Source organism: Vulpes vulpes, chromosome 3 (assembly GCF_048418805.1).
Source record: "Vulpes vulpes isolate BD-2025 chromosome 3, VulVul3, whole genome shotgun sequence".
NCBI lineage: Eukaryota > Metazoa > Chordata > Mammalia > Carnivora > Canidae > Vulpes > Vulpes vulpes.
In genome coordinates, this window is record NC_132782.1 from 61,147,380 (window position 1) to 61,435,737 (window position 288,358).

Below are 288,358 nucleotides of genomic sequence, written 5' to 3' on the forward strand. Positions count from 1 at the left end.
ATAGAGAGGGAGAGAGAAGCAGAGACGCAGGCAGAGGGAGAAGCAGGCTCCATGCAGGGAGCCTGATGTGGGACTTGATCCCGGGACTCCAGGATCACACCCTGGGCCGCAGGCAGGTGGTAAACCGCTGAGCCACCCAGGGATCCCCTGAAACAAGACTATTAAGAGGAAAAGAAAAAATTGTGATTTAAAACTTTTACCATGGGGAAAAAAATAAAATAAAATACAACTTTTACCATGGGGATTCCTGGGTGGCCCAGTGGTTTTAGCACCTGCCTTTGGCCCAGGGCATGATCCTGGAGTCCCGGGATCCAGTCCCACATTGGGCTCCCAGCGTGGAGCCTCCTTCTTCTCTGCCCGTGTCTCTGCCTCTCTCTCTCTCTCTGTCTCTCATGAATAAATAAAATAAAATCTTTAAAAATAAATAAATTAAAAAAAATAAAACTTTTACCATGGAGTATCTGGGTGGCTCAGTTGGTTAAGCAGCAGACTCTTGATCTCAGCTCAGGTCTTGGTCTCAGGTTTGTGAAATCAAGCCCTGCATCGGGCTCCATGTTCCATTCCTGGGTTATTCTTCCTTTTTGAAGATTTCATTTATTTATTTATTTCCTTATTTATTTATTGAACATGAGCAGGGGGATTGGCAGAGGGAGAGAGAGAGAGAGAGAGAGACCGAGAGACAGAGACAGAGAATGAATCCTGGGTAGACTCTATACTGGGTGCGACACAGGGCTTGGCCTCAGGACCTCTGACTGAGAACATGGACTGAGCAGAAATCAAGAAGTGGGTTATTCTCAAGTTGTATTATGCACTTTTTAAAATTTTTAATTGATTCTCTTGTTCTTTGAAGTATCAGATTGCACGAGTACTAATATAAGAATGATTAAACTTTATTTTTATCATTCAGATTTAATTCAGGTGACATTGGTGATAAATATTTTACACTTCAGCTTTTTTTACACATTTAAAATTGCTCTCTGAATCATTGACTCCCAACTAAAGGAAAGAAATATACTATAATTACTCAAGTTTTAGCTGTTTTAAAACTGTGCTTTTAATTTGCTTTAGAGACAAGCAGCATCTCAAGAAAACTTAGAGCAGTTAAGAGCAAGTCATGATGCTTCAATAAGAAGTCAAGTGGCACTCAGAATTGAAGAGCTGGAATCTGAACTTCAATCCAAAATAAGAAATTCTCAGGAACTTAAAATAGAATTGGAAAAGTACAGGCAACTCTACCTAGAAGAATCAGAAATGCGAATGTCATTGACAAAAAAACTGAGCAAGTAAGTTAAAACAGAATCAATGAAAATAGATTTAGCTTATTGATTTGCCTCTAAAGCATAATTTTTATGGAGATGGGTTCATGAGATTAGTAGGAAGTGAAAGCCAACTGGATAGTATAATTTTGAAAAATAACTTTTGTAAATAAACTTACCATTTTATGTGCATCCAGGATAGTTTGCCTCTCTCCTCTTTTTTTGGAGGGGGGGTGGTTTATATGATTTTACTTTTTCCCGTTAATATTTTCAGTTACTCTATCTTGTTGTCTTTACAAACTAATTGTTTAAAACTTTATAATTTAGACAGCATATTAGTTTTTTAAAGTTGATATATTTTATTTTATTTTTTTTTATTTTTTATTTTTTTTTAAGTTGATATATTTTATTTAACACAATACATCAAAAAATATCCTTTCAACTTGTGATCAATATAAAATTATTACTGAGATATTTCATATTTTTTTTCATTCGAAGTCTTAAAAATCCAGCATGTATTTTACAATTATGGTATATTTCAATTAGAACACTAAATTTTCATTGGGAATACGTGTCTATATTTAAACTTCATAAAACTTATAGTGGAAAAAGCAGATTCACATACCTGCATCTTTACAACCCTACTTAAAAGTTGTTGTTTTTTTAAATTTTGGGGGGGGAGTTCAATTTGCCAACATGCTGCATAACAATTTGCCAACATATTGCATAACAACCAGTGCTCATCCCGCCCAAGTGCCCCCGTCAGTGCCCATCACCCAGTCACCCCAACCCCCTGCCCACCTCCCTTTCCACCATCCCTTGTTTGTTTCCCAAGTTAGGTGTGTCTCGTGTTTTGTCACCGTCACTGATATTTTCACTCATTTTCTCTCCTTTCCCTTTATTCCCTTTCACTAATTTTTATATTCCCTAAATGAATGAGACCATATAATGTTTGTCCTTTTCCGATTGATTTATTTCACTCAGCATAATACCCTCCAGTTCCAATCACGTCGAAGCAAGTAGTGGGTATTAGACAGCATATTACTGTAAAGTTTTTTGTCAGAATTACCCTAAATAGAAATATTAATGAGTTCATTTTTGGAAGATTACACCTTTAACCCAAAAGATCAAGTGCCAATTCTATACATCCTGGCAGGTTGGTAAATTAACTTTCTTGATTGTGTCTTTGGTATTATCACTAGAGAGCCTGAGGGTGGGGGAAACCTTTGTAGGTTTTCTACTTTATATAAAAGTATACCTGTGAAATAGAGAAAGATTCACATTGGGGTGAAAGGCAGTATAAATCCCAACGTGGCTAAAAATAGCATCATGGTGGGCATGAGGAGGTGTGTGGAAGACAAAAAGGGCAGATTCTACTTCCAGGGCCTTGGTAAGTGTGTTATCAGCTAATTGCCTCTGGAGCTGGTTCAGTCCTTCTGATCACTGCTCTGCCATCTACCTGGCCCCTAGAGGTTGTTGGTCTGAGGTATTCCTCGGTGCGAAACCCTCAATTTCTCTGAGGCAATGAGTAAAATGTACAAGAGTGGTGAAAGCACATCCTTGAAAATGTCTTTGAGGGATGGTTTATTTTTATGTTCTGACCTGGTTTACTAAATACAAATATGTGTAACGGCATTCTCCAGAATCTTGTAATTACAGCCATTCCAGAAGGTAGCAAGTATTACCTGTCAATCTATGTACATCACTGTCAGCCATTTCTTTCCCTCCCCTAATTTGTTAGTTAGTTATCCCTGGAATCATATATACTCCTTTGGAATAATTTTAAACCTATAAGTATATAGAGTAGCTCTGCTCTGTCACATTTTCAGTGTTAAAACACTGTTTACTGGCAGTCTGTTTGCTATTATGGAAACTTAAAAAAATGCAGGAATGATTTGGGTAGAAATGAAATACTAAGCACTTGTGTTGCGTAATCTTCACAGGACTAACGAGAGGCTGGAAGATACCACTACCAAATATCTGGTGGAGAGACAGCAGAACAGACCTTTCCACAGCACTCCTACTATGGGACCAGTCTTGGAAGGGCCTTATGTTGGAAATTTGACTAGTAGTTTACTGCTGGATAGAAATGGTACTCCAAGAGAAAATGTAATGATTCCTACCTCAAGGCCGCAGACTTCAGTTCGCAGCATTGAAACTCACTTGATCAAGGTTAGTTATATTATCTTTCTTCTTTTGCGTTTCAGATTTCCAATAAAATTTTTGTTTTTAATTTGGTGAAATTCTGAGTTAACTGAATAATACTCATTAAGTAAAAGTTATACTGCTTTGTGCTAATAAGGAAATGGGACAGAAATTTTATGGTATTTTTTTTAAGCTCCTGGAGCGCTTATTGTCAAGAGATACCTATTATTACCTTTATTCAATAAATACAACGAAACTGTCACATTTTTTCTTCTTATTTTTTAAAGATTTTATGTATCTGAGAGAGAAGAGAGTGTGCCCACTAGTGGGGAGAGAGGCAGAGAGAGGGGGAGAATCTCAAGCAGGCTCCCCACTGAGTGTGGAGCCTGACTCAGGGCTTGATCCCATGACTCCGAGATGATGATCTGAGCTGGAATCAAGAGTTGGATGCTTAACCAACTGAGTTACCAAGGCACCCCCAAACAGACCCATTTCCTTGAAAAGCTATGTTAAATTGGATTTTGGAAAGTAAATATTATTACCTACGAACCCAAAGTACACTTAGATGCTTTGACTTATTCTCTGATTAGCAATAGTTTATAATATGTTTAAAGTTTGCTGTAACCCAATTTTCCACCCCTATGCATAAGTGAATGATTAGAATCCAAACGCTTAACCCTGTAGGGATATTTATTATTTTAACGATTCCACAGTAATTCCTTTTTATGAATTAAATAAACTTGTAACACTAAATTGATAGTTCTATGTTTTGGGGGCACCTGTGTGACTCAGTGGTTTAGCATGTATCTGCCTTTGGCTCAGGTCATGATCCAGGGGTCCTGGGATTGAGTCGCGCAACAGGATCCCAATAGGGAGCCTGCTTCTCCCTCTGCCTATGTCTGTGCTTCTCTCTCTGTACTTTTTATGAATAAATAAATAAAACAGTTTTAAAAAAGTTGTAAGTTTTGGCATTTTCTTACATAAGAGCACATCCCTAATTGCTTTCTTATAACACTTTTTTTAACTTATATTACTTCTATTTCAATTTTTATAAAATGGCTTGCTGAGCAACTGTAGACATTTTCTAAATAAGTCAAGGAAATATTTGATTCTTTTTTTTAGAGATAGAGAGAGAAAGAGAGAGAGAGAGAGAGAGTGAGAGAGAGAGAGAGAGAAAATGAAGGAAAGCAAGCAGTGGTAAAGGGCAATGGGAAAGAGAGAAGAGAGACTATTGGGCAGGCTCCATGCTCTGAGTGGAGCCGGATCTCATGACTCTAAGATCATGACCTGGGCCAAAATCAAGATTCTGACACTTAACTGACTGAGCCACCCAGGCACCCCACAAATAATTGGATATTTCAAATGAAATTCACATATATTTACCTTGATGCCATCACTTGAATGATTGATGACTAAGATGGCAGTGATAGGGAGCCTTTAATAACAACTCATTTCCATTGTGTATCATTGCTGTTAAAATACCCATTTCAATCAATGCGCATAGGCTTATGATTTTGATAGTATATTCATGGTTTTATTAATGTAGAAAAATGTAGCATAGACTCATGTTAAATGAAGCCTTAGTCTTGTTCTTTCATTTGACTTCCTTGTTTTCTTGCTCTATTCTCTTCTGATTCGATGACTTTCAGTATTACGTTTGGATGCTTTTCTTCCTTTTGTGTGTCCGTTATAAATATTTGGTTTTTGATTACCATGAAGTTCATATATAACATCCTGTGTATGTATAGCAATCTCTTTTAAGTTGATGGTTACTTCAGTTCAAACAGACTTTAAAAACACTGCATTTTTACACCCTGCCTTGTTTTATAAATTTGATGTCCTAGTTTACACCTTTGTATTTTGTGTATCCCTTAACTAGTTACTGTAGATCTAATGGATATTATTCCTTTTGTCTTGTAACCCTCATACTGGCTTTATAAAAATGATTGGTCTATTACCTTTACTGTATGTTTGCTTTTACGATAAAACTGTCTCATTATTAGTTATGGTCTTTCTTTCTTTCTCTTTCTTTCTTTCTTTCTTTCTTTCTTTCTTTCTTTCTTTCTTTCAGAAGCAGAGTGAGTGAGAACCAAAGTGAAGGGGAGGGAGGGGCAGAGGGAGAGGGAGAAGCAGGCTCCTCTCTGAGCAGGGAACAAACAGGGAGTCCCTTGCAGAGCTTGATCCCAGGGTCCTGGGAGACTGTTCACTGACAGCCATCCAAGTACCCCGGCCTTTTCGGATTAAAGAAGTCCTTTTAACATCTCTTATAAGACCTATTTAGTGGTGATGAACTTCTTTAACTTTTGTGTGGGAAACTCTTTATCTTTCTTTCAGTTCTGAATTATAAACCTGCCAAAAATATCCTAGGTTTTTTCCTCTTAGCACTTGGAAAATATCATGCCATAATTTCTTTCCTTTTTTTTTTAACTTTCTTTTTATATAATAAATTTATTTTTTATTGGTGTTCAATTTGCCATAATACAGAATAACACCCAATGCTCATCCCGTCAAGTGCCCCCCTCAGTGCCCATCACCCATTCACCCCCATCCCCTGCCCTCCTCCCCTTCCACCACCCCTAGTTCGTTTCCCCGGGGTAGGAGTCTTCACGTTCTGTCTCCCTTTCTGATATTTCCTACCCATTTCTTCTCCCTTCCCTTCTATTCCCTTTCACTATTATTTGTATTCCCCAAATGAATGAGACCATATAATGTTTGTCCTTCTCTGATTTTAATTGGAGTTCAATTTGCCAACATTTAGCATGACACCCAGTGCTCATCCCAAATGCCCCGCTCAGTGCCTATCACCCAGTCACCCCAACCCTCCACCCACCTCCCCTTGCACTACACCTTGTTCACTTCCCAGAGGTAGGTGTCTCTCATGTTTTGTCACCCTCACCGATATTTTCACTCATTTTCTCTCCTTTCCCTTTATTCCCTTTCACTAAATTTTATATTCCCCAATTGAATGAGACCATTATAATGTTTGTCCTTCTCCGATGGACTTATTTCACTCAGCACAATAGCCTTGAGGTCCCTCCACGTCAAAGCAAACGGTGGGTATTTGTCATTTCTAATGGCTGAGTAATATTCCATTGTATACATAGACCACATCTTTATCCATTCATCTTTCGATGGACACCGAGGCTCCTTCCACAGTTTGGCTATTATGGACATTGCTGCTATAAACATCAGGGTGCAGGTGTCCTGCCCTTTCACTGCATCTGTATCTTTGAGGTAAATCCCCAGCAGTGCAATTGCTGGGTGGTAGGGCAGGTCTATTTTTAATGCTTTGAGGAACCTCCACACAGTTTTCCAGAGTGCATGCCACAATTTCGGCTGAAAAATCCACTGATATCCCTGTAGTGGTTCGCTTTTATATAACTAATTGCTTTTCTTTTCTTTTCTTTTCTTTTCTTTTCTTTTCTGCTTGTAAGATTCTCCTTTTCTCTTTCAATTTTGACTTGTTATTATGTGTCTTGGTGTGAAAGTCTTTGGGTTCCTTTTATTTGAGACTGGCAATGCTTCCTGGGCCTGGAGGTCTGTTTTCTTCCCCAGGTTAGGGAAGTTTTTAGGTATTCTTTCTTCAAATAAGTTCTTCACCCTTTTCTCTCTTCTTTTTCTGGGACCTCTCTAATGTGAGTTTTATTACACTTGATGCTGTTCCAGAGGTCCGTGTATCTTAATTTTTCAAATTCTTTCTTCTTTTTGCTTTTCAGCTTGGATGATTTTTACTACCCTTTCTTGCAGATTGCTGATCTGTTCTTCACATCTTTTAATCTGCTGTCGATTGTGTCTGGTGTATTTTTCATTTCAGTTATTGTATTCTGCAGCCCTAATTGGTTCTTTTGTATATTTTCTCTTTGTTGAAGTTCTCACTGAATCCGTCCGTTCTTCCAAGTTTGCTGAGCATCTCTGTGACCATTACTTTGAACTCTTTATCAGGCTGACTCCTTATCTCTGTTTCATTTCGTTATTTTTCTGAGGCTCTGTCTCGTGGCCTTATTCTTTCATTTGGAACATACTCCTCTGTCTCCTCGTTTTGTCTGACTTTCTCTGTTTGTTTCTAAAATTGTTCTTTCCAACTTTTCCCTCTTCAAAATATGTTGCTCTGAACAATGAATGTTAGTTATAAAGTCAAGCAAGAAGAAACATTTTTCAAAGTATTGTCTGGTCATTTCTCTCATTGGAGCTGTGGTGGTGTAGGTGGCAGATGACAGTGCTCTTCTTTTTCTGAGTTAAGAGCACAGGAGTCAGGCAGATGGAGTTAAACTTAGTAGCTTTGTTACTAATACATGCTAACGGATCGGAGGATGTGGTTTGGGTGGGTATGTAGCCACAGTGGGCTTCCCAGTTCTTTATCCCAAATTAGGCACTTCCCCACACAGTTGTAAATGGAGGAAACAAATGTTTGATGCCCATCCCACGAAGATGAGAGCGGACCTGAATTCATGTTACCATGGGTGAGCACATCTTTTCAAAAAAGAGATTTGGAATCTCATAAGCACTGCCTAGTGCCTTCTCCCCAATTCACTCATGAGGTAAATCTCCCTTCCTGCTGTGAGGGAGGTAGAGATAAATCCACTTGTGGGTAATGATGGTTTACCTCTAATTTCTGGCTGGATTTAAATTAAAGTTAGTCCTGCCTTTTGTACATACCAACTCTCATAATGATGAGAGGTTGGACAGAGCATACTAGGTGGTAAAGAGAAATCTGTTGTGTGTTTAATAATCCACAACATAGGTAACTCATTTGTTGATTGATTTTGGTAAACCAAGTTTTATCTGGAGGAAAAGAATAATTCTTTCCAGGAAGAGTTTCCTCCATTTCAGCCTCTTTGGTTCAACTAAAGATTTTCTCCTTCAAATTCCATGTCTTGTGGTTTAAAAAATTTGTGCTTATAAATGCAGTCTATTAACTGTTCCTAATAGGAGTAAAGATCATTTCCATTCCTGTATTTTTACTCATAAAGCATTACAATTTGTAATGTAAATTACACTTTAGAGTTTAAAATTTATAATTTAATTAGAAAGCTGTTTTGTGCCTCAGTCGTTATTGAGCCACATGACAAACTTTTATGTGTTCATTTTCAGTCAGTTTTAGTTAAAAATGTAGGTATTAAAAAAATGTAGGTATTTTTCCTGAAGATGATGAAGTAACTGGCATAAAAACTCTCAGCTCAGGAGGACCTAAAGCACATTCCTGGCCTGCAACTCTTTGGTCTTTTGACCTGAAGCAAACTGCCATCTTTCTGAGGCCTTCTTGTCTCTTATGTAAAAGTAGGGACTTTGACTAAATTAGTGACTTTGATACCTTTTGGGAAAAAATATGTTTTTCAAAGAATGGAACTTAATTTGTTTTTGTTTTGTTTTTTTTTGTTTGTTTGTTTCTGTTTTTGCATTAAACTATATTATACAGAACCGAGACAAGTGGAGCTGTGTAGCTAAAAGAGAGATGAGACTACAGCTGTAGACTTTTGTCCCTCAATCCTACAGTATCCCCAATGGAACCTTAGATTTCTATGATTGGTAGTTTGGAAACAAACTGTTTTGAGAAAATCCTTCTAATTAATGAGTCTTCGAATTAAAATTTGCTGATACGTTGTTTTTATGTGTATAATTTTCTTACCCTCCTATGTTTTTGATAAATGGAAAAGTATAAATACAATCGCAAATATGTTCTCTTTATCAATGGATTGCAAGCTATTTCTACCATCTAACTCAATTCTCACCTGGAAATAAACCAGGGTCACAGAAGCAAGTATTTAGGAAAAGACTTTTGGGGAAAAGATAATTACATTACGTTGATCGTTCCTTAAGGAAATGAAGGCAGGCACTTAAGTGACTGGGCCACCCTGGCACCCCTTAGTACCGTATTTAGACCCTATTTTGGGAATTCAATGAGAGGATACCTTTTATAAGAAATAAGAGCGTTCTAGATGGGAATATTTGTAATGCACATTTGATCCTTGACCAACATGGAATTGAAGCTGCAGGTCTAGTTTGCCTACACATGGACTTTCTTGGCTGTTGTGTTGTACTGTATTTTCTCTTATGTTTTTCTCAATAACCTTTTTTTTTTCTCTAGCTTACTTTATTTTAAGAATATATTATATAGGGAACCCTGGGTGGCGCAGCGGTTTGGCGCCTGCCTTTGGCCCAGGGCACGATCCTGGAGACCCAGGATCGAGTCCCACGTCGGGCTCCCAGTGCATGGAGGCTGCTTCTCCCTCTGCCTGTGTCTCTGCCTCTCTCTCTCTCTCAACTCTCTCTCTCTCTGTGACTATCATAAATAAATTTAAAAAATTAAAAAAAAATTTAAAAAAAGAATATATTATATAACACATGTAATGTACAAACCATGTGTTAATGGACTGTGTTATTGGTAAGGCTTCCCATCACCAGTAGGCTATTAGTCATTAAATTTTGGGAGAATCAGAAATTATAGTTTTGACTGCACGGTTTAAGTGCACCTAACCACTGTGTTGCTCAAAGGTCAACTGTAGTTTGAAATATTCCCAAATATTTCATAATTAAGCAGATTATGATAACTATAGTAAGTCAGGTGTTTCAAAAATTGGTCCTAATTCATAGAAACGAAACAAAGTTACAGTAAAAATTTCTTTTCCTTGTTTCTAATTCTAGAAACTTATCAATGTGAAACTAAGTTGGAAAACTGGTGCTAGCTTATATTTTTTCCTTTCCTGAAGCAGATTTTCTGAAATCTCTGTGTTCACATGAAAAGAAGTACATCAGTCATCATATAGATAACAAAATATTTTTACTCAGTATTGCCAGCAGAATTTCCACATAACTTTTTGTAGTCCCACTTCCATTGTTTTATGTATTTAAGAGTCTGTGCTGAAAAATAGAGCATACAACATACCTTAAGATTTTGTTTTTCTAAAAGTGCAAAAGTGGAAAGCTCATTTGGAGGAATAATTTATTAAACAACTGATCAAACTCTCATAAAGGGCACTTTTTCTGAAAATCACAAAGTATTTAAGTTGACTCTTGTTACACTTTTTGTAACAGTAAGATCAAACAGGATCCTTCAGAAGTTATGTATATTCTTTTATTTGACATTCCTAGCTCCATTGGTTTCTATACTATTTTTTATTTAAATTCAATTAATTAGCTTATAATGTTATGATATATATATATATATTATATCATGCCCTGAGACAGAGGCCTACTCTCAGCCACTGAACCACCCAAAGGTCCAAAAATTTCATTATTTATTGGCTGAGTAATATTCTGTTCTCATTCTCCCTCCCTCTCTCTAATAAATAAATATGATTATTTATTTATTTATTTATTTATTTATTTATTTATTTATTTATTTCTACATTACATCTTCTTTATGCTTTATGGGATGTTTCAAAGAACATCCATACCTCTCAGTTTGGCTATTACTGGTATAAACATATGGGTGCAGGTGCCCCTCTGGATCCTGACCAAAGTGATCTTTGGGATTCATAACTTCTAGCGCAATTGCTGGGTGTTACATAGGTAGCTCCTTTTTCAACTTTTTGAGAAACCTCTTGTACTGATTTCCAGAGTGGCTGCACCAGGTTGCATTCCCACCAACATCATAAGAGAATTCCCCCTTTCTCTGCATTCCCACCAAAATCTGTCATTTCCATTATGAAAGGCGTGAGGGGGAAACTCACCGTGGTTTTGATTTGTATTTCTCTGGGGCCAACTGATATTGAGCATGTTTTCATGTGTCTGTTGGCCATATGTAGGTGTAAGGTTAGGTTGTGTACTTAGGACCTTTCTCGTTTCTTGAGAAAGGCTTGTATTGCTATATACTTCCCTCTTAGGATGACCTTTGCTGCATCCCAGATGTTTTGAGCAGTTGTGTATCCATTTTCGTTCGTTTCTATGAGGTCTTTAAAACCGTGCTTTAATTCCCTGGCTTCTTTAACCTCCGTGTATTTGAATTCTTTCCAAATTTCCTCTTGTGATCAAGTTCTAGTTTCAAAGCATTGTGGTCTGAAAGTATGCAGGGAATGATCCCAATCTTTTGGTATCAGTTGAGACCTCATTTATGACCCAGTACGTGATCTAGTGTGGAACATGTTCCATGTGCACCCGAGAAGAATGTGTATTCTGTTGCTGTAGGATGGAATGCTCTGAAGTTATCTGTGAAGTCCATTTTGTGCAGTGTGTCATTCAAAGCCCTTGTGCCCTTATGGATCTTCTGCTTAGATGATCTGGCCGTTACAGTGAGTGGTGTGTTAAAGTGCCTACTATTATTGTATGACTATCATTGTGTTCCTTTAATTTTGATATTAATTGGTTCATAAGGGAGGCCTGGGTGGCTCAGTCAGTTAAGGCCTTGCCTTTGGTCAGGTCATGTTCTCAGGGTCCTGGGATCAAGCCCTCATCAGGCTCCCTGTTCAGTGGGGAGTCTGCTTCTCCCTCTCCTGCTGCCCGTGCTTCTGTTCTCTCTCTGTGTCAAATAAATAAATAAATGAAATCTTAACAGAAAATTGGTTTGTATCGTTGGCTGCTCCTACCTTAGAGGCATTAAAACTTATAGTTGTTCAATTTTCTCTTTGGATAGACCCTTTAATTATGGCATAGTGTCTTTCTTCATCTCCTAATGCAGTCTTTGGTTTAAAATACAATTGTCTGATACCAAGATTGCCAATCCAGTTTTTTTAAATCTCCTTTAATATGACAAAATGGTTTTCCACCCCCTCACCTTCAATCTGGGTTCTCTTTGTGTCTAAAATGAGTCTCTTGCAGACAGCATATCGATGGGTCTTGCTTTTTTTTTTTTTTTTTTAATCCACTGGGATACCCTGTGTGTTTTGGTTGGGGCATTTGGCTTGTTTACATTCAGAGTAACGATTGAAAGATATGGATGTAGGGCCATTGTATTACGTGTAAAGTCCGTGTTTTGGTGTACTGTGTCTGTTTCTTTCTGGTCTGTGTTACTTTTGGGCTCTGTGTTTGCTTAAAGATTCCCCTTTACCACTTCTTGCAGGGCTGTTTTAGGGATCACAAATTCTTTTAGTTTCTGTTTGTCCTGGAAGCTTTTTATCTCCCCTTGTATTTTGAATGAGAGCCTTGCTGGATAAAATTCTTGGCTGTAGATTCCTCTCATTGAGCACCCTGAGTATATCATGCCAGCTCTCTCTGGCCTGCTAGGTAGGTCTCTCTGGATAGATCTGCTGCCAGTTGAATATTTCTCTCCTTCTTGGTTCAGGGCCTCATGTTCCAAGCTGCTTTCAGGATTTTCTCTTTGTGTCTGAAATTTGCAAGCTTTGCTATTATATGTTGAGATATTGACCTGTTTTTTATTGATTTTGAGGAAGGTTCTCTGTGCCTCCTGGCACTTGAGTGCCTGTTTCTTTCCCCAGATGAGGGAAGATTTCTGCTATAATTTGCTCAAATATGCCTTCTGCCCCCTCCTTCCCCTCTTTCTCTGGGATCCCCATTATTCTAACATTGTTTTGCTGTGTGGTAAGACTCATCTCTCAAATTCTCCTGTCAGACTCCAGTGGTTGTTTCTCTCGCTTTTCCTCAGCTTCTTTATTCTCCATTGTTTTGTCTTCTATATCACTACTTCTCTGTGAAGCCTCATTCATCCTAGCAGTTAGAACCTTCATTTTTTATTGCATCTCACTAAGATTAACCTTTTTTTATTTCAACTTGATTAGATATCAGTTGTTTTATTTCTCCAGAAAGGCATTCTCTAGTGTCCTCTGTGTGTCTTTTAAACCCAGCTATTATCTTGATGGTCATTATTCTGAACTCCCGCTCCAGCCTCTTCCTTCTATCCATGCTGATTAGGTTCCGGGCAGTCAGTACTACCTCTCGTTCTTTGTGGTGATATTTTCATCTTGTCATTCTGTCCAGAGAAGAATAAATGAATGAGAGAACAAAATATAAAAATATCAAGAATGACCCCACATAAATATACTAAAGAAATCAGAAGAGACCTGAAGCCAGTTTAAAGGTTAACAAAGGAGATAATAGAATTAGATATCTGAAGAGAGCAGAGCAGTACACTGGATCCTATGTGAATTTTGGTCTTTTTGTTAGGAAATTGCATCCCCAAATGGTTAAGAGAAAACCTTGTATATATACAAAAATATAATTAAATACAATGAATGGATATAATGTAAGTATAAAAATGGAAATTAAAAGTCGAAATAAAAAGGATATTATCAGCCAGTTGAACACAACAGAGCAATATACTATATCCTAAGTATATTTTGGTTTGTGTGTTTGTTAGAAGAGACTACATCGCAAAATTGTAAAGAATGAGAAACTTCATTATATGCAAAAATAAAATTAAATGCAATGAAAGGAGATAGAATGTAAAGATGAAAATTAAGATAGATTTTAAAAATAATATAATCAGACAGATGAAGAGAATAGAGCAGTATAGTAGATTCTGGTTGTACTTTAGTCTATTTCTTAGAAGGAACTACTTCCCGAAATGTTATAGAAAGAAAAAGTTCAATATATATAGGAATAATATTAAGAGCAATGAAAGGATTGAATGCAAGTTTAAAAAGGTAAATTGTAAGAGTTGATAAATGAAGAAATTGGTTGAAAGCAAAAAGAAATTTAAAATAGAAAGACTAAGGAGTCATGAGAAATAGCCATGAGTTCTATATACTGTTTGCCCCTAGCACTGGAGTTCTGCAGCTCTGTATGATGAGTAAAGTTGGCCTTAGCAGGATGTTGTTGCTGACCTCCTGAAGGAGAGGCCTGTTGCACTGATTCTTAGGTGTCTTTGCTTAGGGTGGGATTGCACCACCCTTGCCAGGGGGCCAGGCCAGGTAAGCAGCTCCAGATTGCTCTCTGTGGCTTTTGTTCCCTGAAGGCTTTCTGGGCAGCTTTAGAGGATGGCCTCCTAATCTCCAGGCCTGGAATAGAAAGATCTCACTCCCTACTGTGTCTCCCTGGTTTCTGTCTGCACTCTGTATTCACCCAGCCTGTGACCAAGCATTTTTATCTCAAGCACAGACCCCCTTTCGATTTTCCAAACTTTGCAGACCCCTGTACCCCCCATTCACACTGTGCCTCCAGGGGGAAAGAGGAGGTCTTGCCCAGTTTTGCCACTTGCTGTACCCCTGCTTGGAAAGTGGTCACCTGACTGTTCCTCGGTTTGGGGTTTATGGCAACGCTGAACTGAATGCCCACTCCTGGGCTCACTGATTGCAACTGGCTTCCCTGCCAAATGCCTTGGCAACTGCCATACTCAGGAACCGCCCCCATTCCTTCTGTGACACCCCCCCCCCCGGGATCCTGAGACCACACTGTCCGCCCCACTTAGGATGCTGCCCCCCGTTGCCACCTGAGCACCTTTCAGACAGGGATGTCCTCACTGGAACAGACCTCTTAAAAGTTCTGGTTGTGCACTCTGCTGCTATATCACTTCGCAGGACTTGCCTTCTGGCTTCCAGAGGCTCCCTGCCCCCCTGGTTTAATCTTCTGATATATGCCTGTGATTCTTTTCTCCACAGCTCCTACCTTGCAGAAAGCGGTCACTGTTCTATTAGTAGAATTGCAACAAATCTTTTCATGGATCTCTGTCTGAGTCCACAGGTGTTCAGAATGATTTGATACCTATGTAGCTGAATCCCAGACACCAGACAAAACTAGGGTCTCCTACTCCTCCACCATCGTCCTCTTCTTCCAGAAATTCTGTATATTCGATTGATCAATATTAAATGTACTTTTCATTAGACTCCTCTAAACAGCATTATAGGTTTCTTCTCAGTTATCCAGATTAAAATAAGTAGGGATTAATTTTATTTATGTGATTACCTTTCCATTTAAGCAAATTGTAACTTTTACTCTCTAAAAGTATCATTTCCAGACCACGTTTCATAAGCAAAATAAAATTCCTACAGTAATGTCTCTTGTTTAACTTGAACATTGTAAGTAACGTTTGACTTATTTCAGATGCTGCAGGAATTGGAAGACAGTATAACCGGAGAACTAAAAGAAGGTATGTTGCCAAATGTACAAATTTAGATGGTCATTAATTTCTGAAATAAACCACAAATAGTAACTGGCATCCCTTCCCCTTGTTAAAATTTTGTCTAGATATATCTAATAAAAATGTAAAACAAACATAATGAATAACAGACTTATTCCTCATTTGGTCATCGTGTTTCATACCTTTTTTAAAAATCTGCAGCCTGTGTGCCTCTTAGCACTTTTGGCTGTAATCTTCCTTCACTTGTGCCATGGCTATGGAACTGTCAATCTGAAAATGTGGGCGTTCTCAAATTCTTGTTTCTGCTAGTGGTAGAAGACCAAACAAAAAAAAAAATCAAAAAAAAAAAAAAAAAAAAAAAAAAAGACCAAACAGACCAGACTTGTCTTAGCAATACTTAGTTAAGCAATTATATAGTTCATATAGCTCTCCCTTGACAGGTGACATTTCAATCTCCAGCCACTGGTTTTGCCATAGGGTAAAATTCCAGGTTTCTTAGCATGGAATACAAACACCCAAATCAATTTGGTTCTTGCCACATTGGTGAGCCTTCTCTGTGCTTTGCAGAGAGTAATCTTTCAGGGATCAGCCTTCCTATTCCCTCCACCGAAAAGCAGACAATATTGATAGAAAACCAAGATGTCCCTTCTGTGTGTTCTTATAATGTATTTTCTTAAACCTGTCATGGTATATTTGACTCCAGGTATTGCCTCTTTGATTTTTCAGTTGATAGTATATGATTGTTCAGGGGTGGACTGTGCCATCAGCTTGCAATCTCATCTTGTAATGAGAAAACCAGAAGCTCTAGTATTTTTCCACAGTAGTAATTAATTCAATGGGCAATCGTGAGCAAACTTGATTTAATAGTAATCTTGTATTTTATATTGTAGCTATATGTAGATATTTTTCATTCTTTTAACACTCAGAAGATTCCAACTTTTTTTTACTAACTTCTAGTTAACTACAAAGTGTTTCAGATAAAGAATATTATTCTTTCTCTTTTTCAGTTGCTCGTGAATTACAATCAGGATTCTGTAGATCCTCTCCTTTAGGACCTACTGATGAATCAAATGTAAATCAAGATCTAGTACTGCAAGCATCACAAGAATATGTAGAGATTTTCAAGAGAAAGTATATGATCTGAAAGATACATAGTAAAAGTTTATTACCTAGATGTTTAACATAACATTTGAATTGTTTCCCAGTAAATGTCTGATGTACAAAAAATCTTTATTAAAGGAAATTTTGTTATATCATGTGTAATGAAAGTTTATATATTATTTTAAGCTATGTTTCTTGCATCTGATTAACTTTTAAGCATATTTTGTACATGGAAACCAGCATTATTGAGTTTTATAGGCTCCAATCTGCCCAAGTAGATCAGACCAAGTTGTCAATAATGTTTGGGGGATGGTAATTGATAGTTTTTTTTTATTTTCCATGTTTTATTACTAGACATACGGATTTAGACACATATCATTTTGATATACTGCTGCTAAAGCTATCACCAATGTTTGTATGTATTTCAATTTTTATAGTGCCATAAAACCTGATAATTTTAATTTTAAATACTTATTATTCATAGCTCTTTCCTCATGGTGAAAAAGATATGCCTAAGGCTTTTTATCTTTTCTTTTCTTTTTTTTTAATTTACTTTTTGAGAAGAGTCTTAAAATTAGAGAAAAGAAAAAAATAGAGAAAATGACCTTTTCCCTCCAGAATGGTTTGGAAGTAAATTGTTAAATTGTGTCCAATTCCTGTGGCTCCTATATCCTGCAAGTCAGTACATTCCACATAGCTACCGTACAACCCTGCCAATCAGAAAATCAACACTAATACAATTGTCCCTTGAATAATGTGGAGCTTAGGGGCTCTGATCCTCTGTGTGAAAATCTGTGAACTTTTGACTCCCCGGCACTTAACTACTACTAATCTGCTGTTGACCAGAATATTTATTGTACCAAAACAGTCAATTAACCTATGTTTTGTGTGTTATATGTATTGCATACTATATTCTCCTTATAAAGTAAGCTAGAGAAAATTGTTATTAAGAAAAATCAGAAGGAAGAGAAAATACAGTACTGTGTTTTTTAAAAATTGGCATATAAGTACACCCATTCAAACTATGTTAAGGATACATTATGTTTTTAAATGTAAATTCAAGTTGCCATCATTTAGAAGGATCATCATTTTCAGACAGAGTTTTTGATAATTCATCAGTTGCTCATCACGTCACATGCCCTCCTTCATGACCATCACCGATTTACCCCATCCCCCCATTCAGTTCCCTTTCAACAACCTTCAGTATGTTTTCTGGAGTTGAGTCTCTCATGGTTTGTCTTCCTCTCTGATTTTTCCCCATTCAGTTTCCCCTCCTTGCACCATTTCTTATATTCCACCTATGAGGGAGACCATATGATCATTGTCTTTCTCCAGTTGACTTGTTTCAGCCTGGTATCCTCTAGTTCCATGCCCATTGATGTAAGTGGTAGGTATTCATCCTTTCTGATGTCTGAGTAATATTCCATTTTGTATGTATACCACATCTTTTTTTAAAAAGAATTCATCTATTTACTCATGAGAGAGAGAGGCAGAGACACAGGCAGGGGGAGAAGCAGGCTCCATGCAGGGAGCGGGACATGGGACTCTTCCCGGATCCCAGCATCATGCCCTGAGCCAAAGGCAGACGCTCAACCACTGAGCCACCCAGGGGTCCCATACCACAACTTCTTTATCCATTCCTCTGTTGAAGGACATCTTGGCTCCTTCCACAGTTTGGGTATTGTGGACATTGCTACTATAAACATTGAGTTTGGGATCCCTGGGTGGCGCAGCGGTTTGGCGCCTGCCTTTGGCCCAGGGCACGATCCTGGAGACCCGGGATCGAATTCCACGTCTGGCTCCCGGTGCATGGAGCCTGCTTCTCCCTCTGCCTGTGTCTCTGCCTCTCTCTCTCTCTGTGACTATAATAAATAAATAAATAAATAAATAAATAAATAAATAAATATCATGAGGAAAGGTTAAGGGAAATAAATGACAGCCTCAGAAGGAAAAATCTACATTTAATTGGGGTTCCACAGGGTGCTGAGAGGGACAGAGGACCAGAAAATGTATTTGAAAAATTATAAGTGAGACCTTCCTTAACTTGGGAAGGGAAACAGGCATTCAGATTCAGGAGGTAGAGAGATTCCCCCCAAAATCAATAAACAACATTCAACACCCTGACATTTAATAGTGAACTTGCAAATTCCAAAGATAAAGAGAAGATCCTTAAAGCAGCAAGAGACAAAAATCCCTAACTTTTATGGGGAGGAGTATTAGGGTAACAGCAGACCTCTCCACAGACACCTGGCAGGACACAAAGGGCTGGCAGGATACATTCAGGGTCCTAAATGAGAAGAATCTGCAGCCAAGAATACTTTATCCAACAAGGCTCTCATTCAGAATGGAAGGAGAGATAAAGAGCTTCCAAGATAGGCAGAAACTGAAAGAATACATGACCACCAAACCAGCTCTGCAAAAATATTAAGGGGGACTCTGTAACAGAAAGAGGAAGTCCAAGGAAACAATCCACAATAACAGGGTTTGAATAGGTATTATGATGACACTAAATACATATCTTTCAGTAGTAACTCTGAACGTGAATGGGCTTAATGACCCCAACAAAAGGTGCAGGGTTTCAGACTGGACAAAAAAGCAACCTGCCCCCCCCCCCAAAAAAAAGCAAGACCCATCTATTTGCTGTCTACAAGAGACTCATTTTAGACGTAAGGACATCACAGCCTGAAAATAAAAGGTTGGAGAACCATTTACCATTCAAATGGTCCTCAAAAGAAAGCAGGGGTAGCCATCCTTATATCAGATAAACTAAAATCTACCCTGAAGACTGTAGTGAGAGATTAAGAGGGACACTATATCACACTAAAAGGATCTATCCAACAAGAGGACCTAACAATCATGAATATTTATGTACCTAATATGGGAGCTGGTCAATCAATGAATAACCAAAGTTTCAACATACTTAGATAATAATACACTAATACTGGGAGACTTCAACACAGAGCTTTGTGCAAATGACACATCTTCTAAGCACAACATTTCCAAAGAAACAAGAGCTTTAAATGATACACTGCACCAGATGATTTCACAGATATTTACAGAACTTTACATCTAAACGCAACCAAATACACATTCTTCTCAAGTGTACATGGAACTTTCTCCAGAATAGACCACATACTGGGTCACAAATCAGGTCTTAACCGATACCAAAAGATTGGGATTTTCACCTGCTTATTTTCAGACCATAATGCTTTGAAACTAGAACTAAATCACAAGAAGATATTTGGAAGAAACTCAAACACATGAAGGTGAAAGAGCACCCTGCTAAAAGATGAATGGGAAAACCAGTAAATTAGAGAAGAATGAAAACGTTTCATGGAAACTAGTGAAAATGAAGATACAACCGTTCAAAATCTTTGGGATACAGCAAAAGCAGTCGTAAGAGGGAAATACATCGCAATGCAAGCATCCCTCAAAAAATTGGAAAAAAGAACCCTCAAATACACAAGCTAAACTTGCTCCTAAAGGAACTGGAGAAAGGACAGCAAAAAACCTACACCCAGCAGAAGAAGAGAGTTAATACAGATTTGAGCAGAACTCCATGAACTAGCAAAAGTACTGTGGAAGAAATAAACAAAACTAGGAGTTGGTTCTTTGAAAGAATCAGTAGGGTAGATAAACCATTAGCCAGTCTTATTAAAAGCAAAAGAGAAAATACACTAATAAAATCACGAATGAAAAAGAAGAGATCACCACCAATACCAAGGAAATATAAACGAATATCCAAAAGCAGATGGTTCAACCACTGAGCCACCCAGGTGCCCCTGCTCTTCAGTTCTGTCATATTAATCCACAGGAATTTTGATATACTTACTACCTTACAGATCACCATGGTTACTGATTATATGGATTACTTCATGCTAATATTATTAGGTACATAGGGAATAGTCTGGAGGTTTGTGAAAAAAATTTTCCCCAGGTAATTTTTGTCAACCTTTAGAAAAAAAGGAGAAACAGAGAAAACGGTTGGCCATGTAGCCAACCCTTAACAGAAGGGCTGGAGAGAAAGACTAAGAAATCACAGGCATACAGACAACAGAAGAAAATAGAAGCCTAAAGAACCAAAGAAATAACCTTAAGTTTACCAATATGAAAGAGTAAAGAAGGACCTCCCAAGATAATTTCTGAGTTTTAACATAATCATAGAAATGTTATCAACAGGATGAAAGGGGAAATAAGAGCTGCAGCCAACTAAAAGCAGTCATCAGAAGGGATTTCTCTTGCTTATTAATTTAGCAATAATATTTTGTTTAAAAAGTTAAAGATGACATATATTCACATTTATGTGAATATTATGACAGAACTATTTCAGATTTTGAAAAATCATACAAATGAAATTATACCACAAAAAAAGTTGAAATTTCTTTAAACTTATTTTTTCTTAGTAATCTCTACAACCCAATATGGGGCTTGAACTCACAACCTCAAGACAGGAGTCACACTCTTTAGACTGAGCCAGCCAGGCACCCCAAAAATCTTAATATATGTAACCACTATTTTTTTAAAAAAAGATTTTTTTATTTATTCACGAGAGACATGGGGAGAGAGAGAGGCCAAGACACAGGCAGAGGGAGAAGCAGGCTCCATGCAGGGAGCCTGACGTGGGACTCGATCCCAGGTCTCCAGAATCATGCCCAGGGCTGAAGGTAGGCACTAAACTGCTGAGCCACCCAGGCATCCCTGTAACCACTATTTTTGATTCATAGGATATTATCACACAGCAAAATCATCTCCTGGTAGTCTTTTAAATATTCAGGTATTTTTCTCTCAATCCAGGTTGAAAAACTTTACTTAAAATGGCACTGAAACAGAATGTCCAGCCCCATGTCAGTATTGAAACACCCAAAGGCAAGAGTTAATTAGCCAGGCCAGGCTACAGGTTAACCACCTGCAGTAGGTGATTAGGGTAGGGGGAGAAGGCTGGCATGGCCTTTTCTTCTTTCCTGCTTAATTCCATCTCTCCTCTCACAGCTGGCTGTCTGGTCTGACTTTGCCAGGGTCAAAACTAGGGAGTGGTTGAGTTCTTATCTGGCTGATGCTACTGTTTGGTTTCTTTGAAAGATTTATTTGAGAGAGACAGAGAGAGAGAGAGAGAGAGAGAGAGAGAGAGAGAGATTGCACAAGAGAGCATAAGCAGAATGAGGGAGAAGCAGGCTTCCCACTGAGCAGGGAGTCTCACACAGGGGCTCCATCCCAGGACCCTGGGATCAAGACCTGAGCCAAATGCAGCCACTTAACAGACTGAGCCACCCAGGCTCTCCCGGCTGTAAGATGGTTTTAAGCAGGCTGGATTTGGCAGGGTTTTTTTTTTTAGTTTTTTTTTTATTTTATTTATTCATGAGTGACAGAGAGAGATGCAGAGACAGAGAGAAGCAGGCTCCATGCAGGGAGGCCGATGCAGGACTCGATCCCGGGACTCCAGGATCATGCCCTGGGCTGAAGGGAAGCACTCAACCACTGAGCCACCCAGGCATCCCTAGGTTTTTGTTTTAAAGCAGGCTCCACGCCCAATATGGGGCTTACACTCATGACCCCAAGATGAAGAGTCACATGCTCTACTGACAGAGCCAGCCAGGTGCTCAGCAATTATTTTAAAGCTGACTCTCCCAGGGCCACTTTGGTACCCACAGCTGATCTGATCTGCAATTCCCTTGACCTGAGTGAATACAGTTCATTCGGTCAGGCTTTCTTTCTTCTTAGCTCTTAAGGAATCCACATATCTATCCTGGACTGTCGTCTTCTGAAGCCTCTGCACCTCCAAGCAACCCTTTTATACAGTATCTAAAATAGAGTCCCCATGAGGGCTCCCTCTCCACACTTAGTATCTGGCCCTTCATAAGCACTCAAGCAGTTTTTGTCAAACCAAATGCTGAGAGTGCAGAACAGCTTAATCTCCCTTCATTAGCCAAAGCACCTTACCAGCCCTCTCAGATTCCAGGTTTCCTGAATATAAGGAAACAGTCATACTTCCAGAATGGCAAGAGATTCCTATCAAGCTCTCCAAACTAGTTTTGAGAAATACGTACCTGCTCACCTTCCCACTCAGGCAGCTTTGTAATTAGCTTTGTAATTTTCTTTCTCATTAAATGCATTCTTAAATTCATAAGATTATCTACTCATCATACTACCATATGATGCAAGACTGAAGACAACACAGCATTTATATATAACTAAATTAAGTCCATGGCCTAAATGGAGTTGGGGATCCACATTCTTGTCTAAAAGGATGTGTATTCACCTGTAATAGGATGAGGGCAAGAGAGAATTTGCACAGAAATAAAGTCCTCAGTTCATATATATATCAACTCTCCCGATTCTTTTTTTTAATTTTATTTATGTATTCATGAGAGACAGAGGGGGGGGGCAGAGACACAAGCAGAGGGAGAAGCAGGCTCCATGCAGGGAGCCTGACATGGGACTCCATCCCAGGTCTCCAGGATCACACCCTGAGCTGCAGGCGGCGCTAAACCACTGCACCACCAGTGCTACCCAACTCTCCCAATTCTTATGTCCACAGCTAGGTGTTATTTTTTCAATCCAAAGACCAAGTCTACATTCCAACATATTTTACTGAAATGCTGCATACTTAAGAAACATACTCATAACCAGCTGGACTGAAGTGACTTGGTATTTACTTAAAAATGAATATAAACAAATAAAAGTAATATCCAAACATAAAACATGTATCCGTGACCAAAAATAATAAATAAATAAAGGTTACATGTCAAACTCTGGCACTCTGGTAGCTTTGAATGGATAGCTCTGAAAAGATTACCAGTCCTCTGTAGGTCTATTCTTATTAAACTGCTTTGGTTGGAGTATGATTCAAAATAAGTGAGAGAGATTCACTTTCAGTACAATGATGAATGGAGGCAGACAAATCATTCCCATTTTTAAAAAGGCAACTATAAAGTTGAATAAAATTATTTTAAAAACAACCACTTCAGCACTGTGGAAATCTACCCAAGACCTACAGCAAACTGTTTCTTCATGAAAACCACGTAAGTTTGGTGAGAGCTGCATTAAGTCTGTGGTGCTGTGCTCTCACTTCCCATGCCAGAACTTGTCACTGCCAGAAGGGACTTGCTTGACCTGATGCAGAGTAAGTCAAAGGGTGACCTCTATGCTAAGCACACAGGGTTCTCTCGCCTGAGGCTGCAATCCTGTTAAGGGCAAACACGGTAAGAGTAGAAAGGTATTTAACTGGAAGTTCTGAGAGGTAAGACAGCCATCTGGATTTGATAAGCACTCCATACACTTCAGATTTACCAGAGGCATGCAGAACAGAAACTGAAATTGGTTCAAGCCACCCACATCCCACTGTTGCCAAGGTGTACACATCCACACAAAGGAGTAGCAAAAAAACAAAAACCAGGGAAGACCTGAAAATGACCCAAATGTTGAATGGACTTGCAATCCCACACAGATCCATCAGCAGAGTAGAAGGCAAGAATGATGGGGTCGGAACACAAACTCTGCCCAATCTTTGGCTAAATGTTAAGGTCTGCAGACAAAGCAATCCTTAGGAAGCAAGATTAAAACATTTTAAAAATGAACAGAGACATCAATGGCTACATACTGTAGTAGAGATGACTTCATAAATTTATTGGAGGCAAGTTACTAAACATAACAAGAAAATCCTCTGGGGAAGAAATACTTTCCCTTACTAACGAAAAAAAGCATTAAGTAGAAACTGTCCATTTCCAGATGGTAGATTTAGTAAAGATTTAAAAGCAGCTATATGGACATGGTCAAAAAAGTAATGGAAGTCATGTTTAATGAATTAATGAAAACCATGATGAAAATGATGCAATGCAAGAAGAATCTCAATAAAAAAGATACAAGGTAGGGATCTCTGGGTGGCGCAACAGTTTAGCACCTGCCTTTGCCCCAGGGCGCAATCCTGGAGACCCGGGATCGAATCCCACATTGGGCTTCCGGTGCATGGAGCCTGCTTCTCCATCTGCCTATGTCTCTGCCTCTGTGTGCGTGTGTGTGTGTGTCTGTGTGTGTGTGTGTGTGACTATCATAAATAAAAATAAATAAATAAATAAATAAATAAATAAATAAATAATATACAAAGTAAATTAAAGAATTGAATAGCAACTTAGAGCTAAAAAATACAGTACCTGAAATGAAAATTCAACTGATTTGAGATGACAGAAGTATCAGTGAACTTCAATAATCAATAGAAATTATTCAATCTTAAGTAGAGAGGGAGAAAAAACAATGAAGAAAATGAACAAAGCCTCAGAGACCATATCAACATTAACTGTACCAACACACATGTAAGGAGACTCCCAGAAGGACAAGACAGAAAAAGACAGATAAATGTATCTGAAGAAATAACTGCCAAAAACTGCTTAAATTTGATAAAAAGCTACTCTACAGATCCATGAAACCCAATAAATCCCAAACAGTAAAAACACAGGGACATCCACACCTCAACACATCATCATAGTCAAACTGGTAAAAGATAAGGATAAGCAAACAAAAACAAAACAAAACTTTGAAATCATCAAGAGAATAAAAAAAACAACCTATCAGAAAAGGAAACCAAAATTATGATTAACAGCTGACTCCTCACACACACACACACAAAAAAAATAAAATAAAATAAAAAAGCCAGGAGTCTATGGGATAACATATTCAAAATGATTAAAGAAAAAAAAAAGTCAGGATCCCTGGATGGCTCAGTGGTTTAGTTCCTGCCTTCGGCCCAGGTGTGATCCTGGAGACCCAGGATCAAGTCCCACATCAGGGTCCCTGTCCCTGCATGGAACCTGCTTCTCTCTCAGTGTCTCTGACTCCCTCTCTCCCTCTCTCTGTGTCTCTCATGAATAAAATTTAAAAAAAAGAGGCAATCATGCATTCTATATCCAGCAACACTATACTTACAAAAAGGAAAAATAAAAGACATTCCCAGAGAAAGACTGAGGAAATAAGATTATATAAAGCACAAGTTTTGTCACTGTATTGTTGAACTGCTGTAACATGCACAGATATAACATGACACTAAGAGCACAGAGAAGAAGATGAGATAGACTGAAACAAAGTTCCTACATTTAACCAGAATTAAAGTAGACTGATGGTCTACTTTAATGCCTATGGCCATCCCTAGATCAACCACTAAGATGTAATTCAAAAAGGAAGAGAAGGATCTATTTATATATGAGAAAAACAGGGAAAAAAAAGCAAAATAGGAGGTGCAAAAACAATTATATCAATACTAAATTTGAATTAACTAAACACTACAATGAATAGAGATGGTTGGACTGGATAAAAAAAAACAAGATCCGGGGATCCCTGGTGGCTCAGAGGTTTAGTGCCTGCCTTCAGCCCAGGGCATGATCCTAGAGTCCTGGGATTGAGTCCCACATCGGGCTCCATGCATGGAGCCTGCTTCTCCCTCTGCCTGTGTCTCTCTCTCTTATGAATACATAAATAAAATCTTTAAAAAAAGAAAAAAGTACGATCCTTCAATAAAGCACTTGTATTCAGAATATACAATCTCTTACAACATATAAGACAACCCAAAAGTGATGGTGAGGGTCGTCTGAATGAACATTTCTCCAAAGAAAATATACAAATGGTCATAAAACAGGGGAGGTATCACTAGTGTAGATAAATGTATATTAATCCATGAGATATTATTTCACTCACACTAAAATGACTTTATCAAAAAGGCCATAAAAACATACTGTAACAGATGTAGAGAATGATGCATCAGGTTCTTTAAAAAGTAAGCAGAAACTTACTACGCAACCCAGCAATTTCAATCCTAGAAGTCTATCCAAGAAAAATGAAAACATATATCCACACAATGACATGTATACACACAGGGAGAGGGATGGAGGGAAAGAAGGACGAAGGAGAAACAAAAGGGGAAAGAGAGGTGGGCAATTAAAAAGTGAGATAATGAATCTGGACCAAGGTATACGGGACTTCCTTGTATTATTCCAGTAATATTTCTGTAAGTTTGAAATCAGATCAAACTGTAAAATTAAAAAAAAAAAAGGCAAAGATATTATATAGCAAACTCCATCAACTTCTTCAATGAAGACCATATACAGCTTAAGAATTATTAGAAAACTGTAGGTAACTTTAATAAAATAACTTCAAGAATATAATTTGGTTGTAAAACCAATACAATGAGCTCTAAAAATTTTTTTGTTCAGTTAATAAAGTCATCTGTAAATCCTGTAATATGTTCATATTCACAAAATCTGAATGAAAAGCAAACAACTTTCCATTTCTAACGTGGTAATTCAAAGTTCACTTTGAAGGGACTGGGATTTGGGGTTAATTTTTTTCAATACCAAGCATAATTATATAATAATTCAGATTTTGAAGCGACTCACTTTTTATTTAATGAAATACTTGCTGCTCTGAAATAAATTTCATTAGTAAGAATGATGATGATGTTAAAAAAAGACAATGAAAATGCAAGCTGCATCTCTAAAAGGTTATAATCATTTAAATTATGATTATATCTTTACATTTACAGTTCTCTACTTTTAGATAGACAAAAACAAAAGCAGAACTATTTTATATTACGGACAACCTGGAACATAATTAAGTGCATCTTAATGACGTTTCCACTGACATGAATAGAAGTATGGTTCACCAACAAATGGTACTATCTAAAAACAAAGACACTCCTTCAACAATTTTACTTTGCCAAGTAAAAATACTTTCCAAGTGCTAAAAGCACAATTTTTATTCGCATCTAGTAGAGGAACCAACCATGAAATCATTACTTATTTTCAACTGAATAACTGACATGTCTCTAACAAGCTATTTTCAATCCTAACAGTCCTTTATTTTCTTTAACATATTTGCTATGAGTTGATAACTTGCAATAGGTGTCATCATGAGACTAACCAAAACTAGACTAAACGTGACAAGAGACAAAGTGTTTCACACCCTTGAGTGATATCAAGTCAAGAATGAAAGAAAAGCATTGCAAAAGGAGACTACTGAAATGCTACTTATATATTCTTGCAGTAAAACCAGCAATGCATCCATTTTAAGAATTATCATCTCACTTCCAATTTCTTTCCCTCAAGAACAATTTGAATCTCTTTGGCATCCAAAGTCTCATAGGTTAGTAAAGCTTCTGCTAGATTCTTATGCTCTTTTGCATGAGTCTTCAAGATATGTTTTGCTCGTTCATATGAGTCCTGAAATGGAAAAGCAGGTATCTTAGAAGCAGAAAACTTAGGAGAAGCAAAAACCATAAATAAGAAAAAAAAAGGATATGCCTTAAAAAAAACTGTGAAATCTATTCATTTCTATTTATAAAAGATAAAAGCACTGGGCTCTATGCCCAGCATAGATGGACAGGTAGATAGAAAAGGAAGCTTGGTTCTCAAAGATGAGATTTGCAAATGTTCTATTTTTAACCTCAAAATTTATCACATGGATAAATAAAGACTACTTAGGGAGTTACTTAAATATATATAAGTATATAATGTATCTGTTTTTTAGGTAAAATCTATGAACAAATAAATCTTTCAGAAATGTACTGAAATGTACTGAGAGAGGATATGAATTGAGTTAGAAGTTTTATCGGGTTTAAGGTATCTTACTCTTCAAACACTTGCAGAGCACCATGTTGTGTCAGATTCCATGACAGTTTGTGGAAATAGGAACGTGAATGAGAATGATGGGGACTCCTGCTTTTCTGCTTTTCCTGATGCTTTTCCGGCATCCTAGAAGAAACGAGCGTGCAATTAACAGACAGTTGCCCAGGATAAGCGTCCTTTTAGGGCAAATATAAGGTGCAGCAGGGAAGGGAGGCTTTAGGGAAAGCTATTCCGAGGGGTGATATCCATGTTGAGAGCTGAAGGATGGGCTGAATGGGGATGCAAGACCATTCTGGGGCAGAGCAGATGACAGAAGTCCCTGAGAGAGCACATTCCAGTTTATTATTTTTTTTAAAGATTTTACTTATTTATTCATGAGAGACATAGAGACACAGAGAGAGGGGCAGAGAGACACAGGCAGAGGGAGAAGCAGGCTCCATGCAAGGAGCCCGGCGTGGGACTCGATCCCAGAACTCCGGATTCAGGCCCTGGGCTAAACTGCTGAGCCACCCAGGGATCCCCCGCACATTCCACTTTAAAAGCAGTTCACTGTGACTCAGATATAGACTACGAGGACCAGACTTTACTGTCTGAGGCTGGAGAATAAAGTTGGGTTTTCAAGGGTTTTGAAAACTATTCCAAGGAGTCAAGACTTTATTGTCTGAGCATTGAGATGCCACTGAATGATTTTTAAATAAATGTAGTTTTGATTTAGTATCTGATTCCGTTTACCACCTTCAGCCAGATAAGTTGGCAGCATTTCCACTTTCTGGATGGGACGAAAAAGGCCCAGAAGAACACATTTCAATGTTGGTGGAGTTGATTTAATTCTCTTCATGACAGGGATATCAGGGCTTCTAACTCCTACCCTCCCACCCTCTCTCCTTCCTTCTTTCTGGTGTTATTCTTGTCAAACATAAAGCTATTTATCCACCATCCTTAACTTTTTCCAAGGAATATCCATGCACTCACACAGCTTCTAATAACCAGCCCCCTGAGTGGAAGCCAGTGACCTCACGGGTGGCAGGGCTTGTATGTGGATGGATACCATATTGTGCACTGGGCTGGAATTCTCTGTTCTTCTTCACTAGGAAGCTGGATTTGTACCAGGAACCTCTTATCTGAAAAGGTAACTCTTTGCTGTGGAGAACAGAGCTGGTTTGACGAAGTGGAGAGGCGCTCAATATTGGTCAGCCCACGCTTTGGGCATGCGTGAGCACTCACAGCAAAACACAGCTGGCATGTCCAATTTTAGCCTTGACTGCCTTGAAAAGGGACCCTTAAAGGAAATATATTTTCGCTGAAACCATTTGTATTATAATGTAATAGCTGATAGACATGTCAGAATATTACTTACTATAGGTGGGGAAAAACTCTGTCAAGTAATTGTGCTTTTTTTTGTGATGACATCGGGAAAGTGATTAAAGCATCCCTGAATCAAAATCATCATAGATACACAGTGAGAGAACCAGTGATTTTATTTATAAAGACGCCTGTAAACCTAATGGGATACCTCCTTGGATGCTTACAAAATGGATGTAAGGATAAGAATGATCATTTCGGCTATGGTAAGTTGGTCATTGTGAGCTGATGATGCAGGGCTTGCTAATAGTAGTCCTGGCACAGACTCTCAAATTTCTTCAATACTTAGCATCCTCCGTGTCCTCCGAGAAGTAAAAGGTTAGTTTCTGAACCGGGTCTTGGATTCATGTGGCTTTCGTATGTTAACAGCTTTTGAAAGCATCTGGGACACACTTGTTCCATTTTAACCAGCACGGGTCGTCCGTCTGCTTTTATTTTTGTCTTTCTCTTCCTCCTCCCTTCGTCCTCTCTTCCCTCCCGTGGTCTTCTGTGTTTGGTTTAGCAGTGTGGCTTACCTTGCAACTTGGCAAGAAAAAAAAAGGCAGCTCTTGTGTGGGGTGGATGGAGGGAAGGATGAGAATCCACTGCCCGAATTTGAGTTCCCTGGGTTCAGTTCCAGTGGCAGCAGCTTTGCTGCAAAAATTGCTTTGCTATTCGAGGTAGCCAGCAGAGGGAATCAGAACTTTGCTTGCAGCAGGGGTTGAAGCAGGCTTTTTTTTTTTTTTTCTTGGAGGAAATCCTGCAGCCTTCTGGACTGCATACCCTGCTCCCTGGAGAGGTTCCACCCACCAGCTGGAAGGAGAGGAAGGAATGAAAGGACAGGATGAGCCAGAACACCTTGTCACTCTGGAAGGGAGACAGCAGCAACCAGGCTGTGCAAGGTTGTTTTGTTTTTTTTTTTCTTTTCCCCTTTCTCTTTCTTTTTCTTTTTCTTTTTGTTTTCTTTCTTTCTTCCTTTCTTTCTTTCTTTCTTTCTTTCTTTCTTTCTTTCTTTCTTCTTTCCTTCTTTCTTCTTTCTTTCTTTCTTTCTTTCTTTCTTTGTTTCTTCTTTCTTTCTTTATTTCTTTCTTTTTTTTCCTTTTTCTTTAAGGTGGGGAAAGAGACAAACAGGAGACAGGAAGCTGATCTGCAAGGATTCAGAGTTGTGCTAAAAAGACTATGATTTTTTTCTTTTCTCTCTCTTTACAAACGCTGGCAATTGACATGACTACAGACAGCCTGGGTAAAGAACAAAGTGCCTCATCCCAAGTGGACCCTGGCAGCTGCAGGAAGGAAGGCACGATCTGGGAAGGCTGTGTGTGTGTGTGCGTGTGTGTGTGAGTGTTGTTCTACCAATACCTTTCCTTTTTTCTCTTTTTCTTTCTTTCTTTCTTTCTTTCTTTCTTTTTTTTGGGGGGGTGTGTTTCTTTTTTAAATTCCTGCCATCTTGGAACTAGCGAGTGGTGGAAGACGAAGGATCTCTGAAGCCTCATCAGTCATCAGGACCATCAGGAATAGTGGTTTAAGAGGACGCTCGGCCTGGGGCACTATACCCTGTCATCGAGTTCCCTGCCTCGGACATAAAGATTCCAGCTACATGGGCAAACGCCTGGATCAGCCACAAATGTACCCCCAGTACACTTATTACTATCCTCACTGTCTCTAAACCAAGGTATGGCTGGACCCACAGTCTGGCAAGCAGTGTGGTATCCTGCACTTGGGATGGGAAACAGGCATGTGGATTATTATTTACCTCCCCTTTCCCATCACCTCTTCCTGCTTCTTTAAAATTAGGAACATACCAATGGAGTTAATGAGGCAGAGGAGAATATGAGAAGAAAGCAAGCCCTGGGATTGTGGTTTTTCTCTTTCAGCAGAGATAATAGTTTCGCTCGTGTTCCTTTGTTGTTATTTGGCAACATAAAAATGTTCCTGATATCCGTAGTAAAGTGCTTTGCAGATGGACAGGGTTGTTAGAAAGGAGATTGTGACCGTGATTATCAGGAACAACAATACAATTTCAGAGGCTTTTCGGGTGAGCTGTTCTTTGTGGCTCTTAAAGGGTTTTTCTCACTGGATAGGATGCACCAGCGTAGGGGCAACTCAAACTTTTAATCACGGAGTATAGAATGAAAGAAGGGTGTGGGAAGGCATAGTACGACTAACTGACGTCCCTTAGAGTTTGTTTGGGTGTGCTTTTGTTTTTGTGTATTTGCCTTACATATTTTATCTTATATGGAGGGTGATCAAGACTCTAGAGACTGAAGTTTGGAGCTTTACAATAGATGTTCTTTACTTTTCGAAGCTCTGTTTTTCTGTGCTGGCTGCCATCAGGAGGCCTGTGGGTCTTGAAACGGGATGAAATATAACTGATGATAATTGGACACGAATTGGTTAAATACTTTAGTCTTTATGCGTGTGCGCGAATGATCATTACGGGGCCAGTGGAAAGCCCACGTAACTAAGCAGTGGGCAGTGCCGACCATGAACTTGATCCTGCAGTTCAGACATGAAAGGCTCCCAGGTGTGAAATCACTGCTTCAATTTGTCAGTTAAATTGGACTTGATTGAGCTGGGGGTGGGGGGGTGTCGGTAGTTACCGCTTCGAATATATGGCTTGTGTTTCTTTACAGATGATATTAATTTTGTATCGCATTAGCGGGACTCACTGTCTTCTTCATAAATAAATATGCGGAGAGTGAACAAGGCGTGCCTGAGTGATCTGTGCTGCCACCGGGGCTCGTTGATGGGATTAGTGTTTGGTAATTCATGCTGTAGTTAGCTCTTATTTATTCTGTCTCCTCCAACAATGCCTATTTGTAAACCAGACGAGGCAGCAGACTTTCAGAATTCTATTAAAAATTGTGCTTTTTTTCTTTCTTTTTCAATCGCTCCATGACTCGCCCTGCCCCTGCAAGGTCTACTCACATTGCTTTTTGCCCTTGTGAGCATTGAGTTTGTGGGGCTGCTGCTTTAGTAGACCAGCCCTCCTGCTCCCGTGCAGTGCGGTGAGTTTTAACTCTTTGGGGGATTGGGTGGAGAATGCTGACTACCTTCCTCAAGGAAATGGCAAAGCAAGGGCAAGTCTAAAAGAGGAAATTATAGTCATTCCTCATCCCCCCCCCCCCCCAAGAAATAAAAACAACAAACCCAAGGGTTCCAAGAAAAATATCAGACAGGGATCCCTGGGTGGCGCAGCGGTTTGGCGCCTGCCTTTGGCCCAGGGTGCGATCCTGGAGACCCGGGCTCGAATCCCACGTTGGGCTCCCGGTACATGGAGCCTGCTTCACCCTCTGCCTGTGTCTCTGCCTGTCTCTCTCTCTCTCTGTGTGGCTATCATAAATAAAAAGAAAAGAAAAATATCAGACATTCCATCCCTTTTACTCATTTGGCTAAATTTTTCCAAATGTTTCAAAATTCATGCTTTCTTTTTGGTTCTTGTTTTTGACTATGAAGTGTATTCAGAAAGGAAACTTTAGATTAAAATGAATGGAATAATTGCTTTCCTGCCTGAGATTTCTTTTACCTTATTGCTAGCAGGAAATAATGTCGTGCACATTATATTAAGGACAGGATGTTGGATGAGCTACACTGATGGGAAGTGTGTGTGTGCGTGTGCGTGGGTGTGTGAAAGAGAGAGACCGGGAGAGAGAGAGAGAGAGAGAGAGAGAGAGAGATTGAGGTAAAGAGAGAAAGTGCAGTGGTGAGGGAAAAGAGGAGAGCCTGAAAAACATAGAGGGAATTTAAAAAAAATCTGTTTTGGGGTCCTGTGTAGTTTAGTGTTGTGTAGACAGGCGGCATCTGGATCTTGTTACTTTCAAGCTAGTCAAAGCCATCAACTTCTGGAACATTTTTAAAGAAGCTAGATCCATTAGGTGACCTCAACTGATATTCGGGTAATCAGATTAGGGTGGTGGGGAATATAGGATCAGCTACTTTGGGTATCATGGTAGTTCATATTGATTATTATGTTGTAAACTTTCAACAAAGCTGTGAAGTTGTCGAATACTGTTTCGGTGGCTCTGAAATGATAGACATTAATAACATTCCTGGAAGCTGAACATGTGAAGACGTGCCCTGGTTTGAAACTTGGGCACACAGGGAATGAGAATAAGGGTCAGTCATACTTTAAAATGTGGGGAATTTCTGGCAGCATGAATACTATGTAAGAAAGTACTATCATGACCCAGTACAGCATGAAAACAACTGGGTATTTCAGTGTTGTCTTTTTGCTCCTTTTATATTTTTATCTTAAAATATTACCTATAATAATTCTGAGGGGAATACATGCTGCTCATGTTTATTTGGTAAGCAAGCCTTGGTGGAATTCACAAAATCTAGTCCTAGACTTGCCTTATAGTTATAATCTATTTTAAAAATCAGAGCTATTTAAAATGATACTGATACATAAAGAATATTTATGGTTGATAAAAATAGAGCTCTGTGGTTGACTATAAAAGTCATATTCTGGTGACATCATAACTTAAGCTGTCCTGTAAAACCAGGTGTTTTTAACTAATCAACAAAAGCCACTTACTGACATTAGTTTGGGGTGAAAAGTCTTTATGGGGTTCTTAAAGAACTCAAAGGTGTATTATTGCATTTATTCAGACAGTACAAAATACTGAACCTTTTCTTTCTACTTAAATGTGTGTGTTAGCTACAGCTGCTGTTTTCTTATGATAAAACAAAATGAGAGTAGGATGTTTAAACAAATGGAAAGGTTTCCCTTTCCTCAAATGCAATTAAAGTTTTAGAAAAACTTGGGGCACTTCCCTGCTTTCTCTGCTCCTCTTATTTTCCCATTACTTTAGAACTAATTCACTACCTTTGTTGCTTAAAAAGAAAAAGAAATTAGAAATAAGTTACTTATGCTTTCCTCCCTTTGAATAATTTTCCAAATGCTTAAATTATTATATTAGATAAATGTACATAGAAGTAAAATGAAAACCCAATGACTCGCTGATAGCTATCTTGTAGCGGTATTGTTCTAGTAGGCATGCTTTCCAAGACCTCGCATTAAAAGCTGTCATTTGTCAGTTTTCTTTTGGCCATTTCCCCCCTATTAAAAGAAGCAATTTAAAAAAGAAACATTGTTTGTGATAGAGCAGAAAAGAAGCAATCTTGATGAAATGTTTTAATATTTACATAAGAGCCATAGCCAGATTTAAAAAAAAAAAATCTTCATCAAAACGAATTTGCTGTTTGAAGGCCACCAGAATAATCAGCAAACTTTAGAGAAAGGGGACCAAAAAATAGCTCGTTAGCTTGATGATAATATCCATAATCACATTTGATTGAGTCATAACCTAATATTTCTCAGCAATTTTGTTATAGCCCATTCAAAGCAAGCAACCTGTTGCTATTGCCTTGTGAGACCCAGGGTGAATGGCAATCTGAGTTATTTTGTGGGGGGTTTCTTGGAAAAGCAACTTAATCGTAACTAGGAAAGCTAAAAAGAGTAAAACATGGTCACAGCCTGGTGAATTGATACTTTGTTGCTGAGAAAGATATTTCCCTCATGTGTGGTACCTGGAAAACTTTATCATCTTCCCAAAACTTTAAAATGCATCCAAACGCACACAGCAGCTAGTCCTTCCTTCCATTTCCTTACCCTGAGCAGGTCATGATGTTTCTACCGATCCAGGGCATGGTTTCTACTCACGCTGCTTTTCCATCAGCCTACTGCTTTCCCGCCTTTGACCATCTGCTGCCCCTGAAGATCTTGCAGAAAGATCTGTGGGACCCAACAGAGTTTTTCTGGCTGGTGGTACTCAGATCGTATTCAGAACCTGGTGTGAAGATGGGGTCAGGTATAGGGAGTAACTCATCAACTGCACACTGACTTCAGGCTGAGTTTCCAACCATCTGCAGCCTGGACAGCTGCCCATCTCTCAAAGTCTAGCTAGAGCCCGAGTGATTGTGCCATAGAAAGAGCAAACACTTGAAACACGAAGGACTAAGGAGTAGGGAAAGGAAGAGAGAGGCTCCTATGGGGCAAGGGATATTCTCAAAGATGTGACTGTACAGATCCTTCAAAAGCAAAACAGGACAACCCCTTAACACACTTCTTGCACATGAAAATGTTGAAAATCTTGCAGAGGGAGGGAAAGAGTTTAGAATTTCCTTAGTACTTCCTGCCTCAGATTTGCATTGATAGCCAGAGTTGGTAACTTGACAGTTTGAAAACAGCCTTGAGAACTCCCAAGTTCTGTTTTCCTTTGAAAGGCTGAAACATACAAAACTGGTTTTCTAAAAATTGTCCAGCAAGAGAACTTTGAGGTACAACTCCAAATATTTCTTTTGCCTCAGGCGGTAATATGATAGCATGAAACTATGATAAATCTTGTTTGTCTCATTTGAGAATGTACACAATTTTAATTGGTTTTGAATAAGAGAAAAATAGTAACAAGGGGCCACTCTCCCTTTCTAGTTGTCCTGTTTTCTTTACCCCCCCCCATGTTAAATTATCTTTGGAATTGTCTTTTCTATAATGCAGTCATTGTTTTCACAGTACTAAGTTTAGTGCCTAGCTAAAAGGAGGAGATATGTAAAAAGTTCATGTTGTTGTTGTCTTTCTCTCCAGAATCATTCTTAATTCAAAAGAAACCTCATGTCAATTTGTTCTAACAGTATCTTCCTAACAGCTTCCTTTCGCTTTCTCTCAGTTTGGGAAAAGAACAATAGAATTATAAATCAAAATTATTTCTCTGAAGTAATTAAATCTATTAGAGGGTTGGAGGTAGGGGTGATTTGCAGGGAGGGAAGCAAAAGAAGAGAAGTAGGATGTAAGTTCATTTCAGGTCTTTCTGGCTCCAGGAATTCTGGAAAGCTTCATTATTGCACTAATATGATTTTGCACAATCCTTTTTGACATTATCAGTCTTTTTGGCAGAGAGAGGGCTCAGTCACAATTACGTCCATGCCAAATTCTAAGAAAACCAGTCTTTTCCTTTAAAAGAAAATCTTTTTAGTGTCGGACTTCTTATTCGGAGTAAATGGTTGATGTTTATCCACAATTGGCTTCGAGTACTACATTAAAATTGTGTTTTGTAACAGTCTCGTAAGCCACAGCTGTATGTGATTAAATAGTGTAATATCAAAAGCGTGTGAGAATAGGCTTTTTTATGCTATAGCTGTTGCACAGCAAGAGAGCAGATGGAACCAGAGGGAGAGCCAGGGCAACAGTGTATTTATGTGTTGTAATACCTGCGTTGAGGATACACATTGCTGTTTTTTGCAGTAGTGGGAAAATGCTGACCTATCTTGGATGCCATTGAAAAATACACTTTTTGAAAATGGACATGGACCTATCATACCAATTTTTATTTTAAACAGAGTTACTGTTTAATAAGAAAACATATTTACCGAAGGGTCCGAAACATTTGCAAGTGGAAGGATCATAATGATTTTCCATGCAGCACACATTCAAATAACAAAAGTGAATTTCTCATTTCTGTTTTGAAATCATAACTTTTTTGCTTTTTAAAAAAAATTTTAAATGTTTTTTGCTGCTTTAAGCTGTGGAACTATTGTAAGAAAATCATCAGGCCATTTATCCCTAAAAAAGAGTGATAGGTAATGAGGAGAACAAAATAGGTGGTGGTATGAACCTTTTTTTTTTTTTCCAGATATTTGGAAATATAGTATTTGGTTTTGCATGCCTATTGTTCCTTTGTGGCCACTGTTAAGAAGTACATACTTGTACAAAGGGACACACTTTTGGGTCTATCTCTTTAGCAGGATATCATAATAAAGAGATTTATTTTTCATGGGATGCTTAAACTATAAAGTTTTTGAAAGAAAATCTTCATGAAACCTGTCATCTTGAGTTTTCTTGAGCTTGTTAATCTATAGGACACTAATAAGAGATTTACTAGTAAGTCACTGTTTTCAGGGTCTTGAAAAAGCCTATAGAAGTAGCTGTTGGTTTTCAAATTTCAGACATTAAAAAGCAATTTGGAAAAGGAAAAAAAAAAGAGGGGGTTGACAGAGATAAGTTGGATTCTTTTTTTGTTTGTTTGTTTTTCATGTTGATATAAGCAGCAAATTTGTTCACATTTAAACTTTTTTTTTTCATGTAGATTTACTGGTCAGGAAGTATATACCATGTGGGATCAGTAACTGGATATAGCTTTGGAATTCAGAACATCGACATCTAATAGATCACAAATTTCAAGAGTATGGATAATAAATGCTGAGACACGGATTCTGGTTTTGTTTTATTTTTGTGGAGGGAGGGAATTCTCTGATTTGTGTGTCAATGGATTGGTTTCAGGTTCTCTAAGATCTCTTCCAGGCTTAGTATTTGTGACTCACACTTTGAGACTAAATGAGCCTGCTTTGATGTATTCGTGGTACTGGGAGATGACCTTGGTTTTGTGCTGTCAATGAGTTTTGTTCAGGTCCCCATCCTTTCTCCAGAGCAGATCAAATACTGCTTTGCCCACTCTGGTGATTGATGTCTGCTTTCTTTGCCAATTTAAACCCAGTGTCCCAAGAGAAACACATCCATCACCTGGGAGTGGGTGGAGAGCAACTCCCAGGGGTAGGACAGAATGACAGGCATCATTTAATCATGGTCATTGCCAGCTTTGTTATTGTGGTTAAAGTTTTCTCCTTTGGGTAAAATTAGAGCTTATCCAAAGATGGTGACAGTGTGATGCTTTCCTTTTCTTCATTTAACTTCCTCTCTGCAGGTGGTTTCAGAACTGAATGGGTAGGCATATGTTTGGCCTAACCGGTGGGGTGATGGAGGCAGAAGGATTGCCTCATTAAGGCCCTGACAACCCTAGTTTTGTGAATGAAACTAGGAGCTAGTGCCAATATGGAAATGACAATTGATAGATGAAATACTATTTTGACTGGAGGTTATAAATCCTTAAAATCCCTAAATTGCTCAATAGTAGCCTTTAAAACATGAGAAAAGAATACTATAGTAACTATAGTATATGGAGTACGAGGAGGAAGAGAATTACTTCTCCGGGACACATAAGCACAACCGTTATCTTTCTCTCTTTTTCTCACTAAGTACCCTTCTTATTCCCCCAAAAGCTCCTATTAGCCGAATTAATGAAAGTAAATAGAGGGACACCTGGGTGGCTCAGCGGTTGAGCGTCCGCCTTCAGCTCAGGGAATTATCCTGGAGTCCCGGGATCCAGTCCCACGTCACGCTCCCTGCACAAAGTCTCCTTCTCTCTCTGCCTATGTCTCTGCCTCTCTGTCTCAGTGTCTCTCATGAATAAATAAATAAAATATATTTTTGAAAATAAAGTAAATAGAACCTTGAATTTTGTTTTTATGAATGATAGCCAGATAGAAAAAATAGACTTGACTACATACATATTCAGGCAACCCTGATAATATCCTGTCTTATTGTGTGGAAAGTAGGAGACAATGGAAGAAAAATAAATCTTGCTATATTCTAAGTATTGGTACTAATTATTTTAGGTATGGAGTTTTTGTTACAGAGTTAGCTTTCCTACCATTATATTGTAGGGTTAAGAAGTTGGTATACATCACACTTCATATGCTAGAATCTTTGGCTATTTCATTCTTAACTAATGGTTTTCAAGCTGAATATGAATCATGCATAGAATTGAAGGAGTTTTTGAGAAGCCTTCCCATTTTTATCTCATGTACTGCTATTTATCTTAGTCACATTGTTGATTGTTGACGATTTAATGAAAAGGAAAATGGAAAACAGGATACTAACTATCTGGGTTTCTGGAACCAGTTAAGATACCTTAAAAGGTTTCCTTACATATGTGAGTCACATTTGAAGCTATTATCGATGTCTGTAAACTCTCATATTGCCCCTTTTAAAACTTATCACTCACATAAATTGGGTGGTGGCACCCTGACTATAGCTCCTGTTGAGGTGACTCAGCATTCAAGCAAATATACTTTTAAGCTCTTAGCTAGTTTCGAGTGGATAAGAAGGAGTGTGTACAAAGCTTGGAATAAAATTTCAGAGATTGTTTTCTAGTGTATCATACAAAAAACCCATCTGACATACTTACGATGTTTCATTTCTTCACCTCTTCTCAAGAGATGAGAAAAACATTTTTTTTTTGACTTGGTACTCGTCCCTGGAAGGGTTGTGACACTCCTGAATTACCCTCGGCCTTGGCTTTCGGCCCCTAGGCCTCTTGTCCCTTGCTGTGCATACCAATTCAAACTGAACCATTAGAAATAAGGATGTTGTGTTTCAGTATAAGGCAGGAAATTCTGAAAAAGCATAAAATTCTGATGTCCTTTTTAAAAGTTATTCCAAAAAATTAACCAATGCTTTTTTTTTTTTTTAACCACTGCTTTTAAACATTATTATTATTAGGACAACTAGACTTCGTGTTAACAATGGCAGATTTTCCCTTCCTGGCTTGTTCTTGTTCTTGTGTTTAACTTTGTTAATAAGCTGGAAAAAGATAAGGAAAAGAAATCGGAAGAGATAGGTCAATGAACATGGAAGAATTTCTCTACAAGTTTAGTGACTTCCTTTAGCAACGGGAGTAGTGATGAGTCATTTTAAAACCTTCATATTTTTGTCTTAGTAGCTCCCATCCCACAAACTAACAAAGATATTAATATGCATTCATCTTGCACATCGAATTAAAATTTTTTTCTTGCAACAGAAAGCTAAAGAGCTTTTATAATTTTGCTGCCCAAACTCTTCGAGTGCAAGTAAATTCATTTATCTGTGCCTGTGAATTTTGGGCCATCATCTTGCACGTGAGGGTGTTCTTGCAATGTGAAAAAAATCTAATCCACAGCATTTCTTGAGGTACAAAGATTATCAAGGGACTAAATAGAACGATGAGTAAAGTCGACAGTGAGTTATGTTTTGTTGATATGCAAACAAACGTTTATCGCTTTTAGTTTCACTGTTTTCTCTTTGGTTTTGAGGCAGTGAGTTCTTGTCATCTTGTCAGTGTTTTAGTGGGTTCCTAAAATGGTCAGAAAGCTTGAAAAGCTGGCCATATCTCTACCTATTGTGGCTTTTTTGGCATTGAAGATATCTCTGCGTTTTAGAAATCCCAAATTTCCGGGGCGGGACGCAAGGTGGAACAGCACAGCGTTTTGGAAAATGTCATTAGCATTCTTTGGCTAAAATATGTCAAAAGCAGACACATTGGATTGACCTTTGGCAGCAAGAGCAACTGAGAGATCCAGATCTGGGTGCCAGGCTCACAGAATTTTTTCATTGTGCAATTGGTGGAATTGTTTACCACCAATTGAGAAGAAGAAGTAAAAAGACCTCGAATGTAACAGGTGTTTCCCTGCACTTCCAGCTTAGGGGTAGAGACAGGAGGCAAGTCAATGGCATGATATGTACTTTATGGCATAATCTTTCTAAATTCTTCTGTTTGTAAATTGGGTCATGGATTCGTTGCATGTATTAAAACGGCCACCTCCTTGTGTTCCTCAGTGTCCATGGTTATTTACCCAGAATCACTTCTCTTGAATACATGTGTCTCTTAAAGAATCCATGTACCGGGGATCCCTGGGTGGCGCAGCGGTTTGGCGCCTGCCTTTGGCCCAGGGCGCGATCCTGGAGACCCGGAATCGAATCCCACATCAGGCTCCCGGTGCATGGAGCCTGCTTCTCCCTCCGCCTGTGTCTCTGCCTCTCTCTCTCTGTGTGTGACTATCATAAATAAATAAAAAAATTAAAAAAAAAAAAAAAGAATCCATGTACCTATAAGTATGCACATTCCACCAGACCTACCATTACTTGCAGAAGTGTGGGGCACCCTGAAGATACTGTTTCTCCCGTCCTGAGCCTCATGTGAGGGCTTCCTTCATACTCATTCTTGTCCCAGTGATACAAGACAGTCATGTCACAGGCTCACGGCATGACCATTTTCTCCCAACTTAATCTTAAAAAGGAGGTGTTTTTGTTTTTGTTTTCTTTCTCTAACTTCACCCATACACTTGTACCTAAAAATCCACTCACTTCCCAACTCTTCCAGGGAGAAGTCTCATAATCACCCAATGTTTGGATTCTCTACCTAATTACTCAATTTTCCTTCCCAGCTCTCTAGCCAGATCTCACTGAATTTCATCAGCAAATTCAATGAATCAGTTTTCATTTATCTCTCACACACATAACACGCTCACACACTTCTGGAAACTTTAAGGATTATTTCAGTGGTTCTGATTTTTGCTGAGTCTAAAAGACCAAGGGGAATTTGAGGGGGCAAAGCGACATATACCTGTTCTTTCCAGGTCTTTTCATTTTCTTTCTTTCTTTCTTTCTTTCTTTCTTTCTTTCTTTCTTTCTTTCTTTCTTCTTTCTTTCTTTCTTTCTTTCTTTCTTTCTTCTTTTTCTTCTTCTTTCTTTCTTTCTTCTTTTTCTTCTTCTTTCTTTCTTTCTTTCTTTCTTTCTTTTTCTTTCTTCTTTCTTTCTTTCTTTCTTTTTCATTTTTTCTAATAAAAATTTATTTTTTATTGGTGTTCAATTTGCCAACATACAGAATAACACCCAGTGCTCATCCCGTCACGTGCCCCCCTCAGTGCCCACAACCCCGTCACCCCCACTCCCCGCCCTCCTCACCTTGACACAGACACTAGAGGAGGGGGCAATGTGACCAGGGGGCAGAAGATGGGAGTGATGTGACTACAAACCAAGAAATGGCAGCAGCTACCAGAGCCTTCAGAGGGAACCAATACCTTGCTTTTGGCTCAGTGATATTTATTTCAGACTTTTGGCCTCTGGAACTTGGAAAAATTGTTTTCTATTGTTTAAAGCCTCCAAGTTTGTGATATTTTGTTACAGCAGCCACAGGAAACTAACACAAGAACAGAAACTCTGTTCTACGCTGCCACCTATAGGCAAATTCTCTGGTTCCCAAATCAGAATCATCTCAGTAGGAATTAGAGTAATGGCCACAGATCTGGATACAGGGGCATTACTTCCAAGTCTGTAGTAATAAATACCTGGGTAGAAAAGTCAGATAACCCAAACATGAAGGAAATGAGGTACCCAGAGTCCAGGGATACTCTTCAAAAAAAAAAGGCATCAAATTAGAATTAGAGAAGCATCACAGAAGACATAGGCCAAGAGCAACCCTAAATAATGATGTTAGCTTCCTTTAGTTGTTATACTGACAAAAAAGTTGGTTCTTGAACTTGTCAGTCCTAATCCTGCAAGATGGAAAGAGCTGGTTGTTTCTAAAGGGAGAGATTCCCATGTAAGAACAAACTAGTAAGGTAGGTTTAATGAATGTAGTCACATGTATTCATTGTTGGGTGAAGAGCTCCAAGTAGGTGCATGGTTTAATGACGTGGCAACATAAAATCAGATCCCTGGGTATATGTAAAAGTTTGGGCTTTGACTGATTCTACTCAACATGTACATCATTAAGTGCTAGCAACAGAAAGACACCAGGATCAAGAGGCAGATTTCATCACCTAGGGCTACACATCATTCATTGACAAATTATAGTAAATTAAACCAGATTGCATTTATAGGCACACCTTGGAGATATTGTGTCTTCAATTCCAGACCACCAAAATGAAGCAAGTATCTCAGTAAAGTGAATCAATTGAATTTTTTTTTGGTTTTGCGCTGCATATAAAGGTTATGTGTATACAACATTAAAGTCTATTAAAAGTGTGCAATAGCATTATGTCCAAAAAACACAATGTATATACCTTAAATTTAAAAATACTTTATTACTGGGATGCATGGGTGGTCCAGTGTTTGAGCGTCTGCCTTCAGCTCAGGGCATGATCTTGGAGTCCCAGGATGGAGTCCCACATGGGGTTCCCCACAGGGAATCTGCTTCTCCCTATGCCTAGGTCTATGCCTCGTTCTCTTTCTGCATCTCTCATGAATAAATAATTAAAATCTTTAAAAAATAAAAATACTTTTATTACTAACAAATGCTAACCATCTTGTGAACTTTCAGTTGATTGCAATCACTGATCATAGATCCACGTAACAAATGAAGTAATAATGAGTAAGTTTGAACTGCAAGGACACAGAGACATGAAGTGAGAAGTGCTGTAGAAAGAAAAATAACACTAAAAGACTTGCTCAATGCACGGTTGCCACAAACTTCAATTTGTAAAAAACAACAACAACAACAACAACAAAAACAAAAAAACAAGATACGTGTGAAGCATGATAAAATAAGGTATGTCTATATAAAAAAGTGTTAAAGTGATTAGTTATTAAAGAAAAAAGGGTTTTTTCTCATAACATTTATCAAAATAAATTCCCAGATGAATTAAAGGCATAAATGTGAAACAATGAAACTACTGACATATAGTAGACAACATATGTGAATTTTATATGAACATGGATAGAGAAAGCCTTTTAAATCATAAAAGTCATAATGATATCACCAAGATGGCAAGAAAAATGATCTTCTCCAGTTCCCTCAGAGAAACACCAACTGGGGTATCCATAGTCAAGGCATCTTTGTGAAAGTCCCAGAACCAAGGATGAGGCTGGAGTATCTACTTGACTCAGAAAAATAATAATAATAAAATAATGCATTTGAAGGGTAAAGGGAGCAGTTTTACTTTGACCTAATCACCCATTCCCAAAACCAGTGCAGTACAGCACAAAGATATACTCCCAGAAACCTCTGATTTCTCCAGTGTGAAAAAGCCCAAGGGAGGGTATCCAGCTTCTCCACTGTTATGAGTGCTTCTAAGGATGCCTACACTTCAGTCTCATCTCACAGGGACCACTGGAGAAATAAATAGCATAAACTTTCAAGTATCAGAGATGGAGAGGGGGAAAGGAGCTCATAGCAATTAAGGCAGGGATCATGGTAAGCTGTGGTTTGGGGAGTGTAAGTACCTGAACAGAGCTCTTAGCTAAGAGCCAGAGTGAGAGCCATTTGGAGAACCAAAGTGATGGTGCTCACTTCAGCAGTAAATATACTAAAATCAGAACGATACAGAGAAGATTAGCATGGCCCTTGCACAAGGATAACATGCAGCATTCCATATTTTTTCAACTTCTGGTCTTTGACCTTGTCAGAATCATCTAGGGTGAAATTTACTTAGGTCATGGTTGATATTCTTGACTCAGCCCACTCATACAGCCACTCTGTACTTAGCAAAATGACTAGAAGAATTCAACACAAAAGAAAGAATCAGAAACAGTACTCTCTGCCACAGAGTTACAGAATTTAGATTACAATTCAATATCAGAAAGTCAATTCAGAAGCACAATTATAAAGCTACTAGTGGCTCTGGAAAAAAAGCATAAAGGATTCAAGAGACTTCATAACTGCAGAAATTAGATCTAAAAAGGATGATATTAAAAATCAATTAAATGAAATGCAATCCAAACTGGAGGTCCTAATGATGAGGGTTAATGAGGTGGAAGAAAGAGTGAGAGATATACAACACAAGTTTATGGCAAGGAGGAAGCTGAGGAAAAAAGAGAAAAACAATTAAAAGACCATGAGGAAAGGTTAAGGGAAATAAATGATAGCCTCAGAAGGAAAAATCTACATATTGAACAAATCAAAACTGAGAACTTCCCTAATTTGGGGAGGGAAACAGGCATTCAGATCCAGGAGACAGAGATATCCTCCCCCCCCCAAAAAAAATCAATAAAAACCAATAAACACCTCAACATTTAATAGTGAAACTTGCAAATTTCAAAGATAAAGAGAAAATCCTTAAGGTGGTAAGAGACAAGAGATCCCTATCTTATATGGGGAAAAATATCAGATTAACAGCAGACCTCTCCACAAAGACCTGGGAGGCCAGAAAGGGCTGGCAGGATACATTCAGGGTCCTAAATGAGAAGAACACACAGCTGAGAATACTCTATCCAGCAAGGCTCTCATTCATAATAGAAGGAGAGATAAAGAGCTTCCAAGAGATGCAGAAACTGGAAGAATATGTGACCACTAAACTAGCTCTGCAAGAAATATTAAGGGGGACCCTGTAAAATAAATAGGAAGCCCAAAGAACTAACCCACAAAAACAAGGACTGAATAGGTATTATGATGACATTAAGTTCATATCTATCAATAGTTACTCTGAACATGAATGGGCTAAATGATCCCATCAAAAGACACAGGGTTTCATGCTGGATAAAAAAGCAAGGCCCATCCATTTGCTGTCTACAAGAGACTCATTTGAGACCTAAGGACACCTCCAACCTGAAAATTAAAGGGTGGAGAACCATTAACATTCAAATGGTCCTCAAAAGAAAGCTGAGGTGGCAATCCTCCTATCAGATAAAGTTTATCCCAAAGACTGTAGTAAGAGATGAAGAGGGACACTATGTCATACTCAAAGGGTCTATCGAACAAGAAGACCTAACAATCATGAATATTTACGCCCCTAATGTGGGAGCTGCCAAGTATATCAAACAATTAATAACCAAAGTAAAGACATATTAAATTATAATACACCAATAGTAGGAGACTTCAACCTGGCACTTGCAGCAAATGACAGATATTCTAAGCACAACATCACCAAAGAAACAAGAGCTTATATGATACACTGGACCAGATGGATTTCACAGATATCTACAGAACTTTACATCCAAACACAACTGAATACACATTCTTTTCAAGTGCACAGGGGACTTTCTCTGGAATAGACCATATATTGGGTCACAAATCAGGTCTCAGCCAATATCAAAAGATTGGGATTGTTCCCTGCATATTTTCAAACCACGATGCTTTGAAACTTGACCTCAATCACAAGAAGAAATCTGGAAGAAACTCAAACACATGGAGGTTAAAGAGCAGCCTGCTAAAAGATGAAAGGGTCAACCAGGAAATTAGAGAAGAATTAAAAAAGATTCATGGAAACTAATGAGAATGAAGATACAACCATTCAAAATCTTTGGGATACAGCAAAAGCAGTCCTGAGAGGGAAATACATCACAATATAAGTATCCCTCAAAAACTTGGAAAAATCAAATACACAAGCTAACCTTGCACCTAAAGGAATTGCAGAAAGGACAGCAAATAAACCTATACCAAGTAGAAGAAGAGAGTTAATAAAGATTCGAGCAGAACTCAATGAAGTAGAGACCAGAAGAACGGTAGAACAGATCAACAAAACCAGGAGTTGGTTCTTTGAAAGAATTTGTAAGAGAGATAAACCATTAGTCAGCCTTACTGAAAAGAAAGGAGAAAGGACTCAAATTATAAAATTATGAATGAAAGTGGAGAAATCACAATCAATACCAATGAAATGCAAAATTAAAAATTTAAAAAAATATTATAAGCAGATATACACCAATAAATTAGGCAATCTAGAGGAAACAGACACATTTCTGGAAAACCACAAAGTACGAAACCTGGAACAGGAAGAAACAGAAAACCTGAACAGGCCAATAACCAGGGAGGAAATTGAAGCAGTCATCAAAAACCTCCCAAGACACAAAAGTCCAGGGCCAGATGGCTTCCCAGGGGAATTCTATCAAATATTTAGAGAAGAAACAAAACCTATTCTACTAAAGCTGTTCTGAAAGATAGAAAGGGACGGAATACTTCCAGACTCATTTTATGAAGGCAGCATCACCTTAATTCCAAAACCAAAGATCCCACCAAAAAGGAGAATTATAGACCAATATCCCTGATTAACACAGCTGCAAAAATTCTCATGAATATACTAGCCAATAGGATCCAACAGTACATAAAGAAGATTATTCACCATGACCAAGCAGGATTTATCCCTGGAATGCAAGGCTGGTTCAACACTCATAAAGCTATCAACGTGATAGATCATATCAACAAGAGAAAAAACAAGAACGATATGATCCTCTCAATAGATGCAGAGAAAACATTTTTTAAAAGATTTTATTTATTTCTTCAGGAGACACACACACATACACACAGAGAGAGAGAGGCAGAGACACAGGCAGAGGGAGAAGCAGGCTCCACGTAAGGAGCCCAAGATGGACTCAAACCTGGGACTCCAGGATCAGGCCCTGGGCTGTAGGTGGCGCTAAACCACTGTTCCACCTGGGGGGGGGGGGGGGCCAGAGAAAGCATTTGACAAAATACAGCATCCATTCCTGATCAAAACTCTTCAGAGTGTAAAGAGGAGGGAATATTCCTCACCACCTTAAAAGTCATCTATGAAAAGCCCACAGCAAATATCATCTCAATGATTGGAAACACTGGGAGCCCTTCCCCTAGGATCAGGAACATGACAGGGATGTCCACTCTCACCACTGCTATTCAACATAGGGTTGAAGTCCTAGACTCAGCAATCAGACAACAAAAACAAATAAAAGGCATTGAGATGGCAAAGAAGTAGTCAAACTCTCCCTCTTCACAGATGGCATGGTAAGGTACCTATAAAACCCAAAGACTCTACCCCAAGACTGCTAGAACTCATGCAGCAATTTGGCCGCATGGCAGGATACAAAATCAATGCTCAGAAAACAGTGGCATTTCTATACACTAACAATGAGACTGAAGAAAGAGAAATCAATCAATCCCAAAATCCCATTTGGGTTTATAGCACCCCAAAGCATAAGATACCTAGGAATAAACTTAACCAAAGTGATAAAGGATCTATACCCTAAAAACTACAGAAGGCTTCTGAAAGAAATTGAGAAGACACAAAGAGATGGAAAATATTCCATGCTCATGGATTGGAAGAATTAATACTGTGAAAATTTCTCTGCTACCCAAGGCTATTTACACATTTAATGCAATTCTTATTCAAATACCATAGTCTTTCTTCAGAGAGTTGGAACAAATCATCTTCAGATTTGTGTGGAATGAAAAAAAGACCCTGAATAGCCAGTGGAATTTTGAAAAAGAAAACCAGAGCCGGGCACTACACAATGTTGGATTTCAAGTTGTACTACAAAGCTGTGATGATCAAGACAGTGTGGTACTGGCACAAAAACAGACACGTAGATCAGTGGAACAGAATACAGAACCCAGAAATGGGCCCTCAAGGCTATGGTCAGATAATATTCGACAAAGCAGGAAAGACTATCTACTGGAAAAAGGACAGTCTCTTCAATAAATGGTGCTGGGAAAATTGGATTGCCATGTGCAGAAGAATGAAACTAGATCATTCTCTTACACCATACACAAAGATAAACTCAAAATGGATGAAAAATCTAAATGTGAGACAAGAATCCATCAAAATCCTAGAGGAGAACACAGGCAATACCCTTTTTTTGAACTTGGCCATAGCAACTTCTTGCAAGATACATATGTGAAGGCAAGGGAAACAAAAGGAAAAATGAATTCTTGGGCCTGCAGCAAAATAAAGGTTCTGCGTAGCAAAAGCAACTGTCAACAAAACTAAAAGACAACCTACAGAGGGATAGAAGATATTTGCAAATAACCTATCAGATAAAGGGCTAGTATCCAAGATCTATAAAGAACTTATTAAACTCAACAGCAAAGAGACAAACAATCCAATCATGAAATGGGCAAAAGACATGAACAGAAATCTCACAGGGGAAGACATAGACAAACAAGCACATGAGAAAATGCTCCGCATCACTTGCCATCAGGGAAATACAAATCAAAACCATAATGAGATACCACCTCCCACCAGTGAGAATGGGGAAAATTAACAAGGCAGGAAACCACAAATGTTGGAGAGGATGTGGAGACAAGGGAACCCTCTTACACTGTTGGTGGGAATGTGAACTGGTGCAACCACCTTGGAAAACTGTGTGGAGGTTCCTCAAAGAGTTAAAAATAGAGCTGCCCTAGGACCCAGCAATTGCACTGTTGGGGATTTACCCCAAAGATTCAGATGCAGTGAAAGACCCAGACACCTGCACCCAATGTTTATAGCAGCAATGTCCACAGTAGCCAAACTGTCGAAAGAGCTTCAGTGCCCATTAAAAGATTAATGGATAAAGAAGATGTGATCTGTATACACAATGGAATATTACTCAGCCATTTAAATGACAAATATCCTCCATTTGTTTCAACGTGGATGGAACTGGAGGGTATTATGCTGATTGAAGTAAGTCAATTGGAGACGGACAAAAATGATATGGTTTCATTCATATGGGGAATATAAAAAATAGTGAAAAGGATTAAAGCAGAAAGGAGAGAAAATGAGTGGGAAATATCAGAGAGGGAGACAGAACATGAGAGACTCCTAATTCTGGGAAACAAGGGGTAGTGGAAGGGGAGGTGGGTGGGGAAATGCGGTGACTAGGTGATGGGCACTGAGGGTGGCACATGATGGGAAGAGCACTGGATGTTATACTATATGTTGGCAAATCAAACTCTAATAAAAAATATACAAAAAAATGAGAAGCGAAGAAAAAAAAGTGATGATGCCCCAACCCAACTGGCTGGGTTTGGTTCTGGGTGTCCATCTAAAGGTCTCTATAAGGAATCCCTGGGTGGCTCAGTGGTTCAGCGCCTGCCTTCGGCCCAGGGCGTGATCCTGGAGTCCTGGGATCAAGTTCCGCATCAGGCTCCCTGCATGGAACCTGCTTCTCCCTCTGCCTGTGTCTCTGCCTCTCTCTGTGTGTCTTTAATGAATAAATAAATAAATAACTAAATAAAATCTTTAAAAAACAAAAACAAACAAACAAAAAAACAAAGGTCTCTATAGACAGAGCCATCTTACAGCCTGCTCACACAGGGAAGGAAGTCAGCAACCCCACACAGTGTGGTACACTGCCTCACCTAGGAGCCTAGTCAATGATCTATGGGAGGTCACACAGTGCAGGCTATGACCTCACCTAGACAAGGAGCCAACCCAGTAGCTCTGTTCAATTGTTGAGCAGAGACTGCAGCCCTTCTTATTCAGGACATCTCAATAGTGACCATGGACATCCTTGGAGCTCAACATACAGGACACAGAGCATAGCCAATGGCCCTGTCCAGCACTAGAACCCAGCCCACAGCCTTGCCTGATTGCTGAGCACAGCCTGAGGTCCCCCCAATCCCAAAGAGGCTTTACCTGAATGCCGAGTCATGCCAGAGGCACATCTGGATTGGGGACACAGCCTGCATTCTCACCCTACCAGGGCCAATTGCAGACCCAGCCTGCAGCCCCACTCATATGCAAAGTCAAACTAGTAGCACCACTCTGCCTGTGACTCCAGCCAACCAGAGGTGAATGCTGATCCAGCTAGTGGCTCCACCTGACCCTGAAGCCAATCCATAGCCACTCAACCAGGGAGCCAGCCAGCAAGCAGCCCAATCTGAATGCCAAGCTGAGTCAGCACGCTCACCTAACCAAAGAGCTCAGCCAGGAGTACTCCTATCTCAGAGAAAGACAGAAGCCTCACCAAATTAGAGACCCTAACAGTGAGCCCCTCCTGCCCTCACTTACTTCCATCTGACCCATCCAAGCCCCACAGTGAACTATTATTGGTTTAAAAGAGAATGCTGAAACTATAAGATAGGGTGCATAAGCCTCATGGCACTAACAAAGAAAAAACCTGTAGTAGATGAGCAAAGTATTGAGACAGAAGAATCAAAGCACACCTCCACAAAGGGTCATCAAATCAGAAAAATAAGACAGCAAGGGACAAAGAAGAGAATATAGGAATTACAAAACAGTCAGAGGAAAACAATTAACAAAAGTTTAAAAAAGAAAAGAATACAATTAACAAAATGGCCATAGTAAGGCCCTACCTATCAATAATTACTTTAACATAGGTGGATGAAATTCTCCCATCCAAAAACCTAGAGAGGCTGGGATGGTTAAAAAAAAAAACAGGAAACTAGATCCAACAATATGCTGTCTACAAGAGATTCACTATAGTTTTAAAGACACACATAGATTGAAAGTGAAGGGATAGAAAACATTCCATACAAATGGTAACCAAAAGAGAGGAGGGATGGCTATACTTCTATCAGAAATAGAGTAAGTTTCAAATAGTCACAAGAGACAAAGAATGTCACTGTATAATGATAAAAGGATTAGTTTACAAAGAAGCCATAATAATTGCAAATATTTATGCATCCAACATCAGAACATCCAAATATATAAAGCAAATAATAACAGAGCTGCATGGAGAAATAAACAATAGAATAAGAAGGGTTTTAATATTCCATACCCAATAATTGGTGGATTACTCAGACAGAAAATGAATAAGGAAAGAGCACTACAGTGTTATCTGACTGTATATACACATGATTGCATGTAACATATGACTATATGATCATATATTCTTATTTAACACTAGATAGTGATTTGTGAAAAACACTATAGATCAAATAGACGTAGCCGACATATATAGAACATTCCACTCAACAGCAGCAGAATACACATTCTTCTCAAGTGCAGACAGAACATGTTCCAGGACAGATCATATGTTTAGCCACAAAAAAGTCTTAACAAATTCAAGAAAATTAAAATTATATCACATGTCTTTTCTGACCACTATATAGATACCAATAAGAAGAGGAAAGTTGGGAAATTCACAAACATAGAAATCAAAACACACTACTGAACAAACTATGGATCAAAAGAGAAATTTAAAAATCTTGATATAAATGAAAATGGAAATATAACATGCCAAAATTTATGGAATGCATTAAAAGCTGTTCTAAGAGGAAAGTTTACAATTATAAACACCTACATTAAAGAAAGAAATAGCTCACATAAACAATCAAACTTTACACCTCAAGGAGCTTGAACTAAGGTCAATGGTAACAGAAGAAAAAATAATTAGGATTAGAATAGAAGAAATGAAACAAAGAATAAAACAAAGGACTAACAAAACTAAAAAAAACTTTAAAAAGAATTAGTTTTTTAAAAAACTAAACAAAATTGACAAGCCTTTCACTAGGCTAACCAAGACAAGGAGAAAAGACAAAAATGAATAAAATTATCAATAAAAGAGGGATATTACCATTGAAACATCATTCCAAAATATCAGAAGAGGGCAGCCTGGGTGGCTTAGCACTTTAGCACCTGCCTTTGGCCCAGGGCCTGATCCTGGAGACCAGGGATCCAGTCCCACATCAGGTTTCCTGCATGGAGCCTGCTTCTCCCTCTGCCTGTGTCTCTGCCTCTCCCTCTCTCTCTGGCTCTCATGAATGAATAAATAAAATCTTTTAAATATATATATATATATGTATATATATATATACACATATATACATATATATCTGATATCTATATATATAGATATATAGATATCAGAAGAGACTACTATAAGCAATTATATACCGATGAATTGGATAATCTAGAAGAAATTGTATGTTTCTAGAAACACACAACCGAACAAGACTGAAGCAAGAAAAAAAACCAATATCTGAGCAGAATAAATATGAGTAAAGCCATTGAATCAGTAATCAAAAACCTCCTAACAGAAAAGTCCAGGACAAGCTGGTTTTACTCATAGATTCTACCAAACACTGGTGGATTTAAAGAATCAAAGCCAATCCTTCGGAAACCCTTCCAAAAAATTGAAGAAGAGGGAATACTCCCAAATTCACTTTATAAGACCTCCACTATCCAGATACAAAAGCCATATAGATGCTAAAAGCCAAATAGCCCGATGAACATAAATGCAAAAATTCACAACAAAATACTAGTTAATAAAGTTAACAGCACATTAAAAGGATGATATGCCACGAGGATGGGATTTATCCCTAGGATGCAAAGAAGGCTCAACAAACACAAGTCAATAACATGATACATTAATATATCGATGGATAAAAATCACACAATCCTCATAGCAAAAGCATAATAAAAGCATATCATAAAATGCAACATGAAACAAAATAACGCCCATATGTAATATAATTAAAACTTCTGGAAGAAAATATAGGGTTAAAAACTCCTTGATGTTGGTCTTGGTAATGATTTTTTGGATAGAACACCAAAAGCACAAGCAACAAAAGCAAAAATAAACAAGTTGCTCTACATCAAACTAAAAAAATTATCTTTACAGCAAAATAAATTATTAACAAAATACTTAATAACAGAATAATGATGGTGACACAAAGAATAGGAGAAAATACTTGTAGACCATATGTCTGATAAGGCATTAATTTCCAAAGTATTTAAGAAACCTCTACAACTCGATAGTTAAAACAAAGAAAACCCCAAATAATTCAATTAAAAAAAGGGGCGAAGCCCCTGAACCGATATTTTTCCAAAGAAGACATCCACATGTCCAAGAGGTACATGAATTTGTGCTTAACATCAGTAATTACCAAGAAATACAAATCAAAAACACAAAAAGATATCACCTCACACTTGTGAGGATGACTATCATCAAGAAGACAACATATGCTGGAAAGGAAGTGGAGAAAAGGAAATCTTTCTGCGCTGTCAGTGGGAATGCAAATTGGTGCAGTAAGTATGAAAAGAGTATGAAGGATTCTCAAAAAATTTAATACAGATTCTCAAAAAATTAAATACTCTCTATGATCTACCAATCCCACTTCTGGGTATATATACCTAAAGGAAATGAAATTAGTATCTTTAAGAGATACCTGCATCCCTATGTTCACTGCAGCATTGTTCACAATAGCCAAGACATATAAAGAACCCTAAGTCTCCACTGACAGATGAATGGACTAAGAAAGTATGGTGCATAATACAGACATATATACAAATACAGGTGTGGGCACACAGGAATACTAATAAAGAAAAAATCTTGGGGCGCCTGGGTGGCTCCGTTGGTTAAGCATCTATCTGCTTTTGGCTCAGGTCACAATCCCAGGGTACTGGGATCAAGCCCCACATCAGGCTCCTAGCTCAGTGGGAAGCTTGCTTCTCCCTTTCCTTCTGCCCCCCCCCATTTGTGGTCTATCAAATAAATAAATAAAATCTTAAAAAAAAAAAAGAAATCCTGCCATTTGGAACCACATGGATGGATCTTGAAGTCATTATGCTAAGAGAAATAAGTCAGACAGAGAAAGATAAATGCTGTATGATCTCACTTACATGTGGAATTTATAAAAATCAAACTCATAAAAATAGACAATAAAAAGGTGTCACCTGGGAGAAAGGGGTGGAGAGATGGAGGAAATGGTTACAAGATAAATAACTACTAGGTGTATAATACACAGGATGATGACTACAGTTAACAGTAATGTATTATATACATGAAAGCTCCTAAGAGAGTAGATCTTAAATGCTAAGAGAGTAGATCTTAAATGTTCTCACCACATACTCTAAAAAAAGGTAGCTGTGACATGATGAATGTGTTAATCAACCTTCCTGTAGTAATCATCTCACAGTATAATCACATTGTACATCTCAAATTTACATGTTATATGTCATTCATGTGTCAATAAACCTAATGAAAAATACCATTCTGGAAAAAATAACAAAAAGATAAACTATAAAGGACACCCTGGCAGACATAACTATGCACAACCTAAAAACTAGGAAGGGTGAAAACATGAAAAACTAATAAAAGGTCAATAAAACTTGGGGAAAATCTTTGCAACTTTTACAACAAATAAAAAAATACCTCGATGCTTTAAAAGATTAAGTCAGGAAGAAGAATAATAAGCATTACACACTGAAAACCAAGCAAAAAACACAAATAGGAAATATAGATACACACAGAAATATAACTACACAAGGCACACATGCACACAAACTTGATCAACCTGCTTAGCATTAAAGAATTGGAGAAAATATACAATTACCTCCTTCTTTAACCATATTTTCAGACTGAAACTATGAAAAAATAATTTGACAGTGTTTGGCAAGCATACAGAAAAACAGACACAGTCATGTATTGCTTGTGGAAAAAAAGGTACATTATTGAAGAGTAATTTAAAATTATAAATCAAATGGTTTAAAAATGAATATCAATTAAAAATTCTACTCTGTATTTTCTTTTACTCTTAGGATATAATTTGCAATGTGTGCAAACCTGTTTATTGTGCAGTAAAGACTGTTTAAATTTGTGTACAATCAAAAGCAACTCCTAAATCAATAGTGAGGAACTGAATTAGTGAATGGTGGTACATCCATTTGATGGAATACTATTGGCCCAAACAAAATATTGGTGAATAGGTGTTTAAAAATTATATATAAAATTAAAGCAAATTAATTGAAAACGGTGTTGCTTTTACTTATTGTATTAATTGAAAGCAACGTGGTAGATTGTAAAGACACACACAATGTTTTTATCATGAGGGTGTAATCAGCATTGATGTGGTTTACCTTTTCTACCTATATTTAAACATTTTCCTACAATAAAAATGAATTTCGTCTTTTGTGGTAAAAGGAAAGACTTTTTTAGAAATAAAAATAGTTAAATTCTTAAAAAGAGTCAGTATGTGGTCTTTATCCATAGTATTATCTTAGTTCATTTGTATTATCCAGTATCATCCAAAGGTAAAGACTCCCTTCAAGTATTATTAAAGACACATACACACCCAAAATAGACCTGAAGACTTGGTAAGTTACCTGAGCCTCCCAATGGACCTCTCTGTCAGCAAATAACACTTTCCCCGAGGCATTACACATCAATTCTGCGTATGCTGGTTCCATGTGTGATGAAGTTTTCTCTTCTCACAGAGTAGATGCTCCAAAAACACATGCCTAACCTAACAAATTATGTGCCTAGCCAAGGCCATCTCTGCAGTCTTTCAGGCCAGAAAGCTCTTTGATGTCTCCTCTACATTTGTCTAACACACCTGTGCAGGAAATAGAATAAAACTACATTTTTTTCATTTTAATATAGTTAAAGGAAAAGCATATTTAAAAATTATACCATGAAAATTAATTTTTAATTAACTTCTGAATGCAGTTATAACCATGGCATAAAATTATTTTATTATTAAAAAGTGATCTTGGCTAACAACATAAAAATCATACACAGTATGATGAATTTATTCTTAAAACTTTACCTTGTAGAGCAAATATACTACCTAACCATTGTATATCTGTTATTTTATGTATGGTGTGCAAGTACTACTTTCAGCAAAGATTTTTCTTAAATTCCGTGTTTTTAAGGCACTGTGGTTAACTTTCAAGTTAAAATGCACTGGAATAAAATTAAAGTGATTTAATTCACTTAATTAACACAAATTATTAATGTATGCAAATATAAGGAATAGATACTTACCTCAAGGATAATGTAGACAGTAGCAATTTTCCTTGTGCTTTAGAGGTACAACTATGCTTTATACTCAGTCCTGTGGCAATGCAGTCAGAAATGCAGCTTCCCACAAGTGTTACAACAGTTAAGAGAAAATTATTACAGTTAATTTAGATTTTGACTGTTTGCACTTTTATTTTTATTTCAGCAAAAGTGTTACTAAGGCCTGATATTTAACTATTATTCTAGATTTATAAAACTGGATCTTTTAGAAATTTTGTTGAGAGAGTGTTAAAGCATCTAAATTGGCCTATAAAATACCAGCTTAACTTCTTACCAAAGAAGGCTTGGAGAAAGCAATAATTTTAGTATTTCATGTCTAAGAGATTAAAGCTTTAGAAATTGTTATTGTTGCAGAGCAGAAAACATTAAAACATTTTCAGTTTTACTGAAGCTTTTATCCACATTTACATCTAGCACTTAGATTATGATGTGCACGGTTATGTCACAGGGAGAGTTTGCATTATTGATGTGGCTTTTAGTTTATAATGATGTTAAACCCGCACAAACGCACAACATAGAGAGGAATGTAGGTGCATTTGCAACAGTGGAGACTATAACTCTTTTCTACCTGAAAGACAAGTGTTATGAAATAAAAAGAAAAATCTAAGGAAAAGTGCTTCTACTTTACAAATGACACACTTAAGAAACTGTGTTCTATCTAATCTGCATTTTAATGAGATAGTTCATATTCAAATAGTTTCTCAACAATCCATAAGCAAACTCTAAAATCCAATGTATTTTGAAGTATCTTTTTCAGATAGGCAAAAAGGTCTGAGGGAAAAACAATGTTGGGTATTATACAATGAATGGAGGAATGTAGAGAGTGCCTTGAAATTACATGTCTTCTAGATTAACTGAGGGGAAAGATTTTTCTTTAAAGATTTTATTTATTTATTTATTTATTTATTTGTTTGTTTATTTATTTGAGAGAGAGAGAATGTGTGTGTGCATGTGCACACGCACGCACATGCAAGAGGAAGAGGGAGAGAGAATCTGAAACAGACTCGGCTGAGTATGGAGCCCAATCCCATGACCCCAAGATCATGACCCGAGTGGAAGCAGAGTTGAATGATCAACTGAGTGAACCACCCAGCGCCCCCAGATGTAAAGATATTTCTCACACACTATTTCTCAATTATGTTATTTTTCAAGACACAATTTTATTTTTATTTATTTTTTTAAATTTTTTTTATTATTTATTTATGATAGTCATACAGAGAGAGAGAGAGAGGCAGAGACACAGGCAGAGGGAGAAGCAGGCTCCATGCACCGAGAGCCCGAGGCGGGATTCGATCCCAGGTCTCCAGGATTGCGCCCTGGGCCAAAGGCAGGCGCCAAACCGCTGCGCCACCCAGGGATCCCACAAATTTTATTTTTAAATGCAATTACCTTAGAACAAATGTTTTTGTTTGTCCTGAAACATTTTGTACTATATTTTTAATTAGTTACTAGATTGTTTTTTTAAGATTTTATTTATTTATTCATGATAGTCACACACACACAGAGAGAGAGAGAGAGGCAGAGACATAGGTAGTGGGAGAAGCAGGCTCCATGCAGCGAGCCCGACGTGGGATTCGATCCCGGGTCTCCAAGATCGTGCCCTGGGCCAAAGGCAGGCGCTAAGCCACTGCGCCACCCAGGGATCCCCTTTTCCCCCAATTTTATATGAAAACTACACATAGTCCATCTACTCTCTAATTTGTTTTTTTATTTTTTTAATTTTTTATTTATGATAGAGAGAGAGAGAGAGAGAGAGAGAGAGAGAGAGAGACAGGCAGAGGGAGAAGCAGGCTCCATGCACCGGGAGCCCGATGTGGGATTCGATCCCGGGTCTCCAGGATCGCGCCCTGGGCCAAAGGCAGGCGCCAAACCGATGCACCACCCAGGGATCCCTACTCTCTAATTTGATCTTTACAATAGTAGTGGCTTAAGATAAGGTGATGTGGCAGGAATTTGGAAGCTGCTTAATACAGTTCCTAAAAACATGTTCAAAATGTGTGGTCACTTACGTTGTATGATCCACCAATGTCCTGTGATTTTCTTCCCCATGATGAATAACGGTTCCATTACCAAGTCCCCATCTGAATGTGTTTGAATCTTGAATTAGCGTTTCTGGAATTGACTAGTACCAATTACACAGGCTTCCTTTTTCAAAGCTGCAAACTTTCATAACTTGAATAGAGTAGAACAAAGACAAGATGAACTAATCACAATAAATGTGTCAATAAATGGCAACTTACCTGTAACAGCCACTTTTTTACTGTTGGGTTTCTTTTTTTAGTTATGTTTTAAGCATAATTAAAATAATTAGACAAATGATTTGTATAATCACTAGTAGAGTTTTAAAGAAATCTATGTGCACTACATTCAAATATCTACAGTAGCTGTAACATGGGCATTAATGCATATAATAAAACATTTGTTCTGATAAGGAGGTGGCATTTTAATTAGGTCCTAGAATATCAATCTAATCATTGCCAGTTTCTCTTCACATAACATTGACGTTACTTACCAAGGTCTGGTAAGTCCGTTCTTTTGCCACAGTATTATTACAAATCTAAACTTCAGTTAAGTCTTTGAAGCAGTCAGTTCAAATTCCAAACTACTTTAATTCAAAGCAGTAATATTTTCCTTGAATTTTTTCAATATTCTTGTAATGACTGCATTCTAGTATCACATGCAACTACAACTCCATTGATTTTTGAAATACATAGGCTCTGTGTGAAATGTTCTTTCTTTCTCTCTAAACATGCCCATGTGTCTTAAATTCTCCATGTTCCTGTGTATACTACAGAAGACTCCAACATTTAAGTGGCACAAGCAGTGTTGGCAAACCACCACCATCACTTAGAAACTTGAGTTCATGATTTAATGTAAAGTTTGAGAAGGAAACACTCCATCAAAAAAAAAAGTGATTTTTAATCATAACATTCATTTATGTTATTTAACTCTGACATTAATAGTGATCATATAATTATCGTGTAAAGAGATTTAAATTTTTTTTGTTTCAGAGGTAGAGTTCAGTGGTTCATCAGTTGCAATAACACCCAGGGTTCATTACATCAAATGCCCTCCTTATTGCCCATCACCCAGATACCCTCCAATTCCCACCCACTGGAGATTTAAAAATCAATAGGATTCCAGAACTATGTTGAACAGCAGTGGTGAGAGTGGACATCCCTGTCTTGTTCCTGATCTTAGGGGAAAGGCTCCCAGTGCTTCCCCATTGGGAATGATATTTGCTGTGGGCTTTTCGTAAATGGCTTTTAAGATGTCAAGGAAAGTTCCCTCTATCCCAACACTCTGAAGGGTTTTGATCAGGAATGGATGCTGTATTTTGTCAAATGCTTTCTCTGCATCTAATGAGAGGATCATATGGTTTTGGTTTTTCTCTTGCTGATATGATGAATCACATTGATTGTTTTATGAGTGTTGAATCAGCCTTGTGTCCAGGGCATAAATCCTACTTGGTCATGGTGAATAATTTTCTTAATGTACTGTTGGATCATATTGGCTAGTATCTTGTTGAGAATTTTTGCATCCATGTTCATCAGGGATATTGGTCTATAATTCTCCTTTTTGGTGGGGTCTTTGTCTGGTTTTGGAATTAAGGTGATGCTGACCTCATAGAATGAATTTGGAAGTACTCCATCTCTTTCTATCTTTCCAAACAGCTTTAGTAGAATAGGTATGATTTCTTCTTTTAAACTTTTGATAGAATTCCCCAGGGAAAGCCACATGGCCCTGGATTTTTGTGTCTTGGGAGGGTTTTGATGACTGCTTCCATTTCCTTCCTTGTGATTGGCCTGTTCAGGTTTTCTATCTCTTCCTGTTCTAGTTTTGGTAGTTTGTGGCTTTCCAGAAATGCGTCCATTTCTTCTGGATTGCCTAATTTATTGGCGTATAACTGTTCATAATATATATTTTTTTCATAATATGTTTTTAAAATCGTTTGTATTTCCTTGGTGTTGGTAGTGATCTCTACTTTCTCATTCATGATTTTAATTTTAGTCTTCTTTCTCTTCTTTTTAATAAGGCTGGCTAATGGTTTATCTATCTTATTAATTCTTTCAAAGGACCAACTCCTGGTTTTGTTGATCTGTTCCACAGTTCTTCTGGTCTCGATTTCGTTGAGTTCTGCCCGAATCTTTATTAACTCTCTTCATCTGCTGGGTGTAGGATCTATTTGCTGTTTTTTTCTCTAGCTCCTTTAGGTGTAAGGTTAGCTTTTGTATTTGAGTTCTTTCCAGTTTTTGAATGGATGCTTGTATTGCGATGTATTTCCCCCTCAGGACTGCTTTTGCTGCATCCCAAAGATTTTGAATGGTTGTATGTTCATTCTCATTATTTCCATGAATCTTTTTAATTCTTCTTAATTTCCTGGTTGTTTCATCTTTTAGCAAGATGGTTCTTAACCTGCACGTGTTTGAAGTCCTTCCAAATTTCTTGTTGTGATTTAGTTCTAATTTTAAGGCATTATGGTCTGAGAATATGCAGGGGACGATCCCAATCTTTTGGTATCGGTTCAGACCCGATTTGTGACCCAGTATGTGGTCTATTCGGGAGAAAGTTCCATGTGCACTTGAGAAGAATGTGTATTCAGTTGAGTTTGGATGTAAAGTTCTGTAGATATCTGTGAAATCCATCTGGTCCAGTGTATCATTTAAAGCTCTCGTTTCTTTGGAGATGTTGTGTTTAGAAGACCTATCAAATGTATAAAGCGCTAGATTGAAGTCACCAAGTATAAGTGTATTATTATCTAAGTATGTCTTAACTTTGGTTATTAATTTGGTTATTAATTGATACCAATTCTTCTGGGGGAGGGGCCTTTTGTGCTGATTTTCAGGTGTGGGCCCATGGGGGAGGTTATCAGCCCCCTGCATGGTGTAGGGCTCAATGAGTGACTTTGTTTTTCTTTTTTAAATTTTTACTTATTTATGATAGTCACACACACAGAGAGAGAGAGAGAGAGAGAGAGAGGCAGATACATAGACAGAGGGAGAAGGAGGCTCCATGCACCGAGAGCCCGACGTGGGATTCGATCCCCGGTCTCCAGATCGTGCCCTGGGCCAAAGGCAGGCCCTATACCACTGCGCCACCCAGGGATCACCTCAGTGAGTGATATTTATTCTGTTTATCCCGTGAGGCCACTGTGAGGCTCAGTGGGGGCTGTTTACCCCGTGAGGCCCAGGGAGGAACAACCACAGAGTCAGCGGCCAGCTCTGGAACCCCGGAGTCAGCTCCCGCAGTAACTACGGAGCTCTCCGTCTGCAGGGCCCTCGATGCTCCGGGGGCGGGGTTGCTGATCTGCTCAGCTTGGGGCAGGAGCGTCCTCGCTGTCCTGGGCCCTCCTGTCCTCTGCCTGTCCGGGGGCGGGGTGGCGGAGGCTGGATCCTGGGCTGTGTTGTGTCTCCGGCGCCCGGTGCTCCCGGGCCTGCGCTGTTGGATTCACGCTCCGGGGCGCGCAGCCCCTCTGCATGGAGCCGCCGCCCGAGCCCCTCCGAGCTGCTCCGGGTCCAGCCGGGCGCACGCTGAAGTCCTTTAGGGAGCTCGGCGCACTCTCCCCGGGGCGCAGGTGTCTGTTAGGGTCCCAGGGAGCCTGCGGGCACCCCTGCCCTCCTGGGGTCCTGCTCTAACTCCCTGCGAGCACTTTCCACCTGGGAAGATTGGTGACGCTCTTGCTTCTCCGGAACGGGGCTTTCTTTCTTTTTTTTTTTTTTTTTAATTCTTATTTATTTATGATAGTCATCACAGAGAGACAGAGAGAGGCAGAGACACAGGCAGAGGGAGAAGCAGGCTCCATGCACCGGGAGCGCGACGTGGGACTCGATCCCGGGTCTCCAGGATCGCGCCCTGGGCCAAAGGCAGGCGCCAAACCCCTGCGCCACCCAGGGATCCCGGGACGGGGCTTTCTTGTCCTGGGACACTCGCCCCGGCTTCAGCCCGGCTCCTCGCAGGGCCCGTCCCCCTTGGATGCGTTTTGTTTATTTCTTTATTCCCCGTCTTGATAGAAGAATGAACTCTTCTCACTGTAGCGTTCCAGCTGTTCTCTCTTTAGCTCTCAGGCCGAATTCGTAGATTTTCAGGATGATTTGAAGGTTATCTAGGTAATTTGGTGGGGACTGGTGACTTGGGGACCCTACTCTTCCGCCATCTTGCCCCGCCTCCTGTAGTCTCATTTTTAATCACTTTTTTTTAAAATCACTTATTACAGTTAGAATTATTCCTTCTGGTGATGCACTTTGAGGGGCGTCAGGGAGGGGCCTCCCCTGCCCGCACCTAACCTGCCGGTTCGAGGGCTCCGGGGGCTGACATTTGTATCGCGAAGCTCAGGTGTCTCGGGTCTGGGCCGCGCCAGGCAAGGAGAAAAATTAAAGATGTGGCGGTTTTCCAGAAAAAAAAAAAAAAAAAAAAAAAAAAAAAAAAAAAAAAGGATTATTCCTTCTCAGTTCTTTGAAGTTACTTTGAGATACATTTTTTTTCAAGATTATATTTATTTTCAAATGAGACATACAGAGAGAGGCAGAGACATAGGCAGAGGGAGAAGCAGGCTCCCTGTGGGGTGTGCGATGCAAGACTTGATCCCAGGACCCCCGGATCACGACCGAAGCCAAAGGCAGATGCTCAACCACTGAGCCACTCACAGGCCCAGAAAACTACATTTCCACACCTCAGAGGCTTTTGCAAATGTCCCCAAATGCTCAGTCATCCCACCAACTTCTGAAGGGAAGCCAGCCCAGCTCACAGGGGATCTCAGAGATTTGAGAGGCTTGGGCCTCCTGGCACATATGCTTTGGGCACCCTTGGCCACTGCCCTCTGTGCGCATGCGCAGGGATGCCAGCTTCTGAGGTGCGCAGGCGCGTTTGCATTTAGCACTGTTGCTAGGTTACACCGGTTCTGCCTCGGAAGATTCTAAGTCGTTGGGCTTAGTCCCTGGGACATTGAGGCGAGGCCCACTTGCCTTATTGCTGGCGCGGGAGTGTATCGCACTAGAGGCGGTGAAACCTGTGCCACTGAAGCCTGTTGGGCTTCATTATGGAAAAGAAATCTACAGCGCGGAATGGGTGGGGCGTGCTGCCCTTCGGCTTCAACCTCAGGCCTCTGAGGGTCAGATCGCCGCCTATGGCTACGACTGTTTCCGACTTCCACAGCCCCGGCCCCGGATACCACATCAGATATCAAGATCTCCGGGAAATCCACAGAGCTGTGTTTGACGGCGATGCAGAAAAAATGCAGGAGATACACCAGTTGCAGGTTTTTGGTTTACGTGACTTAAATCAAAGGGACAGGAAGAACAGGTAACAGGGCTTTTGAGGCGGGCGGGAGGAGGCGGGGCGGGCGGTAGAGGGGCTCATGACATTAAAAGCAAAAATTCTGGAGTTTGACTAAGCCACATTAAAAAAAAAAAACCCTCTGAATCAGAAAGTAAGATTAGCAAAATGAAAGAGAATGTACTTGCAAAATATTTACAACATATGTTTCGGAGAAAAAGAACATCTTCGTTTTATAGGATCGTTATTACAGGAATGAGATAGGGGCCTCTGGATGGCTGAGTCAGTTGGCCTCTTCTGACCTCCTCTCAGGGTCATGATCTCTGGGTCCTGGGACTTAGCCCCTGGTGAGGCTCCCTGCTCAGTGGGGAGTCTGCTTTTCTCTTTCCCTCTCCCCTCTGCTGGTGTTCTTAATTTCAAATAAATAAAATATTTTAAAAAGAGGCACAAAATCCCATTTTCCATCCCAAGCTTTGTGAAGATAAGGAATGATGTTACTTATACTACTTAGAATTTAAGTTGTTTTTGACTTTTCAGATAGTTTGGTGGTTAAGTGCCACATTGAAAAATAAGTATTTCCTTTAGCCATGAAGCTTATTGATGTAAAATATCTTTAGGAAATCATTAGAAATAAATAATATACAATATGGTATTCTCAGCACTATTTACAATAGCAGTGTATTAAGGAGTCACTTAATGGCCTGTATAAATAAATGGCAGTGTATCCATAGGCTGGACTACTATGTGACCACTGAATGTGGCAGAGATAATTGATACACATTAACATGCAAAGCTGTACTTTGGATCATTAAATGAGTGAAAAATTGTTTTGATGATACAAACATATGAGCAGACAATGGTTTTGAGTTAGCCAAAAAGATGTGCAAATATAAAATTAGTTATCTTCAAACATTTGGATTCTAAGTGGATTTTTCATTTTCTTAAAATCTGTGATTTCTAGAGGAAAGATACATAAAAATTCTAAGAAAGGTTTATTATCAATGAACTAATCCAGGAGAACAAGAATATGAATCTTGTGTAGACAAAAAATAGTTTCTACTTATTTACTTTAAAGAGATTTTATCGATTCGTTTGAGAGAGAGACCAGGCAAACAAGCAGCAGGGATGGTCAGGGGGACAACAAGCAGAAACCCATAGAGCAGGGTGAGCCTGATGATGTAGGGCTCGATCCCAGGACCGCAGCTCTATGACTTGAGCCGAAGGCAGATGCCTAACTGATTGAGTCACCTAAGTGCCCCTCTTTCTATTTAAAAAAAAATTAATAAAAATTGATGGGAGAGGCTTGGTATTTTCTGACAACCTTTAGCCTCTTCAGAACTAAGGGGAATATTTTTATCTGTATTGTAGGTTGTATTATGCATACATTAAATATATACATCTGGTTTTATTTATTTTTATTTTTTTAAAGATTTTATTTGTTTATTCATGAGAGACACACAGAGAGAGAGAGGCAGAGACACAGGCAGAGGGAGAAGCAGGCTCCATTACAGGGAGCCTGATGTCTCCAGGATCACACCCCGGGCTGCAGGCGGCGCTCAACCGCTGCGCCACGGGGGATGACCTATACATATGTTTTTATTATGTGCAACTTTATAACATCTAATAAGTAAATGGTTAATGATTTTATTTTGGTTAAATCCTTATAAAAATAAAAAGTAAAAAATATAAATGGTATTGCAAAACCTTATAGAATTTTTGTTGTATCCCTCTTCTGAAAAAAAAAAATTAAAAAATAGCAAATATAAATTTTATTGCTATTTCAAAAGTATGTTTACTTCACAAAAGTTTTCTTTAAAAATATTGAACTTTCCTGGTGCCTTGGTGGCTGTTTGTTGAGCATCAGACTCTTGATTTTGGCTCTGGTCATGATGTTAGGATTGTGGGGTTGAGCCCCCTGTTGGGCTCCATGTTCAATGGGGAGGGTGTTTGAGATTGTCTCCCTATCCCTCTGCCCTTCACCGCACTGATGCATTCTCTCTTTTTCCAAGAAATAGATAAATCTTTAAAAAGTATAGAACTCTCCAAATGAATTTTTTAATAATAAATTTATTTTTTATTGGTGTTCAATTTGCCAACACCCAGTGCTCATCCCGTCAAGTGCCCCCCTCAGTGCCCGTCACCCATTCACCCCCACCCTCCACCCACCTCCCCTTCCACCACGCCTAGTTTGTTTCCCAGAGTTAGGAGTCTTCATGTTCTGTCTCTCTTTCTGATATTTCCTACCCATTTTTTTTCCCTTCCCTTCTATTCCCTTTCACTATTATTTATATTCTACAAATGAATTTATGTATTCTTTCAGTCCATTTATTTCTCAGAGAAACCTGAACACAGGTTATATAGCAGACATAGTCTACTCAGGATCTTTTCCATTTTAAAAAGACTTCGGGGACTCCTGGGTGACTCAGTGGTTGAGCATTTGTCTTTGGCTCAGGGCGTGATCCCAGAGTTCTGGGATCAAGTCTCACATTGGGCTCCCCGTGAGGCACCTGCTTTTCCCTATGTCTGTGCTTTCTGTGTCTCTCATGAATAAATAAAATCTTAAAAAAAGAAGACTCCATGTTGCCCAGTATGAGCAAGATGAGAAATTTTATGTATTTAGGTTTTAAGGCTTTCATTTTTAAGTAATCTCTCTACCCAACTTGGGGCTGGACATGTAAGGACACATGCTCTACGGACTGAGCAAGCCAGGCACTCCTAAGATGAGAGATTTTATTTTATTTTGTAAATGATAAAAGATGCATTTACTCTAAAAAGAAAGAGAGAAGGTCATGGGAGGGGAGGAATAGAAGGAAAGCGTGGATCTCAAGCAAAATCCACCCTGAGCATGGAGCCTAATGTGGGCCTCTGTCTTAATGACCTTGAGATCATCCTGAGCTAAAACCAAAAGTTGGACGCTCAGTCAGCTGAGCCCCCCAGGTGACCCTAGGTGAGAAATTTTAAATGGAAGTATTAGGACTTAATCTCACGTGAAGCTTTTCCTTAGAATTTCCTGTCAAGGGAAAACATTTCTGAAGATCAGAAATTGTAAAAGATTACCTGCCCTTTTGACATTTCAATAATATTAAATACTAATATTGGTAATTGGAAATACTTAATTTCTATGAATCTAAACATTTTCTATTAATTAAAATGCTTAATAAAATGAGCTTCCCAGCACCTCCCCAAAAATAAAAGAGCTCTCCCCGTTTATTTGAATCCTGAGTTACTTTTGGCTTAAAATTCCTTGAAATTTAAAGTAAGGGTTGCTTTAAAAAAATGCTTTTGTTCTTTTTAGACCTCTCTTCTCATAATGCTTTCAACTACTGAAAATTATTTTAGTTCTTGAACAATGTAATTCCAGGCATAGGACTAGAAGTGCAACAGACCTGTTGTATATGTCATTATTTCACTTAAGGCACACCGTAGATTGTATGATGCCCCACTATTTATGTACCAAGAAGAAATTTTTAAAAATCATGCCAGTTAGGGATCCCTGGGTGGCGCAGCGGTTTGGTGCCTGCCTTTGGCCCAGGGCACGATCCTGGAGACCCGGGATCGAATCCCACATCAGGCTCCCGGTGCATGGAGCCTGCTTCTCCCTCCGCCTGTGTCTCTGCCTCTCTCTCTCTCTCTCTCTGTGACTATCATAAATTAAAAAAAAAATCATGCCAGTTATAGTTTTAAGACATTTTGAATTAGAAATTGAATTCCGATGTCAGAAATATTAAAAGGTGACAAAATGAGCATCTTGGAATCATTGAAATAGAGTATTCTTGCTCATCCTTAAACGTAGCTGCAAAGTAGGCATAATTGGATCATTTTACCTAATTGTAGTGGGTCTTTGTAAGTTGTAGCAATAGCTATAATAATATTTGTGCTAGGAACCAGTATTCTAAACGCTTTGCATGGATCCTCATTTAAGGATCGTGACAAGAGGTCTTGTGAGATAACTACCTTTTATTTTATTTATTATCGTTTCATAACCTCTGTAACCAACAGGGGTCTTGAACCCCTGGCTCCCGAGATCGAGTGACATGCTCTTCAGGGTGAGCCAGACAGGCGACCTGAGATAACTATTTTTATGCCCATTTTGTGGATGAGGAAATTGCGATAAGGCTAAGTGGTCACTGTGAAGCGACAGAGTTAAGTAGGAATCAAACCCAGGTTGAGCTGCCTCCTGAGGTCATGCTCTTCCTAAACAGATAGGCTGCTCTTTTAATAGAGCGGTGAATATCACTAATAAATATTGTACTTTCTTCCAAAGAAAACTAAATCTTTGTTTTGGAGTCATGAGAATAACATAGTATTTAACATTTACAATTCTATGAATTAATTTGAATGTTTTGAAAAGGTACACTGTAATTTCCTGACAAGTCCTTTCATGCTCACAGGACTCCTCTCCACTTGGCCTGTGCCATTGGCTCTGTCTATATGGTGAAGAAGCTGGTGAAGTGGGAATGCCAGCTAAACCTCCGTGATGGAGAAAACAGGACAGCTCTCGTGAAGGTGGGTGGTCACAGCTATGTCTGCCTGAGGTGGATTGGATTGAAGTCCTTGGAATGAACATTTGTTGCATTTAAACATAACTCATGGTGAAACTTGTGGCATGTTTCCTTTAAGTTCCCAGAATTTACATTCTGTTCTTGTTGTAATGCTAACAGGCTGTACAATGCCAAGAAGAGGCATGTGTAGATATTCTTCTCAAAAAACGTGCTGATGTAAATACTAAGGATTTCAAGGGCAACACCGCTCTCCATTATGCGTCCTATGAGGGAAATATCTCAATAGCACGGAAGCTGCTTTCCAGTAAAGGAGATATAGAGGCCAAAAACAAGGTACAGGTCAACTTGTTTTTACAACGTATTTGACATCATAAATAAATAAATAAGTCAGTAAAAAAATAAATAAATGTAGCTGCAAAAGGATATTTCACATGTATATGTACATATATTTGTACATAAGCACATATATATATGAAGACATCAACATTGAATTTTATACAGCAGGTCCTGTCATCATGAAAACACCTCCAAACCAAGGCAGAGGGAGGGAAAGAGAAAAGTAATGCATATAGAAAGGAAACATTCTGTCTGCTAGCTACCCTTCCACCCTAGAAAGAAAATCTTCACCTTAGTGCCTGGGAGCAGATGGTGCCCTCAGAGCCCACAAAGGATTGAAGGCCTAGAGGGGAGTGTGGTGATGATGGAGGCTGAATGCTGTGCAGGGGCTTAGGAAATGGATGCTTCTGGGGATGAGTAGGAGACCGTGACCCAGAGGAGTAGCTTGGGTGAATGTAAATGGGAGGAGAAAGCAGCAGGTTGTAATAGGCCTTGGGCGCTCTAGGCCCTAAGGTTCAGAAGATGAGAGCCAGGGGGATCAGGTCATGACATCGTACAGAGGGTATCTACTTGTGCTGGTAGCCACTCTGCCAGCCACGTATCACGTTGAGGCCTCCCATTCCGGAGAGTAGCTCCTGCTCAGCCTATGTAGTTCCTCAGTGGGGTGGTAGGTGTCCATGGGGAGCTGGTGCTGACCACACTTGCCAGTCTCCCTGTGCTTTCTTTGACGTGCATTACCTTCAGTCTCTGCCCTTGCAGAAACACTGTTGTGTGCCATAGATAGGGTCGATTTTTCATATTTGGAAGCTCAAGTATGTCCTGGATGAAAATATTTTGATATAATTGTCTAAGCTTTTGCTTTAAATAACAACTCTTTTTATTTTTGAAGATTGTATTTATATGAGAGAGAGAAAACCTGAGTAGGGAGGAAAGGCAGACGTAGGGGAAGAAGAGGTCTTCCCACTGAGCCGGGTAGCCTGATGCATGGGGCTTGATGTCAGGAGTGGGATCATGACCAAAACCAGAAGGTTTTGCTTAACCCACTGAGCCACCTAGGCTGACCATAATATTTCTTCCTTCCTACCTTCCTTTTTTTTTATTAAGGTTTTTCATTTATCCATTGAAATCAATAACAATACTTTAAAATTTACTACTATGTTTTAGAGAGTAGAGATACAGAGATAAAAAATAACCCCTCCCCTCTAGGGGCTTTTGGTTTAGATGGTGTGGAATAAAATAACTGGAGTATACCATGATATATATTGTGAAAAGAAGCAAAGATTCTTGGAGCCAGGCAATGTTTGAAGTGAGTTTGTGGAATGACTGCAGGTAATCTGTTGAAGAGGAAGAGGAGGTCTATTTTATTATTTTTATTTTACTTTTTAAAAAGAGTTTATGTTTTTGAGAGAGACAGAGAGCGAGCAAGCAGGAGAGAGAGCATGAGTGGAGGGGAGGGGCAGAGGGAGAGGGAGAAGCTGACTCTTTGCTGCAGAGGGAGCCCAAGGTGGGACTCCATCCTGAGACCTTGGGATCATGACCTGAGCTCATGAGCTGAAGGCAGATGCTTGACCAACTGAGCCACCCAGGCTCCCCGAGAAAGCCGTATTTTAAAAAGAAGGAGCAGGTGGTGAAACCATGGAGGGTTGAGAACGAAGGGGCTAATTTTATTTACTTTCTATGTTACGTGTTTAAGTTACAGGATCGTTCAGAATTTTTATGATTCATTATCCAAATATGTAATTTTGTAAATTATAAATTTTGTTTGCACTCCTACAGGATGGCCTCACACCACTTTTAGTTGCTGTAAATGAAAAAAAAGTGAAAATGGTGGAATTTTTAGTAGAAAAAGCAAATATAAATGCAGTTGACCACGCTAAAAGGTAAAGTTTTTTTTTTTTTTTTTTTTTTTTTTTGTGTGTGTGTGTGTGTCTGTGTGTGTGTGTGAATCTTAGTATTTGGTCAAGAGTGGTAACAATTTCTCAAGGCAGAAAGTTTAACTTAATAAGAAGAGTATAAGTATAGTGAAAAATGTCAGCATGTGATCGGTTAGCTAGAAAACAATTACTCTGACAGGATAAGGTGAAGAACATTGTATAGTATAATTCAGAATCCTTTGTAATATAGATTGATGTCATTTGCAATAGTTTTTTTTTCTGTATGATTTTACAGTAGCTAAAAGTGTTTCTTGTTAAAATTGTGAGTTTTATTTAGCTCAGAGCATGATGCCAGAGTCCGGGTATTGAGCCCCACATTGGGCTCCCAGCAGGGAGCCTGCTTCTCCCTCTCCCTATGTCTCTGCCTTTCTTTCTGTGTCTCTCCTGAATAAGGAAATATAATTGATAAAAAAACGATTTAGAGAGTCCAAGCAGAAACCTCTGAAACTGTCTCCAAGCCTTCATTTGGTAGGGTAAACCAAAAACAACCCTGCATCCTAGCAGAGATGCAGTGGGATAGTGCTAAAGGATGAAAGGCTGGTGAGCTCTATCACATTTCTGCTTGATTCACTAGTCTGGCCCATTCAGAGACTGGATAGATTGTGGCAAATATCTGTAGTTACTGTCAACTTAAACAAAGAGTAGTTCCAGTCATAGTTATTGTGCGCCTCTTATTGCTTCCAGAACAGATTGATAAGACGTCAGGTACATGGTATGTCACCACTGATTTGGCAAATGCATTCTTTTCTATTCTGCTAGTGAATCAGAAATAGGTCATATTCATAGAGTATAGGCAAAGTGTCCATTCATTTCATTTGCCTCAGCGTTTTATTAACTCATGGAGCTAGACCATTTGAACATCCCCAGAATACCTCATTGGCCTATCATATTGACACCATGCTAATTTGACATGAGGAGCAGTAAGAGGCTATGACGCTTTGGGCCCTTGGTAAGATGGCATGAATTGACATATCCGTGAAGTTTTGAGGCATCTAGTGGGCATGCCAGGATATTCCCGCAGGAGTGAAAGAAAAACTGCCACATTTTGAATACCTTTTCACAAAGTCAGAAACTGGGAGACGTCTTTGGGTTCTGGAGGTAGCATATTTTACACCACTAATTCTCAATGCGTTGGGGGTGGGGTGGTGGGAGAAGAATTCTGCTCCTCAGGGAGCATTTGGCAGTGTCTGGAGACATGTTTTTTGACATGTCAAAAGCTGTACGTACTTAATGTATCAAATTCAGTGAGTTTGTGGATAAGTATAGACCTCTGTGAAATCATCAGTGCCTTAAAGCCATAGTCCTACCCATCACCTCCCAAAGTTTCTTCCTGCTCTTATTAGTTAATTAATTAATTAATTGGTAAGAACACTTAACGTAAGCTCTACCCTCTTAGCAAAGTTTAAGTATACAATGCAGTATTATTAGCTATAGACACTGCTAACAATAGATTCGTCCGGAGACATTTCCGATCCTCACAACTGAGGACGTTGCTGGCATCTAGTGGGTCGATGTCAGGAGTGCTGGTAAACATACCCAAGAGAGGCCTCCACAACAATCCACCATGTCCATGGTACAAGGTTGGGAAACCTTGTCCTACATTGAGTACTCCTTTCATCCATACGCCTTGGTGAAACTAAAGAATGCAAGACTTCAGTGGTCTCAGAGCAGATGAATTGTGCAGCAGGTGCAGGCTGTGCTTAGGAGTCCTCACTGCTTTGGTCACAGGATCCAGTAGACCCTATGCTATTCGTGGTGTCAGTGGTGGGGAAAAGTTGTGCAGTGGATCTTAGGGCAAGCCCCTGTTGGAGAATCAGAGCACAGGCCCCTGGGGTTTTCTGATCTTGAGTCCCCATCAGAAGCTTGCCTGTAGAGGGGTCCTATGGGAGACAGAAATGACTTGGTTTAGTATTCCTTCTGTGCTAAGTCATTGTCTGGACACAGCCTAGCAGAGACACAAGGCCTTGGTGTGAGTGCTATGGTGGATATGAAAATGTAGCAGCTGTCTACATTTTGAGCTGCAGTTCAACTGTGCTCTCTGTGGTAGATCCTCTAGAAGACAAATCCAAAGAGTGCAACTCCCTGGCCTCTATATTAGTCTGGGTCCAATCAGAAGACAGATATGACATAGTATTTTAAACGGTGGAAGTAAATACAAAGAATTACTAAATGATGATGAGATAGTAATGAAAAGGTGGGACAGAGAAGTCTGAAGACAGTACCACAGAAGAGCTAACTTGGGAGGGGGGGGTCCAAAGTTGCTAAAGAAGGTGTGATTGCAGCACGATGGATGGCAGAGAAGTTTGAGTCCTGTATGTCTGACTTCCTCTGTGCATCCAATTACCAACCTCAACTCATTTGTGTCCCAGAGGGTTGTTCCTGTTAGCCTGGAGATTGAGCACTGGCCCTGGCCCACGTTCCGGTTTGCTTCCCTTCTTCTTCTTCGTCTTCTTTCATCTTCATCTTCATCTTTGTCGTCTTTGTGTTCTCCTCCTCCTTCTCCTCCTCCTTTCCTTCTTTTTCTCTTCTTTCTATCTCCTTCCTTTCTCCTCCTCCCTTGCCGCGCCCCCTTCACCAGCATCAGAAGTACTCTTCCCAGCTGTGCACTCCAGAGCATGCAGTCCCGGCCCCAGCCAGTGACCTTCCTAAAATGGATACCATGCCCCTAGCAAATGCTCTTGACACCCTACTCACTCTCTGCATCCAGTCCTTAGTCTTAACTCTGCTGTATCCCTAAGGGGTTTGTTGCATCCTTCTGCATGTGCATATGATACACTGGAGGCCTTGCACTGCTCTGCTGGTCGGTGGGCTCATTGTTCCCTGACCCTCTCTATACCTCCATTTATCAGACAGGACTCCCTGCACTCCTGAAGGGTAGTTCCTGTTTGCATGCTGAGTAGCACGGACTAGCTTTGGCAGGGCAACTCTGACGGCAGTTCCGACATCTCCTTCAATGAGACCTGAATCCCAGCCTTGGGATTTACCCATTTGGGCAATCTTTCTTGGGTAATCTTGCACCTTAGGGTATTTGGATTGCTTTTCTCATCTTTATAGTTGATCTACTGTTAAAGTTCATCATTTTTTATATTAAACGTTCCCTGTTGAAATTACTAAGTGGTTTGTCTCCTGTTTGGACCCTCACTGATACGCTATCCCTTCTTTTTGGAATGTGCTTCTCTCCCTCTTCACTGGCTAACCCCTATTCGTTCTTTAAGTTTTAGGTTTGATATCGCATCCATCCCTGACTCACTACTCTTATTTTTACATGACTCCGTAGGCCCTTTGTGCTCACCCTAAATGTGGCATTAAACTCGCCTCTACTCTGTGAACTCCGCAATGTCATGTTTGTTGTTCCCTCACTGACTCCCACAATGCCAGAATACAGGTTTTCTGATTTAATTTTGTGGTCCCTTTGAGGTGGTTCTCCCAGGTCAGGGATTTTTAGTAGACTATGGCCCAGATCATCCTCAACACACTGGAGCCCTCACATTCTCATCATGGTTTAATTATGACATAGTTTCAGTTTTCCTCAGGAGGTAGAGTGGACTGCAAGGGAAGAGATATCCAAAGGAATGAATAACCAGTTATGAAAAACTGTTGGTTGTTTTTAAAAGATTTTTATTTATTTGAGTGTGAGAGAACACAAATGGGGGTGGAGACAGAGGAAGGGGGAGAAGTAGACTCCCTGCTGAGCAGAGAGCTGGAGGCAGGGCAACCCCAAGGCCCCTGAGTCCTGACCTGAGCTAAAGAAGCCTTATTTTTATAAGATTTTATTTATTCACTCATGAACAACACAGAGGAGAGAGAGAGAGGCAGAGACACAGGCAGAGAGAGAAGCAGGCTCCATGCAGGGAGCCTGACGTGGAACTCGATCCCAGGACTCCAGGATCTCGCCCTGTGCCAAAGGCAGGTACTAAACCGCTGAGCCACCCGGGGATTCCCTTAATGAAGCCTTTTAATGGACTGAGCCAGCCAGGTGCCCCTATGGAAAGTGTGTGGTGAATTTCTTGGCAAGTCTTAAAAGGAGGAGACATTCATGACAGCCCTGAAGTAGAATTGGAAAACCTGAGCTAAGGGATTTGGTAAAGCATTCATATCTCAGTTGTTTTTCGTCATAAAACATACATTACTCTAACACTTTGTTATTTTCATTGGTGTAACTACCAAATGAGTATGCAGCAAAGTTGAACCAGGACATACATGAGAGTCAGATGGGGATGGGAGTTCTAATCAGGAACTTTCTAGAGGATGTGTGTTCTAGATCCAAAATTGTTTTCCACAGAAGTCTGGGAATTGGAAATCTTAGGTTTCAAGTGATTGTGAGAAAGTCTTTGGGGGATCCACCTAGCATTTGACCAAGGAACAAAGAAGCTCAGAGTTGGACTACCATATACTCTTTGAGTATCTCTGATCTATACAAAAACACTACAGTCAACCATAGTCTTCAACTTACCTGGAGTCCTGGTGTGGAGTTCCTGTCTCCTTATAGCCTAGTAATGCCATTGCCTCTCATCGCAGGTTGCATTAGGAAATGTCAGTCTTCTATTCAATTGTCACTACAGAGAGCCTCTACTGGTCTCATAAGTCACCCTGGGGAATTCTAAGGGGACAAAAGATAATTTTCCAGCTGGCACCTGTAAGAGACCAATGCTTGATGCTCATAGTTGCAATCATTCACACGCACCAATACCATTTGGTCTAGCTAAGCTGAATGGGGCCAAGAAATGGTTTCTTGTTGTTGTTCCTTTGTTTTTGTTCATTGCTCTTCCACCAATGAACATGATCTGCTCTGGAACTAGCCACCCTCTCAGAAGGGACCCTAGTGGTCTCCAGAGTTCTGTAGTTCATTCCAGCAGCAGTTTCTGAAGATGCAGACCCCCTTAGTTTCTAGGTTGCTCATTCCAAACTACTTCTTGTCAAATCATGCAACCTACACACACAAGATGGCACACACACAAAATGGCCTCTGAAATAAGTGCCTACACTTGTATCTATGCATTTGTCTTGCTGTAAAAACACACCAAAATTCCCAATTTTGCTGGTGCATCTTGTGCCAACAGTGGCTTCTGTTAGGTTTTGTTGGTCAATTTCTTTTTTTTCTGTTTTTTTTTTAAGTTTGTATTGATCTATTTGACAGAGAGAGAACAAACAAGGATAAGGAGCAACAAAGGGAGAGGGAGAGGCAGGTTCCCCACCGACCAGGTAGCCTGATATGGGGCTTGATCCCAGGACCCTCAGATCCTGATCTGAGCTGAAGGCAGATGCCTGACTAAGCCCCCACCCCCTCCCTTTTCTAAGCAGGCTATAGTCCCAACAGAAGGCTTAAACTCACAACCCCAAGACCAAGAGTTGCATATTGTATCAACTAAGCCAGTCAGGGGCGGCTCCTACTTTGGTTAGTCCTTAAAATCATTAACAAATGTAATAGGAATCTGGTGAGTTTGGGGGTACCTAGTTTTGTATTAGCTGTTGTCGTGGGTTTGCTCCTGCTTTTTTCTATCTGCCTCACCCACAATACCACGAGTAGTCCGGTTGTAATTAATTAATGGATCAATTACCACCACATTAAAAGGAGTTTCTGTAGACATTCGTATACAGCCTCTGTGTGTGTGTGTGTGTGTGTGTTTGTATCACGTACACATAAATATGAACAGCCTATCCTGTTTGTATTTTACTTGATTTTTTTTTTCAACCGCATCATACCATTCTTCGATGTAGATCTTTCTGGTGAAATCTTTCCCATCCAATTCGTGCCTTCCCTGAGTATCTTCGAGAAACTGCCAACTTTTGTTAACAAGCATGTAGTTTAAAATGTGCTTTACTCTCATTACCAAATAAATACACAGATATCAAAAGAGTGACCACTTAGAAGTTATAATGGGAAAATATATCATTTCATTAGAAAAAAGAAAAAGCCAGGATATAAATACATCCCGAAGTGTATGCAGGATTTACATAAGGTAAAAAAAAACCTCCTGGAAGCTAAGGAGGGATGTCAAATAAGACTTAAGGGCAAAGACATAACGTGCATCTAAATACAGTGATTCAGGGAGATTGATTCTGTTAACATTAATTGTCTTAACCTAATTACAAATTCTCTCCATGAATTCTTTAAATTTGGCATATTGATTAAAAATTCATCTCCAGTAACAGAGGTAAATATTGCCAAGAGAACACTGAAAGAGAAGATTTAGAAGGGGAACTATGGACCTGCATTGGATACTAAAGCATTTGTATAAAGCAGTTAAAATACTAGAGTACTGATTGATACAAGGCGACTGGTCAATTGAATCCATTGTAAAACCCAGAAAAAGAAAAACATAACAGAATTTATGATAAAGTGGCATTTTAAGCTAGGTGAGAAAAGATGGGTTATTTAGAAGAAGCAAATAGCTATTTTTTTAAACAGTTCTTAAATGTTGGGGCGTGGGCGCCTGTGTGGCTCAGTTGGTTAAGCCTCTGTTTATTTTTATTTTTTGTGTTTGTTGATTTTAGCTCCTGTTCCTCCATCTCTCTCTCTCTCTCTCACCCTCTGTCCCTCCCTCTCTCTCAGAAAAAAAAAAAAAAAACTTAAATGTTGCACCACACTGCAAACTAAATCTTGGATTGATTAAAGATTCAATTGGGGAATAACAGCAAAAAATAAGAATAAAGAAAATGTAAACGTAAGGCTGGGCCAAATGGGAGGATTATGAGGCATGCAGAAACGGGTTTTCATTTCATCTAGGGAATATGAATTGTTCTCCCCTTGTGAGCTTGCACTTGATGATACATGTCTCCCTCTCCCTCTGCCCTTCACCACACTCATGTATTCTCTCTTTCTCAAAGAAATAGATAAATCTTTAAAAACTATCGAACTCTCCAACTGTATTTATTCTTCAGTCCATTTATTTCTCAAACAGAACCTGAACACGGGTTATGTAGCAGACATAGTCTACTCAGGATCTTTTCAATCTTAAAAAGACTTCATGTTGCCCAGTATGAGCAAGATGAGAAATTTTATGTATTTAGGTTTTAAAGCTTTCATTGTTAAGTGTAATCTCTCCACCCAACGTGGGGCTTGACGTTTCAGGACACATGCTCTACTGACTGAGCCAGCCAGGCACTCCTAAGATGAGAGATTTTATTTTATTTTGTAAAAGTTAAAAGATGTATTTATTTTAAAGAGAGAGAGAGGGTCATGGGAGAGGGGAGGGACAGGGGGAGAGAGAGGAACCCAAGCAAACTCCACCCTGAGCATGGAGCCTAATGTGGGGCTCCGTCTTATGACTTTGAGATCCTCCTGAGCCAAAACCAAAAGTTGGACACTCAATCAACTGAGCCACCCGGGTGCCCCTAAGGTGAGAAATTTTAAATGGAAGTATTAGGACTTAATCTCACCTGAAGCTTTTCCTTGGAACTTCCTGTCAAAGGAAAACATTTCTGAAGATCGGAAATTGTGAAAGATTACCTTTACCTGCCCTTTTGACATTTCAATAATATTAAATACTAATATTGGTAATTGGAAATACTTGATTTCTATGATTCTAAACATTTTTCTATTAATTGAAATGCTTAATAGAATGAGCTTCCCCACATCCCCCCCTCCAAAAAAAATAAAATGAGCTGTGCCCGTTTATTTGAAATCCGAGCTTCCTTTGCTCAAACTTCCTTGAAAACCAAACTAAGAATTACTTAAAAATATTCTTTTGTTATTTTAGTCTCTTTTATCCGTAATGTGCTTTCAACTACTGAAAATTATTTTAGTTTTTGAACAATGTAATTCCAGGCATAGGACTAGAAGTGCAGCAGACCTGTTGTATATGTCATTATTTCACTTAAGGCACACCGTAGATTGTATGATGCCCCACTATTTATGTACCAAGAAGAAATTTTAAAAAATCATGCCAGTTATAGTTTTAAGACATTTTGAATTAGAAATTGGATTCCGATGTCAGAGATATTAAAAGGTGACAAAATGAGCATCTTGGAATCATTGAAATAGAGTATTCTTGCTCATCCTTAAACGTAGCTGTAAAGTAGGCATAATTGGATCATTTTACCTAATTGTAGTGGGTCTTTGTAAGTTGTAGTAATCGCTATAATAATATGTGTGCTAGGAACTAGTATTCTAAACGCTTTGCATGGATCCTCATTTAAGGATCACGACAAGAGGTCTTGTGAGATAACTACCTTTTATTTTATTTATTATTACTATTGTTTTGTCACCTCTATAACCAACAGGGGTCTCGAACCCCTGGCTCCGGAGATCGAGTGACATGCTCTTCAGAGTGAGCCAGACAGGCGACCTGAGATAACTATTTTTATGCCCATTTTGTGGATGAGGAAATTGTGATAATGCTAAGTGGTCACTGTGAAGCGACAGAGTTAAAGTGGGAATCAAACCCAGGTTGAGTTGCCTCCTGAGGTCATGTTCTTCCTAAACAGATAGGCTGCTCTTTTAATAGAGCGGTGAAGAATCACTAATAAAAATTGTACTTTCTTCCAAAGTAAACTAATTCTTTGTTTTGGAGTCATGAGAATAACATAGTATTTAACATTTACAATTCTATGAATTAATTAATTTGAATGTTTTGAAAAGGTACACTGTAATTTCCTGACAAGTCCTTTCATGCTCACAGGAGTGCTCTGCACTTGGCCTGTGCCAATGGCCATGAAGATATGGTGAAGCTCCTGGTAGATCGGAAATGCCAACTAAACCTTCGTGATAGTGAAAACACGACCGCTCTACTGAAGGTGGGTGGTCACAGCTATGTCTGCCTGAGATGGATTGGACTGAAGTCCTTGGAATGCATTTGTTGCATTTAAACATAACTCATTGGTGAAACTTGTGGCATGTTTCCTTTAAGTTCCCAGATTTTACGTTCTGTTTCTTGTTGTAATGCTCATAGGCTGTACAATCCCAAGAAGAGGCATGTGTAGATATTCTGCTGAAACACGGTGCTAATCCTGATCTAAAAGACAACAAGGGCAACACTGCTCTCCATTATGCGGCATTAGGGGAGAATGTCACAATAGCACAGAAAGTAGTTTTAAGGAAAGGAAATACGGAGATCAAAAACAAGGTACAGGTCAACTTTTTTTAACAACGTAATTTACAAAATAATTAAATAAGTAAATAAGTAAATAAATAAAAATAGCTGCAAATGTTTTTTCTTGTATATGTACACATATATGTACATAGGTACATATATATATATGAAGACATCGGCACTGAATTTTATACAGCAGGTCCTGTCATCCTGGAAACAACTGCAAAACCAAGGCAGGGGGAGGGAAAGAGAAAAGTAATGCCTGAAGAAAGGCACCATTTTGTCTGCTAGCCACCCTTCCACCCCAGAAAGAAAATCTTCCCCTTAGTGCCTGGGAGCAGATGGTGCCCTCAGAGCCCACAAAGGATTGAAGGCCTAGAGGGGAGTGTGGTGATGGTGGCTGAGAGCTGTGCAGGGGCTTAGGAAATGGATGCTTCTGGGGATGAGTAGGAGACCGTGACCCAGAGGAGTAGCTTGGGTGAATGTAAATGGGAGGAGAAAGCAGCAGGTTGTAATAGGCCTTGGGCGCTCTAGGCCCTAAGGTTCAGAAGATGAGAGCAGGGGGATCAGGTCATGACATCGTACAGAGGGTATCTACTTGTGCTGGTAGCCACTCTGCCAGCCACGTACCACGTTGAGGCCTCCCATTCCGGAGAGTAGCTCCTGCTCAGCCTATGTAGTTCCTCAGTGGGGTGGTAGGTGTCCATGGGGAGCTGGTGCTGACCACACTTGCCAGTCTCCCCGTGCTTTCTTTGATGTGCATTACCTTCAGTCACTGCCCTTGCAGAAACACTGTTGTGTGCCATAGATAGGGTCGATTTTTCATATTTGGAAGCTCAAGCATTTCCTGGATGAAAATATTTTGAAATAATTGTCTAAGCTAATTGCCTTCGGCTCAGGGCATGATCCCGTGGTCTCCCGAATCGAGTCCCACATGGCACTCCTTGAATGGTGGAGCCTGCTTCTCCCTCTGCCTGTGTCTCTGCCTCTCTCTCTCTCTCTCTCTCTCTCTCTCTCTCTCTCTCGGTCTCTCATGAGTAAATAAATAGAAATCTTAAAAAAACAACAACTGGAGAAGAAGAGGAAAGAACACAGTATAGTATTTTGCAGCTATAGCCACTTAGGTAAGAGTCTAAACTCTTATTGCAAATCTAGAATGTCTTGATGGGAAGGAAGTAAGGAGTGTGTAAATAATGGAATCAAGTTGCATTTTGAGTTTACTACTCCTTGTTCTACCACTAGCCATGGAAATTGAATGCAGGTTTGATAAGTGACTCATTTCTGTTTTTGGCTGAATCCTTCAGTGATAGGGAGAATTGGCCACGTAGGTGAAAGAGGAGACTGACATGGTTGTGTACTGTACTAGTTCTCAGCTAGACTTGTGCTGGTGAATCACAGTCAACTAGGGAACTTTAAAGAATTTACAAGCCAAAACTGTCCCGTGAAGATTTCGACAGAGTGAATCCAATAACGTGTGTATGCAGAAATTTGGAAATAGTTTTTTGAGATTCTGATACAACTCTTGGCTAAGAACTACTGAATGGGTAGGTATACATATACAGATTTAGAGATGTAAAAAAAAAAACTGATATTTGATACTGGCTACTTCCTTCCACTCTCTCCAACATTAGCGTTTCATCTGTCTGTATCTCTTTGAGAATTAAAGATGAAAATTATTGGTCATCTCTGTCGGCTTGAAAAATAATTACCTTTTCTTCCAACTATCAGTCATTCACCGGCACCCAGATGGGAAGTCTTTATGAGTAGTCTTTTAATAAGTAGAGTCTGACCGTTTAAAGATTTTACATGTTTTGCTACCATTCTGATTATTATAAGCAGGGTTTTCCCAATTGCAGCAGTAGAAATCCGTGAATCTTCTTTTTTAGTTGAAGTCGTGCGATAGACTATCTTAGGATGTCTTTCAAATTCATAGGGCCCTGGCATAGTCACTACTGTGTTAAACATTCAGCATGTAGTTAGTGACAATACAGATGGTAATTGTTTTAATAACTTTGCTTCAGCATTCCTCTGAACTCCTGTCTGTTCGGTTAGCAATCTGAGGGAAGTGAATACAAATAGATTGTAGTTGAAACAAGCATTGGAAAATTCTGACAGTAGGTGTTAATGAGTCTTCACAGCAATTTTCCTTAGAAGGTGGGGCCTAATTTGTTGGTAAAACATGATCCTGTTGCTCTAGGAAAGGTTTGATGTCCAAGTATTTGTTTTACGCACAGGCATTGGAAACAGTCACAGCAAATAGAAAAACACAAGTAGGCTATAGACTAAATGTGGCTCCCGGATGTATTTAGTTTCCACTGTCAGTTGAGCTAACATTTAAAATTATGACACGCATGTAGAACTCTGGATTTTGAGCTTTTCTTATAGATCACTTCTGGTACCTTCAGCGCATGCTGCTGTTTGGTATGCTTTGCAGAGGCTGTCCCTTTATATGAGGCGTGTGTCTCCAGTTTGCTCGTGTCCCCGACTAGGTTCTTCACTGACTCGTGTCACCTGCTTTGCCTCCATAAGCATTGAGTTTACAATTACTGTTTTATGGTATATGTTGACAAAGATTTCAAGATTTTCAAGACACTCCATATTAATTTATAATATATATTTTGTATTTTATGTTAATTTCTTAGGATTGGGATTGAATTTTCTGTTTCTTCGTCTCCTTATTTTTTTCATTACTTTATTCAGTAATTGAAGAGAGACACACAGAGAGAGGCAGAGAGCTAGGCACAGGGGGAAGCAGGCTCTCTATGGGGATCCTGATGTGGGTTCGATCCCAGGACCCTGGGATCACCATGCTCAACCACTGAGTCACCCAGTGCCTCAGGATGAATTCTAAGTTAGGAATTGAAAGTCGTTTTTTTGAAAACCATTTTTTCTTTAAATGTACAGTAATCATGTTCCTTTTGGAATATCTGCGAGCCATATGAGGTTAATCCTGGTTCTCCTTGGATAGATTATGCATATTTAAGACAGTATTCTCTTTCTCCTTGGTATTATTCCCTAAATACGCAATTTTTATAGTAGGTTTTATTATACTAAAAATAATCCATATAAAGCAGTATTAGAATTTTTGAATAATAGTTTTTTCTTAAACTCAGTTTGCCAACATGTAAACACCCAGTGCTCATCTAGTATTAGAATTTTTATTGTTAAGTCATGACATTTTTTCCCTGATTTACACTTAGTCTAAATTATAAAATAATCATAAAAAGCAAGGATAATATAAACTAGAATACCAACAGTTTTTTTTAGAAGTAGATGTGCCTTAGGTTCTCAGAATGAGTATAGTTGAGAATAAAATCTCATTGACTTATTTTACTTAGCATAATACCCTAACTCAGTCAGAGAAAGACAATTATCATATGATCTCATTTATATGTGGAACTTAAGAAACAAGACAGAGGAGAAGGGAAAGAAGAGGAAAAAGTTAAACCAGAGAGACTGAGGGAGACAAACCATATGAGATTCTTAATCATAGGAGCCAAACTGAAGGTCACTGGAGGGGTGGAGTGGGAGGATGGGATAACTGGGTGATGGACATTAAGGAGGGCACGTGATGGAATGAGTCTTGAGTGTTACATAAGACTGAGGAACCACTGACTTCTACCTCTGAAACTAATAGTACGCTATATGGAAATGAATTTGAATAAAAGGGTAAAAATGAGAAAAATCTCATACTGAGCTTTCTAACAGTTAAGATAAAACTTTATCGTGGTATAATAGGAGAAAGTCCAAGGATTATTTATTTAGTTATTTATTTTTAATATTTTATTGTTTTTATTTTTTATTTTAAACAAAAAAAAAACCAATTTTTTATTGGAGTTCAATTTGCCCACATAAAAAATAACACCGAGTGCTCATCTCATTGTGTGCCCACCTTAACCAAAGATTATTTAGTATTAAGTGGTCAAAATTCATTTGAAGCTTGTTTCTTTTATTTTTATTTTTTTACTTTTGTTTTTAATTTTTAAAAGATTTATTTACGTATTTTAGAGAGACAGCACACACATGCACAGGCTTGTGGGGGTGGGGGAGGCGGAGAGAGAGAGAGAGAGAGAGTGTCTTAAAGAGACTTGGTGCTGAGTGCCAGGGGAGCCCCGAATCCAACGTAGGGCTGGATCCCACGATCCAGAGATCACACCTGAGACAAAACCAAGAGTCACTCAACTGGCTACGCAACCCAGCTGCCCTGAAACCTAGCTGTTTTCATTCAGAGTCCATCTCCTTAGTGACTCATTTGGAGCTGGAGTGTTTTATGTTGACATCTGGGATCCCCATACCATTGAGAGATGAGAATCCAGCAAGTGTGTACAACCTGGAGAAAACCCTTACCTTTATTGGAAAGTTCTTAAAACTATATCCCTGGGAACTCTTATTTCTCAAGTATTAATGTTTGCTACAAAAGAAGGAATTGTCAAATGGGGATAAGCAAATGTAAATGGAGTTCATTTGTGCTAGTTGTATAGTGCAGTTTTGTAATATTTCACAAACCTAGATGATCATTGAATCTTTCTTTTGGGGCACAGTATCTCTTGCAAATCATGTGTTCTTTGGAATATAATTGAAGAAACACTACTCCGGAGATCTCCATTAAAATCAATAACAATACTTTAAATATTTACTACTATGTTTTAGAGAGTGGAGATACAGAGATAAAAAATAACCCCTCCCCTCTAGAAGCTTTTGGTTTAGATGGTGTGGAATAAAATAACCATGATATATATTGTGAAAGAAGCAAAGATTCTTGGAGCCAGGCAATGTTTGAAGCGAGTTTGTGGAATGACTGCAGGTAATCTGTTGAAGAGGAAGAGGAGGTCTATTTTATTATTTTTATTTTACGTTTTAAAAAGAGTTTATGTTTTTGAGAGAGACAGAGAGCGAGCAAGCAGGAGACAGAGCACAAGTGGAGGGGAGGGGCAGAGGGAGAGGGAGAAGCTGACTCTTTGCTGCAGAGGGAGCCCAAGGTGGGACTCCATCCTGAGACCCTGGGATCATGACCTGAGCTCATGAGCTGAAGGCAGATGCTTGACCAACTGAGCCACCCAGGCTCCCAGAGAAAGCCGTATTTTAAAAAGAAGGAGCAGGTGGTGAAATCATGGAGGGTTGAGAACGAAGGGGCTAATTTTATTTACTTTCTATGTTACATGTTTAAGTTACAGGATCGTTCAGAATTTTTGTGATTCATTATCCAAATATGTAATTTTGTAAATTATAAATTTTGTTTGCACTCCTACAGGATGGCCTCACACCACTTTTAGTTGCTGTAAATGAAAAGAAAGAGAAAATGGTGGAATTTTTAGTAGAAAAAGCAAATATAAATGCAGTTGACCACGCTAAAAGGTAAAGTTTTTTTGTTTTTTTTTGTTTTTTTTTTTTGTGAATCTTAGTATTTGGTCAAGAATGGTAACAATTTCTCAAGGCAGAAAGTTTAACTTAATAAGAAGAGTATAAGTATAGTGAAAAATGTCAGCATGTGATCGGTTAGCTAGAAAACAATTACTCTGACAGGATAAGGTGAAGAACATTGTATAGTATAATTCAGAATCCTTTGTAATATAGATTGATGTCATTTGCAATAGTTTTTTTTTCTGTATGATTTTACAGTAGCTAAAAGTGTTTCTTGTTAAAATTGTGAGTTTTGTTTAGCTCAGAGCATGATGCCAGAGTCCGGGTATTGAGCCCCACATTGGGCTCCCAGCAGGGAGCCTGCTTCTCCCTCTCCCTATGTCTCTGCCTTTCTTTCTGTGTCTCTCCTGAATAAGGAAATATAATTGATAAAAAAACAATTTAGAGAGTCCAAGCAGAAACCTCTGAAACTGTCTCCAAGCCTTCATTTGGTAGGGTAAACCAAAAACAACCCTGCATCCTAGCAGAGATGCAGTGGGATAGTGCTAAAGGATGAAAGGCTGGTGAGCTCTATCACATTTCTGCTTGATTCACTAGTCTGGCCCATTCAGAGACTGGATAGATTGTGGCAAATATCTGTAGTTACTGTCAACTTAAACAAAGAGTAGTTCCAGTCATAGTTATTGTGCGCCTCTTATTGCTTCCAGAACAGATTGATAAGACGTCAGGTACATGGTATGTCACCACTGATTTGGCAAATGCATTCTTTTCTATTCTGCTAGTGAATCAGAAATAGTTCATATTCATAGAGTATAGGCAAAGTGTCCATTCATTTCATTTGCCTCAGCGTTTTGTTAACTCTTGGAGCTAGACCATTTGAACATCCCCAGAATACCTCATTGGCCTATCATATTGACACCATGCTAATTTGACATGAGGAGCAGTAAGAGGCTATGATGCTTTGGGCCCTTGGTAAGACGGCATGAATTGACATATCCGTGAAGTTTTGAGGCATCTAGTGGGCATGCCAGGATATTCCCGTAGGAGTGAAAGAAAAACTGCCACATTTTGAATACCTTTTCACAAAGACAGAAACTGGGAGACGTCTTTGGGTTCTGGAGGTAGCATATTTTACACCACTAATTCTCAATGCGTTGGGGGTGGGGTGGTGGGAGAAGAATTCTGCTCCTCAGGGAGCATTTGGCAGTGTCTGGAGACATGTTTTTTGACATGTCAAAAGCTGTATGTACTTAATGTATCGAATTCAGTGAGTTTGTGGATAAGTATAGACCTCTGTGAAATCATCAGTGCCTTAAAGCCATAGTCCTACCCATCACCTCCCAAAGTTTCTTCCTGCTCTTATTAGTTAATTAATTAATTAATTGGTAAGAACACTTAACGTAAGCTCTACCCTCTTAGCAAAGTTTAAGTATACAATGCAGTATTATTAGCTATAGACACTGCTAACAATAGATTCGTCCGGAGACATTTCCGATCCTCACAACTGAGGACGTTGCTGGCATCTAGTGGGTCGATGTCAGGAGTGCTGGTAAACATACCCAAGAGAGGCCTCCACAACAATCCACCATGTCCATGGTACAAGGTTGGGAAACCTTGTCCTACATTGAGTACTCCTTTCCTCCATACGCCTTGGTGAAACTAAAGAATGCAAGACTTCAGTGGTCTCAGAGCAGATGAATTGTGCAGCAGGTGCAGGCTGTGCTTAGGAGTCCTCACTGCTTTGGTCACAGGATCCAGTAGACCCTATGCTATTCGTGGTGTCAGTGGTGGGGAAAAGTTGTGCAGTGGATCTTAGGGCAAGCCCCTGTTGGAGAATCAGAGCACAGGCCCCTGGGGTTTTCTGATCTTGAGTCCCCATCAGAAGCTTGCCTGTAGAGGGGTCCTATGGGAGACAGAAATGACTTGGTTTTAGTATTCCTTCTGTGCTAAGTCATTGTCTGGACACAGCCTAGCAGAGACACAAGGCCTTGGTGTGAGTGCTATGGTGGATATGAAAATGTAGCAGCTGTCTACATTTTGAGCTGCAGTTCAACTGTGCTCTCTGTGGTAGATCCTCTAGAAGACAAATCCAAAGAGTGCAACTCCCTGGCCTCTATATTAGTCTGGGTCCAATCAGAAGACAGATATGACATAGTATTTTAAACGGTGGAAGTAAATACAAAGAATTACTAAATGATGATGAGATAGTAATGAAAAGGTGGGACAGAGAAGTCTGAAGACAGTACCACAGAAGAGCTAACTTGGGAGGGGGGGGTCCAAAGTTGCTAAAGAAGGTGTGATTGCAGCACGATGGATGGCAGAGAAGTTTGAGTCCTGTATGTCTGACTTCCTCTGTGCATCCAATTACCAACCTCAACTCATTTGTGTCCCAGAGGGTTGTTCCTGTTAGCCTGGAGATTGAGCACTGGCCCTGGCCCACGTTCCGGTTTGCTTCCCTTCTTCTTCTTCGTCTTCTTTCATCTTCATCTTCATCTTTGTCGTCTTTGTGTTCTCCTCCTCCTTCTCCTCCTCCTTTCCTTCTTTTTCTCTTCTTTCTATCTCCTTCCTTTCTCCTCCTCCCTTGCCGCGCCCCCTTCACCAGCATCAGAAGTACTCTTCCCAGCTGTGCACTCCAGAGCATGCAGTCCCGGCCCCAGCCAGTGACCTTCCTAAAATGGATACCATGCCCCTAGCAAATGCTCTTGACACCCTACTCACTCTCTGCATCCAGTCCTTAGTCTTAACTCTGCTGTATCCCTAAGGGGTTTGTTGCATCCTTCTGCATGTGCATATGATACACTGGAGGCCTTGCACTGCTCTGCTGGTCGGTGGGCTCATTGTTCCCTGACCCTCTCTATACCTCCATTTATCAGACAGGACTCCCTGCACTCCTGAAGGGTAGTTCCTGTTTGCATGCTGAGTAGCACGGACTAGCTTTGGCAGGGCAACTCTGACGGCAGTTCCGACATCTCCTTCAATGAGACCTGAATCCCAGCCTTGGGATTTACCCATTTGGGCAATCTTTCTTGGGTAATCTTGCACCTTAGGGTATTTGGATTGCTTTTCTCATCTTTATAGTTGATCTACTGTTAAAGTTCATCATTTTTTATATTAAACGTTCCCTGTTGAAATTACTAAGTGGTTTGTCTCCTGTTTGGACCCTCACTGATACGCTATCCCTTCTTTTTGGAATGTGCTTCTCTCCCTCTTCACTGGCTAACCCCTATTCGTTCTTTAAGTTTTAGCTTTGATATCGCATCCATCCCTGACTCACTACCCTTATTTTTACATGACTCTGTAGGCCCTTTGTGCTCACCCTAAATGTGGCATTAAACTCGCCTCTACTCCGTGAACACCACAATGTCATGTTTGTTGTTCCCTCACTGACTCCCACAATGCCAGAATACAGGTTTTCTGATTTAATTTTGTGGTCCCTTTGAGGTGGTTCTCCCAGGTCAGGGATTTTTAGTAGACTATGGCCCAGATCATCCTCAACACACTGGAGCCCTCACATTCTCATCATGGTTTAATTATGACATAGTTTCAGTTTTCCTCAGGAGGTAGAGTGGACTGCAAGGGAAGAGATATCCAAAGGAATGAATAACCAGTTATGAAAAACTGTTGGTTGTTTTTAAAAGATTTTTATTTATTTGAGTGTGAGAGAACACAAATGGGGGTGGAGACAGAGGAAGGGGGAGAAGTAGACTCCCTGCTGAGCAGAGAGCTGGAGGCAGGGCAACCCCAAGGCCCCTGAGTCCTGACCTGAGCTAAAGAAGCCTTATTTTTATAAGATTTTATTTATTCACTCATGAACAACACAGAGGAGAGAGAGAGAGGCAGAGACACAGGCAGAGAGAGAAGCAGGCTCCATGCAGGAAGCCTGACGTGGAACTCGATCCCAGGACTCCAGGATCTCGCCCTGTGCCAAAGGCAGGTACTAAACCGCTGAGCCACCCGGGGATTCCCTTAATGAAGCCTTTTAATGGACTGAGCCAGCCAGGTGCCCCTATGGAAAGTGTGTGGTGAATTTCTTGGCAACTCTTAAAAGGAGGAGACATTCATGACAGCCCTGAAGTAGAATTGGAAAACCTGAGCTAAGGGATTTGGTAAAGCATTCATATCTCAGTTGTTTTTCGTCATAAAACATACATTACTCTAACACTTTGTTATTTTCATTGGTGTAACTACCAAATGAGTATGCAGCAAAGTTGAACCAGGACATACATGAGAGTCAGATGGGGATGGGAGTTCTAATCAGGAACTTTCTAGAGGATGTGTGTTCTAGATCCAAAATTGTTTTCCACAGAAGTCTGGGAATTGGAAATCTTAGGTTTCAGGTGATTGTGAGAAAGTCTTTGGGGGATCCACCTAGCATTTGACCAAGGAACAAGGAAGCTCAGAGTTGGACTACCATATACTCTTTGAGTATCTCTGATCTATACAAAAACACTACAGTCAACCATAGTCTTCAACTTACCTGGAGTCCTGGTGTGGAGTTCCTGTCTCCTTATAGCCTAGTAATGCCATTGCCTCTCATCGCAGGTTGCATTAGGAAATGTCAGTCTTCTATTCAATTGTCACTACAGAGAGCCTCTACTGGTCTCATAAGTCACCCTGGGGAATTCTAAGGGGACAAAAGATAATTTTCCAGCTGGCACCTGTAAGAGACCAATGCTTGATGCTCATAGTTGCAATCATTCACACGCACCAATACCATTTGGTCTAGCTAAGCTGAATGGGGCCCAGAAATGGTTTCTTGTTGTTGTTCCTTTGTTTTTGTTCATTGCTCTTCCACCAATGAACATGATCTGCTCTGGAACTAGCCACCCTCTCAGAAGGGACCCTAGTGGTCTCCAGAGTTCTGTAGTTCATTCCAGCAGCAGTTTCTGAAGATGCAGACCCCCTTAGTTTCTAGGTTGCTCATTCCAAACTACTTCTTGTCAAATCATGCAACCTACACACACAAGATGGCACACACACAAAATGGCCTCTGAAATAAGTGCCTACACTTGTATCTATGCATTTGTCTTGCTGTAAAAACACACCAAAATTCCCAATTTTGCTGGTGCATCTTGTGCCAACAGTGGCTTCTGTTAGGTTTTGTTGGTCAATTTCTTTTTTTTCTGTTTTTTTTAAGTTTGTATTGATCTATTTGACAGAGAGAGAACAAACAAGGATAAGGAGCAACAAAGGGAGAGGGAGAGGCAGGTTCCCCACCGACCAGGTAGCCTGATATGGGGCTTGATCCCAGGACCCTCAGATCCTGATCTGAGCTGAAGGCAGATGCCTGACTAAGCCCCCACCCCCTCCCTTTTCTAAGCAGGCTATAGTCCCAACAGAAGACTTAAACTCACAACCCCAAGACCAAGAGTTGCATATTGTATCAACTAAGCCAGTCAGGGGCGGCTCCTACTTTGGTTAGTCCTTAAAATCATTAACAAATGTAATAGGAATCTGGTGAGTTTGGGGGTACCTAGTTTTGTATTAGCTGTTGTCGTGGGTTTGCTCCTGCTTTTTTCTATCTGCCTCACCCACAATACCACGAGTAGTCCGGTTGTAATTAATTAATGGATCAATTACCACCACATTAAAAGGAGTTTCTGTAGACATTCGTATACAGCCTCTGTGTGTGTGTGTGTGTGTGTGTGTGTGTGTATCACATACACATAAATATGAACAGCCTATCCTGTTTGTATTTTACTTGATTTTTTTTTTCAACCGCATCATACCATTCTTCGATGTAGATCTTTCTGGTGAAATCTTTCCCATCCAATTCGTGCCTTCCCTGAGTATCTTCGAGAAACTGCCAACTTTTGTTAACAAGCATGTAGTTTAAAATGTGCTTTACTCTCATTACCAAATAAATACACAGATATCAAAAGAGTGACCACTTAGAAGTTATAATGGGAAAATATATCATTTCATTAGAAAAAAGAAAAAGCCAGGATATAAATACATCCCGATATGTATGCAGGATTTACATAAGGTAAAAAAAAAACCTCCTGGAAGCTAAGGAGGGATGTCAAATAAGACTTAAGGGCAAAGACATAACGTGCATCTAAATGCAGTGATTCAGGGAGATTGATTCTGTTAACATTAATTGTCTTAACCTAATTACAAATTCTCTCCATGAATTCTTTAAATTTGGCATAGTGATTAAAAATTCATCTCCAGTAACAGAGGTAAATATTGCCAAGAGAACACTGAAAGAGAAGATTTAGAAGGGGAACTATGGACCTGCATTGGATACTAAAGCATTTGTATAAAGCAGTTAAAATACTAGAGTACTGATTGATACAAGGCGACTGGTCAATTGAATCCATTGTAAAACCCAGAAAAAGAAAAACATAACAGAATTTATGATAAAGTGGCATTTTAAGCTAGGTGAGAAAAGATGGGTTATTTAGAAGAAGCAAATAGCTATTTTTTTAAACAGTTCTTAAATGTTGGGGCGTGGGCGCCTGTGTGGCTCAGTTGGTTAAGCCTCTGTTTATTTTTATTTTTTGTGTTTGTTGATTTTAGCTCCTGTTCCTCCATCTCTCTCTCTCTCTCTCACCCTCTGTCCCTCCCTCTCTCTCAGAAAAAAGAAAAAAAAACTTAAATGTTGCACCACACTGCAAACTAAATCTTGGATTGATTAAAGATTCAATTGGGGAATAACAGCAAAAAATAAGAATAAAGAAAATGTAAACGTAAGGCTGGGCCAAATGGGAGGATTATGAGGCATGCAGAAACGGGTTTTCATTTCATCTAGGGAATATGAATTGTTCTCCCCTTGTGAGCTTGCACTTGATGATACATGTCTCCGTCTCCCTCTGCCCTTCACCGCACTCATGTATTCTCTCTTTCTCAAAGAAATAGATAAATCTTTAAAAACTATCGAACTCTCCAACTGTATTTATTCTTCAGTCCATTTATTTCTCAAACAGAACCTGAACACGGGTTATGTAGCAGACATAGTCTACTCAGGATCTTTTCAATCTTAAAAAGACTTCATGTTGCCCAGTATGAGCAAGATGAGAAATTTTATGTATTTAGGTTTTAAAGCTTTCATTGTTAAGTGTAATCTCTCCACCCAACGTGGGGCTTGACGTTTCAGGACACATGCTCTACTGACTGAGCCAGCCAGGCACTCCTAAGATGAGAGATTTTATTTTATTTTGTAAAAGTTAAAAGATGTATTTATTTTAAAGAGAGAGAGAGGGTCATGGGAGAGGGGAGGGACAGGGGGAGAGAGAGGAACCCAAGCAAACTCCACCCTGAGCATGGAGCCTAATGTGGGGCTCCGTCTTATGACTTTGAGATCCTCCTGAGCCAAAACCAAAAGTTGGACACTCAATCAACTGAGCCACCCGGGTGCCCCTAAGGTGAGAAATTTTAAATGGAAGTATTAGGACTTAATCTCACCTGAAGCTTTTCCTTGGAACTTCCTGTCAAAGGAAAACATTTCTGAAGATCGGAAATTGTGAAAGATTACCTTTACCTGCCCTTTTGACATTTCAATAATATTAAATACTAATATTGGTAATTGGAAATACTTGATTTCTATGATTCTAAACATTTTTCTATTAATTGAAATGCTTAATAGAATGAGCTTCCCCACATCCCCCCCTCCAAAAAAAATAAAATGAGCTGTGCCCATTTATTTGAAATCTGAGCTTCCTTTGCTCAAACTTCCTTGAAAACCAAACTAAGAATTACTTAAAAATATTCTTTTGTTATTTTAGTCTCTTTTATCCGTAATGTGCTTTCAACTACTGAAAATTATTTTAGTTTTTGAACATTGTAATTCCAGGCATAGGACTAGAAGTGCAGCAGACCTGTTGTATATGTCATTATTTCACTTAAGGCACACCGTAGATTGTATGATGCCCCACTATTTATGTACCAAGAAGAAATTTTAAAAAATCATGCCAGTTATAGTTTTAAGACATTTTGAATTAGAAATTGGATTCCGATGTCAGAGATATTAAAAGGTGACAAAATGAGCATCTTGGAATCATTGAAATAGAGTATTCTTGCTCATCCTTAAACGTAGCTGCAAAGTAGGCATAATTGGATCATTTTACCTAATTGTAGTGGGTCTTTGTAAGTTGTAGTAATCGCTATAATAATATTTGTGCTAGGAACCAGTATTCTAAGCGCTTTGCATGGATCCTCATTTAAGGATCACGACAAGAGGTCTTGTGAGATAACTACCTTTTATTTTATTTATTATTACTATTGTTTTGTCACCTCTATAACCAACAGGGGTCTCGAACCCCTGGCTCCGGAGATCGAGTGACATGCTCTTCAGAGTGAGCCGGACAGGCGACCTGAGATAACTATTTTTATGCCCATTTTGTGGATGAGGAAATTGTGATAATGCTAAGTGGTCACTGTGAAGCGACAGAGTTAAAGTGGGAATCAAACCCAGGTTGAGTTGCCTCCTGAGGTCATGCTCTTCCTAAACAGATAGGCTGCTCTTTTAATAGAGCGGTGAAGAATCACTAATAAAAATTGTACTTTCTTCCAAAGTAAACTAATTCTTTGTTTTGGAGTCATGAGAATAACATAGTATTTAACATTTACAATTCTATGAATTAATTAATTTGAATGTTTTGAAAAGGTACACTGTAATTTCCTGACAAGTCCTTTCATGCTCACAGGAGTGCTCTGCACTTGGCCTGTGCCAGTGGCCGTGAAGATATGGTGAAGCTCCTGGTAGATCGGAAATGCCAACTAAACCTCCGTGATGGCGAAGACAGGACAGCTCTCGTGAAGGTGGGTGGTCACAGCTATGTCGGCCTGAGGTCGAATGGATTGAAGTCTTTGGAATGAACATTTGTTGCATTTAAACATAACTCATTGGTGAAACTTGTGGCATGTTTCCTTTAAGTTCCCAGAATTTACATTCTGTTTCTTGTTGTAATGCTGACAGGCTGTACAATGCCAAGAAAAGGCATGTGTAACTCTTCTCCTGGAACACGGTGCTGATCCTAATCTGAAAGACAACAAGGGCAACACCGCTCTCCATTATGCAGCCCGTGAAGAGATTATCTCAATAGCAGAGAAGCTGCTTTTAAAAAACGCAAATATAGAGGCCAAAAACATGGTACAAATCAACTTTTTTTTACAACGTATTTGACATCATAAATAAATAAGTAAATAAATATATAGCTGCAAAGGTTTATATATATATGTGCATATATATGTACATAGGTACATATATATATACGAAGACATCGGCACTGAATTTTATACAGTAGGTCCTGTCATCATGGAAACAACTCCAAAACCAAGGCAGAGGGTGGGAAAGACAAAAGTAATGCATATAGAAAGGCACCATTTTGTCTGCTAGCCACCCTTCCACCCCAGAAAGAAAATCTTCCCATTGGTGCCTGGGAGTAGATGGTGCCCTCAGAGCCCACAAAGGATTGAAGGCGTAGAGGGGAGTTGGTGATGGTGGAGGCTGAGAGCTGTGCAGGGGCTTAGGAATTGGATGCTTCTGGGGATGAGTAGGAGACCGTGACCCAGAGGAGTAGCTTGGGTGAATGTAAATGGGAGGAGAAAGCAGCAGGTTGTAATAGGCCTTGGGCGCTCTAGGCCCTAAGGTTCAGAAGATGAGAGCAGGGGGATCAGGTCATGACATAGTACAGAGGGTATCTACTTGTGCTGGTAGCCACTCTGCCAGCCACGTACCACGTTGAGGCCTCCCATTCCGGAGAGTAGCTCCTGCTCAGCCTATGTAGTTCCTCAGTGGGGTGGTAGGTGTCCATGGGGAGCTGGTGCTGACCACACTTGCCAGTCTCCCTGTGCTTTCTTTGACGTGCATTACCTTCAGTCGCTGCCCTTGCAGAAACACTGTTGTGTGCCACAGATAGGGTCGATTTTTCATATTTGGAAGCTCAAGCATTTCCTGGATGAAAATATTTTGAAATAATTGTCTAAGCTAATTGCCTTCGGCTCAGGGCATGATCCCGTGGTCTCCCGAATCGAGTCCCACATGGCACTCCTTGAATGGAGGAGCCTGCTTCTCCCTCTGCCTGTGTCCCTGCCTCTCTCTCTCTCTCTCTCTCTCTCTCTCGGTCTCTCATGAGTAAATAAATAGAAATTTTAAAAAAACAACAACTGGAGAAGAAGAGGAAAGAACACAGTATAGTATTTTGCAGCTATAGCCACTTAGGTAAGAGTCTAAACTCTGCTTACAATCTAGAATGTCTTGATGGGAGGAAGTAAGGAGTGTGTAAATAATGGAATCAAGTTGCATTTTGAGTTTACTACTCCTTGTTCTACCTCTAGCCATGGAAATTGAATGCAGGTTTGATAAGTGACTCATTTCTGTTTTTGGCTGAATCCTTAAGTGATAGGGAGAATTGGCCACGTAGGTGAAAGAGGAGACTGACATGGTTGTGTACTGTACTAGTTCTCAGCTAGACTTGTGCTGGTGAATCACAGTCACCTAGGGAAATTTAAAAGAATTTACAAGCCAAAACTGTCCCGTGAAGATTTCGACGTAGTGAATCCAATAACATGTGTACGCAGAAATTTGCAAATAGTTTTTTGAGATTCTGATACAACTCTTGGCTAAGAACTACTGAATGGGTAGGTATACATATACAGATTTAGAGATGTAAAAAGAAAAACTGATGTTTGATACTGGCTACTTCCTTCCACTCTCTCCAACATTAGCGTTTCATCTGTCTGTATCTCTTTGAGAATTACAGATGAAAATTATTGGTCATCTCTGTTGCCTTGAAAAATAATTACCTTTTCTTCCAACTATCAGTCATTCACCGGCACCCAGATGGGAAGTCTTTATGAGTAGTCTTTTAATAAGTAGAATCTGACCGTTTAAAGATTTTACATGTTTTGCTACCATTCTGATTATTATAAGCAGGGTTTTCCCAATTGCAGCAGTAGAAATCCGTGAACCTTCGTTTTTAGTTGAAGCCGTGCGATAGACTATCTTAGGATGTCTTTCAAATTCATAGGGCCCTGGCATAGTCACTACTGTGTTAAACATTCAGCATGTAGTTAGTGACAATACAGATGGTAATTGTTTTAATAACTTTGCTTCAGCATTCCTCTGAACTCCTGTCTGTTCGGTTAGCAATCTGAGGGAAGTGAATACAAATAGATTGTAGTTGAAACAAGCATTGGAAAATTCTGACAGTAGGTGTTAATGAGTCTTCACAGCAATTTTCCTTAGAAGGTGGGGCCTAATTTGTTGGTAAAACATGATCCTGATGCTTTAGGAAAGGTTTGATGTCCAAGTATTTGTTTTACGCACAGCCATTGGAAACAGTCACAGCAAATAGAAAAACACAAGTAGGCTATAGACTAAATGTGGCCCCCGGATGTATTTAGTTTCCACTGTCACTTGAGCTAACATTTAAAATTATGACACGCATGTAGAACTCTGGATTTTGAGCTTTTCTTATAGATCACTTCTGGTACCTTCAGCGCATGCTGCTGTTTGGTATGCTTTGCAGAGGCTGTCTCTTTATATGAGGCGTGTGTCTCCAGTTTGCTCGTGTCCCCGACTAGGTTCTTCACTGACTCGTGTCACCTGCTTTGCCTCCATAAGCATTGAGTTTACAATTACTGTTTTATGGTATATGTTGACAAAGATTTCAAGAATTTCAAGACACTCCATATTAATTTATAATATATATTTTGTATTTTATGTTAATTTCTTAGGATTGGGATTGAATTTTCTGTTTCTTCGTCTCCTTATTTTTTTCATTACTTTATTCAGTAATTGAAGAGAGACACACAGAGAGAGGCAGAGAGCTAGGCACAGGGGGAAGCAGGCTCTCTATGGGGATCCTGATGTGGGTTCGATCCCAGGACCCTGGGATCACCATGCTCAACCACTGAGTCACCCGGTGCCTCGGGATGAATTTTCTAAGTTAGGAATTGAAAGTTGTTTTTTTGAAAACCATTTTTTCTTTAAATGTACAGTAATCATGTTCCTTTTGGAATATCTGCAAGTCATATGAGGTTAATCCGTTTTATTTGGATATATTATGCATATTGCAGAGAATATTAAATAATTTAGTAGTATTGATTGTGCTAAAAATAATCTATGTAGCCAGTATTTGAATTTTTTTGTTCAGATTTTTTATTTAAATTCATTTTACCAATCTGTAAAAGCACAGTGCTCTTCCAGTATTCCTGTTTTTATTGATAAGCTGTTATATTTTTATTTCTGATTTACTCTTTGCCTAAAATACAAAATAATTATAAATAGTAATCACAGTAAAATCTGGAATACTAAGAGGATTTTTAGAAGTGGATATGCCTTACGGGTCCCAGAATTAAGATAATTGAGACGAAATCTGATACTGACTTATTTCATGTAGCGTCATACCCTAAGTCAGTCAGAGGAAGACAGTTGTCATATGGTCGCATTCATTATGTAGATGTTAGAAACAAAACAGAGTATCAGAGGGGAAGTGAAGAAAAACTGAAACAAGACAGAGTGAGGGAGACAGACCTTGAAACTCCTAATCATAAGAACCAACCTGAGTGTCCCTGGAGGGGTTGGTATGGGTGGATGGGGTAACTGGGTGATGGACATTACAGAGGGTACATGATGGAATGAGCACTGGGTGTTACATAAGACTGCTGAATCACAACCTTTTACCTCTGAAACTAATAATACACTATATGTTATTTAATTGAATTTAATCAAAAAGGATAAAATGAGAAAAATCTCATACTGAGCTTTCTAACAGTTAAGATAAAGCTTTATCATTGTATAATAGGAGAAAGTCCAAGGACTATTACTTATTTATTTCTTTTAAATTTTATTTTAATTCAGTTTGCCACAATAAAGTATAACACCCAGCGCTCATGTCATCATTTGTGCCCTCCTTGACCAAGGACTGTTAATAAAATATTTTTTAAAAGAATAGATTTATTCATGAAAGACATTGAGAGAGAGGCAGAGACACAGGCAGAGAGAGAAGCAAGCTCCATGCAGGGAGCCAGATGTGGGACTTGAACCTGGGACTCCAGGAACACACCCTGGGCTGAGGGCAGGAGCTCAACCTCTAAGCCACTCAGATTTCTCAACCACGAACTACTTAGTATTAAGCATTCAATGTTCAGTTGAAGCTTGTTTCTTTTATTTATTTATTCTTTTTCTATTTTTGATTTCTACTAAGCTTTATTTACATATTTTAGAGAGACAGCTTGTACATGCACAGGCTTGGAGGGTTGGGTGAGGGGAAGAGGGAGAGAGTATCTTAAACAGACTTGGTGCTGAGTGCCAGGGGAGCCTAGAATCCAAGGTGGGGCTGGATCTCACCACCCTGAGACAAAACCAAAGGTCACTCAACTGGCTATGCAACCCAGCTACCCTGAAACCTAGCTCTTTTCCTTCAGAGTCCATCTCCTTAGTGACTCAGTGTTTTGTGTTGACATCTGGGATCCCTATACCATTGATAGAAGAGAATCAAGCAAGTTTGTACAACCTGGAGAAAACCCTCACCTTTATTGGAAAGTTTATTGGAAAGCTATATCCCTGAGAACTCTTATTTCTCAAGTATTAATGTTTGCTACAAAAAAAAAAGGAATTGTCAAATGGGGATAAGCAAATGTAAATGGAGTTCATTTGTGCTACATGTATAGTGCGGTTTTGAATATTTCACAAACATAGATGATCATTGAATCTTTCTTCTGGTGTCTTCCAGTGCCTTCCTTCTTGCAAATTATGTATTCTTTGGAATATAATTGAAAAAACACTATTCCAGAGATATCCATTAAAATCAATAACAATATTTTAAATATTAACTACTATGTTTTAGAGAGTGGAGATACAGAGATTAAAAAGTCACCCTGCCTTCGAGAAGCTCTTGGTTTAGATGGTGTGGAATAGAGTGTACCATGGTATATTATGTGAGAGAAGCAAAGATTCTTGGAGCCAGGCAATGTTTGAAGCGAGTTTGTAGAATGACGTCAGATAATCTATGAAGAGGTAGCGGAGGTCTATTTTTTTTTAATTTTACTTTTTAAAAAGATTTTATGTTTTTGAGAGAGACAGAGAGCGAGTGAGCAGGAGTGAGAGCACGGGTGGAGGGGGAGGAGCAGAGGGAAAGGGAGAAGCTGACTCCTTGCTGCAGAGGGAGCCCAAGGTAGGGCTCCCCCCTGAGACCCTGAGATCATGACCTGAGCTCATGAGCTGAAGGCAGATGCTTGACCAACTGAGCCACCCAGGCTCCCTGAGAAAGCAGTCTTTTAAAAAGAAGGAGCAGGGGGTGAAAACACAGAGGGGTGAGAAGGAAGGGGCTAATTTTATTTACTTTCTACAATATATGTTTTAAGTTTAGCGGAATGTATAGAAATTTTAAAAATTAACATGCAAATATATAATTTTATAAATTGTAAGTTGTTTTTGCACTTTTACAGGATGGCCTCACACCACTTTTAGTTGCTCTAAATGAAAACAAAGAGCAAATGGTGAAATTTTTAGTAGGAAAAGGAGCACGTCTACTTGCAGGGGACACGGTGAAAAGGTAGAGTATTCTTTTGTTTTGTTTTTTAAACCTTACTATTTTGTCTTGAGTGGTAATAATTTCTCATGTCATAAATTTTATCTTAATAAGATGATTAAGTTATAGTCATATAGTGAAAAATGTCAGGATGTCATCTCTTAGGTAGAAAGCAATTATTCTGACAGGCCAACATGAACAGTGTATAGCAGAATTCATATTTCTTTGTAATATTGATTGATGTCATTTGAAATAGTTTTTTTGCCATAGGATTTTATATTAAAAGGGTTTCATATTAATATTATTAGTTTGATAATGGGGACTCCCAACTTGTAGTTTACTTCATGACACAATTCTGGATATCTGAACTCTTTTATTAATATTTTTTAAGATTCTGTTTCATACTTTAAAAGATATATAATAAGCATAAGTAGGAGTTGTTTTGTTTTTTTGGATGACTCTTTGCTTTATTACTTTTTGTTGAAGAATACTGATGTTGTCAGATGATCCCGAAGTGGTTACCATTAGCAGATACTCTGGGTTCATCAGTTTTTATGCTTTTTCATGTCCAGTATGTTTTATCATTTTCATTTTTAATTGGAATGGATTGAAGGATGAAAGAGAACCTTAGGTGAATAGACTGTTCCTTTAATGAGGAGAAATCATAGGTGAGTGATAAAGAGAAAAGAGATGGACTTTAGATTCACAGAAGTCTAGGTTTAATTCTTAGCTTGCCTCCTTGCTGGGTATGTGACCTTGGAAACATCACTTACCATCACCAGATACATTTCCTGATATGAAAAGGAGGATAATAATATATCCTTCAAGGGTGGTTGTGTGTAAATAATTATATATATATAATCATGTAATTTAGTGCCTACCACATGCTTAACTTAGCATCATTAACTGCAACTATGACTGTTTTCTTATCATTAGTGTGAATATTACTGTTTTAAGCCTACAGATAGCTTTTATACCGACCTGGCTTCCAGGTGGTTTGGAGGTACAATGTACCAGTTTAAGGAAGAAATGGGGATTTTTAAAATGATTTTATTTATTTATTCATGAGAGACACACAAAGAGAGGCAGAGACACTGGCAGAGGGAGAAGCAGGATCCGGAACTCCAGGATCACGCCCTGAGCCAAAGGCAGACACTCAACCGCTGAGCCACCCAGATGTCGCAAAATGGGGAATTAAAAAAAAAAAAAACCCTTCACCTATTCAGATCAGTGACCTCGGCATCGTTTCTTGTTCATCAGAGGGTTTTAAATTAGCAACTTCTACTATAATACCCAAGTGGAACCAGAGGCTTCTTTTTTTTCACTTCATTTTATCCGTGGGGTTAATTTACAAAAATGAACACTTGGACATGTTAGCGGTCAATTCTGTAGCAACATGTGAGATATTACCCTGATGAAGTATATCAGATTAGGTGCTTAAATACTCTGAGTTCTTAAGGATGAAGTTATCTCTCTGTTATTTTAGACTAGCCCTTATGCTTGCTGTAAAATATGCTGTAAAAGATGAACCATGAAATATAGTCAGTCTTCTCTTTAGGAAGGTTTTCCTAAGATGTATATGGATGGACTGCAGAAGAATATGCTATTATTAATAGTATTAATATGTAAGTGTTTACATTAAAATGCTAGTTATTACTGGGATACCTGGGCAGCTCAGCGGTTGAGTGTCTGCCGTGGACACAGGGCATGATCCCGGGGCCTGGGGATCGAGTCCCACGTCTGGCTCCCTGTGAGGAGTCTGGTTCTCCCTCTGCTGATGTCTCTGCCTCCTCTCTCTCACTCTGTGTGTGTGTGTCTCTCATGAATAAATAAATAAAATCTTTCTTCAAAAGTGAAAATAACTTAAAACTTGCTAGATATTTCTCAACTGAGGTTTAAAATATAGTAAAATAGTGTTACTTCCTATGTAACAGCTGAGAAGGTATAATTTGATTCAGCACTTTGGGATGGCAATGAGTTAGAGCCTATCATCACCCAGAAACGAAGCAAAAGGCTAGAGTAGTTAGAAGTAGCAATGAGTGCAGGATTCTTTATGTCAGGACTCTTGAGACCTTTATGCTTAGGGATCCTCACTGTATCTGTTTCATTCCAACTATAACCCTTCTGCATGGGGTTCACATAGTGTTATACCTGGGTGCTTTTTAAAAAGATTGATTTTATTTATTTATTTATTTATTTATTTATTTATTTATTTATTTATTATTTATTTATATTTATTTATTTATTTAAGAGAGAGCAAGCACAAGTGAGGCGGAGGGGTGGAGGGAGAGGGAGAAGCCGACACTCTGCTGAGCTGGGAGCCCAACACAGGGCTGGATCCTGAGACCATACCTGAGCCAAAGGCAGATGGTTAACTAACTGAACTACCCACCTCAACGTCTGTTTTTACTAACTAGTTACTTGTGTCCTAGGATGTTCAGTTTCATAGAAAACTGTATACTTTTCCTTGTGGGTTATCGCCTATACTTTCCCCCTTGAATTTTCCGAGAACCTAAGGATTTCCCTAAGACCAAAGAGACAGTCCTCTTTCATAAGCCTTTTGGATGGAAAAAAGGACATGCTCATCATTCTGTGGTTTCCTTTGATTCTGTTCCTGCAACATTGCTGTTGAAACTGGTTCTGCAGTCCAGTCATGATTGGCTTTTGCTCATAGGATGCCCTTGCTGATCCTCATTCCTCAGTGCTCATGGTGATCCACACTTAGAATTCAAACTTAGAACCCTTTTTTGTTTATTACATATGCTTATATGCTCAGCTGCTATTCCAAAGCCACCGGCGTGCTGTTCTGGCAGCTGGGCCTTCTGGCTTTAGCCTGCATACACCCTTCCCTTCACACTCAAAAACCTTACGTGGAAACCATATATTAGCCCAGACCTTCATGATGAATTAACCTTCGAGGATTTTGTTTGTCTTTTCTGCTAGCCGACTTTAGTTAGGACCATTCTAAACTATTAAAGAAGTTCAAATAATACTACGAGACTGGACTTTCCTTCCCCTTTGTTCCTACATCTGTACCCGAAGGCTGCTTTATTTATTTTTTTTAAGATTTTATTTTTATTTATTCATGAGAATACACAGAGAGGAGAGAGAGAGAGGCAGAGACACAGGCAGAGGGAGAAGCAGGCTCCATGCAGGGAGCCCGACATGGGACTCGATCCTGGGTCTCCAGGATCACGCCGTGGGCTGAAGGCAGTGCTAAACCACTGAGTCACCTGGGCTGCCCCCCAAGCCTGCTTTAAATCCTGTGGAATACCTTCTTTTATTAGGTCATGGAAGGTTTCATATTGCCCTTCCCAGAGTTGTGGGCATCACCTTGCCTGAGAGGCCACGTTTTGGGTATAATACCTCATTAAATCATCCTAACGGCCTGTAATATAAGATGGTAAGATTCCTGTTTTATAGAGGAAGACTTTGAGTGGAAGAGAAGTGGCTGGTCTAAGAACAAAAAAACTGCTGGTTTTTCGAGCTGGGACTTTGGGATTTGAGACACTTTCCATTATGGCATTCTAACTCTTAGTTTACTGAGCAAAATGCCTTCAACTCATGACTGGTTCACCTTACTTTTGTTTCTCCTTTAATTTTAATTGCATACTTGATAAAAGTTTTTAGAACTAACAAATTTGAAGTACCTATTTGGGTAATTTAAGTTTTGATGTTAACCCTGATATTCTTTGAAAAATCTTAAGAATTTGATATATCTGGTAAATATTTTTCATATCAGTATTTAAAAAGTCTCATTGTTTATCACTCTTTCTTATACGTAGCAGTGACCAACTAATTTCTGAACATAAAGAAGAAATGAAACCTGAAAATTCTTCACAGAATCATGATCTAGGTACGATTTTTTAGAGTGAATTACTTATGGTGGTCCTAACATAGATGAAGTCAGAATAAGGCAGTTTTGATAATGAAAGAGCAATGAAAACAAAATGAAACAAATCCAATGTGTAAATTGCATGGGTGTTTGGTTTCTTAATTTCTTTCTTAATAGTCTAGGATTCAGAATTTGAGAAGTTCTTTTTGGTAATTTAAAATATGAGGCAGTATTGTCTGAAAATAAATTCGTTATCTTATTATTTTTTAGATTTTATTTCTTTATTCCTCAGAGACACAGAGAGAGAGGCAAAGAGAGAGGCAGAGGGAGAAGCAGGCTCCATACGGATGCCTGATGTGGGACTCAATCCCAGAACCCTGGGATCACAACCTCAACCAGTGAGCCATCCAGGTGCCCTCATTATTAGTTATGATACTTAAAATCCCATGGGATATCTTTGTGTAAACAAGGAAAAAAGATGTTCAAGTTAGTATGTTTTATGTTTCCTCTATAAACATGTTATAAAAATTATACTGGTTATACAAATGGCATTTTGACTTTTACAAGTGGATTTCATTTAGTAAATATTATTATAGTGTGATTTGTCTCATTATCTTTAAAACTGGAACTCTGCAATACCTTGCTGGTCCTTTACACAAATGGCAAACAATGAGAACTGCGAAACTTAGCTAGTGTGCAGCAATACCAAGGAGATTGCTTGATTTCTTAGGTGATGACCTATCCTACTTCCGTAGGAAGCCTGTTGAGGAGCACAGGTTATTTTAGATGCTGTTGCATCAACGCAATCTCACTATTAGTGACTTCACTTCTCTTAAGTCAGAATGTGATATGTTGACTTCATTAGGACAATGTTCTCTCCTGTTTGTTGCATAATACTGTAGTTTTTTGGAAATAAGATACTCTGTTATCATTAGTCAAAATATGATCATAATAAATATTCAAAAAGGGCAACTTGGGCTCAACAAATTATAATAAAAGCACAAAAATGTTCGCAGTAACAAAGATGTTATCGTTGCTCCCCAGAGGTGGCACCTAGTGCGTTGCATGGTCTGAAATGTAGGAAGAAACCTTTAACTTAGTGGATCTCTATCACAGAAATTCTTTAGGTTGGCTTTGGTTTTGCAAGTTATAGGAAGCAAAGATGGAATAGAGTTTTGGTCTTTCAAGGTGCTCATAATAGAATAGAGCTGTCTTTGTGTTGTGTGTGTTTTTTTTTTTAAGATTTTAATTTATTTATTCATGAGAGACAGAGAGAGAGAGAGGCAGAGATATAGGCAGAGGGAGAAGCAGGCTCCAGGCAGGGAGCCCGACATGGGACTTGATCCGGGAAGTTGGGGATCAGGGCCTCAGCCAAAGGCAGACACTCAACCGCTGAGTCACCCAGGAGTCCCTGTCTCCTTTCCTGCTTGGCTAATTAGCAACAGCTTCAGGCATATTTTCACATGACAATATCCATGACCAGAAGGACTGTGTTTGTCTCTGTGTTTCGTTTATATAGGAAGAAAACTCAGCCTATAAAACTAACATTTTATAGGCTAGGTAACATGACTTGCTTGTTCCTAAACCAGTCACTGGTAAGTCAGGTACTGTGATTAGCTTAGAATAATCCTTTCTCCTTTTGCAGCTGGGGCAAGACCACATTCTTTGTGTATTGGGACACTAAATATCCAAATAAAGCTGTGGTTCTCCAGCAAGAATGAAGACTATGGAATGGCTGTTGGGGAGGGAGCCAGCAGGGATTGATAGGAGAATTTCAAATAGAAGAGTAATCAGATTAGATTTGAATTAGGGCCCTTTGGTTATGGCATAAAATGGGGATCACCAAGTTTTTCTTAAAAGGGCCAGATAGTGAATATTTTAGGCCCTGGGGTCTCATACTCTGCCATTGTCGTGTGAAAGTAGCCATAGCAATATGTATTGAAATAGATGTGACTGTGCTCCATTCCAACTTTATTTACAGAACCAGATGGCAGGTTGGATTTGGCCTGTGGCCATAGTTTGCAGGCATTTCCTGTGGAGGATAGATTGAAGAATACCAAGTTAAAGATACTGGAAGACAAAGGAAGCTTTTATTTCCTTAGCCAAGTATCATTCCATTTTGAAATTTTCAGCCCTCTCTACTGAACAAGTCAGGAGGCTCAATTCATTCCATTTAAAATGTTGTTCTTTTTCTCGGCCTTATGTCTTTCTCTAGAAAAGGTTTTGAGAAGAGTTTATTTATTTATTTGAAAGATAGCACAAGCGAGGTGGAAGGACAGAGGGAGAGAGAAAAGCAGACTCCCTGAGGGTCTCCACCCAGGACCCCAAGATTGTGACCGGAGCCGAGCCGAACTTTGTGATGAGGTGTTTCATCCTGAACTTAGCAGTCTCCACTGAGGAGCTGGAGAGGTTCCGTCGTGTTCCAGCCAAATATGTCTAGTCTGTTTTAACTGCTCCTAGTAGTGGAAGTCCAGGAAAATCATGCTATTTAAGTTTGCCATTGTCACTTTATGATAATGATTCTGCTGATGATACCATTTCCTGTCAGTCTCATAGGGTTTGGTTACAATAATGGTCATTAGAAACATCCACTTGTATGTACCACATTCTGATAACTAGAATTCTTTTCTTGCATTGCTAATTACAGAGGAGAAAATGAGATTTATTAAAACATTAACTGCCTACCAATAGTACAATTAATATCCACTGTAGTGTGGTTTCCAGGTGTGGTCCCAAAGGAATACTTTTTAACAAGTCATCATCTGTCTTACACTTTTAATATTCTGTATTTTTCTATTGTTGACTTAAAATGTATTTTCCTGCTTTCTTTACTAGTGGCTAAGAAGTCTGAAGAAGTCGCTTTAAGCAGGTAGGACTTTTATGGATTTTTTTAAAATGACGTGTTAACTAAGGAAGTGGAGAGGAAAGGATTTGTTGAGTGTTGTCTTCTGGGCTAGACACTATATTATGTGCTTAATACGTATTACTTATTACTTATTAGTCATTGCAATAGTTTCACCAAGGAGCTGTGTTGTTATAGCCTACTTTTTATTAACTAGTCAGCTGTAGTTCAGGGAGATGGATAAATTGACCCAGGATTCCATAGTTAATGAGTAGCAGACCCATGATTTGAATGTTAGCCTGTGTGGCTCCCACATACATGTTGTGCCCCTCAGCAGCACTGGAATTAAGATACAGATCTTAGATCATCCCAGAATGTCAAATTTCATTACATGTTTTCTTAAGAACCAGGCAAGTCCAAGCATTTTCCTAATATATTTGACACAACTAGTGATAGCTAGAGGTAATTATTGCAGTGGTAACTAGTTTCTTGTTTTTACTGTCAAAGATTTTGGAGTGGATCTCAGTTACCTATGGCCACAGTACCATAGCTTTTACATAAGCAAGCCCTAATCTGGCAAGCTCTTAGATATAGTGACGTCTGCTCTCCTTGAGATGAATGATTTTTCTGAAAGTGAAGGTTATGTAATCTAGGTATAGACCATGTAACGTTAATTAAATTTATCATCTATTTAGAGGGTATTTCTAAACAGTTGTCTATTGACTGAATTCTGAGTCTAATTTTCCCTTTAGGCTGGCACCCTTGATAAGTTCTGTGAAGCTTTTTCTTTTTTTTGTAGACTTTTTTGCTTTTCTCCATGTCCTTTCTATACTCTTTTCTTGATTTTTTGGTAACTTTCTTCTCCAATTTTCTTGCTGTTTCTTTTATTCCATTACGTTTTATCATTTCTGCAGCTAAGGATTCTCCATTTTTCTAAAGACAAAATGAAAAGCAGATAGAATTTCAGGGCTTTAAAGAATCTTAGAGATGTGTTAATCAAAATACTCTCTGATGCTGTAACCCATGTTTAACATCCTTACCATGTGGTTGTTGAAGTGGAGAATTTGAAACTCAAAAGGGATTAAAGTGACTTACTTGAATTTGATAACTGAGAGAAATGAGATTTAAATTTAGATTTTTTCCCTTTTCTCTCATCTTGTAGGTAAGTGATTTAATAAAATAAAGAGAGGGAGTGGGTCTAGTGTACACGAGACGGGAATTAGCAGGAGAGGGCATGTTTCAAGAAGAACCACACTGGGTTGAATAGGAAAAGAGTTTTAGAAATGATGTCAGGACACTTGGGACACTTGATGGGATGAGCACTGGGTGTTTTTCTGTATGTTGGTAAATTGAACACCAATAAAAGTTAATTAAAAAAAAAAATAAAAAATTAAAAAAAAAAAAAAGAAATGATGTCAGAATATTGGGGTTTATGACAAGATAGACAAAGATCAATTACAAAAAGAAAGAACACAAGATATTGGGTGTTGTTTATAAAAGCATATTAAAATAGAGCGTTCAAGAGAGTCCTGAGCAGCATTTCTTTTTGTTGGTTTATTTATTTATTTATTTATTTATTTATTTATTTATTTATTTTAATTTTTATTTATTTATGATAGTTACACACACACAGAGAGAGAGAGAGAGAGAGAGAGGCAGAGACACAGGCAGAGGGGGAAGCAGGCTCCATGCAGGGAGCCTGACTTGGGACTCGAACCTGGGTCTCCAGGATCATGCCCTCGGCTGAAGGTGGCACTAAACCGCTGGGCTACCCAGCTGCCCTACTTCAGAGTTTCTGTTGAGAAACATTAAAATCAGTTGAGCCACTGGCAAGAGTATTTACAGCAAATAGGAATGGGATATCATCGACTTCTACCCCACCTTACAGCAGGCGGGTTAGATCCTCTCAAATAAGGGGGGAATGGAGATTCTGAACTATGTAAATGTATGGCCCAAGGTCACAAGGTCTTGTGATCACTCCACCTCTTTTCGTAATTCTCTGATGCCCTTCCTGTGTATGTGTAGGGTTTGGTGGGGTAGGACTAGCTGTCAGATCAATAACGGAGCTTCATTTGGGTAGTTGGTAAGGTGCCTACATTGAGACGACTGCATGGATGACTCAGACTCCATTTAGCTGGTTCTCCAGGAGCAGGAAATGGCTCCTATTCTTGGTCATTTGAGCCTTTCCTTGTTTTGGGAATCTATGCCTTGACAGGCTAAAAACTTAAACGTTGGAGAGTGCCACTGAGCCCTGCAGAGGAGTAATCCAGGAGTGGGAGCTCACAAAAAGAAAATATTAGGCAGTGTGTGGGGCAATAGAGGCACAGATATCAGGACTATTTTTATAGCAGTCTCTCTTCTTGGGTATCTGAGTGCCCTTGATGATTTTTAAGGCCTTGCTAGTTTATGTGGATGTAAATATGGCAGGACTTGTGAAACTTGGATATTATAGTTTTTAATCTTTTAATCTCTTCAGGAATAGTATTCCCACTAATAACATATAAATTTGTTCTTTAACATCTGTAGATAGTTCCTTTTCAAAATTTAAGTATAGTTGACACAACGTTATGTTGGTTTCATATGTACAACATAGTGATTCAGCAGGTCTATGTTGTTACCCCATGCTTACCACAAGTGTAGCTACCATGTGTTACTGCATATTGCTATTACAATACTATTGACTATATTCCCTATGCTGTACTTTTATCCCTGTGACTTACTATAACTGGAATGCTGAACTCCCACTTCCCTTCACCATTTTTGTCTGTCCCCCACCCACTTCCCTTCTGGCAATACAGAATTCTCTGTACTTATGGGTCCGGTTCTGCTTTTTGGTTGTTTGTTCATTTGTTCTGCTTTTTCGATTCTACATATAAATGAAATCATATAGTATTTGTCTATTTTGCTCTGACATATTTCACTTGGCTTAATACCCTCCAGGTAATCCACATTGTTGCAAATGGTAAGGTTTCATTCTTTTTTATGGCTGAGTAATATTGCTCTCTCTGTGTGTGTGTGTGTGTGTGTGTGTTATACATTTGTTGATGGACACGGGTTACTTTCATATCTTGGCTGTTGTAAATAATGCTGCAATAAACATTGGGGTACATATGTCTTTTCAAATTAGTGTTTTCTTTTTTGGGGGGTAAGTAAGTACCCAGTAGTGGATTACTGGATCATGTGGTATTTCTATTTGTACTTCTTCAAGGAAACTCCATTTTGTTTTTTACAGTGGCTGCCCCAATTTCTATCCCCATCACCAGCTCACGAGTATTCCTTATTCTCTGCATCCTCACCAATATTGTTGTGTGTGTGTTTTTGATTCTAGCCATTTTGACAGGTGGAAGGTGATAATTCATGGTGGTTAACTTTTGTTCAGTTAGCTGTCAGACATTTCAGAGAATTCCTTACCTGTCACACTTAGTTATGGGAACTAAAAATGGGCCTTTACTGGGCATTTCACAGGTTAGGAGAGGTGAAAGCAAAATAGATAACTAAACCCTTTTTAAAAACAGAGGCCAAGGGGCCTCTGGCTGGCTCAGTCGGTTAAGCGACTGCCTTTGGCTTGGGTCATGATGTCAGGGTACTGAGATAGAGCCACATATAGGGCTCTCTGCTCAGCAGGGGCCCTGCTTCTTTCCCCTCCCTCCACCTGCCTCTCTGCCTACTGTGCTCTCACTCTCTCCCTCTCTCTCAAATAAATAAATAAATAAATAAATAAATAAATAAATAACATCTTAAAAAAATAACACAGAGGCCAAATTTTGAAAGACCTGCATTCTGAAAACATTGGTGAAAGCAATTGAGGATGACACAAAGATGTGGAAAGAATTCCATCTCATAGATTGGAAGAGCACCTATTGTTAAACTGTGTATAGGACCCAAAGCAAACTACAAATTTAGTGCAATGCCTACTAAATTCCATCGACATGTTTCACAGAATTAGAGCAAACAACCCTAAATTTATATAGAACCACTGAAGACCTCAAATAGCCAAAGCAATATTGGAAAAAGAAAAACATAACTGGAGATATCTCTATGCTAGATTTCAAGTTATATTACAAAGCTGTAGTAATCAAAACAGCATAGTATTGGCATTAAATGGATACAAAAATCAGTAGAATAGTATAGAAAATCCAGAAATAAACTATAATGATATGGTCAATTAATCTTTGACAAAGGAAGAAAGAATATCCAATGGTTTGAAAAGGCAGTCTCTTCAATAAATGATGCCAGGAAAACTGAATGGGTATATAAAAAATTGAAACAGGACCACTTTCTTTCACTATTTACAAAAATAAATTCAAAATGGTTTAAAGATATAAATATATCACATGAAACCATTTTATCCTTGAAGAGAGCACAGACAATGATCTCTCTGGTATTAGCTGTAGCCAGGTTTTTTTTTTTTTTAATGTCTCCTGAGGCAAGAGCAATAAAAGCAAAATAAACTGTTGGGGCTACATCAAAATCAAAAGCTTTTGCAGTGAAGGAATCAATCCACAAAACTAAAAGGCAACCTTACAGAATGGGAGAAGACATTTGCATATGACATATCTGATAAAGGTTAGTATAAGAATATAAAGAACTGATACATCTCAACACCCAAAACACAATCCAGGTCAAGAACGATCAGAATATATCAGACATTTTTCCAAAGAAGATGTCCAGTTGGCCAACAGACATATAAAAGATGATCAGCATCACACGTCATCAGGGAAATGCAAACAAAACTACAATGAGATAGCGCTGCACACCTGTCAGAATGGCTAAAATCAAAACCACAAGAAACAAGTGTAGGTGAGGATGTGGAGAAAAAGGAACCCTGTTGCGCTTTTGGTGGAAGTGCAAACTGGGACAGCCACCATGGGAAACCATATGGAGGTTCCTTAAAAAGTTAAAAACAGAACTACTAACAATCCAAGAGTTGCACTCCTGCGTATTTACCCAGATATGACAAACCCACCAATTCAAAGGGATACATGCACCTCATGTTTTTACTACAGCATTATTTGAAATCATCAGCCTAAGTGTGCTTGTTGATGGATTAGTGAATAAAAAGTGGTGTGTATATGTTTATATATATACACACACATATATATATACACACACACCAATATACACACACACACACAATGGAATATTCTTCAGCCATTGAAAAGAATGACATCTTGTCATTTGCATGGTGAGACCTAGAGTGTATTACGCTAAGCAGTGTAAGTCAGAGAAAGACAAATATGATTTCACTCCTAAGTAACATGTAAGAAACAAAATAAAAATGAGTGAAGGAGACAGAAAAGATAGATTTACCAAGAAGAAGACTGCTATAGAGAACAAACTGATGGTTACCAGGGGGGATGTTGGTAGGGGGATGGGTGAAATAGGAGATGGGAATTAAGGAATGCACTAGTCATGATGAGCACTGGGTGATGTGTGGAATTACCAAATCATTAAATTGTATATATGAAACTAATGTAACACTGTATGTTAAAGATACTGGAATTAAAAGTAAAATCTTAACCAAAACGAAGCTAAATTTTCGTATTTCAAGAAACTTCATTAATAAACAGCTGACCTTTTCCTCGATTTTTCTTTTAAAAAAATGAACTTGTCTTTGTTTTCTATTTTTGCTGTAAAGTCTTACCCGCAAAGCTGATACTGATGATTCAAGGCCTTCAAAACATGAAGACTTAAGTTCTGGTACCAAGGTAAAGTACTCTCTTGTAAAATTAATTTTCCTGCTCTGAGTTTAGTGTTGTGTATTATTTACTCTTAAAATATAAAGTGGCTTGCCTCCTGTCATTTTATGTTTTTTTAACTTTGTTTTTTTATTGGAGTTCAATTTGCCAACATTTAGCATAACACCCAATGCTCATCCCGCCAAGTGACTCCCTCAGTGCCCATCACCCAGTCACCCCAACGCCCCCCACCTCCCTTTCCACTACCCCTTATTCATTTCCCAGAGTTAGGTGTCTCTCATATTCTGTCACTCTCACTGATATTTTCACTCATTTTTTCTCCTCTCCCTATATTCCCTTTCACTAATTCTTATATTCCCCAAATGAATGAGAACATATAATGTTTGTCCTTCTCAAATTGACTTATTTCAGTCAGCATAATACCCTCCAGCTCCATCCACGTCAAAGCAAATGGTGGGTATTTGTCATTTCTAATGGCTGAGTAATATTCCATTGTACACATAGACCACATCTTCTTTATCCATTCATCTTTCAATGGACACCGAGGGTCCTTCCACAGTTTGGCTATTGTGGACATTGCTGCTAGAAACATCGGGGTGCAGGTGTCCTGGTGTTTCACTGCGTCTGTATCTTTGGGTAAATCCTCAGAAGTGCAATTGCTGGGTCATAGGGCAATTCTATTGTTAACTCTTTGAGGAACCTACACACAGTTTTCCAGGGTGGCTGTACCCATTCAGATCGCTACCAATAGTGCAAGAGAGTTCCCCTTTCTCCACATCCTCTGCAAATTTGTTGTTTCCTGCCTTGTTAATTTTCCCCATTCTCACTGGTGGATGGTGATACCTCATTCTGGTTTTGATTTGTATTTCCCTGATGGCCAGTGATGCGGAGCATTTTCTCATGTGCTTGTTGGACATGTCTCTGTCTTCCTCTGTGAAATTTCTGTTCATGTCTTTTGCCCATATCATGATTGGATTGTTTGTTTCTTTGCTGTTGAGTTTACTAAGTTCTTTATAGATCTTGGATACTAGCCCTTTATCTGATAGGTCATTTGCAAATACCTTCTCCCATTCTGTAGGTTGTTATGTTATGTCAAAAAGTGTGTTGCCTGTGTTCTCCTCTAGATTTCTGATGGATTCCTGTCTCACATTTAGATGTTTCATCCATTTTGTGATTATCTTTGTGTATGGTGTAACAAAGTGGTCCAGTTTCATTCTTCTGCATGTGGCTGTCCAATTTTCCCAGCACCATTTATTGAAGAGACTCTCTTTTTTCCAGTGGATAGTCTTTCCTGCTTTGTCGAATATTAGTTAACCATAAGGTTGAGAGTCCACTTCCGGATTCTGCATTCTGTTCCATTGATCTATGTGTCTGCTTTTGTGCCAGTACCACACTGTCTTGATGACCACAGCTTTGTAGTACAACCTGAAATCTGGCATTGTGATGCCCCCAGCTCTGGTTTCTTTTTTAATATTCCCCTAGCTATTTGGGGTATTTTCTGATTCCACACAAGTCTTAAGATGATTTGTTCCAACTCTCTGAAGAAGGTCCATAGTATGTTGATAGGGATTGCATTAAATGTGTCAATTGCCCTGGGTAGCATTGAAATTTTTCCAATCCATGAGCATGACATATTTTTCCATCTCTTTGTGTCTTCCTCAATTTCCTTCAGAAGTGTTCTGTAGTTTTGAGGGTGGAGACATTTTACCTCTTTGGTTATGTATATTCCTAGGTATCTTATGCTTCTGGGTGCAATTGTAATTGAGATTGACTCCTTAATTTCTCTTTCTTCAGTCTCATTGTTCGTGTATAGAAATGCCCCTGATTTCTGGGCATTGATTTTATATCGTGCTACAATGCCGAATTGCTGTATGAGTTCTAGCAATCTTGGGGTGGAGTCTTTTGGGTTTTCTTTTTCTTTCTTTTTTTAAAAGATTTTATTTATTTATGAGATACAGTGAGAGAGAGAGGCAGAGACAGAGGCAGAGGGAGAAGCAGGCTCCACGGAGGGAGCCCGACGGGGGACTCGATCCCGGGTCCCCAGGATCAGGTGCTGGGCCGAAGAAGGCGCTAAACCTCTGAGCCACCCAGGCTGCCCTCTTTTGGGTTTTCTATGCACAGTATCATGTCATCTGCAAAGAGGGAGAGTTTGACTTCCTCTTTGCCAGTTTGAATGCCTTTTGTTTCTTTTTGCTGCCTGATTGCTGAGGCTAGGACTTCTAGTACCATGTTGAATAGCAGTGGTGAGACTGGACATCCCTCTCTTGTTCCTGATCTTCGGGAACAGGCTCCCAGCGTTTCCCCATTGAGAACGATATTTGCTGTGGGCTTTTCATAGATGGCTTTTAAGATGCTGAGGAATGTTCCCTCTTTCCCTACGCCCTGAAGACTTTTGATCAGGAATGGATGCTGTATTTTGTCAAATGGTTTCTCTGCATCTATTGGGAGGATCATGTGGTTCTTGGTTTTTTCTCTCGCTGACATGATGAATCACATTGATTGCTTTAAGAGTGTTGATGCAGCCTTGCATCCCGGGGATAAATCCCACTGGGTCATGGTGAATCATCTTCTTAATGTATTGTTGGGTCCTGTTGGCTAGTATCTTGTTGAGAATTTTTGCGTCCGTGTTCATTAGGGATATTGGTCTATAATTCTCCTTTTTGGTGGAGTATGTGTCTGGTTTGCAATTAAGGTGATGCTGGCCTCATAGAACGAGTTTTGAAGTGCTCCATCCCTTTCTATCTTTCATAACAGCTTTAGTAGAATAGGTATGGTTTGTTCTTTAAACCTTTGATAGAATTCCCCTGGGAAGCCATCTGGCCCTGGACTCTTGTGTCTTGGTAGGTTTTTGATGACTGCTTCAGTTTCCTTCCTAGTTTGGCCTGTTCATGTTTTTTCTATGTCTTCCTGTTGCAGTTTTGGTAGTTTGTGGTTTTCCAGAAATGCACCATTTCTTCTCGATTGTCTAATTTATTGGCGTAAAGCTGCTCATATTAAGTTTTCAAATTCATTTGTATTTCCTTGGTGTTGGTGGTGATCCCTCCTCTCTCGTTCATGATTTTATTAATTTGAGTCTTCTCTCTCTTCTTTTTAATAAGTTTGGCGAATGGTTTCTCTGTCTTATTAATTCTTTCAGAGAACCAACTCCTGGTTTTGTTGATCTGTTCCACAGTTCTTCTGGTGTCTCCCTATTGAGTTCTGCTCGAATCTTTATTAATTGTCTTCTTCTGCTGGGTGAAGGTTTCAGTTGCTGTTCCTGCTCCAGCTCCTTTAGGTGCAAAGTTAGCTTTTGTATTTGAGTTCTTTCTGGTTTTGGCGCGGATGCTGCTGGTCTTGCGATGTATTTCCCCCTCAGGACTGCTTTTGCTGTATCCCAAAGATTTTGAACGGTTGTATCTTCATTCTCATTAGTGTCCAGGAATCTTTTTAATTCTTCTCTAATTTCCTGGTTGACCCTTTCATCATTTAGCAGGATGGTCGTTTCCTTCCACATGTTTGAAATCCTTCCATATTTCTTCTTGTGGTTTAGTTCTAATTTCAAAGCATTATGGTCTGAAAATATGCAGGGGACAATCCCAATCTTTTGGTATCAGTAAAGACCTGATTTGTGACCCAGTATGTGGCCTATTCTGGAGAAAGTTCCATGTGCACTTTAGAAGAATGTGTATTCAGTTGCGTCTGGATGTCAAGTTCTGTAAATATCTGTGAAATCCATCTGGTCCAGTGTATCATTTAAAGCGCTTGTTTCTTTGGAGATGTTGTCCTTAGAAGACCTATCGAGTGTGGAAAGCACTAGATTGAAGGCACCAAGTATATGTGTATTATTATCTAATTATGTCCTAACTTTGGTTATTAATTTTTGTTATACTTGGCCGCTCCTGCATTTGGGGCATACATATTCATGATTGTTAGGTCCTCTTTTTGGAGAGATCCTTTAGTATGATATAGTGTCCCTCTTCATCTCCTACTACCATATTTGGGATAAAGTTTAACTTATATGATGTCATTTTATGTTTGTAATGGAAGGTTGGTCAGTACATTTTAGAGACATATGGCAAGTTGAAATTTTTCTTTTTTTTTTACTTTGGTAAATCGGCAGAAAAAATAGGTAGGAACATATATAATGACAGCAAACTTTTATTGGGAAAAGCTTTCCCATGTTGGAGGGAACATGACATTTGGTCAGGGATCAGAATTCTTACTGTTGTGATTTTTAAATTATACTAACAGTTAATTTATTGATTCATTTAATGAATTAATTTATTTATTGCTATCATGACTTTTATAATACTCATGCCTAACTGAAATCTTTAGTGGATCCAATTATTGTAGGTTTTTTTTTTTTTTTTTGGATACTTTGCTATGTTGGACATTTTTTTTTATCTTGTTAGCATATAGTTTTACCAAAGAGGACTCGGTTCTCTATTTCTATCCTTTTTGTTACATTTAGACTAAAATAATAGAAATTGTGGAAAATCAGGGATTGTTTCTCACAATTTATAATGCTGTGGTATTCCACTGTGTTTTTGAAATTATTCCATTAAGAGTATAGTTAACACTCTTTATCTAAGTGAAGAATACAAGTATTGCCTAAAACAATAATCAGCTCTAGAAGCGGAGGCTCTTCCTCACCCCATGGTAAAATGTCCATTCTCAGAATTCTTTTATAGTAAAGTGCTAAAAATATCTACTCATAGTCCTTGTGTCCGATGTTCAAATTTAAAATTTTAGATATTTTATAATTATTTACATATTCATTTTAAAGACCCTGCTTAATTTAAGGTAGTAGATTATGTTAGGAAACAGTCGTGCTTCTCCTGGAACACCTAAAATAAGATCTTGCTTGGAAGAAGCAATTTAATATTTTTCGAATGTGAATAAGTGAGCCGACAGATGGAATTCTGTAAAATGGAATGTTATAAGTATTATGCATAATATGTCATAAATATATACATTTAAAAGTAAAGTTCAAATTTATATTTCCTTTTCCCATTTAGGATTTACAAGCTCAAATGAATTATGTTGAGGAAATAAAGAAAAAAATAAGAAAGAAAGTTATGTTTTTTAGTATCCTTCAATTGTCAACTTAGAATTTTAGATAAAAATTCCTCACCTTTTGTTTTTTTAAGCCCATCTATATATTACATTAGATACAGGCTTTCAAGGTATACATTTCTTCTTAGAATTCTCATTACCAGTTCTTATTCCACATGGAAAGTTGATGAGTTTGAAACATTTCTTTTTCAATCTTTTTCTCTCTCTAGTGATAATTTATACCTTCCTGGTTGTGAGAGATGACCACTATCTGAAAAATTTACTTTATGGTGAAAAAAGTAAATTCTTACTTTTTAGATTTTACTTTTTATTTATGAGAGACACACAGAGTGATGTGGGACTCGATCCCGAGACTCCAGGATCATGCCCTGAGCCGAATGCAGACACCCAACCACTGAGCCACCCAGGCATCCCAAAACTAAATTCCTTATTTACAATATTTATAAACAACTGTAGAATAAGAAAAGTCAGTATTATTAGGGATATAGTATAAACAAAAGTCTCTTAATCATTTTTCAATTACATTTTATAAATATATCTATTATATAAATGTTATATGTATATATAAAACAGAGGCGGCTGTTCATTGCATATTCCTCACTATAAATACATACACACACCCACACACACACACACACACACACACACACACACACACACATACACACACAGTGTGGCCTGTGGAAAAAATGGTCAGGTTAGTATTAATACTAATTAATAGTTAATTAGTATTAACTAATAAGTTAATACTAACCTGACCATTTTTTCCACAGGCCTTTTTTAACTTACATTTTTCCCTGCCTTAAACTCATCCTTGACTGGTCACGTCTTATGTTTTTCTTTTTTTCTTCTCCTTCCTGCGTTTTTTAAAGGTTTCATTTATTCATGACAGACACACAGAGAGAGAGAGAGAGAGAGAGAGAGAGAGAAAGAGAGAGAGAGAGGTAGAGACACAGGCAGAGGGAGAAGCAGGCTCCATATAGGGAGCCTGACGTGGGACTCGATCCTGGGGCTCCCGGATCTCGCCCTGGGCCGAATGCAGACACTCAACCACTGAGCAACCATGGCTGTCCCCCCTGCATTTTTTTGTACATGACTTTCCCGTATCCTAAGTTTTCCTTACATGGGGGAAAAAAACAAAACACGTTTCTTTAGTGTCTGTTCTTTCAGTCCATCTCTTTCTATGTTTATTGTCAATATTTTTTATTATGCCTTTCTGTTGTCTGTGTGTGTCTGTGGTTTTCATTCCTGAAGCATTACCCCACAAGCCTTATTATTTTTTCTCACTTTCCGGGAAGGAGCTGATGTTAGACAATCATTTGTCCTTAGCATTTTGACAAACAAAAGCAACTTAAACTGCTTGTAATGCCAACTTGCCCAAATAAATACCACTAAAAACTAAATTTTAATATTTTCTCTTATAAGCGATCGTCATGCCATTATAAATAATGCAAACACATTTAAAAATTTAAATATAATAAAATAATTAATTTTAAAAAATATTGTATTCATTTATTCATGAGAGAGGTAGAGACAGAGGCAGAGGGAGGAGAAGCAAGCTCCATGCAGGGAGCCTGATGTGGGACCCTGGGATCACACCCTGAGCCAAAGGCAGATGCTCAACCACTGAGCCACACAGGCGTCCCAATAAAGACATTTCTTATTGTTAGTTTTTTTTTTAAGATTTTATTTATTTATTCATAGAGACAGAGAGAGAGAGGCAGAGACACAGGCAGAGGGAGAAGCAGGCATCATACAGAGAGGCTCATGTGGGTCTCAATCCCGGGTCCCCAGGATCACGCGCTGGGCTGCAGGCAGTGCTAAACCGCTGCGCCACTGGGGCTGCCCTTATTGTTAGTTTTTTGAATTTAAATTACCTAGTGATAAATTTTTATTTTACGACATTTTGGTAAAGAAAGTATTTAAAATTTCTTTTAAGTTTTTTTATTGATTCATGATAGACATAGGGAGAAAGAGGCAGAGAGAGACACAGGCAGAGGGAGAAGCAGGCTCCATACAGGGAGCCTGACTTCGGACTCGATCCCGGGTCTCCAGGAATCACACTCTGGGCCAAAGGCAGGCGCTAAACCACTGAGGTACCCAGGGATCCCCTTTTTAAAATTTTTTAATTCAAATTAATTAACATATAGCGTATTATTAGTTTCAGAGGTAGAATTCAGTGATCCATCAGTTGCATACATCACCCAGTGCTTCAAGGGCCCTCCTTAATGCCCATCACCCAATTACCCCATTGCCCAACCCTCTCCCCTCCAACAACCCTCAGTTTATTTCCTATGATTAAGAGTCTCTTACGGTTTGTCTCTCTCTCTGATTTTTATCTTATTTTTCCCTCTCTTCTGCTATGCATCTCCATTTTGTTTCTTAAATTCCACATAGGATTGAAATCATATGGTATTTGTCTTTCTCTAACTTATTTCACTTAGGATAATACTCTTAAGTCCCATCTATGTTATTGCAAATGGCAAGATTTCATTCTTTAGGATGGCTGAGTAATATTCCATTGTATTTATACACACCGCATCTTCTTTATCCATTCATCTGTCAATGGGCATCTGGCTTTTTCTGTAGTTTGGCTATTGTGGTCATTGCTGCTTTAAACGTTGGGGTGCCGGTACCCTTTCAAATCACTATGTTTGTATCCTTTGGATAAATACTGAGTACTGCGATTGCTGGGTCATAGGATAGCTCTATTTTTTTCCCTAAATTTTTATTTACTTATGATAGTCACAGAGAGAGAGAGACAGGCAGAGACATAGGCAGAGGGAGAAGCAGGCTCCACGCACCGGGGCCCGACGTGGGATTCGATCCCGGGTCTCCAGGATCGCGCCCTAGGCCAAAGGCAGGCGCTAAACTGCTGTGCCACCCAGGGATCCCGGATAGCTGGGAATTTTTATTTAACTTTTTGAGGAAGACTGTATAATAATCAGGGGTAAGAAAAGTAACATTTTGGGACTATTAAATCTCTTATAATCTTCACCTCCATGAGAAAATGTAGGTTAGTAAATGGCGGAACTGAGATTTGAATCTATATTTGAATGATCTCCAAAACCTGTGTTCTTTTTGTAATGGCGTTCATTTGGTAATGCTGAATATTACAATTATTTTTACGAAATGTGATACTTGTAATTCTGAAAACTATCAATTTTTTTTCTAGACTGTCCCGGAACTAAACTTAAGAAAGCTAGTGGCTGGTTTTCGGCGACCCAAGAGTAAGCTATTTGAAGATTTGTGTTATTCCCTGAGTTTTGTCCATTTTTGTGTTATTTAGTAATTCATAGTTACAGATATCTTCATGTGCTCTTTACTTTGTTTTTCACTAAATAGGAGCAAAATGTGGTCTTGTGAGCCAAGAAGATAGACCTTTATTTGCTGACAACAATTTTGCAAGGGAAGATAAGACTGAAACTCTTTGTAAACCATCAGTCAGTGTCTCTGACTATTCTCCTCTTGCTTTTGTATCACCTGACACTCCTCAAAAGTCTTTAGCAATGCTTGGTGTTACAAAGGTAAGTTGTTTTGAACTTTGTCCCCCATGTTTTTTCACATACCATCCTCTTGATATCCTTAAAATGAAAAGAATCTAAGGGAGAAATCGAAGCCCTCAAGAATATAAGAGAAAACAGTGGAATAACAACAGAGAAGTAAGTACTGGGTTGAGATTTATTATGGTTGGTGGGAATAAACAAATCTTAGGTATGTCATTATGGAAGGAAAGAATTAGAAAGCAACTGGAAAGAATAGCTCGATGGATGTGAAGATGAGGGAGGGGTTGTGGGGTAAGAATTCATTTAATAAGGATGAGATGAATGTAAAGATAGGAGAGTTTAGAGAGATTATTATTAAAAACACAACAGTAGTGAGGCTAAGGTAGAACAGATGCTGTATATTATAAAATGCGGTAGAAATTATTTTAAATGCAAGTTAATAAAAGGCAATACAAAAAATGCTCAGATTCTTCAGAATGACAGCTCGTTTTTATGAAGAACTGGAAGGAAATTTTATCCTTTTAAGTTTAATAAAGTATGATAGCCTATATTTAATTTAGCAAGAGTTGTGTTTATACATAGTGCAAAGTGAAGTCTGTTTTAAGCCGTAATCAGATTTATTATGAGTTTTGAATTTTGGCTGTTGTCTTTCTTGTGGTTTCTAATTAAACTTACTGTGTGGTATAATCTTGGTCGACTTTATATCTTTTGAGAATAGAGACGACATAAACATTTTAGTTTTTTCATTAATTAAAACTGAATTTTGGGATCCCTGGGTGGCGCAACGGTTTGGCGCCTGCCTTTGGCCCAGGGCGCGATCCCGGAGACCCGGGATCGAATCCCACATAGGGCTCCCGGTGCATGGAGCCTGCTTCTCCCTCTGCCTGTGTCTCAGCCTCTCTCTCTCTCTCTCTCTCTCTGTGTGACCATCATAAATAATAAATTAAAAAAAAATTTAAAAAAAAACTGAATTTTTTTCTTAGGTAAGTGAGGTTCTTAATCTCTATCCATTAAATGAAAAAAATAAATTTTAAGCTGCAAAATTCTTAAAAAATATGAAAACTATTTTCTGGATTCTGATGCATCTTTTTTTAAATATAAGCTTAGAATAGAGACACATGTCAAATGAATAACCTCATGATTTATCATTTTTTATAAGATGATTTATCATTATAGAATCGTAAGGAAGGAAAAGTTGCCCGTAGAGTATACAATATTATTTCCAGAAGGAGGATCTTTACTTTCCCAAAGATTCAAACAGTGGATACATTTTACATTATCTCGGGAAACTTTAGTCTTCATAGTTGTTATATTTTGTAATTTTAAATTTTGTATTTTATTTGTAATTTTTTTTATTGGAGTTCAATTTGTCAACATATACCATAACACCCAGTGCTCATCCTGCCAAGTGACCCCCTCAGTGCCCATCACCCACTCACCCCAACGCCCTGCCCGCTTCCCCTTCCGCTACGTCTTGGTCTTTTCCCAAGGTTAGGTATCTCTCATGTTTTGTCACTCTCACTGATATTTTCACTCAATTTGTCTACTTTCCCTTTATGCCCTTTCACTAATTTTTATATTCCCCAAATGAATGAGACCATATAATGTTTGTCCTTTAAAGACTGACACATTTCACTCAGCATAATACCCTCCAGGTCCCTCCACGTCAGAGCAAATGGTGGGTATTTGTCGTTTCTAATGGCTGAGTAATATTCCATTGTATACATAGACCACATCTTCTTTATCCATTCGTCTTTCGATGGACACCGAGGCTCCTTCCACAGTTAGTCTGTTGTGGACATTGCTGCAAGAAACGTTAGGGTGCGGGTGTCCTGGCATTTCACTGCATCTGTATCTTTGGGGTAATCCCCAACAGTGCAATTGCTGGGTCATAGGGCAAATCTATTTTTAACTCTTTGAGGAACCTCCACACAGTTCTCCAGAGCGGCTGTGCCAGTTCACATTCCCAGCAACAGTGCAAGAGGGTTCCCCTTTCTCCACATCCTCTCCAAATTTGTTGTTTCCTGCCTTGTTGATTTGTGCCCATTCTCACTGGTGGGAGGTGGTATCTCATTGTGGTTTTGATTTGTACTTCCCTGATGGTCAGTGATGTGGAGCATTTTCTCATGTGCTTGTTGGCCATGTCTGTGTCTTCCTCTGTGAAATTTCTGTTCATGTATTTTGCCCATATCATGATTGGATTGTTTGTTTCTTTGAGTTTACTAAGTTCTTTATAGATCTTGGATACTAGCCCTTTATCTGATAGGTCATTTGCAAATACCTTCTCCCATTCTGTAGGTTGTTATGTTGACTGTTTCTTTTGCTGTGCAGAAGCTTCTTACCTTGATGAAGTCCCAATAATTCATTTTTGTTTTGGTTTCTCTTCCCTTCAGGGACGTATCTTGCAAGAAGTTGCTGTGGCCAAGTTCAACAAGTGTGTTGCCTGTGTTCTCCTCTAGGATTCTGATGGATTCCTGTCTCACATTTAGATGTTTCATCCATTTTGAGATTATCTTTGTGTATGGTGTAACAAAGTGGTCCAGTTTCATTCTTCTGCATGTGGCTGTCCAATTTTCCCAGCACCATTTATTGAAGAGACTCTCTTTTTTCCAGTGGATAGTCTTTCCTGCTTTGTTGACTATTATATGAGCCTAGAGTTGAGGGCCCACTTCTGGATTCTCCATTCTGTTTCCATTGATCTGTGTGTCTGTATTTCTGCCAGTACCACACTGTCTTGATGACCACAGCTTTGTAGTACAACCTGAAATCTGGCATTGTGATGCCCCCAGCTCTGGTTTCTTTTTTAATATTCCCCTAGCTATTTGGGGTATTTTCTGATTCCACACAAATCTTAAGATGATTTGTTCCAACTCTCTGAAGAAGGTCCATAGTATGTTGATAGGGATTGCATTAAATGTGTCAATTGCCCTGGGTAGCATTGAAATTTTTCCAATCCATGAGCATGGCATATTTTTCCATCTCTTTGTGTCTTCCTCAGTTTCCTTCAGAAGTGTTCTGTAGTTTTGAGGGTGGAGACATTTTACCTCTTTGGTTATGTATATTCCTAGGTATCTTATGCTTCTGGGTGCAATTGTAATTGAGATTGACTCCTTAATTTCTCTTTCTTCAGTCTCATTGTTCGTGTATAGAAATGCCCCTGATTTCTGGGCATTGATTTTATATCGTGCTACAATGCCGAATTGCTGTATGAGTTCTAGCAATCTTGGGGTGGAGTCTTTTGGGTTTTCTTTTCTTTCTTTTTTTAAAAGATTTTATTTATTTATGAGATACAGTGAGAGAGAGAGGCAGAGACACAGGCAGAGGGAGAAGCAGGCTCCACGGAGGGAGCCCGACGGGGGACTCGATCCCGGGTCCCCAGGATCAGGTGCTGGGCCGAAGAAGGCGCTAAACCTCTGAGCCACCCAGGCTGCCCTCTTTTGGGTTTTCTATGCACAGTATCATGTCATCTGCAAAGAGGGAGAGTTTGACTTCCTCTTTGCCAGTTTGAATGCCTTTTGTTTCTTTTTGTTGCCTGATTGCTGAGGCTAGGACTTCTAGTACCATGTTGAATAGCAGTGGTGAGACTGGACATCCCTGTCTTGTTCCTGATCTTCGGGGACAGGCTCCCAGCGTTTCCCCATTGAGAACGATATTTGCTGTGGGCTTTTCGTAGATGGCTTTTAAGATGCTGAGGAATGTTCCCTCTTTCCCTACGCCCTGAAGACTTTTGATCAGGAATGGATGCTGTATTTTGTCAAATGCTTTCTCTGCATCTATTGGGAGGATCATGTGGTTCTTGGTTTTTTCTCTTGCTGATATGATGAATCACATTGATTGCTTTAAGAGTGTTGACGCAGCCTTGCATCCCGGGGATAAATCCCACTGGGTCATGGTGAATCATCTTCTTAATGTATTGTTGGGTCCTGTTGGCTAGTATCTTGTTGAGAATTTTTGCGTCCGTGTTCATTAGGGATATTGGTCTATAATTCTCCTTTTTGGTGGAGTATGTGTCTGGTTTGCAATTAAGGTGATGCTGGCCTCATAGAACGAGTTTTGAAGTGCTCCATCCCTTTCTATCTTTCATAACAGCTTTAGTAGAATAGGTATGGTTTGTTCTTTAAATCTTTGATAGAATTCCCCTGGGAAGCCATCTGGCCCTGGACTCTTGTGTCTTGGTAGGTTTTTGATGACTGCTTCAGTTTCCTTCCTAGTTTGGCCTGTTCATGTTTTTTCTATGTCTTCCTGTTGCAGTTTTGGTAGTTTGTGGTTTTCCAGAAATGCACCCATTTCTTCTCGATTGTCTAGTTTATTGGCGTAAAGCTGCTCATACTAAGTTTTCAAATTCATTTGTATTTCCTTGGTGTTGGTGGTGATCCCTCCTCTCTCGTTCATGATTTTATTAATTTGAGTCTTCTCTCTCTTCCTTTTAATAAGTTTGGCGAATGGTTTCTCTGTCTTATTAATTCTTTCAGAGAACCAACTCCTGGTTTTGTTGATCTGTTCCACAGTTCTTCTGGTGTCTCCCTATTGAGTTCTGCTCGAATCTTTATTAATTGTCTTCTTCTGCTGGGTGAAGTTTTCAGTTGCTGTTCCTGCTCCAGCTCCTTTAGGTGCAAGGTTAGCTTTTGTATTTGAGTTCTTTCCGGTTTTGGTGCGGATGCTGCTGGTCTTGCGATGTATTTCCCCCTCAGGACTGCTTTTGCTGTATCCCAAAGATTTTGAACGGTTGTATCTTCATTCTCATTAGTGTCCAGGAATCTTTTTAATTCTTCTCTAATTTCCTGGTTGACCCTTTCATCGTTTAGCAGGATAGTCGTTTCCTTCCACATGTTTGAAATCCTTCCATATTTCTTCTTGTGGTTTAGTTCTAATTTCAAAGCATTTTGGTCTGAAAATATGTAGGGGACAATCCCAGTCTTTTGGTATCGGTTAAGACCTGATTTGTGACCCAGTATGTGGCCTATTCTGGAGAAAGTTCCATGTGCACTTTAGAAGAATGTGTATTCAGTTGCGTCTTGATGTCAAGTTCTGTAAATATCTGTGAAATCCATCTGGTCCAATGTATCATTTAAAGCGCTTATTTCTTTGGAGATGTTGTCCTTAGAAGACCTATCGAGTGTAGAAAGCACTAGATTGAAGGCACCAAGTATATGTGTATTATTATCTAAGTATGTCCTAACTTTGGTTATTAATTTTTGTTATACTTGGCAGCTCCTGCATTTGGGGCATACATATTAATGATTGTTAGGTCCTCTTTTTGGAGAGATCCTTTAGTATGATATAGTGTCCCTCTTCATCTCCTACTACCATCTTTGGGATAAAGTTTAACTTACATGATGTCATTTTATGTTTGTAATGGAAGGTTGGTCAGTACATTTTAGAGACATATGGCAAGTTGAAATTTTTTTCTTTTTTACTTTGGTAAATCGGCAGAAAAAATAGGTAGGAACATATATAATGACAGCAAACTTTTATTGGGAAAAGCTTTCCCATGTTGGAGGGAACATGACATTTGGTCAGGGATCAGAATTCTTACTGTTGTGATTTTTAAATTATACTAACAGTTAATTTATTGATTCATTTAATGAATTAATTTATTTATTGCTATCATGACTTTTATAATACTCATGCCTAACTGAAATCTTTAGTGGATCCAATTATTGTAGGTTTTTTTTCTTGGATACTTTTCTTTGTTGGACATTTTTTTTTTATCTTGTTAGCATATAGTTTTACCAAAGAGGACTCGGTTCTCTATTTCTATCCTTTTTGTTACATTTAGACTAAAATAATAGAAATTGTGGAAAATCAGGGATTGTTTCTCACAATTTATATTGCTATGGTATTCCACTGTGTTTTTGAAATTATTCCATTAAGAGTATAGTTAACACTCTTTATCTAAGTGAAGAATACAAGTATTGCCTAAAACAATAATCAGCTCTAGAAGCGGAGGCTCTTCCTCACCCCATGGTAAAATGTCCATTCTCAGAATTCTTTTATAGTAAAGTGCTAAAAATATCTACTCATAGTCCTTGTGTCCGATGTTCAAATTTAAAATTTTAGATATTTTATAATTATTTACATATTCATTTTAAAGACCCTGCTTAATTTAAGGTAGTAGATTATGTTAGGAAACAGTCGTGCTTCTCCTGGAACACCTAAAATAAGATCTTGCTTGGAAGAAGCAATTTAATATTTTTCGAATGTGAATAAGTGAGCCGACAGATGGAATTCTGTAAAATGGAATGTTATAAGTATTATGCATAATATGTCATAAATATATACATTTAAAAGTAAAGTTCAAATTTATATTTCCTTTTCCCATTTAGGATTTACAAGCTCAAATGAATTATGTTGAGGAAATAAAGAAAAAAATAAGAAAGAAAGTTATGTTTTTTAGTATCCTTCAATTGTCAACTTAGAATTTTAGATAAAAATTCTTCACCTTTTGTTTTTTTAAGCCCATCTATATTACATTAGATACAGGCTTTCAAGGTATACATTTCTTCTTAGAATTCTCATTACCAGTTCTTATTCCACATGGAAAGTTGATGTGTTTGAAACATTTCTTTTTCAATTTTTTTCTCTCTCTAGTGATAATTTATACCTTCCTGGTTGTGAGAGAAAACCACTATCTGAAAAATTTACTTTATGGTGAAAAAAGTAAATTCTTACTTTTTAGATTTTATTTTTTATTTATGAGAGACACACACAGTGATGTGGGACTCGATCCCGAGACTCCAGGATCATGCCCTGAGCCGAATGCAGACACCCAACCACTGAGCCACCCAGGCATCCCAAAACTAAATTCCTTATTTACAATATTTATAAACAACTGTAGAATAAGAAAAGTCAGTATTATTTGGGATATAGTATAAACAAAAGTCTCTTAATCTTTTTTCAATTACATTTTATAAATATATCTATTATATAAATGTTATATGTATATATAAAACAGAAGCGGCTGTTCATTGTATATTCCTCACTATACATACACACACACACACACACACACACATACACACACAGTGTGGCCTGTGGCAAAAATGGTCAGGTTAGTATTAATACTAATTAATAGTTAATTAGTATTAACTAATAAGTTAATACTAACCTGACCATTTTTTCCACAGGCCTTTTTTAACTTACATTTTTCCTTGCCTTAAACTCAAACTTGATTGGTCACGTCTTATGTTTTTCTTTTTTTCTTCTCCTTCCTGCGTTTTTTAAAGGTTTTATTTATTCATGACAGACACAGAGAGAGAGAGAGAGAGAGAGAGAGAGAGAGAGAGAGAGAGAGAGGTAGAGACACAGGCAGAGGGAGAAGCAGGCTCCATACAGGGAGCCTGATGTGGGACTCAATCCTGGGGCTCCCGGATCTCGCCCTGGGCTGAATGCAGACACCCAACCACTGAGCAACCATGGCAGTCCCCCCTGCATTTTTTTGTACATGACTTTCCCGTACCCTAAGTTTTGCTTACATGGGGGAAAAAAAACAAAACACGTTTCTTTAGTGTCTGTTCTTTCAGTCCATCTCTTTCTATGTTTATTGTCAATATTTTTGATTATGCCTTTCTGTTGTCTGTGTGTGTCTGTGGTTTTCATTCCTGAAGCATTACCCCACAAGCCTTATTATTTTTCTCACTTTCCTGGAAGGAGCTGATGTTAGACAATCATTTGTCCTTAGCATTTTGACAAACAAAAGCAACTTAAACTGCTTGTAATGCCAACTTGCCCAAATAAATACCACTAAAAACTAAATTTTAATATTTTCAATTATAAGAGATCGTCATGCCATTATAAATAATGCAATCACATTTAAAAAATTTAAATATAATAAAATAATTAATTTTTAAAAATATTGTATTCATTTATTCATGAGAGAGGTAGAGACAGAAGCAGAGGGAGGAGAAGTAAGCTCCATGCAGGGAGCCTGATGTGAGACCCTGGGATCACACCCTGAGCCAAAGGCAGATGCTCAACCACTGAGCCACACAGGCGTCCCAATAAAGACATTTCTTATTGTTAGTTTTTTTAAAAGATTTTATTTATTTATTCATAGAGACAGAGAGAGAGGCAGAGACACAGGCAGAGGGAGAAGCAGGCATCATACAGAGAGCCTCATGTAGGACTCGATCCCGGGTCCCCAGGATCACGCGCTGGGCTGCAGGCGGTGCTAAACCGCTGCGCCACCGGGGCTGCCCTTATTGTTAGTTTTTTGAATTTAAATTACATAGTGATAAATTTTTATTTTACAACATTTTGGTAAAGAAAGTATTTAAAAATTTTTTTAAGTTTTTTTATTTATTCATGATAGACATAGGGAGAGAGAGGCAGAGAGAGACACAGGCAGAGGGAGAAGCAGGCTCCATACAGGGAGCCTGATATGGGACTCGATCCCGGGTCTCCAGGAATCACACCCTGGGCCAAAGGCAGGCGCTAAACCACTGAGGTACCCAGGGATCCCCTTTTTAAAAATTTTTAATTCAAATTAATTAACATATAGCGTATTATTAGTTTCAGAGGTAGAATTCAGTGATCCATCAGTTGCATACATCACCCAGTGCTTCAGGGGCCCTCCTTAATGCCCATCACCCAATTACCCCATTGCCCAACCCTCTCCCCTCCAACAACCCTCAGTTTATTTCCTATGATTAAGAGTCTCTTACGGTTTGTCTCTCTCTCTGATTTTTATCTTATTTTTCCCTCTCTTCTGCTATGCATCTCCATTTTGTTTCTTAAATTCCACATAGGATTGAAATCATATGGTATTTGTCTTTCTCTAACTTATTTCACTTAGGATAATACTCTTAAGTCCCATCTATGTTATTGCAAATGGCAAGATTTCATTCTTTAGGATGGCTGAGTAATATTCCATTGTATTTATACACACCGCATCTTCTTTATCCATTCATCTGTCAATGGGCATCTGGCTTTTTCTGTAGTTTGGCTATTGTGGTCATTGCTGCTTTAAACGTTGGGGTGCCGGTACCCTTTCAAATCACTATGTTTGTATCCTTTGGATAAATACTGAGTACTGCGATTGCTGGGTCATAGGATAGCTCTATTTTTTTCCCTAAATTTTTATTTACTTATGATAGTCACAGAGAGAGAGAGAGAGAGGCAGAGACATAGGCAGAGGGAGAAGCAGGCTCCATGCACTGGGAGCCCGACGTGGGATTCGATCCCGGGTCTCCAGGATCGCGCCCTAGGCCAAAGGCAGGCGCTAAACTGCTGTGCCACCCAGGGATCCCGGATAGCTCTATTTTTATTTAACTTTTTGAGGAAGACTTTGTATAATAATCAGGGGTAAGAAAAGTAACATTTTGGGACTATTAAATCTCTTATAATCTTCACCTCCATGAGAAAATGTAGGTTAGTAAATGGCGGAACTGAGATTTGAATCTATATTTGAATGATCTCCAAAACCCGTGTTCTTTTTGTAATGGTGTTCATTTGGTAATGCTGAATATTACAATTATTTTTACGAAATGTGATACTTGTAATTCTGAAAACTATCAATTTTTTTCTAGACTGTCCCGAAACTAAACTTAAGAAAGCTAGTGGCTGGTTTTCGGCGACCCAAGAGTAAGCTATTTGAAGATTTGTGTTATTCCCTGAGTTTTGTCCATTTTTGTGTTCTTTAGTAATTCATAGTTACAGATATCTTCATGTACTCTTTACTTTGTTTTTCACTAAATAGGAGCAAAATGTGGTCTTGTGAGCCAAGAAGATAGACCTTTATTTGCTGACAACAATTTTGCAAGGGAAGATAAGACTGAAACTCTTTGTAAACCATCAGTCAGTGTCTCTGACTATTCTCCTCTTGCTTTTGTATCACCTGAAACTCCTCAAAAGTCTTTAGCAGTGCTTGGTGTTACAAAGGTAAGTTGTTTTGAACTTTGTCCCCCATGTTTTTTCACATACCATCCTCTTGATATCCTTATAATGAAAAGAATCTAAGGGAGAAATCGAAGCCCTCAAGAATATAAGAGAAAACAGTGGAATAACAACAGAGAAGTAAGTACTGGGTTGAGATTTATTATGGTTGGTGGGAATAAACAAATCTTAGGTATTATCATTATGGAAGGAAAGAATTAGAAAGCAACTGGAAAGAATAGCTCGATGGATGTGAAGATGAGGGAGGGGTTGTGGGGTAAGAATTCATTTAATAAGGATGAGATGAATGTAAAGATAGGAGAGTTAGAGAGATTATTATTAAAAACACAGCAGTAGTGAGGCTAAGGTAGAACAGATGCTGTATATTATAAAATACGGTAGAAATTATTTTAAATGCAAGTTAATAAAAGGCAATACAAAAAATGCTCAGATTCTTCAGAATGACAGCTCGTTTTTATGAAGAACTGGAAGGAAATTTTATCCTTTTAAGTTTAATAAAGTATGATAGCCTATATTTAATTTAGCAAGAGTTGTGTTTATACATAGTGCAAAGTGAAGTCTGTTTTAAGCCGTAATCAGATTTATTATGAGTTTTGAATTTTGGCTGTTGTCTTTCTTGTGGTTTCTAATTAAACTTACTGTGTGGTATAATCTTGGTCGACTTTATATCTTTTGAGAATAGAGACGACATAAACATTTTAGTTTTTTCATTAATTAAAACTGAATTTTTTTCTTAGGTAAGTGAGGTTCTTAATCTCTATCCATTAAATGAAAAAAATAAATTTTAAGCTGCAAAATTCTTAAAAAATATGAAAACTATTTTCTGGATTCTGATGCATCTTTTTTTAAATATAAGCTTAGAATAGAGACACATGTCAAATGAATAACCTCATGATTTATCATTTTTTATAAGATGATTTATCATTATAGAATCGTAAGGAAGGAAAAGTTGCCCGTAGAGTATACAATATTATTTCCAGAAGGATGATCTTTACTTTCTCAAAGATTCAAACAGTGGATACATTTTACATTATCTCGGGAAACTTTAGTCTTCATAGTTGTTATATTTTGTATTTTATTTGTAATTTTTTTATTGGAGTTCAATTTGTCAACATATACCATAACACCCAGTGCTCATCCTGCCAAGTGACCCCCTCAGTGCCCATCACCCACTCACCCCAACGCCCTGCCCGCTTCCCCTTCCGCTACGCCTTGGTCTTTTCCCAAGTTTAGGTGTCTCTCATGTTTTGTCACTCTCACTGATATTTTCACTCAATTTATCTACTTTCCCTTTATGCCCTTTCACTAATTTTTATATTCCCCAAATGAATGAGACCATATAATGTTTGTCCTTTAAAGACTGACACATTTCACTCAGCATAATACCCTCCAGGTCCCTCCATGTCAGAGCAAATGGTGGGTATTTGTCGTTTCTAATGGCTGAGTAATATTCCATTGTATACATAGACCACATCTTCTTTATCCATTCGTCTTTCGATGGACACCGAGGCTCCTTCCACAGTTAGTCTGTTGTGGACATTGCTGCAAGAAACGTTAGGGTGCGGGTGTCCTGGCATTTCACTGCATCTGTATCTTTGGGGTAATCCCCAACAGTGCAATTGCTGGGTCATAGGACAAATCTATTGTTAACTCTTTGAGGAACCTCCACACAGTTCTCCAGAGCGGCTGTGCCAGTTCACAATCCCAGCAACAGTGCAAGAGGGTTCTCCTTTCTCCACATCCTCTCCAAATTTGTTGTTTCCTGCCTTGTTGATTTGTGCCCATTCTCACTGGTGGGAGGTGGTATCTCATTGTGGTTTTGATTTGTACTTCCCTGATGGTCAGTGATGCGGAGCATTTTCTCATGTGCTTGTTGGCCATGTCTGTGTCTTCCTCTGTGAAATTTCTGTTCATGTATTTTGCCCATATCATGATTGGATTGTTTGTTTCTTTGAGTTTACTAAGTTCTTTATAGATCTTGGATACTAGCCCTTTATCTGATAGGTCATTTGCAAATACCTTCTCCCATTCTGTAGGTTGTTATGTTGACTGTTTCTTTTGCTGTGCAGAAGCTTCTTACCTTGATGAAGTCCCAATAATTCATTTTTGTTTTGGTTTCTCTTCCCTTCAGGGACGTATCTTGCAAGAAGTTGCTGTGGCCAAGTTCAACAAGTGTGTTGCCTGTGTTCTCCTCTAGGATTCTGATGGATTCCTGTCTCACATTTAGATGTTTCATCCATTTTGAGATTATCTTTGTGTATGGTGTAACAAAGTGGTCCAGTTTCATTCTTCTGCATGTGGCTGTCCAATTTTCCCAGCACCATTTATTGAAGAGACTCTCTTTTTTCCAGTGGATAGTCTTTCCTGCTTTGTTGACTATTATATGAGCCTAGAGTTGAGGGCCCACTTCTGGATTCTCCATTCTGTTTCCATTGATCTGTGTGTCTGTATTTGTGCCAGTACCACACTGTCTTGATGACTACAGCTTTGTAGTACAACCTGAAATCTGGCATTGTGATGCCCCCAGCCCTGGTTTTCTTTTTTAATATTCCCCTAGCTATTTGGGGTCTTTTCTGATTTCACAGAAATCTTAAGATGTTTTGTCCCAACTTTGTGGAGAAAGTCCATAGTATGTTGATAGGGATTGCATTAAGTGTGTAAATTGCCCTGGGTAACATTGACATTTTCCAAATATTCATTCTGCCAATCCATGAGCATGGTATATTTTTCCATCTCTTTGTGTCTTCCTCAGTTTCCTTCAGAAGTGTTCTGTAGTTTTGAGGGTAGAACCCTTTACCTCTTTGGTTACGTATATTCCTTGTTATCTTATGCTTTTGGGTGCAATTGTAATTGGGATTGACTCTTTCATTTCTCTTTCTACAGTCTCATTGTTAGTGTATAGAAATGCCACTGTTTTTCTGGGCATTGATATTGTATCCTGCCACACTGCCAAATGGCTGTGAGTTCTAGCAATCTTGGGGTGGAGTCTCTTGGGTTTTCTAGCTACATTATCATGTCATCTGCAAAGAGGGAGAGTTTGACTTCCTCTTTGTCAGTTTGAATGTCTTTTATTTATTTTTTGTTGTTGTTGTTGCCTGATTGCCGAGGCTAGGACTTCTGGTGCCATGTTGAATAGCAATGGTGTGAGTGGACATCCCTGTCTTGTTCCTGTTCTTCGGGGACAGGCTCCCAGTGTTTCCACATTGAGAACGATATTTGCTGTGGGCTTTTCGTAGATGGCTTTTAAGATGCTGAGGAATGTTCCCTCTATCCTTACACCCTGAAGAGTTTTGATCAGGAATGGATGCTGTATTTTGTCAAATGCTTTCTCTGCATCTATTGGGAGGATCATGTGGTTCTTGGTTTTTTCTCTTGCTGATATGATGAATCACATTGATTGCTTTACAAGTGTTGAACCAGCCTTTATCCTGGGGATAAATCCCACTGGGTCATGGTGAATCATCTTCTTAATGTATTGTTGGATCCTGTTGGCTAGTATGTTGTTGAGAATTTTTGCGTCCGTGTTCATCAGGGCTATTGGTCTTTAATTCTCCTTTTTGGTGGGATCTGTGTCTGGTTTTGCAATTAAGGTGATGCTGGCCTCATAGAACGAGTTTGGAAATGCTCCATCCCTTTCGATCTTTCATAACAGCTTTAGTGGAATAGGTATGGTTTGTTCTTTAAACGTTTGATAGAATTCCCCTGGGAAGCCATCTAGCCCCGGACTTTTGTTTCTTGGTAGGTTTTTGATGACTCCTTCAGTTTCCTCCCTCGTTATTGGCCTGTTCAGGTTTTCTATGTCTTCCTGTTGCAGTTTTGGTAGTTTGTGGTTTTCCAGAAATGCACCATTTCTTCTCGATTGTCTAATTTATTGGCGTAAAGCTGCTCATACTAAGTTTTCAAATTCTTTTGTATTTCCTTGGTGTTGGTGGTGATCCCTCCTCTCTCATTCATGATTTTATTAATTTGAGTCTTCTCTCTCTTCTTTTTAATAAGTTTGGCTAATGGTTTCTCTGTCTTATTAATTCTTTCAGAGAACCAACTCCTGGTTTTGTTGATGTGTTCCACAGTTCTTCTGGTCTCTGCCTCATTGAGTTCTGCTTGAATCTTTATTGTCTTCTTCTGCTGGGTGAAGGTTTCAGTTGCTGTTCCTGCTCCAGCTCCTTTAGGTGCAAGGTTAGCTTTTGTATTTGAGTTCTTTCCGGTTTTGGGGCGGATGCTGCTGGTCTTGCGATGTATTTCCCCCTCAGGACTGCTTTTGCTGTATCCCAAAGATTTTGAACGGTTGTATCTTCATTCTCATTAGTGTCCAGGAATCTTTTTAATTCTTCTCTAATTTCCTGGTTGACCTTTTCATCGTTTAGCAGGATGGTCGTTAACCTCCATGTTTTTGAAATCCTTCCATACTTCTTCTTGTGGTTTAGTTCTAATTTCAAAGCATTATGGTCTGAAAATATGCAGGGGACAATCCCAATCTTTTGGTATCAGTTAAGACCTGATTTGTGACCCAGTATGTGGCCTATTCTGGAGAAAGTTCCATGTGCACTTTAGAAGAATGTGTATTCAGTTGCGTCTGGATGTCAAGTTCTGTAAATATCTGTGAAATCCATCTGGTCCGGTGTATCATTTAAAGCGCTTGTTTCTTTGGAGATGTTGTTCTTAGAAGATCTGTCGATTGCAGAAACCACTATATCAAGTCTCCATACATAAGTGTATTAATATCTAAGTATGTCTGAACTTTCGTTATTAATTGAGTGATATACTTGGCAGCTCCCGCATTCAGGGCATAAATATCATGATTGTTAGGTCCTCTTTTTGGAGAGATCCTTTCAGTATGATATAGTGTCCCTCTTCATCTCTCACTACAGTCTTTGGGATAAACTTTAATTTAGCTGATATAAGGATGGCTACCCCTGCTTTCTTTTGAGGACCATTTGAATGTTAAATGGTTGTTCAACCTTTTATTTTCAGGCTGTAGGTGTCCTTAGGTCTAAAATGAATCTCTCGTAGACAGCAAATCGATTGGTCTTGCTCTTTTTTCCAGTCTGAAACCCTGCATCTTTTGATGGGGTTATTAAGCCCATTCACCTTCAGAGTTACTATTGAAAGATGCAAGTTTAGTGTCATCATGATACCTGTTCAGTCTCTGCTTTTATGGATTGTTTCCTTGGACTTACTCTTTCTTGTACAGAATCCTCCTTAATATTTCTTGCAGAGCTGCTTTCCCGGTCACATATTCTTTCAGTTCCTGCCTATCTTGGAAGCTCTTTATCTCTCCTTCTCTTGTGAATGGGAGCCTTGATGGGGATAGAGTATTCTAGGCTGCATGTTCTTCTCATTTAGGACCATGACTGTATCCTGCCAGCCCTTTCTGGCCTGCCAGGTCTCTGTGGAGAGGTCTGCTGTTACTACTAATACTTCTCCCCATACAGGTTAGGGATCTCTTGTGTCTTGCTGCTTTAAGGATCTTCTCTTTATCTTTGGAATTTGCAAGCTTCACTATTAAATGTCAATGTGTTGTGCAGGTTTTATTGATTTTAGGTGGTGATCTCTCTATCTCCTGGATCTGAATGCCTGTTTCCCTCCCCAAGGTAGGGAACTTCTCAGCTAGGTTTTGTTCAAACACACTTTCTAGACCTCTGTCCCTTTTGGCACCCTCTGGAACCCCAATTACATGTAGATTTTTCCTTCTGTGGCTGTCATTTATTTTCCTTAACCTGTCCTCATGATCTTTTGTTTTACTCTTTTTTCCTGCATTTCCTTCCTTGGCATCAACTTGTCTTTTCTTTTTTTAATTTTTATTTATTTATGATAGTCACACAGAGAGAGAGAGAGAGAGGGGCAGAGACACAGGCAGAGGGAGAAGCAGGCTCCACACACCAGGAGCCCGACGTGGGATTCGATCCCGGGTCTCCAGGATCTCGCCCTGGACCAAAGGCAGGCGCCAAAACTCTGCGTCACCCAGGGATCCCATCAACTTGTCTTCTCTGTCACTCACACATTCTTCTATATCGTTATCCGTCGTTAGGACCTCCAGTTTGGATTGCATCTCATTTAATTGATTTTGAATTTCGGCCTGATGAGATCGAAATTCTGCAGTCATGAAGTCTCTTGAATCCTTTATGCTTTTCTTCTTGAGCCACCAGTAGGTTTATAATTGTGCTTCTTTATTGGCTTTCTGACATTGAATTGTAATTCAAATTTTGTAACACTGTGGGGGAGAGGAATGTTTCTGATTCTTTCTTTTTAGGTGAGTTTTTCCTTCTAGTCATTTTGCTCAGTGCAGAGTGGCCCTAAACAAGTTGTACTTGATAGAAGGGCAGAGGTTTCTCACTGTGTCACTTTAGTTCTCTCTTTAAATCTCCGACCGAATTGGTGGGTTTTCAGGATTATTTGAAAGTTATCTCTTCTGGGGTGATAACACCGGTTTCCTTAAATTTTGATTCCTTGAGGACCTGGGGCAGGTACTCAGCCACTTCCAGTGCCTTTCCCTTCACCGTGTTCATCACGTTCTGCTTCCTGGGGCGGGGAGGCGGCGGGGACGCCCACCCGGTGAAGGGGACTCCCAAGCGATCCCCGCCCCCGCCTCCTCTGCCGCCGCATATGGGCCGCGGCTGTGGGCGCCGGAGGGGGGGGCCTGACCGCCGCGCCCGGATGGGACGAGGGGGAGGGGCGGCGGCGCCGACCCCGAGGGCAGGGCGCGAGCTCCCACCAGGCCACCCAGGCAGGCGGTGGCGGACCCGGCCCAGGTGTCGCAGGCCGCGAGGAGAGGCCGCGCAGGGAGAGGCGGACGCACGCACACCCCTCGCCTTCTCGGGAGCTGTGAGCTCCCCTCGGCTTCACTCGCTGTTTTGTATTTTTTAGATTAAATTTTTTTTAAGTAATCTCTATACCCAATGCTGGGCTTAAACTCAGATGCTGAGATCACGAGTCACACACTCTTGTGAGTGAGCCAGCCCGGTGCTGCCAAAAATTGTTAAATTTAACCTGTGAATTCTTTCCTATCTGAAACCTAGAAATACAGGTGATTTGATTGTTTAAGGCCTTTTCTTCTCTCCCGTGAATATGGAATATTGTGTCCTGCTTGATAATCATTCATGACTTTGGAGACTTTAAACCTTTAATTTGGATGATCAAGATTATTAATATTTTAATATTAGATTCTTTCTCCAGCCTTTAAGTACCATCCTATATGTGTAGATAGGAAATTAAAGCTATGAGTATGCTATTCACAGTGGAATAAGAAACCATGTGAATTTTAAAGTGGGTTTTATGTGTTTCTCATAAAGTGCCTTAAAATTCTGTAATCCCTAAAATATTTCTCTTCTACAACTTAGTCTTAGCTTTTAAGTTTCATTTTTAATAAGGAATAGTGTGGCAGCCTGGGTGGCTCAGTGGTTTAGCGCCACCTTCAGTCCAGGACCTGATCCTGGAGACCTGGGATTCAGTATTTATCTTAAAAGTGCTATTCATTGCAGAAATGAATACATGCCCACGTATACATGCATTTTTCTAAAGATTTATTTATCTCAGAAGTGGGGGGAGGGGCAGAGAGAAGGAGAGAAGCAGAATCCCTGCTGAGCGTGGAGTCTGATGTAAATCTCAATGTCACAATCCTGACATCATGACCTGAGCCGAAATCAAGAGTTGGATGCTTAGCCAACTGAGCCATCCAGGTGCTCATTACTTGTGTATATTAATAAAAGTATTTTTTCTAAAAAAATAAAAATAAAAAAAGTATTTTTTCTGTTCTAGAAGTAATGTTGAAGTATATAAGTGAAGTACTGAATCCCATGGTCCCCCCCTTCTTTTATTTATATTTTGAAAGTTTCAGACTTTTGTGTAGGTTGACATTAATTATATCAGGTTAGTATGTTTTATAGATAACTTTTTAACATCATGTGGTTTTCCTGAGTATTGTCATTTTTTTCTACTCCAAATGTATTTATCTAAAACTTTCTTAATAAGTCCCCTGGGTGCTTCGGATTTGATGAAGTCCCAGACTGAAGACATTATTTCTGACTCTTTCCTGTTCCTGACTTGTAAATCTGCTTTGTCATTTGTTTTCCCCACCCTAATATAAAGCACCATTGGAACACTGCAGCAGAAAAACAATCCTGGACTCTAAACTTCCGTAAAATTAGGTGACATCACATCCAGGTGACTGGGGTGGCTCCCTTGGTTAAGCATCTGACTCTTAATGTTGGCTCAGGTCATGATCTCATGGTCCCGGTATTGAGCCCTGTGTCTGGCTCTGTGCAGAATCCTCAAGAGCTGCTTGAGGATTCTCTTCCTCTTCCTCTTCCTCTGTCCCTCCCTCTGCATGGGCACACACACTCTCATTCTCTCCAAAGGTAAATAAATAAATCTTAAAAACCACATCCAGTCACTCCACCACATACAGTATCTTTACCTGCTTACAATTTTTCACATCTTATTACCATAATTCACTTTCTCATCTATCATTTTGAAATACTCTTCTCTTTTGGTTCCTTTATGTTCATCTTTACATTGGTACTAGAGTGACGTTTCTAAAATATCTATGTGATGATGTAACTCCTCTGCTTATTTAGTGAATTCCCCAATACCTGACGGAGAAAGTTCATATCTTAGCATGACTCCTGTCTTTTGCAGTTCAGTCCTGATTTTCCAATTATATCTCTTTATCCCATTCCCAATAATTGTGTCCTAGCTTTGCCACATTCTGAGCTATTGTCACTTACTATGTTATTTCCTACTTCATCCTTTTGATTATTCTACCTTTGCTAGAATGCCCTTCACACACTTCTTGTATACTTTGTCTTTCAAGATACAAGCCTTATCTTTGCAGCATTTCCTGAGCTTCCCATATGCAACTTTTTTCTCCTTGTGCCTTCACTGAACTTTATTCACTTCACTTCTAGAACTAGAGAATGATCCTCTTCTGTTCTTATTTATTTTTGTCCATCTGTCCCCCTAGTAGCATATAAGGCAGACTCCCTCTTTTATTTGGCTCAGTGGTTGAGCATCTGCTTTCTGCTCCGGGCACAGTCCCAGGGTCCAGGGATTGAGTCCCACATTGGGGTCCCTGTGGGGAGCCTGCTTCTCCCTCTGCCTGTGTCTCTGCCTCTGTGTGTGTGTGTTTCTCATGAATAAATAAAATCTTTTTTAAAATTGTGTTAAGGAATCTTTTTTTTTTCTATATTTCATCCATTACTCATGAGAGACACACAGAGAGGCAGAGACACAGGCAGAGGGAGAAGCAGGATCCGCACGGGGAGCCCCACGCGGAACCCGATCCCAGGACTCTGGGATCACGTCCGGAGCTGAAGACAGATGCTCAATCACTGAGCCACCCAGATATCCCAAGTTTGGGTTTTAAAGTTATCTAAAAAGCTAAAGAAAAACTCTAGGTCAACCTATGGTGAAATGTATGATTCTGTGGTGTGTATGGATGTGCAAAACTTCTAATGTGTTCTAGACAGAGTTTGGATTATAGTTTTTTAGAATATAAATCATATATATTATGTTTATGCATTAAATTTATTAGCATATATGTGTATCTTATAGATTATAATTTCCATATTCTATTTTATATATAAAACACATTTATATAGTGTTTGTGTATTATGCATAATGTATAGTATCATAATTTATATATTAACTATATATAAAGATTTATTAAAAGCTTTTGTGTATTTATTTATTTATTGAGAGAGTTAAGTGGGAGGGAGCGGAGACAGAATCTGAAGCAGACTCCAGTCTGAGAGTAGAGCCCATCACAGGGCTTGATTCCATGACCATGAGATCATGACATGAGGTGATACCAAGTATTGGATGCTCAACCAGCGGAGACATCCAGGCACCCTAGAAGTATTATATTTGGATTGTCAGGTAGATCTACAAGGAGCAGTGGGAGTATAATAACAATGTGGTTTAGTGGTATGTTGTTCATTTGTTATTGTAAAGAATTTATTTATTTATTTATTTATTTATTATTTATTTATTTTTTCATTTATTTATTTATTTATTTATTTATTTGAGAGAGAGTGCATGTGCATGAGCGGGGGAAGGGGCAAAGGGAGAGGAAGAAGCAGGCTCCCCACTGAGCAGGGAGGCTGATGACTTGGGGCTTGATCCCAGAACGGACTCAGCCATCGAGGCCCCCATGATTTAGTGGGACTTTGAAAGGTAAAAACATTTTGGATAGTTAAAATAGCATGCATTGAGTATCTTTGTGGCTGCCCTACTTATAGTAACATAGTATAAAGTAATGATGACCTATTCTACGGTGACACCTATGGAAGAAGGTAAAAAGGTCCTATGTCTTAGTAGAGGCAGCTGTTCTACAATGGTGTGGGCACTGTATTTGAAGTCAAAAGATGGGCTACCATCCTGGTTCTGTCACTTACTTGCTGTGGGATCTCAGAAAAACTTGGTCAACCTGTTTGAATGTCAGTGACCTCATTCATAAAAATGATACTAATACCTACATCTCGGGTGTGTGTCATGACCAAATGTGGTAACAAAGGTGATCACCCACTTTGTGAGCTGTAAAGAATGCTCTAGAAATTTTTGTCTTGAGACAAAAAATGATCATAGCAGTATTTGAGTGACTTACTAAATATAGAGGGCATGGTTTTTAATTTTTTTTTTAATTTATGATAGTCACAGAGAGAGAGAGAGAGAGAGAGAGAGAGAGAGAGAGAGAGGCAGAGACACAGGCAGAGGGAGAAGCAGGCTCCATGCACCGGGAGCCCTATGTGGGATTCGATCCCGGGTCTCCGGGATCGCGCCCTGGGCCAAAGGCAGGCGCCAAACCGTTGCGCCACCCAGGGATCCCAAGGGCATGGTTTTTAAATGTGAAGATTTCTGAAGGACAGTAAAATGGCAAGTGTTAAGAAAAGAATGGGAAAGTTAGAGTGGACAGGTGGATTTCTAATTTGGGGGATGTTAAGTTTCAGTAGCCTGTGATTAGAGACATTGTGTAGGTGTACAGTTGGCCCTTGAGCATGATGGGCTTGAACTGTGTGTCCACTTACAGATGCTTCTCGATAAGTATTTTCTTAGTATATTTTATCTTCCTTATGATTTTCTTAATAACCTTTTCTTTATATTTTAAGGATACAGTGTATAGTACATATAATATACAAAGCTTGTTCATTGCCTTTACGTTATTGGTAAGGTCAACATCAGGTGATAATTTACTTGACTTTCCATGCTCAGTTTACAGTCAGTGGCCAAATGAGGGTTAAGAAGTAGCTTAGATCTAGAGAGCATATATATGAGTCTTTTATTGAAATGTTTTGATTTTTCATATATACGTTTCCTATTTTTAAGTCTAATTGTTCTTAAAGTAGGAAATAAGAGATGAGTAGCTAAGTTTTGGGGGAATCGAAAGTCATTTGTAGATATTTGACTGTGTGGCCATCAACACCATCAACACCCATCAACAACCCTTGCATTCTTCAAGGGCTGACATTATAGTGATTTGGTACTTAGACCTTCTCAGTGAGATGAGGATGATGATTATGTTTTAGAGAGAGAGAGAGAGAGTGCACACACATGTGAGCGGGTGGGGAGGAGCAGGGGCGGAGGGAGAGGGAGAGAGAGAATCCTAACTTTGCTTCATGCTCAACACAGAGCCCAATGTGGGGTTCGATCTCACGACCCTGAGACCCATGACCTGAGTTGAAATCAAAATTTAGATGCTCAACTCACTGAGCCACCCAGGCACCCCCTCAGTGAGAGGATTTTCAGTGTTTTGACCTTAAATACATTTATGTTACTGAATACTAACTATGACCAGGCTGTACAGGTTGTAGTGGTAAGAGCAGAAAAATAAGGAAACTCTGATCCATTATAAGTCACTGTAAGCATTTCATGTAAAAAAAAAAAAAGAAAAAAGGAAATGTTAGTTTAGGGAATTTTGGAGGCGTTTGTAGTTAGGATGGGGATGAGAATGGGAGTGGAATTTTGGTAGTGAGAAACGATCTCTCTGAGTGTGGCCAGAGCTGCCAAGTGAAGGGTGGGAAGGACCAGTCGCAAGAATGTCTTGGATGGAGAAGGACATTCTGGACAGAGAGACCATGGGGCACATCTGTTCCTTTTACTCTAATGTCTTAGAAATGACCAGGAAGCAGGAAGACCCACTCCATTGTTATAATCATTGTTATTTTTGTGTGTAGAAAAGAAACTGTGTGTACTAAAACAAATGCCTGGTACCTTTTAGGTGATTAATCAGTAAATGTTCTTTTTGTGTGTGTGAGTAAAATGAAAGAGGTTTATTCAGTAAAGATACAGAGAAAGCTCTTAGGAGTCAGAGGGGTCCCAGCAGGGTTGCCCTGGGTCTCCAGGATCGCGCCCTGGGCCAAAGGCAGGTGCCAAACTGCTGCACCACCCAGGGATCAATGAATGTTCTTATTCTTCCCTTCTGAAAGCTTACTATACTTTTTGAAGCATTTCATACCTATATCTAAAATCTTTTGCTATTATTTAAACATAATTTCAAAAAAAGTTTTTCTTCCTACTTTGCCATTTCATTCAACCATTTTTTCCTACCAATGAAAATTCCAAGCCTTTGTTTATCTAAATGAAGCAGCAGCTACCACAGTGTTCTGTTTGTACTCAACATGATGTACTCCGAGGTTTCTTATCATGCCAAGTATCTTATTTTAAGGCTAAAAATCTTTCTGCCATTAGGAACAGTTTAAATTTATAGCAAATGTACTTATTAAAGAATTTGTTTCAATAGTTTTACTGTCCTTGTATCCTGGTGGAGAATACAAAGTAGAGTTAGGTGTTTTGTTATTTCCTTGTTGAAATGTATGTATAAGTCAGTCTTCTTGTCTGTGAAAATATTTACTCTGGCCTTCCATGTTCAGTTAGAGTTGATGGCCAAATGAAGATGAAAAGGTGCACTTAATTGAGAGAGCATAGATGAGGTTTTTAAATGTGTTGATTTTCAATACATGCTTTTCTTATTTGTATGTCTGATTGCGATTAAAGTAGAACATTTGAATATTTTCTTAGAAAAGGATTTGGAAATCTTTATGCAACTCATTATTGATGTTAATTTTAACAGAGTATTTCTGCAAGACTTCCAAAGAAATCTGTTGATTGTTTACCTGGAGCTGCAGATCAACAAGGGCAAAGTATATTCAATGAACAAGTAGAAGGTACGAATTGTATTTTATAAAAAGTCGTTTGACAGAATGTTGATTTAAAACAGAAATTCTCATGTATCCTAATTTCCAAAGAAAATCACCGATTACATGCATAGAAAGGAGAAAGGTGAGAAAAGGAGGTGAGTTCTATATTTTATCAGGTGTCAGCTGCAGATTAAATTGAGAGTATGGCTAGAGGACCTAAATTACTGGTTCCATTTCCAGGTATTCCAAGACCTAAGGAATGCCTGGAAATAGCTGGAAAAGAGCAAAGAGGGAATGATGAGAATGGCTGAGAGTGCAGGGAGTAAATGGAGGAAAATAAGCAACGCTTTATAGTGGAAGGTGGTCAAATGAAAGAATTTTTTTAGGAGGAAGAGCAGGGGATCCCTGGGTAGTTCAGTTTTGGTGCCTGCCTTCAGCCCAGGGCATGATCCTGGAGTTCCGGGATCAAGTCCCACATCAGGTTCCCTGCATGGAGCCTGCTTCTCCTTCTGCCTGTGTCTCTGCCTCTCTCTGTCTCTCTCTCTCTCTCTGTGTGTCTTTCTGTGTCTCTCATGAATAAATAAATAAAATCTTTAAAAAAATAAAAGGAGGAGCAAATTATTTGAAATGTGGGGATATCAGGTGAGCTTCCAGTACCCAAACTTGTCAGAGTAGTGTACCAAAATTTTCCCACTCTTAACAGTTTTTCTCGCTGTTGGGGAGACATTATGGATTGACCTAGCTGATTATGCAGAGCTATGTCCTAGTCAGCTATAAATGTATGTATGTTACGGGTGCCTGGGTGGCTCAGTCAATTGAAGGTCTGCTTTTGGCTTGGGCCATGATCCCCGGGACCTGGGATGGAGCCATGCTGAGCTGGGAGCCTGCTTTTCCCTCTCCCTTTGTCTGCTGCTCTGCCTGCTTGTGCATGCTCTCTCTGTGTCAAATAAATGAAAACATCTTTTAAATAAATAAATATGTGTACCTCTATGTCATATAAAATGGTGGTACTTCGTAAGTTAGTATCATTTCGTGCAAAAAAAAAAAAAAGAATTGGAAGGAAAAAGAGAGCAGGGTCAATTAGGTGGAGATCAGGGAAGCTTTAGCCCTGATAAAAAGTCCGTTAGAACATTTATGACTTTTAATACGTCTTCACTTTCAGAATGGATAGTGATGAATTTGAGGCTTGATCCTAGAAGGTTAAGGTAAAGGAATACAGCGGCAGCGTTCAGTATGACCCAGGATTTCTCAAATTATAGGGAATCGCCTGAGACCTTGTTAACAATGCACACTGAACATCAGGTCTGGAATCTGCATTTTGACCTCTCAGGTCATGGCAGTGTCTGTGGTCCTTGGGTCATGTGCTCAGTAGCATGGGTATAGACTTTCCTGTAGAGAAATCTGGAAGATCTGTTGAATAGTTCAAGACATAACAAGGTCAAGAAAAAGAATTATTTTGTTTTTATTTCTGAACATGTTTATAACCAGAGGGGAGCAAGGAGATACAGAAATAGAAGGTATAGATGTAAGATACTATTGCTAAACAAAGAGGAAAGAAGTGGTGGAGAAAATCCATAAAACGGTTGTAAAAGCAAAAAAAAAAAATCAAGACCATAGATCACAAATTACTTTTTAAAAAGATTTATTTATGTTAGAGAGTGAGCGAGCAGGGAGGGGGCAAAGGGAGAGAGAGAGAGAGAGGCCTTAAATAGACTCCCTGCTGAGTGAAGAGCCCACCATGGGACTTAATCCCAGGACCCCAAGATCATGACCTGAGCTGAAATCAAGAGCTAGACTCCCAACTGACTGGGGCTACCCAGGTGCCCCCAGAAATTACTTTTGAAGACAGGGGATAGTGAAGGGAAAGAGGGAAAAATGAAAGAAGCCTTAGCTAGGAAATTTTGGAGTTGGTGAGGAAACTGTAGAGAATTCACTTTTTTTTTTTTTTTATGAGAGACATAGAAAGAGAGAGGCAGAGACACAGGCAGAGGCAGAAGCAGGCCCCATACAGGGATCCCGATGTGGGACCAGATCCTGGGTCTCCAGCATCACACCCTGGGCCGATGGTGGCACCAACCCTTGGTCCACCGGGGCTGCCCAAGAACTCACTTTTTAGATACCTTGAGTTTATTTCTACTGAAACAGATTAGATCACAGCTGCTCCACCAAGAATACTGAGAGCAAATGGAGTGCTAGACTTGGGATAAAACATAGCCACCATTCATCTTCCTCAAATCTATTGGACCTCAAAGATATATGTTGCTTTGATATTCATTATTCAAATGAGACTAATTTGAATATGGAAGCATGGGTGTTCTTTTTTTCAGATAGCTCATTTTGGGGGATGATAGCTGTTTCAGAGAAACCTTTTCAAGACTGACATAGTCTACCAAATCAAACTAATTTTGGAAAATAAAGAAATCATAGGGTCCATTCCTTAAATGCTAAAATTGTTACTATCAATAAATATGACACTGATTTTGAAATACAAAAGATTTTTAGTATCTAAAAATTCGGTGGCAATTAAATTGATTTTTTTCATTTTGGTAGTAGTCATGGTTCCATATTGAAAGCTTATTATACATTATTTCTTAGACGTGTTTTATATACCTTCTTGCGTGCGTGGGTCAAGAAACTTTAACATGGCTAAACTAGAGGATACAAGAAATGTAGGCATACCAGTGGCCCACATGGGTATAGACAAAAATGAATACTTTTATTGACTATTACCCTACAAGTATATCCAGGCTGATCAATTCATAACACTGTTTTTGGTGACAAATAAATTACGCATTCAATAAATTATGCATTCATCATAACTGCGTACTGCCTAAATTACGGGACAAATTGAAGAACATGGCAAATACTTGTAGTAGAATGGTATCGATGATTCTGCTGTACTGCAATCAGGATGTGCTGTTGCATTCTGCCATCAGCTTTCACGTTGATCCTCTCAGAGTCATCATTTGTTCCTCTGATTAAAGATTGCTTTTCTCCCCCATCAATCAGCATGTTCACGTTAGTATATGTGCATCATTTAGTGATTTCTGTTTTAGTCATTTCATTTGAAACATCATCTTACTTTTGGAATCCTAACTGCATGTTATGTTGAACATATATTTCTATTTTTTATAGTATTTATAACGGGTTCCTATTTCTGTCTTGTTGCTGTCTTAATCCACCTTCCTGTCTCTAGAATCAAGACCAAAGCCTAATGTAATCACTTTGAAAGCCAAGCATGAGGATTCAGCTTAATCCTAACTGCAGGAATGTATAGTTGGCTTTCATATTTACGTATAATTAACTACATGTCCCTTTTGTGTTTTAGATTCTCCTAGAAAAGATCTTCGTCACTGGGAGGTAAAGCTTTTGTATTTTTATTTTGAATTTTTAACTACAGATTGTATGAAATGTACATTGTTCTAATCATATTGTTTCAATACCCATCCAGTCTCCCACTAAAGTGAAAGATTCTGTTCCTACTGAAGCAGTTGCAACGAGTGATAAACAAACACCCAGATCAGGTAAATTTTACAGTACAAATTTGGAAAGCTTGGTAATTGGAAAATTTGGAAAGTGGAAAGATGTGCACTAAACTATTGAAATGCCCATCGTCTTATACCAAATTCTTCTTTGTGTGTGTTATGTGAGACAAATTTAATCGAAGGATGTGACATAAATAAGGTAGATGTCATTGCTGATATCCACGTTTGAACAAAAGATATTTCCAAGCATAAGAAAAAGAGATTTTAAAAATGTAAGCTTTAGTTAAGTTTCTGCTTTTAAGTTTTGAAATCCTAATGTCCCCGGTTTGGAATTCCTTTACTTCTTCTTTTTTTTTTTTTTTTTTTTTTTTTTGGAATTCCTTTACGTCTAAGGGGTTCCCAGAAGTTAATTATTAGACTCTAAGATTTTTCTGGTGTTCACCATACTTATTTGAATTCTGACTTTTACCCAGAGTAAAGCTTCACTTGCTAACATGTCAGTTGTGTTAAATGAAGTTAAAACTTCATTTCATCTTTGTGTTGTTATATTGATCATTTTAAGCCAAACACTTGTTCTGATTGTGTGTGTGTGTGGTGACTTTGATTATTAGAAATGTGGGACAGAATTAGTTGTATCTTAATATTTGGTAGACACAATCTTTTAAAAAAGTAATTCTGAACCTTTTCAGCCTAGGGTCCTTTTCTACTGTTCAAAAATTATTGAGAATTCCAAAGAACGTCTGCTTAAGTGGGTTATATCTGTTGATATTTACAATCTTAGAAATTAAAACATTTAAAACACAAGGATACACAATCTCATGTTGTTAGCCATTAGAGCTGTGATCCACTGATCATGCGAGTTGCAATGCTATCACACATTTTATCTTTAGAAAACTTTATTGTACACTTAATAAGAAAATGAGAGTGAAAATGTCAAATAGCATTTAGTACGATTGTGAAGATAGTTTTCACCTCTTGGATTTTGTGAATCGATGGATCTTGGGACTCTGGGGATTCTCAGATGACATGGGAGAACTGATTTAAACCATGTACAGGGTTCATGGATGCAAAATGATAAAGGGGCCCTTGTGATGAAATGGGCATTAAAGTTTCATTTCTGCATTTCTTCCTTTTTTGTTTCCCTTGTCTTAAAGAGGTTTAAATCAGACCAATCTTGTTTATAAAGGGACAATAGTTTTGTTATATATTCATTTTCTGTTTCATGGCGCTGTAGTTTTTGGATCTCAGTGTGGACTGAGACTTATTTTGTTTTTACATGGAAAGGATTATATTACCCAAGTCTTTGATTTCTCATATAAATATGATATTTGTCCAAAAATTAAATTCTGAGGATGTTGGTGCATTGAGGAGAGACCATCTCATTATTATTAAAATAGTACCATTCATCACAAGTTTTTAAAACTCACGTCTTTAGAACACAAAATGCATATTTAAACATAAAATAAATGATTAGACATCAGTTTTGTTACTAAAAACATTCAGACCTTGAAGACTCTTTATTATTAATGGACAGAGCTTTTATGGAATACAGAATATGTAATAGAGCTTGGTGAGTGAATTAAACTGTGTAATACTAGAGAATAAAAAAGAGAAAATGAGAGAGTTAAATTCATCTGTGTGAATGCCAAGTATAGGACACGTAAAATATAATTAGCTACGAATGAGTAGTAAGTAGTGCGTCTGGGAGAGGAGCAGGACTTGTGGCTGTTTCTCTAACAAAAGAATTTGTACAATTTTGTTAAGTTTGTATTGTTATTTACATTCTAATAAAGGAAACTTTGTTTTCAGATTTTTCTGATTGTGATTCTAGTTTGTCCCTCAGTAATGAGACTTGTCAAAGAACTGGGGATTTGAAAGTTGATAATAAATGCCCATTTGTATCACAACCAATGATCAAAAATGAGTCAGCATCCACAGAATTTGGACAGACGACCTTAATAGATAAAATATTAATATTGGAGCTGTGTTTCAGTTAGAGAATTCTGTGCTCCATGGCCTGTGCAAATCATTGCTACTAGAAAACAGAGCAAAAAAGGTAAAGAATCAGAGAGAGTTCAGCGTCCTCATGATTTCACCATAGTTCTGATTTTTCAAAAATAATTTTGTGGTAAAATTTACTTTGTGTTTACTCCTTTCATGCAACCTGCCACCAAACAGAGCATCTTTCAGCAAGACATTTTTGCATTCTTCCTCTAACCAAAGCCACATATAAATAAGAAAGAGAATTAGGAGAAAATAATTTCTTTTAGGCTCGTGTTCAGCTTTCACTTGAGAGTGGGTAGTGGGATTAGATTTAGAATTTGGGGACCAGTTGGGAAAACTAGGTAGAGATGTAAAGATTGTTTACTCACAACATAGTTTCTTAGCTTTATTTTTATAGCTCTAAATTCATAAGTATTGGTCACACTATATTCACTGTAACAAACAAAAGCACCTTCCCAAACAGAATATTAAAATATTTCCTATATTCTCTATGACTTTATTTTGGAGTTGACTTTCCCAGCAGTAATTGGAATCATTGAGAATTTACTACATAGTGTCCTCTTCTCAGCTATGTAGGCATAGTCCATCTCCTTGTTTGATTATTTTTATTTTACTTTTTTAGAGAGTGTCAGAAAGTAAGGAGGGAGGGGGGTGGGCAGAAGGAGAAAGAGAATCCCAAGCAGGATCCACACTCAGCACGGAGCCCACTGCAGGACTCAGTCTCGCACAACCCTGAGATCATGACCCAAGCTGAAATCAAGAGTTGGATACTTACCTGGCTGAACAACCCAGGTGCTGTTTTATTATTTTAAATGAGTAAAGAGTTCCTAAGGAATATTGGTTTTAAGTATCAAATATCATTTAAAAAGAATATATGGAAAGTCAGTTCTAATTCTACTAAGATGTTCAGTTGATTAACCACATCTAACATGTGTTCTACTTAATGTATCAGTTAATCCAGTGTCCTTTATCAGTCATATGGTCACGTCTGTACTAACATATCATATAATATTTTTTCACTCCTGTAGTTTTGTTATTTTCTTTCTTCTAGAATCAACTCATTTTCTAAAGATTTTCAGTTATCTCCAGGAGTAGTGAGTATAGGCTGTAAATCCAAATTTATTGATCTATACAAGTGACTTGTTTGCTGTTACTTCTTTGTGAGCTTGGTAGATCCAAGAAACAGGACTTTAAAAAGAAAACACCTGTAGGCTCCTGTACCACAGGAAAATGTAAAACAAAACCAGTTACAAAGTACATGCAAGCAACATAAAACAGTTCATGTAAAATTATATCTCTTTTCCCTTGATGCCAGCATTGTTGTTGATTCACTTAATACAGATTTATTCTGTACTGAGCCCTGATGATTTTATATTCTGGATATTTCTGGAACCATTCAGTCAGTTGAGGTGTGTATCATCTTTGTTTTGCATTACTACCTTCTAATTCATCTCCTGTCTTTGATCACAGTGCCCCTCACACTCATCCCTCCCCACAGTATGTAGAGTGATCTGTCTCAAATGCATATACGACCGTGAACCACTGTTGAAAACATATTTATATCCAGGCATCTTAAAATTACATACAAAGCTTTCATAATCTTGACTTCTGCCTAAGTCTTCATCTTTAGCCCTTTATACCGTCCGCCCTTATCTCTGGTATCCTGAACTGCTAGTGATGTCTTCCTCTGTGATCTCTCTATTTTAGACAAATATTTACCCTGTTGTGTGCTTCTCTCCCTTGTCTTACTACAGCCTTGCATGCTCTCCCCATTTTCTGCCCTTTAATCCCTTTGAATCTGTCTGACGTCACTGTTACAGTCTCAGTTTAGGCCTTATGTCTAGGAAAGCTATTCCTGACACCTTACATCTCTATGCTTCTTTAAACCCGGTCCCCTATCCATCACTTAGTGGGAACTCAGTGAGTAATACTAAGTGACATAAAGACTGTTTGCTTTTATAAGTACTAAGTAACATAAAGACTGAAAGATGATTTAAGAGATTGTCCCCTACAGGGATGCCTGGGCGGTTCATTCGGTTGAGTGTCCAGCTCTTGATTTCAGTTCCGGTCTTATCTCAGACTTGTGAGATGGAGCCCCGGGTGGAGCTCAGCACTGGGGGTGGAGCCCACTCAAGATTCTCTCTCTCTCTCTCTCTCTATCTCATCGAGATTGTCCCCTACAGTGTAGGAGCAAAAGAACTAGATACATAAAGAAGTAGTTTACAGTTCAGGTGGTGAAGGTGCACTAGAAAAAGCTGTAAGGTATTAAGGTAACCCCAAAGAAAGAGATACATTTTTATCTGAGAAAGAATAGCCATAATCAAGGATGACTTTACACAGCAGTCTGAGTCCTAAAAGATGCAAGGAAATTTGTCAAGTAGTAGAGGAAAATAATTTCAGAAACATTTACTTATTGGGCACATACACCCACAGGATGTATGTCCAGTGTATCCCAGAGGATATACACTGATACAGACATGAAAAGTACTAATAATTTTGGAAATGATGAATAACGTTGTGGTTGAAGCTTAAGGTGTTGTTTAAGAGGTACTGTTACAAAGTAGAGAATAATCTCTTGTGATTTTATATGTTTCTACTGGATTTTAAACTTTTGTTTTGTTTCTGATTGTTTTGTTCATGGATGTTAGTGGATGAATTTGTGAATGAATCTTGGAGATGTTTGTGTGCCTTTAACCTGGTGACGTTTAGTATTTCTCAAATGGTTTGTTGAAATTTTAGATAATTAGAAGTATTTCTTAAATATTCAGCTAAAGATGAATTTAAACTCTTCAGTGATAAATGATATTTTCTATTTCTATAGAGGTAATAGCTTTTATCTAACCTTTCTAAGTAGTCCATTTTAACTAAATATATAGATTTTTCGTCAGAACCAGACTTAGAAGTGGCATCAGAGCAAAAGCAAGAGCAAGAAAGGCCTGATAAAAGTGAAAATAACCACCCCCAGGTATGTAAAACTTTAAATTTCTGATTTCATATTGTTTTCCCTGCTTTTCTAATACTACATGGTTCAAGTGAAACTCTTTGAGTGGATATATTGAAGTCAATAGAGTATAATTTAATATTCAGTTTTTATAAAATTTTACGAGTTACAAAACTTAAAATGTTGTAATTTTTAGTAACTAAATTTAGCTAAACTTCATCCTTGGAATTTAGGCAAAAAAAATTCTTTTGAGACAAAAATAATTCTAAATATTCTTTGCTTCTTCCATTTTTGTAACTTCTTTACATGATAAAGAAGGTAGCATCAAATATTGAGTCATGTTTAAGCAGTTGAAATTATGAGCAGTATAACAATGATGACTACTGACTTAGACTCATGTACAAGGAGTGATTATTCTCAGTGGTTCAAAGTGTCCAGTTCTCTATTTCCAGTTACAAATGCCAAGATTAAAGATTTATTCTGCTTTGTGATCTCTGTGTAGTTGACTTGAGAGAATGGGGTCATGAAATCAGCACGATCGCCTATTGTAGAATCACACCTTCCAGGATGGGACCTTTGTAGTTGGATTTAAACAATAACTCTTTCAGTTATTTCAGCACAGGAAATCCATATTATTAATATTTTTCTCATGCACTCTCAGTGGACATTACAATATATTAGAGCTGGATACAAGCAGATAATCTATAGCGATGTCTAACACTATCATAGTATATAATTTAAATTAAAATATAGGAATTTATTTTTCTTTGATTGATGTTAATTGATATTTGCCCCCCAAAAATGTAGTTTGCCTATTATCTAGGTTTCAAACTTGTAAAAACTCCTGAAATGCATTGTTGGGGCTCACTGTTTAAGATACAAGGGAATAAAGTGTTTTTAAGTTTGTAACATTAAAAATCATCCGATTCATTTTTTGGTAGATGTAACTGTATTGAGTTGTTTAGTTAAGAAAAACCTGACAAAATATAAGTGAATGGATTTATGCTTTTCTTCTGTCCTCACTTCTTAGTTATAATCCAGTGACTTAGGAACAGCTAATAACTAAATTTTAATTATTTTCTATTTTTCTTTGTCCGTATTTGATTACCTAAGGATAAAGTTATTTTACAAACATGTATCCTGGCTGAAAAGACATCTGAAAGCCAAACCAAGCAAGTTAACATTCCACTTGTGCAACTGCAAAATATGGCTCGAGAACCAGAAATGAATATGGAATGTGGTAGACAGGGTGATAGATCTGTACATTCAGAACATCATCGTGTGCACGAGGAGTATGAGGAGATACAGATGAAACAAGGCAAATTAGATTGGAAAAATGTGAAACGCATGAGCAGAGAGTTAAAGCAGAAGATTGGTAAAACTTGTAAAAAGTACGGAATTATTACTCATCCTAAGTTAGAACCACTACGTGGTAATTCTAAAGAAGCAGACTTAAAGGAAATACCTCCTAATGTGACAAAAGTTACACTTGATTGTGAGGAAAAAGATGAATTTGGAGTGTCTGTCTCTGTAGTACCTCAGGCCTTTCCTGAACAAAAAGAGCCTAGTCTCGAAAATGCTATTCTCTCTCATTCATACTCTGGGTCCCTGGACTATGCTTGCCAGTCATCTTCTAAGCTTTCTTCCCATGAAAATGATAACAAACCAGGTGAGCATGTTTTTAACAAAAATGAGAGTCTTGATAGCGATCCAGAAAATAAAGTAAGGAACCCACTAGTTACATTTGAAGTGAAAGAAGACCAAGAGTTTGACATGCAGATGGCCAAAAGTTTGAACCAAAATACCACCAATAGTAAATTAGACACTGGCTATATCCCTCCGTATAGTGACCCAGAAAGCCTTTTTGATTTGCGGCTTGCCCACTCCAATGTGGCGAAACAAATGATTCAGAAGAAAAGGCATGATACTTCTGCTATTACAAACACTTACAAGAAAACAAAACCAATACGAGACTCTTTCCAGAAGCCATTATATGCAGATAATGACAGTACTGATAACTATAAAAGTACGGAACCTGCATTAGAAAATGTGAGTTCTTCACCACGTCCTTTCAGAACATCAAAAGTATATCAAAAAGAAGAATTACAGCAAGATATGCAAAATCTGCAAAGGTTTAAGAATGAGAAAGGCATGTTACAAGAAAAACTGGCTTTGGAAAAAGAGAAAGTTGAACTTCAAAAAGAGGTAGAGAGATTCACTTTGCTGCTGCTCTTTTGACTTTTTTGTCTTTGTCAATTATCTGAGCCATTTTGATTTTCCACTTAAGAAAAAAGCTCATGTATAAAATGGGGTCATCTCAATATATAATTGTGTTCGGAAATAGATTATTTCTGCTATCTAAATGATAGGAATGCAGGAAAACCTAAGATTTGTGTTCCTTAAGTTTCTTTCAGTTTCCCAAGTGGCGTGTGAACTGGAAAGCTCTTTTCGCTATGCACCCTGTGACCTCATGAACCAGAATAACCGTAGAGAAAATTGGTTTAAAATGCGATTATCTTGGGGTGCCTGGGGGGCACGGTCAGTTGAGAGTCCTAGTCTTGTTTTTGGCTTGGGTTGTAATGTCAGGGTTGTGAAGAGGAGCCCCACGTCAGGCTCTGTGCTCAGCATGGAATGGAGTCTGCTTGAGTTTCTCTCTCTCGCTGTGCCTCTCTCATGCTATCAGTCTTGTTCTCTAAAATACATAGATCTTTAAAAAATGTATCATAATATCTAAGATTTTTATCTATTGGCTTAAATATAAGTTGCACTTCCATAAACAATAAAATGGAAAAGAAGTTGGGATGCCTGGGTGGGTGGCTCACCTGTTGAGTGTCTGCCTTTGGCTCAGGGTATGATCCCGGGATCTGGGATTGAGTCCCACATCAGGTTCCCTGCATGGAGCCTGCTTCCCCCTCTGCCTGTGTCTCTGCTTCTCTGTGTGTGTGTCCCTGATGAATAAATAAATAACGTCTTTAAAATAAATGAATACATAAAATGGAAAAGAAGCAATAACTAAGGGAAGGGATATAAACAAATATTTCATCTAAACCAATCTATTTATTGCTTCTGTTTATTGCTGCAGTATGTGTAGTCTTCTCTGCTTTCCTCAAACTCTTGGAACTTCAAATTCCAACACGACCACTTTTTGAGATATTTTTAAGAACAAATATTTGCATTATCACCAGTTTTTTTCTCCCATGTTTTAAAAACAGACTCCTTTTTTCTTTTAGGATTTATTTATTTATTTATTTATTTATTTATTTACTTACTTACTTATTTATTTACTTATTTATTTGAGTGTGTGATCAGGGTGAAGGATAGAGGGAGAGAGAAAGGGAGAGAAGCAGACTCCCCAGTGAGTGTGGAGCCTGAAGCGGGCTCAATCCCATGATCATGACCTGAACTGCAATCAAGAGCTGGAGGCCCAACTAACTGTGCCACTCAGGCATCTCCTCCACGTTAAAAAAAAATTATTTTTTTTAGATTTTATTTCACACTGAGAGAGAGAACACAAACAGGGGAGCAGCTGTAGGAGGGAAAGGGAGAAGCATGCTCCCCTGCGGAGCAGGAGCCTGATGCACGGGTCTTGATCCCAGATCCCGGGGATCATGACCTGAGCCAAAGGCAGATGTTTAACTGACCGAGCCACCCAGGTGCCCACGTGTGTGCGTGCGTGTGTGTGTGTGTGTGTATACACATATATGTGTTTGTTTAATCACCATTCTCAGATGTTTTTGTTGAGTCAAATCTTTACATCTTGTTTAATAAAGTATGATATATTTTGACACATACGACTTTTATCATGTAGGTAGCATAGATTTTCAGCAAACCTTCAGTATTTGACTCTAAGGGAGAAAACTGATGTTTGAGGTGAAAAATAAACAAAATCTAGAGATGTCCTCCTTTCAAATAAAAATTAGCTAAGCGCCTCATCCCCAATTAAGGTATTAAATTACTGTGCCAAAGTCACACTTTAAGCATAACTGATTAATAAACTTGTTGGGTCATTTATTTGATTCAGCATTAAGGAATTGTATCATCTTTTTGATGCTAGGTAATGCCACTTTAGGAACTTTGGACAAATCATGTAACCTTTTTTGGTTTTATTCCCATTATCAATAGAAAATGGGATTAAAGTTGATAATTACTTTTATACCCTCTAGCTATAAAATTTTGTGGTTATGGAATGTGAAATTTGGGGAGCATTACTCATTTCCCAAAATTCTACGCTAATCTCAGTTTTGCTCTGCTCCTTTTATGTTGTGGTGAACTTTGGTTCACATATTTTAATGAACACTGTGACTTTTTTGATAGCCCTGGGATCCAAATGAAAAAAGAATTATAAAAGGCAGTTGGGGAAAGAATAGCTCAGTGCAGAAATGGAAAGCTTCCTCTTTGTTCCTGGAGCATCACAATGTCACATCCTTTAAATCTGTCAGTGTAAGCAAAATCCAGATGGTAAAGACAGAAGAGGACAGATTTTTGTGTCTTTTTATTCCTTTGTATCTGCTGGTCAGATGGGGTGAAGTTGGGAATGTTAGGTGGATATGAACACAAAATTAAGAAAGTCCTTTTTGGAATTCTGGAAAGTTATGTTGTTCTATTCCAACAGAAATGAAGCAGAATTTCCAAAAATTGCAATTACATGTAATGATAAAGTTAAGCGCAAGATAGTTTTATTGATTAAAATTATGATAAACTAAGAGTCAAATGATACAATTAATGAAAAAAGTCCTTTTTAGTGAATAAAGTTGTAACAGTATCAAATTTCCATTCAAGACTGGAAAAGAAAGGAAGCAGCACATGAGTAGTGAAATGGAAGGAGCAGAAAACATATATGCTGCTGCTGCTGCTGCTCCTGCTGCTGCTGCTGCTGCTGCTGTTCCTGTTCCTGTTCCTGCTGCTGGACTAATTCAACAAAGAAAGAGTGGAAAAACTGATTACCACCTGTTTCCTACTACGCAGAATGAAGATTCTGATAGGTAAGCCTGTAGCAATATTTAAACAATAGATAATTATTATTTTTCTATAAAACAAATTGTTTGGAGCTAATGTTCATGATTAACACATTTTATATTTTTAGTAGAGATATTCCACCCAGGGTGCTAAACAGAAAAAGGCAAAGACCGGTAAGGTATCAATTTTTTTTTGCAGGCATAGTGATAAATATTTAATTAAAAAAAATAACCTAGGTTAGCAAATGCGAGGCAAAAGTCATTCTCATACACTTGTTAGGTGAAAATTGTCAAATCCGTTGCACCTGAGTGGCTCAGTGGTTGAACGTCTGCCTTTGGCTCAGGTTGTGATCTCAGGGTCGTGGGATCAAGTCCTGCATCAGGCTTCCCATGAGGAGCCTGCTTCTCCATCTGCCCATGTCTCTGCCTCACTCTGTGTCTCTCCTGAATGAATAAATAAAAATCTTTAAAAGAGAGAGAGAGAAAGAAAATTGACAAATCCTCTCTGAAGAGTGATGTAGCAGTGCATTTCAAATTTCACATATGCTGTCCCTATATTCCAACGGCTTCATTGCCAGGAGTAGATCCTATAGGAAAACATGACTTGTGTGAACACTTAGACACACATATTATAAGAACATTTATTATATATTATTATATATATAAAATATGACAGATATATTAAGAATACTTACATAAACATGTTACATATATATGTTAAGATTATCTATCAAAAACTTGGAGGGAGTCTAACTCTCCATCCCTAAGGAAGTAAGTTTTCACACCTATAAAATAATGCAGCGTGTAACTATCTGAGAAAATGAATTTAGGTCTGCAGGGTTTTGATTGTTTAACAAAGTATATATATATATATATTTAAATTTTATTTCTATTTATTCATGAGAGACACAGAGAGAGAGAGATAGAGAGAGAGAGAGAGAGGCAGAGACACAGGCAGAGGGAGAGGGAGAAGCAGGCTCCATGCAGGGAGCCTGATGTGGGACTCGATCCCAGGACTCCAGGATCACACCCTGGGCTGGAGGCAGGTGCTAAACCGCTGAGCCACCCAGGGATCCCCCAAAGTATATTTAAAATGTTTGGTTTGATGTCTTACAGAAACTTTAGAATACTTTTAATATCTGCTGAGTTGCAAAAGGAAGTTACCTGCTACACTGGCACTCTACCTTAGAGTGCTCAAATGTTGGACTCTCAAATTGATCTGAATATTATTACGAAGAGATTTCACATGGCAACTTGTCCCATATTCTGTATAAACATTTGATCCCTATGCTATAAACCAAGAGGTTGTTAATGCAGTGAATCTTCTTTTTCATGCACTTTGCATGAAGATTATTTATTTGAGAGAGAGAGAGAGTGTGTGTGAGTGCAGGGAGCGGCAGAGGCAGAGGGAGAAGCGGGGAGCCTGAAGTGGGGCTGATCCCAGGACTCCAGGGTTATGACCTGAGCCGAAAGCAGACGCTTTACCGACTGAGCCAACCAAGTGCCCCTTATTCTTCCTTTTTAAAGAGCATATATTTCAACATGCACCACATCAAATTTTTCAATAGTGACTTCATATTATATAATCTTCGAAAATTCACTTTCCATTAATTCTAAACACAGTGGATCTATTAAAACATAAGTCAGATTATGTCCTCCTCTGCTCAAAACCTAATGGCCTCCCATTCACTCAAGTTCTTTCTAATACCTACAAGGCCTTATGTGACTTGTTCATCTCGGGTCCCTCCCTATCCTTTCCTCCTTCTGTCTCTCTGATTTGAACTATTTTCTATCCCTTACCTTCTGTTCAGCCACACTTGAATTTCTCACTATTCTCACCCCCCACCCTCATTATAAACACTTCAGGCATACCTCTGTACTTGCTATAAACTCTCTGTGCAGTGCTTTTCTCTCAGGTATCCTCATGGCTTACTCCTTGCTCCCTCTTTTTCTCCCTGGTTTTTGCTTCAAGGTCATTTTCTCAGCAAGGCCCTTCTTGGTTTATCCTGATTAGTATTTCGACTACTCCTTTTGCTACAACACGTCAAAATTTGATTTCTCTGCTTTAGTTTTTCTCCTCTCATACTGTGTAGTTTGCCTAGGTAGTTTATTGTTACTGTGTTTACTTTCCTCATGAGTAGGGTTTTTTTTCTGTTCATGGCCATGTCCTCAGTGCTTAGAGAGCATTCTAGCATATATAGTGCTATGCAATAAATGTTTGTTGAGTGAATGGAGTTTAACTAAACCGTGTGTATTGTTTTTAACATAATACCAATTCTCACTTAAACAGAAAGAATGGTTGGCATGGGTCCATTCTGACGATTTAACCTGTCCGTTATCTGCATTTTGTGGATTATTTGGGCCTAATATTGTGGTTACTTGCTACTTATTCTTTTACTGGTATTTATGTTAGTTTTAATTATAGTAGAATGCAACAAAGGAAGAGCAAACTTCATTTATGTTTCATTAAGGAGAATGAAATGTGGTGGTAAATTATTATAGGACTTTAAACATTTTTGCCAGAGGATATGAGCCCTCAATATCTGAAATATAAAGGTGAAGTTGGAATTTACTGCTGACTAATAAGAGGGAGCTATGCTGGCCACTTACAGTCTTTTCTGACAGAGTAGTCTTCACTTTCTATATACAGTTTCAGGAAAAGTGGAGTTTAAGACTTGGGAGACTTTCAGAGAATTAAGTGGTTTGTCATCATCTGAAGCACCATGGTAATTTGGGTAAGACTGTTGTTGATTGGTTGGCACTCAAGGCATGCGTATTGGAGTGATTTTGTCCCACATTGGCTATACCTCAGGAGGGAGAAGCTGACATTGGTTGGCTGGTGAGTGAGGACAGATGGCATTGATCATTACAAACATTTAAAACTGGTTCTGATGGGTTCTCGTTACCATGGCTGCATGTTAGCATTCCCCCACCAACATAACTTTGAGGTGTCTTTAACCAGTTGTTTTCTATTTACAAGTTGCTTCTAAAAAAAAAAAAAAGTTGCTTCTATCAACTGTTTTCAAAATGAAAGCTATTTCATATCCATAATTACAGATTTACTTCTGAAATTTGGGTCGAGAAGAATTGTTTAATAATTGCTTTCAGGAAGATCCATCTTTTTTGGATGTTTTTTTTTTTTTTTGGATGTTTAATTTAACTAGAAGAGTTAGCTGTATGGCAGTTTTATTTTTTTTTATTTTTTAATTAATTTTTATTGGTGTTCAATTTACCAATATACAGAAAAACACCCAGTGCTCATCCCGTCAAGTGCCCACCTCAGTGCCCGTCACCCATCCCCCTCCAACACCCACCCTCCTCCCCTTCCACCACCCCTAGTTCGTTTCCCAGAGTTAGGAGTCTTTATGTTCTGTCTCCCTTCCTGATATTTCCCAACATTTCTTTTCCCTTCCTTTATATTCCCTTTCACTATTATTTATATTCCCCAAATGAAGAAACAAACAATCCAATCATGAAATGGGCAAAAGACATGAAGAGAAATCTCACAGAGGAAGACATGGACATGGCCAACATGCACATGAGAAAATGCTCTGCATCACTTGCCATCAGGGAAATACAAATCAAAACCACAATGAGATACCACCTCACACCAGTGAGAATGGGGAAAATTAACAAGGCAGGAAACCACAAATGTTGGAGAGGATGCGGAGAAAAGGGAACCCTCTTACACTGTTGGTGGGAATGTGAACTGGTGCAGCCACTCTGGAAAACTGTGTATGGCAGTTTTAAAACAGTAATGGCTGGTTTTGTTTTTGTTTTCAGTGCCCTAAAGTTACTCAATTGATAATCTCCTATGGGAAAATTCAGTCTTTTTGTAAATTTACATAGCTATATGCTCATAATATTTTCTTGCATGCATTTAGTCCATGAAAAAAATATATAATTTTCTGTTGGTAAATCTAGCTTTTTGTATTAGGATTAGATACTAAGCTAAAAGTATGCACAAGTTACCAAAACTAATTCTTTTTCTTTGTCCCTTTAAAATTATTTTTAAAAATTTATTCATTTGAGAGAGAGAGAGAGAGAGAGAGAGAAGAAAGAAAGAAAGAAAGAAAGAAAGAAAGAAAGAAAGAAAGAAAAGAAAGAAAGAGCAAGTGGGGAGAGAGAGAATGAGATGGAGAGAGGATATCAAGCAGACCTGGGGGTGATTCCACGACCTTCAGATCATGACCTGAGCCAAAACCAAGTCAGACACTTAAACTGACTAAGCCCTTGCAGTTGTTCATTAAACTTCTTTTTTTTGCTTATGTAGTGTATTCCTCATTTTATTGAATTAACTGTTTTTTAAAGATTGTATTCATTTATTTTAGCGAGAGAAAGAGTGTGTGACCTAGGGGGGAGTAGCAGAGGGAGAGGGACACTGTGCTGAGTGTAAGCCTGATGCAGGGCTCAATCTCATGACCCTGAGATCATAGCCTGAGATGAAATCAAGCATCAGACACTTAATTGCCTGACCCACCCAGGCACTCCTGAATTGGCTTTTTGTGTTTTCTGGTAGCTCCTTGAATTTCCTTAAGACTGAGATTTTGAAATCTTTCTTGGATAAATTACAGATCTTCACATGTCTGAGATTGATTACAGGAAGATTATTGTAATCCTTTGTTGGTGTCATATTTCCTTGATTTTGTCATATCCTTTTGCATTGCTGTCTTTGCCTTTGAAGTAGCAGTCACCTCCTCCAGTCTTTAATGACTACTGCTCCCATGTGTCCAAACCTGATTGTTTTGCTCTGGTGGTGTCCTAGAACTTCTCTGCAGGAAAGCTGGTTTTCCACGAAGACTCTCTACCCCCATGGGTGATTATCTAAGTGTTTTCCAGGGACTCCCAGATGGTGGCTGTGAGGGTGAGGGTGGTGCCAATTTATGGGCTTTTGCCGGATCCATAGCTGGGAGTGTAGTGCGTATGCCTGTTACCCGATGCATGGGCAGATGAGACTTTTCCGCCGTGCCTTGGTGAATGGCACTTGATTCCACAGGTCCTACACAGGCAGTTTTGTCCCCACAAATGACATTGTATCATAATTGTATATGTGTATTTCCTTGCATATGGTTGCGCTTCATAACTGTTCTATGAATTAATAAATGAATTCAGATGGGTAACAGATGTTTACCAAAAAATTTTTTATTCCTTACCAGTAAAATTATTAGAAAATATTGGCTTTCTAATGGATCTTTTAACTGGATTTTTGTTTTAAGTAATGATCCTGGTTTGTCTACCATGGAAATAAAGAAAGATAAAAATGTAAAGTGGGCATCAAAAGCATCTGTGATTACACCAGGCTTTGAGGAGGCCGATTCCCTAACTGGTAGTCTACTACGAGTGAGTAATGACAACAGTCTAAGTGAAATGGATCAGGATGAAAGAAGGTAAAATCCCATAAATTCTTTATTTCCCTCTGAAGGAATGTTAACTATGATTATTATGTAAGTAAAACACTGTAATATACAGCCTGTTGTTACAGGCTGAGGGAAGAAATACTCAAGTATATCAAAAAGACCACTTGAAAGGTTAGGATGAGGAGGAGTGACTTTTTTTTTAAGATTTCATTTATTTATTTGTGAGAGACACAGAGAGTGAGGCAGAGACATGGGCAGAGGGAGAAGCAGGTTCCCTCTGGGGAGCCCAAAGCAGAACTCGATCCCAGGACCCCCAGATCAGGATATGAGTTTTGTGGTAAGAGATTGTTTATTTAGAATCGGTTCCACCGTGCAGTATTCTCATATCATTGAATATTCAGATACTATCCTTCATCGATTGAAAAAATATATATATATATATTTATAATAGTAAATATACAGACACATAAGCGATTCTGAATAGAACTAATCATTTCTTGATAGGTTTTAAGGTATTCAGTACCTTTGACAGTATCATGAATAGCTATGATTTTGTGAGGGGCTTTGGAGTATCTGATTATATTAAGTTAATATTTGTTTAGGTTCTGGGGGAAAGGGGAATGGTTTTGTTTATTTACAATATGTTTATTTACAATCGAAAAACTATTCATCTATCATAGATTTTTACTTTTGGATTATAAAGTTCTAAATTACAAGAGCCACGGTTACTGTACCAGCAGCGTCATTGACACATATTGTGTGCTTCATGAGTAATTGTTGAATCCATGAATAAACATTTGAATGAGTAAAGGAATGCCCATTAATGAACTTCTTTAGAAGAATTAAATATTTAGTTTATTGAAAGTAGATTTTCAATACTGCTTAGGTATGAAGTGTTTTAATTTAAAAAATGTGTGTGGGATCCCGGGGTCGCACAGCAGTTGAGTGTCTTGCCTTGGGCTCAGAGCGTGATCCTTGGGTCCCACACCAGGCTTCTTGTGGGGGAGCCTGTTTCTCCCTCTGCCTATGTCTCTGCCTATGTCTCTGCCTGTCTCTCTCTGTGTGTCTCTCTAGTGAATGGATAAATAAATAAAATCTTTTAAAAAAATAAAAAAATTAAAAATGTATGTAAGATTCAGAAATTATTTCTAGAATAAGTATAGCTAGAAATGGAATAATACTATAGATTCAATTGCTATCACATTACTTAGAAATACTTAACTTACTTTTACCACATATTTTAAAACACATGTTTGGAAGGGACATTTCCTGGACTTGAGTTCTGGGTGGTCTGCTCCTACCAGCTGTATGGGCTTGGGGAAGTTCCTTAGATTTTTGTGCCTCATTTGCTTCCCGTGAAAAGATACCCAGTATAATTGCCTACTTCATACGGTTTGTGTAAGGCCTAAAAACCCTTTAGGATATGTAAACTGTTCCAAATAATGCATAGTAGTTGCACAGTAAAACTTCAAAACACTAAAATCACGATTATTTCAAAAGGGCTTATGTCATTAAAAAAACTTAGTTTGCACTTTCCAAATTGATTTAGTGAAAACTTGTTTTTATTGAAAATGACAACAAAAAATGTGGTATATTTACCCCTATCAAATAATGTAAGTAACATTAGGATTTTCCTTTACTTTTGCAATTTTGATCTAAATTTAATACTTTGTTAATATTGCTATTAATATTGCTTAGATATGCTTTAAATATTCTTGTATTTTAAGTATTTAATATTTTCCTGAAAAGAATCCTTCCTCTTTTTAAATTTTTTTAAAATTTATTTATGATAGTCACACACAGAGAGAGAGAGAGAAGCAGAGACACAGGCAGAGGGAGAAGCAGGCTCCATGCACCGGGAGCCCGACGTGGGATTCGATCCCGGGTCTCCAGGATTGCGCCCTGGGCCAAAGGCAGGCGCCAAACCGCTGTGCCACCCAGGGATCCCCTCTTCTGAGACCTGCAAAGAAAACATCTAAGGACAAGAACAAGGTAGACAAACAAACAAAATATGTAATTCTATTTCATTTATGATATATTTTTATTATATTATTCTATTTCATTCATGATATATTTTTATTATATTATTTTGATATTTCATATTTATCAGAAATATTCCATGGTAAAAAAATTACTTTATGAAACGCATAGTGAAAAAATGAAAATTTTCCTTTGTTGAATAGACATCTGCTGTGAAAAATTTATTCAGAAACACCAATTATTGATAAAGGTCTTTTTGATAAAAATCAGTTGTTTTAAAAAGTACCTATGTTTTTGCTTTTTTAAAAAGATGGATATTTATCATCTTTCTACACTTAGTATATTTTATAAATATTTGGATGACATTTTGAAATAGTATTATTTATTTGTAGGTCAAAAAGCAAGTGAAGTCTGTGGAGCATCTTGATGACTTAACTCAGTCATCTGAAGCAGCTTCAGAGGATTGCAAGTTGCAATACTCTGATTATAAGAGTTCCCTGTTGCTCATTGAACTTGGCATGGATTGTAAAGGTAGGGCCGTCGTATAAATATAAAGCCTTTTTCTGTATATATATGATTGTAGTAATATGTGCACATCTCGTCTAGCACTGCGCCACACAACACTGAGGTGTTATAGAGCTACTCATCTCAGAAATATGTTTTATATTAAAATAGAGAACTATTGAATGCTCTCATCCAAAGAACTATAATTTCCATTGTGGTTGTCCATGTGGGAATGGCACACTTGATGTGTTTGTGAACTCTGCTTCTCTTCTGTGCCTTACCATTATTTTTCTCCTAGATTACTGAGCTAACCTCAGGACTGTTTTCCCTGCCATTCCACCTCTCGGGATCTTGGTCTACACTGCAACCATACTTACTATACATTTTTAAAAGTTTACATTTCATCACGTTACCCCCTTGCTTAAAGCTTAGCTGTTACTTCTTAATGCTATGAGGTGAAAGACCATAGTCCACTAGCTTCATCTCGTATGGTTTCATATCCATCTTTCCATCCGTGTCTCAGCCACTGTCTTAGATGGTTTTTCATATAATAGAGGCTTTCTTTCTCCAACAGCTTTAGTTAGGTAAACTGCATGTGTATGAAGCATATAATTTGATAGTTTTGTCATATATATACACATATGAAACCATAACTGTAATTTAGACAGTTAACATAGCCATCACTCTTAAGTCTCCTGTCTCTTCATATTGCCTTATTATGAAACTGCCAAATTGATTTCTAAAGTAATTGTACTATTTTCTAAACCCACCAGCAGTATGTGAGGGTTTCTAACTCCTCCATATATATTTATGAGTACTTAGTATTATCAGTTTTTTAATCGTAGCCGTGGATGGGTATGGTGTATACACACACACACACACAAACACACACACACAAATACATATATATGTGTATAAATATATACATTTATGGTTGTAATATACATTTCCCTAATAACTGATAATGTTGAGCTTATTTAACATCTGTGTATCTTCATTGAGCTGTCAAAATTTTTGTCATTTAAAAAGTTATGTTTATTTCTTATTTGTCGAGTGTTGATCAATCTTTCTTTTGTTTTTGATATCATATTATTTTCTAAATTGGAGTTCAGTTTGCCAGCAGATAGCATAACACCCAGTGCTCATCCCATCAAGTGCCCCCCCCAGTGCCCATCACCCAGTCACCCCAACCCCTCTCCCACCTCCCTTTCCAACATGCCATGTTTGTTTCCAAGCGTTAGGAGTCTCTCATGTTCTGTCACCCACCCTGATATTTTCACTCATTTTCTCTCCTTTCCACTTTATTCCCTTTCGCTATTTTTTATATTCCCCAAATGAATAAGACCATATAATGTTTGTCCTTCTCCGACTGACTTACTTCACGCAGCATAATACCCTGCAGTTCCATCCATGTCGAAGTAAATGGTTGGTATTTGTCTTTTCTAATGGCTGAGTAATATTCCATCGTATACATAGGCCACATCTTCTGTATCCTTAAATCTTTCGAAGGACACCGAGGCTCTTTCCACAGTTTGGCTACTATACATTGCTGCTAGAAACATTGGGGTGCAGGTGTCCCGGCATTTCACTGCATCTGTATCTTTCGGTAAATCCAGCAGTTGCACTGCTGGGTCGTAGGGTAGATCTATTTTTAAGTCTTTGAGGAATCTTCACACAGTTCTCCAGAGTGGCTGTGCCAGTTCACATTCCCACCAACAGTGCAAGAAGGTTTCCCTTTTTTTCATATCTGCTCCAACATTTGTTGTTTCCTGTTTTGTTAATTTTCCCCATTCTCACTGGTGTGAGGTGGTATCTCATTGTGGTTGTTGTTTTTTCTTTCCCTGATGGCCAGTGATTCGGAGCATTTCCTCATGTGCTTGTTGGCCATGTCTATGTCTTCCTCTGTGAAAATTCCATTCATGTCTTTCGCCCATTTCATGATTGGATTGTTTGTTTCTTTGCTGTTGAATTTACTAAGTTCTTTATAGATCTTGGATACTAGCCCTTTATCTGATACGTCATTTGCAAATATCTTCTCCATTCTGGAGGCTGTCTTTTAGTTTTGTTGACTGTTTCTTTTGCTGTGCAGAAGATTTTTATCTTGAAGTCCCAATAGTTCATTTTTGCTTTGGTTTCTCTTGCCTTCATGGATGTATCTTGCAAGAAGTTGCTGTGGCCAAGTTCAAAAAGGGTGTTGCCTGTGTTCTCCTCTAGGAATCTGATGGATTCCTGTCTCACATTTAGATCTTTCATCCATTTTGAGTTTTTCTTTGTGTATAGTTTAAGAGAATGGTCTAGTTTCATTGTTATGCACATGACTGTCCAGTTTTCCCAGCATCATTTATTGAAGAGAATGTCTTTTTTCCAGTGGATAGTCTTTCCTGCTTTGTCGAATATAACTTGACCATAGAGTCGAGGGCCCATTTCTGGATTCTCTATTCTTTTTCATTGACCTAGGTGTCTGGTTTTGTGCCAGTACCACACTATCTTGATGATCACAGCTTTGTGGTACACCCTGAAATCTGGCACTTTGATGCCCCCAGCTCTGGTTTTCTTTGTTAATATTCCCCTGGCTATTCGGTATCTTTTCTGATTCCATACAACTCTTCTGATGATTTGTTCCAACTCTCTGAAGAAAGTCCATGGTATTTTGATAGGGATTGCATTAAATGTATAAATTGCCCTGGGTAACATTGACGTTTTCCCAATATTCATTCTTCCAATCCATGAGCATGGCATGTTTTTCCATCTCTTTGCGTCTTCCTCAATTTCCTTCAGAAGTGTTCTGTACTTTTGAGGGTATAGATCCTTTACCTCTTTGGTTAGGTTTATTCCTAGGCATCTCATAGTTTTGGGTGCAATTGTCAATTGGATTGACCCCTTAATTTCTCTTTCTTCAGTCTCATTGTTAGTGTATAGAAATGCCCCTGATTTCTGGACATTGATTTGGTATCCTGCCACACTGCTGAATTGCTGTATGAGTTCTAGCAGTCTTGGGGTGGAGTCTTTTGGGTTTTCTATGTACAGTATCATGTCATCCACAAAGAGGGAGCGTTTGACTTCTTCTTTGCCAGTGTGAATGCATTTTATTTCTTTTTGTTGTCTGATTGCTGAGGCTAGGACATCTAGTACTATGTTGAATAGCAGTGGTGAGAGTGGACATCCGTGTCTTGTTCCTGATCTTAGGGGTAAGGCTCCCAGTGCTTCCCCACTGAGAATAATATTTGCTGTGGGGTTTTCATAGATGGCTTTTAAAATGCTGAGGAATGTTCCCTCTATCCCTACACCCTGAAGGGTTTTGATCAGGAATGGATGCTGTAGTTTGTCAAATGCTTTCTCTGCCTCTATTGAGAGGGTCATGTGGTTCTTGTTTTTTCTCTTCTTGATATAATCAGTCACATTGATTGCTTTACGAGTGTTAAACAAGCCTTGCATCCCGGGAATAAGTCCTACTGGGTTATGGTGAATAATCTTCCTAACGTATTGTTGGATCCTATTGGCTACTATCTTGTTGAGCATTTTTGCATCTGTGTTCATCAGGGTTATTCTCTCTACCTCTCCTTTTTGGCGGGGTCTTGGGTTTTGAAATTAAGGGGATGCTGGCCTCATAGAATGAGTTTGGAAGTACTCCATCTCTTTCTATCTTTTGAAGCAGCTTTAGTAGACTAGGTATTGTTTCTTCTACAAATGTTTGATAGAATTCCCCTGGGAAGCCATCTGGCCCTGGACTTTTGTGTCTTGGGAGGTTTTTGATGATATCTTCAATTTCCTCCCTGGTGTTTGGCCTTTTTGGACTTTCGATTTCTTCTTGTTCCAGTTTTGCTAGTTTGTGGTTTTCCAGAAATGAGTCCATTTCTTCTAGATTGCCTAATTTATTGGTGTATAGCTGCTCATACTAAGTGTTTGAAATCGTTTGTATTTCCATGGTATTGGTGGTGATCTCTCCATTTTCATTTGTGACTAATTTGAGTCTTTTCTCTCTTGTTTTTAATAAGGCTGGCTAATGGTTCATGTATCTTATTCTTTCAAAGAACCAACTCCTGGTTTTGTTGTTCTGTTTCACAGTTTTTCGACTCTATTTCATTGAGTTCTGCTCGAATCTTTATTAATTGTGTTTTTCTGCCGGGTGTAGGTTATATTTGCTGTTCTTTCTCAAGCAACTTTAGATACAAGATTAGCTTTTACATATGAGTTCTTTCCAGTTTTTTGAGGGATGCTTATATTGCGATATATTTCCCCCTCAGGACTGCTATTGCTGTATCCCAAGATTTTGAACAGTCGTATCTTCATTCTCTTTTTTTTAAATTTAATTTTATTTTTATTTATTTATGATAGGCACACAGTGAGAGAGAGAGAGAGAGGCAGAGACATAGGCAGAGGGAGAAGCAGGCTCCATGCACTGGGCGCCCGACGTGGGATTCGATCCCGGGTATCCAGGATCGTGCCCTGGGCCAAAGGCAGGTGCTAAACCGCTGCGCCACCCAGGCATCCCCATCGTATCTTAATTCTCATTAGTTTCCATGATCCTTTTTAATTCTTCCTGAATTTCCTGGTTGACCCTTTCATCTTTTACCATGATGGTAGTTAACCTCCACATGTTTCCATTTCTTCCAATATTCTTCTTGTGATTTAGTCCTGTTTCAAAGCATTATGGTCTGAAAATATGCTGGGGACAATCTCAGATTTTTGTTATCGGTTGAGACCTGATTTGTGACCCAGTATGTGGTCTACTCTGGAGAAAGTTCCTTGTGCACTTGAGAAGAACATGTTTTCAGTTTCATTTGTCTGTAAAGTTCTATAAAAATCTGTGAAATCCATCTGGTGCAGTGCATCATTTAAATCTCTTGTTTCGGGATCCCTGGGTGGCTCAGCGGTTTAGCGCCTGCCTTTGGCCCAGGGCGCGATCCTGGAGAACAGGGATCGAGTCCCACATCGGGCTCCCGGTGCATGGAGCCTGCTTCTCCCTCTGCCTGTGTCTCTGCCTCTCTCTCTCTCTCTGTGACTATCATAAATAAATACAAATTTTAAAAAATAATAAATCTCTTGTTTCTTTGGAGATATTGGGTTTAGAAGATGTGTTATTTACAGAAAGCGCCATGTTAAAATCTCCCCTTTTTAGTGTACTATTAGGTAAGTATGTCTTAATTTTGGTTATTAATTGACTGTTATACTTGGCATCTCCCACATTCGGGTCATAAATATTCATGATTGTTAGGTCCTCTTGTTGGAGAGATCCTTTAAGTATGATATAGTGTCCCTCTGCATCTCTCACTACAGTCTTTGGGATAAACTTTAATTTAGATGATATAAGGATAGGTATCCCTGGTTTCTTTGAGGACCATTTGAATGGTAAAGGGTTCTCCAACCTTTTATTTTCAGGCTGTAGGTGTTCTTAGGTCTAAAATGAGTCTCTTGGGATCCCTGGGTGGCGCAGTGGTTTGGCGCTTGCCTTTGGCCCAGGGCGCGATCCTGGAGACCCGGGATCGAATCCCACATCGGGCTCCCGGTGCATGGAGCCTGTTTCTCCCTCTGCCTATGTCTCTGCCTCTCTCTCGGTCTCTCTGTGACTATCATAAATAAATAAAAAATAAAAAAAAAATAATTTAAAAAAAAAAATAAAATGAGTCTCTTGTAGACAGCAAATAGATGGGTCTTGCTCTTTTTATCCAGTCTGAAACCCTGCACCTTTTGATGGGGTCAGTAAGCCCATTCATGTTGAGAGTTACTCTTGAAAGATACGGATTTAATGCCATCATGATACCTATTCAGTCCCTGTTTTTGTGGATTGTTTCCTTGGACTTCCTCTTTCTTTTACAGAGTCCCCCTTTATATTTCTTTCAGAAGTGGTTTAGTGGTCACATATTCTTTCAGTTCCTGCCTGTCTTGGAAGTTCTTTCTCTCTCCTTCTATTTTGAATGAGAGCCTTGCTGGATAAAGTATTCTTGGCTGCAGGTTCCTCTCATTTAGGACCCTCACTATATCCTGCCAGCCCTTTCTGGCCTGCCAGGTCTCTGTGGAGAGGTCTTCTGTTATCCTAATACTTCTCCCCATAAAGGTTAGGAATCTCTTGTCTCTTGCTGCTTTAAGGATCTTTTCTTTGTCTTTGGAATTTGCAAGTTTCACTGTTAAATGTGGAGGTGTTGAGTGGTTTTTATTGATTTCCGGGGGCGATTTCTCTATCTCCTGGATGTGGTTGCCTGTTTCCTTTCCCACATTAGAGAAGTTCCCAGCTTTGATTTGTTCAAATACGCTTTCTGGTCCTCTCTTTTGGCGGCCTCTGGAACCCCTATTAACCCTAAATTAAATTAGATTTTTCCTTCTGAGGCTGTCATTTGTTTCCCTTAACCTTTCCTCATGGCCTTTTAATTGTTTTTCTCTATTTTTCCTCAGCTTCCTTCCTTGCCATCAAATTGTCTTCTATATCACTCACTGGTTCTTCTACCTCTTGAACCCTCATTGTTAGGACCTCCAGTTTGGATTGCATCTTATTTAATTGATTTTTAATTTCTGCCTGATGAGATCTAAATTCTGCAGTCATAAAGTCTCTTGAGTCCTTTATGCTTTTTTCTAGAGCCACCAGTAGCTTTATAATTGTGTTTCTGAATTCGCTTTCTGACATTGAATTGTAATCCAGATTTTGTAACTCTGTGGGAGAGAGGACAGTTTCTGATTCTTTCTTTTGAGGTGAGTTTTTCCTTCTAGTCATTTTGTTCAATGCAGAGTGGCCAAAAACAAGTTGTACTGGAAAAAGGAGAAAAAGAGAGAAAAGGGGGGCAAGGGGGAGGACAAACAGAAAACAAAAAGCAAGAGGAGGTATCCTCTGATTCTATATACTGTAAATCCCTTGACTTCCCCGGGAGTTTCCAGCGCTGCTTGGTCAATGACTTGCTTTTTCCCCTGTCCTTCCAGCTGGTTTTCTGGGGGAGGGCCCCGCTGCGGTGATTCTCAGGTGTGTGCACCTGGGGGAGCTGCCCAGCCCCTTGGCAGGTGCAGGCTCAGTGCAAGCTGTTTATCCTGTGAAGCTCCTGTTCAGTCCCAGCTACAAGGTGACGGCAGGAGGAACAACAACAGTGGCTGCAGCCAGCTCTCCCATCTCTTGAGTCAGCTCCCGCAGTGACTACCGCAGCTCCCAGTGTGCAGGGGCCTGGGTGGTCCGGGGGCAGGGGGCGTAGATCTGCACAGCTCGGGGCCACCTGGCAGCAGGAGCGTCCTTGCTGCCCTGTGTCCTCCCGGCCTCTACCTGTCCCGGGGGGAGTGCCGGATCCTGGGCTGTGTCCCCGGTGCCCTGGGCTCTGGGGCCTGTACCACTGGAATCACATTCCCGGGGCTGCGCAGTGGCTACCACCTGAGCTGCTCCCGGGGCCCTGCTGGGCGCGGTGTCCAGCCCTTTAGGGAGCTCAGCCTGTAGTGTGTGGAGGGATCTCCTCCAGAGTTCAGTTGCTCTTTTCGTGCCCCTGGGAGCCTGAGGGCATCCGTACCCCTTCTGGGATCCTGCCCGAGCTCCCTGTGAGTGCCTTTCCTCCCAGGAAGATTGGTAAAGTTTCTGCTTCTCCAGGACTGGGCTTTCCTGTCCTGGGGGCACTAGCTGCATGGCCTTTGCCTGGCTCCTCGCGGGGGCTCCTCCCCCTTGGATGCTTTTTTATTTCTTTATGTTTTTCCGTCTTCCTACCTTGATAGAAGTGTGAACTCTTCTGACTGTAACATTCCAGCTCTTCTCTTTTTAAATCTCAGGCCAAATTTATAGGTTTTCAGGATGATTTGTAAGTTATCTAGGTAAGTTGGTGGGGACTGGTGACTTCAGGACCCTACTTTTCTGCCATCTTGCCCCGCCTCCTTCTCTTTTTAATATATACCTCAGTGCTATACATGGTGAGATGAATGCTACTCTTGGAGGATTCCAGAAATTTTTAACATATTATGTTTTTATTTTCATTCAATATGTGATACTTTGTAATTTCTTTTTTCATTACTTCTTTATTCCAAGGGCTTTTTAAAGATTTTATGTATTTGAGAGAGAAGGAGAGAGAGAGAGCGAGAGAGCGAGAGAGAGCATAGGCGAAGGGAGGTCCAGAGGGGTAAGCGTCCTTCTCTCTGAGTGGGAAGCCCAACATGGGGCTCAGTCCCAGGACCCTGAAATCATGACCTGGGCTAAAGGCAGACACTTAATCAATTGAGCCACCTAGGTACCCCGACCCAGGGGTTATTTAAGATGTGCATTATTAATCAGTTTGCAAGTATTTGAGTATTTTCCAGAGGTAGGTTTGTTCTTCATTTCTAATTTGATCACTTTGTGGTCACAGAACACACTTTCATGACTTCAATCCTTTGGACTTAACTCCCTTTATTAAGGTTTATTTTATGACCCAGAATATAATATCTTTTGGTAAATGCTCCATGGATACTTGAGAAAGATGGTGGTGGTCAAGTCTTCTATATCCTTGATGATTTTCTGCCTATTAAAATCTCAGACTAAAATTGTAAATTTGCCTGTTTCTCTTTGCAGTTCTGTTGATTTTTGCCTTACATATTTTGATGTTATTAATAGACTCATAAGCATTTAGGTTTGTTATGCTTATTTATCGACCCTTTCATCATTAACAAATGACCTTATACATCACGAGAATATGGATTGCTTTGAAATCTATTTTGCCTGGCATTAATATTGCTACTCAAGCTCAGCCTTCTTTTGTCAAGTGTGAGTGTGGTATATCCTTATTTTTGTCCTTTTCACAAATTTGTGTCTTTACATTTATTTTTTTATTTTATTTATTTTTGTGTGTGTGTGTCTTTACATTTAAAGTGAATTTTTTATAGGCAGCCTATGGTTGTCACTTACATTTTTATCCATTCTGACAGTCTGCCTTTTAATTGAGGCTTTTAGACCATTTTCTTTCTTTCTTTTATTTTTTGACAATTTTCATTTACTCTGATTATTGATACAGTTGATATAAATCTCTCATCCTGTTTGCTTTCCGTTTGACCTGCTTTGTTCCCATTTTCTTTGCTTTCTGCTTTCTTTTAGATTAATCAACTAATTTTTACGAGTTCCATTTATACATATATATAAACATACACATATATGTGTATGTATGTGCTTTGTTTATTACTATAACTCTTAAGATTTGCTATTTTAGTGATTGCTTTAGGGTTTAAAGCCTATGACTCAAGCATCACAGTCCACCTTCTTGTAGTGATATACCACATCATATGTAGTTTAAGAAAATTACAATAGGGAACACGTGAGTAGCTTAGTGGTTGAGCATCTACCTTTGGCTCAGGATGTGATCCCAGGGTCCTTGTATCAAGTCCCGCATCAGGCTATCTCAGGGAACCTGCTTCTCCCTCTGCCTGTGTCTCTGCCCCTCTCTCTCTCTCCATGTCTCTCATGAATAAATAAATAAAATCTTTTTTTTTTAATTACAAGAGTTTACTTCCATTTCTTCTCTCCTAGCCAGATCCTTTGTTGGTCTGTGGGATTATAGTTTTCATTCAGTTTAGAAAGGTTTCGGTCATGTTTTCTCTTCTTTTTAAAAGATTTTAAAGTTCTATTGATAATAAGATTTTATTCATTTATTTGAGAGAGAGAGCATGAGCAGGGAGGGAGGCAGAGGGAGAGGGAGAAGCAGACTCCCTACTAAGCAGGGAGCCCACCATGTGGCTTGATCCCAGGACACCAAGATCATGACCTGAGCCGAAGGCAGACACCCACTGATTGAGCCACCCAGGCACCTGATATAATATCTTTACGTTGAATTACTCAATATTTATTTCATGTATGAATGAGTTAATGTGAACATGCTCGGTCCCTCATATGCAAAAAGTACTCATATTCTTTTATTTTACTTTTTTTAAGAATAAATTTTTGAGAGAGCATGAGCAGGAGATGGGGAGAGGAACAGAGAGGGAGGGAACGAGGGGGTAAAGAATCTTAAGCAGACTCTGTGCTGAATGCAGCACCCAATGCCAGGTTCAATCCCACAACTGTGAGATCATGACCTCAGCCAAAACCAATAGTTGGATGCTTTACCAACTGACCCAATCTGATGCCTCCTGTATTTTATTTCTGTCTTTGTGTTTCCTCTGGTGTAGATTCTGTTAGCATATTGACATTGCGGGATGCAATTCTTAAATACGAAAGATCAATAGAATTTAAAAAAAAAGAGTGTGAACGACTTAAAAGAAAAATTTTAAAAGTGGAATGTAAGATCAATGGACTAGAAAAGTTGCTATCAGAAACAAAAGAAATGAAATCTCAGTTAGAGCATCAAAAAGTGGAATGGGAACGAGAACTCTACAGTTTAAGGTATGACATCTTGGTTTTAAGGAAATATTTCAACTATTTACTTTTTTTTTTTTAATAGAATCCACACTCAGCGTGGGGCTTGAACTCACAGCTATGAGATCAAGAGTCACATGCTCTGTCAACTGAGCCAGCCAGGAACCCCTTGAAATACTTACTTTTATGCTGCAGATGTGTAGGAGAAGTTTTATAATTGCTAATTTGCCTTCTGGGATTTTATAGGGAAGGAAACGCCGTTAGAAATGTGAAGTATCAAAAGACGAATAGGTAAAGAAACAGTGGTCTATGTATACAATGGAATATTCCTCAGCCATTAGAAACGACAAATACCCACCATTTGCTTCCACGTGGATGGAACTGGAAGGTATTATGCTGAGTGAAATAAGTCCATCAGAGAAGGACAAACATTATATGGTCTCATTCATTTGGGGAATATAAAATTTAATGAAAGGGAATAAAGGGGAAAGGAGAGAAAATGAGAGGGAAATATCAGTGAGGGTGACAGAACATGAGAGACACCTAACTCTGGGAAACGAACAAGGTGTAGTGGAAAGGGAGGTGAGTGGAGGCTGGGGTGACTGGCTGATGGGCACTGAGAGGGGGCACTTGACGGGGTGAGCACTGGGTGATATGCTGTATGTTGGCAATTTGAACTCCAATTAAAAAAAAAAAGATGTAAAGTGTGAGATTCATTGAAATAATACAGCAAGGTTTTAACAGTGAATACTTCTAATAATTTAATGTATATTCTAAAGCATAATTTTAATGACCATGTAGAAGTCCATCATATGTAAACCTCATTATTTAAGAAATTGAATTTTGGTTGTTTTCCATTTTCCTCTATTTTAATTAATGCTATAAGGAATGTCTTTTATTTAATTCTGTTTCTACATTCTTGGTTAATTGGAATAAATTCTCTAATGTAGCATTGTGTTAACGTATAAAAATATTTAGTAGAGGTCTCTGATCCATATTTTTAAATTGTTCTCAGGAAATTTTATATTAAATGCCCCCCAACAGAGTGTGAAATGGCCAGTTTTTCTCAAGACAGAAAAATTGGTTTATTCTTAACATATGCAGGGGTTAAAAAGTAAAATGGAAAAAATGATTAATGGTTAAGTTTTTCCAACATTTCTCACATATATAAAGAAAATTAATTCCAAAGTCTATGCTGAAAGCACATCTTACTCTTTATTCCTTACTTAATTAATATGGATCCTGTGGTGTTTTCAAAGGAGTTTTCAAATGATTTATAAAATACATAATGATCAACAAGGTTGACAATATTACAGAATAAGAAACATAAAAAACATGGGCAATAGATATTAGACTCCCTAGTCTAGTGCTGGTTCAGTGTCATCTGCAGGTGTGTGTTGTGTAAACGACATCTGCTGATGCTGTCTTACACTGAAGATCATTTTTAGAGGTACCTGTGATGTTTTGTGAAATAAAAATGTATTTCTAGTGAATTTATAAAGTTGTTGATAAACAACAACTTCTCTTTTTAATTAGTAATGAAATGATTTGTCTTAATTGAAGTGTAATTATGACTCTGTGGGGAAAAATGGCAATTTTGAACTCTAACTTTATTGAATAATTTCAGAATTCCTTTGCCTACAACATCTCCCAGAGTTATTACTGACTAAAACTTACTAAGTTGCAAAATGCTTTCTCATTGCTTCTTTTAAACTATATATCTTTTTGAAGAGATTGAAGTGAAAAATTAAAAAACATGAGCCCTAGAAAGGGAAAAAAAATTGAGAACAGAAAAATTTCCTTTGGATAATGAACCAACATATGTGGAACCAGATCATAAAATAAAATTTTTATTGCTAACAAGACAAATTTTAAAATGAACACATGCATTTGCAGATTGACCTTAAAACAAGAAAAAGAAAAAAGAAGAAGTGCTGAAATGTTATATATAAAAATTAAAGAGCAATTAAGAAGTAAAGAAGAGCTGAGTGAAGTAAGTCAATCGGAGAAGGACAAACATTATATGTTCTCATTCATTTGGGGAATATAAATGATAGTAAAAGGGAATGTAAGGGAAGGGAGAAGAAATGTGTGGGAAATATCAGAAAGGGAGACAGAACATAAAGACTCCTAACTCTGGGAAACAAACTAGGGGTGGTGGAAGGGGAGGAGGGCGGGGGGTGGGGGTGAATGGGTGATGGGCACTGAGGTGGGCACTTGACGGGATGAGCACTGGGTGTTCTTCTGTATGTTGGTAAATTGAACACCAATAAAAAATAACTTTATTATAAAAAACAAGAAGTAAAGAAGAGCAATATAGTAAAGAAATTGAAATGAAACAACAACTTCAACTTAATCTTAGAAGACGAAACTTGGAATTGAAGGGTGTAAAAAATAATTTGAATCAGGTAAATTTTTGGCAGTAATTGTATATTTCCATCAATATTATTTATAGTATCCCTTTGATATAATACATATTATTAGGCTTCAAATAGATTAAACATTTCATTTTAACTTAATAGCAACCATGATCTTTGTAGCTACAATTACTACCTTATTGGAATTCTTGGCCTCCTACATATGCCCTATGTATATATTTTGAATGAAGGGATGGAAGGTAAAAGGAGATAAATGTTATATTGATATATGGAATTGTGTTTATTTTTACACAGAGCATGGGCTGGGGGGAAAGGAGTAGAGGGAGAGGGAGGGAAATGAATCTCCAGCAGACTCTGGTTCTTGAGTCTCATGATCTGAGTCTCCAGCCTCACCTGGTTCTGAGTCTCGTGATCATGAGATCATGACCTGAGCCATAAAAAGAGTCGGACACTTAACCCACTGAGCCCCCAGGTGTCCCAGTTTTGAATTTTTTAATGTTGAAATATGAGCTAGATTTCCTTGAGATGCTGATAAAACTAGTTAAATGTTTTATACAGAAATCTTATTTCACAATACTATGTCTATTTGTATTTTTACTCTATGGCACATTTTGCTGTCATTTAATTTAAAATTTGAATTATTCATTGAGGATGAAAAGCCTTGTTATAAAAAAAGACCACTTTTGAACATTTTTTTAAGTTCTCTTAAGCCTTTTGACTTTTTTTTTTTAATGATAAGATCCAAAATCCTAATGAAAATGTGTCTCTAGGTTATAGAAGAGTAAAATGATGTTCAGAGACAACTTTCTTGAGAACAGAATGCCCAGAGTATTACATGATAGAATACTATTTTTTGTATATTTTTTTATTGGAGTTCGATTTGCCAGCATATAGCATAACACCCAGTGCTCACCTGTCAAATGCCCCCTCAGTGCCCATCACCCAGTCTCCCCACCCCTCCACCCACCTCCCCTTCCACTATCCCTCGTTCCTTTCTCAGAGTTAGGAGTCTCTAATGCGTTGTCACCCTCTCTACTTTTTCCCACTGATTTTCTCTCCTTTCCCCTATAATCCTTTTCAGTATTTTTATATTCCCCATGGAGTGAAACCATATGATGTTTGTCCATCTATGATTGACTTACTTCACTCAGCATAATACCCTCCAGTTCCATGCACATTGAAGCAAATGCTGGTTATTTGTCGTTTCTAGGGACTGAGTAATATTCCATTATATATACAGACCACATCTTCTATATCCATTCATCATTTGATGGATACTCAGGCTGCATCCACAGTCTGGCTATTCTGGAAAATGCTGCTATAAACATTGGGGTGCAGGTGTCGTGATTTTTCACTGCATCTCTATCTTTGGGGTAAATCCCGAGTGGTGCTATTGTTGGGTCATAGGGTAGCTCTATTTTTAACTCTTTGAGGAACCTCCACACAGTTTTCCAGAGTGGCTGTACCAGTTCACATTCCCACCAACAGTACAAGAGGGTTCCCCTTTCTCCACCTCCTCTCCAACATTTGTTGTTTCCTGTCTTGTTAATTTTCCCCATTCTCACTGGTGTGATATGGTATCTTTCTCCACCTCCTCTCCAACATTTGTTGTTTCCTGTCTTGTTAATTTTCCCCATTCTCACTGGTGTGATATGGTATCTCATTGTGATTTTGATTTGTATTTCCCTGATGGCAAGTGATGTGGAGTGTTTTCCCATGTGCTCGTTGGCCATTTGTATGTCTTTTTTGGTGAAATTTCTGCTCATGTCTTTTGCCCATTTCATGATTGGATTGTTTCTTTGCTGTTGAGTTTACTAAGTTCTTTATAGATCGTGGATACTAGCCCTTTACCTGATAGGTCATTTGCAAATAACTTCTCCCAGTCTGTAGGTTATCTTTTAGTTTTGTTGACTGTTTCTTTTGCCGTGCAGAAGATTTTTATCTTGATGAGGTCCCAATGGTTTATTTTTGCTATTATTTCCCTTTGCCTTCATCTGCAAAGAAGTTGCAGTGGCCGAGTTCACAAAGGCTGTTGCCTGTGTTCTCCTCTAGGATTCTGATGGTTTCCTGTCTCACGTTTAGATCTTTCATCCATTTTGAGTTTATCTTTGCGTATGGTACAAGAGAATGGTCTAGTCTCATTCTTCTGCACGTGGCTGTTCAGTTTTCCCAGCACCATTTATTGAAGAGAGTGTCCTTTATCCAGTGGATAGTCTTTTCCTGCTTTGTCGAATATAACTTGACCATGGAGTCGAGGGCCCGTTTCTGGATTCTCTATTCTGTTCTATTGATCTATGTGTCTGGTTTTGTGCCAGTACCACACTGTCTTGATGATCAAAGCTTTGTAATACAACTTGAAATCCGGCATTGTGATGTCCCCAGCTCTGGTTTTCTTTTTCAATATTACCCTAGCTGTTTGGGGTTTTTTCTGATTCCACACAAATCTTAAGATTATATATTCCAACTTTCTGAAGAAAGTGAAGAAAGTCCATGGTATATGGACAGGAATGCATTGAATGTAAATCGCCCTGGGTTAGCATAGACATTTTGACAATATTAATTCTTCCAATCCTTGAGCATGGAATATTTTTCCATCTCTTTGTGTCTTCCTGGATTTCTTTCAGAAGTGTTCTGTAGTTGTTAGGGTATAAATCCTTTATTTCTTTGGTTAGGTTTTCCTTGGTATTGGTGGTGATCTCTCCTTTTACATTCGTGATTTTATTAATTAGAGTCTTTTCTCCTTTGTTTTTTAAAAGGCTGGCTAATGGTTTATGTATCTTATTCTTCCTTTCAAAGAACCAACTCCTGGTTTTGTTGATCTGTTCCACAGTTCTTCTGGTCTCTATTTCATTGAGTTCTGCTCAAATCTTCACTCTCTCTGTTCTGCTTGGTGTAGGTTTTATTTACTGTTCTTTCTCCAATTCCTTTAGGTGCAAGGTTAGCTTGTGTCTTTGAGGTTTTTTTCCAGTCTTTTGAGGGATGCTTGTATTGCGATGCATTTCCCGCTTAGGATTGCTTTGGCTGTATCCCAAGGATTTTGAATGGTTGTATCTTCATTTTCATTATTTCCATGGATCTTTTTATTTCTTCTCTAATTTTCTGGTTGACCCATTCATCTTTCCGCAGGATGGCCTTTCTCCTCCATGTGTTTGAGTTTCTTCCAGATTTCTTCTTGTGATTGAGTTCTAGTTTCAAAGCACTGTGGTCTGAAAATATGCAGGGGACAATCCCAATGTTTTGGTATTGGGTGGCCTATTCTGAGAAAGTTCCATGAGAAGACTGTGTATTCAGTTGCTTTCAGATGTAAAGTTCTGTAAATATCTGTGAAATCCATGTGGTGCAGTGTATCGTTTAAAGCTCTTGTTTCTTTGGAGATGTTGTGCTTAGAAGATCTGTCATTTGCAGAACGTGCCGTGTTTAAGTCTCCTACTACTAGTGTATTATTATCTAAGTATGCCGCTACTTTGGTTATTAATTCATTGATATACTTGGAAGCTCCCACATTAGAAGCATAAATATTCATGATTGTTAGATCTTCTTGTTGGATAGACCCTTAAAGTATGATATAGTGTCCCTCTTCATCTCTTACTACAGTCTTTGGGATAAACTTTAATTTATCTGATATAAGGATGGCTACCCCTGCTTTCTTTTGAAGACCATGTGAATGGTTCTTTTGAAGAACCATATAAATGGTTCTTCAACCTTTTATTTTCATGCTGTAGGTGTCCTTCTATCTAAAATGAGTCTCTTGTAGACAGCAAATAGATGGGTCTTGATTTTTTTATCCAGTCTGAAACCCTGCGTCTTTTGATGGGATCATTTAGCCCATTCACATTCAGAGTACCTATTGAAAGATATTAATTTACTATCATTGTAATGTCTATTCAGTCCCTGTTTTTGTGGATTATTTCTTTGGGCTTCCTCTTTCTTTTACAGGGTCCCCATTAATATTACTTGCAGAGCTCATTTGGTGGTCACATATTCTTTCAGCTTCTGCCTATCTTAGAAGCTCTTTATCCTATTCTGAATGAAAGGCTTGCTGGATAGAGTATTCTTGGCTGGATGTTCTTGTCATGTAGAACCCTGAATATTTCCTGCCAGCTGTTTCTGGCCTGCCAGATCTCTGTGGAGAGGTCTGCAGTTAATCTAATATTTCTCCCCATATAAGTTAGAAATCTCTTGTCTCTTGCTGTTTTAAGGACTTTCTTTTTCTTTGGAATTTGCTTGTTTCACCATTAAATGTCGAGTTCTGCTTCCCCCCCTCCCCTTGGTGGGGGACCTCTCTATCTCCTGGACCTGAATGCCTTTTTCCCTCCCCAAATATGGGAAGTTCACAGGTATGATTTGTTCAAATATCCTTTCTGGCCCTCTGGCCCTCTCGCCCTCCTGTGGAACCCCAATTATGCATAGATGTTTTCCTTCTGAGGTTCTCAGTTATTTCCCTTAACTTTTCCTCATGGTCCTTTAATTGTTTTTCTGTTTTCTCTTCAGCTTTCCTCTTTGCCATCAACTTGTCTTCTGTGGCACTCACTCTTTCCTGTAACTCATTAACCCTCATTGTTAGGACCTTCAGTTTGGATTGCATCTCATTTAATTAATTTTTAATTTTGACTAATTAGATCAAAATTCTGCAGTCATGAAGTTTCTTTAATACTCTCTGCTTTTTTACAGAGCTACCACTAGCTTTATAATTGTGCTTTTGAATTGGCTTTCTGACATCGAATTGTAATTCAAATTTTGTAAGTCTGTGGAAGACAGTACTGTTTCTGATTCTTTCTTTTGTGGTGAGATCTTCCTTCTAGTCATTTTGCTCACTGCAGAGTGGCTGTATGAACGGGCTGAGTCAAGACTATCAACCACAATCTAAGTCAATTTCACCTTAGATGATTGTTTTTAAACATTTCATTTATGTATTTTTGAGAGACACAGAGAGAGGGGCAGAGACACAGGCAGAGGGAGAAGCAGGCTCCATGCAGGGAGCCTGATGTGGGACTTGATCCTGGGACTCCAGGATCATGCCCTGAGCTGAAGGCAGGCACTAAACCACTGAGCCACCCAAGGTTTCTTATCCTTCGATGATTCTGGCAAGGTCCATGACATGAAATTTAAAACGAAGAGAAGAACAAAATAACACAAAATGACCACTAAAGTGAAAAACAAATTTTAAAACAAAGTAGTAGAAAATAAAAGGCCAAAAATGCCAAGGAAGAAAAAAAGAGAAAAAAAGCAAAGGTAAAGAGGGGGAAAAAAAAAGAAGTAGAAAAATAAAATGTTGGGGGGACTGGGACATGGTGGTGGTGATGCAGTTGTAGTGGAGAGAGAATGTAGTCTACCTGAGGGGTGCTAGGGGGTGATCCTCTTGGTCCTGGGTGTATTAAGTTCTGTATGTTAGAAGATACTGAGTCCCAAATTTCTATAAACCAGAAATACTTGTAGAGAGCCCCAACATTGTTCCCCAAAACATAAATGAGATAAAAAGGGGGGCAGATTGGGAATGAAGAGAGAATATAGTCTCACAGAATGAACCAGCACGGTATACCACTTGGTTCTGGGTGCATGCTGGTCCTGTTTTAGAAGGTATTGTGCCATTGTAGAACAAAATGAGGCACAGAAAACAAAAAAGCACACACACACAAAACATATCTCGTCTAGCTCCCAAAATTACGTTGAGTATGTTGAAGGGAATCTAGAAGTGGAAAATATATCTGAGACATGTAATTGTAAACATATGAGAGTCAAAAAGGAAGAAACTTGAAAAGGTGGCAAAATATTGTAGTTAAGGTGGAAAAGGAGAAAGAAAATTGGAAACTTACAGTCTGATAAAAAATGAGTTGTACTGGAACATGCGGGGGGGAAGAGGGGTACCCTCTAGTTCTATATACTGTAGATCCCTCCACTTCCCCTGGAGCTTTCCAGCGCTGCTGGGTCGGGAACTCCCCCTGTCCTTCCAGCTGGTCTTCTGGGGGAGGGGCAGGTGTGTGCACCTTGGGGAGCTGTCCCGCCCCCTGCTGGGTGCAGGGTCATGGGGAGCCGACCTCCCGTGAGGCCCGTGTCCCCGGCGGCCCCTCTTCCGGGCACCGGGTGGCACCAGGAGGGACAACCACACCGGCGGCGGCCAGGTCTCCCTGGCCCTGGAGGGCGCCCCCCGCCGTGACTCCTGCCATCTCCCAGGCCACAGGGGCCTGGCTGCTCCCGGGGCAGGAGGGTCCTCGCTGTCCTGGGCCCTCCCCGCCTCGGCCTGTCCCGGGAGGAGCGCAGGATCCCGGCTGTGTCCCCTGGGGTCCGGTGCCTGCGCTGCTGGAGTCTGGCTCCCGGAGCCCCTCCCGACCCACCGGCTTCTCCCTGGGCCCGGCGCAGCGCGCTCCAGCCCTTTAGGGAGCTGGGCCGGAGTGGGGGGCGCTCTCCCCCGGCGCACTTCCTCTGTCAGTGACCCCAAGACTGGAGGTCCCCCCCTTCCTGCCCGAGGTCCCTGCTGAGCGCCTTTCCATCCCGGAGGAATCCGGGGCGGATTGTAAAGCTCCCACTCGTCCGCTCCTCCGGGACTGGGCTTTCCCGCCTGGGAGGCTTTCCCCGCCGCAGGCCTTAGCCAGGCTCCTCCGGTGCCCCCCCACCCTTGATTCTGTTTTATTTTTTTCCGCCTTCCTACCTTGTTAGAAGCGAAAACCCTTCGCTCTGTACCGTTCTGACTGTTCTCTCTTTAAATCTCAGGTCAGGGGGATCCCTGGGTGGCGCAGCGGTTTGGCGCCTGCCTTTGGCCCAGGGCAGATCCTGGAGTTCCGGGATCGAGTCCCACGTCGGGCTTCCGGCATGGAGCCTGCTTCTCCCTCCTCCGGTGTCTCTGCCCCATGTCTCTTTCTCTATCATAAATAAATAAATAAATCTTAAAAAAAAAAAACAACTCAGGTTGGGCACTTGCCCCGGGAGGGGGGGCACTTGACGGGTTGAGCACTGCGTGTTATACTATATGTTGGCGAATCGAACTCCAGTAAAAAAATAAATAAATAAAAATCAATCAATCAATCAATCTCAGGTCGAATTCGTAGGTGTTCAGGGTGATTTGAAAGTTATCAAGGTAAGTTGGTGGGGCCAGGTGCTTGAGGATCCCTACTCCTCCCTCACCTTGCCCCCGTCCCACCCAAGATGGAATTCTAAACAATCACCTTTGCAAACGAAATGAGACAGAAATGCCTCATACTAAAATGAATTCTGAGGTATTTTCTTTAGTTATTTTGAAGTACGTGTGTATGTATTTGTACGTATGTATATTTTATTTTTTGGAATTATTATTTTTCTCCATGCATGTGTATATTTCTAAAAAAACCAACCCTGTACATTATGGAAAGTACAGAGGATTTTAAAAGAATACATATATATGTGTGTGTGAGTGTGTGTGTGTATACATATACATATATACATAGATACATACATACAGACACATACGGGTCTATATGGGGGGGAGTGAAGTTTGTAGTCCATTCATTAATTTAAATACATTTGTCTGTGGTGTCAAATAGTGACATTCATAATGCCCTTATCTGAAGGAGAAGTTTTTATTATTTTGGGAAATAGTATGGAATTTATGAGCTTTCCATAAGCACAAAACTCTTGCTACTAACAACATATGCTTTAGTTTTTGGCAATTCCTTCACCACCTCTATATTCATAGAGAGGTTAGTTTCACACTTGATGAACAGGAGGAAAAGTGTAGCCCATCTTAAGACCTTACTTCAGATGTTAGTCTCCTACTTTTGAGAAGAGTAACAATTTGCTCCAAGTAGCATCTGATTTCATTACAAGGAGCTTTTTTTAAAAAAATTTTTTTTATTTAGTTATGATAGTCACAGAGAGAGAGAGGCAGAGACATAGGCAGAGGGAGAAGCAGGCTCCATGCACCGGGAGCCCGATGTGGGATTCGATCCCGGGTCTTCAGGATCGTGCCCTGGGCCAAAGGCAGGCGCCAAACCGCTGCGCCACCCAGGGATCCCTACAAGGAGCTTTATAAATAATCATATGCTGTAATATATACTTACTGGTAATTATTGATAAGTCTTTTGTTGCTAATAAAATAGCTCAGTGTATTTTCCCCTCTTCTGCATCTATTGCCATTTTAAACAACTGAAGAGGAAATAAAATTAGTTGTAGCCACAAATAATCTCATGATTTTTCTAGGAGCTACATAAATTTTACCTTAGTTAGTATTGGTATTTTGAAATATAAGGCTTTTTTTTTTCTTTTTAAAAGACTTTCTGGATTCATTTGATAGAGCACAAGCAGGGGGAGTGGAGGCAGAGGGAGAGAGAAAGCAGGCTTTTTGCGGAGCAGGGAGCCTGACACGGGACTTGCTCTCAGGATCCGGGGACCATGACCTCAGCCGAAGGCAGAGGCTTAACTGACTGAGCCACCCAGCCACTCCCGAAATACAAGGCTTCTTTTGTATTTAAGATTCACGCTAGAGAAGTAGCTGCAGTTTGGTGCCAGAACAGCGGTAGTGGGTACAAAGACCTGGGGAATGTCCTGCAGCTCACTTAGTATTTTTAACCTCTCCATTCTGGAATTGTGATAACTAAAAGAGATAATTAATGTATGCAGACATGTTTGTAGTACAATGCCTAGATTTATTAGTTATCAGTAGATACAATTCTTATAACTGAGTATACAAATGTTAGAAAAGTAGAATACATATGCAATATTCTCAGAACAAAGTGAGGTTAGGAAATTGAATCTGTCCAAATATATGCAGAGCTAAGGGTTTTCCTGTGGACTGTGTTAGACATGAGACTATAAACTCAGTTTTAGTGTAGTCAGATGTATTAGTCTTTTCTTTCAAGCCTTCTGCGTTTGTTGTAAACCAGAGAAAGACCTTTCCAATTCTGAGATTCTTAGGATTTTGTCATGATTTCTTTTTCCTTTCATGCATTCATTGCTTTCAATTAAACTTTTGAACTTTGGGGAATTTATGCTTGTATAAAAGTTTGAGGCTTGGATCCAACTTTGTGTTTTTCCAGTTGGATATCCACTTAACTGCAACCTATTCCTTGTATAAACATAGGATATTCTTTGATTTCAGAGAAAATCATGATAATGTCATTTTATTGAGTTCCAGCTAAAAGACTCTTGTTTTACTTAGGTTTCTCCTCCTCATGAAAAAGAGAAAGGTCTGTTACACGAAAACCGCACGTTGCAAGATGAAATTGCCATGCTAAGACTGGAAATAGACACAATTAGGAATCAGAAACAGGAAAAGGAAAAGAGGTATCATGAAGACACTGAAATTAAAAAAGAAAAGAATGACAGTCTTCAAAACTCCATAAAACTGAATGAGGTAACATTAACAAATACAGTATTCCAATCTAGTGGGCGGCTGAATGTTGTGACAACTGAGAATAACATGCTGAACTCTAAACTGCAGGATGAAAAGCTAAACAGAGAAAGACTGGAAGCAAAACTTCAGTCATACCAAGCTAGACTCGCTACAGCTATACAGGATCACGATCAAAGTCAGGCATCAAAAAGAGACCTAGAACTTGCATTTCAGAGAGCAAAAGATGAGTGGTGTCATTTACAGGCCAAAATGAACTTTGAGATGTCTAACCTAAAAGAAAACAATGAGGTGCTTTCTCAGCAACTTTCTGAAGCCGAAAGTAAACTCAACGCCCTAGAAAGTGAGCTCCAGTACACAAGAGATGCTCTCAGAGAAAAGACTTTGGCTTTAGAACATGTACAAAGAAACCCAAAACAAACAGAGGGTCAGAAGAAGGAAATTGAGCAGAAATATCAAAACGAACAAGGCAAAGTGAATGAATACATTGGAAAGCACGAATCCTTAGAAGGCAAATTATCTCAACTACAAAGTGAAAATATGTTGCTCCGAGAGCAACTAGATGATGCCTACAGCAGAGTGGAGTGTAAAGAAAAGACTAGAATTGATCTGGAAGACCAGGTTCACCTTATTGTAAGAAGTCTTCAAGCCGAAAGTGAAAAACGAAGTCTTTTACTGCAAGAAAGAAATAAGGAGTTAATCAATGAATGTAAACATTTAATGGAAAGAGTATTTACGTATGAAAAGGAGAAAGAAGAAAGAGAAGTAAGTAATCAGAAAGACAAATATTTGTCAAGCTTCCTGTTAGAAAATTCAAAGTAATGTTTGGTTATGGCTTATTAGTACTATTTTTTTTTTTTTTTTGGAGAGAAATAGTGCACCTGCACTTAAATGGGAGTGGGGCAGATGGAGAGGGAGAGAGAATCCAAAGTGGGCTCTATGCCCAGTGCAGAGCTCCACTTCATTACCCTGAGATCACGACCTGAATGATTATGGGTCAGTTTTGAATCTAGATGAATATAAAAAAATATAGACCTGTGAGTCAGCATAACTTGTATCCAGCAAATAAAAATTAGACCTGAAAGGTGCTTTAATTTGAATAAAAATGTGCGTCATCTAGGAGAAACCTCAAGAGGTTAAGTTATACATTGTTAAAGAAAGGAGTCTGATATTAATAATTTATTGTTAGTACTACTAAAATAGTTTTAATTCTTGTCATCACGTTTTAATACCATTATGAACAGATAAGTGGAAACGCTCATACCTGAGTGTTTTGACCTTGAGGTTCAAATAAGTGGATTAACTTGACAACTAACTCCAGATTTGTCACATGAACTGAAGTGTAGGTGCTGTATCTCAGTACTTTTTTTTGATACCTTTTTAAGCATTTTCAGTTAGCATACTTTTATTTTTATTTATGTAAATTTAAATGTTTAGTCTCAAATCATTTATTCTTGTGACCTTTTAACTCTTTGAAGGCATCTACTTTTCACTAAATCATAATTTGGGATAACTGGTGACTTAGCAAAGCTGTATTTGATTTCATCTTCCCACTACGGTTTATAATTTAAGCATTTTTCAAATAATTTGCTCATTTCAAAACTCAAGTAACTACCATTTGGGCTTAAAATTTTCCAATAGAATTGTATCTTTGTGATTTATTAATTTGACACTGGATCTCTATTTTCAGGCTACTGAGGGAGGGATGGCAGGATTCTTGTATAGCAGGAGTGGAGTGAGCATGAACAGGGGAGGGAGCTCTAGGAGCTGAGGCCAGGAGGGAGGCAGAGGCCAGGTTATGTAGGGGGCTTGAGGGCCATTAGTATGACTTCACTTTTGTTCTGAGATAGTAACCTATTGGAAGGATTTGAGCAGAGGATTGAGTATGTGAAGAACTCGGAAGTTAATTTTAGCCTCTAATAAAAAAGAGAGAAAACATTTCATTAATGTAGGATTTACCACTGCTAGCCTCACCTATATAATACCCATATCTTTTTGAGACTTCAGCTGGCTAGGAAGCTTTGCAAATTCATCAACAAGGAATGGAGAGTGGGGCTGAAATAATTATCTATGTAACATAATACTGACTAGGCAGGAGGATGACACTTTTTGTGTCTTTAACTGAATTCACTTAACAGCAGTGTGTACACTCTAGGAATAAAAGGTGAGTTGATGTATGTGGTGATAAAGTACATACATTAGAATTATATATTATTAACATAATAATAGGATGATTTCTAAAATCAGTAACAGGAGGTCTTATTAGGTAGTTATGAGAGAACTTCAACAAGAACTGGCTGATGCCCTAAAAAAGCAATCTATGTCACAGGCTTCACCGGAGTTATCACATTATCGTATTAATTTAGAAGATGAAGTACAGGATTTAAAAACATTGGATCAAATCGAAAGTCAGGTATGTATTACATATAACATGTCAACAGTTCATCTGTAGCTGGTTAAATAATATAAAGTGTTTTAGGATGCTAGTTTCCATGGGCCACTTTCTTTTGTATTTTCGTTTCAGTTTAGCATAATTTTAGTGTCTTCACCATGCACTTTTTTTTATTAAATTCTGACTTTTCATTCTGCTCTCTGTGTGATATGTTTTTTTCTTATAGCATTTACCCATTCACAGAAATTGAGCGACTTTTTTTTTCCTGCTATACACTTTTTTTAATGATTTATTTATTTATTTGAGAGAGAGAGAGAGAGAGAGAGAGAGAATGCATGTCCATGCACACTCATGAGTAGGGGGAGGGGCACAGGGAGAGAGAAAGAATCTCCAGGAGATTCCCTGCTGAGTACAGAGCCCCATGCCAGCTTAAACCCACCACCAATGAGATCATGACCTGAGCTGAAATCATGAGTTGGACGCCTAAACCAACTGAGCTACCCAGATGCCCTAAAAACAATGTTTTCTAATGAGATCTCTATTACCATGATGAGGCGAGCTAGATAAAATCAGAAGATAAGGTTTAATGGAATGTTTCAGACATTGTCTGGACAATGTCTGAAAGACAATGTCACTTCTCATCTTCACTTTTATTGATGGATATACACTCTGTACTGATTTCAGGAAAACTTGTAAAGAAAGGTTACGACTAGTAGAACTGAGGCATTTCCTTCATTTTCTTTTCCTTTAATGTATTTATTTTTAACATATTTATTTATAAATATTAGAAAATATTTATATTTTTAATATTTATATATTAAAAATGCATGGAAATACTCAGATGATGTATATACAGCCAAAAGCGAGAATTAAGAAAATTATCTAGGTCCTGCCATTGACTCTTTTTAAAAGCTTTATTGAGCTATAAATACACCTACCATACAGTTGACCCATTTAACATGTGTTGTTGTCGCTGAGTATATTTATAGGGTTTTGCAACTATCACTGCCATCAGAACATTTTCATCACCCTGAAAAAAAACCCTCAGCTGTTGCCCTTGACCTCCGGCAACCAGAAGTCTACTTCTTGTCTCCATAGAGTTGCCTATTGTGAATGTTTCACATAAAGGGAGTCACACCATGTGTGGTCCTTTGTGACTCGCTTCTTTCACTTCCTGTTTTCAGGGTTCACCTGTGTTCTAGCATATGTCAGTGCTTCATTTCTTTTTCTGGTTAGACAGTCCTCCATTGTGGGCTAACGCCCTTGTTCATTCATCATTTAATGCACCTTTGGGTTATTTCCACTTTGTGGCCATTAATAATGCTGCTGTGAACATTGATTTAGTTGTTGTCTGGCATCTGTTTGTATTTCTATGCCATCAGGTTTTATCCTTTAAGTTAATTGGGGTGATTTTACCATCTCTCACCCTTTTTTTTGTTTTTTTTACTCATTCTACCCTTCTGTCTTTTTAGTTTCCCTTCCTCTTGCCTAATCGTACACTATTGAGTCCTGGCTCATTGTCTCTCATTCTCCATGAGGCTTTTCTGATTATTCTAACTCCCCCGTGAACTTACTTTCTTCACCCGTATTATCTAGTCTGTGCAGACCAGTTTAGTCCTTTATTTTACATTGTTTTTATTTTTTTTTCATGAGCGATGATTCTGTCTTCCTATGTACAAATGCATCTAAGAGGGAAAATATTTTATGTGTATGGTACCTGTCCTTGCCTAAATTTGAGAATATCTTAACAGTTTTTAGGATAAAATTAAGTACTTTATACCATAGCAGTAATTTCTGATTGAAACACATTGACATAACAAAGCTGTATTCTAAATGTATTTTAAGCAGTTAAGTGTAAAACTGAAAGCATTTAATCCGACCAGACAAAGTGTTCAATCGGATGCTGTTTTTTTCTGATTTGGAGAACTCTGAGAGGATGTGAAAAAGAGGAATAGCAAGGGTCCAAGGACTGAATGTCAGCGTTTGCTGTCATTTAGAAATGAAATGGGATTAGAGGAGCAGAGGGAAGATGTGGCATTGTTTTCAGCTGCTGCTGAGAAGTAAAGCAGGATCAGGACTTGTAAAAACAGATCCTTGATGATTGTCAAAAATTTTCAGTGGAATTCCAGGATTGAAAGTCAGATTTTAGTGTAAAAGACGCGATGAAAAGATGAATCTGTGCCTGAGATGACACATGAAAGAATGTTCGAGTCCAGTGAAAGGGGAAAAGCAAGATGATGGAAAATGCTGCAAGAGTAAGGAAACGTTTTGATAGAATAGTGGGAAGGCTTGAAATTTATTTAGAGAGAAAAGTGGTCAATAGAAAAGAAGAAATTGAAATCTTGCAGAGAAATGTTTGAAATGCTTGCAGAGAAGGAGAGTATCTCATCCCAAAGTCAGATAATCATCAAAATTATAATGGGAACGGTATGGGAATTTTTCAGAGACTGTATCTTAATAAGCTGTGATCTCACAAAACCCAGAGTATCTTAAGATATTGGTGAAACTGCTTCTAGGACATCTCTAGAAACTCAAATGTAAGTATAGCCACGTTAAAGATTTTTTCATTAATATGGATTAAAAATCTCTGTCTGTATTTCCCAAGTAAATTTTGGCAATTTAAATTCTAGAAACAAAAATGATGAAAATATAAACTCAGGTGAAGCTGTTTTAACAAACATCCTTATTTTTGAGATTTCTTCTCATTGACATTTGGTTCATACCCTACATTTTATATGTATTTTATAAACCTGTCTAAACACATATTACCCATGGATTCATGAGAAATAGCATTTTATAAAAGAAGAAGGAGTCTCTTGATTTTTGAAACTAATGTTCTTAAAAAATTGTTTCCAAAGTGTGGTGATGAAAAGGTAAACCTAAAGAAATGTATGGAGTTAAAACAGCCTTTGCAGTTCAGGTTGGATCAAGAAGTGAAGAAAAATGAGGAATTACAAAAAGAGAATACAGGGTAAGACTAATATTTCACATCACTTTAACCATTAATTAACTAATTTATCTGTAATTGTAGTTTATAAAAACCTAAATAGAAATTCTTCCCAAAATACTACATTTACTCTTCCGTGATTCCTTAAATAATAACAACAATGCCTTTGACATATATTGTCATCTGCGCTTTTCATTGTCCACCGTGAATTATTTCTGCAAGATATCTTTGTTCTTAGGTAATCTTTCCTTTTAATAGTGTTCTTTTCTTAGAGCAGATATCCTAATCTCTAAAAACTTATCTGTGTCATTATATAACAACATCAAAAGTTATCTTGGATTCACTTGTATTTCTTTTTATTTTATATTATTTATTTGAATTCAAATTAACTTATAGTGTAATATTAGTTTCAGAGGTAGAGTTCAGTGATTCTTCAGTCTCATATAACACCCAGTGCTCATGCCCTCCTTAATCTCCATCAGGCAGTTACCCCATCCACCCAATCCCTTCCCCTCCAGCAACCCACAGTTTGTTTTCTAGTATTGAGTGACTTATGGTTTGTGTCCCTTTCTGATTTCATCTTGTTTTACTTTTCCTTCCCTTCCCCTATGCTACTCTGTTTTGTTTCTTAAATTCCACATATGAGTGAAATCGTATGATAATTTTCTTTCTCCAATTGACATATTTTGCTTAACATTATCCCGTCTGGTTCCATCGCATCATTGCAAATGGCAAGAATTCATTTTTCTTTTTTATAAATGTTATATATTTATTCATGAGAGGCACACACACACACACACACACACACACACACACACACAGTGAGAGATAGAGAGGCAGAGACGTAGGCAAGAGGGAGGAGAAGCAGGCTCAATGCAGAGAGCCCGATGTGGAACTCAATCCTGGGATTCCGGGATCATGCCCTGAGCCAAAGGCCAACTCTCAGCCACTGAGCCACTCAGGGGTCCCAAGATTTCATTATTTATTGGCTGAGTAATATTCTGTTCTCTCACCTCCCTCCCTCTCTCTCTCTGTCTAATAAATAAATATGATTACTTATTTATTTATATCTACATCACATCTTCTTTATGCATACCTCTTTCAAAGAACATCCATACCTCTCAGGTTGGCTATTGAGGATATTACTGGTATAAACATATGGGTGCAGGTGCCCCTTCGGATCCCGACCAAAGAGATCTTTGGGATTCATACCTTCTAGTGCAATTTCTGGGTTTTGCATAGGTAGCTCCTTTTTCAACTCTTTGAGGAACCTCTGCGACTGATTTCCAGAGTAGCTGCACCAGGTTGTATTCCCACCAACATCATAAGAGGATCCCCCTTTCTCTGCATTCCCGCCAACACCTGTCATTTCCAGACTTGCTAATTTTGGCCATTATGAAAGGCGTGAGGGGGAAACTCACCGTGGTTTTGATTTGTATTTCTCTGGTGCCAGCTGATGTTGAGCATGTTTTCATGTGTCTGTTGGCCATATGTATGTCTTCTTTGGAGACATGTCCTTTCATTTCTTCTGCCCATTTCTTCATTGGGTTATCTTTCTTTGGGTGTTAACTTTGAATTAGCTCTTTATAGACTTTGCATACCAGCCTTTTATCTGATAAGGCATTTGCAAACACCTTCTCCCATTCTGTCAGTTGTCTTTTGGTTTTGTCAACTGTTTCCTTGCTGTGTAAAAGCTTTTTATCTTGATGAAGTCCCAGTAGGTCATTTTGGCATCTGGTGACATGTCTAGCAAGAAGTTGCTGCAGCCAAAGTCACAGAGGTTGCTGGCTGTGTTGTCCTCTAGGATTTTGATGGATTCCTATCTCACATTTGGGTGTTTCATCCATTTTGAGTCTATTTTTGTGTATAGTGTAAGAAAATGGTCCAGTTTTATTCTTCTACATGTGGTGGTCTGATTTTCCCACACCATTTGTTGAAGAGACCACTTTGTCTCCATTGGATTTTCTTTCCAGTATTGTTGAAGAGGAGTTGACCATAGAGTTGAGGGTCTACTTCTGGATTTTCTCTTCTGGGCCATTGATTGACATGTCTGCTTCTGTGCCAGGACCATACTGTCCTGTTGATCACAGCTTTGCAATAGAGCTTGAAGACTGGCTTCTAATGTCACCAGCTTTGGCTATGTTTTTCAACATACCTTTGGCTATTCAGGGTCCTCTAAGGTTCCAAACAAATTTTAGTATTATTTACTCCAGCTGTATGCAAAGAAGTTGGGGGCAGCCCAGGTGGCTCAGCGGTATAACTCTGCCTTCAATCCAGGGTGTGATCCGGGAGACCCGGGATCAAGTGCCACGTTGGGCTCCCTGCATGGAGCCTGCTTCTCCCTCTACCTGTGTCTCTGCCTCTGTGTGTGTGTGTGTGTGTGTGTGTCTAATGAATAAATAAATAAAAAAATCTTGAAAAAGAAAGAAAAGAAGTTAGCAGTACTTTGATAGAGATTGCATTGAATGTAGAGATTGCTCGAGCTTGCATAGACATTTTAACAATATTTGTTCTTCCAATCCATGAACATGGAATGATTTCAGTTCTTTATGTCTTTCTCAATTTCTTTCCAGAATGTCCTGTCGTCTTCAGAGTACAGATCCTTGTCTCTTTGGGTGGGTTTATTAGGAGGTATCTTATGGTGTTTAGTGCAATGGTAAATGGAATCGACTCCTCAGTTTCTCTTTCTTCCATCTCATTGTTAGTGTATAGAAATGCAACTGATTTCTGTGCATGGATTTCCTATCCTGCTGCTTTGCTGAATTCAGGAAAGGGTCCTAGCAATGTTGGGGTGGCATCTTTTGGGTTTTCCACATAGGATATCATGTCCTCTGAGAAAAGTGAGAGTTTGAGTTCTTTTCTGATTCAGACGCCTTATTATTTCTTTTTGTTGTCTAATTGCTGAGGCTATGTCGAACAACACTGGTTGTCCAGAGAGTGGACCTCCCTGTCGTGTTCCTGACCTTAGTGGCAAAGCTCTCAGTTTTTCCCCATTAAGAATGGCATCGGGTGTGGGCTTTTCGTACATGGCTTTTATGATATTGAGATATGCCCCCCCCTCCCTGCACTGCAAAGAGTATTGATCCTGAAAGGGTGCTGCACTTTGTCAACTGCTTTTTCTGCATCTGTTGAGAGGATCCTATGTTTCTTATCCTTTCTTTTATTACTGTAGTGTATCACATTGGTTCATCTGTGGATGTCGAATCACCCTTGCAGCCCAGGCATAAAACCCACTTGGCCATGGTGAATAATCCTTTAATGTACTGTTGAATCCTCCCAGCCAGTGTCTTGGTGAGAATTTTGGCATCCGTGTTCATCAGGGATATGGGAGTGTAATTCTCCTTTTGGGTGGGGTCTTGGTCTGGTTTTGCGATCAGAGTAATGCTGGCCTCACAGAGAACACTGGAAGGTTTCCCTTCCATTACTAATTTTTATAAACAGCTCCGAAGAATAGATTAATTCTTCCTGGAATGTGTGGTAGAATTCTCCTGGGAAGCCACCTGGTCCTGGACTCTTGTTTGTTGGCAGATATTTGATGACTGCTCCCATTTCCTTGCTGGTTATGGGTCTGTTCAGGTTTCCTGTGTCTTCCTGTTTCAGTTTTGATAGGAAGGGATCCATTTCTTCCAGATTGCTTAGTTTGTTGGCATATAGTTGCTCAGAATGTGTTCTTAGAGTTGTCTGTATTTCTCTGGTGCTGGTCGTGATCTGTCTTCTTTCATTCATGATCTTATTTCTTTGGGTCCGTTCTCTTTTTGATATGTCTGGCCAGGGGTTTATTGATCTTATTCTGTCAAAGAACCAGCTCCTGATTTCATTGATGTGTTCTACTGTTCCTTTGGTTTCTATTTCATTGATTTCTGCTCTGATCCTTATGAATTCTCTTCTCCTGCTGGTTTTAGGTTTTATCTTCTGTTCTTTTCCAGCTCCTTTAGGTGTAAGGTAAGCTTGTGTACGTAGGACCTTTCTCGTTTCTTGAGAAAGACTTGTATTGCTATATACTTCCTTCTTAGGATGACCTTTGCTACATCCCAGATGTTCTGAGCAGTTGTGTTTCCATTTTCATTCATTTCTATGAGGTTTTTCAAACTGTGCTTTTATTCCCTGGCTTGATTCTTTAACCTCCGTGTATTTGAATTCTTTCCAAATTTCCTCTTGTGATTAAGTTCCAGTTTCAAAGCATTGTGGTCTGAAAGTATGCAGGGAATGATCCCAATCTTTTGGTATCAGTTGAGACCTCATTGATGACCCAGTACATGATCTAGTGTGGAACATGTTCCATGTGCACCCGAGAAGAATGTGTATTCTGTTGCTGTAGGATGGAATGCTCTGAAGTTATCTGTGAAGTCCATTTTGTGCAGTGTGTCATTCAAAGCCCTTGTGCCCTTGTGGATCTTCTGCTTAGATGATCTGGCCGTTACAGTGAGTGGTGTGTTAAAGTGCCTACTATTATTGTATGACTATCAATGTGTTCCTTTAATTTTGATATTAATTGGTTCATAAGGGAGGCCTGGGTGGCTCAGTCGGTTAAGCCCTTGCCTTTGGTCAGGTCATGTTCTCAGGGTCCTAGGATCAAGCCCTCATCAGGCTCCCTGTTCAGTGGGGAGTCTGCTTCTGTTCTCTCTCTGTGTCAAATAAATAAATAAATAAACAAATAAATAAATAAATAAATAAATGAAATCTTAACAGAAAACTGGTTTATATCGTTGGCTGCTCCTACTTTAGAGGCATTAAAACTTAAAATTGTTCAATTTTCTCTTTGGATAGACCCTTTAATTATGGCATAGTGTCTTTCTTCATCTCTTAATGCAGTCTTTGGTTTAAAATACAACTTTTCTGATATCAGGATTGCCACTCCACAGTTTTTTTTTTTAATGTCCTTTAATATGATAAAATGGTTTTCTACCCCCTCACCTTCAATCTGGTGTTGACTTTGTGTCTAAAATGAGTCTCTTACACATAGCATATCGATGGGTCTTGTTTTTTGTTTTTTTTTTTTTAATCCCCTGGGATACCCTGTGTGTTTTGGTTGGGGCATTTGGCTTGTTTACATTCAGAGTAACGATTGAAAGATATGGATGTAGTGCCATTGTATTACGTGTAAAGTCCGTGTTTTGGTGTGCTGTGTCTGTTCCTTTCTGGTCTGTGTTACTTTTGGGCTGTTTGGTTAAAGGTTCCCCTTTACCACTTCTTGCAGGGCTGTTTTAGGGATCACAAATTCTTTTAGTTTCTGTTTGTCCTGGAAGCTTTTTATCTCCCCTTGTATTTTGAATGAGAACCTTGCTGGATAAAATTCTTGGCTGTAGATTCTTCTCATTGAGCACCCTGGGTATATCATGTCAGTTCTCTCTGGCCTGCTAGGTCTCTTTGGATAGATCGGCTGCCAGTTGAATATTTCTCTCCTTCTTGGTTCAGGGCCTCGTGTTCCAAGCTGCTTTCAGGATTTTCTCTTTGTGTCTGAAAGTTGCAAGCTTTGCTATTATATGTTGAGATATTGACCTGTTTTTTATTGATTTTGAGGAAGGTTCTCTGTGCCTCCTGGCACGTGAGTGCCTGTTTATTTCCCCAGATGAGGGACGATCTCTGCTATAATTTGCTCAAATATGCCTTCTGCCCCCTCCTTCCCCTCATTTTCTGGGATCCCCATTATTCTAACATTGTTTTGCTGTGTGGTAAGACTCATCTCTCAAATTCTCCTGTCATAGTCCAGTGGTTGTTTCTCTCGCATTTCCTCAGCTTCTTTATTCTCCATTGTTTTGTCTTCTATATCACTACTTCTCTGTGAAGCCTCATTTATCCTAGCAGTTAGAACCTTCATTTTTTATTGCATCTCACTAGGATTAGCCTTTTTTTATCTCAACTTGATTAGATATCAGTTGTTTTATTTCTCCAGAAAGGCATTCTTTAGTGTCCTCTGTGTGTCTTTTAAGCCCAGCTATTATCTTGATGGTCATTATTCTGAACTCTCACTCCAGCCTCTTCCTTCTATCCATGCTGATTAGGTTCCGGGCAGTCAGTACTACCTCTCGTTCTCTTTGTGGCGGTGAGTTTTTCCATCTTGTCATTCTGTCCAGAGAAGAAGAGATGAGTGAGAGAACAGAATAGAAAAATATCAAGTATGACCCCAGATAAATATATGCTAAACAAACCAGAAGAGACCCGAAGCCAATTTCAAGGTTAACAAAGGAGATAATAGAATTAGAGAGATCAAGAGACCAGAGCAGTACACTGGATCCTATGTGTATTTTGGTGTGTTTGAGAGGAAATTGCATCCCCAAATGGTTAAGAGGAAACCTTGTATATATACAAAAATAAAATTAAATACAAGGAAATTCTAGAATGTAAGTGTAAAAATGGAAATTAAAAGTCAAAATAAAAAGGATATTATGGGGGATCCATGAGTGGCGCAGCGGTTTAGCACCTGCCTTTGGCCCAGGGCACAATCCTGGAGACCCGGGATCAAATCCCACATCCGGCTCCCGGTGCATGGAGCCTGCTTCTCCCTCTGCCTATGTCTCTGCCTCTCTCTCTCTCTCTCTCTCTCTCTCTGTGACCATCATGAATAAAAAAAAAAGGATATTATCACCCAGTTGAACAAAACCAAGCAATATACCATATCCTATGTATATTTTGGTCTGTTTGTTAGAGAAATATATCCCAAAGGAAAAACAAGCAGGACTTACATGTATATAGAAATAAAATTAAGTACGGTGAAATAATAGAATGTAACTCTGAAGGTGAAAGTTAACCAAGACTTGCAGAAAGTGGTCACGTTTCTATTTGTAGAAATGCTGCAATTCTTTCCTTAGATCTCTGGTTGATTTCACAGGTGTTCAGAATGATTTGAAAGCTCTCTGGCTGAATTTCTGGGATCAGACAAAACTATGTTCTCCTCTTGCTCTGCCATCTCTGACTCAAGTGGCTTACATTTTCTTCCTGCATTTTCTAGTTATAAAATATATCATTCATACAAAAATATATGTCTGACTTAATGAAGAATAAAATGAACAATTTCACTACTCAGACTTTTAAAAAAGTCTTTCCGATGTCTCTGAAGCACCCACCTGGCTTCCTTTCTGCTTATTTGCTGAGTATTTAAGTGTTGCTCTGATCCGCCAAAACTTTTCTGTCATTTAACTTTGTTTCTCTGCATTGTTTGGCATCCTTCACTTTCCTAAGAGTGTACTAGCCAAGGTATTAGATTTTTGTTTAAAACAGTCTCATAGGCCATCATCATACATTCTCTCTCTGCTGATTTCCTTTCTTCTAAAGCTCTGCCTCTTCCTTCTTCCTCTGAATTCAAACTTTATAAATATTTTTCTTTCCTGTTTCTCTTTCTGTTTTGAATGATCTCCTTTGATGTTTTTTGTCTGTATTTTCTTTCCTTCTTGTAGACTGGTAGGTGGGTACCAAAATGTATTTTTGTGTCTTTATAAAACATTAATAGATGAGGATGCTTTTCTTCCTCACCATGGATTACTAGCCTCTACTACCTAATAATAGATTAATTTTTATATTCACATACTGAAAATAGATATTAATAATAACTTACAAGAACTCTTAATATAGTTACCCTGTTAACTCTTTAACTGCCATATGTGTCATAAAAATCTTTTCCATATTTTTTTACTTAGCAATGTAATTTAGTTGGTATTCTCTCAAACAATGAGAGATTGGAACAAATGAGATATCATAATTATAGATTTGTTTATGTGATAGAACATATTATCTATTTAAATAAGTATTAAATATTTCTTCTTAAAGGACCTGACTTACTCATTCTATACCTTCTGCAGGCTTAAGAACCTCTTAAACATGGCAAGAAGGATGTTATTAAGTAAATATGAAAATGGAGAGCTTCCATTCTATGGAGATTTAAAAACCAGTCAAACGGATGTGGATATTCAGATTAATATGCTAAAACAGAAGGTAATTTTTAATTAGTTTTGGGACTCTAAAATCATTGGGAGGGATCCCTGGGTGGCGCAGCAGTTTGGTGCCTGCCTTTGGCCCAGGGCGCGATCCTGGAGACCCAGGATCGAATCCCACGTCAGGCTCCCGGTACATGGAGCCTGCTTCTCCCTCTGCCTGTGTCTCTGCCTCTCTCTCTCTCTCTCTCTCTCTCTCTCTCTCTCTCTGTGGGTGTGTGTGACTATCATAAATAAATAAATAAAAATAAAATAAAATAAAATAAAATAAAATAAAATAAAATAAAATCATTGGGAAAAAAATCCCTCTGTGCTTTGAGCAGTAAAATACAGATTTTCCTACTAATCTTACATACTTGATATATATTTTTGGTGATAACTTTATTGAGATATAATGAACATACGATGCATATTCAAAGACTACCACAATCCATTTTAGAACATTTTGTCACCATAAAAATAAACCCTATGCCCTTTAACTGTCACCTCATGTTGGTTTCCCCCTCCCTATTCTTCTTAGCCATAGGTAGTCACCATTCTAGTCTCTGTCTCTATCGATTTGCTGCTGATTTTGGACAGGTCATCTCAATGGAATCACCAAATATTTGATCCTTTGTGACTGCCTTCTTTGGTTTAGCATGTTTTTAGATTTATTTTGTGCCATGTGTCAGAACTTTGTTTTTTTTTAATTTCTGAATAATATCCCACCATATGGACAGCCCACATTTTATTTATGTATTTATCATTTGGTGGACGTTTGAGCTGTTACACTTTTTGGCTGTTGTTAATAATGCTGTTGTGAATACGCATGTACAAGCTTTTGTGTGAACATTTCACTTCTCTTGGGTATATACTTATAAATGGAATTGTTAGTTCATATGTTAAAGGACCTTTTTGGTTTAAACATTTTTGGTTTAAACCTTTTGAGGAACTGCCAGACTATTTTCCAAACTGGCTGCACCATTTTACATTTATGTCACCAGTGTTTGAGGATTCTCATTTTCCCTGATTCTTGTCAATGTTTGTCATTATCTGTTGTTTTTGTTATAGCTATCCTATTGGGTGTAAAATGACGCGTTGTAGGGGTATTTTCATTTGTTTCAAATTTTTATTTGAATTCTCGTTAGTTGACATATCATGTAATATTGGTGTCAGGAGTAGAATTTAGTGATTCCTCACTTAAATACCCAGTGCTCATCAGTACAAGTGCCTTCCTTAATACCCATCACTCATCTAGCCCCCCCGCCCACCTCGACAGCAACACTTAGTTTATTCTCTATGGTTGAGATTCTCTTATGGTTTCCCTCTCTTTCTCTCCTTTTTTTCCACCTTCCCCTATGTTCATCTGTTGTTGTTGTTGTTTTTCTTGATTCCACATAGGAGTGAAATCATATGGTATTTGTCTTTCTCTGACTTATTTCACTTAGCATAATACACTTGTTGAGTTCCATCTGTCTTGTGGTTTTAATTTGCATATTTCTTAGAACTAGTGATGTTGAGCATCTCACCTTTATATGTGGTCATTATTCATTTCTATATCTTGCTTAAAGAACTAACCATTTCTTTTGCCCATTTTCATATTGGACTATCTTTTCATTATTGTAAGAGTTCTATCTATATCCTAACTACAGCCCCCTTATCAGGGATATGATTTTCAAATATTTTATTCATCACCTTGCCTTTTCACTTTTTCTTGATGGTTACATTTGAAGCATAGAAGCTTTTATTTTTTTAGATTTTGATGAAATCCTTAATCTGTTTCTGTCTTTTGATGCCATATTTAAGAAACTGTTGCCAAATGCAATCACCAACATACACACCTGTTTTTTTCTATGAGTTTTATAATTTTAGCTCTTAATATTTCATGTTAAGTTTGTACATACGTTGTGAGGTAGAGGTCTAATTTTATTACTTTGTGCGTGGATATCCATTTGTCTCAGTACCATTTGTTAAAAAGACTATTCTTATTCCATTTGAGTGTCTCGACACCCTTGTTGAAAATCAATCCACCGTAATTTGAGAGTTTGTTTTTAGATTCTCAATTCTAATACATTGACCTATATGTTTATCCTTATGCCACTACCAAATCAGATTTTATGAGAATTCTTTCCTAGTCCTCTTGCAAATTGCCACTCATTTATATTACAATTATGTAATAAGTCAATGTAGTAGAACCTAACTTTACTCCTGTAAAGACTTATACTTTTTGAAGGAGCCTTTTGCCAGCTTATGCCTTGCTGACTACCTGACACAATGAGAAGCCAGACTCAAAAAGATAGAGTCCCGTTTCTCTTCTCCAGTAATACCTGTAGTTTCTCACTCAGTGCCTCCCGCATCCATTTCCGTCAAATCTTGGTTGTAGGATCCACTGTCTACTATGTACTTCGTTGTGTTTTATTAACTTGTTATAATGCATAGACTCACCCATAGATTTCACCATCTAGGATATAAAGGATTAACTCTGGGTTATCAGCCTTCCTGTTTGGAAGTCTTGCTGATACATCATCTTAAAGTTCACAATTAGATACTCTTTTGACCTGGTTCTTGTGCACACAAGACTGGCGCCGATCCCGTTCTTGGCACAGATCGTACATTCTTGGAAAACAGAGTTGCCTGTATCCATCTTCTTTTACTGAAATAGAAAGATGTGCATAGCTGTACTTTGATAGGTCAATACATAATTAATGGAATAAACATTTCATTACATTATGTCAAGAATACACCTGTAAAATATCCTGTTGCATTTAATTGAATTATCAGGGAAGCCCGGGTGCCTCAGTGGTTTAGCACTGCCTTCAGCCCAGGGTGTGATCCTGGAGACCCAGGATTGAGTCCCACATCAAGCTCCTTTCAAGGAGCCTGCTTCTCTCGCTGCCTGTGTCTCTGCCTCTGTCTCTCTGTGTGTGTCTCTCATGAATGAATAAATTAAAAAATTTTAAAAATAATCAAATTATCAGAGACAAATAGTAGGCAAGCAATTTGAATCACAAAAAAATTTCAAAGTGAACCTGTATGATATGGAGAAGCATTCTAGTACGATATAAAGATGAGATAGTCTTACTTACCTCCCCTGAAAAATAAGCTTGCAGTAAGATAAAGGAGAAATTATATTTAATTTAAGTGTGCCAAAGGACAATACATTTGTTTCGCTAATGAAAAGATTAGAAATTATTCCATAACGTTCTCCTTATTTCATCACTGATGAAGGGAGAATGAAGATTATTGATTCAAAAGCACTCGATGCTGCCTCTTTCTTTCAGAATTGCAGTTAATTGAATTCAGATAAAAGGTTCCGTTTTGCTTATTAAACTTTTACTAGTTGTTCAGCTGTTATACTTCAAATCACGTGTCTCTCTGCTTGCCAGTCGTTTTTCTCCCCTAACTTGAGGGGAAATTTAAAAGAGGAGTTCTTGCCTAGTTTCAATAATTTGTAATTGAAGGGATTCTTTAGAAAAATGTCTTAGAGAAAGGAAGATGGTGGCAGGGGAGGAGGAGTCTAGACTCACCTCGTCCCACGAATACAACTAGATACCTATCAACTCATCCTACATACCCCAGAAATCTACCTGAATACTGACAGAATGAAGGTCACAATTAAAGAGAGAGAAGAGGCCACTTCAAAGAAAGTCAGAAGTACAGAGACATAGTTTAGAAGAGAAAGAGATCCTATCTGCAGCAGATGGGAGGGAGTAGTGGCCCCAGCGAAGGGCAGGAGAGAAGAATACATGGGAATGCACATAGCTGCTGGCTTGGAAAAGGAGAGGGGCTGAATTTCCTGAGTTCTTGCAACTACGGGGGGCTTAAAGCCTGGAATTTTAAAGGTTATTGGGCTTGGCTGCAGTAGAATCTGTAGGGCACTATACTTGGAGAGAGGCACACAGCATGGAACCAGCTGGCTGGTGCCATTTCCCTCCCCTGGCCCTGAGCACAAACACAGAGCCACCTGTGGGAATCAGTGCCACTCTGACACCACCTGCCTAACTTGCTTACACCAGCCACCACCCGTTTGCACTCCAGGGGAACTGCCCTTTTCAATCATGCTTGCCTCAGTTCCAGCACAGCAAGCCCTTCCCCCAGAAGACCAGTACAAACCCCTGCGGACACCATGTGTCCCGACCAGAGTTTTGCAGGGTCTCAGTTCTAGTGGAGTGTGACAGGTCTCATTTCGCAAGCTAGTTAAACCCTGCTAGATTCAGGCCAAGTACCAAACACTGCCCGCAGCAGATACTGAGAGCCTATCTCTCAGATGACTGGCCTGAGGGATAGAGGAGCCAGAACCCAGTAGCAGAGTGCATTCCCCACACCCTGGAGACCCTCCCTGAAGCACCAGTCCCTGGGCACTACGGGACCATTTTCAGTGGTCCATTACTTTCAGGAACAAGTGACATAACTGGCTTTTCTAACCCAGAGAAACTGTCAGAGACCTAGACAAAATGAGAAGACAGAGGAATTTATCTCAAATGAAAGAACAGGATAATGCCACAGGGCCAGAGATCTAAGTGAGAGAGAGAGAGAAATAACGTGCCTGGTGGAGGATTTAAAGCAGTGACCATAAGGATGTTCAGTGGACTTGAGTAATAATGGAAGACATTAGTGAGACCCTTACAACAGAGATAGAAGAGTTAAAAAAGAATCTGAGATGAAGAGTGCAATAAATGAAATTAGAATACAGATCTGGAATATTCTCTAGACTAGATCATACATTAGGCCACAAAACCGGCCTTAGGAAGTACAAAGATTGAAGTCCTACCATGCACCGTTCCTGACCACAATACTATGAAACTAGAAGTGGACTACAAAAAACCGTCTGAAAAGACCACAAATACATGGAGGTGAAATAACATCGTACTATCAATGTGTGGGCCAACCAGAAAATAAATGAAGAAATTTCAAAATACATGGAAACAAATGAAAATGAAAACACAATTGTCCAAAACCTTTGAGATGCAGCCAAAGTGACTCTAAGAGGGAAGTATATATAGCAACACAGGCCTACCTCAAGAAGCAAAAACAAAATCTCAACACAACCTGACCTTACACCTAAAGAAGCTAGAAAAAGAACAACAAATGAAACCTAAAGCCAGCAGAAGGAAGGAGATGATAAAAATTAGAGGAAAAATAGGGGTCCTGGGTGGCTGAGTTGGTTAACTGGCCAACTCTTTGATTTTCGCTAAGGTCACGTCCTCAGGGTCCTGGGATTGAGGCCTGCTTCAGCCTCCAACCTCAGTCTACTGGAGGATTCTCTCTCTCCCTTTTCCTTTGCCCCTCCCCCCTGCCCCAATAAATAAATCTTTAAAAAAACATTAGAGTGGAAATAAATGATATAGAAACTAAACACAAATAAAAATAGAACAGATCAACAGTAGCTGGTTCTTTGAAAAATTTAATAAAATTGATAAGGCTCTAGCCATAGTTCTCAAAAAGAAAAGGGAAAGGACCCAAATAAAATCACACATGACAGAGGAGAATAACCAACACTGCAGAAATCCAAACAATTATAAAAGAATATTAGGAAAAATATATGTCAACAAATTGGACAACCTAGAAGAAATGGATAAGTTCCTAGAAACATATAAATTACCAAAACTGAAGCAGGAAGGAAGTAGAACAGAACGCTAACCAGCCAAGAAATTGAATCACTCCTCCAAAAACCTGGAACAAACGCAAGTCCAGGACCAGATGGCTTCAGAGGCAAATTCTACCAAGCCTTTAAAGAAAGAGTTAGTATGCGTTCTTCTCAAACTGTCCCAAAAAAAAAAACAGAAGAGGAAGGAAAACTTCCAAATTCATTTGATGAGGCCAGCATTACCCTGATACCAAGACCAGATAAAGACACCACAAAGAGAATTACAGGCCAATTTTTAGTGCAAAAATCCTTAACAAAATAGTAGCAAACTGAATCTAACAATACATTAAGAAAATCACCGCCATGATCAAATGGGATTTATTCCTGGGTTACACGGGTGATTCAGTATCTGCAAATCAATCAGTGTGATGCACCATATTAATAAAAGAAAGGAGAATCATCATAATTTCCATAGATGTAGGAAAAGCATTTGATGAAGTACAATATCCATGCATGATAAAAACCCTCCACAAAGTAGGTTTAAGAGGGAACATAGCTCAACATAATAAAGGGAATATATGAAAAAATGCACAGATAATATCCTCCTAAATGGGGAAAAACCAAGAGAAAAAGTTCATGTCTGGTGTTGTTGATGCTGGCTGTTGCCTAGATTTATAGTTAGGGCAGGCAGCCAAAATGCTTACACTGGCACACCTGGACTCTCTTTGTGGCCTGAGCCTCCTCACAAAAGGAGGGGCTAAATTCCAAGTAAGCAGGCTGAGATACAGAACAGGGCAGAAGCTGTGTTGCCTTTCGTAGCCTAGCCTTGGAATACACACAACATCACATTGACCATATTCTGTTCGTTAGTAGCAAGTCACTAAGGTTAGCCCACAGTCTTTTTGTTTTGTTTTGTTTTAGTGGAATACTGGAACACCTATGAACACATGAAGAATGCAATTTTTAGTGTAATTTACCCACCGGCCACAGTGTTCTATATTCCTTTCACATGAAAAATGCACTCACCTCCTCCCAGTACCTCCGACAAATCTCAGTTATCATGGCATCGGGTTCAGGATGGAGTCCAAGATCTTGCCATCTTAATCAGATGCAGCGGGGATAAGGTGCCAGGGTTATGTTGCCTAAATTTTAGTCCCTTGAGTGCAGGTTCTCTCAATAGGAATGAAGACTTGAGAATTAAAGAGAACAGTTCTCTACTATTGAAAACACAACATTCTGGTAACTTGCTAAAGACTCTTCCATTCAGAAAGAAGATGGAAATCACACTAGTCCATAGCAGGTTTGAGATGCAGCCTGATGCATGTGTCCATTTTTCAGTCAGACTCAGTCTGAAACCATGGAAATTCTTCTCCATGGCTCTTTGCTGTCTATCGTCTCTGAGCTCTTGGTTCTGTCCTTCAAGAAATGACCTGTGTTTGCAGCTATGTTTTCAGCCTGCTACCTCCCTGTGGGGACTTCTAAGACCCAAAAGCCTATTTTCAGTCTGTGCTATCTAGGTCTCTTTTAGTCCAAGCTCGCAAACAGTGTTTTTGATGCTATAATTTTCTTAACTTCTTGAGTTTTTCTGTGAAAATCAGTGGATTGATTTTATGTCAGTAGAAAAGCCACTCTCCTGGGTCTTTTTGAGATAAACTTTTCAACTGGCCTCTCCTATGAAGCTCATACTCCTAAGATCCTTAAATAAGTTTGAGGCATACCTGAAATCCTTCTGAGGCCTTAACAAAAGGTTTTATAATCTTGGCTTCATCCATAGGCCATGTTTTCCCAGATTTGCTCTTGACCCAGAATGCATTTCTTTATTTTAGCATTATTTGACATTTCAGCATATGGAAAGGGTACAAATGTGGAAAAAATATTTGCACCCAGTTAGTCCGGGTCTTTCATACTGCATAGACCTTGTTTAGTTTATCTTTTGTGTCCCGTTTTACTTTCAAGTGGTTTGTGGCGCGAGTTCCTTTTCCGCTAGTGTCATTTTCTTCACTTGCCTGGAACCTTTGCTGTCAGCCTCTTCAAGGGCCATCAGGTTTCCATTAACAGTCTGTTAGAAGCCCTTTTGGTTTTCATTCTTACTCTCCCCTACATCCTTTCCGTTACTACCTACCTCTCAGTTCAAAGGAGGTTCAGGTTTAAATATTTTAATGGCAGCACCCCATGTTTAATATCAGTACCTGTGCCAGTTATTTATTGTGGCATAATAAACCACCTCAAAACCTAGTTGCTCAAAACAGCATTTATTTGGTTCACAAGTGTTTAGTTTAGGCAAAGCCGAGTAAAGCCAACTCATTTCTTCTTCATTTGGTGTCAGCTGAGATGACTGGAAGCTGGGGACTAGAATCATCTAAAATCATGTTCATGCAAATGTTTGGCTGTTGAGGCTGGCTTTTGGCAAGGACGTTAGCTGGGTCAGTCTCAGCTGAAATGTCTACATGAAGACACACCAGGTGGCCTGGGCTTCCCCACAGCAGCTAGATTCTAAGGGTTAATTTCCCTAGAAGAAGAATGTCAATGGAAGCTATATCACATTTTTTAACCTAGCCTTAAAAAATCATGCAGCAGTTCTGCCGAATTCTATTCACTGGAAACCAATTACTAAGGTCAGCACATTTTAAGGGGTGAGATTATCATGGGAGAAGTGTCAAAGAATTTATAAAACCACCACATCCACTTACCCTGTCTTATCAGTCATATCCAGAAGAAAGAAGTTCTTCCCAACTCATCATCACTGAAACCCTGTCAGGTTTTTCGGTGGTGGTTTTTGGTGCTTAGTATGTTCCCTTGTTTTGTGGGAAGTAACAGAGTATTATAAGATAATACTATTCAATTAGGTGGGGGTTTTCTTGTTGTTGTTGTTGTTCAAAAGCATATGGTTCATCTCACTTATACTGAGAGGTGTGGTTTCTTAATCCTGAGAATCATTTCTCCTGGGAATGCAATTCAAATTAATGGAAATCATTTGTAATTCAGAAAAAGGCTTGTGGCTTAGAATCAGTATTTATAGATTCAATAATTAGAGTCTTATTTTCAAAGTCTTCTCTTAGGAAGCATTTATTGGTTCAGACCTACATAAGTCAATATGATATTACTAAAACTTTTTAAAAATTAATGGGAGTATTCATTGGGACACTCGAGTGGCTCAGTGGTTTGCGTATCTGTCTTTGGTTCAGGGCATGATCCTAGGGCCTTGGGATCGAGTCCTTCATTGGGCTCCCTGTGGAGCTTGTCCCTCTGCCTATATCTCTGCCTCTCTCTATGTGTCTCATGAATAAATAATTTTTAAAAATTATGGTGTGTTAGGATGGGGGAAGGGGCCAGAGACTTTCTTTTCTTTTTTAAAATTTTATTTGAATTCAATTTGCCTATATAAGAGACTTTATACTAAGAGGTGACTTACAGTTATTTTATGGAGGAAAGATCTGAAGCAGTCATAGAAAAATAAAAGCATAAAATGAAGTACAAATGTTGTATGGCAAAGACAATGAGAGCAGAGATCTTTTTTTAGTAACTCCTAGTGGTTTTAACTTTGCTCTTAATTTTCGAAGTGCTTCAGGGTTCCACATTCTAAGACTACTACAATATAGATTATATTTTATTGCAAATGAATTTATTTTAAAATGGGAGCACCTGGCTGACTCAGTCAGTAGAGCATATGACTCTTGATCTTGATGTTATGAATTCGAGCCTACGGTTCAGTGCAGAGACTTAAACATAAAATGTTTTTTTAAAATGTTGGTTATAGTTTTGAGTTAAACTAATTTCATTCCATTTCCAAACTGTATTGTTCTATTCATGCAGATTGGTGATCTTAGAGGAAGATTGGAAACTGAATCTTCAAGATGTCTACACCTGGATGCAAAAAATCAAGTTCTTCAACAGGAGTTATTATCTATGATAGCAACAGAGAGGGAATGTGAAAAACTAAAACAGATTAAAAAGAACTTGGAAGAAAAAGTAGTAAACCTCAGAAGTCATGCAGAAGTCAATGTGGTAGAAGGCATTCAAGTAGAAAAGTATTATAAGTGGGAGATTGACCAGAGAGCAAGATTGATTGCAGAAGAAAGATTAAAAGAAGTCAATCTATTTTTACAAGTTAGTTTATTGATCTGTGATATGCTTTCATTTATTTCATTACAAATTACACTTTGGTTATATGCATTGTGTATGTTTCCTCTGCTTCCTTTACAGCAATCTGTTTGGTATATTTCTGGAGGCATTCATTCCTCCCTATAAAGATTTCAGTTTTCATCATTATTCTCACTAAATTGATCTTTCAGAATGATTCTCAGGAGAGAATCATTTTTATTTTTATGACCAGTATGTATGAAACAAGACTATTTTTCTAAGATTTTATTTATGTATTCAGTAGATACACATAGAGAGGGAGAGAGAAGCAGAGACGCAGGCAGAGGGAGAAGCAGGCTCCATGCAGGGAGCCTGATGTGGGACTTGATCCCGGGACTCCAGGATCACACCCTGGGCCGCAGGCAGGTGGTAAACCGCTGAGCCACCCAGGGATCCCCTGAAACAAGACTATTAAGAGGAAAAGAAAAAATTGTGATTTAAAACTTTTACCATGGGGAAAAAAATAAAATAAAATACAACTTTTACCATGGGGATTCCTGGGTGGCCCAGTGGTTTTAGCACCTGCCTTTGGCCCAGGGCATGATCCTGGAGTCCCGGGATCGAGTCCCACATTGGGCTCCCAGTGTGGAGCCTCCTTCTTCTCTGCCCGTGTCTCTGCCTCTCTCTCTCTCTCTCTCTCTCTCTCTCTCTCTCTCTCTCTCTGGCTCTCATGAATAAATAAAATAAAATCTTTAAAAATAAATAAATTAAAAAAAATAAAACTTTTACCATGGAGTATCTGGGTGGCTCAGTTGGTTAAGCAGCAGACTCTTGATCTCAGCTCAGGTCTTGGTCTCAGGTTTGTGAAATCAAACCCTGCATTGGGCTCCATGTTCCATTCCTGGGTTATTCTTCCTTTTTGAAGATTTCATTTATTTATTTATTTCCTTATTTATTTATTGAACATGAGCAGGGGGATTGGCAGAGGGAGAGAGAGAGAGAGAGAGAGAGAGAGAGAGAGAGAGACCGAGAGACAGAGACAGAGAATGAATCCTGGGTAGACTCTATACTGGGTGCGACACAGGGCTTGGCCTCAGGACCTCTGACTGAGAACATGCTCTGAGCAGAAATCAAGAAGCGGGTTATTCTCAAGTTGTATTATGCACTTTTTAAAATTTTTAATTGATTCTCTTGTTCTTTGAAGTATCAGATTGCATGAGTACTAATATAAGAATGATTAAACTTTATTTTTATCATTCAGATTTAATTCAGGTGACATTGGTGATAAATATTTTACACTTCAGCTTTTTTTACACATTTAAAATTGCTCTCTGAATCATTGACTCCCAACTAAAGGAAAGAAATATACTATAATTACTCAAGTTTTAGCTGTTTTAAAACTGTGCTTTTAATTTGCTTTAGAGACAAGCAGCATCTCAAGAAAACTTAGAGCAGTTAAGAGCAAGTCATGATGCTTCAATAAGAAGTCAAGTGGCACTCAGAATTGAAGAGCTGGAATCTGAACTTCAATCCAAAATAAGAAATTCTCAGGAACTTAAAATAGAATTGGAAAAGTACAGGCAACTCTACCTAGAAGAATCAGAAATGCGAATGTCATTGACAAAAAAACTGAGCAAGTAAGTTAAAACAGAATCAATGAAAATAGATTTAGCTTATTGATTTGCCTCTAAAGCATAATTTTTATGGAGATGGGTTCATGAGATTAGTAGGAAGTGAAAGCCAACTGGATAGTATAATTTTGAAAAATAACTTTTGTAAATAAACTTACCATTTTATGTTCATCCAGGATAGTTTGCCTCTCTCCTCTTTTTTTGGAGGGGGGGTGGTTTATATGATTTTACTTTTTCCCGTTAATATTTTCAGTTACTCTATCTTGTTGTCTTTACAAACTAATTGTTTAAAACTTTATAATTTAGACAGCATATTAGTTTTTTAAAGTTGATATATTTTATTTAACACAATACATCAAAAAATATCCTTTCAACTTGTGATCAATATAAAATTATTACTGAGATATTTCATATTTTTTTTCATTCGAAGTCTTAAAAATCCAGCATGTATTTTACAATTATGGTATATTTCAATTAGAACACTAAATTTTCATTGGGAATACGTGTCTATATTTAAACTTCATAAAACTTATAGTGGAAAAAGCAGATTCACATACCTGCATCTTTACAACCCTACTTAAAAGTTGTTGTTTTTTTAAATTTTGGGGGGGGGAGTTCAATTTGCCAACATGCTGCATAACAATTTGCCAAGATATTGCATAACAACCAGTGCTCATCCCGCCCAAGTGCCCCCGTCAGTGCCCATCACCCAGTCACCCCAACCCCCTGCCCACCTCCCTTTCCACCATCCCTTGTTTGTTTCCCAAGTTAGGTGTGTCTCGTGTTTTGTCACCGTCACTGATATTTTCACTCATTTTCTCTCCTTTCCCTTTATTCCCTTTCACTAATTTTTATATTCCCTAAATGAATGAGACCATATAATGTTTGTCCTTTTCCGATTGATTTATTTCACTCAGCATAATACCCTCCAGTTCCAATCACGTCGAAGCAAGTAGTGTGTATTTAGACAGCATATTACTGTAAAGTTTTTTGTCAGAATTACCCTAAATAGAAATATTAATGAGTTCATTTTTGGAAGATTACACCTTTAACCCAAAAGATCAAGTGCCAATTCTATACATCCTGGCAGGTTGGTAAATTAACTTTCTTGATTGTGTCTTTGGTATTATCACTAGAGAGCCTGAGGGTGGGGGAAACCTTTGTAGGTTTTCTACTTTATATAAAAGTATACCTGTCGGGATCCCTGGGTGGCGCAGCGGTTTAGCGCCTGCCTTTGGCTCAGGGCGTGATCCTGGAGACCCGGGATCGAATCCCACGTCGGGCTCCTGGTGCATGGAGCCTGCTTCTCCCTCGGCCTATGTCTCTGCCTATCTCTCTCTCTCTCTCTCTGTGTGACTATCATAAATAAAAAAAATAAAAGCTAGGCTATTCATGCAATAGCTTTAAAAAAAAAAAAAGTATACCTGTGAAATAGAGAAAGATTCACATTGGGGTGAAAGGCAGTATAAATCCCAACGTGGCTAAAAATAGCATCATGGTGGGCATGAGGAGGTGTGTGGAAGACAAAAAGGGCAGATTCTACTTCCAGGGCCTTGGTAAGTGTGTTATCAGCTAATTGCCTCTGGAGCTGGTTCAGTCCTTCTGATCACTGCTCTGCCATCTACCTGGCCCCTAGAGGTTGTTGGTCTGAGGTATTCCTCAGTGCGAAACCCTCAATTTCTCTGAGGCAATGAGTAAAATGTACAAGAGTGGTGAAAGCACATCCTTGAAAATGTCTTTGAGGGATGGTTTATTTTTATGTTCTGACCTGGTTTACTAAATACAAATATGTGTAACGGCATTCTCCAGAATCTTGTAATTACAGCCATTCCAGAAGGTAGCAAGTATTACCTGTCAATCTATGTACATCACTGTCAGCCATTTCTTTCCCTCCCCTAATTTGTTAGTTAGTTATCCCTGGAATCATATATACTCCTTTGGAATAATTTTAAACCTATAAGTATATAGAGTAGCTCTGCTCTGTCACATTTTCAGTGTTAAAACACTGTTTACTGGCAGTCTGTTTGCTATTATGGAAACTTAAAAAAATGCAGGTCGTGCAGGAATGATTTGGGTAGAAATGAAATACTAAGCACTTGTGTTGCGTAATCTTCACAGGACTAACGAGAGGCTGGAAGATACCACTACCAAATATCTGGTGGAGAGACAGCAGAACAGACCTTTCCACAGCACTCCTACTATGGGACCAGTCTTGGAAGGGCCTTATGTTGGAAATTTGACTAGTAGTTTACTGCTGGATAGAAATGTTACTCCAAGAGAAAATGTAATGATTCCTACCTCAAGGCCGCAGACTTCAGTTCGCAGCATTGAAACTCACTTGATCAAGGTTAGTTATATTATCTTTCTTCTCTTGTGTTTCAGATTTCCAATAAAATTTTTGTTTTTAATTTGGTGAAATTCTGAGTTAACTGAATAATACTCATTAAGTAAAAGTTATACTGCTTTGTGCTAATAAGGAAATGGGACAGAAATTTTATGGTATTTTTTTTAAGCTCCTGGAGCGCTTATTGTCAAGAGATACCTATTATTACCTTTATTCAATAAATACAACGAAACTGTCACATTTTTTCTTCTTATTTTTTAAAGATTTTATGTATCTGAGAGAGAAGAGAGTGTGCCCACTAGTGGGGAGAGAGGCAGAGAGAGGGGGAGAATCTCAAGCAGGCTCCCCACTGAGTGTGGAGCCTGACTCAGGGCTTGATCCCATGACTCCGAGATGATGATCTGAGCTGGAATCAAGAGTTGGATGCTTAACCAACTGAGTTACCAAGGCACCCCCAAACAGACCCATTTCCTTGAAAAGCTATGTTAAATTGGATTTTGGAAAGTAAATATTATTACCTACGAACCCAAAGTACACTTAGATGCTTTGACTTATTCTCTGATTAGCAATAGTTTATAATATGTTTAAAGTTTGCTGTAACCCAATTTTCCACCCCTATGCATAAGTGAATGATTAGAATCCAAACGCTTAACCCTGTAGGGATATTTATTATTTTAACGATTCCACAGTAATTCCTTTTTATGAATTAAATAAACTTGTAACACTAAATTGATAGTTCTATGTTTTGGGGGCACCTGTGTGACTCAGTGGTTTAGCATGTATCTGCCTTTGGCTCAGGTCATGATCCAGGGGTCCTGGGATTGAGTCGCGCAACAGGATCCCAATAGGGAGCCTGCTTCTCCCTCTGCCTATGTCTGTGCTTCTCTCTCTGTACTTTTTATGAATAAATAAATAAAACAGTTTTTAAAAAGTTGTAAGTTTTGGCATTTTCTTACATAAGAGCACATCCCTAATTGCTTTCTTATAACACTTTTTTTAACTTATATTACTTCTATTTCAATTTTTATAAAATGGCTTGCTGAGCAACTGTAGACATTTTCTAAATAAGTCAAGGAAATATTTGATTCTTTTTTTTAGAGATAGAGAGAGAAAGAGAGAGAGAGAGAGAGAGTGAGAGAGAGAGAGAAAATGAAGGAAAGCAAGCAGTGGTAAAGGGCAATGGGAAAGAGAGAAGAGAGACTATTGGGCAGGCTCCATGCTCTGAGTGGAGCCGGATCTCATGACTCTAAGATCATGACCTGGGCCAAAATCAAGATTCTGACACTTAACTGACTGAGCCACCCAGGCACCCCACAAATAATTGGATATTTCAAATGAAATTCACATATATTTACCTTGATGCCATCACTTGAATGATTGATGACTAAGATGGCAGTGATAGGGAGCCTTTAATAACAACTCATTTCCATTGTGTATCATTGCTGTTAAAATACCCATTTCAATCAATGCACATAGGCTTATGATTTTGATAGTATATTCATGGTTTTATTAATGTAGAAAAATGTAGCATAGACTCATGTTAAATGAAGCCTTAGTCTTGTTCTTTCATTTGACTTCCTTGTTTTCTTGCTCTATTCTCTTCTGATTCGATGACTTTCAGTATTACGTTTGGATGCTTTTCTTCCTTTTGTGTATCCGTTATAAATATTTGGTTTTTGATTACCATGAAGTTCATATATAACATCCTGTGTATGTATAGCAATCTCTTTTAAGTTGATGGTTACTTCAGTTCAAACAGACTTTAAAAACACTGCATTTTTACACCCTGCCTTATTTTATAAATTTGATGTCCTAGTTTACACCTTTGTATTTTGTGTATCCCTTAACTAGTTACTGTAGATCTAATGGATATTATTCCTTTTGTCTTGTAACCCTCATACTGGCTTTATAAAAATGATTGGTCTATTACCTTTACTGTATGTTTGCTTTTACGATAAAACTGTCTCATTATTTTCTTATTTCTAGTTATGGTCTTTCTTTCTTTCTCTTTCTTTCTTTCTTTCTTTCTTTCTTTCTTTCTTTCTTTCAGAAGCAGAGTGAGTGAGAACCAAAGTGAAGGGGAGGGAGGGGCAGAGGGAGAGGGAGAAGCAGGCTCCTCTCTGAGCAGGGAACAAACAGAGAGTCCCTTGCAGAGCTTGATCCCAGGGTTCTGGGAGACTGTTCACTGACAGCCATCCAAGTACCCCGGCCTTTTCTGATTAAAGAAGTCCTTTTAACATCTCTTATAAGACCTATTTAGTGGTGATGAACTTCTTTAACTTTTGTGTGGGAAACTCTTTATCTTTCTTTCAGTTCTGAATTATAAACCTGCCAAAAATATCCTAGGTTTTTTCCTCTTAGCACTTGGAAAATATCATGCCATAATTTCTTTTCTTTTTTTTTTAACTTTCTTTTTATATAATAAATTTATTTTTTATTGGTGTTCAATTTGCCAACATACAGAATAACACCCAATGCTCATCCCGTCAAGTGCCCCCCTCAGTGCCCATCACCCATTCACCCCCATCCCCTGCCCTCCTCCCCTTCCACCACCCCTAGTTCGTTTCCCCGGGGTAGGAGTCTTCACGTTCTGTCTCCCTTTCTGATATTTCCTACCCATTTCTTCTCCCTTCCCTTCTATTCCCTTTCACTATTATTTGTATTCCCCAAATGAATGAGACCATATAATGTTTGTCCTTCTCTGATTTTAATTGGAGTTCAATTTGCCAACATTTAGCATGACACCCAGTGCTCATCCCAAATGCCCCGCTCAGTGCCTATCACCCAGTCACCCCAACCCTCCGCCCACCTCCCCTTACACTACACCTTGTTCACTTCCCAGAGGTAGGTGTCTCTCATGTTTTGTCACCCTCACCGATATTTTCACTCATTTTCTCTCCTTTCCCTTTATTCCCTTTCACTAAATTTTATATTCCCCAATTGAATGAGACCATTATAATGTTTGTCCTTCTCCGATGGACTTATTTCACTCAGCACAATCGCCTTGAGGTCCCTCCACGTCAAAGCAAACGGTGGGTATTTGTCATTTCTAATGGCTGAGTAATATTCCATTGTATACATAGACCACATCTTTATCCATTCATCTTTCGATGGACACCGAGGCTCCTTCCACAGTTTGGCTATTATGGACATTGCTGCTATAAACATCAGGGTGCAGGTGTCCTGCCCTTTCACTGCATCTGTATCTTTGAGGTAAATCCCCAGCAGTGCAATTGCTGGGTGGTAGGGCAGGTCTATTTTTAATGCTTTGAGGAACCTCCACACAGTTTTCCAGAGTGCATGCCACAATTTCGGCTGAAAAATCCACTGATATCCCTGTAGTGGTTCGCTTTTATATAACTAATTGCTTTTCTTTTCTTTTCTTTTCTTTTCTTTTCTTTTCTGCTTGTAAGATTCTCCTTTTCTCTTTCAATTTTGACTTGTTATTATGTGTCTTGGTGTGAAAGTCTTTGGGTTCCTTTTATTTGAGACTGGCAATGCTTCCTGGGCCTGGAGGTCTGTTTTCTTCCCCAGGTTAGGGAAGTTTTTAGGTATTCTTTCTTCAAATAAGTTCTTCACCCTTTTCTCTCTTCTTTTTCTGGGACCTCTCTAATGTGAGTTTTATTACACTTGATGCTGTTCCAGAGGTCCGTGTATCTTAATTTTTCAAATTCTTTCTTCTTTTTGCTTTTCAGCTTGGATGATTTTTACTACCCTTTCTTGCAGATTGCTGATCTGTTCTTCACATCTTTTAATCTGCTGTCGATTGTGTCTGGTGTATTTTTCATTTCAGTTATTGTATTCTGCAGCCCTAATTGGTTCTTTTGTATATTTTCTCTTTGTTGAAGTTCTCACTGAATCCGTCCATTCTTCCAAGTTTGCTGAGCATCTCTGTGACCATTACTTTGAACTCTTTATCAGGCTGACTCCTTATCTCTGTTTCATTTCGTTATTTTTCTGAGGCTCTGTCTCGTGGCCTTATTCTTTCATTTGGAACATACTCCTCTGTCTCCTCGTTTTGTCTGACTTTCTCTGTTTGTTTCTAAAATTGTTCTTTCCAACTTTTCCCTCTTCAAAATATGTTGCTCTGAACAATGAATGTTAGTTATAAAGTCAAGCAAGAAGAAACATTTTTCAAAGTATTGTCTGGTCATTTCTCTCATTGGAGCTGTGGTGGTGTAGGTGGCAGATGACAGTGCTCTTCTTTTTCTGAGTTAAGAGCACAGGAGTCAGGCAGATGGAGTTAAACTTAGTAGCTTTGTTACTAATACATGCTAACGGATCGGAGGATGTGGTTTGGGTGGGTATGTAGCCACAGTGGGCTTCCCAGTTCTTTATCCCAAATTAGGCACTTCCCCACACAGTTGTAAATGGAGGAAACAAATGTTTGATGCCCATCCCACGAAGATGAGAGCGGACCTGAATTCATGTTACCATGGGTGAGCACATCTTTTCAAAAAAGAGATTTGGAATCTCATAAGCACTGCCTAGTGCCTTCTCCCCAATTCACTCATGAGGTAAATCTCCCTTCCTGCTGTGAGGGAGGTAGAGATAAATCCACTTGTGGGTAATGATGGTTTACCTCTAATTTCTGGCTGGATTTAAATTAAAGTTAGTCCTGCCTTTTGTACATACCAACTCTCATAATGATGAGAGGTTGGACAGAGCATACTAGGTGGTAAAGAGAAATCTGTTGTGTGTTTAATAATCCACAACATAGGTAACTCATTTGTTGATTGATTTTGGTAAACCAAGTTTTATCTGGAGGAAAAGAATAATTCTTTCCAGGAAGAGTTTCCTCCATTTCAGCCTCTTTGGTTCAACTACAGATTTTCTCCTTCAAATTCCATGTCTTGTGGTTTAAAAAATTTGTGCTTATAAATGCAGTCTATTAACTGTTCCTAATAGGAGTAAAGATCATTTCCATTCCTGTATTTTTACCCATAAAGCATTACAATTTGTAATGTAAATTACACTTTAGAGTTTAAAATTTATAATTTAATTAGAAAGCTGTTTTGTGCCTCAGTCGTTATTGAGCCACATGACAAACTTTTATGTGTTCATTTTCAGTCAGTTTTAGTTAAAAATGTAGGTATTAAAAAAATGTAGGTATTTTTCCTGAAGATGATGAAGTAACTGGCATAAAAACTCTCAGCTCAGGAGGACCTAAAGCACATTCCTGGCCTGCAACTCTTTGGTCTTTTGACCTGAAGCAAACTGCCATCTTTCTGAGGCCTTCTTGTCTCTTATGTAAAAGTAGGGACTTTGACTAAATTAGTGACTTTGATACCTTTTGGGAAAAAATATGTTTTTCAAAGAATGGAACTTAATTTGTTTTTGTTTTGTTTTTTTTTGTTTGTTTGTTTCTGTTTTTGCATTAAACTATATTATACAGAACCGAGACAAGTGGAGCTGTGTAGCTAAAAGAGAGATGAGACTACAGCTGTAGACTTTTGTCCCTCAATCCTACAGTATCCCCAATGGAACCTTAGATTTCTATGATTGGTAGTTTGGAAACAAACTGTTTTGAGAAAATCCTTCTAATTAATGAGTCTTCGAATTAAAATTTGCTGATACGTTGTTTTTATGTGTATAATTTTCTTACCCTCCTATGTTTTTGATAAATGGAAAAGTATAAATACAATCGCAAATATGTTCTCTTTATCAATGGATTGCAAGCTATTTCTACCATCTAACTCAATTCTCACCTGGAAATAAACCAGGGTCACAGAAGCAAGTATTTAGGAAAAGACTTTTGGGGAAAAGATAATTACATTACGTTGATCGTTCCTTAAGGAAATGAAGGCAGGCACTTAAGTGACTGGGCCACCCTGGCACCCCTTAGTACCGTATTTAGACCCTATTTTGGGAATTCAATGAGAGGATACCTTTTATAAGAAATAAGAGCGTTCTAGATGGGAATATTTGTAATGCACATTTGATCCTTGACCAACATGGAATTGAAGCTGCAGGTCTAGTTTGCCTACACATGGACTTTCTTGGCTGTTGTGTTGTACTGTATTTTCTCTTATGTTTTTCTCAATAACCTTTTTTTTTTCTCTAGCTTACTTTATTTTAAGAATATATTATATAGGGAACCCTGGGTGGCGCAGCGGTTTGGCGCCTGCCTTTGGCCCAGGGCACGATCCTGGAGACCCAGGATCGAGTCCCACGTCGGGCTCCCAGTGCATGGAGGCTGCTTCTCCCTCTGCCTGTGTCTCTGCCTCTCTCTCTCTCTCAACTCTCTCTCTCTCTGTGACTATCATAAATAAATTTAAAAAATTAAAAAAAAATTTAAAAAAAGAATATATTATATAACACATGTAATGTACAAACCATGTGTTAATGGACTGTGTTATTGGTAAGGCTTCCCATCACCAGTAGGCTATTAGTCATTAAATTTTGGGAGAATCAGAAATTATAGTTTTGACTGCACGGTTTAAGTGCACCTAACCACTGTGTTGCTCAAAGGTCAACTGTAGTTTGAAATATTCCCAAATATTTCATAATTAAGCAGATTATGATAACTATAGTAAGTCAGGTGTTTCAAAAATTGGTCCTAATTCATAGAAACGAAACAAAGTTACAGTAAAAATTTCTTTTCCTTGTTTCTAATTCTAGAAACTTATCAATGTGAAACTAAGTTGGAAAACTGGTGCTAGCTTATATTTTTTCCTTTCCTGAAGCAGATTTTCTGAAATCTCTGTGTTCACATGAAAAGAAGTACATCAGTCATCATATAGATAACAAAATATTTTTACTCAGTATTGCCAGCAGAATTTCCACATAACTTTTTGTAGTCCCACTTCCATTGTTTTATGTATTTAAGAGTCTGTGCTGAAAAATAGAGCATACAACATACCTTAAGATTTTGTTTTTCTAAAAGTGCAAAAGTGGAAAGCTCATTTGGAGGAATAATTTATTAAACAACTGATCAAACTCTCATAAAGGGCACTTTTTCTGAAAATCACAAAGTATTTAAGTTGACTCTTGTTACACTTTTTGTAACAGTAAGATCAAACAGGATCCTTCAGAAGTTATGTATATTCTTTTATTTGACATTCCTAGCTCCATTGGTTTCTATACTATTTTTTATTTAAATTCAATTAATTAGCTTATAATGTTATGATATATATATATATATATATATATCATGCCCTGAGACAGAGGCCTACTCTCAGCCACTGAACCACCCAAAGGTCCAAAAATTTCATTATTTATTGGCTGAGTAATATTCTGTTCTCATTCTCCCTCCCTCTCTCTAATAAATAAATATGATTATTTATTTATTTATTTATTTATTTATTTATTTATTTATTTATTTCTACATTACATCTTCTTTATGCTTTATGGGATGTTTCAAAGAACATCCATACCTCTCAGTTTGGCTATTACTGGTATAAACATATGGGTGCAGGTGCCCCTCTGGATCCTGACCAAAGTGATCTTTGGGATTCATAACTTCTAGCGCAATTGCTGGGTGTTACATAGGTAGCTCCTTTTTCAACTTTTTGAGAAACCTCTTGTACTGATTTCCAGAGTGGCTGCACCAGGTTGCATTCCCACCAACATCATAAGAGAATTCCCCCTTTCTCTGCATTCCCACCAAAATCTGTCATTTCCATTATGAAAGGCGTGAGGGGGAAACTCACCGTGGTTTTGATTTGTATTTCTCTGGGGCCAACTGATATTGAGCATGTTTTCATGTGTCTGTTGGCCATATGTAGGTGTAAGGTTAGGTTGTGTACTTAGGACCTTTCTCGTTTCTTGAGAAAGGCTTGTATTGCTATATACTTCCCTCTTAGGATGACCTTTGCTGCATCCCAGATGTTTTGAGCAGTTGTGTATCCATTTTCGTTCGTTTCTATGAGGTCTTTAAAACCGTGCTTTAATTCCCTGGCTTCTTTAACCTCCGTGTATTTGAATTCTTTCCAAATTTCCTCTTGTGATCAAGTTCTAGTTTCAAAGCATTGTGGTCTGAAAGTATGCAGGGAATGATCCCAATCTTTTGGTATCAGTTGAGACCTCATTGATGACCCAGTACGTGATCTAGTGTGGAACATGTTCCATGTGCACCCGAGAAGAATGTGTATTCTGTTGCTGTAGGATGGAATGCTCTGAAGTTATCTGTGAAGTCCATTTTGTGCAGTGTGTCATTCAAAGCCCTTGTGCCCTTGTGGATCTTCTGCTTAGATGATCTGGCCGTTACAGTGAGTGGTGTGTTAAAGTGCCTACTATTATTGTATGACTATCATTGTGTTCCTTTAATTTTGATATTAATTGGTTCATAAGGGAGGCCTGGGTGGCTCAGTCAGTTAAGCCCTTGCCTTTGGTCAGGTCATGTTCTCAGGGTCCTGGGATCAAGCCCTCATCAGGCTCCCTGTTCAGTGGGGAGTCTGCTTCTCCCTCTCCTGCTGCCCGTGCTTCTGTTCTCTCTCTGTGTCAAATAAATAAATAAATGAAATCTTAACAGAAAATTGGTTTGTATCGTTGGCTGCTCCTACCTTAGAGGCATTAAAACTTATAGTTGTTCAATTTTCTCTTTGGATAGACCCTTTAATTATGGCATAGTGTCTTTCTTCATCTCCTAATGCAGTCTTTGGTTTAAAATACAATTGTCTGATACCAAGATTGCCAATCCAGTTTTTTTAAATCTCCTTTAATATGACAAAATGGTTTTCCACCCCCTCACCTTCAATCTGGGTTCTCTTTGTGTCTAAAATGAGTCTCTTGCAGACAGCATATCGATGGGTCTTGCTTTTTTTTTTTTTTTTTTTTAATCCACTGGGATACCCTGTGTGTTTTGGTTGGGGCATTTGGCTTGTTTACATTCAGAGTAACGATTGAAAGATATGGATGTAGGGCCATTGTATTACGTGTAAAGTCCGTGTTTTGGTGTACTGTGTCTGTTTCTTTCTGGTCTGTGTTACTTTTGGGCTCTGTGTTTGCTTAAAGATTCCCCTTTACCACTTCTTGCAGGGCTGTTTTAGGGATCACAAATTCTTTTAGTTTCTGTTTGTCCTGGAAGCTTTTTATCTCCCCTTGTATTTTGAATGAGAGCCTTGCTGGATAAAATTCTTGGCTGTAGATTCCTCTCATTGAGCACCCTGAGTATATCATGCCAGCTCTCTCTGGCCTGCTAGGTAGGTCTCTCTGGATAGATCTGCTGCCAGTTGAATATTTCTCTCCTTCTTGGTTCAGGGCCTCGTGTTCCAAGCTGCTTTCAGGATTTTCTCTTTGTGTCTGAAATTTGCAAGCTTTGCTATTATATGTTGAGATATTGACCTGTTTTTTATTGATTTTGAGGAAGGTTCTCTGTGCCTCCTGGCACTTGAGTGCCTGTTTCTTTCCCCAGATGAGGGAAGATTTCTGCTATAATTTGCTCAAATATGCCTTCTGCCCCCTCCTTCCCCTCTTTCTCTGGGATCCCCATTATTCTAACATTGTTTTGCTGTGTGGTAAGACTCATCTCTCAAATTCTCCTGTCAGACTCCAGTGGTTGTTTCTCTCGCATTTCCTCAGCTTCTTTATTCTCCATTGTTTTGTCTTCTATATCACTACTTCTCTGTGAAGCCTCATTCATCCTAGCAGTTAGAACCTTCATTTTTTATTGCATCTCACTAAGATTAACCTTTTTTTATTTCAACTTGATTAGATATCAGTTGTTTTATTTCTCCAGAAAGGCATTCTCTAGTGTCCTCTGTGTGTCTTTTAAGCCCAGCTATTATCTTGATGGTCATTATTCTGAACTCTCGCTCCAGCCTCTTCCTTCTATCCATGCTGATTAGGTTCCGGGCAGTCAGTACTACCTCTCGTTCTTTGTGGTGATATTTTCATCTTGTCATTCTGTCCAGAGAAGAATAAATGAATGAGAGAACAAAATATAAAAATATCAAGAATGACCCCACATAAATATACTAAAGAAATCAGAAGAGACCTGAAGCCAGTTTAAAGGTTAACAAAGGAGATAATAGAATTAGATATCTGAAGAGAGCAGAGCAGTACACTGGATCCTATGTGAATTTTGGTCTTTTTGTTAGGAAATTGCATCCCCAAATGGTTAAGAGAAAACCTTGTATATATACAAAAATATAATTAAATACAATGAATGGATATAATGTAAGTATAAAAATGGAAATTAAAAGTCGAAATAAAAAGGATATTATCAGCCAGTTGAACACAACAGAGCAATATACTATATCCTAAGTATATTTTGGTTTGTGTGTTTGTTAGAAGAGACTACATCGCAAAATTGTAAAGAATGAAAAACTTCATTATATGCAAAAATAAAATTAAATGCAATGAAAGGAGATAGAATGTAAAGATGAAAATTAAGATAGATTTTAAAAATAATATAATCAGACAGATGAAGAGAATAGAGCAGTATAGTAGATTCTGGTTGTACTTTAGTCTATTTCTTAGAAGGAACTACTTCCCGAAATGTTATAGAAAGAAAAAGTTCAATATATATAGGAATAATATTAAGAGCAGTGAAAGGATTGAATGCAAGTTTAAAAAGGTAAATTGTAAGAGTTGATAAATGAAGAAATTGGTTGAAAGCAAAAAGAAAATTAAAATAGAAAGACTAAGGAGTCATGAGAAATAGCCATGAGTTCTATATACTGTTTGCCCCTAGCACTGGAGTTCTGCAGCTCTGTATGATGAGTAAAGTTGGCCTTAGCAGGATGTTGTTGCTGACCTCCTGAAGGAGAGGCCTGTTGCACTGATTCTTAGGTGTCTTTGCTTAGGGTGGGATTGCACCACCCTTGCCAGGGGGCCAGGCCAGGTAAGCAGCTCCAGATTGCTCTCTGTGGCTTTTGTTCCCTGAAGGCTTTCTGGGCAGCTTTAGAGGATGGCCTCCTAATCTCCAGGCCTGGAATAGAAAGATCTCACTCCCTACTGTGTCTCCCTGGTTTCTGTCTGCACTCTGTATTCACCCAGCCTGTGACCAAGCATTTTTATCTCAAGCACAGACCCCCTTTCGATTTTCCAAACTTTGCAGACCCCTGTAGCCCCCATTCACACTGTGCCTCCAGGGGGAAAGAGGAGGTCTTGCCCAGTTTTGCCACTTGCTGTACCCCTGCTTGGAAAGTGGTCACCTGACTGTTCCTCGGTTTGGGGTTTATGGCAACGCTGAACTGAATGCCCACTCCTGGGCTCACTGATTGCAACTGGCTTCCCTGCCAAATGCCTTGGCAACTGCCATACTCAGGCACCGCCCCCATTCCTTCTGTGACACCCCCCCCCCCGGGATCCTGAGACCACACTGTCCGCCCCACTTAGGATGCTGCCCCCCGTTGCCACCTGAGCACCTTTCAGACAGGGATGTCCTCACTGGAACAGACCTCTTAAAAGTTCTGGTTGTGCACTCTGCTGCTATATCACTTCGCAGGACTTGCCTTCTGGCTTCCAGAGGCTCCCTGCCCCCCTGGTTTAATCTTCTGATATATGCCTGTGATTCATTTCTCCACAGCTCCTACCTTGCAGAAAGCGGTCACTGTTCTATTAGTAGAATTGCAACAAATCTTTTCATGGATCTCTGTCTGAGTCCACAGGTGTTCAGAATGATTTGATACCTATGTAGCTGAATCCCAGACACCAGACAAAACTAGGGTCTCCTACTCCTCCACCATCGTCCTCTTCTTCCAGAAATTCTGTATATTCGATTGATCAATATTAAATGTACTTTTCATTAGACTCCTCTAAACAGCATTTTAGGTTTCTTCTCAGTTATCCAGATTAAAATAAGTAGGGATTAATTTTATTTATGTGATTACCTTTCCATTTAAGCAAATTGTAACTTTTACTCTCTAAAAGTATCATTTCCAGACCACGTTTCATAAGCAAAATAAAATTCCTACAGTAATGTCTCTTGTTTAACTTGAACATTGTAAGTAACGTTTGACTTATTTCAGATGCTGCAGGAATTGGAAGACAGTATAACCGGAGAACTAAAAGAAGGTATGTTGCCAAATGTACAAATTTAGATGGTCATTAATTTCTGAAATAAACCACAAATAGTAACTGGCATCCCTTCCCCTTGTTAAAATTTTGTCTAGATATATCTAATAAAAATGTAAAACAAACATAATGAATAACAGACTTATTCCTCATTTGGTCATCGTGTTTCATACCTTTTTTAAAAATCTGCAGCCTGTGTGCCTCTTAGCACTTTTGGCTGTAATCTTCCTTCACTTGTGCCATGGCTATGGAACTGTCAATCTGAAAATGTGGGCGTTCTCAAATTCTTGTTTCTGCTAGTGGTAGAAGACCAAACAAAAAAAAAAAATCAAAAAAAAAAAAAAAAAAAAGACCAAACAGACCAGACTTGTCTTAGCAATACTTAGTTAAGCAATTATATAGTTCATATAGCTGTCCCTTGACAGGTGACATTTCAATCTCCAGCCACTGGTTTTGCCATAGGGTAAAATTCCAGGTTTCTTAGCATGGAATACAAACACCCAAATCAATTTGGTTCTTGCCACATTGGTGAGCCTTCTCTGTGCTTTGCAGAGAGTAATCTTTCAGGGATCAGCCTTCCTATTCCCTCCACCGAAAAGCAGACAATATTGATAGAAAACCAGGATGTCCCTTCTGTGTGTTCTTATAATGTCTTGTCTTAAACCTGTCATGGTATATTTGACTCCAGGTATTGCCTCTTTGATTTTTCAGTTGATAGTATATGATTGTTCAGGGGTGGACTGTGCCATCAGCTTGCAATCTCATCTTGTAATGAGAAAACCAGAAGCTCTAGTATTTTTCCACAGTAGTAATTAATTCAATGGGCAATCGTGAGCAAACTTGATTTAATAGTAATCTTGTATTTTATATTGTAGCTATATGTAGATATTTTTCATTCTTTTAACACTCAGAAGATTCCAACTTTTTTTTACTAACTTCTAGTTAACTACAAAGTGTTTCAGATAAAGAATATTATTCTTTCTCTTTTTCAGTTGCTCGTGAATTACAATCAGGATTCTGTAGATCCTCTCCTTTAGGACCTACTGATGAATCAAATGTAAATCAAGATCTAGTACTGCAAGCATCACAAGAATATGTAGAGATTTTCAAGAGAAAGTATATGATCTGAAAGATACATAGTAAAAGTTTATTACCTAGATGTTTAACATAACATTTGAATTGTTTCCCAGTAAATGTCTGATGTACAAAAAATCTTTATTAAAGGAAATTTTGTTATATCATGTGTAATGAAAGTTTATATATTATTTTAAGCTATGTTTCTTGCATCTGATTAACTTTTAAGCATATTTTGTACATGGAAACCAGCATTATTGAGTTTTATAGGCTCCAATCTGCCCAAGTAGATCAGACCAAGTTGTCAATAATGTTTGGGGGATGGTAATTGATAGTTTTTTTTTATTTTCCATGTTTTATTACTAGACATACGGATTTAGACATATCATTTTGATATACTGCTGCTAAAGCTATCACCAATGTTTGTATGTATTTCAATTTTTATAGTGCCATAAAACCTGATAATTTTAATTTTAAATACTTATTATTCATAGCTCTTTCCTCATGGTGAAAAAGATATGCCTAAGGCTTTTTATCTTTTCTTTTCTTTTTTTTTAATTTACTTTTTGAGAAGAGTCTTAAAATTAGAGAAAAGAAAAAAAATAGAGAAAATGACCTTTTCCCTCCAGAATGGTTTGGAAGTAAATTGTTAAATTGTGTCCAATTCCTGTGGCTCCTATATCCTGCAAGTCAGTACATTCCACATAGCTACCGTACAACCCTGCCAATCAGAAAATCAACACTAATACAATTGTCCCTTGAATAATGTGGAGCTTAGGGGCTCTGATCCTCTGTGTGAAAATCTGTGAACTTTTGACTCCCCGGCACTTAACTACTACTAATCTGCTGTTGACCAGAATATTTATTGTACCAAAACAGTCAATTAACCTATGTTTTGTGTGTTATATGTATTGCATACTATATTCTCCTTATAAAGTAAGCTAGAGAAAATTGTTATTAAGAAAAATCAGAAGGAAGAGAAAATACAGTACTGTGTTTTTTAAAAATTGGCATATAAGTACACCCATTCAAACTTTGTTAAGGATACATTATGTTTTTAAATGTAAATTCAAGTTGCCATCATTTAGAAGGATCATCATTTTCAGATAGAGTTTTTGATAATTCATCAGTTGCTCATCACGTCACATGCCCTCCTTCATGACCATCACCGATTTACCCCATCCCCCCATTCAGTTCCCTTTCAACAACCTTCAGTATGTTTTCTGGAGTTGAGTCTCTCATGGTTTGTCTTCCTCTCTGATTTTTCCCCATTCAGTTTCCCCTCCTTGCACCATTTCTTATATTCCACCTATGAGGGAGACCATATGATCATTGTCTTTCTCCAGTTGACTTGTTTCAGACTTGTTTCAGCCTGGTATCCTCTAGTTCCATGCCCATTGATGTAAGTGGTAGGTATTCATCCTTTCTGATGTCTGAGTAATATTCCATTTTGTATGTATACCACATCTTTTTTTAAAAAGAATTCATCTATTTACTCATGAGAGAGAGAGGCAGAGACACAGGCAGGGGGAGAAGCAGGCTCCATGCAGGGAGCGGGACATGGGACTCTTCCCGGATCCCAGCATCATGCCCTGAGCCAAAGGCAGACGCTCAACCACTGAGCCACCCAGGGGTCCCATACCACAACTTCTTTATCCATTCCTCTGTTGAAGGACATCTTGGCTCCTTCCACAGTTTGGGTATTGTGGACATTGCTACTATAAACATTGAGGTTGGGATCCCTGGGTGGCGCAGCGGTTTGGCGCCTGCCTTTGGCCCAGGGCACGATCCTGGAGACCCGGGATCGAATTCCACGTCTGGCTCCCGGTGCATGGAGCCTGCTTCTCCCTCTGCCTGTGTCTCTGCCTCTCTCTCTCTGTGACTATCATAAATAAATAAATAAATAAATAAATAAATAAATAAATATTCATGAGGAAAGGTTAAGGGAAATAAATGACAGCCTCAGAAGGAAAAATCTACATTTAATTGGGGTTCCACAGGGTGCTGAGAGGGACAGAGGACCAGAAAATGTATTTGAAAAATTATAAGTGAGACCTTCCTTAACTTGGGAAGGGAAACAGGCATTCAGATTCAGGAGGTAGAGAGATTCCCCCCAAAATCAATAAACAACATTCAACACCCTGACATTTAATAGTGAACTTGCAAATTCCAAAGATAAAGAGAAGATCCTTAAAGCAGCAAGAGACAAAAATCCCTAACTTTTATGGGGAGGAGTATTAGGGTAACAGCAGACCTCTCCACAGACACCTGGCAGGACACAAAGGGCTGGCAGGATACATTCAGGGTCCTAAATGAGAAGAATCTGCAGCCAAGAATACTTTATCCAACAAGGCTCTCATTCAGAATGGAAGGAGAGATAAAGAGCTTCCAAGATAGGCAGAAACTGAAAGAATACATGACCACCAAACCAGCTCTGCAAAAATATTAAGGGGGACTCTGTAACAGAAAGAGGAAGTCCAAGGAAACAATCCACAATAACAGGGTCTGAATAGGTATTATGATGACACTAAATACATATCTTTCAGTAGTAACTCTGAACGTGAATGGCCTTAATGACCCCAACAAAAGGTGCAGGGTTTCAGACTGGACAAAAAAGCAACCTGCCCCCCCCCCAAAAAAAAAAAGCAAGACCCATCTATTTGCTGTCTACAAGAGACTCATTTTAGACGTAAGGACATCACAGCCTGAAAATAAAAGGTTGGAGAACCATTTACCATTCAAATGGTCCTCAAAAGAAAGCAGGGGTAGCCATCCTTATATCAGATAAACTAAAATCTACCCTGAAGACTGTAGTGAGAGATTAAGAGGGACACTATATCACACTAAAAGGATCTATCCAACAAGAGGACCTAACAATCATGAATATTTATGTACCTAATATGGGAGCTGGTCAATCAATGAATAACCAAAGTTTCAACATACTTAGATAATAATACACTAATACTGGGAGACTTCAACACAGAGCTTTGTGCAAATGACACATCTTCTAAGCACAACATTTCCAAAGAAACAAGAGCTTTAAATGATACACTGCACCAGATGATTTCACAGATATTTACAGAACTTTACATCTAAACGCAACCAAATACACATTCTTCTCAAGTGTACATGGAACTTTCTCCAGAATAGACCACATACTGGGTCACAAATCAGGTCTTAACCGATACCAAAAGATTGGGATTTTCACCTGCTTATTTTCAGACCATAATGCTTTGAAACTAGAACTAAATCACAAGAAGATATTTGGAAGAAACTCAAACACATGAAGGTGAAAGAGCACCCTGCTAAAAGATGAATGGGAAAACCAGTAAATTAGAGAAGAATGAAAACGTTTCATGGAAACTAGTGAAAATGAAGATACAACCGTTCAAAATCTTTGGGATACAGCAAAAGCAGTCGTAAGAGGGAAATACATCGCAATGCAAGCATCCCTCAAAAAAATGGAAAAAAGAACCCTCAAATACACAAGCTAAACTTGCTCCTAAAGGAACTGGAGAAAGGACAGCAAAAAACCTACACCCAGCAGAAGAAGAGAGTTAATACAGATTTGAGCAGAACTCCATGAACTAGCAAAAGTACTGTGGAAGAAATAAACAAAACTAGGAGTTGGTTCTTTGAAAGAATCAGTAGGGTAGATAAACCATTAGCCAGTCTTATTAAAAGCAAAAGAGAAAATACACTAATAAAATCACGAATGAAAAAGAAGAGATCACCACCAATACCAAGGAAATATAAACGAATATCCAAAAGCAGATGGTTCAACCACTGAGCCACCCAGGTGCCCCTGCTCTTCAGTTCTGTCATATTAATCCACAGGAATTTTGATATACTTACTACCTTACAGATCACCATGGTTACTGATTATATGGATTACTTCATGCTAATATTATTAGGTACATAGGGAATAGTCTGGAGGTTTGTGAAAAAATTTTTCCCCAGGTAATTTTTGTCAACCTTTAGAAAAAAAGGAGAAACAGAGAAAACGGTTGGCCATGTAGCCAACCCTTAACAGAAGGGCTGGAGAGAAAGACTAAGAAATCACAGGCATACAGACAACAGAAGAAAATAGAAGCCTAAAGAACCAAAGAAATAACCTTAAGTTTACCAATATGAAAGAGTAAAGAAGGACCTCACAAGATAATTTCTGAGTTTTAACATAATCATAGAAATGTTATCAACAGGATGAAAGGGGAAATAAGAGCTGCAGCCAACTAAAAGCAGTCATCAGAAGGGATTTCTCTTGCTTATTAATTTAGCAATAATATTTTGTTTAAAAAGTTAAAGATGACATATATTCACATTTATGTGAATATTATGACAGAACTATTTCAGATTTTGAAAAATCATACAAATGAAATTATACCACAAAAAAAGTTGAAATTTCTTTAAACTTATTTTTTCTTAGTAATCTCTACAACCCAATATGGGGCTTGAACTCACAACCTCAAGACAGGAGTCACACTCTTTAGACTGAGCCAGCCAGGCACCCCAAAAATCTTAATATATGTAACCACTATTTTTTTAAAAAAAGATTTTTTTATTTATTCACGAGAGACATGGGGAGAGAGAGAGGCCAAGACACAGGCAGAGGGAGAAGCAGGCTCCATGCAGGGAGCCTGACGTGGGACTCGATCCCAGGTCTCCAGAATCATGCCCAGGGCTGAAGGTAGGCACTAAACTGCTGAGCCACCCAGGCATCCCTGTAACCACTATTTTTGATTCATAGGATATTATCACACAGCAAAATCATCTCCTGGTAGTCTTTTAAATATTCAGGTATTTTTCTCTCAATCCAGGTTGAAAAACTTTACTTAAAATGGCACTGAAACAGAATGTCCAGCCCCATGTCAGTATTGAAACACCCAAAGGCAAGAGTTAATTAGCCAGGCCAGGCTACAGGTTAACCACCTGCAGTAGGTGATTAGGGTAGGGGGAGAAGGCTGGCATGGCCTTTTCTTCTTTCCTGCTTAATTCCATCTCTCCTCTCACAGCTGGCTGTCTGGTCTGACTTTGCCAGGGTCAAAACTAGGGAGTGGTTGAGTTCTTATCTGGCTGATGCTACTGTTTGGTTTCTTTGAAAGATTTATTTGAGAGAGACAGAGAGAAAGAGAGAGAGAGAGAGAGAGAGAGAGAGAGAGATTGCACAAGAGAGCATAAGCAGAATGAGGGAGAAGCAGGCTTCCCACTGAGCAGGGAGTCTCACACAGGGGCTCCATCCCAGGACCCTGGGATCAAGACCTGAGCCAAATGCAGCCACTTAACAGACTGAGCCACCCAGGCTCTCCCGGCTGTAAGATGGTTTTAAGCAGGCTGGATTTGGCAGGGTTTTTTTTTTTTAGTTTTTTTTTTTATTTTATTTATTCATGAGTGACAGAGAGAGATGCAGAGACAGAGAGAAGCAGGCTCCATGCAGGGAGGCCGATGCAGGACTCGATCCCGGGACTCCAGGATCATGCCCTGGGCTGAAGGGAAGCACTCAACCACTGAGCCACCCAGGCATCCCTAGGTTTTTGTTTTAAAGCAGGCTCCACGCCCAATATGGGGCTTACACTCATGACCCCAAGATGAAGAGTCACATGCTCTACTGACAGAGCCAGCCAGGTGCTCAGCAATTATTTTAAAGCTGACTCTCCCAGGGCCACTTTGGTACCCACAGCTGATCTGATCTGCAATTCCCTTGACCTGAGTGAATACAGTTCATTCGGTCAGGCTTTCTTTCTTCTTAGCTCTTAAGGAATCCACATATCTATCCTGGACTGTCGTCTTCTGAAGCCTCTGCACCTCCAAGCAACCCTTTTATACAGTATCTAAAATAGAGTCCCCATGAGGGCTCCCTCTCCACACTTAGTATCTGGCCCTTCATAAGCACTCAAGCAGTTTTTGTCAAACCAAATGCTGAGAGTGCAGAACAGCTTAATCTCCCTTCATTAGCCAAAGCACCTTACCAGCCCTCTCAGATTCCAGGTTTCCTGAATATAAGGAAACAGTCATACTTCCAGAATGGCAAGAGATTCCTATCAAGCTCTCCAAACTAGTTTTGAGAAATACGTACCTGCTCACCTTCCCACTCAGGCAGCTTTGTAATTAGCTTTGTAATTTTCTTTCTCATTAAATGCATTCTTAAATTCATAAGATTATCTACTCATCATACTACCATATGATGCAAGACTGAAGACAACACAGCATTTATATATAACTAAATTAAGTCCATGGCCTAAATGGAGTTGGGGATCCACATTCTTGTCTAAAAGGATGTGTATTCACCTGTAATAGGATGAGGGCAAGAGAGAATTTGCACAGAAATAAAGTCCTCAGTTCATATATATATCAACTCTCCCGATTCTTTTTTTTAATTTTATTTATGTATTCATGAGAGACAGAGGGGGGGGGCAGAGACACAAGCAGAGGGAGAAGCAGGCTCCATGCAGGGAGCCTGACATGGGACTCCATCCCAGGTCTCCAGGATCACACCCTGAGCTGCAGGCGGCGCTAAACCACTGCACCACCAGTGCTACCCAACTCTCCCAATTCTTATGTCCACAGCTAGGTGTTATTTTTTCAATCCAAAGACCAAGTCTACATTCCAACATATTTTACTGAAATGCTGCATACTTAAGAAACATACTCATAACCAGCTGGACTGAAGTGACTTGGTATTTACTTAAAAATGAATATAAACAAATAAAAGTAATATCCAAACATAAAACATGTATCCGTGACCAAAAATAATAAATAAATAAAGGTTACATGTCAAACTCTGGCACTCTGGTAGCTTTGAATGGATAGCTCTGAAAAGTTTACCAGTCCTCTGTAGGTCTATTCTTATTAAACTGCTTTGGTTGGAGTATGATTCAAAATAAGTGAGAGAGATTCACTTTCAGTACAATGATGAATGGAGGCAGACAAATCATTCCCATTTTTAAAAAGGCAACTATAAAGTTGAATAAAATTATTTTAAAAACAACCACTTCAGCACTGTGGAAATCTACCCAAGACCTACAGCAAACTGTTTCTTCATGAAAACCACGTAAGTTTGGTGAGAGCTGCATTAAGTCTGTGGTGCTGTGCTCTCACTTCCCATGCCAGAACTTGTCACTGCCAGAAGGGACTTGCTTGACCTGATGCAGAGTAAGTCAAAGGGTGACCTCTATGCTAAGCACACAGGGTTCTCTCGCCTGAGGCTGCAATCCTGTTAAGGGCAAACACGGTAAGAGTAGAAAGGTATTTAACTGGAAGTTCTGAGAGGTAAGACAGCCATCTGGATTTGATAAGCACTCCATACACTTCAGATTTACCAGAGGCATGCAGAACAGAAACTGAAATTGGTTCAAGCCACCCACATCCCACTGTTGCCAAGGTGTACACATCCACACAAAGGAGTAGCAAAAAAACAAAAACCAGGGAAGACCTGAAAATGACCCAAATGTTGAATGGACTTGCAATCCCACACAGATCCATCAGCAGAGTAGAAGGCAAGAATGATGGGGTCGGAACACAAACTCTGCCCAATCTTTGGCTAAATGTTAAGGTCTGCAGACAAAGCAATCCTTAGGAAGCAAGATTAAAACATTTTAAAAATGAACAGAGACATCAATGGCTACATACTGTAGTAGAGATGACTTCATAAATTTATTGGAGGCAAGTTACTAAACATAACAAGAAAATCCTCTGGGGAAGAAATACTTTCCCTTACTAACGAAAAAAAGCATTAAGTAGAAACTGTCCATTTCCAGATGGTAGATTTAGTAAAGATTTAAAAGCAGCTATATGGACATGGTCAAAAAAGTAATGGAAGTCATGTTTAATGAATTAATGAAAACCATGATGAAAATGATGCAATGCAAGAAGAATCTCAATAAAAAAGATACAAGGTAGGGATCTCTGGGTGGCGCAACAGTTTAGCACCTGCCTTTGCCCCAGGGCGCAATCCTGGAGACCCGGGATCGAATCCCACATCGGGCTTCCGGTGCATGGAGCCTGCTTCTCCATCTGCCTATGTCTCTGCCTCTGTGTGCGTGTGTGTGTGTGTCTGTGTGTGTGTGTGTGTGACTATCATAAATAAAAATAAATAAATAAATAAATAAATAAATAAATAAATAATATACAAAGTAAATTAAAGAATTGAATAGCAACTTAGAGCTAAAAAATACAGTACCTGAAATGAAAATTCAACTGATTTGAGATGACAGAAGTATCAGTGAACTTCAATAATCAATAGAAATTATTCAATCTTAAGTAGAGAGGGAGAAAAAACAATGAAGAAAATGAACAAAGCCTCAGAGACCATATCAACATTAACTGTACCAACACACATGTAAGGAGACTCCCAGAAGGACAAGACAGAAAAAGACAGATAAATGTATCTGAAGAAATAACTGCCAAAAACTGCTTAAATTTGATAAAAAGCTACTCTACAGATCCATGAAACCCAATAAATCCCAAACAGTAAAAACACAGGGACATCCACACCTCAACACATCATCATAGTCAAACTGGTAAAAGATAAGGATAAGCAAACAAAAACAAAACAAAACTTTGAAATCATCAAGAGAAAAAAAAAACAACCTATCAGAAAAGGAAACCAAAATTATGATTAACAGCTGACTCCTCACACACACACACACACACACACAAAAAAATAAAATAAAAAAGCCAGGAGTCTATGGGATAACATATTCAAAATGATTAAAGAAAAAAAAAAAAGTCAGGATCCCTGGATGGCTCAGTGGTTTAGTTCCTGCCTTCGGCCCAGGTGTGATCCTGGAGACCCAGGATCAAGTCCCACATCAGGGTCCCTGTCCCTGCATGGAACCTGCTTCTCTCTCGGTGTCTCTGACTCCCTCTCTCCCTCTCTCTGTGTCTCTCATGAATAAAATTTAAAAAAAAGAGGCAATCATGTATTCTATATCCAGCAACACTATACTTACAAAAAGGAAAAATAAAAGACATTCCCAGAGAAAGACTGAGGAAATAAGATTATATAAAGCACAAGTTTTGTCACTGTATTGTTGAACTGCTGTAACATGCACAGATATAACATGACACTAAGAGCACAGAGAAGAAGATGAGATAGACTGAAACAAAGTTCCTACATTTAACCAGAATTAAAGTAGACTGATGGTCTACTTTAATGCCTATGGCCATCCCTAGATCAACCACTAAGATGTAATTCAAAAAGGAAGAGAAGGATCTATTTATATATGAGAAAAACAGGGAAAAAAAAGCAAAATAGGAGGTGCAAAAACAATTATATCAATACTAAATTTGAATTAACTAAACACTACAATGAATAGAGATGGTTGGACTGGATAAAAAAAAACAAGATCCGGGGATCCCTGGTGGCTCAGAGGTTTAGTGCCTGCCTTCAGCCCAGGGCATGATCCTAGAGTCCTGGGATTGAGTCCCACATCGGGCTCCATGCATGGAGCCTGCTTCTCCCTCTGCCTGTGTCTCTCTCTCTTATGAATACATAAATAAAATCTTTAAAAAAAGAAAAAAGTACGATCCTTCAATAAAGCACTTGTATTCAGAATATACAATCTCTTACAACATATAAGACAACCCAAAAGTGATGGTGAGGGTCGTCTGAATGAACATTTCTCCAAAGAAAATATACAAATGGTCATAAAACAGGGGAGGTATCACTAGTGTAGATAAATGTATATTAATCCATGAGATATTATTTCACTCACACTAAAATGACTTTATCAAAAAGGCCATAAAAACATACTGTAACAGATGTAGAGAATGATGCATCAGGTTCTTTAAAAAGTAAGCAGAAACTTACTACGCAACCCAGCAATTTCAATCCTAGAAGTCTATCCAAGAAAAATGAAAACATATATCCACACAATGACATGTATACACACAGGGAGAGGGAAGGAGGGAAAGAAGGACGAAGGAGAAACAAAAGGGGAAAGAGAGGTGGGCAATTAAAAAGTGAGATAATGAATCTGGACCAAGGTATACGGGACTTCCTTGTATTATTCCAGTAATATTTCTGTAAGTTTGAAATCAGATCAAACTGTAAAATTTAAAAAAAAAAGGCAAAGATATTATATAGCAAACTCCATCAACTTCTTCAATGAAGACCATATACAGCTTAAGAATTATTAGAAAACTGTAGGTAACTTTAATAAAATAACTTCAAGAATATAATTTGGTTGTAAAACCAATACAATGAGCTCTAAAAATTTTTTTGTTCAGTTAATAAAGTCATCTGTAAATCCTGTAATATGTTCATATTCACAAAATCTGAATGAAAAGCAAACAACTTTCCATTTCTAACGTGGTAATTCAAAGTTCACTTTGAAGGGACTGGGATTTGGGGTTAATTTTTTTCAATACCAAGCATAATTATATAATAATTCAGATTTTGAAGCGACTCACTTTTTATTTAATGAAATACTTGCTGCTCTGAAATAAATTTCATTAGTAAGAATGATGATGATGTTAAAAAAAGACAATGAAAATGCAAGCTGCATCTCTAAAAGGTTATAATCATTTAAATTATGATTATATCTTTACATTTACAGTTCTCTACTTTTAGATAGACAAAAACAAAAGCAGAACTATTTTATATTACGGACAACCTGGAACATAATTAAGTGCATCTTAATGACGTTTCCACTGACATGAATAGAAGTATGGTTCACCAACAAATGGTACTATCTAAAAACAAAGACACTCCTTCAACAATTTTACTTTGCCAAGTAAAAATACTTTCCAAGTGCTAAAAGCACAATTTTTATTCGCATCTAGTAGAGGAACCAACCATGAAATCATTACTTATTTTCAACTGAATAACTGACATGTCTCTAACAAGCTATTTTCAATCCTAACAGTCCTTTATTTTCTTTAACATATTTGCTGAGTTGATAACTTGCAATAGGTGTCATCATGAGACTAACCAAAACTAGACTAAACGTGACAAGAGACAAAGTGTTTCACACCCTTGAGTGATATCAAGTCAAGAATGAAAGAAAAGCATTGCAAAAGGAGACTACTGAAATGCTACTTATATATTCTTGCAGTAAAACCAGCAATGCATCCATTTTAAGAATTATCATCTCACTTCCAATTTCTTTCCCTCAAGAACAATTTGAATCTCTTTGGCATCCAAAGTCTCATAGGTTAGTAAAGCTTCTGCTAGATTCTTATGCTCTTTTGCATGAGTCTTCAAGATATGTTTTGCTCGTTCATATGAGTCCTGAAATGGAAAAGCAGGTATCTTAGAAGCAGAAAACTTAGGAGAAGCAAAAACCATAAATAAGAAAAAAAAAGGATATGCCTTAAAAAAAACTGTGAAATCTATTCATTTCTATTTATAAAAGATAAAAGCACTGGGCTCTATGCCCAGCATAGATGGACAGGTAGATAGAAAAGGAAGCTTGGTTCTCAAAGATGAGATTTGCAAATGTTCTATTTTTAACCTCAAAATTTATCACATGGATAAATAAAGACTACTTAGGGAGTTACTTAAATATATATAAGTATATAATGTATCTGTTTTTTAGGTAAAATCTATGAACAAATAAATCTTTCAGAAATGTACTGAAATGTACTGAGAGAGGATATGAATTGAGTTAGAAGTTTTATCGGGTTTAAGGTATCTTACTCTTCAAACACTTGCAGAGCACCATGTTGTGTCAGATTCCATGACAGTTTGTGGAAATAGGAACGTGAATGAGAATGATGGGGACTCCTGCTTTTCTGCTTTTCCTGATGCTTTTCCGGCATCCTAGAAGAAACGAGCGTGCAATTAACAGACAGTTGCCCAGGATAAGCGTCCTTTTAGGGCAAATATAAGGTGCAGCAGGGAAGGGAGGCTTTAGGGAAAGCTATTCCGAGGGGTGATATCCATGTTGAGAGCTGAAGGATGGGCTGAATGGGGATGCAAGACCATTCTGGGGCAGAGCAGATGACAGAAGTCCCTGAGAGAGCACATTCCAGTTTATTATTTTTTTAAAGATTTTACTTATTTATTCATGAGAGACATAGAGACACAGAGAGAGGGGCAGAGAGACACAGGCAGAGGGAGAAGCAGGCTCCATGCAAGGAGCCCGGCGTGGGACTCGATCCCAGAACTCCGGATTCAGGCCCTGGGCTAAACTGCTGAGCCACCCAGGGATCCCCCGCACATTCCACTTTAAAAGCAGTTCACTGTGACTCAGATATAGACTACGAGGACCAGACTTTACTGTCTGAGGCTGGAGAATAAAGTTGGGTTTTCAAGGGTTTTGAAAACTATTCCAAGGAGTCAAGACTTTATTGTCTGAGCATTGAGATGCCACTGAATGATTTTTAAATAAATGTAGTTTTGATTTAGTATCTGATTCCGTTTACCACCTTCAGCCAGATAAGTTGGCAGCATTTCCACTCTCTGGATGGGACGAAAAAGGCCCAGAAGAACACATTTCAATGTTGGTGGAGTTGATTTAATTCTCTTCATGACAGGGATATCAGGGCTTCTAACTCCTACCCTCCCACCCTCTCTCCTTCCTTCTTTCTGGTGTTATTCTTGTCAAACATAAAGCTATTTATCCACCATCCTTAACTTTTTCCAAGGAATATCCATGCACTCACACAGCTTCTAATAACCAGCCCCCTGAGTGGAAGCCAGTGACCTCACGGGTGGCAGGGCTTGTATGTGGATGGATACCATATTGTGCACTGGGCTGGAATTCTCTGTTCTTCTTCACTAGGAAGCTGGATTTGTACCAGGAACCTCTTATCTGAAAAGGTAACTCTTTGCTGTGGAGAACAGAGCTGGTTTGACGAAGTGGAGAGGCGCTCAATATTGGTCAGCCCACGCTTTGGGCATGCGTGAGCACTCACAGCAAAACACAGCTGGCATGTCCAATTTTAGCCTTGACTGCCTTGAAAAGGGACCCTTAAAGGAAATATATTTTCGCTGAAACCATTTGTATTATAATGTAATAGCTGATAGACATGTCAGAATATTACTTACTATAGGTGGGGAAAAACTCTGTCAAGTAATTGTGCTTTTTTTTGTGATGACATCGGGAAAGTGATTAAAGCATCCCTGAATCAAAATCATCATAGATACACAGTGAGAGAACCAGTGATTTTATTTATAAAGACGCCTGTAAACCTAATGGGATACCTCCTTGGATGCTTACAAAATGGATGTAAGGATAAGAATGATCATTTCGGCTATGGTAAGTTGGTCATTGTGAGCTGATGATGCAGGGCTTGCTAATAGTAGTCCTGGCACAGACTCTCAAATTTCTTCAATACTTAGCATCCTCCGTGTCCTCCGAGAAGTAAAAGGTTAGTTTCTGAACCGGGTCTTGGATTCATGTGGCTTTCGTATGTTAACAGCTTTTGAAAGCATCTGGGACACACTTGTTCCATTTTAACCAGCACGGGTCGTCCGTCTGCTTTTATTTTTGTCTTTCTCTTCCTCCTCCCTTCGTCCTCTCTTCCCTCCCGTGGTCTTCTGTGTTTGGTTTAGCAGTGTGGCTTACCTTGCAACTTGGCAAGAAAAAAAAAGGCAGCTCTTGTGTGGGGTGGATGGAGGGAAGGATGAGAATCCACTGCCCGAATTTGAGTTCCCTGGGTTCAGTTCCAGTGGCAGCAGCTTTGCTGCAAAAATTGCTTTGCCATTCGAGGTAGCCAGCAGAGGGAATCAGAACTTTGCTTGCAGCAGGGGTTGAAGCAGGCTTTTTTTTTTTTTTTTTTTCTTGGAGGAAATCCTGCAGCCTTCTGGACTGCATACCCTGCTCCCTGGAGAGGTTCCACCCACCAGCTGGAAGGAGAGGAAGGAATGAAAGGACAGGATGAGCCAGAACACCTTGTCACTCTGGAAGGGAGACAGCAGCAACCAGGCTGTGCAAGGTTGTTTTGTTTTTTTTTTTTCTTTTCCCCTTTCTCTTTCTTTTTCTTTTTCTTTTTGTTTTCTTTCTTTCTTTCTTCCTTTCTTTCTTTCTTTCTTTCTTTCTTTCTTTCTTCTTTCCTTCTTTCTTCTTTCTTTCTTTCTTTCTTTCTTTGTTTCTTCTTTCTTTCTTTATTTCTTTCTTTTTTTTCCTTTTTCTTTAAGGTGGGGAAAGAGACAAACAGGAGACAGGAAGCTGATCTGCAAGGATTCAGAGTTGTGCTAAAAAGACTATGATTTTTTTCTTTTCTCTCTCTTTACAAACGCTGGCAATTGACATGACTACAGACAGCCTGGGTAAAGAACAAAGTGCCTCATCCCAAGTGGACCCTGGCAGCTGCAGGAAGGAAGGCACGATCTGGGAAGGCTGTGTGTGTGTGTGCGTGTGTGTGTGAGTGTTGTTCTACCAATACCTTTCCTTTTTTCTCTTTTTCTTTCTTTCTTTCTTTCTTTCTTTCTTTCTTTCTTTTTTTGGGGGGGGTGTGTTTCTTTTTTAAATTCCTGCCATCTTGGAACTAGCGAGTGGTGGAAGACGAAGGATCTCTGAAGCCTCATCAGTCATCAGGACCATCAGGAATAGTGGTTTAAGAGGACGCTCGGCCTGGGGCACTATACCCTGTCATCGAGTTCCCTGCCTCGGACATAAAGATTCCAGCTACATGGGCAAACGCCTGGATCAGCCACAAATGTACCCCCAGTACACTTATTACTATCCTCACTGTCTCTAAACCAAGGTATGGCTCGACCCACAGTCTGGCAAGCAGTGTGGTATCCTGCACTTGGGATGGGAAACAGGCATGTGGATTATTATTTACCTCCCCTTTCCCATCACCTCTTCCTGCTTCTTTAAAATTAGGAACATACCAATGGAGTTAATGAGGCAGAGGAGAATATGAGAAGAAAGCAAGCCCTGGGATTGTGGTTTTTCTCTTTCAGCAGAGATAATAGTTTCGCTCGTGTTCCTTTGTTGTTATTTGGCAACATAAAAATGTTCCTGATATCCGTAGTAAAGTGCTTTGCAGATGGACAGGGTTGTTAGAAAGGAGATTGTGACAGTGATTATCAGGAACAACAATACAATTTCAGAGGCTTTTCGGGTGAGCTGTTCTTTGTGGCTCTTAAAGGGTTTTTCTCACTGGATAGGATGCACCAGCGTAGGGGCAACTCAAACTTTTAATCACGGAGTATAGAATGAAAGAAGGGTGTGGGAAGGCATAGTACGACTAACTGACGTCCCTTAGAGTTTGTTTGGGTGTGCTTTTGTTTTTGTGTATTTGCCTTACATATTTTATCTTATATGGAGGGTGATCAAGACTCTAGAGACTGAAGTTTGGAGCTTTACAATAGATGTTCTTTACTTTTCGAAGCTCTGTTTTTCTGTGCTGGCTGCCATCAGGAGGCCTGTGGGTCTTGAAACGGGATGAAATATAACTGATGATAATTGGACACGAATTGGTTAAATACTTTAGTCTTTATGCGTGTGCGCGAATGATCATTACGGGGCCAGTGGAAAGCCCACGTAACTAAGCAGTGGGCAGTGCCGACCATGAACTTGATCCTGCAGTTCAGACATGAAAGGCTCCCAGGTGTGAAATCACTGCTTCAATTTGTCAGTTAAATTGGACTTGATTGAGCTGGGGGTGGGGGGGTGTCGGTAGTTACCGCTTCGAATATATGGCTTGTGTTTCTTTACAGGTGATATTAATTTTGTATCGCATTAGCGGGACTCACTGTCTTCTTCATAAATAAATATGCGGAGAGTGAACAAGGCGTGCCTGAGTGATCTGTGCTGCCACCGGGGCTCGTTGATGGGATTAGTGTTTGGTAATTCATGCTGTAGTTAGCTCTTATTTATTCTGTCTCCTCCAACAATGCCTATTTGTAAACCAGACGAGGCAGCAGACTTTCAGAATTCTATTAAAAATTGTGCTTTTTTTCTTTCTTTTTCAATCGCTCCATGACTCGCCCTGCCCCTGCAAGGTCTACTCACATTGCTTTTTGCCCTTGTGAGCATTGAGTTTGTGGGGCTGCTGCTTTAGTAGACCAGCCCTCCTGCTCCCGTGCAGTGCGGTGAGTTTTAACTCTTTGGGGGATTGGGTGGAGAATGCTGACTACCTTCCTCAAGGAAATGGCAAAGCAAGGGCAAGTCTAAAAGAGGAAATTATAGTCATTCCTCATCCCCCCCCCCAAGAAATAAAAACAACAAACCCAAGGGTTCCAAGAAAAATATCAGACAGGGATCCCTGGGTGGCGCAGCGATTTGGCGCCTGCCTTTGGCCCAGGGTGCGATCCTGGAGACCCGGGCTCGAATCCCACGTTGGGCTCCCGGTACATGGAGCCTGCTTCACCCTCTGCCTGTGTCTCTGCCTGTCTCTCTCTCTCTCTGTGTGGCTATCATAAATAAAAAGAAAAGAAAAATATCAGACATTCCATCCCTTTTACTCATTTGGCTAAATTTTTCCAAATGTTTCAAAATTCATGCTTTCTTTTTGGTTCTTGTTTTTGACTATGAAGTGTATTCAGAAAGGAAACTTTAGATTAAAATGAATGGAATAATTGCTTTCCTGCCTGAGATTTCTTTTACCTTATTGCTAGCAGGAAATAATGTCGTGCACATTATATTAAGGACAGGATGTTGGATGAGCTACACTGATGGGAAGTGTGTGTGTGCGTGTGCGTGGGTGTGTGAAAGAGAGAGACCGGGAGAGAGAGAGAGAGAGAGAGAGAGATTGAGGTAAAGAGAGAAAGTGCAGTGGTGAGGGAAAAGAGGAGAGCCTGAAAAACATAGAGGGAATTTAAAAAAAATCTGTTTTGGGGTCCTGTGTAGTTTAGTGTTGTGTAGACAGGCGGCATCTGGATCTTGTTACTTTCAAGCTAGTCAAAGCCATCAACTTCTGGAACATTTTTAAAGAAGCTAGATCCATTAGGTGACCTCAACTGATATTCGGGTAATCAGATTAGGGTGGTGGGGAATATAGGATCAGCTACTTTGGGTATCATGGTAGTTCATATTGATTATTATGTTGTAAACTTTCAACAAAGCTGTGAAGTTGTCGAATACTGTTTCGGTGGCTCTGAAATGATAGACATTAATAACATTCCTGGAAGCTGAACATGTGAAGACGTGCCCTGGTTTGAAACTTGGGCACACAGGGAATGAGAATAAGGGTCAGTCATACTTTAAAATGTGGGGAATTTCTGGCAGCATGAATACTATGTAAGAAAGTACTATCATGACCCAGTACAGCATGAAAACAACTGGGTATTTCAGTGTTGTCTTTTTGCTCCTTTTATATTTTTATCTTAAAATATTACCTATAATAATTCTGAGGGGAATACATGCTGCTCATGTTTATTTGGTAAGCAAGCCTTGGTGGAATTCACAAAATCTAGTCCTAGACTTGCCTTATAGTTATAATCTATTTTAAAAATCAGAGCTATTTAAAATGATACTGATACATAAAGAATATTTATGGTTGATAAAAATAGAGCTCTGTGGTTGACTATAAAAGTCATATTCTGGTGACATCATAACTTAAGCTGTCCTGTAAAACCAGGTGTTTTTAACTAATCAACAAAAGCCACTTACTGACATTAGTTTGGGGTGAAAAGTCTTTATGGGGTTCTTAAAGAACTCAAAGGTGTATTATTGCATTTATTCAGACAGTACAAAATACTGAACCTTTTCTTTCTACTTAAATGTGTGTGTTAGCTACAGCTGCTGTTTTCTTATGATAAAACAAAATGAGAGTAGGATGTTTAAACAAATGGAAAGGTTTCCCTTTCCTCAAATGCAATTAAAGTTTTAGAAAAACTTGGGGCACTTCCCTGCTTTCTCTGCTCCTCTTATTTTCCCATTACTTTAGAACTAATTCACTACCTTTGTTGCTTAAAAAGAAAAAGAAATTAGAAATAAGTTACTTATGCTTTCCTCCCTTTGAATAATTTTCCAAATGCTTAAATTATTATATTAGATAAATGTACATAGAAGTAAAATGAAAACCCAATGACTCGCTGATAGCTATCTTGTAGCGGTATTGTTCTAGTAGGCATGCTTTCCAAGACCTCGCATTAAAAGCTGTCATTTGTCAGTTTTCTTTTGGCCATTTCCCCCCTATTAAAAGAAGCAATTTAAAAAAGAAACATTGTTTGTGATAGAGCAGAAAAGAAGCAATCTTGATGAAATGTTTTAATATTTACATAAGAGCCATAGCCAGATTTAAAAAAAAAAAAATCTTCATCAAAACGAATTTGCTGTTTGAAGGCCACCAGAATAATCAGCAAACTTTAGAGAAAGGGGACCAAAAAATAGCTCGTTAGCTTGATGATAATATCCATAATCACATTTGATTGAGTCATAACCTAATATTTCTCAGCAATTTTGTTATAGCCCATTCAAAGCAAGCAACCTGTTGCTATTGCCTTGTGAGACCCAGGGTGAATGGCAATCTGAGTTATTTTGTGGGGGGTTTCTTGGAAAAGCAACTTAATCGTAACTAGGAAAGCTAAAAAGAGTAAAACATGGTCACAGCCTGGTGAATTGATACTTTGTTGCTGAGAAAGATATTTCCCTCATGTGTGGTACCTGGAAAACTTTATCATCTTCCCAAAACTTTAAAATGCATCCAAACGCACACAGCAGCTAGTCCTTCCTTCCATTTCCTTACCCTGAGCAGGTCATGATGTTTCTACCGATCCAGGGCATGGTTTCTACTCACGCTGCTTTTCCATCAGCCTACTGCTTTCCCGCCTTTGACCATCTGCTGCCCCTGAAGATCTTGCAGAAAGATCTGTGGGACCCAACAGAGTTTTTCTGGCTGGTGGTACTCAGATCGTATTCAGAACCTGGTGTGAAGATGGGGTCAGGTATAGGGAGTAACTCATCAACTGCACACTGACTTCAGGCTGAGTTTCCAACCATCTGCAGCCTGGACAGCTGCCCATCTCTCAAAGTCTAGCTAGAGCCCGAGTGATTGTGCCATAGAAAGAGCAAACACTTGAAACACGAAGGACTAAGGAGTAGGGAAAGGAAGAGAGAGGCTCCTATGGGGCAAGGGATATTCTCAAAGATGTGACTGTACAGATCCTTCAAAAGCAAAACAGGACAACCCCTTAACACACTTCTTGCACATGAAAATGTTGAAAATCTTGCAGAGGGAGGGAAAGAGTTTAGAATTTCCTTAGTACTTCCTGCCTCAGATTTGCATTGATAGCCAGAGTTGGTAACTTGACAGTTTGAAAACAGCCTTGAGAACTCCCAAGTTCTGTTTTCCTTTGAAAGGCTGAAACATACAAAACTGGTTTTCTAAAAATTGTCCAGCAAGAGAACTTTGAGGTACAACTCCAAATATTTCTTTTGCCTCAGGCGGTAATATGATAGCATGAAACTATGATAAATCTTGTTTGTCTCATTTGAGAATGTACACAATTTTAATTGGTTTTGAATAAGAGAAAAATAGTAACAAGGGGCCACTCTCCCTTTCTAGTTGTCCTGTTTTCTTTACCCCCCCCCCATGTTAAATTATCTTTGGAATTGTCTTTTCTATAATGCAGTCATTGTTTTCACAGTACTAAGTTTAGTGCCTAGCTAAAAGGAGGAGATATGTAAAAAGTTCATGTTGTTGTTGTCTTTCTCTCCAGAATCATTCTTAATTCAAAAGAAACCTCATGTCAATTTGTTCTAACAGTATCTTCCTAACAGCTTCCTTTCGCTTTCTCTCAGTTTGGGAAAAGAACAATAGAATTATAAATCAAAATTATTTCTCTGAAGTAATTAAATCTATTAGAGGGTTGGAGGTAGGGGTGATTTGCAGGGAGGGAAGCAAAAGAAGAGAAGTAGGATGTAAGTTCATTTCAGGTCTTTCTGGCTCCAGGAATTCTGGAAAGCTTCATTATTGCACTAATATGATTTTGCACAATCCTTTTTGACATTATCAGTCTTTTTGGCAGAGAGAGGGCTCAGTCACAATTACGTCCATGCCAAATTCTAAGAAAACCAGTCTTTTCCTTTAAAAGAAAATCTTTTTAGTGTCTGACTTCTTATTCGGAGTAAATGGTTGATGTTTATCCACAATTGGCTTCGAGTACTACATTAAAATTGTGTTTTGTAACAGTCTCGTAAGCCACAGCTGTATGTGATTAAATAGTGTAATATCAAAAGCGTGTGAGAATAGGCTTTTTTATGCTATAGCTGTTGCACAGCAAGAGAGCAGATGGAACCAGAGGGAGAGCCAGGGCAACAGTGTATTTATGTGTTGTAATACCTGCGTTGAGGATACACATTGCTGTTTTTTGCAGTAGTGGGAAAATGCTGACCTATCTTGGATGCCATTGAAAAATACACTTTTTGAAAATGGACATGGACCTATCATACCAATTTTTATTTTAAACAGAGTTACTGTTTAATAAGAAAACATATTTACCGAAGGGTCCGAAACATTTGCAAGTGGAAGGATCATAATGATTTTCCATGCAGCACACATTCAAATAACAAAAGTGAATTTCTCATTTCTGTTTTGAAATCATAACTTTTTTGCTTTTTAAAAAAAATTTTAAATGTTTTTTGCTGCTTTAAGCTGTGGAACTATTGTAAGAAAATCATCAGGCCATTTATCCCTAAAAAAGAGTGATAGGTAATGAGGAGAACAAAATAGGTGGTGGTATGAACCTTTTTTTTTTTTTCCAGATATTTGGAAATATAGTATTTGGTTTTGCATGCCTATTGTTCCTTTGTGGCCACTGTTAAGAAGTACATACTTGTACAAAGGGACACACTTTTGGGTCTATCTCTTTAGCAGGATATCATAATAAAGAGATTTATTTTTCATGGGATGCTTAAACTATAAAGTTTTTGAAAGAAAATCTTCATGAAACCTGTCATCTTGAGTTTTCTTGAGCTTGTTAATCTATAGGACACTAATAAGAGATTTACTAGTAAGTCACTGTTTTCAGGGTCTTGAAAAAGCCTATAGAAGTAGCTGTTGGTTTTCAAATTTCAGACATTAAAAAGCAATTTGGAAAAGGAAAAAAAAAAGAGGGGGTTGACAGAGATAAGTTGGATTCTTTTTTTGTTTGTTTGTTTTTCATGTTGATATAAGCAGCAAATTTGTTCACATTTAAACTTTTTTTTTTCATGTAGATTTACTGGTCAGGAAGTATATACCATGTGGGATCAGTAACTGGATATAGCTTTGGAATTCAGAACATCGACATCTAATAGATCACAAATTTCAAGAGTATGGATAATAAATGCTGAGACACGGATTCTGGTTTTGTTTTATTTTTGTGGAGGGAGGGAATTCTCTGATTTGTGTGTCAATGGATTGGTTTCAGGTTCTCTAAGATCTCTTCCAGGCTTAGTATTTGTGACTCACACTTTGAGACTAAATGAGCCTGCTTTGATGTATTCGTGGTACTGGGAGATGACCTTGGTTTTGTGCTGTCAATGAGTTTTGTTCAGGTCCCCATCCTTTCTCCAGAGCAGATCAAATACTGCTTTGCCCACTCTGGTGATTGATGTCTGCTTTCTTTGCCAATTTAAACCCAGTGTCCCAAGAGAAACACATCCATCACCTGGGAGTGGGTGGAGAGCAACTCCCAGGGGTAGGACAGAATGACAGGCATCATTTAATCATGGTCATTGCCAGCTTTGTTATTGTGGTTAAAGTTTTCTCCTTTGGGTAAAATTAGAGCTTATCCAAAGATGGTGACAGTGTGATGCTTTCCTTTTCTTCATTTAACTTCCTCTCTGCAGGTGGTTTCAGAACTGAATGGGTAGGCATATGTTTGGCCTAACCGGTGGGGTGATGGAGGCAGAAGGATTGCCTCATTAAGGCCCTGACAACCCTAGTTTTGTGAATGAAACTAGGAGCTAGTGCCAATATGGAAATGACAATTGATAGATGAAATACTATTTTGACTGGAGGTTATAAATCCTTAAAATCCCTAAATTGCTCAATAGTAGCCTTTAAAACATGAGAAAAGAATACTATAGTAACTATAGTATATGGAGTACGAGGAGGAAGAGAATTACTTCTCCGGGACACATAAGCACAACCGTTATCTTTCTCTCTTTTTCTCACTAAGTACCCTTCTTATTCCCCCAAAAGCTCCTATTAGCCGAATTAATGAAAGTAAATAGAGGGACACCTGGGTGGCTCAGCGGTTGAGCGTCCGCCTTCAGCTCAGGGAATTATCCTGGAGTCCCGGGATCCAGTCCCACGTCACGCTCCCTGCACAAAGTCTCCTTCTCTCTCTGCCTATGTCTCTGCCTCTCTGTCTCAGTGTCTCTCATGAATAAATAAATAAAATATATTTTTGAAAATAAAGTAAATAGAACCTTGAATTTTGTTTTTATGAATGATAGCCAGATAGAAAAAATAGACTTGACTACATACATATTCAGGCAACCCTGATAATATCCTGTCTTATTGTGTGGAAAGTAGGAGACAATGGAAGAAAAATAAATCTTGCTATATTCTAAGTATTGGTACTAATTATTTTAGGTATGGAGTTTTTGTTACAGAGTTAGCTTTCCTACCATTATATTGTAGGGTTAAGAAGTTGGTATACATCACACTTCATATGCTAGAATCTTTGGCTATTTCATTCTTAACTAATGGTTTTCAAGCTGAATATGAATCATGCATAGAATTGAAGGAGTTTTTGAGAAGCCTTCCCATTTTTATCTCATGTACTGCTATTTATCTTAGTCACATTGTTGATTGTTGACGATTTAATGAAAAGGAAAATGGAAAACAGGATACTAACTATCTGGGTTTCTGGAACCAGTTAAGATACCTTAAAAGGTTTCCTTACATATGTGAGTCACATTTGAAGCTATTATCGATGTCTGTAAACTCTCATATTGCCCCTTTTAAAACTTATCACTCACATAAATTGGGTGGTGGCACCCTGACTATAGCTCCTGTTGAGGTGACTCAGCATTCAAGCAAATATACTTTTAAGCTCTTAGCTAGTTTCGAGTGGATAAGAAGGAGTGTGTACAAAGCTTGGAATAAAATTTCAGAGATTGTTTTCTAGTGTATCATACAAAAAACCCATCTGACATACTTACGATGTTTCATTTCTTCACCTCTTCTCAAGAGATGAGAAAAACATTTTTTTTTTGACTTGGTACTCGTCCCTGGAAGGGTTGTGACACTCCTGAATTACCCTCGGCCTTGGCTTTCGGCCCCTAGGCCTCTTGTCCCTTGCTGTGCATACCAATTCAAACTGAACCATTAGAAATAAGGATGTTGTGTTTCAGTATAAGGCAGGAAATTCTGAAAAAGCATAAAATTCTGATGTCCTTTTTAAAAGTTATTCCAAAAAATTAACCAATGCTTTTTTTTTTTTTTAACCACTGCTTTTAAACATTATTATTATTAGGACAACTAGACTTCGTGTTAACAATGGCAGATTTTCCCTTCCTGGCTTGTTCTTGTTCTTGTGTTTAACTTTGTTAATAAGCTGGAAAAAGATAAGGAAAAGAAATCGGAAGAGATAGGTCAATGAACATGGAAGAATTTCTCTACAAGTTTAGTGACTTCCTTTAGCAACGGGAGTAGTGATGAGTCATTTTAAAACCTTCATATTTTTGTCTTAGTAGCTCCCATCCCACAAACTAACAAAGATATTAATATGCATTCATCTTGCACATCGAATTAAAATTTTTTTCTTGCAACAGAAAGCTAAAGAGCTTTTATAATTTTGCTGCCCAAACTCTTCGAGTGCAAGTAAATTCATTTATCTGTGCCTGTGAATTTTGGGCCATCATCTTGCACGTGAGGGTGTTCTTGCAATGTGAAAAAAATCTAATCCACAGCATTTCTTGAGGTACAAAGATTATCAAGGGACTAAATAGAACGATGAGTAAAGTCGACAGTGAGTTATGTTTTGTTGATATGCAAACAAACGTTTATCGCTTTTAGTTTCACTGTTTTCTCTTTGGTTTTGAGGCAGTGAGTTCTTGTCATCTTGTCAGTGTTTTAGTGGGTTCCTAAAATGGTCAGAAAGCTTGAAAAGCTGGCCATATCTCTACCTATTGTGGCTTTTTTGGCATTGAAGATATCTCTGCGTTTTAGAAATCCCAAATTTCCGGGGCGGGACGCAAGGTGGAACAGCACAGCGTTTTGGAAAATGTCATTAGCATTCTTTGGCTAAAATATGTCAAAAGCAGACACATTGGATTGACCTTTGGCAGCAAGAGCAACTGAGAGATCCAGATCTGGGTGCCAGGCTCACAGAATTTTTTCATTGTGCAATTGGTGGAATTGTTTACCACCAATTGAGAAGAAGAAGAAAAAAGACCTCGAATGTAACAGGTGTTTCCCTGCACTTCCAGCTTAGGGGTAGAGACAGGAGGCAAGTCAATGGCATGATATGTACTTTATGGCATAATCTTTCTAAATTCTTCTGTTTGTAAATTGGGTCATGGATTCGTTGCATGTATTAAAACGGCCACCTCCTTGTGTTCCTCAGTGTCCATGGTTATTTACCCAGAATCACTTCTCTTGAATACATGTGTCTCTTAAAGAATCCATGTACCGGGGATCCCTGGGTGGCGCAGCGGTTTGGCGCCTGCCTTTGGCCCAGGGCGCGATCCTGGAGACCCGGAATCGAATCCCACATCAGGCTCCCGGTGCATGGAGCCTGCTTCTCCCTCCGCCTGTGTCTCTGCCTCTCTCTCTCTGTGTGTGACTATCATAAATAAATAAAAAAATTAAAAAAAAAAAAAAAGAATCCATGTACCTATAAGTATGCACATTCCACCAGACCTACCATTACTTGCAGAAGTGTGGGGCACCCTGAAGATACTGTTTCTCCCGTCCTGAGCCTCATATGAGGGCTTCCTTCATACTCATTCTTGTCCCAGTGATACAAGACAGTCATGTCACAGGCTCACGGCATGACCATTTTCTCCCAACTTAATCTTAAAAAGGAGGTGTTTTTGTTTTTGTTTTCTTTCTCTAACTTCACCCATACACTTGTACCTAAAAATCCACTCACTTCCCAACTCTTCCAGGGAGAAGTCTCATAATCACCCAATGTTTGGATTCTCTACCTAATTACTCAATTTTCCTTCCCAGCTCTCTAGCCAGATCTCACTGAATTTCATCAGCAAATTCAATGAATCAGTTTTCATTTATCTCTCACACACATAACACGCTCACACACTTCTGGAAACTTTAAGGATTATTTCAGTGGTTCTGATTTTTGCTGAGTCTAAAAGACCAAGGGGAATTTGAGGGGGCAAAGCGACATATACCTGTTCTTTCCAGGTCTTTTCATTTTCTTTCTTTCTTTCTTTCTTTCTTTCTTTCTTTCTTTCTTTCTTTCTTTCTTTCTTTCTTCTTTCTTTCTTTCTTTCTTTCTTTCTTCTTTTTCTTCTTCTTTCTTTCTTTCTTCTTTTTCTTCTTCTTTCTTTCTTTCTTTTTCTTTCTTCTTTCTTTCTTTCTTTCTTTTTCATTTTTTCTAATAAAAATTTATTTTTTATTGGTGTTCAATTTGCCAACATACAGAATAACACCCAGTGCTCATCCCGTCACGTGCCCCCCTCAGTGCCCACAACCCCGTCACCCCCACTCCCCGCCCTCCTCACCTTGACACAGACACTAGAGGAGGGGGCAATGTGACCAGGGGGCAGAAGATGGGAGTGATGTGACTACAAACCAAGAAATGGCAGCAGCTACCAGAGCCTTCAGAGGGAACCAATACCTTGCTTTTGGCTCAGTGATATTTATTTCAGACTTTTGGCCTCTGGAACTTGGAAAAATTGTTTTCTATTGTTTAAAGCCTCCAAGTTTGTGATATTTTGTTACAGCAGCCACGGGAAACTAACACAAGAACAGAAACTCTGTTCTACGCTGCCACCTATAGGCAAATTCTCTGGTTCCCAAATCAGAATCATCTCAGTAGGAATTAGAGTAATGGCCACAGATCTGGATACAGGGGCATTACTTCCAAGTCTGTAGTAATAAATACCTGGGTAGAAAAGTCAGATAACCCAAACATGAAGGAAATGAGGTACCCAGAGTCCAGGGATACTCTTCAAAAAAAAAAGGCATCAAATTAGAATTAGAGAAGCATCACAGAAGACATAGGCCAAGAGCAACCCTAAATAATGATGTTAGCTTCCTTTAGTTGTTATACTGACAAAAAAGTTGGTTCTTGAACTTGTCAGTCCTAATCCTGCAAGATGGAAAGAGCTGGTTGTTTCTAAAGGGAGAGATTCCCATGTAAGAACAAACTAGTAAGGTAGGTTTAATGAATGTAGTCACATGTATTCATTGTTGGGTGAAGAGCTCCAAGTAGGTGCATGGTTTAATGACGTGGCAACATAAAATCAGATCCCTGGGTATATGTAAAAGTTTGGGCTTTGACTGATTCTACTCAACATGTACATCATTAAGTGCTAGCAACAGAAAGACACCAGGATCAAGAGGCAGATTTCATCACCTAGGGCTACACATCATTCATTGACAAATTATAGTAAATTAAACCAGATTGCATTTATAGGCACACCTTGGAGATATTGTGTCTTCAATTCCAGACCACCAAAATGAAGCAAGTATCTCAGTAAAGTGAATCAATTGAATTTTTTTTTGGTTTTGCGCTGCATATAAAGGTTATGTGTATACAACATTAAAGTCTATTAAAAGTGTGCAATAGCATTATGTCCAAAAAACACAATGTATATACCTTAAATTTAAAAATACTTTATTACTGGGATGCATGGGTGGTCCAGTGTTTGAGCGTCTGCCTTCAGCTCAGGGCATGATCTTGGAGTCCCAGGATGGAGTCCCACATGGGGTTCCCCACAGGGAATCTGCTTCTCCCTATGCCTAGGTCTATGCCTCGTTCTCTTTCTGCATCTCTCATGAATAAATAATTAAAATCTTTAAAAAATAAAAATACTTTTATTACTAACAAATGCTAACCATCTTGTGAACTTTCAGTTGATTGCAATCACTGATCATAGATCCACGTAACAAATGAAGTAATAATGAGTAAGTTTGAACTGCAAGGACACAGAGACATGAAGTGAGAAGTGCTGTAGAAAGAAAAATAACACTAAAAGACTTGCTCAATGCACGGTTGCCACAAACTTCAATTTGTAAAAAACAACAACAACAACAACAACAAAAACAAAAAAACAAGATACGTGTGAAGCATGATAAAATAAGGTATGTCTATATAAAAAAGTGTTAAAGTGATTAGTTATTAAAGAAAAAAGGGTTTTTTCTCATAACATTTATCAAAATAAATTCCCAGATGAATTAAAGGCATAAATGTGAAACAATGAAACTACTGACATATAGTAGACAACATATGTGAATTTTATATGAACATGGATAGAGAAAGCCTTTTAAATCATAAAAGTCATAATGATATCACCAAGATGGCAAGAAAAATGATCTTCTCCAGTTCCCTCAGAGAAACACCAACTGGGGTATCCATAGTCAAGGCATCTTTGTGAAAGTCCCAGAACCAAGGATGAGGCTGGAGTATCTACTTGACTCAGAAAAATAATAATAATAAAATAATGCATTTGAAGGGTAAAGGGAGCAGTTTTACTTTGACCTAATCACCCATTCCCAAAACCAGTGCAGTACAGCACAAAGATATACTCCCAGAAACCTCTGATTTCTCCAGTGTGAAAAAGCCCAAGGGAGGGTATCCAGCTTCTCCACTGTTATGAGTGCTTCTAAGGATGCCTACACTTCAGTCTCATCTCACAGGGACCACTGGAGAAATAAATAGCATAAACTTTCAAGTATCAGAGATGGAGAGGGGGAAAGGAGCTCATAGCAATTAAGGCAGGGATCATGGTAAGCTGTGGTTTGGGGAGTGTAAGTACCTGAACAGAGCTCTTAGCTAAGAGCCAGAGTGAGAGCCATTTGGAGAACCAAAGTGATGGTGCTCACTTCAGCAGTAAATATACTAAAATCAGAACGATACAGAGAAGATTAGCATGGCCCTTGCACAAGGATAACATGCAGCATTCCATATTTTTTCAACTTCTGGTCTTTGACCTTGTCAGAATCATCTAGGGTGAAATTTACTTAGGTCATGGTTGATATTCTTGACTCAGCCCACTCATACAGCCACTCTGTACTTAGCAAAATGACTAGAAGAATTCAACACAAAAGAAAGAATCAGAAACAGTACTCTCTGCCACAGAGTTACAGAATTTAGATTACAATTCAATATCAGAAAGTCAATTCAGAAGCACAATTATAAAGCTACTAGTGGCTCTGGAAAAAAAGCATAAAGGATTCAAGAGACTTCATAACTGCAGAAATTAGATCTAAAAAGGATGATATTAAAAATCAATTAAATGAAATGCAATCCAAACTGGAGGTCCTAATGATGAGGGTTAATGAGGTGGAAGAAAGAGTGAGAGATATACAACACAAGTTTATGGCAAGGAGGAAGCTGAGGAAAAAAGAGAAAAACAATTAAAAGACCATGAGGAAAGGTTAAGGGAAATAAATGATAGCCTCAGAAGGAAAAATCTACATATTGAACAAATCAAAACTGAGAACTTCCCTAATTTGGGGAGGGAAACAGGCATTCAGATCCAGGAGACAGAGATATCCTCCCCCCCCCAAAAAAAAATCAATAAAAACCAATAAACACCTCAACATTTAATAGTGAAACTTGCAAATTTCAAAGATAAAGAGAAAATCCTTAAGGTGGTAAGAGACAAGAGATCCCTATCTTATATGGGGAAAAATATCAGATTAACAGCAGACCTCTCCACAAAGACCTGGGAGGCCAGAAAGGGCTGGCAGGATACATTCAGGGTCCTAAATGAGAAGAACACACAGCTGAGAATACTCTATCCAGCAAGGCTCTCATTCATAATAGAAGGAGAGATAAAGAGCTTCCAAGAGATGCAGAAACTGGAAGAATATGTGACCACTAAACTAGCTCTGCAAGAAATATTAAGGGGGACCCTGTAAAATAAATAGGAAGCCCAAAGAACTAACCCACAAAAACAAGGACTGAATAGGTATTATGATGACATTAAGTTCATATCTATCAATAGTTACTCTGAACATGAATGGGCTAAATGATCCCATCAAAAGACACAGGGTTTCATGCTGGATAAAAAAGCAAGGCCCATCCATTTGCTGTCTACAAGAGACTCATTTGAGACCTAAGGACACCTCCAACCTGAAAATTAAAGGGTGGAGAACCATTAACATTCAAATGGTCCTCAAAAGAAAGCTGAGGTGGCAATCCTCCTATCAGATAAAGTTTATCCCAAAGACTGTAGTAAGAGATGAAGAGGGACACTATGTCATACTCAAAGGGTCTATCGAACAAGAAGACCTAACAATCATGAATATTTACGCCCCTAATGTGGGAGCTGCCAAGTATATCAAACAATTAATAACCAAAGTAAAGACATATTAAATTATAATACACCAATAGTAGGAGACTTCAACCTGGCACTTGCAGCAAATGACAGATATTCTAAGCACAACATCACCAAAGAAACAAGAGCTTATATGATACACTGGACCAGATGGATTTCACAGATATCTACAGAACTTTACATCCAAACACAACTGAATACACATTCTTTTCAAGTGCACAGGGGACTTTCTCTGGAATAGACCATATATTGGGTCACAAATCAGGTCTCAGCCAATATCAAAAGATTGGGATTGTTCCCTGCATATTTTCAAACCACGATGCTTTGAAACTTGACCTCAATCACAAGAAGAAATCTGGAAGAAACTCAAACACATGGAGGTTAAAGAGCAGCCTGCTAAAAGATGAAAGGGTCAACCAGGAAATTAGAGAAGAATTAAAAAAGATTCATGGAAACTAATGAGAATGAAGATACAACCATTCAAAATCTTTGGGATACAGCAAAAGCAGTCCTGAGAGGGAAATACATCACAATATAAGTATCCCTCAAAAACTTGGAAAAATCAAATACACAAGCTAACCTTGCACCTAAAGGAATTGCAGAAAGGACAGCAAATAAACCTATACCAAGTAGAAGAAGAGAGTTAATAAAGATTCGAGCAGAACTCAATGAAGTAGAGACCAGAAGAACGGTAGAACAGATCAACAAAACCAGGAGTTGGTTCTTTGAAAGAATTTGTAAGAGAGATAAACCATTAGTCAGCCTTACTGAAAAGAAAGGAGAAAGGACTCAAATTATAAAATTATGAATGAAAGTGGAGAAATCACAATCAATACCAATGAAATGCAAAATTAAAAATTTAAAAAAATATTATAAGCAGATATACACCAATAAATTAGGCAATCTAGAGGAAACAGACACATTTCTGGAAAACCACAAAGTACGAAACCTGGAACAGGAAGAAACAGAAAACCTGAACAGGCCAATAACCAGGGAGGAAATTGAAGCAGTCATCAAAAACCTCCCAAGACACAAAAGTCCAGGGCCAGATGGCTTCCCAGGGGAATTCTATCAAATATTTAGAGAAGAAACAAAACCTATTCTACTAAAGCTGTTCTGAAAGATAGAAAGGGACGGAATACTTCCAGACTCATTTTATGAAGGCAGCATCACCTTAATTCCAAAACCAAAGATCCCACCAAAAAGGAGAATTATAGACCAATATCCCTGATTAACACAGCTGCAAAAATTCTCATGAATATACTAGCCAATAGGATCCAACAGTACATAAAGAAGATTATTCACCATGACCAAGCAGGATTTATCCCTGGAATGCAAGGCTGGTTCAACACTCATAAAGCTATCAACGTGATAGATCATATCAACAAGAGAAAAAACAAGAACGATATGATCCTCTCAATAGATGCAGAGAAAACATTTTTTAAAAGATTTTATTTATTTCTTCAGGAGACACACACACATACACAGAGAGAGAGAGGCAGAGACACAGGCAGAGGGAGAAGCAGGCTCCACGTAAGGAGCCCAAGATGGACTCAAACCTGGGACTCCAGGATCAGGCCCTGGGCTGTAGGTGGCGCTAAACCACTGTTCCACCTGGGGGGGGGGGGGCCAGAGAAAGCATTTGACAAAATACAGCATCCATTCCTGATCAAAACTCTTCAGAGTGTAAAGAGGAGGGAATATTCCTCACCACCTTAAAAGTCATCTATGAAAAGCCCACAGCAAATATCATCTCAATGATTGGAAACACTGGGAGCCCTTCCCCTAGGATCAGGAACATGACAGGGATGTCCACTCTCACCACTGCTATTCAACATAGGGTTGAAGTCCTAGACTCAGCAATCAGACAACAAAAACAAATAAAAGGCATTGAGATGGCAAAGAAGTAGTCAAACTCTCCCTCTTCACAGATGGCATGGTAAGGTACCTATAAAACCCAAAGACTCTACCCCAAGACTGCTAGAACTCATGCAGCAATTTGGCCGCATGGCAGGATACAAAATCAATGCTCAGAAAACAGTGGCATTTCTATACACTAACAATGAGACTGAAGAAAGAGAAATCAATCAATCCCAAAATCCCATTTGGGTTTATAGCACCCCAAAGCATAAGATACCTAGGAATAAACTTAACCAAAGTGATAAAGGATCTATACCCTAAAAACTACAGAAGGCTTCTGAAAGAAATTGAGAAGACACAAAGAGATGGAAAATATTCCATGCTCATGGATTGGAAGAATTAATACTGTGAAAATTTCTCTGCTACCCAAGGCTATTTACACATTTAATGCAATTCTTATTCAAATACCATAGTCTTTCTTCAGAGAGTTGGAACAAATCATCTTCAGATTTGTGTGGAATGAAAAAAAGACCCTGAATAGCCAGTGGAATTTTGAAAAAGAAAACCAGAGCCGGGCACTACACAATGTTGGATTTCAAGTTGTACTACAAAGCTGTGATGATCAAGACAGTGTGGTACTGGCACAAAAACAGACACGTAGATCAGTGGAACAGAATACAGAACCCAGAAATGGGCCCTCAAGGCTATGGTCAGATAATATTCGACAAAGCAGGAAAGACTATCTACTGGAAAAAGGACAGTCTCTTCAATAAATGGTGCTGGGAAAATTGGATTGCCATGTGCAGAAGAATGAAACTAGATCATTCTCTTACACCATACACAAAGATAAACTCAAAATGGATGAAAAATCTAAATGTGAGACAAGAATCCATCAAAATCCTAGAGGAGAACACAGGCAATACCCTTTTTTTGAACTTGGCCATAGCAACTTCTTGCAAGATACATATGTGAAGGCAAGGGAAACAAAAGGAAAAATGAATTCTTGGGCCTGCAGCAAAATAAAGGTTCTGCGTAGCAAAAGCAACTGTCAACAAAACTAAAAGACAACCTACAGAGGGATAGAAGATATTTGCAAATAACCTATCAGATAAAGGGCTAGTATCCAAGATCTATAAAGAACTTATTAAACTCAACAGCAAAGAGACAAACAATCCAATCATGAAATGGGCAAAAGACATGAACAGAAATCTCACAGGGGAAGACATAGACAAACAAGCACATGAGAAAATGCTCCGCATCACTTGCCATCAGGGAAATACAAATCAAAACCATAATGAGATACCACCTCCCACCAGTGAGAATGGGGAAAATTAACAAGGCAGGAAACCACAAATGTTGGAGAGGATGTGGAGACAAGGGAACCCTCTTACACTGTTGGTGGGAATGTGAACTGGTGCAACCACCTTGGAAAACTGTGTGGAGGTTCCTCAAAGAGTTAAAAATAGAGCTGCCCTAGGACCCAGCAATTGCACTGTTGGGGATTTACCCCAAAGATTCAGATGCAGTGAAAGACCCAGACACCTGCACCCAATGTTTATAGCAGCAATGTCCACAGTAGCCAAACTGTCGAAAGAGCTTCAGTGCCCATTAAAAGATTAATGGATAAAGAAGATGTGATCTGTATACACAATGGAATATTACTCAGCCATTTAAATGACAAATATCCTCCATTTGTTTCAACGTGGATGGAACTGGAGGGTATTATGCTGATTGAAGTAAGTCAATTGGAGACGGACAAAAATGATATGGTTTCATTCATATGGGGAATATAAAAAATAGTGAAAAGGATTAAAGCAGAAAGGAGAGAAAATGAGTGGGAAATATCAGAGAGGGAGACAGAACATGAGAGACTCCTAATTCTGGGAAACAAGGGGTAGTGGAAGGGGAGGTGGGTGGGGAAATGCGGTGACTAGGTGATGGGCACTGAGGGTGGCACATGATGGGAAGAGCACTGGATGTTATACTATATGTTGGCAAATCAAACTCTAATAAAAAATATACAAAAAAATGAGAAGCGAAGAAAAAAAAGTGATGATGCCCCAACCCAACTGGCTGGGTTTGGTTCTGGGTGTCCATCTAAAGGTCTCTATAAGGAATCCCTGGGTGGCTCAGTGGTTCAGCGCCTGCCTTCGGCCCAGGGCGTGATCCTGGAGTCCTGGGATCAAGTTCCGCATCAGGCTCCCTGCATGGAACCTGCTTCTCCCTCTGCCTGTGTCTCTGCCTTTCTCTGTGTGTCTTTAATGAATAAATAAATAAATAACTAAATAAAATCTTTAAAAAACAAAAACAAACAAACAAAAAAACAAAGGTCTCTATAGACAGAGCCATCTTACAGCCTGCTCACACAGGGAAGGAAGTCAGCAACCCCACACAGTGTGGTACACTGCCTCACCTAGGAGCCTAGTCAATGATCTATGGGAGGTCACACAGTGCAGGCTATGACCTCACCTAGACAAGGAGCCAACCCAGTAGCTCTGTTCAATTGTTGAGCAGAGACTGCAGCCCTTCTTATTCAGGACATCTCAATAGTGACCATGGACATCCTTGGAGCTCAACATACAGGACACAGAGCATAGCCAATGGCCCTGTCCAGCACTAGAACCCAGCCCACAGCCTTGCCTGATTGCTGAGCACAGCCTGAGGTCCCCCCAATCCCAAAGAGGCTTTACCTGAATGCCGAGTCATGCCAGAGGCACATCTGGATTGGGGACACAGCCTGCATTCTCACCCTACCAGGGCCAATTGCAGACCCAGCCTGCAGCCCCACTCATATGCAAAGTCAAACTAGTAGCACCACTCTGCCTGTGACTCCAGCCAACCAGAGGTGAATGCTGATCCAGCTAGTGGCTCCACCTGACCCTGAAGCCAATCCATAGCCACTCAACCAGGGAGCCAGCCAGCAAGCAGCCCAATCTGAATGCCAAGCTGAGTCAGCACGCTCACCTAACCAAAGAGCTCAGCCAGGAGTACTCCTATCTCAGAGAAAGACAGAAGCCTCACCAAATTAGAGACCCTAACAGTGAGCCCCTCCTGCCCTCACTTACTTCCATCTGACCCATCCAAGCCCCACAGTGAACTATTATTGGTTTAAAAGAGAATGCTGAAACTATAAGATAGGGTGCATAAGCCTCATGGCACTAACAAAGAAAAAGCCTGTAGTAGATGAGCAAAGTATTGAGACAGAAGAATCAAAGCACACCTCCACAAAGGGTCATCAAATCAGAAAAATAAGACAGCAAGGGACAAAGAAGAGAATATAGGAATTACAAAACAGTCAGAGGAAAACAATTAACAAAAGTTTAAAAAAGAAAAGAATACAATTAACAAAATGGCCATAGTAAGGCCCTACCTATCAATAATTACTTTAACATAGGTGGATGAAATTCTCCCATCCAAAAACCTAGAGAGGCTGGGATGGTTAAAAAAAAACCAGGAAACTAGATCCAACAATATGCTGTCTACAAGAGATTCACTATAGTTTTAAAGACACACATAGATTGAAAGTGAAGGGATAGAAAACATTCCATACAAATGGTAACCAAAAGAGAGGAGGGATGGCTATACTTCTATCAGAAATAGAGTAAGTTTCAAATAGTCACAAGAGACAAAGAATGTCACTGTATAATGATAAAAGGATTAGTTTACAAAGAAGCCATAATAATTGCAAATATTTATGCATCCAACATCAGAACATCCAAATATATAAAGCAAATAATAACAGAGCTGCATGGAGAAATAAACAATAGAATAAGAAGGGTTTTAATATTCCATACCCAATAATTGGTGGATTACTCAGACAGAAAATGAATAAGGAAAGAGCACTACAGTGTTATCTGACTGTATATACACATGATTGCATGTAACATATGACTATATGATCATATATTGTTATTTAACACTAGATAGTGATTTGTGAAAAACACTATAGATCAAATAGACGTAGCCGACATATATAGAACATTCCACTCAACAGCAGCAGAATACACATTCTTCTCAAGTGCAGACAGAACATGTTCCAGGACAGATCATATGTTTAGCCACAAAAAAGTCTTAACAAATTCAAGAAAATTAAAATTATATCACATGTCTTTTCTGACCACTATATAGATACCAATAAGAAGAGGAAAGTTGGGAAATTCACAAACATAGAAATCAAAACACACTACTGAACAAACTATGGATCAAAAGAGAAATTTAAAAATCTTGATATAAATGAAAATGGAAATATAACATGCCAAAATTTATGGAATGCATTAAAAGCTGTTCTAAGAGGAAAGTTTACAATTATAAACACCTACATTAAAGAAAGAAATAGCTCACATAAACAATCAAACTTTACACCTCAAGGAGCTTGAACTAAGGTCAATGGTAACAGAAGAAAAAATAATTAGGATTAGAATAGAAGAAATGAAACAAAGAATAAAACAAAGGACTAACAAAACTAAAAAAAACTTTAAAAAGAATTAGTTTTTTAAAAAACTAAACAAAATTGACAAGCCTTTCACTAGGCTAACCAAGACAAGGAGAAAAGACAAAAATGAATAAAATTATCAATAAAAGAGGGATATTACCATTGAAACATCATTCCAAAATATCAGAAGAGGGCAGCCTGGGTGGCTTAGCACTTTAGCACCTGCCTTTGGCCCAGGGCCTGATCCTGGAGACCAGGGATCCAGTCCCACATCAGGTTTCCTGCATGGAGCCTGCTTCTCCCTCTGCCTGTGTCTCTGCCTCTCCCTCTCTCTCTGGCTCTCATGAATGAATAAATAAAATCTTTTAAATATATATATATATGTATATATATATATATACACATATATACATATATATCTGATATCTATATATATATAGATATATAGATATCAGAAGAGACTACTATAAGCAATTATATACCGATGAATTGGATAATCTAGAAGAAATTGTATGTTTCTAGAAACACACAACCGAACAAGACTGAAGCAAGAAAAAAAACCAATATCTGAGCAGAATAAATATGAGTAAAGCCATTGAATCAGTAATCAAAAACCTCCTAACAGAAAAGTCCAGGACAAGCTGGTTTTACTCATAGATTCTACCAAACACTGGTGGATTTAAAGAATCAAAGCCAATCCTTCGGAAACCCTTCCAAAAAATTGAAGAAGAGGGAATACTCCCAAATTCACTTTATAAGACCTCCACTATCCAGATACAAAAGCCATATAGATGCTAAAAGCCAAATAGCCCGATGAACATAAATGCAAAAATTCACAACAAAATACTAGTTAATAAAGTTAACAGCACATTAAAAGGATGATATGCCACGAGGATGGGATTTATCCCTAGGATGCAAAGAAGGCTCAACAAACACAAGTCAATAACATGATACATTAATATATCGATGGATAAAAATCACACAATCCTCATAGCAAAAGCATAATAAAAGCATATCATAAAATGCAACATGAAACAAAATAACGCCCATATGTAATATAATTAAAACTTCTGGAAGAAAATATAGGGTTAAAAACTCCTTGATGTTGGTCTTGGTAATGATTTTTTGGATAGAACACCAAAAGCACAAGCAACAAAAGCAAAAATAAACAAGTTGCTCTACATCAAACTAAAAAAATTATCTTTACAGCAAAATAAATTATTAACAAAATACTTAATAACAGAATAATGATGGTGACACAAAGAATAGGAGAAAATACTTGTAGACCATATGTCTGATAAGGCATTAATTTCCAAAGTATTTAAGAAACCTCTACAACTCGATAGTTAAAACAAAGAAAACCCCAAATAATTCAATTAAAAAAAGGGGCGAAGCCCCTGAACCGATATTTTTCCAAAGAAGACATCCACATGTCCAAGAGGTACATGAATTTGTGCTTAACATCAGTAATTACCAAGAAATACAAATCAAAAACACAAAAAGATATCACCTCACACTTGTGAGGATGACTATCATCAAGAAGACAACATATGCTGGAAAGGAAGTGGAGAAAAGGAAATCTTTCTGCGCTGTCAGTGGGAATGCAAATTGGTGCAGTAAGTATGAAAAGAGTATGAAGGATTCTCAAAAAATTTAATACAGATTCTCAAAAAATTAAATACTCTCTATGATCTACCAATCCCACTTCTGGGTATATATACCTAAAGGAAATGAAATTAGTATCTTTAAGAGATACCTGCATCCCTATGTTCACTGCAGCATTGTTCACAATAGCCAAGACATATAAAGAACCCTAAGTCTCCACTGACAGATGAATGGACTAAGAAAGTATGGTGCATAATACAGACATATATACAAATACAGGTGTGGGCACACAGGAATACTAATAAAGAAAAAATCTTGGGGCGCCTGGGTGGCTCCGTTGGTTAAGCATCTATCTGCTTTTGGCTCAGGTCACAATCCCAGGGTACTGGGATCAAGCCCCACATCAGGCTCCTAGCTCAGTGGGAAGCTTGCTTCTCCCTTTCCTTCTGCCCCCCCCCCATTTGTGGTCTATCAAATAAATAAATAAAATCTTAAAAAAAAAAAAGAAATCCTGCCATTTGGAACCACATGGATGGATCTTGAAGTCATTATGCTAAGAGAAATAAGTCAGACAGAGAAAGATAAATGCTGTATGATCTCACTTACATGTGGAATTTATAAAAATCAAACTCATAAAAATAGACAATAAAAAGGTGTCACCTGGGAGAAAGGGGTGGAGAGATGGAGGAAATGGTTACAAGATAAATAACTACTAGGGGTATAATACACAGGATGGTGACTACAGTTAACAGTAATGTATTATATACATGAAAGCTCCTAAGAGAGTAGATCTTAAATGCTAAGAGAGTAGATCTTAAATGTTCTCACCACATACTCTAAAAAAAGGTAGCTGTGACATGATGAATGTGTTAATCAACCTTCCTGTAGTAATCATCTCACAGTATAATCACATTGTACATCTCAAATTTACATGTTATATGTCATTCATGTGTCAATAAACCTAATGAAAAATACCATTCTGGAAAAAATAACAAAAAGATAAACTATAAAGGACACCCTGGCAGACATAACTATGCACAACCTAAAAACTAGGAAGGGTGAAAACATGAAAAACTAATAAAAGGTCAATAAAACTTGGGGAAAATCTTTGCAACTTTTACAACAAATAAAAAAATACCTCGATGCTTTAAAAGATTAAGTCAGGAAGAAGAATAATAAGCATTACACACTGAAAACCAAGCAAAAAACACAAATAGGAAATATAGATACACACAGAAATATAACTACACAAGGCACACATGCACACAAACTTGATCAACCTGCTTAGCATTAAAGAATTGGAGAAAATATACAATTACCTCCTTCTTTAACCATATTTTCAGACTGAAACTATGAAAAAATAATTCGACAGTGTTTGGCAAGCATACAGAAAAACAGACACAGTCATGTATTGCTTGTGGAAAAAAAAGTACATTATTGAAGAGTAATTTAAAATTATAAATCAAATGGTTTAAAAATGAATATCAATTAAAAATTCTACTCTGTATTTTCTTTTACTCTTAGGATATAATTTGCAATGTGTGCAAACCTGTTTATTGTGCAGTAAAGACTGTTTAAATTTGTGTACAATCAAAAGCAACTCCTAAATCAATAGTGAGGAACTGAATTAGTGAATGGTGGTACATCCATTTGATGGAATACTATTGGCCCAAACAAAATATTGGTGAATAGGTGTTTAAAAATTATATATAAAATTAAAGCAAATTAATTGAAAACGGTGTTGCTTTTACTTATTGTATTAATTGAAAGCAACATGGTAGATTGTAAAGACACACACAATGTTTTTATCATGAGGGTGTAATCAGCATTGATGTGGTTTACCTTTTCTACCTATATTTAAACATTTTCCTACAATAAAAATGAATTTCGTCTTTTGTGGTAAAAGGAAAGACTTTTTTAGAAATAAAAATAGTTAAATTCTTAAAAAGAGTCAGTATGTGGTCTTTATCCATAGTATTATCTTAGTTCATTTGTATTATCCAGTATCATCCAAAGGTAAAGACTCCCTTCAAGTATTATTAAAGACACATACACACCCAAAATAGACCTGAAGACTTGGTAAGTTACCTGAGCCTCCCAATGGACCTCTCTGTCAGCAAATAACACTTTCCCCGAGGCATTACACATCAATTCTGCGTATGCTGGTTCCATGTGTGATGAAGTTTTCTCTTCTCACAGAGTAGATGCTCCAAAAACACATGCCTAACCTAACAAATTATGTGCCTAGCCAAGGCCATCTCTGCAGTCTTTCAGGCCAGAAAGCTCTTTGATGTCTCCTCTACATTTGTCTAACACACCTGTGCAGGAAATAGAATAAAACTACATTTTTTTCATTTTAATATAGTTAAAGGAAAAGCATATTTAAAAATTATACCATGAAAATTAATTTTTAATTAACTTCTGAATGCAGTTATAACCATGGCATAAAATTATTTTATTATTAAAAAGTGATCTTGGCTAACAACATAAAAATCATACACAGTATGATGAATTTATTCTTAAAACTTTACCTTGTAGAGCAAATATACTACCTAACCATTGTATATCTGTTATTTTATGTATGGTGTGCAAGTACTACTTTCAGCAAAGATTTTTCTTAAATTCCGTGTTTTTAAGGCACTGTGGTTAACTTTCAAGTTAAAATGCACTGGAATAAAATTAAAGTGATTTAATTCACTTAATTAACACAAATTATTAATGTATGCAAATATAAGGAATAGATACTTACCTCAAGGATAATGTAGACAGTAGCAATTTTCCTTGTGCTTTAGAGGTACAACTATGCTTTATACTCAGTCCTGTGGCAATGCAGTCAGAAATGCAGCTTCCCACAAGTGTTACAACAGTTAAGAGAAAATTATTACAGTTAATTTAGATTTTGACTGTTTGCACTTTTATTTTTATTTCAGCAAAAGTGTTACTAAGGCCTGATATTTAACTATTATTCTAGATTTATAAAACTGGATCTTTTAGAAATTTTGTTGAGAGAGTGTTAAAGCATCTAAATTGGCCTATAAAATACCAGCTTAACTTCTTACCAAAGAAGGCTTGGAGAAAGCAATAATTTTAGTATTTCATGTCTAAGAGATTAAAGCTTTAGAAATTGTTATTGTTGCAGAGCAGAAAACATTAAAACATTTTCAGTTTTACTGAAGCTTTTATCCACATTTACATCTAGCACTTAGATTATGATGTGCACGGTTATGTCACAGGGAGAGTTTGCATTATTGATGTGGCTTTTAGTTTATAATGATGTTAAACCCGCACAAACGCACAACATAGAGAGGAATGTAGGTGCATTTGCAACAGTGGAGACTATAACTCTTTTCTACCTGAAAGACAAGTGTTATGAAATAAAAAGAAAAATCTAAGGAAAAGTGCTTCTACTTTACAAATGACACACTTAAGAAACTGTGTTCTATCTAATCTGCATTTTAATGAGATAGTTCATATTCAAATAGTTTCTCAACAATCCATAAGCAAACTCTAAAATCCAATGTATTTTGAAGTATCTTTTTCAGATAGGCAAAAAGGTCTGAGGGAAAAACAATGTTGGGTATTATACAATGAATGGAGGAATGTAGAGAGTGCCTTGAAATTACATGTCTTCTAGATTAACTGAGGGGAAAGATTTTTCTTTAAAGATTTTATTTATTTATTTATTTATTTATTTGTTTGTTTATTTATTTGAGAGAGAGAGAATGTGTGTGTGCATGTGTACACGCACGCACATGCAAGAGGAAGAGGGAGAGAGAATCTGAAACAGACTCGGCTGAGTATGGAGCCCAATCCCATGACCCCAAGATCATGACCCGAGTGGAAGCAGAGTTGAATGATCAACTGAGTGAACCACCCAGCGCCCCCAGATGTAAAGATATTTCTCACACACTATTTCTCAATTATGTTATTTTTCAAGACACAATTTTATTTTTATTTATTTTTTTAAATTTTTTTTATTATTTATTTATGATAGTCATACAGAGAGAGAGAGAGAGGCAGAGACACAGGCAGAGGGAGAAGCAGGCTCCATGCACCGAGAGCCCGAGGCGGGATTCGATCCCAGGTCTCCAGGATTGCGCCCTGGGCCAAAGGCAGGCGCCAAACCGCTGCGCCACCCAGGGATCCCACAAATTTTATTTTTAAATGCAATTACCTTAGAACAAATGTTTTTGTTTGTCCTGAAACATTTTGTACTATATTTTTAATTAGTTACTAGATTGTTTTTTTAAGATTTTATTTATTTATTCATGATAGTCACACACACACAGAGAGAGAGAGAGAGGCAGAGACATAGGTAGTGGGAGAAGCAGGCTCCATGCAGCGAGCCCGACGTGGGATTCGATCCCGGGTCTCCAAGATCGTGCCCTGGGCCAAAGGCAGGCGCTAAGCCACTGCGCCACCCAGGGATCCCCTTTTCCCCCAATTTTATATGAAAACTACACATAGTCCATCTACTCTCTAATTTGTTTTTTTATTTTTTTAATTTTTTATTTATGATAGAGAGAGAGAGAGAGAGAGAGAGAGAGAGAGAGAGAGAGAGAGAGAGACAGGCAGAGGGAGAAGCAGGCTCCATGCACCGGGAGCCCGATGTGGGATTCGATCCCGGGTCTCCAGGATCGCGCCCTGGGCCAAAGGCAGGCGCCAAACCGATGCACCACCCAGGGATCCCTACTCTCTAATTTGATCTTTACAATAGTAGTGGCTTAAGATAAGGTGATGTGGCAGGAATTTGGAAGCTGCTTAATACAGTTCCTAAAAACATGTTCAAAATGTGTGGTCACTTACGTTGTATGATCCACCAATGTCCTGTGATTTTCTTCCCCATGATGAATAACGGTTCCATTACCAAGTCCCCATCTGAATGTGTTTGAATCTTGAATTAGCGTTTCTGGAATTGACTAGTACCAATTACACAGGCTTCCTTTTTCAAAGCTGCAAACTTTCATAACTTGAATAGAGTAGAACAAAGACAAGATGAACTAATCACAATAAATGTGTCAATAAATGGCAACTTACCTGTAACAGCCACTTTTTTACTGTTGGGTTTCTTTTTTTAGTTATGTTTTAAGCATAATTAAAATAATTAGACAAATGATTTGTATAATCACTAGTAGAGTTTTAAAGAAATCTATGTGCACTACATTCAAATATCTACAGTAGCTGTAACATGGGCATTAATGCATATAATAAAACATTTGTTCTGATAAGGAGGTGGCATTTTAATTAGGTCCTAGAATATCAATCTAATCATTGCCAGTTTCTCTTCACATAACATTGACGTTACTTACCAAGGTCTGGTAAGTCCGTTCTTTTGCCACAGTATTATTACAAATCTAAACTTCAGTTAAGTCTTTGAAGCAGTCAGTTCAAATTCCAAACTACTTTAATTCAAAGCAGTAATATTTTCCTTGAATTTTTTCAATATTCTTGTAATGACTGCATTCTAGTATCACATGCAACTACAACTCCATTGATTTTTGAAATACATAGGCTCTGTGTGAAATGTTCTTTCTTTCTCTCTAAACATGCCCATGTGTCTTAAATTCTCCATGTTCCTGTGTATACTACAGAAGACTCCAACATTTAAGTGGCACAAGCAGTGTTGGCAAACCACCACCATCACTTAGAAACTTGAGTTCATGATTTAATGTAAAGTTTGAGAAGGAAACACTCCATCAAAAAAAAAGTGATTTTTAATCATAACATTCATTTATGTTATTTAACTCTGACATTAATAGTGATCATATAATTATCGTGTAAAGAGATTTAAATTTTTTTTGTTTCAGAGGTAGAGTTCAGTGGTTCATCAGTTGCAATAACACCCAGGGTTCATTACATCAAATGCCCTCCTTATTGCCCATCACCCAGATACCCTCCAATTCCCACCCACTGGAGATTTAAAAATCAATAGGATTCCAGAACTATGTTGAACAGCAGTGGTGAGAGTGGACATCCCTGTCTTGTTCCTGATCTTAGGGGAAAGGCTCCCAGTGCTTCCCCATTGGGAATGATATTTGCTGTGGGCTTTTCGTAAATGGCTTTTAAGATGTCAAGGAAAGTTCCCTCTATCCCAACACTCTGAAGGGTTTTGATCAGGAATGGATGCTGTATTTTGTCAAATGCTTTCTCTGCATCTAATGAGAGGATCATATGGTTTTGGTTTTTCTCTTGCTGATATGATGAATCACATTGATTGTTTTATGAGTGTTGAATCAGCCTTGTGTCCAGGGCATAAATCCTACTTGGTCATGGTGAATAATTTTCTTAATGTACTGTTGGATCATATTGGCTAGTATCTTGTTGAGAATTTTTGCATCCATGTTCATCAGGGATATTGGTCTATAATTCTCCTTTTTGGTGGGGTCTTTGTCTGGTTTTGGAATTAAGGTGATGCTGACCTCATAGAATGAATTTGGAAGTACTCCATCTCTTTCTATCTTTCCAAACAGCTTTAGTAGAATAGGTATGATTTCTTCTTTTAAACTTTTGATAGAATTCCCCAGGGAAAGCCACATGGCCCTGGATTTTTGTGTCTTGGGAGGGTTTTGATGACTGCTTCCATTTCCTTCCTTGTGATTGGCCTGTTCAGGTTTTCTATCTCTTCCTGTTCTAGTTTTGGTAGTTTGTGGCTTTCCAGAAATGCGTCCATTTCTTCTGGATTGCCTAATTTATTGGCGTATAACTGTTCATAATATATATTTTTTTCATAATATGTTTTTAAAATCGTTTGTATTTCCTTGGTGTTGGTAGTGATCTCTACTTTCTCATTCATGATTTTAATTTTAGTCTTCTTTCTCTTCTTTTTAATAAGGCTGGCTAATGGTTTATCTATCTTATTAATTCTTTCAAAGGACCAACTCCTGGTTTTGTTGATCTGTTCCACAGTTCTTCTGGTCTCGATTTCGTTGAGTTCTGCCCGAATCTTTATTAACTCTCTTCATCTGCTGGGTGTAGGATCTATTTGCTGTTTTTTTCTCTAGCTCCTTTAGGTGTAAGGTTAGCTTTTGTATTTGAGTTCTTTCCAGTTTTTGAATGGATGCTTGTATTGCGATGTATTTCCCCCTCAGGACTGCTTTTGCTGCATCCCAAAGATTTTGAATGGTTGTATGTTCATTCTCATTATTTTCATGAATCTTTTTAATTCTTCTTAATTTCCTGGTTGTTTCATCTTTTAGCAAGATGGTTCTTAACCTGCACGTGTTTGAAGTCCTTCCAAATTTCTTGTTGTGATTTAGTTCTAATTTTAAGGCATTATGGTCTGAGAATATGCAGGGGACGATCCCAATCTTTTGGTATCGGTTCAGACCCGATTTGTGACCCAGTATGTGGTCTATTCGGGAGAAAGTTCCATGTGCACTTGAGAAGAATGTGTATTCAGTTGAGTTTGGATGTAAAGTTCTGTAGATATCTGTGAAATCCATCTGGTCCAGTGTATCATTTAAAGCTCTCGTTTCTTTGGAGATGTTGTGTTTAGAAGACCTATCAAATGTATAAAGCGCTAGATTGAAGTCACCAAGTATAAGTGTATTATTATCTAAGTATGTCTTAACTTTGGTTATTAATTTGGTTATTAATTGATACCAATTCTTCTGGGGGAGGGGCCTTTTGTGCTGATTTTCAGGTGTGGGCCCATGGGGGAGGTTATCAGCCCCCTGCATGGTGTAGGGCTCAATGAGTGACTTTGTTTTTCTTTTTTAAATTTTTACTTATTTATGATAGTCACACACAGAGAGAGAGAGAGAGAGAGAGAGAGAGGCAGAGACATAGACAGAGGGAGAAGGAGGCTCCATGCACCGAGAGCCCGACGTGGGATTCGATCCCCGGTCTCCAGATCGTGCCCTGGGCCAAAGGCAGGCCCTATACCACTGCGCCACCCAGGGATCACCTCAGTGAGTGATATTTATTCTGTTTATCCCGTGAGGCCACTGTGAGGCTCAGTGGGGGCTGTTTACCCCGTGAGGCCCAGGGAGGAACAACCACAGAGTCAGCGGCCAGCTCTGGAACCCCGGAGTCAGCTCCCGCAGTAACTACGGAGCTCTCCGTCTGCAGGGCCCTCGATGCTCCGGGGGCGGGGTTGCTGATCTGCTCAGCTTGGGGCAGGAGCGTCCTCGCTGTCCTGGGCCCTCCTGTCCTCTGCCTGTCCGGGGGCGGGGTGGCGGAGGCTGGATCCTGGGCTGTGTTGTGTCTCCGGCGCCCGGTGCTCCCGGGCCTGCGCTGTTGGATTCACGCTCCGGGGCGCGCAGCCCCTCTGCATGGAGCCGCCGCCCGAGCCCCTCCGAGCTGCTCCGGGTCCAGCCGGGCGCACGCTGAAGTCCTTTAGGGAGCTCGGCGCACTCTCCCCGGGGCGCAGGTGTCTGTTAGGGTCCCAGGGAGCCTGCGGGCACCCCTGCCCTCCTGGGGTCCTGCTCTAACTCCCTGCGAGCACTTTCCACCTGGGAAGATTGGTGACGCTCTTGCTTCTCCGGAACGGGGCTTTCTTTCTTTTTTTTTTTTTTTTTTAATTCTTATTTATTTATGATAGTCATCACAGAGAGACAGAGAGAGGCAGAGACACAGGCAGAGGGAGAAGCAGGCTCCATGCACCGGGAGCGCGACGTGGGACTCGATCCCGGGTCTCCAGGATCGCGCCCTGGGCCAAAGGCAGGCGCCAAACCCCTGCGCCACCCAGGGATCCCGGGACGGGGCTTTCTTGTCCTGGGACACTCGCCCCGGCTTCAGCCCGGCTCCTCGCAGGGCCCGTCCCCCTTGGATGCGTTTTGTTTATTTCTTTATTCCCCGTCTTGATAGAAGAATGAACTCTTCTCACTGTAGCGTTCCAGCTGTTCTCTCTTTAGCTCTCAGGCCGAATTCGTAGATTTTCAGGATGATTTGAAGGTTATCTAGGTAATTTGGTGGGGACTGGTGACTTGGGGACCCTACTCTTCCGCCATCTTGCCCCGCCTCCTGTAGTCTCATTTTTAATCACTTTTTTTTAAAATCACTTATTACAGTTAGAATTATTCCTTCTGGTGATGCACTTTGAGGGGCGTCAGGGAGGGGCCTCCCCTGCCCGCACCTAACCTGCCGGTTCGAGGGCTCCGGGGGCTGACATTTGTATCGCGAAGCTCAGGTGTCTCGGGTCTGGGCCGCGCCAGGCAAGGAGAAAAATTAAAGATGTGGCGGTTTTCCAGAAAAAAAAAAAAAAAAAAAAAAAAAAAAAGGATTATTCCTTCTCAGTTCTTTGAAGTTACTTTGAGATACATTTTTTTTCAAGATTATATTTATTTTCAAATGAGACATACAGAGAGAGGCAGAGACATAGGCAGAGGGAGAAGCAGGCTCCCTGTGGGGTGTGCGATGCAAGACTTGATCCCAGGACCCCCGGATCACGACCGAAGCCAAAGGCAGATGCTCAACCACTGAGCCACTCACAGGCCCAGAAAACTACATTTCCACACCTCAGAGGCTTTTGCAAATGTCCCCAAATGCTCAGTCATCCCACCAACTTCTGAAGGGAAGCCAGCCCAGCTCACAGGGGATCTCAGAGATTTGAGAGGCTTGGGCCTCCTGGCACATATGCTTTGGGCACCCTTGGCCACTGCCCTCTGTGCGCATGCGCAGGGATGCCAGCTTCTGAGGTGCGCAGGCGCGTTTGCATTTAGCACTGTTGCTAGGTTACACCGGTTCTGCCTCGGAAGATTCTAAGTCGTTGGGCTTAGTCCCTGGGACATTGAGGCGAGGCCCACTTGCCTTATTGCTGGCGCGGGAGTGTATCGCACTAGAGGCGGTGAAACCTGTGCCACTGAAGCCTGTTGGGCTTCATTATGGAAAAGAAATCTACAGCGCGGAATGGGTGGGGCGTGCTGCCCTTCGGCTTCAACCTCAGGCCTCTGAGGGTCAGATCGCCGCCTATGGCTACGACTGTTTCCGACTTCCACAGCCCCGGCCCCGGATACCACATCAGATATCAAGATCTCCGGGAAATCCACAGAGCTGTGTTTGACGGCGATGCAGAAAAAATGCAGGAGATACACCAGTTGCAGGTTTTTGGTTTACGTGACTTAAATCAAAGGGACAGGAAGAACAGGTAACAGGGCTTTTGAGGCGGGCGGGAGGAGGCGGGGCGGGCGGTAGAGGGGCTCATGACATTAAAAGCAAAAATTCTGGAGTTTGACTAAGCCACATTAAAAAAAAAAAAACCCTCTGAATCAGAAAGTAAGATTAGCAAAATGAAAGAGAATGTACTTGCAAAATATTTACAACATATGTTTCGGAGAAAAAGAACATCTTCGTTTTATAGGATCGTTATTACAGGAATGAGATAGGGGCCTCTGGATGGCTGAGTCAGTTGGCCTCTTCTGACCTCCTCTCAGGGTCATGATCTCTGGGTCCTGGGACTTAGCCCCTGGTGAGGCTCCCTGCTCAGTGGGGAGTCTGCTTTTCTCTTTCCCTCTCCCCTCTGCTGGTGTTCTTAATTTCAAATAAATAAAATATTTTAAAAAGAGGCACAAAATCCCATTTTCCATCCCAAGCTTTGTGAAGATAAGGAATGATGTTACTTATACTACTTAGAATTTAAGTTGTTTTTGACTTTTCAGATAGTTTGGTGGTTAAGTGCCACATTGAAAAATAAGTATTTCCTTTAGCCATGAAGCTTATTGATGTAAAATATCTTTAGGAAATCATTAGAAATAAATAATATACAATATGGTATTCTCAGCACTATTTACAATAGCAGTGTATTAAGGAGTCACTTAATGGCCTGTATAAATAAATGGCAGTGTATCCATAGGCTGGACTACTATGTGACCACTGAATGTGGCAGAGATAATTGATACACATTAACATGCAAAGCTGTACTTTGGATCATTAAATGAGTGAAAAATTGTTTTGATGATACAAACATATGAGCAGACAATGGTTTTGAGTTAGCCAAAAAGATGTGCAAATATAAAATTAGTTATCTTCAAACATTTGGATTCTAAGTGGATTTTTCATTTTCTTAAAATCTGTGATTTCTAGAGGAAAGATACATAAAAATTCTAAGAAAGGTTTATTATCAATGAACTAATCCAGGAGAACAAGAATATGAATCTTGTGTAGACAAAAAATAGTTTCTACTTATTTACTTTAAAGAGATTTTATCGATTCATTTGAGAGAGAGACCAGGCAAACAAGCAGCAGGGATGGTCAGGGGGACAACAAGCAGAAACCCATAGAGCAGGGTGAGCCTGATGATGTAGGGCTCGATCCCAGGACCGCAGCTCTATGACTTGAGCCGAAGGCAGATGCCTAACTGATTGAGTCACCTAAGTGCCCCTCTTTCTATTTAAAAAAAAATTAATAAAAATTGATGGGAGAGGCTTGGTATTTTCTGACAACCTTTAGCCTCTTCAGAACTAAGGGGAATATTTTTATCTGTATTGTAGGTTGTATTATGCATACATTAAATATATACATCTGGTTTTATTTATTTTTATTTTTTTAAAGATTTTATTTGTTTATTCATGAGAGACACACAGAGAGAGAGAGGCAGAGACACAGGCAGAGGGAGAAGCAGGCTCCATTACAGGGAGCCTGATGTCTCCAGGATCACACCCCGGGCTGCAGGCGGCGCTCAACCGCTGCGCCACGGGGGATGACCTATACATATGTTTTTATTATGTGCAACTTTATAACATCTAATAAGTAAATGGTTAATGATTTTATTTTGGTTAAATCCTTATAAAAATAAAAAGTAAAAAATATAAATGGTATTGCAAAACCTTATAGAATTTTTGTTGTATCCCTCTTCTGAAAAAAAAAAATTAAAAAATAGCAAATATAAATTTTATTGCTATTTCAAAAGTATGTTTACTTCACAAAAGTTTTCTTTAAAAATATTGAACTTTCCTGGTGCCTTGGTGGCTGTTTGTTGAGCATCAGACTCTTGATTTTGGCTCTGGTCATGATGTTAGGATTGTGGGGTTGAGCCCCCTGTTGGGCTCCATGTTCAATGGGGAGGGTGTTTGAGATTGTCTCCCTATCCCTCTGCCCTTCACCGCACTGATGCATTCTCTCTTTTTCCAAGAAATAGATAAATCTTTAAAAAGTATAGAACTCTCCAAATGAATTTTTTAATAATAAATTTATTTTTTATTGGTGTTCAATTTGCCAACACCCAGTGCTCATCCCGTCAAGTGCCCCCCTCAGTGCCCGTCACCCATTCACCCCCACCCTCCACCCACCTCCCCTTCCACCATGCCTAGTTTGTTTCCCAGAGTTAGGAGTCTTCATGTTCTGTCTCTCTTTCTGATATTTCCTACCCATTTTTTTCCCTTCCCTTCTATTCCCTTTCACTATTATTTATATTCTACAAATGAATTTATGTATTCTTTCAGTCCATTTATTTCTCAGAGAAACCTGAACACAGGTTATATAGCAGACATAGTCTACTCAGGATCTTTTCCATTTTAAAAAGACTTCGGGGACTCCTGGGTGACTCAGTGGTTGAGCATTTGTCTTTGGCTCAGGGCGTGATCCCAGAGTTCTGGGATCAAGTCTCACATTGGGCTCCCCGTGAGGCACCTGCTTTTCCCTATCCTGTGCTTTCTGTGTCTCTCATGAATAAATAAAATCTTAAAAAAAGAAGACTCCATGTTGCCCAGTATGAGCAAGATGAGAAATTTTATGTATTTAGGTTTTAAGGCTTTCATTTTTAAGTAATCTCTCTACCCAACTTGGGGCTGGACATGTAAGGACACATGCTCTACGGACTGAGCAAGCCAGGCACTCCTAAGATGAGAGATTTTATTTTATTTTGTAAATGATAAAAGATGCATTTACTCTAAAAAGAAAGAGAGAAGGTCATGGGAGGGGAGGAATAGAAGGAAAGCGTGGATCTCAAGCAAAATCCACCCTGAGCATGGAGCCTAATGTGGGCCTCTGTCTTAATGACCTTGAGATCATCCTGAGCTAAAACCAAAAGTTGGACGCTCAGTCAGCTGAGCCCCCCAGGTGACCCTAGGTGAGAAATTTTAAATGGAAGTATTAGGACTTAATCTCACGTGAAGCTTTTCCTTGGAATTTCCTGTCAAGGGAAAACATTTCTGAAGATCAGAAATTGTAAAAGATTACCTGCCCTTTTGACATTTCAATAATATTAAATACTAATATTGGTAATTGGAAATACTTAATTTCTATGAATCTAAACATTTTCTATTAATTAAAATGCTTAATAAAATGAGCTTCCCAGCACCTCCCCAAAAATAAAAGAGCTCTCCCCGTTTATTTGAATCCTGAGTTACTTTTGGCTTAAAATTCCTTGAAATTTAAAGTAAGGGTTGCTTTAAAAAAATGCTTTTGTTCTTTTTAGACCTCTCTTCTCATAATGCTTTCAACTACTGAAAATTATTTTAGTTCTTGAACAATGTAATTCCAGGCATAGGACTAGAAGTGCAACAGACCTGTTGTATATGTCATTATTTCACTTAAGGCACACCGTAGATTGTATGATGCCCCACTATTTATGTACCAAGAAGAAATTTTTAAAAATCATGCCAGTTAGGGATCCCTGGGTGGCGCAGCGGTTTGGCGCCTGCCTTTGGCCCAGGGCACGATCCTGGAGACCCGGGATCGAATCCCACATCAGGCTCCCGGTGCATGGAGCCTGCTTCTCCCTCCGCCTGTGTCTCTGCCTCTCTCTCTCTCTCTGTGACTATCATAAATTAAAAAAAAAATCATGCCAGTTATAGTTTTAAGACATTTTGAATTAGAAATTGAATTCCGATGTCAGAAATATTAAAAGGTGACAAAATGAGCATCTTGGAATCATTGAAATAGAGTATTCTTGCTCATCCTTAAACGTAGCTGCAAAGTAGGCATAATTGGATCATTTTACCTAATTGTAGTGGGTCTTTGTAAGTTGTAGCAATAGCTGTAATAATATTTGTGCTAGGAACCAGTATTCTAAACGCTTTGCATGGATCCTCATTTAAGGATCGTGACAAGAGGTCTTGTGAGATAACTACCTTTTATTTTATTTATTATCGTTTCATAACCTCTGTAACCAACAGGGGTCTTGAACCCCTGGCTCCCGAGATCGAGTGACATGCTCTTCAGGGTGAGCCAGACAGGCGACCTGAGATAACTATTTTTATGCCCATTTTGTGGATGAGGAAATTGCGATAAGGCTAAGTGGTCACTGTGAAGCGACAGAGTTAAGTAGGAATCAAACCCAGGTTGAGCTGCCTCCTGAGGTCATGCTCTTCCTAAACAGATAGGCTGCTCTTTTAATAGAGCGGTGAATATCACTAATAAATATTGTACTTTCTTCCAAAGAAAACTAAATCTTTGTTTTGGAGTCATGAGAATAACATAGTATTTAACATTTACAATTCTATGAATTAATTTGAATGTTTTGAAAAGGTACACTGTAATTTCCTGACAAGTCCTTTCATGCTCACAGGACTCCTCTCCACTTGGCCTGTGCCATTGGCTCTGTCTATATGGTGAAGAAGCTGGTGAAATGGGAATGCCAGCTAAACCTCCGTGATGGAGAAAACAGGACAGCTCTCGTGAAGGTGGGTGGTCACAGCTATGTCTGCCTGAGGTGGATTGGATTGAAGTCCTTGGAATGAACATTTGTTGCATTTAAACATAACTCATGGTGAAACTTGTGGCATGTTTCCTTTAAGTTCCCAGAATTTACATTCTGTTCTTGTTGTAATGCTAACAGGCTGTACAATGCCAAGAAGAGGCATGTGTAGATATTCTTCTCAAAAAACGTGCTGATGTAAATACTAAGGATTTCAAGGGCAACACCGCTCTCCATTATGCGTCCTATGAGGGAAATATCTCAATAGCATGGAAGCTGCTTTCCAGTAAAGGAGATATAGAGGCCAAAAACAAGGTACAGGTCAACTTGTTTTTACAACGTATTTGACATCATAAATAAATAAATAAGTCAGTAAAAAAATAAATAAATGTAGCTGCAAAAGGATATTTCACATGTATATGTACATATATTTGTACATAAGCACATATATATATGAAGACATCAACATTGAATTTTATACAGCAGGTCCTGTCATCATGGAAACACCTCCAAACCAAGGCAGAGGGAGGGAAAGAGAAAAGTAATGCATATAGAAAGGAAACATTCTGTCTGCTAGCTACCCTTCCACCCTAGAAAGAAAATCTTCACCTTAGTGCCTGGGAGCAGATGGTGCCCTCAGAGCCCACAAAGGATTGAAGGCCTAGAGGGGAGTGTGGTGATGATGGAGGCTGAATGCTGTGCAGGGGCTTAGGAAATGGATGCTTCTGGGGATGAGTAGGAGACCGTGACCCAGAGGAGTAGCTTGGGTGAATGTAAATGGGAGGAGAAAGCAGCAGGTTGTAATAGGCCTTGGGCGCTCTAGGCCCTAAGGTTCAGAAGATGAGAGCCAGGGGGATCAGGTCATGACATCGTACAGAGGGTATCTACTTGTGCTGGTAGCCACTCTGCCAGCCACGTATCACGTTGAGGCCTCCCATTCCGGAGAGTAGCTCCTGCTCAGCCTATGTAGTTCCTCAGTGGGGTGGTAGGTGTCCATGGGGAGCTGGTGCTGACCACACTTGCCAGTCTCCCTGTGCTTTCTTTGACGTGCATTACCTTCAGTCTCTGCCCTTGCAGAAACACTGTTGTGTGCCATAGATAGGGTCGATTTTTCATATTTGGAAGCTCAAGTATGTCCTGGATGAAAATATTTTGATATAATTGTCTAAGCTTTTGCTTTAAATAACAACTCTTTTTATTTTTGAAGATTGTATTTATATGAGAGAGAAAACCTGAGTAGGGAGGAAAGGCAGACGTAGGGGAAGAAGAGGTCTTCCCACTGAGCCGGGTAGCCTGATGCATGGGGCTTGATGTCAGGAGTGGGATCATGACCAAAACCAGAAGGTTTTGCTTAACCCACTGAGCCACCTAGGCTGACCATAATATTTCTTCCTTCCTACCTTCCTTTTTTTTTATTAAGGTTTTTCATTTATCCATTGAAATCAATAACAATACTTTAAAATTTACTACTATGTTTTAGAGAGTAGAGATACAGAGATAAAAAATAACCCCTCCCCTCTAGGGGCTTTTGGTTTAGATGGTGTGGAATAAAATAACTGGAGTATACCATGATATATATTGTGAAAAGAAGCAAAGATTCTTGGAGCCAGGCAATGTTTGAAGTGAGTTTGTGGAATGACTGCAGGTAATCTGTTGAAGAGGAAGAGGAGGTCTATTTTATTATTTTTATTTTACTTTTTAAAAAGAGTTTATGTTTTTGAGAGAGACAGAGAGCGAGCAAGCAGGAGAGAGAGCATGAGTGGAGGGGAGGGGCAGAGGGAGAGGGAGAAGCTGACTCTTTGCTGCAGAGGGAGCCCAAGGTGGGACTCCATCCTGAGACCTTGGGATCATGACCTGAGCTCATGAGCTGAAGGCAGATGCTTGACCAACTGAGCCACCCAGGCTCCCCGAGAAAGCCGTATTTTAAAAAGAAGGAGCAGGTGGTGAAACCATGGAGGGTTGAGAACGAAGGGGCTAATTTTATTTACTTTCTATGTTACGTGTTTAAGTTACAGGATCGTTCAGAATTTTTATGATTCATTATCCAAATATGTAATTTTGTAAATTATAAATTTTGTTTGCACTCCTACAGGATGGCCTCACACCACTTTTAGTTGCTGTAAATGAAAAGAAAGAGAAAATGGTGGAATTTTTAGTAGAAAAAGCAAATATAAATGCAGTTGACCACGCTAAAAGGTAAAGTTTTTTTTTTTTTTTTTTTTTTTTTTGTGTGTGTGTGTGTGTCTGTGTGTGTGTGTGAATCTTAGTATTTGGTCAAGAGTGGTAACAATTTCTCAAGGCAGAAAGTTTAACTTAATAAGAAGAGTATAAGTATAGTGAAAAATGTCAGCATGTGATCGGTTAGCTAGAAAACAATTACTCTGACAGGATAAGGTGAAGAACATTGTATAGTATAATTCAGAATCCTTTGTAATATAGATTGATGTCATTTGCAATAGTTTTTTTTTCTGTATGATTTTACAGTAGCTAAAAGTGTTTCTTGTTAAAATTGTGAGTTTTGTTTAGCTCAGAGCATGATGCCAGAGTCCGGGTATTGAGCCCCACATTGGGCTCCCAGCAGGGAGCCTGCTTCTCCCTCTCCCTATGTCTCTGCCTTTCTTTCTGTGTCTCTCCTGAATAAGGAAATATAATTGATAAAAAAACGATTTAGAGAGTCCAAGCAGAAACCTCTGAAACTGTCTCCAAGCCTTCATTTGGTAGGGTAAACCAAAAACAACCCTGCATCCTAGCAGAGATGCAGTGGGATAGTGCTAAAGGATGAAAGGCTGGTGAGCTCTATCACATTTCTGCTTGATTCACTAGTCTGGCCCATTCAGAGACTGGATAGATTGTGGCAAATATCTGTAGTTACTGTCAACTTAAACAAAGAGTAGTTCCAGTCATAGTTATTGTGCGCCTCTTATTGCTTCCAGAACAGATTGATAAGACGTCAGGTACATGGTATGTCACCACTGATTTGGCAAATGCATTCTTTTCTATTCTGCTAGTGAATCAGAAATAGTTCATATTCATAGAGTATAGGCAAAGTGTCCATTCATTTCATTTGCCTCAGCGTTTTGTTAACTCTTGGAGCTAGACCATTTGAACATCCCCAGAATACCTCATTGGCCTATCATATTGACACCATGCTAATTTGACATGAGGAGCAGTAAGAGGCTATGACGCTTTGGGCCCTTGGTAAGACGGCATGAATTGACATATCCGTGAAGTTTTGAGGCATCTAGTGGGCATGCCAGGATATTCCCGCAGGAGTGAAAGAAAAACTGCCACATTTTGAATACCTTTTCACAAAGACAGAAACTGGGAGACGTCTTTGGGTTCTGGAGGTAGCATATTTTACACCACTAATTCTCAATGCGTTGGGGGTGGGGTGGTGGGAGAAGAATTCTGCTCCTCAGGGAGCATTTGGCAGTGTCTGGAGACATGTTTTTTGACATGTCAAAAGCTGTATGTACTTAATGTATCGAATTCAGTGAGTTTGTGGATAAGTATAGACCTCTGTGAAATCATCAGTGCCTTAAAGCCATAGTCCTACCCATCACCTCCCAAAGTTTCTTCCTGCTCTTATTAGTTAATTAATTAATTAATTGGTAAGAACACTTAACGTAAGCTCTACCCTCTTAGCAAAGTTTAAGTATACAATGCAGTATTATTAGCTATAGACACTGCTAACAATAGATTCGTCCGGAGACATTTCCGATCCTCACAACTGAGGACGTTGCTGGCATCTAGTGGGTCGATGTCAGGAGTGCTGGTAAACATACCCAAGAGAGGCCTCCACAACAATCCACCATGTCCATGGTACAAGGTTGGGAAACCTTGTCCTACATTGAGTACTCCTTTCCTCCATACGCCTTGGTGAAACTAAAGAATGCAAGACTTCAGTGGTCTCAGAGCAGATGAATTGTGCAGCAGGTGCAGGCTGTGCTTAGGAGTCCTCACTGCTTTGGTCACAGGATCCAGTAGACCCTATGCTATTCGTGGTGTCAGTGGTGGGGAAAAGTTGTGCAGTGGATCTTAGGGCAAGCCCCTGTTGGAGAATCAGAGCACAGGCCCCTGGGGTTTTCTGATCTTGAGTCCCCATCAGAAGCTTGCCTGTAGAGGGGTCCTATGGGAGACAGAAATGACTTGGTTTTAGTATTCCTTCTGTGCTAAGTCATTGTCTGGACACAGCCTAGCAGAGACACAAGGCCTTGGTGTGAGTGCTATGGTGGATATGAAAATGTAGCAGCTGTCTACATTTTGAGCTGCAGTTCAACTGTGCTCTCTGTGGTAGATCCTCTAGAAGACAAATCCAAAGAGTGCAACTCCCTGGCCTCTATATTAGTCTGGGTCCAATCAGAAGACAGATATGACATAGTATTTTAAACGGTGGAAGTAAATACAAAGAATTACTAAATGATGATGAGATAGTAATGAAAAGGTGGGACAGAGAAGTCTGAAGACAGTACCACAGAAGAGCTAACTTGGGAGGGGGGGGTCCAAAGTTGCTAAAGAAGGTGTGATTGCAGCACGATGGATGGCAGAGAAGTTTGAGTCCTGTATGTCTGACTTCCTCTGTGCATCCAATTACCAACCTCAACTCATTTGTGTCCCAGAGGGTTGTTCCTGTTAGCCTGGAGATTGAGCACTGGCCCTGGCCCACGTTCCGGTTTGCTTCCCTTCTTCTTCTTCGTCTTCTTTCATCTTCATCTTCATCTTTGTCGTCTTTGTGTTCTCCTCCTCCTTCTCCTCCTCCTTTCCTTCTTTTTCTCTTCTTTCTATCTCCTTCCTTTCTCCTCCTCCCTTGCCGCGCCCCCTTCACCAGCATCAGAAGTACTCTTCCCAGCTGTGCACTCCAGAGCATGCAGTCCCGGCCCCAGCCAGTGACCTTCCTAAAATGGATACCATGCCCCTAGCAAATGCTCTTGACACCCTACTCACTCTCTGCATCCAGTCCTTAGTCTTAACTCTGCTGTATCCCTAAGGGGTTTGTTGCATCCTTCTGCATGTGCATATGATACACTGGAGGCCTTGCACTGCTCTGCTGGTCGGTGGGCTCATTGTTCCCTGACCCTCTCTATACCTCCATTTATCAGACAGGACTCCCTGCACTCCTGAAGGGTAGTTCCTGTTTGCATGCTGAGTAGCACGGACTAGCTTTGGCAGGGCAACTCTGACGGCAGTTCCGACATCTCCTTCAATGAGACCTGAATCCCAGCCTTGGGATTTACCCATTTGGGCAATCTTTCTTGGGTAATCTTGCACCTTAGGGTATTTGGATTGCTTTTCTCATCTTTATAGTTGATCTACTGTTAAAGTTCATCATTTTTTATATTAAACGTTCCCTGTTGAAATTACTAAGTGGTTTGTCTCCTGTTTGGACCCTCACTGATACGCTATCCCTTCTTTTTGGAATGTGCTTCTCTCCCTCTTCACTGGCTAACCCCTATTCGTTCTTTAAGTTTTAGGTTTGATATCGCATCCATCCCTGACTCACTACTCTTATTTTTACATGACTCCGTAGGCCCTTTGTGCTCACCCTAAATGTGGCATTAAACTCGCCTCTACTCTGTGAACTCCGCAATGTCATGTTTGTTGTTCCCTCACTGACTCCCACAATGCCAGAATACAGGTTTTCTGATTTAATTTTGTGGTCCCTTTGAGGTGGTTCTCCCAGGTCAGGGATTTTTAGTAGACTATGGCCCAGATCATCCTCAACACACTGGAGCCCTCACATTCTCATCATGGTTTAATTATGACATAGTTTCAGTTTTCCTCAGGAGGTAGAGTGGACTGCAAGGGAAGAGATATCCAAAGGAATGAATAACCAGTTATGAAAAACTGTTGGTTGTTTTTAAAAGATTTTTATTTATTTGAGTGTGAGAGAACACAAATGGGGGTGGAGACAGAGGAAGGGGGAGAAGTAGACTCCCTGCTGAGCAGAGAGCTGGAGGCAGGGCAACCCCAAGGCCCCTGAGTCCTGACCTGAGCTAAAGAAGCCTTATTTTTATAAGATTTTATTTATTCACTCATGAACAACACAGAGGAGAGAGAGAGAGGCAGAGACACAGGCAGAGAGAGAAGCAGGCTCCATGCAGGGAGCCTGACGTGGAACTCGATCCCAGGACTCCAGGATCTCGCCCTGTGCCAAAGGCAGGTACTAAACCGCTGAGCCACCCGGGGATTCCCTTAATGAAGCCTTTTAATGGACTGAGCCAGCCAGGTGCCCCTATGGAAAGTGTGTGGTGAATTTCTTGGCAACTCTTAAAAGGAGGAGACATTCATGACAGCCCTGAAGTAGAATTGGAAAACCTGAGCTAAGGGATTTGGTAAAGCATTCATATCTCAGTTGTTTTTCGTCATAAAACATACATTACTCTAACACTTTGTTATTTTCATTGGTGTAACTACCAAATGAGTATGCAGCAAAGTTGAACCAGGACATACATGAGAGTCAGATGGGGATGGGAGTTCTAATCAGGAACTTTCTAGAGGATGTGTGTTCTAGATCCAAAATTGTTTTCCACAGAAGTCTGGGAATTGGAAATCTTAGGTTTCAGGTGATTGTGAGAAAGTCTTTGGGGGATCCACCTAGCATTTGACCAAGGAACAAGGAAGCTCAGAGTTGGACTACCATATACTCTTTGAGTATCTCTGATCTATACAAAAACACTACAGTCAACCATAGTCTTCAACTTACCTGGAGTCCTGGTGTGGAGTTCCTGTCTCCTTATAGCCTAGTAATGCCATTGCCTCTCATCGCAGGTTGCATTAGGAAATGTCAGTCTTCTATTCAATTGTCACTACAGAGAGCCTCTACTGGTCTCATAAGTCACCCTGGGGAATTCTAAGGGGACAAAAGATAATTTTCCAGCTGGCACCTGTAAGAGACCAATGCTTGATGCTCATAGTTGCAATCATTCACACGCACCAATACCATTTGGTCTAGCTAAGCTGAATGGGGCCCAGAAATGGTTTCTTGTTGTTGTTCCTTTGTTTTTGTTCATTGCTCTTCCACCAATGAACATGATCTGCTCTGGAACTAGCCACCCTCTCAGAAGGGACCCTAGTGGTCTCCAGAGTTCTGTAGTTCATTCCAGCAGCAGTTTCTGAAGATGCAGACCCCCTTAGTTTCTAGGTTGCTCATTCCAAACTACTTCTTGTCAAATCATGCAACCTACACACACAAGATGGCACACACACAAAATGGCCTCTGAAATAAGTGCCTACACTTGTATCTATGCATTTGTCTTGCTGTAAAAACACACCAAAATTCCCAATTTTGCTGGTGCATCTTGTGCCAACAGTGGCTTCTGTTAGGTTTTGTTGGTCAATTTCTTTTTTTTCTGTTTTTTTTTTAAGTTTGTATTGATCTATTTGACAGAGAGAGAACAAACAAGGATAAGGAGCAACAAAGGGAGAGGGAGAGGCAGGTTCCCCACCGACCAGGTAGCCTGATATGGGGCTTGATCCCAGGACCCTCAGATCCTGATCTGAGCTGAAGGCAGATGCCTGACTAAGCCCCCACCCCCTCCCTTTTCTAAGCAGGCTATAGTCCCAACAGAAGGCTTAAACTCACAACCCCAAGACCAAGAGTTGCATATTGTATCAACTAAGCCAGTCAGGGGCGGCTCCTACTTTGGTTAGTCCTTAAAATCATTAACAAATGTAATAGGAATCTGGTGAGTTTGGGGGTACCTAGTTTTGTATTAGCTGTTGTCGTGGGTTTGCTCCTGCTTTTTTCTATCTGCCTCACCCACAATACCACGAGTAGTCCGGTTGTAATTAATTAATGGATCAATTACCACCACATTAAAAGGAGTTTCTGTAGACATTCGTATACAGCCTCTGTGTGTGTGTGTGTGTGTGTGTTTGTATCACGTACACATAAATATGAACAGCCTATCCTGTTTGTATTTTACTTGATTTTTTTTTTCAACCGCATCATACCATTCTTCGATGTAGATCTTTCTGGTGAAATCTTTCCCATCCAATTCGTGCCTTCCCTGAGTATCTTCGAGAAACTGCCAACTTTTGTTAACAAGCATGTAGTTTAAAATGTGCTTTACTCTCATTACCAAATAAATACACAGATATCAAAAGAGTGACCACTTAGAAGTTATAATGGGAAAATATATCATTTCATTAGAAAAAAGAAAAAGCCAGGATATAAATACATCCCGAAGTGTATGCAGGATTTACATAAGGTAAAAAAAAACCTCCTGGAAGCTAAGGAGGGATGTCAAATAAGACTTAAGGGCAAAGACATAACGTGCATCTAAATACAGTGATTCAGGGAGATTGATTCTGTTAACATTAATTGTCTTAACCTAATTACAAATTCTCTCCATGAATTCTTTAAATTTGGCATAGTGATTAAAAATTCATCTCCAGTAACAGAGGTAAATATTGCCAAGAGAACACTGAAAGAGAAGATTTAGAAGGGGAACTATGGACCTGCATTGGATACTAAAGCATTTGTATAAAGCAGTTAAAATACTAGAGTACTGATTGATACAAGGCGACTGGTCAATTGAATCCATTGTAAAACCCAGAAAAAGAAAAACATAACAGAATTTATGATAAAGTGGCATTTTAAGCTAGGTGAGAAAAGATGGGTTATTTAGAAGAAGCAAATAGCTATTTTTTAAAACAGTTCTTAAATGTTGGGGCGTGGGCGCCTGTGTGGCTCAGTTGGTTAAGCCTCTGTTTATTTTTATTTTTTGTGTTTGTTGATTTTAGCTCCTGTTCCTCCATCTCTCTCTCTCTCTCTCACCCTCTGTCCCTCCCTCTCTCTCAGAAAAAAAAAAAAAAAACTTAAATGTTGCACCACACTGCAAACTAAATCTTGGATTGATTAAAGATTCAATTGGGGAATAACAGCAAAAAATAAGAATGAAGAAAATGTAAACGTAAGGCTGGGCCAAATGGGAGGATTATGAGGCATGCAGAAACGGGTTTTCATTTCATCTAGGGAATATGAATTGTTCTCCCCTTGTGAGCTTGCACTTGATGATACATGTCTCCCTCTCCCTCTGCCCTTCACCACACTCATGTATTCTCTCTTTCTCAAAGAAATAGATAAATCTTTAAAAACTATCGAACTCTCCAACTGTATTTATTCTTCAGTCCATTTATTTCTCAAACAGAACCTGAACACGGGTTATGTAGCAGACATAGTCTACTCAGGATCTTTTCAATCTTAAAAAGACTTCATGTTGCCCAGTATGAGCAAGATGAGAAATTTTATGTATTTAGGTTTTAAAGCTTTCATTGTTAAGTGTAATCTCTCCACCCAACGTGGGGCTTGACGTTTCAGGACACATGCTCTACTGACTGAGCCAGCCAGGCACTCCTAAGATGAGAGATTTTATTTTATTTTGTAAAAGTTAAAAGATGTATTTATTTTAAAGAGAGAGAGAGGGTCATGGGAGAGGGGAGGGACAGGGGGAGAGAGAGGAACCCAAGCAAACTCCACCCTGAGCATGGAGCCTAATGTGGGGCTCCGTCTTATGACTTTGAGATCCTCCTGAGCCAAAACCAAAAGTTGGACACTCAATCAACTGAGCCACCCGGGTGCCCCTAAGGTGAGAAATTTTAAATGGAAGTATTAGGACTTAATCTCACCTGAAGCTTTTCCTTGGAACTTCCTGTCAAAGGAAAACATTTCTGAAGATCGGAAATTGTGAAAGATTACCTTTACCTGCCCTTTTGACATTTCAATAATATTAAATACTAATATTGGTAATTGGAAATACTTGATTTCTATGATTCTAAACATTTTTCTATTAATTGAAATGCTTAATAGAATGAGCTTCCCCACATCCCCCCCTCCAAAAAAAATAAAATGAGCTGTGCCCGTTTATTTGAAATCCGAGCTTCCTTTGCTCAAACTTCCTTGAAAACCAAACTAAGAATTACTTAAAAATATTCTTTTGTTATTTTAGTCTCTTTTATCCGTAATGTGCTTTCAACTACTGAAAATTATTTTAGTTTTTGAACAATGTAATTCCAGGCATAGGACTAGAAGTGCAGCAGACCTGTTGTATATGTCATTATTTCACTTAAGGCACACCGTAGATTGTATGATGCCCCACTATTTATGTACCAAGAAGAAATTTTAAAAAATCATGCC

The 288,358-nt window shown here is 38.9% G+C and overlaps 2 protein-coding genes, 2 long non-coding RNA genes and 2 pseudogenes across 8 annotated transcripts in view; all 6 read left to right on the top strand.

The window, feature by feature from the left end:
- LOC140598055 (ankyrin repeat domain-containing protein 26-like) overlaps positions 1-16,620 on the top strand; it is a 160,585-nt gene extending 143,965 nt beyond the window's left edge. Inside the window, exons 32-35 of the mRNA XM_072751268.1 lie at positions 1,069-1,283; positions 3,200-3,428; positions 15,333-15,378; positions 16,377-16,620. Coding sequence (XP_072607369.1) covers positions 1,069-1,283; positions 3,200-3,428; positions 15,333-15,378; positions 16,377-16,513 — 627 coding nt within the window. The 3' untranslated portion in view covers positions 16,514-16,620. The remainder of the gene's footprint in view (positions 1-1,068; positions 1,284-3,199; positions 3,429-15,332; positions 15,379-16,376) is intronic.
- Positions 16,621-29,268: 12,648 nt separating this feature from the next.
- On the top strand, positions 29,269-32,398 carry LOC140598235 (uncharacterized). 3 transcript variants are annotated; one of them, XR_012000451.1, is made up of 3 exons: positions 29,269-29,756; positions 30,172-30,319; positions 30,529-32,398. It is a non-coding gene; the product is annotated as an uncharacterized lncRNA (long non-coding RNA). The 3 variants fall into 3 exon arrangements; XR_012000450.1 differs by having other exon boundaries at positions 29,269-29,644; XR_012000452.1 differs by having other exon boundaries at positions 29,277-29,644; positions 30,875-32,398.
- An 11,897-nt stretch (positions 32,399-44,295) lies between these two features.
- Positions 44,296-44,388, top strand: LOC140598409 (U6 spliceosomal RNA; annotated as a pseudogene).
- An 18,901-nt stretch (positions 44,389-63,289) lies between these two features.
- Positions 63,290-191,841, top strand: LOC140598236 (uncharacterized). 2 transcript variants are annotated; one of them, XM_072752645.1, is made up of 31 exons: positions 63,290-63,741; positions 68,106-68,220; positions 68,376-68,549; positions 70,329-70,432; positions 79,108-79,222; positions 79,378-79,551; positions 84,770-84,873; positions 93,528-93,642; positions 93,800-93,973; positions 99,277-99,383; positions 103,145-103,215; positions 106,030-106,063; positions 111,675-111,744; positions 119,966-120,020; positions 120,136-120,317; positions 129,824-129,878; positions 129,994-130,175; positions 143,254-143,347; positions 146,649-146,680; positions 146,772-146,844; positions 151,686-151,774; positions 152,864-153,955; positions 156,530-156,732; positions 161,922-162,092; positions 163,856-164,054; positions 164,435-164,573; positions 174,636-174,849; positions 186,328-186,522; positions 186,610-187,284; positions 188,849-188,932; positions 191,770-191,841. In XM_072752645.1, exons 1-28 carry the CDS (start codon positions 63,479-63,481, stop codon positions 186,401-186,403), a joined length of 4,476 nt encoding a protein of 1,491 aa, XP_072608746.1. In that variant the 5' UTR covers positions 63,290-63,478; the 3' UTR covers positions 186,404-186,522; positions 186,610-187,284; positions 188,849-188,932; positions 191,770-191,841. The 2 variants fall into 2 exon arrangements, with proteins under 2 accessions (XP_072608746.1, XP_072608747.1); XM_072752646.1 differs by lacking the exons at positions 79,378-79,551; positions 163,856-164,054; positions 164,435-164,573; ... (3 more) ...; positions 188,849-188,932; positions 191,770-191,841 and having other exon boundaries at positions 63,306-63,741; positions 161,922-162,210.
- A 47,362-nt stretch (positions 191,842-239,203) lies between these two features.
- LOC140598237 (uncharacterized) lies at positions 239,204-242,125 on the top strand. Of its 2 annotated transcripts, none has more exons than XR_012000453.1 (3): positions 239,204-239,644; positions 240,176-240,323; positions 240,526-242,125. It is a non-coding gene; the product is annotated as an uncharacterized lncRNA (long non-coding RNA). The 2 variants fall into 2 exon arrangements; XR_012000454.1 differs by having other exon boundaries at positions 239,330-239,756.
- Positions 242,126-254,284: 12,159 nt separating this feature from the next.
- Positions 254,285-254,377, top strand: LOC140598410 (U6 spliceosomal RNA; annotated as a pseudogene).
- The last annotated feature ends 33,981 nt before the right edge of the window (positions 254,378-288,358 follow it).

Excerpts from the sequence above, each read along its gene's own strand:
- LOC140598236 (XM_072752645.1), top strand. The coding sequence starts at position 63,479 with ATGGAAAAGAAATCTACAGCGCGGAATGGGTGGGGCGTGCTGCCCTTC. Across the intron at positions 79,223-79,377 it reads ACACGACCGCTCTACTGAAG|GCTGTACAATCCCAAGAAGA; the intron begins GTGGGTGGTCAC and ends TAATGCTCATAG. Across the intron at positions 84,874-93,527 it reads GCAGTTGACCACGCTAAAAG|GAGTGCTCTGCACTTGGCCT; the intron begins GTAAAGTTTTTT and ends TCATGCTCACAG.